General features: G+C 40.6%; 3 protein-coding genes across 10 annotated transcripts; 2 read left to right on the forward strand and 1 right to left on the reverse strand.

The window, feature by feature from the left end:
* The first annotated feature begins 27145 nt into the window (after positions 1-27145).
* Positions 27146-77628, forward strand: SIRT5 (sirtuin 5). 8 transcript variants are annotated; one of them, XM_064280818.1, is made up of 10 exons: positions 27162-27240; positions 29456-29516; positions 42674-42823; positions 45484-45617; positions 48121-48346; positions 52070-52157; positions 61066-61119; positions 62572-62695; positions 66168-66283; positions 77494-77628. In XM_064280818.1, the coding sequence occupies exons 3-10, from the start codon at positions 42709-42711 to the stop codon at positions 77567-77569; spliced, it is 933 nt and encodes a 310-aa protein (XP_064136888.1). In that variant the 5' UTR covers positions 27162-27240; positions 29456-29516; positions 42674-42708; the 3' UTR covers positions 77570-77628. The 8 variants fall into 8 exon arrangements, with proteins under 8 accessions (XP_064136909.1, XP_064136888.1, XP_064136912.1 ...); XM_064280832.1 differs by having other exon boundaries at positions 27215-27240; positions 29318-29516; XM_064280836.1 differs by lacking the exon at positions 27162-27240 and adding an exon at positions 27580-28565.
* Positions 77629-81386: 3758 nt separating this feature from the next.
* Positions 81387-85069, forward strand: NOL7 (nucleolar protein 7). The gene is made up of 8 exons (XM_003416461.4): positions 81387-81758; positions 81833-81893; positions 82542-82600; positions 83828-83859; positions 84100-84181; positions 84356-84477; positions 84555-84632; positions 84961-85069. Exons 1-8 carry the CDS (start codon positions 81496-81498, stop codon positions 85047-85049), a joined length of 786 nt encoding a protein of 261 aa, XP_003416509.1. The 5' UTR covers positions 81387-81495; the 3' UTR covers positions 85050-85069.
* Positions 85070-85076: 7 nt separating this feature from the next.
* Positions 85077-212882, reverse strand: RANBP9 (RAN binding protein 9). Its single transcript, XM_003416486.3, has 14 exons — positions 212260-212882; positions 194921-195032; positions 133791-133843; positions 132871-133038; positions 127825-127847; positions 111483-111667; positions 108456-108568; positions 107239-107347; positions 105227-105417; positions 102302-102446; positions 99930-100051; positions 98076-98227; positions 91140-91251; positions 85077-86864 (listed from the first exon to the last, which is right to left on the reverse strand). The coding sequence occupies exons 1-14, from the start codon at positions 212837-212839 to the stop codon at positions 86734-86736; spliced, it is 2196 nt and encodes a 731-aa protein (XP_003416534.3). The 5' UTR covers positions 212840-212882; the 3' UTR covers positions 85077-86733.
* Positions 212883-263992: the final 51110 nt, after the last annotated feature.

The following is a 263992-nucleotide window of genomic DNA, read 5'->3' on the forward strand; positions in this document are numbered from 1 at the left end:
GTATGTTTTTCCACTTATGTAGGTCTCTTTTGGTTTCTTGGAGTACTGTCTTGTAGTTTTCTTTGTATAGGTCTTTTACATCTTTGGTAAGATTTATTCCTAAGTATTTTATCTTCTTGGGGCTACTGTAAATGGTATTGATTTAGTGATTTCCTCTTCAATGTTCTCTTTGTTGGTGTAGAGGAATCCAACTGATTTTTGTATGTTTGTCTTGTATCCTGATGCTCTGCTGAACTCTTCTACTAGTTTCAGTAGTTTTCTTGAGGATTTTTAGGGTTTTCTGTGTATAAGATCACATCATCTGCAAATAGAGATACATTTACTTCTTCCTTACCATTCTGGATGCCCTTTATTTCTTTATCTAGCCTAGGTGCTCTGGCTAGGACCTCCAGCATAATGTTGAATAAGAGCGGTGATAACGGACATCCTTGTCTGTTTCCAGTTCTCAAGGGGAATGCTTTCAGACTCTCTCCACTTAAGATGATGTTGGCTGTTGGCTTTGTATAAATGCCCTTTATTGTGTTGATGAATTTTTCTTCTATTCCTATTTTGCTGAGGGTTTTTACCATGAATGGGTGTTGGACTTCGTCAAATGCCTTTTCTGCATCAGTTGATAAGACCTGGTCATTTTCATCTTTTGTTTTATTTATACGATGGATTACATTGATTGTTTTTCTAATGTTGAACCATCCTTGCATACCTGGTATGAATCCCACTTGGTCATGGTGAATTTTTTTTTTTTTTTTTTTGATATGTCACTGAAGTCTATTGGCTATAATTTTGTTGAGGACTTTTGCATCTAAGTTCATGAGGGATATAAATCTGTAATTTTCTTTTTTTGTGGTGTCTTCATGTGGTTTTGGTATCAGGGATATGCTGGCTTCATAGAATGAGTTTGGTAGTATTCCATCCTTTTCTATGCTCTGAAATACCTTTAGTAGTAGTGGTGTTAACTCTTCTCTGAAAGTTTGGTAGAACTCTGCAGTAAAGCCATCCGGGCCAGGGCTTATTTTTTTTTGTTGTTGGGAGCTTTTAAATTACTTTTTCAATCTCTTCTTTTGTTATGGGTTTATTTAGTTGTTTTACTTCTCTTTGTGTTAGTTCAGGTAGGTAGTGTGTTTCTAGAAATTCATCCACTTCTTCTACGTTTTCAAATTTGTTAGAGTACAATTTTTCATAGTAATCTGAAATGATTCTTTTAATTTCAGTTGGGCCTGTTGTGATATCACCCGTCTCATTTCTTATTCGGGTTATTTGCTTCCTCTTCTGTTCTTCTTTTGTCAGTTTGGCCAATGGTTTATCATTTTTATTCGTTTTTTCAAAGAACCAGCTTTCGGTCTTGTTAACTCTTTCAATTGTTTTTTTCTGTTCTCTATTTCATTTAATTCTGCTCTAATTTTTAATATTTACTTACTTCTGCTGCCTGAGGGTTTCTTTTGTTGCTCTCATTCTGTTTGTTCAAGTTGTAGGGATAATTCTTTTATCTTGGCCCTTTCTTCTTTTTGGGTGTGTGTATTTATTGATATAAATTGACCTCTCAGCACAGCTTTAGCTGTGTCCCAAAGGTTCTGAGAGGAAGTGTTTTCATTCTCATTGGATTCTATGAATTTCTTTATTCCATCCTTCCTGTCTTCTTTAACCCAGTTGTTTCTGAGCAGGGTATTGTTCAGTTTCCAAGTGTTTGATTTCTTTTCCCTGCTTTTTCTGTTTTTGATTTCTAGTTTTATGGTCTTATGGTCAGAGAAGACGCTTTATAATAGTTCAATGTATTGGATTTTGTTAAGGCTTGCTTTATGACCTAATATGTGGTCTGTTCTAGAGAATATTCCATGTGCTCTGGAAAAGAAAGCATACTTGGCTGCCTTTGGTGGAGTGTTCTATATATGTCTATGAGGTCAAGCTGGTTGATTGTGGCATTTAGATCTTCCGTGTCTTTATTGAGCTTCTTTCTAGGTGTTCTGTCCTTCACTGAAAGTGGTGTGTTGAAGTCTCCTACTGCTATTGTGGAGCTGTCTATCTCATTTTTCAACGCTCATAGAGTTTGTTTTATGTATCTTGCAGCCCAGTCATTGGGTGCATAAATATTTAATATGGTTATATCTTCCTGGCATATTGTTCATTTAATCATTATATAGTGTCCTTCCTTATACTTTGTGGTGGATTTAACTTTAAAGTCTATTTTGTAAGAAATTAATATTGCTAACACAGGGAACAGAGCGCCCCCCGAATCTGCAAAGTACAGGAAATGGGCCAGGGCACAGAAACAAAGCCATTCCCCAGATTAATGGGGCAGGGTATCAGAAAATAGCCCACGAACTTCTTTAAAGTTGTTTTACAGAAGCAGCTGGATATACCCAGCCCCAGGGACATGCGCGTAACATCTGCCTGTGACCGCTGTGTGACCTTCCACCAGGGGCAGTGAGGGGCTGCAGTCACAGACGGGGAATTGAACTTGGGGAGTGAGAGACTGCACAGGCATCATACCCCGTAATAAGTCCTGCTACAAATCCCAGAAGCCTCAGTGACAGAGCCATCTTAGAAAGCTGCTGCAAGCACTCCTTAGTTAACCTATCCCTGCTCAAAACGGGGTACTTGCCGGAAAACCCCGCCTATGCCTGTGAATAAACATAAATCTTTTCCTGCCCAAGGACTTTTAAAAACCCAGGCAAGTCCTTTGTTCTGTGAGACGGGGGTAAGCATTACTTTAGGCCCTCCTTGTCTCCGCTTGCAAGCCTCTTCAATAAAGCTTTTCTCATATGGAAAGTTCTGCATGTTTTACCTATTTATTCTTGACCAGTGAGAGGCAAGAACCTTATTCCGATAACATCGCTACTCCTATTTTTAGATTGTTGTTTGCTTGATATATATTTTTCCCATCCTTTGAGTTTTAGTTGGTTTGTATCTCTAAGTCTGAGGTGTGTCTCTTGTAGGCAGCATAGAGATGGATCATATTTTTTTTTTTATCCATTCTGCCACTCTGCTGTCTCTTTATCGGTGCATTTAGCCCATTTACATTCAGCATCATTATGGATAGGTATGAGTTTAGTGCTGTCATTTTGATGTCTTTTTTTCTGTGTTGTTGAAAGTTTCTTTTTCCCACTTAATTTTTTTGTGCTGAGTAGTTTATCTTTATATATTGTGTTTTCCTCTTATTTGTTGTTATTTTTTTTTGTCTGAGTCTTTTTTTTTTTTTCTTGTATTTCATTTTGATAAGTAGGATTGTTAGTCTCCTTTGTGGTTACCTTAATATTTACCCCTGTTTTTCTAAGTTTAAACCCAACTTTTATTTCTTTATATCCCCTTGACTTCCTCGCCATATGAAAGATCACTGACTACATTTTTTAGTCCCTCTTTATTGTTTTAATGCTGTCATCTTTTACATAACAACATTGCTGTTTCCCTGTTTTGAGTGTTTTTTTATCTTGATTTATTTTTGTGATTTCCCTATCTGGGCTGACATTTGGTTGCTCTGTCCCGTGTTCTAGCCTTAGGTTGATATCTGATGTTATTGATTTTTTAACCAGGAAACACCCTTGAGTATTTCTTGTGGTTTTGGTTTGGTTTTACAAATTTCCTAAGCTTCTGTTTATCTGGAAGTGCCCTAATTTCGCCTTCATATTTGAGAGTTTTGCTGGATGTATGATTCTTGGCTGGCAATTTTTTTCCTTCAATGCTTTATATAAGTCGTCCCATTGCCTTCTTGCCTGCATGGTTTCTGCCAAGTAGTCCACGCTTACTCTTATTGACTCTCCTTTGTCGGTGACTTTTTCTTTATCCCTAACCACTCTTAAAATTCTCTCTTTATCTTTGGTTTTGGCAAGTTTGATTATAATATGTCACCAAGACTTGGTGACTTTCTTTTGAGATCTACCTGTGTGGAGTTAGATGGGCATCTTGGGTAGATGTCCCCTCATCTTTCACAATATTGGGGAAGTTTTCTGCCAACAAAATTCAACAGTTCTCTCTGTATTTTCTGTTATCCCTCCCTGTTCTTGTACTCCAATCACTGGTAGGTTATTCTTTTGATAGAGTCCCACATATTTCTTAGGGTTTCTTCATTTTTTAAAATTCTTTTATATGATTTTTCTTCGAATATATGGTGCCAAGTGTTTTATCTTCACTGTCACTAATGCTGCCTTCCATTTCCTCAATTCTGCTCCTCTGACTTTCTATTGAGTTGTCTCTGAAATTTTATTGTTAATCTCCTGAATTTCTGATTGCTGTCTCTCTATGGATTCTTGTAGCCCATTAAATTTTTCATTATGTTCTTGAATAACCTTTTTAATTTCTTCAACTGCTTTATCTGTGTCTTTCTTGGCTTGTTCTGTGTTTTCCCTGATCTCATTCCTGTTGTCTTGAAGAGTTCTGTATATTAATCTTTTTTATTCTACATCTGATGATTCCAGGAATACGCCTTCATCCACATGATTCCTTGATTCTTTGTTTTGAGAGCTTGTTGAAGTGATCATGGTCTGCTTCTTTATGTGACTTGAATCTGACTGTTGTCTCTGAGCCATCTATAAGTTATCATAATTAATTTATTTTATGTTTGCTTACTGTATTCTAGCTTCTTGCTGTGTTTTGTTTTGATATGGCCAAATAGGCTGCTTGAGTGACCCAGCTTGATTATTTGCACTTTGAAGCTCTAAAATCCTGTCACCAGGTGGTTAGAGCTCTTACCAGGTATATGAGCCCAGAGTCCATTCACTTTTCTTGTATGGGTTGAGCTCAGGTGTCCAGGTAGTTGGTCATCAAGTGTGTGGTACAGGCTCTGTCCTACAATCTTAGAGGGCAGGGGCGATTGGTGTAGGCACAGGTATCTGGTTGCAGCAGGGGGTCACACTTTGAACAAGGCAGGGGGCTGACAACTGTCCCCTGAGAGCCTGTGAGGAAAGCACATCCCTGTTCCCTAGAATGCACAGGTGGGTGGGTTCTGCAGCCAGACCATGGGCACCCCAATGGTTTTGGTTGTAAAGACTGGGAGATAACAGTTATCCTTGGACTCCTGTTGCGGGTATCTTGGTGACATGGATGGAGCTACCAGTCCTTAGGCCCCTGATGTGGGTAGGTAAAGACTCTGTTTAATAGGCAAAGCAATGTCAAACATCAAAAACCCACCTCTCTACCACATAGCTGAAACATTTGCAGTCTGCCAACAAGGCCTCTTCTCCTAAAATGGGCCCACAGAGGTCCATGCAGGGGCAAAAGGTATTCAGTGTCCATGGACCATTTGTGCCTGGACAGGAGGCTTTTCTGTCCTGAGCTCTGCAGCTTAGTAGATCTGGCAGATTATCTTTTTCCCCAGTTGTTAACTTGTTCCTTCTCTAAGGCTGGGCGAATGGCTCAGGGCATGCAGCAGAACCTAATCAGGCCCAGGGAAATCGACAGCCTCTGAAGCTGGCTTGGGGGCTAGGGGCACAGTAAAATAAAAAAAAGTACTTAGCTTTTGCTGAGACCACCATTCCTCTCTGGTTCCGGAGGTGTGAGTAGGCTATGCAGGTCACTGTCTCTCCCTGAGGAAACCGTGTCCGTAACACTACCACCAGCTCCGCCGTGGTCACTCCAGGGGATCCTGCCTGAGGGTTCCCACTGATCCAGGTCTGGCAACTCCTAGCCACTTTTGAAGTCTCTGCCTCCCACTGCCACTCAGTCCATTTTCAAACTTTGATGTTCAGTGTTCCTAGTTTGTCATATACATAATCATTTCACTTGCTTTTGGGGGGTCTTTGTTTTAAGAGGGATCACCAAAAAGGTCTGACTACTCCGCCATCTTGGCCCCATCTTCTCCTCTGTCCAGTGTTTTACAACCTTATTTGTACACAAAATTAATGAGAGAATGAGTGGTTTGAGGGCCTGATGCTATGCAGGGCTACAGACAGTGAGTTCTGGGAATTTGTATTTCTAACAAGTTCCCAGGCGATGCTAATGCTGCTGGTTAGGGACCAATTCTGAGAACAATGGTTCTCAGAATTTATCATACATAAGATTCGCCTGGGAATCTTATTAAAATGTAGATTCTGATTCAGTACATTTTGAAAGGCAAATTCTCAGCAGGGCTTCAAACCAGAACAAACCATTTTGAAGCCCTGGTGCTATGCAGAACACCTCAATCACAGGTGAAAATCATCACCAACATAATAAGCTGAAAGGAAGCAGACCCTTCACCCTAGTGGGATTAGGGCTGTGTATTCACAGAATAGTAAGATGCCAATTTTTTAAAAGGTCTAAAAGTGGAATAGGGCAAAAGATATGTCATATTTCCACCAGAAAGATGGCCAGAAGAAAATAGTAGGAAGCACTTAATCAGAATTAAACTTTTAAACTTCATTTTTAAAACTTATAACCCTTAAACATCAATTTTTTATGTATGTCTAAATTTACTAATCATTCTTACCAAAATATACTCATATTTTTAGATAGTTATAATCAGCAACAGATCAAAATGGAAAGAATATGGGCTTTGAAGCCAGGCCTAAAAATAATCATACTAGCTACTGTTACCACCAGCTTACTAGGTGCCACACACCACATCACATGTTTACGTATGTTATTTTGTTTAATCGTCTGAAGCAGGTATTATTCCCATTTAACAGATAAAGACTCCAAGGCTCAGAGAAACTAAATAACTTAGCCAAGACAATATATCCAGTAAGAAATGGGACCAAGATTTAAATTCGAACCTGTCTGAATCGAAAGCTTAGGCCCTGAATCCTTACTCAGGGCTATTTGAAAACTAATTGTACCACTTTCTAGTTGTGTGGCCTTACTTAAATATTCTGAGCCTCAGTTTACTCATGTATAAAATGATCTCTGTAAAGAACATCTATTATTTTGCCTGCCCACAATCTTTTTCCCTCTTGGTTTCTAAGAGCACATTAATTTTCTCTTGGGTGATCACCCTTTTCTATTCTTACTACAGCTGACCCCACCTCTAGATTCTGTAGGAAGACATGTGACTCAAGTCTAATCCATCAGGATAGGCCAGCCTCCTGGGTCATATGACCCAGATAAGCCAAGGAAATTCAGCCCCAATTTGCTAGACTCACTGGGAAGAGGCATTTTCTTCCTACTATTTTTTTTTTATGGTTGTAAGCCTGGAACTGCTGGTAGCCATCTTTACCACCACCTAGGGAGAGCCTCCACCATGCATCTATCAGTTTGTCATATTGCGGTGGCTTGCACATTGCTATGATATTGGGAGCTATGCCACTAGTATTTCAAATCCATCAGGGTCACCCATCATATACAGGTTTCAGTGAACTTCCAGACTAAAACAGGCTAGGAAGAAAAACCTGGCAATCTACTTCCAAAAATCAGCCAATGGAAACCCTATGAATCACAACAGAATATTGTCCAATATAGTGCTGGAAGATGAGCCCCAGGGTCGGAAGGCACTCAAAATACACAGTGGCCACAACTAGGGGCTTGAGCATACCAATAATTGTAAAGATGGGCCAGGGAATGTTTTATTCTGTTGTACATGGACTTAGGAAACCCTGGTGATGTGGTGGTTAAGTGCTATGGCTGCAAACCAAAGGGTCAGCAGTTTGAATCTGCCAGCTGTTCCTTGGAAACTCTATGGGGCGGTTCTACTCTGTCCTACAGGGTCGCTATAAGTCGAATCAACTCGACAGCACTGGGTTTGGTTTTGGTTTTGGACATGGAGTTAACTTGAAGGCAACTAACAACAGGGAGAGCCTACTGGAGAATAAAACCAAAGAGAAGATAAAAGAGATTACATACCCACACTTCAGCATTTCTGAAGTTTCATAAACTTCTGGACTTTTCAATTACATATGACAAAAATAAATGCCCTCTTTTCCTCAAGTCAGTTTCAAGTGTCTTGCTGTCTCTTGCAATAGAAGAAATTCTGATCAAAACCATAAGTAAAATGCTTAGCATAGTATTTGGCACATAGTAAGCCTTCACAAGTACTTAGTTATCTTTGTTGGGATATTTCCCCAAAAGTGGGATAGAAGTTCCCAAAATAGGAACTGTTTTGTTTTGTTTCACTTATTTGGCCTCAAGGGGCCCCTGCCTCTTACCCCCAGTTTCATATTTTGTCAGAGGGAAAGCAGTTACATGGCCTAGTTAAATGTTCCATGTCCACCTCACTGAATGCTACCTGTACTCCCTGAATGAGAGAATCCTCATACTGCTAATGTTCTGTGATGTCTATTTTGTAATCATTTATGTTTATGCACATCTTTAAGTCTGCAATATCTCTGACTTTGTCCATTGTACAAATCAGGCTTGTGTCAAGGTTTCATTTGAATAAAAGATTTTGCATCTAAAAAAAAAATTAATACAATCTAATCCCCTGATCTAACCTATGTTGCCTGGCTTGGTTTGCTGAGCTCAGTCCAAACTTCTAGTTAAGGGCTCTTTTCAATACCCACACCTGCTTTCCTTTGTGACCTGAATGAACACTCAAATGTGGCAGCACCCGAACACTAATTCGTTTTCTTTTTGAGCTAGGGACAGGATTAAAAAAAAAAAAGTTGCCATGGTGTCAGCTCTAACTCGTGACGACCTCCCGTGTGTCAGAGTAGAACTGGGCTCTATAGGGTTTCTAATGACTGATTTTTCAGAAGTAGACCACCAGGCCTTTCTTCCAAATGCTTCTGAGTGGACACCAACCTTCAACTTTTTGGTTAGCAGCCAAGAGTGTTACCATTTGCTGACAATGAAGAGCTCAGCAAACCAATTTGTTTTGAGAGGGTAGAATGCAAGAATGAACAAAGAAGTAGATGCAGGCAGAGGCATTTTCTACCAGGACTGAAGAATAATTCATTTCCTTAGATTCTCTAATTGAATCACCAGTGCTTAGCTATTGGGTTCTCAGAAATGCAATTCCCTCCTAGAAGAATGGAAAGCAATTCCCTTCCACGGCTTTTCTTCTTCCTCTCTGAGGAGCCTAAGAAGGAAAACCGGAAGTACTACTACCATGCTAAAGCCCATAGGTAGCAATTATTGATTTTACGTGCCAATGCTTTAGGATTCATTTGACTGCTTTTAGCATTTCCTTGCTTGAGAGTCTCACAAAAAGGTATAGTATTTTTGCCAAACATATTTTAAATTGACTACAGTGGGTAGCATTATGCAACCTAAAGAAAGATGTTCAAGTCCTCACTCCTTGTACCTATGAATGTGACCTTATTTGGAAATAGGGTCTTTGCCAATGTAATCAAGTTAAGATGAGGTCATACTGGAGAAGGGTGTGCCCTAAACCCAATTACTGGCACCCTTACAAGAAGAGAAAAATTTGGACACAGACACAGAAGACACAGAGAAGACTGCCATGTGAAGATCAAAGTACAGATTGGAGTGATGCACCTACAGCAAAGGAACACCAAGGATTGCCACCAAGCACCAGAAACTAGGAGAAAGACATGGAACAGATTCTCCCTTCGAGCCTCTAGAAGAAACCAATCTGTCAACACCTTGACTGCGGACTTCTAGCTTCCAGAAAACAAGCAACGCCCTGGAAGCCGCAGTCAAGAATAAAACTATATGTTGCATTTGGCAAATCTTCTACAAAAGACATCTTTAAAATGTTAAAAAGCACAGATGTCACCTTGAGAATTAAGATGCACCTGACCAAGCCATGGTCTTTTCACTCACCTCATAGGCATGCAAAAGCTGGACAGTGAAAAAGGAAGAAAAATTGCTGCCTTAGAATTGTGGTGCTGGCAAAAAATATTGAACAGACTTCCAGAAGAAAGAACAAATAAGTCTTAGAAGAAATACAACCAGAATGTTTCTTAGAAGTGAAGATGATAAGATTGAGACTCTTTTACCCTGGACACATCATCAGGAAAGACCAATCATTAGAAAAGGACAACATGTTTGGTAAAGCAAAGGATCAGAGAAACTTAGAGAAATCTTTAATAAGATGGGTTGGCACAACAGTCACAACAGTGGACTCAAACATACCAATGATCATAAAATGGCACAGAACCAGGCAAATTCTTGTTCTGTTACACATAAGGTCACCAAGTGTTGGAACCAACTCAATGACAACAACAACAACAAGCCTCCAGAACAGCAAGAGAATAAATTCCTGTTGTTTTAAGCCACCCATTTGTGGTAATATTTTACAGCAACATAGGAAACTAATACACTGGTACTACTATTAAAATAAGAATAATAAAGTATTGGCGATCAACCATATTAAAGAAATGACTACTATATTAAGGTAAAATTCTTTTTTTTTTTCCTAAATATCAATTTTACCGAAAAGAATCAGTTGACGTTCAACCATTTAAGGAGGTAGCGTATGATCAGGAACTGATGGTACTGAAGGAAGAAGTCCAACGTGCCCTGGAGGCAATGGCGAAAAACAAGGCTCCAGGAATTGACGGAATACCAATTTAGATGTTTCAACAAACGAGAGCAGTGCTGAAAGTGCTCACTCATCTATGCCAAGAAATTTGGAAGACAGCTTCCTGGCCAACTGACTGGAAGAGATCCAAGTTTATGCGTATTCCAAAGAAAGGCGATCAACCAAATACAGAAATTATTGAACAATATCAATATCACATGCAAGTAGAATTTTGCTGAGGATCATTCAAAAGTGGCTGCAGCAGTATATCAACGGGAACTGCCAGAAATTTAAGCTGGATTCAGAAGAGGACGTGGAGCCGGGGATATCATTGCTGATGTCAGATGGATCCTGGCTGAAAGCAGAGAATACCAGGAAGATGTTTACCTGTGTTTTATTGACTGTGCAAAGGCATTCTACCGTGTAGATCATAACAAATTATGGATAACATTGTGAAAAACGGAAATTCCAGAACACTTAATTGTGCTCATGAGGAACCTGTACATGGATCAAGAGGCGGTCGTTCAAACAGAACAAGGGAATACTGTGTGGTTTAAAGTCAAGAAAGGTGTGCATCAGAGTTGTAACCTTTCACCATATGTATTCAATCTGTATGCTGAGAAAATAATCCAAGAAGCTGGACTGTATGAAAGAACAGGGCATCAGAATTGGAGGAAGACTCATTCATAACCTGCATTATGCAGATGACACAACCTTGCTTGCTGAAAGTGAACAGGACTTGACGCACTTATTGATGAAGATCAAGGATCACAGCCTTCAGTATCGATTACCTCAACATACAGAAAACGAAAATCCTCACAACTGGACCAATAGGCAACACCATGATAAACGGAGAAAAGATTGAATTTGTCAAGGATTTCATTTTACTTGGATCCACAATCAACACCCATGGAAGCAGCAGTCAAGAAATCAAAAGATGCGTTGCACTGGGCAAATCTGCTACAAAAGACCTCTTTAAAGTGTTGAAAAGCAAAGATGTCACCTTGAAGACTAAGGTATGCCTCAATCACCTCATAGGCATGTGAAAGCTGGACAATGAATAAGAAAGACTGAAGCAGAGTTGACGCCTCTAAATTCTGTTGGCAGAGGATATTGACTACATTATGAACTGCCAAAAGAACGAATAAATCTGTCTTGGAAGATTCACAACCAGGATGCTCCATAGAAGCATGGATGGTGAGACTATGTCTCACATACTTTGGACATGTTATCAGAAGGGATCAGTCCCTGGAGAAGGACATCGTGCTTGGTAAAGTAGAGGGTCAGCGAAAAAGAGCAAGACCCTCAAAAAGATGAATTGACACAGTGGCTATAACAATGAGCTCAAGCGTTAAGATTGTGGGGATGGCACAGGACCAGGCAGTGTTTTGTTTTGTTGTACATTTTTTTTTTTTTTACATAGGGTCGCTATAAGTCGAAGCCGACTCAATGGCCCTAACAACAAAGACAACAACAATATCCATTTTAGTGACATTGAGCCAAAATCACTCCTCCCATTAATTTCTATGGCAGCAAGATTATTGACCCTTCCCTGATCACCTTCAAAACAAATCAGCTCAGGACATTGAGAGAATGGGCACTTATACTCCTTCTCTTTCCCTTAAATTTTCAAGTGGCCTGGATTAAGTTCAGTCTTCTTTCAATGAGTGATATAGTGTTGGAATTCTCTTTTTCTATTGAATCATACAATCCCAGGTTTGAAAGTGTTGTACTTCCTGACCTTGGGCCAGACACTTAGCCTCTATGTCCAGTGGTTGCACATAAAACGGGTGTTAACACTGACCTGAATATTCAGGGAGGGATAACTTAAAAATGACTCGAAAGCACTTAGGACCTATGAAACACTAACTATAAAAATCCCTCCTGCAATAATATATGAATACCATAAAGGAAGCACAATAGCCAGTCCCCACAGTGAAGACGAACCACTTAGGTGTCATTTTGATATTCGGCAAAATTTAAGGCCAAAGAGGCTCTCCCTCCTCCACCAAAGGAGAGAGGTTTTGCCAAAGAGCAAATACATCAGTCTTAAGTGGACACTTGTGAACTTGCCTTCTACTTATTTCCCTGTGGGTGTATTGTAACAATCTGATATGATTCAAAGTTGTCTTTACATGTCAAAAAATCTGGGGTCTCTTTGCTGTCCTTTTTGACCAAGAAGGTAGAAAATATGTATTATCAAACACGTGGGAGAAGAAAATGAAAACATATTTGGAGTGTGTAAGGGTCTGACTAGAAACTGTAGTTGAGCACATGGAAGAAGAGATGGCCAGATATGTCATCCCCTTCTTAGTGCTTTGGAAAATGTATAGGTGCACTCCTGCAATATGAAAAGGCCAAAAGAGGCCAATTTAAGATAACACTTTGAGGGATGGTGTTTACTACCGCTGCAGTTGGATACCGTCCCTTCTGCCCGTTCAGCATCTGTACTCCATTCCTGTGTTGGGAGAATTCTCCCACTTTATAAGTTTTGGTGAGGGACAGCCTGCCTTCCACTCAAGAAGGTGAAAATGCAAGATACTTGCTTTCCCAGGGCACAGCCACAAGACCTAGATGCCAGACAGAGGCACCTGCGCCAGAGTTTAATAACAGAACCAGTGACTTCGGAGAAGGAACCAGAAGGAAGCCTCTCTGACGGTGGCAGAAGGTGTGGAAGTTCAGCTTCTTGCTTATGAACTATTCAGAGCTTTATTTTGTTTAAAAGTCAAGTTTATTAAGGAATAATTTACATACAGAAGATTTCACCGTTTTGAGGTGTACAGTTTTATGAGTATTGACAAAATAGTCACGTAACCCCAAGTGAAGATACAGAATATTTATTTCTATCTTTCCAAAATGTTTTCTCATGTCCCTTTGTAGTCAGACTACCCCAGCCCTACCCCAGGCCTGGCAACTGATCTGAGTGTTATGCCTATAGTTTTGCCTGTTCTGGAATTTGAGCTAAATAGCATCATCAGTATGTAGCTGTTACAGTCTGGCTTTTTTTCACTTGGCACAATGCATTTGAGAGTCAGCCATATCGTTGCATGTGTTAGTAGTTAATTCCTTTTTCCTGCTGATTAGTATCCAATTGAATGGGAGTATCACAAGTTGTTAATGCATTCATGCTTGGTGAACATTTGCATTATTTCCAAGCTTGGGCAATTATTAACACAGCTGCAATAAACATTAGTGCTCAGGTCTTTTTGTGGATTTATGCTTCCATTTCTCCTGTGTAAATACCCAGCAGTGGGATTTCTGGGTAAAATGGATCATAAACCTAAATATAAAAACCTAAAACTATAAAACTTCTGAAGCAACATTGTTCAATAGAACTTTCTGTGGTGATGAAATGTTTTATAATTCTGCCCAGTTCGATATACTAACCATTAGCCTCATGTGGCTATTGAAATGTGACTAATAAAACCAAGAAACTAATTTTTAATGAAATTTAATTTACATTTAATAAACTTAAATTTAAGTACCACGTGTGATTAATGGCTATATATTAGTATAGTGCTAGAAGAAAACATAGGAGAAAATCTTTGTGATTTTGAAGTTAAGCAAAAATCATAAACCATAAAAGAAAAAATATTGATGTTAGATTTCAAAATTAAAAAAAACTATTGCTCTTTGAAAGATAACCTGTAAGCAAATGAAAAGACAAACTACAGGCTGAGAGAAAATGTTTGCAAAACATATAGCTGGATCCTCACAGCTTAATAAGAAGAAAATAAATACCCAATTAAGAAAATAGACCATATTTGAACAGGCACTTCACCAAAAAGATCTGGATGGCAACTAAACACATGAAAAGATGCTCAATATCATTATTCACCAGGGAAATGAAAATACAAACCACAATAAGATATAGTACCAAGTGCAGGAAAGGATGTGGAGGAACTGGAATGTTCACATATTGCTGGCAGAATGCAGCAAAATGGTACAGACATTTTGAAAAATATTTCAGAGCTCTTTTTTAAATGGAGCTTTTATCAATTATTTTTGTAAGGAAATTTTTTGCCTGCCACTGTCTTACCATCTGTCATGGACTGAATTGTGTCCCCCCAAAATACATGTCAAGTTGGTTAGGCCATGATTCCCAGTTTTGTGTGGTTGTCCTCCATTTTGTGATTGAGGTAATTTTCCTATATGTTGTAAAACCTAACCTCTGCCTATGGTTAATGAGGCAAGATCAGGTTATGTTACAGAGGGTTAGGGTGGGATGTAACACCCTTACTCAGGTCACATCCCTGACCCAACGTAAAGGGAGTTTCCCTGGGGTGTGACCTGCATCACCTTTTATCTTATAAGAGGTAAGACAGAGAAGCAAGCAGAGAGTTGGGGACCTCATACCACCAAGAAAAAAAGCACCAGGAGCATAGTCATCCTTTGGACCTGGGGTCCCTGCACTGAGAATCTCCTTGACCAGGGAAAGTAGATGACAGGGTCCTTCCTCCAGAGCCAACAGAGCAACAGCTTTCCCCTGGAAGCTGGCACCCTGAATTCGGACTTCTAGCCTACTAAACTGTAAGAGAACAAATTTTTCTTTGTTAAAGCCATTCACTTGTGGTATTTCTGTTATAGCAGCACTGGATATCTAAGACACCGTCTAGAGAAAGATGTCTCAGCAAGCTCAGTACTTGGCTTTTTCCTTCAACTTGAATACTCTATGCTCTGCAGATCAGCATGTTGCACCCTTTGTTTCCACTGGAAGTAAAGGATACGTGTTTTATTGTTTTTTTGATGTTGTTGTTGTTAGATGCCATTGAGTCAGTTCCGACTCATAGTGACCCTATGCACAACAGAACAAAACACTGCCTGGTCCTGCACCATTCTCACAATTGTTGCCATGCTTGAGCCCATTGTTGCAGCTACTCTGTCAATCCATTTCATTGATGATCTTCCTCTTTTTCGCTGACCCTCTACTTTACCAAGCATGATGTCCTTCTTCAGGGATTGATCCCCCCGATAACATGTCCAAAGTATGTGAGATGTACCTACAGGTCTTTGCACATGTCATCATGATACTTTGTCTTCTCAAGCTGCCCTTTGAAATCTTCTGTTCAGCTCTTTTACTTCATCATTTTTTCCTTTAGCTTTAGCTACTTGACTTTCAAGAGCAAGTTTCAGAGTCTCTTCTGACATCCATTAGATCTTTTCTTTCTCTCCTGTCTTTTTAATGACCTCTTGCTTTCTTCATGTATGATGTCCTTGATGTCATTCCACAACTCGTCTGGTCTTTGGTCACTAGTGTTCAATGAGTCAAATCTGTTATCGAGATGGTCTCTAAATTCAGGTGGAATATACTCAAGGTCATATTTTGGCTCTCGTGGACTTGCTCTGATTTTCTTCAGTTTCAGCTTGAACTTGCATAAGAGCAATTGATGGTCTGTTCCACAGCTGGCCCCTGGCTTTATTCTGACTGATGATGTTGAGCTTTTCCATCATATCTTTCCACAGATGTAGTTAATTTGATTCCTGTGTGTTCCATCTGACAAGATCCATGTGTATAGTCGCTGTTTATGTTGGTGAAAAAGAGTATTTGCAATGAAGAAGTTGTTGGTCTTAAAGAATTCTATCAATCGATCTCTGGTATTTCCCAACTACCGATCCTTCTTCTTTGTTTCCAACTTTTGCATTCCAATCACCAGTAATTATCAATGCATCCTGATTGCATATTCGATCAATTTCAGACTGCAGCCACTGATAAAAATCTTCTATTTCTTCATCTTTGGCCTTAGTGGTTGGTGCTCAAATTTGAATAATAGTTGTATTAACTGGTCTTCCTTGTAGGTATATGGATATTATCCTATCACTGGCAGCGTTGTACTTCATGATAGATCTTGAAATGTTCTTTTTGATGATGAATACAACACCATTCCTCTTCACATTGTTGTTCCTGGCATAGTAAAGCATATGATTGTCCAATTCAAAATGAGCAATACCAGTCCATTTCAGCTGACTAATGCCTAGGATATCGGTTTATGCGTTCCACTTCATTTTTGATGATTTCCGATTATCTTAGATTCATACTTCATACATTCCATGTTCCAATTATTGCTCGATGTTTGCAGCTGTTTCTTCTCATTTTGAGTCACACCACATCAGCAAATGAAGGTCCCGAAAGCTTGACTCCATCCACATCATTATGGTCAACTCTACTTCGAGGAGTCAGCTCTTCCCTAGTTGTCTTTTGAGTGCTTTCTAACCTGAGGGGCACATCTTCCGGCACTATGTCAGACAGTGTTCTGCTGCTATTCATAAGGTTTTCACTGGCTGATTCTTTTCAGAAGTAGACCACCAGGTCCTTCTTCCTAGTCTGTCTTAGTCTGGAAGTTCAGCTGAAACCTGTTCACCATAGGTGACCCTGCTGGTATTTGAATACCAGTGGCATAGCTCCCAGCATCACAGCAACACACAAGCCCCCACAGTACAACAGACGGAGAGACGTGCGCTCTTTAAAAAATAGGGAGTATAATTTCAGGTTTCTGATCCCAGCTGAAAACAGATAAATTTTCCTTTGGGTAAGAACAAGGATGCTATGACTTCCTTATATGGTTGCAGCAGCAGTTTACCATAATTTTCCATCCACTGGTAGGTAGACAAGGATAGTGTTTTCAAACTCTAATGCACATAGGAATCACGTGGGGAATTCTTTAAAATGCAGATTCAGATGGAGAGGACTGGGGTGGGCCTGAGAGTCTGTGTTTCTAACAAGCTTCCAGGCGATGCTGATTCTTTTGGTCCCCAAATCACACCCTAAATTTGCCATAAACCAAAATTCAGAATCCAACTAATATTTGTTTTATACCTTTCCAAGAGTGTTGATGTATTTTATCTTTCTCAAAAATGTTGATGAGACAGTCCAAGGCAAATGGGCTGATAGAAAAAAATAATCTGGATATTCTTTCAAAGTGAAATCTATAGGGTGATACCATAAACTTGTCCTGGAAAGTGGTAAATTAATGGCAACAACTTATTGCATGTTGTGTATGCTAAGCACTATGTTAAATACTGTACACACCTTATTTCATCTCCTCCTCACACAATCCATGAGACTGGACATTGTTAGCCTCATCTTGAAGGTGGAAAATCCGAGCATCAAGATGCCAAGAAAGAATTGGTGGAAACTGGATTCCTAAGCCCTGTGTGCTTAAGTCCTACACACTTAGCATTGCCTGGAACATACTTCTGTATACACCCCAGTGACATTCACATACTGAATGGAACAGGTGATTAAGTATATTTATAAAATAAATACACATCAAACATATAATAAAATGGACAAATGCCTCTTGAATTGGACTGAAATCACAAGAACCTTTCTTGTCTGTTCCTGAGAATGTTTTTGGCTCCCATTAGTCTGATGAGGATTCCCTGGGTGGTGCAAATGGTTTATGCACTCGTCTGCTAACCAAAAGTTTGGCAATTCAAGTTCACCTGGAGGTGCCTCAGAAGAAAGGCCTGGTGATCTACTTATGAAAATCAGCCATTAAAAACGCTATTCTGCACAGTTCAACTCTGACACACATGGGGTCATCATGAGTGGGAATGGACACGACGGCAGCTGGCTGGTTAGTCTGATGAGTGTCGTGGGTAGGGGTGGTGCTCATGCACTAGTTTGGCTTCAGTCTCAGACCTCTTGACCTCTCAGCAGAGCACATTAAACTCGTTGAAGAATGACTGAAGGTTATTGAAAAAATACTTTGTGCTCCTAGGGAGAGTGTTAACTTTTATAATAAGTACCCAGTAGAGCTATCTATTGGAGCAAGAAAAGAAAACCAAAGGCTAAATTTTAGTTTTTAAAGTTTTGGAGAGATGCTAAAGGCAAAACATAACACACAGTATATATTTGATGGCAGAATGTTATTATGTCATCCATACAGGGCCATTCTCGCTAACATTGTTAGTTCTTATACTTAGCTCTAATTGAATCCTTAGTCAATACATGCCACATAATTGATAAATGATGGATGGATGAGTTACACTAGAGGTGACCAAATCTTTTCAATTTAAAGCAGCAGAATATTGGACATTATTTCTTATTCCTATATTTCTTAGCATTTGACTTCCTATTTTCTTGCCATTTGTTTTGTTGGATTCTTCATGTAAAGATGACTTTTTGAAATGAGCATTCCTTTAACTTCAGTAACTTAATTTTAATTATAAAATACTTAGGAATAAATTTAACAAAAAAGTGGAAAATCTAAATTTAAAACATTCCTGACAGATCCAAAAGATGAATGAATGGAAAGGTGTACATTGTTCTTGAACGGGATGATTCGATATCTTAAATCTGTCTAGTCTCCTGAAATTAATTTATAAATTTAACTTGATCTCCTCAAACACTATTAACAGGATATGCTGTTCAGAAATGGACAGCTGGGCAATGGGGACTTCCAGTTAAGTGTGGTGGAATGGACAGTTTTATTCTTCACTTTCTCTCTATTCCAGTAAAGAAAAAAAAAAAAAATGTAAGCACACAACGGATAACAGCAGCAGATAAGAAATAATACCAGAGAAATGACAACATATTCCCATACAAAACCTGTACGTGAATGTTTATAGAACCATTATTCATAATAGCCAAACAGTGGAAACAACCCAAATGTCCGTCAGTGGCAAATGGATAAACAAAATGTGATATATCCATAAAATGAAATGCTATTTGTCTGTAAAAATGATGAAGTATGGATACATGGTATAATGTCGATGAACCTTGAAAACATTGTGCTAATTCAAAGAAGCCAGTCACAAAAGTTCACACAGTGTATGATTCCGTTCATATTAAAGTCCAGGATAGGGAAATCCATAGAGACAGAAGATGATTAGTGGTTGCTTAAGGTTGGGATGGGGGGAAGGGGAGAACGGAGGGGTGATAAGTAATAAGTACAAAGGTTTCTTTTTGAAAAATTTTTATTGTGGTAAAATATGTAACAAAAAATTAGCCATTTTAACCATTTTTAAGTGTACAATTCAGTGATGTTAATTATATTCACCATGTTGTGCCACCATCACTACTATTTCTAGAAGTTTTTCATTCCCCCGAGCAGAAACCCTATGTACTCCTTAAGCAATAACTCCCCATTCCTCCCTCCCCCCATTTTCTCCCAGTTTGTTTTTCATTTTTTTTATAGTTACATGGAAAGCTTTTTCTTTTAAATTGTGGTAAAATATATATAAGAAAGCATTTGCCATTTCGGCCATGTTTATGTGTACAATTCAGTATCACTAATTATGTTCACCGTGAGCAACCATCACCACTAAACACTTCTAAATTTCCCATCACCCTTTTCGGAAACCCAGTGCCCCCTAAGCACGGACTCCTCCTTTCCCCCTCCTTCCTGCCCCTCGTAACCACAATGAACTTTGGTCTCTATACATTTGCCCGGTCTAGGTATTTATATAAGTGGGCTTATATAATATCTGTCCTTTTGTGTGTGGCTTATTTCACTCAGCGTAATGTTTTCAAGGTTCATCCATGTTGTGGCAGGTATTGGAACTTCATTTCTCTTTATGGGTGAATAATATTCTATTGTATGCATATACTTGGACACCCTGATGGTGTAGTGGTTAAGTGCTACGGCTGCTAACCAAGAGGCTGGCAGTTCAAATCCTCCAGGCGCTCCTTGGAAACTCTATGGGGCAGTTCTACTCTGTCCTATAGGGTCACTATGAATTGGAATCGGCTAGATGGCAGTGGGTTTTATGTATATACTACATTTTGTTTATCCATTCACCTGTTGACGGACACTTGGGTATTTTCCACCTTTTAGCTATTGCAAATAGTGCTGCTATGAACATTGGTGTACAAATATCTGTTTCAGTCTCCGCTTTTAAGACTTTTGGGTATATACTTAGGAATCCAATTGCTGGGTCATATGCTAATTTACATTTAACTTTTTAAGGAACTGCCAAGCTATTTTCCACAGCGTCTGCACCATTTTGCATTTCTACCAGCAATGCACGAGGGTTCCAATTTCTGCACAGTCTTATTAACACTTGTGGTTTTTAGTTTTTCTGATCATGGGTATTAAGTGGTATCTCATTGTGGTTTTGATTTGCATCTCCCTTTTTGAATGTCGCTATGAGTCGGAATCGACTCGACGGCACTGGGTTTGGTTTGGTTTTTGGAATGATTAATGCTGGAGCCCTGGTGGCACAGTGGTTAGGAGCTTGGCTGCTAACCAAAAGGTCAGCAGTTCGAATCCACCATCTGCTCCTTAGAACCCCTATCAGGCTGTTCTACTCTGTTCAACTCGACGGCAATAGGTTTTTTTTTTTTTAAGTGACTAACATCTTGGTGGCACAATGGTTAAGCACTCGGTCGCTAACCGAAAGGTCAGAGGTTCAAACCCTCCTGCTGCTCTGAGGGAGAAAGATGTGGCAGTCTGCATCTGTAAAGATTATAGCCTACGAAATCTCATGGTGTAGTTCTACTCTGTCATATAGGTTCTCTACGAGTCAGAATCAACTCAATGGCATGCAGCAACAACAATAACTAATAAGGTCTCTGGGTGGCACAAATGGCTTGCTCTTGGCTACTAACCTGCAGGTGGGTAGTTCAAACCCACCAAGCTGCATTCCAGAAGAAAGGCCTGTTTTTAACATGAAAGGGTATTATGAGAGTCAAGGATTACCAAAGACTTGAGGAAAGTCTTCAACATGAAGGACAGACGAAAACAAACAAAAGAACAAAATGTAGGAGAAAATAAAGACAATGCAGGACACAGAAGAAAGAAAAATTTAAAACATCATAATAGTGTATCAAGATAAAGATATTATATGCAATGTTTCTACTTGTCTCAAAATTTTGGCTGAGGCTCTAAAGGTTGAGAACAGAAGAATAGGTGACAATCACCCCCAGCTTTTAAAGTAAGGTGTTAGGCTCTTCACCTATAGAGGCACACAGTGGTTAACAGCCTGGACTCAAAAGCCACATTGCCTGGGACCAAATCTTGGCTCTGCACTTACCAGCTTTATGACCACAGGCAGGTTATTTAATCTTTCTGTGCTTCAGTTTCATGATCTTCAAAATGCAGATAATCAAAGCCCCCACCCCACAGAGAGATTATGAGGATTAAAGGTGATGATAATACATGGAAAATATTCAGAGCAGTGCCTGGCACTTAGAGCTCAGTAAAATATTAGCTGTTCCTGTTATGCCATCATTGGCCCCTCACCCAGCCTCAGGCATATAAAAGAAAAAACATTCTTTGGACATAGTTGTCAAAGTGCAGGGGTGTTTCCTACCCCCTCATGGGGGTGGAAAAGGGAGCTCTTCCCCTCCCCCTCAAGTCAGGTGAGGAGGACTTCAAGAAAACCACCCAGAGAGTGTGACTGGTGTCCTCTGGATCCAGAGAGACTCAGAGACTGGTATCCAGTGTGTGCTTGAAAAAGTCCAAATGTGAGAGGATGTGGCTAGATGCCTGAAGGGGCAGAGCACAGAGTCAGGGCTGTGTTGGGAATGCTTTTGTGGTGCAGTGAGTTACTTAATATGGCCCTTCTAGCCATAGTCTTTGTGATTCCCACAAAATGGTTGGGTGGGACTATGCAAATAAGGTTCTTGTGGCCCACCAAGGGGATTGGACAGCTTGCTAACAATGCAAATAAGGTGTGTGGAAAACTTGTGGAGGTGGAACCATGTAAATAAAGTATATGGAACCCTAACAAGGCGATTGGTCAGTTTTGCCACCCATGAGGCTTAAAAAGAGAGCCAATCCCAGAGCAGAGAGGAGACTTTACTACCATGAAGAAGAGCCAGGAGCAGAGTGTGTCCTTTGGACCCAAGGTACCTATGCTGGGAATCTCCTAGACCCAGGAGACAGAGAGCTGTAACACTGGAGATAGGGCAAGATGGTGAGAAGTGGCAGCAAGCATGGGAGAGAAACAGCACCAGCAGAACCAGGAGACTGGTACAAGATGGCACAGTGTGTTCCCCAGCCCCCAGAGGGAGGTGGTTACAGTGGGTGTGTTGATCCATGAAGCAAGAATGCTGAGAGCCTCCAGAAAGAAGGTTTGGAAGCAGAGCAGGGTGCCTCTGGGGACTTGTTGGTGGATCTAGCAGCGCTGACCCATAGAGAGAGAGAGCTGAGAGCACTTTTGGGCAGGAGGCTGTTTGCAGAGCTAAAGAGCTTCGTAACACTTTCCTGAGCAGGGCAGGGGCCAAGCCTGAGTGGGGGCTGAGGGCTGAGAGAGGAGTCTGTCCTCAGCCTAGGAAACCCTGTGGGTAGTTCTACTCTGTCATATAGAGCCCCTCAAGGGGCCAAAAGGAGATTGCCCTCAGGGGGCCAAAAAGAGCCCTGCACAGCTGGGAGGAGCTGAGAGAGCTGTCCTGCACCAGAGAATGGAGACTTTGCATGTTTTCTGATCCTGATCCTGGTCCTGAGTTGTACCTGTTACTTCCCTAATAAACCCCATAATTGTGAGTATTGTCTGTGAGTTCTGTGTGGCCATTGCAACAAATCACTGAATCCAGCAGAGAAGTAGAGAGTGCCGTGGGAGGGATGGCTAGTGTCTGAACTGGTAAAAAGTTTGGAGAAAGGAGGTATATCTGACCTCCACCTCATAGGAACCAGCCTTGGGCTGATGCTGATTCCCCTACCCCCTGAAGTTAAAGGCTCTCTGATGCCACCACACCACCATTTTTATAGCCATTTTACATTTCCAGAGTTTGGCAGAGAAAGGATTCATGCGTGTTTTCCATTGGCCTGATGTGGCTCTGTGGAAGTGGAGTTGGCTACTAGTTTTCTTGGATAGGATCCTGTCCCAGGGGTTTCCTGTCAGGATAGAAGTGCCCTCAGCTGGAAAAGGTGCAAACATATCAAGACTAAGAAGCTGAGGAGGCTCTGACTATGTTAAGGGAGGTACGGATTAAAAGAACCTGTCAAAACTACACAGGTCTCCAACATGAGAAAGAACCAGCATTTGGAACCTGTTGGGACTTTGATCCTTATCTCTGAGGGATCACGGAGGCCAAGGAACAGGGCAGAAGGGACTCAGAGGAGAGATGTCCTCAAGTATGGACCTGCCCATGTAACTCTATGTGCCCCCAACTGTGGACAGTCTTCCACTCAATGGTAAACACTAGTAAGTGTAGAGAACTTGGACACCTTGTCAGGGATGGATGGGGGCATGAAGGGAGAACTGTATCTGCTGATCAAAATGAAAATGAAAAAATTCACTTGGAAAATTCTCTCTGAGTGTGGCAGTGAGAGACACATTGCTGCTCTTCTGTTTCTTCCACATCTTCAAAAAATAAGAGATACTGCAGCCACCAAAACAAGCAACAACAAACAAGATGCTATAAACATGAAAAAGAACAGAGCTCTTGGACATTAAAATTATGGACACTGTCCCCTTCCCCCACATACCCACCTCTCACCACCCAACCGTTGAAAGACAGTGTGACGTTCCACTGAGCGATACAGGCTTTTCCTCACAGAAGAGCATGCAAACACCTGTGCCTCCCATTTTCCTGTCACTATTCACAGTTCAGTTATTCATGACAATTTTATTTCTTAAGTTTGTGCTATGTGCATTTGTTGCTGGGGGTAGTAGGGTTGGAAGAACCTCCTGGCTATATGTTATTTTCAGATGCACTGACCAGCTGACAAGTTACATTAGAGCCCCAACCTTTGGGTGACGTGTGTGGGGGTCCACCTTAGGGCAGGGTCATTCTTGGTGTTGATCATCCCTTGAGCCTCACTCTAGAACCCAGAGAAACTAAGGGGGTGTGCAGAGAGGTCCTGACTTCTTGCCTTTCTCTGTGAAGGGCTCCGGATGCACAGGGGTGGGAGTGGGGGTGTGATGATGAGCATTACCTTGGCATCTTCACGAGGAAACAGGCTGGAGCTGGGAAATACAGAATCTCGGGGGGCTACAATTTGGCACAATTTCTAGATTGTGTTTATATATCTCTTGTAGTTTTGTAATCTTGATGTTTATCTTCTTCCTGCTCTCCCTTAGTATTGAGTAAAACCCCTAGAAAATTCCAACCTTTTCCCGGTGTGTCCAAATAAAGCAATAGATAAAGGACACCAACCCTAAGTGTTTATGTTCCATGGGTGTATCTGCATCAGAGGCTTAAAAAGAACCCAGTCCACCTCCTGAGAATCAGTAACAGAGTAACCCCAAGAGGATGTAAAATTCAGGGTGGGGAAATCTGCTTTCCAGAAGGAAAGCTTGGCAGTCTGAATTTCATGAAGGAGGTAATACTACCTTCCAATGTATGTACCTCAAGTTCTTATGCCACCTACCTGGTTACCCCAGGAAAATGTCTGTAGATAGAATGAATCATCAATAAGTCATTTTTTCCATGTGCTGCTCTGGACTCACAAGCAAAAAAAGAAAAGGTAATTTCCTTTTCTTAAATTTCAGTAAAGACTGCCAAGCCATTAACCTTATTTCCTGTGAGGCTGTTCATTCATTCATTTAATACATGTTTACTAATTGAGTATCTACTATCAGGGACTGTGAGGTGTTGAGAATACCAGGGTGAGTTTAAAGGAGACAAGGGGGGTCACCTTCAGGGAGCACACAGCCTAGCAGGGGAAGGATACTGTAATCAAATACACAGAGAAAGTGAAATTTGGAAGGGGATAACTGCTATGGTGCTGTACCACCCTATGTCAAAGGTGAGGGATCTCACTCACTGGAGTGGGAGATCGTCTGACAAGGTTTCCTTGAGGAAGTGACAGTGGAGCTGAGACTAGAAGGATGAGAGGAGTTACTATGGAGGGAGTGGGAAAAGAACATTCCAGAAAAAGGGAAAAGCCTTTGTTTTGGAAGAGCAAAGCCATTGAGAAAGTAAGCTGGGGTTCCTTGAAAGATGGAAAGGATAGTGGCTGATGGTTCTAGAAGTGGCCTGACATGCTGGGGAAAGCCAGCTCTTCCAAGTCTGGGAGAAAGAATGGGGGTGAGGGGTGGTGTGGTAGGTAGCTGTGGTGATGGGCTCCTGGACCTTAATGTAATGCAATGTCCCAAAGGTGGCAGAACATTCCAGGAGAGGCGGAGGGCTACATATTGGGTCCGTGGACTGTGTTGTTGTGTGCCATCAATTTGATTCCAATTCATAGTTACCCTATAGGACAAAGCAGAACTGTCCCATAGGGTTTTCAAGGTTGTATCTTTTGACTGCCACATCTTTTTCTCCCAGAGTGGCTGGTGGGTTCAAATTACTGACCTTTCAGTTAGCAGCCGAGTGCTTAATCACTGTACCACCAAGGCTCCTTTTGTGGACTATAGGTTACAATAAAGGGCATTGGGCCTCCCCTCCTTCCTCCAGTGTCCAACTGAAGTAAAGGATCAACGCTTACTTGACGGCCAGTATCATAAGAACAAAAAGTAATGGAAAAACACTTTGAGTGGTGGTATACCTGGTGGTTCACATCCTAGACTCCGGAACCAAAGCACTTAGGTTCAAATCCCAGCTCTACTAAAAGGCTTTGTGTCTTGGGCAGTTACTTGACCTCCTGGTGTCTCAGTTTCCCCACTTGTAAAGCCAGAAATAATAGTACCTATTTCATCAGATAACAATTTACGGGAGCTAAAGGAGCCCCACAGTGGTCTTAATTCCCATTCAAGCTGTGTGGGTCATGGTTGAGGTCCGAATTAAGGGGATAAAAGTTAACGCAATTTTTTGTTAACCAAGTTTCCGGACCACTTCCTCTTCTAGTTCATTTGGTGTGCCCATAAGTAATTTCATTCTAGGAAAAGTCGTGCTGGTGGTAAGCCTGCTTCAAAGAAAAGGAAAGGGGACCATTTAAAAGGGAACTCAGCCACTTGGAGCCACATAAGCCACCAAGTCCCAGAGCCCCCAAACTGTGCCCTTCTGACACCTGGGTAAGGATTGCAAACACCAGCAGTCTGCAATACACCTGCACAGGCGAGCAGGTAGCATTCTTCACTGGGTTAGAGGGGTTTGGTGGGCTAGACAGGGAAACCAACTAACCACGACTGGGAATAACATTTCTGAGAACATAACCCAACATCTGAACTGCTCTGTCCTGAAGCTGTGTACAGTGCACCAGCTGTTTGCTCAAGGAGTGCAATGGTTAAGGTTTTGTGTCAACTTGGCTGGGCCATGATGCTCAGTGGTTTGGCAGTTATGATGCAGTTTGGCAGCTATGTAATGATGTAATCTCCATAATGAAATTTGATATAATGTAATCACCTCCGTGATGAGACTTGTTATGAGCAATTAGTTCAAAGAGAGTTTCCTTGGATTTGGCCTGCAACCAATATAGGTGGACTTTCTGGCTAAAGCTCTCTGGCTTTTGCTTGCTCTAGATCCTGCAGCTAGCTCCTGTCCATCTGACCTCTGGTTCTTGGGACTTGAGCTAGCAGCTTACCTGCCCATTTGGGGTTTGTCTGCCTCAGCAGCCTGTGAGCCAGAGGCCTGCTGCCCCACCCGCCAATCTTGGATTCTCCAGACCCTGCAACTACTTGAGTCAGGAGAAGCCTCCAACCAGACCCATAAATTTGGGACTTTCCATCCTCTACAACTGTGTGAGACATTTCCTTGACCTAAATCTCTCTGTATATGTATTTATAGGCCTCACTGGTTTTCCTTCTCTTTTAGAGAACCTGGCCTAAGATAAGGAAGAAGCAAAGCAGATAGTAGTTCACGACATATCTGGGCAACAGAGTGAAACCTGGAAGCTCACAAAGATGAAGCAAAAACTGTCTTTCCACTCCCGCGAGCCCAAATGAAAGAAAAAACAAAAACAAAAAACCGTCCAATAAAAAGAACCGTGGTAATGGGTCCCATTGCTCCGGAGTCCCTCAGCTCCGGGTCTCCGGTAGAGGTCGCTGTCGCCCAGCAGGCGGGTGGCACTGCTCCGCCCCGCGGCCTCTCAGTCCAGCCCCCGCACCCCGGCCCGCCGCCGGCGTCTCCGCCTCCCGTGGTGCAGGTGCGTCTCCGCCCGGGCTGGACTGGGGTCTCCGCGGCCTCGCCTGTTCCCCCCGGAGTCCCCGCCAAGCTCGGCCTCCGGCCGGGCTGTGTCTGTACCGCTCGGTCCCGGCCCAGCCGCGGGCCCTTGGGGTCGGAGGCGGTGCCGGCCGCAGCGCGCATGCCCGGCCCGGCCCATTCCCCGCGGCCTTTAGTGCAGGGCCGTGGGGGGCGCTGGTCTAGGGGGCAGGGGTGGGACAGGCTCTGGAGGGGGGGAGGTGGCGATCCCGGAGGGCGGGGGCGTGGGGGGAGGGGAAGTGGACGGTCCCCGAGGCGGGGTCAACCCCTGGTGACCGCGGGTCCCGAGGAGCCATCGGAAGCGCAGGCCCCTTGGGGAGGAAGCCTAGACGGCGCTGAGGGCGGGCGCTGGACGCCCCCGGAGGCAGTAGCGGCCGGAGAGGCGAGGGAAGGGGCAGGAAACGAGGTTGGAGACTAACGGGGCCCTAGTAGGTGGGCTTGGAGGCCTCTGTGAAGGGGGAGCCCCAGGAGGGCTCTGAGCAGAGGTTCACCTTTGAGAAGAGTCATTCCTGGCAGGGTCAGTCCTGGCAGGTGATGGTGGCTTGGGCTAGGCGGGGGCAGCGCACGTGGGAGAAGGGGTCGGATTCAGGACCTAGAGTGGAGGTGGAGCTGCCAGGGTTTGCTCAAGAGCCTGGCCCGGGGTGAGAGAAAGGGGAGGAGTCAGGGTCAAGGCCTTTGGCCAGAACAGCGTGGGGAGGGAGGGAGGTGCCCAAACCTAGAAGACCGAATGAGGGCGGCTTTGCGAAGAGGAGGCTTGAGGGAAGTTGGAGACCCCGGGCATGGTGGACATTGGAAGGGAGGCGTAGAGAAGGCACTGGGCCTAGCAGTCTAGAGCTTTGGGGGGGATGACCCATTGCCGGTTGCCCTGAAGTTGATTCGGACACACAGCGAGCCTATTGGACAGAGTGGAATTGCCCCGTAGGGTTTCCAGGGAGCAGCTGGTGGATTTGAACTGCGAACCTTTTGGTTAGCAGCCTGAGCTTTTAACAACTGAGTCACCAGGGCTCCCTGGGAGGATGGCAGTGGTATAAACGTGGCAGATCCACTGGCTGGTGATCTCGCAGGGGAGGCACCCTACTGGAAAACTTGGGGGGAGGGGCGGTTAGAGAGCTATCAGGTGAGCATCAGTGGAGTGTGGTGGGAGACCAAGGGAAAGGAGGGCTTTTCGGAGACTCGATGGAGTGGTTGAAAGGTTGGGCATGACCAAGGAGGAGAACAGAGACTCCACTGGATTTAGTAATACGGAGGTGGCTGGTGACCTTGACAAATGTAGGTGGTAGAGTAAGGAGAGGGAATAGAGTACACCTGTGTAGACAACTGGGGACTAGTGCCCCACACTGTATTTAGCTTATAGATATTCAAAGGGTATTTACTGGACACCTGTGAATTAAGCAGAGCCCTGGTGGCACAGTGGTTAAGAGCTCCGCTACTAGCCAAAAGGTTGGCAGTTCTAATCCACCAGCTGTTCTTTGGAAACCCTATAAGGCAGTTCTACTCTGTCCTATAGCACATGAGTCGTAATAGACTGGACAGCAAATGGGTTTGGTTTTTGGGTTTCGTGAATTTTGCAAGTTTTTGTAGTTCCTCTGTGTTATGTATAACCCACCAGCTGTTCCGTGGAAACCCTGCCCTATGAGGTTGCTATGAGTCGGAATTGACTCAGTGGCATTGGGTTTGATTTGGTTTTTTTGTTTTGCATTATAATACCATGTATTTAAAATTAATGTTTTCTGTAAAATTTTTTCTCCCAAATTCCTGATAGAACTTCTCATTTATATATTTTTTGGAATGGATAGCATACCCCTTTTTTTCTCACAGGCAACGTACAGGCATTTTTCTTTACTTTTTTTTTTAAATTCATGAGGTGAACTTCAGGTTTCACAAGAAAGTCTCCTTACAGAAGAGACTGCCCTTACAAGGACTAATGTCATTGTAGGGAATCTGCCCAGCCCCCGGAAAGCTCCCAGTGACTGGTGATTTAAGTTTATTTCCTCCCCTGAAGATTCTCTTCTCACCCCAAGATAAAACCAAGGCAGAGTAATTGGTGGTTTCATCACCCAGGGCAGCCTTCAGTGACTGTCCCCAGGTCCCTTGCACTCCAGGACTGAGTTCTCAGGCCTCAGACTCTCACAGTGGCACTGCCCTGCGCTTGTTTTCAGGCTCCAACAGAATTGTAAGCTTCTGGAAGTTAGAACCACTGCCCACTCCCTAGAAAAACAGGTAAGTGTTGGCACAGAGGATACTTCCAATAAAGATTTTTGTGGTGGTTGTGGCTGTTAGTTGCAGCTCAGACTCATGGTGACCTTACGTAGAACTGAATGTTCCTGATCCTGTGCCACCTTCAAGATTGTTGGTGGGTTTGAGTCCATTGTTGGGGCTATTGTGTTCCCCTAATTGAGGGCTCCCCTCATTTCCATTGGCCCTCTAGTCTTAATGTTCTGAGCATTTCCATAATTGGAAATAAATTTGAGGTGGTATTCAAAAATGTTAAAAACTTTGCTTTTATCTTTACTTTGTTTTCACATTTGGAGAGACTCCTGCAGAACATCTTGTAAATTACTTGAAAATTTTGCAAATTCCGATAATTCCATTTCCTTAAAAAGAAAATCATGTGAAATGTCCACTGATAAGCAATAGAGTGGTTTTTGTCACCAGTGAGACCAAAATTGCCTCACTGATCCATTACTTCAGATAGACATGAAAGACTTTATCTAATCTATTGTTCCACTAATCTGTGACTTAGTGTGGATAAAAGAAGGAACCCTGGTGGCACAGTGGTTAAGTGTTCCACTGATAACTGAAAGGTTGGCGTTTTGAACCCACCAGCCATAAGGATTACAGCCTTGGAAACCCTATGGGGAAGTTCTACCCTGTCCTTTGGAGCTGCTGTGAGTTGGAATTCACTCGATGGCAGTGGGTTTGGGTGGATAAAAAGTTTGAAATAAAAATTAGTATTTTAATTGCATACAATTGAATACAATACACAAATATGTATGTATGTATAATATATGATTAAACCAAAACCCATCGCTGTTGCGTCGATTCCAACTGCCCCATAGGGTTTCCAAGAAGCACCTGGTGGATTTGAACTGTTGACCTTTTGGTTAGCTGCGGTAGCTCTTAACCACTCTACCACCACAGTTTCCTGTGTGTGATTAGACGTTATAATTCACATGATAAGATGAGAACCAAAACTGTCTTCCCCCCAAGTTCTTGCTGATTGCATTTCCTAGGCAAAGAATTTAGAAGCTAGTGATTTTTGGAGATGTTGAAACATGAATAAGTAAAACTTCTTTTCTGCTTTATTATTTTGGGTTTAGTATTATTACTATTATTCAATAATTAAAACATTTGAATAGAAAAACTTAGACAATGAAAAATTAGTAACATTTTACCGAAATAATACAAGTTCTAATTTTAAAATTCTTTAGAATTATCATATTTGCCACGAATACCTTTATAATCAGCAACAGGTCCAGCACTCAAGTTTAGAGTAGAATGAAGATTTGCCTTCATTACACGGCCGTCCAGCAGAAGATACTTGACATTGGTACCTCTGTTGATTGCATTTTAAATTCTTACTGTCCTATGAAAGCCTACCTTCACGTCTGACAAAGAAATATGACCGTTCATTCAGAAGTTAACTATAATTCTTTTACAGTAGGTAGAAATGTTTCCCAACATTTAAAACCCACAGAAGAAGAAAAGGATTTTCTGGATCAAATTGGAAGTCTAGATCAAATTTTTGCCCCCAATTTGGGAGAAATAACTAAAGATATTAAGCTCAAAACAATAGTACAACTAACTTCACACAACACATAGAAAGTTTTTAGTAGGTTAGGCAGTATCGGGAGCTTTAATTTTCACAAAATTTCATTGAGATGTACAAGTTTTAAAAATACTGCCATGACGATATTTTTAAGCCTCAAATGGACGTGAGAAGACCCCCTTGATAAATGTAAAAGCTGGGTAATGGAAACGGTAATGTTCTGCTTTTTCTATACATTTAAATTTTTCTGTAATTAAAAAAAACTATAATAATGCCTCATTTGTCCCTCACTAAAGTATTCCATAAGTGAGCCCTGGTGGCTCACTGGTTAAAGCGCTCAGCTGTTAACCCACAGGTTGGCAGTTTGAACTCACCAGCAGCTCTGTGGGAGAAATATGTGGCAGCCTGCTTTCTTGAAGATTACAGCCTGGGAAACCTTATGGGGGCAGTTCTACTGTCTTACAGAGTTCCCATGAATTGGAATTGACTTGATGGCAGCGGGTTTGCTTCTTAAGGTATCCCATAAGGCCCCTGGGTGGTAAAAACAGTTTGCACTTGACTAACCTAAAGGTTAGTGGGTCAGACCCACACAGTGGCACCAAGGAAGAAAGGCCCAGCTATCTGCTTCCGTAAAGATTACAGCCAAGAAAACCTTGTGGAGCAGTTCTACTCTGTAACACCTGGGTTTGTCATGAGTCAGAATTGACTCAATGGCAATGAGTTTGGTTTTAACGTATTCCATATAATTAATTTTTTCCAAGAAAATTTGAAGTTTAATTGCCAAAAGCTTAAGAAGTACCATGCCCATGCTGGTTGAAAATTATGTCAGACCCTTTCCGCCTGCTTCCTTCAAATGGAGCACATGATTTTCAGGATGGCCTGGCGTCCCCATGATGTAGTCTGCAGGCTGCTCAGCGGCTTCCAGGGTCCTCCTGGGGCTTCCAAGTTGGCTCACTTCTTCTCTGGCGGTCAGTTGGCAAGCCTTTTCTGGCTCTCACTTGCCTGTCTCCAGGGCCCTATAACTAGAGGCTGGCTTCTGACTTGCATTTCTTCCTCCAGAAATGACCCCAGGCAGCTAGGGTGTGTGGCCCCTAACATGGCTCTGGAGACACACTATCTCATTTTTCTCTAACCTTCCTTTTCAGTATCCCAAGGTTCTTCTCCGGACCTTTTGATAACAGAAGGGACAGGCTATGCTGAAAGTTCATCTGCCTGATTATTGTTGTTTTCTAAGTCAGGTTTGTTGAAATAGAGTTTAAGAAAACCAAACCGGTTGCCCTCAAGTTGACTCCGACTCATGATGACCCCATGTGTGTCAGAGTAGAACTGTGCACCATAGGGTTTTCAGTGGCTGATTTTTTGGAAGTAGATTGCCAGGCCTTTCTTTCGAGGCACCTCTGGGTGTGAACCTCTGGGTAAACTTGAACTGCCATCCTTTTTGTTAGCAGCTGAGCATGCTAACCACCTGCACCACCCAGGGACATACTATAAAATTCACCCTTTCTATTATATAGTTCTGTGAGTTTTTAAAAACCACCACGAAAGTCAAGATAGAATTTTTCTACCCCTATAAAAGTTCCCTGCTGCTGCTTTGTTGCCAATCCCTTCCCCCTAGTCCCTGGAAACCCCGATGTGATTTCTGTACCTGTCAAAATATACAAACGGTCTCACACAGTATGTAGCCTTTTGTGCTTGGCTTCTTTCACCTGGCAAAATGTGTTTCTTAAACGTTTGTTTTGAACTAATTTTAGGCTTGCAAAAATAGTACATGGACTTCCCATATACAATTTACCCAGTTTTTCGTAGTGTTAACATCTTATCCAACTAGACTACAATGATCTAAATGTGAACATTTACATTGACACAGTACTAGTAACCTTTTACAGACCTTATTCACATTTTTCCTGTTGTCCCACTAACATCCTTTTTCAGGTCTTGGATCCAATCCAGTATCCCACATTGCATTTAGTTGTCATGTATCCTTGGCCTCCAACCTGGGACAGTTCCCCAGTCTTTACCTTTCACAACCTTGAAAGATTATGAAAGATCCTCTTTTTTTAAAGAGTTACTGGCCACTTTCATTGTAGAATGTCCCTCAGTTTGGGTTTGTCTGATGCTTTCTCATAATTAGATTGAGGTATGTATTGGGGGGCAGGGGGAGTAAGTACGACACAAGTGATGTACCCTTCTCAGTGCACCCTACCAGGAGGTACAGGATGTCCATACATCTTATCACTGGTGATATTGACTTTGACCTCCTGGTTAAGATGATGTCTGCTAGGTTTCTCCGCAGTACAGTTATTATTACCTAACACTTTTAGATTCATCCATGTTATTGCATGTATTAGTAGTTCTTTTTATTACTGTAGTATTTCATTGTATGGATGAACTTTTGTGTCTAACTTATTTCACTCAGCAAAATGTTTTCAAGGTTTGTCCATATTGTGGCATATATCGGAACTTCATTTCTCTTTATGGCTGAGTAATATTCCACTGTATGTGTATACCACATTTTATTTACCTGTTCATCTGTTGGTGCGCATTTGAGTTGTTTCCACCTTTTTGCTATTGTCAATAATGCTGCAGTGACTATTAGTGTACAAGTACCTGTTTTGAGTACCTGCTTTCAGTGTTTTTGGGTACGTACCTAGGAATGTGTCATGAATTGAATTATGGCCCCCCAAAATGTGTGTATCAGCTTGGTTAGGCCATGATTCCCAGTATTGTGTGGCTGTCCTCCATTTTGAAATTGTAACTTTATGTTGAGAGGATTAGGGTGGGATTATAAGACCACCCTCACTCAGGTCACCTCCCTGATCCAAGGTAAAGGGAGTTTCCCTGGGGTGTGGCCTGCACCACATTTTATCTCTCTAGATAAAAAGAAAGGGAAGCAAGCAGAGAGTTGGGGACCCCACACCACCAAGAAAGCAGCACCGGGGCAGAGTGCGTCCTTCGGACATGGGGTCCCTATGCCTGAGAAGCTTCTCGACCAGGGGAAGATCAAGGACAAGGACCTTCCTTCAGAGCTGACAGAGAACGAAAGCCTTCCCCTGGAGTTGACGCCCCGAATTTTTACTTATAACCTACTAGACTGTGACAAAGTAAACTTCTCTTTTTTAAAACCATCTACTTATGGTATTTCTGTTATGGCAGCACTAGATGACTAAGACAGAGTGTTCGATCAATTTCAGACTGCAGAAGCTGATAAAAATCTTCAGTTTCTTCATCTTTGACCTTAGTGGTCGGTGGGTAAATTTGAATAATAGTCATATTAACTGGTCTTCCTTGTAGGTGTCTGGATATTATCTTATCACTGACAGTGTTGTACTTTAGGATAGATCTTGAAATGTTCTCTTTGACGATGAATGCAACACCATTCCTCTTCAAGTTGTCAGTCCCGGCATGGTAGGCTGTATGATTGTCTGATTCAAAATGGCCAATACCAGTCCATCTGAGCTCACTAATGCCTAGGATATCGGCGTTTATGCGTTCCATTTCATTTTTGACCATTTCCAATTTTCCTAGATTCATACTTCATACATTCCATGTTCTGATTATTTATGGATGTTTGCAGCTGTTTTTTCTCGTTTTGAGTTGTGCCGAAACAAAGAAGAAGGATCGGTAGTTGGAAAATACGTCTTGGTGATCGAAACAATGCGGAAGATCACATGATAGGATTTTGCAAGACCAAAGACTTTTTCATTTCAAATACCTTTTTTTCACCAACTTACACAGTGACTATATGCCTGGACCTGGCCCGATGGACTACACAAGAATCAAATTGACTACATCTGTGGAAAGAGATGATGGAAAAGCTCAGTATCATCAGTCAGAACAAGGCCAGGGGCCGACTGTGGAACAGACCATCAAATGCTTATATGCAAGTTCAGGTTGAAACTGAAGAAGATCAGAGCAAGTCCACAAGAGCCAAAGTACGACCTTGAGTATATCCCAGCTGAATTTAGAGACCATCTTAAGAACAGATTTGACGCATTGAGCACCAGTGACCAAAGACCAGATGAGTTGTGGAATGACATCAAAGATATCATACATGAAGAAGGCAAGAGGTCATTGAAAAAACAGGAAAGAAAAGACAAAGATGGATGTCAGAGGAGACTCTGAAACTTGCTTTCAAATGTCGAGCAGCCAAAGCAAAAGGAAGAAATGATCAAGTAAAAGAACTGAACAGAAGATTTCAAAGGACAGCTCGAGAGGACAAAGTATTATGATATGTGCAAAGGGCTGGAGATAGAAAACCAAAAGGGAAGAACACGGTCGGCGTTTCTCAAGCTGAAGGAACTGAAGAAAAATTCAAGCTTCAAGTTGCAATAGTGAAGGATTCTGTGGGAAAAGTATTAAACGACTCAGGAAGCATCAAAAGAAGATGGAAGGAATATACAGAATCATTATACCAAAACGAATTAGTTGATGTTCAACCATTTCAAGAGGTGGCATATGATCAGGAACTGATGGTACTGAAGGAAGAAGTCCAAGGTGCTCTGAAGGCATTGGTGAAAAACAAGGCTCCAGGAATTGATGGAATATCAGTTGAGATGTTTTAGCAAACGGATGCAGTACTGGAAGTGCTCACTTATCTATGCCAGGAAATTTGGAAGACAGCTACCTGGCCAACCAATTGGAAGAGATCCATATTTGTGCCTATTCCCAAGAAAGGTGATCCAACCAAATGTGGAGATTATTGAACAATATCATTAATACCACACACAAGCAAAATTTTGCTGAAGATCATTCAAAAGCCGCTGCAGCAGTATATCAACAGGGAACTGCCAGAAATTCAAGCTGGATTCAGAAGAGAATGTGGAATGAGCTGTATCATTGCTGATGTCAGATGGATCCTGGCTGAAAGCAGAGAATACCAGAAGGATGTTTACCTGTGTTTTATTGACTCTGCAAAGGCATTCGACTGTGTGGATCATAACAAATTATGGATAACACTGCGAAGAATGGGAATTCCAGAACACTTAATTGTGCTCATGAGGAACCAGTACATAGATCAAGACGCACTTGTTCGGACAGAACAGGGAGACACTGAGTGGTTTAAAGTTAGGAAAGGTGTACGTCAGGGTCGTATCCTTTCACCATACCTATTCAATCTGTATGCTGAGCAAATAATACAAGAAGCTGGACAATATTAAGAAGAATGGAGCATCAGGATTGGAAGAAGAACTCATTAACAGCCTGCGTTATCCAGATGACACAACCTTGCTTGCTGAAAGTGAAGAGGACTTGAAGCACTTACTGATGAAGATCAAAGACCACAGCCTTCAGTATGGATTACACCTCAACATAAAGAAAACAAAATCCTTACAACTGGACCAATAAGCCACATCATGGTAAATGCAGAAAAGATTGAATTTGTCAAGGATTTCATTTTACTTGGATCCACAATCAACACCCATGGAAGCAGCAGTTAAGAAATCAAAAGATGCATTGCATTGGGCAAATCTGCTGCAAAGGACCTTTTTAAAGTGTTGAAAAACAAAGATGTCTCCTTGAAGACTAAGGTGTGCCTGACACAAGCCGTGATATTTTCAATCACATCATATGCATGTGAAAGCTGGACAATGAATAAGGAAGACCGATGAGGAATTGACACCTTTGAATCATGGTGTTCGGGAAGAATGTTGAGTGTACCATGGACTGCCAAAAGAATGAACAGATCTGTCTCGGAAGAAGTACAGCCAGAATGCTCCTTAGAAGCAAAGATGGTGCGACTGAGTCTTACGTACTTTGGAAATGTTTTCAGCAGGGGTCAGTCCCTGGAGAAGAACACCAGGCTTGGTAAAATACAGAGTCAGCGGAGAAGAAGAAGGTTCTCAAGGAGATGGATTGACACAGTGGCTGGAACAATGGGCTTAAGCAGAACAACGATTGTAAGGATGGTGCAGGACAGGGCAGTGTTTCATTTTCTGGTACATAGGGTCACTACGAGCTGGAACCAACTCGATGGCACCTAATCACAGCAACAATCTAGGAGTGCAGTTGCTGGGCCATATTGTAATTCTGTGTTTAACTTTATGAAGAACTGCCAAACTCTTTTCCACAGCAGCTATACCATTATACATTCCCACCAGCAACGGATGAGTGTCTTAATTTCATAGTGCTGCTATAACAGAAATACCACAGGTGGGTGTGGCTTTAAAGAAGAGAAACTTATTTTCTCACAGTTCAGGGAAGGAGCCCTGGTGGTGCACTGGTTAAGCACTTGGCTGCTAATTGAAAGGTCGGTGGGTTGAACCCACCAGCCACTCTTTGGAGAAAGATGTGGCAGTCTGCTTCTGTAAAGATTACAGGCTTGGCAGCTAGAAGTCTGAATTCAGGGCACAGACTCTAGGGGAAGGCTCTCTCTCCGTCTGACTCTCAGGGAAGATTCTTGTCTTTGGGATCACTTGGCATCTTTCCCTGTTTTTGCTTTCTTCTGTGTCCAATCTGCTCTTTTTATAACTCGGAAGTGATTAGGTCTAGGACTCACCCTACACTGATATGGCTTCATTAACATAACAAAGAAAACCCTATTTCTAAACAGGATTGGAAACCCTGGTGGCATAGTGCTTAAAAGCTGTGGCTGCTAACCAAAAGGTCGGCAGTTCGAGTCCACCAGGCACTCCTTGGAAACTCTATGGGGCAGTTCTACTCTGTCCTATAGGGTCGCTTTGAGTCGAAATCAACTCGATGGCAGCGGGTTTGGTTTTTTGGTTTAAACAGGATTACTTCAATAGGTATAGGGGTTAGGATTCCAACATGTATTTTGAGAGGACACATTCAATTTATACGAATGAGTATTTGAATTTTTCCGCATCCTCATCAACACTTGTTTTCAGTTTTTCTGATCATAGCCATCCTAGTGGGGGTGAAGTGGCATCTCATTGTGGTTTGGATTTGCAGTTCCCTGATGACTAATGATGTTGAGCATCTTTTCATGTGCTTGTTGGCCATTTGTATATCTTCTTTGCAGAAATGTCTATTCAAGTCGTTTGACCATTTTTTAAATAGATAACAAAATGTGGTTTATTCACACAATTATTATTTGACAATAAAAAGGAGTAAAGTACCAATACATGTTACAACATGGATAAACCTTGGAAACATTATGCTGAAGGGAAAAAAGCCAGACACTCAAGTTCACATATTGTATGATTCCATTTGTATGAAATGTCTAGAATAGGCAAATCGAGAGAAAGTAGGTTAGTGCTTGCCAGGAACTGTGTGGACAGGAGAATAGGAAGTGATTACTGTTGGGTATGGGCTTTCTTTCTGGGATAGTGAAAATGTTGAGAAATTAGATAGTTGTGATGGTTGCAAACAAAAAGCCTTTGACCAATTTTTTGATTAGGCTGTTTTGTCTTTTTGTTGTTAAGTTGTAGGAGTTCTTTATATATTCTGGATATACTTGATATTGCTTCCCAAAAATTTTCTCCCATTTTGTAGGGTGTCTCTTCACTTTCTGGATAAAGTCCTTTGATGCACAAAAGTTTCTAATTTTGATGAAGTCCAGTTTATCTATTTTTTCTTCTGTTGTGTGTGTTTTTGGTGTCACATCTGAGAATCCATTGTTCAAAACAAGGTTCAAAACAAAGTTTTAAAACCCTTCTTGTTACTGGCCTTCTCTAATCAAAATGTTTTTCTTTTGCGTCCCTTCTTTGTTCTCAGAGCTACAGTCCTCCCTCTGGTCCAACCCTCTCACTTTAATTCATGTAGCACATTTTGTTGTTGTTTGGTTTTATTTGTTTTAGCAAATAATCTTGATATACAAAGATGAAATCATGTGATCATGATGGTGCAGATGATTTAGGAAACCTGAGTTTGATGATATAAGCCCCAGGACAAAGGGGTACTTCCAAATAGATAATTGATTTGTGATATAATCTGTGGAAATGGAAGAAATTTCTGAAAAGAATTGATAATAACATCTTTCTTTGGTTTTTATAAGCTATCATAGTCATCTAGAGCTGCTATAACAGAAATACAAGTGGATGGCTTTAAGAAAGAGAAGTTTATTTCCTCATAGTAAAGTAGGCTGAAAGTCCAAATTCAGGGCATCAGCTCCAGGGGAAGCCTTTCTCTCTCTGTTGGCCTTCTCATCAGTCTTCCCCAGGACTAGGAACTTCTCCGCCCAAGGACTAGAAACTTCTCCGCCCAGGGAGCCCGGGTCCAAAGTACGCACTCTGCTTCCAGCACTGCTTTCTGGGTGGTATGAGGTCCCCCTGTCTTTCTGCTCAATTCTCTCATTTACATCTCAAGAGATTGCCTCAAGACACAATGCAGTCTTGTAGGTTGGGTCCTGTCTCACTAACACAACTGCTGGCAGTCCTCCCTCGTTAACATCATAGAGGCAGGATTTACACAAACAGGAAAATCACACACTACGTGGAATCATGGCTCAGCCAAATTGATGCACATATTTTGATACACATGGACATAACTCAATCCATGACATAAGCCATCTCTAGTCCGATGACCTTGGTTTGCTATGTGAATATATATACCGAGCTTTCCAAAGTGGTGTCTGTGGTGTTTTTCTTTGATGTAAAGGTTTCTAACAGCAGCCATTAGGTGCAGAGCAAGGGCCCCCTTTTACTTGTCCTTCATCTCCTGGGGAATAACAAAAATCGATTTTTTTAACATTTAATTTTTTATACGGATAATTCATCCTGAGAAAGAGAAAAGTAGCCCCGACAGCCCTGAGCTGACCTGGCACTGACAGCTAGGCCTTGTTGAACATAAACAACGTCACAGAACACTGACATCACATAAGGCCACTCTGTGCCCATAGTGCACCAAGACAAAAGCCACTCCATAATCATGTCTGAATACAGACAAAAACAAGTGTCGTCTAATCCCCCAAATGACCAGACATCTCCCTATCCTGGCTGTATGAGTGCCTGCTGCTTCTTGACCCAAGCACAGCTTGAGTCTTGCCTCGTTGCTTCCGTCTTTTAGATAAGGTTCATGAAGATAGCCAATCACAAAATTATCCTGTTTCCTGACAGTATCCAGTCCAGAACAAATATTTTGTTTTAAAAAAAGGAAGAATTCACAAGAAATTGGTAAGAATTTCCCTGGGTGGGAAATAGGATGCAAGGATTTTCAGTCTAGAGGTTTATGTGTGGTTTGGATCCTCAGCACCCTGCAGCCAAAGACCAGACACACACCTGGAGTTAAGCAGTTACAAGGGAGAGTGCACAGCTTGAAGAACTTCAGGGTGTCTAGTAGGAGAGTGTTGGAAAAGGTTTGGTATAGTTTTTGAGCTTGTTTCAGGTGAGTTGGAGGAGGGTTCATGGCAGTGGGCCTTTGTCTAGACTGGATGCTGTCAGGAAACAGGATAATTTTGCAATTGGCTATCTTAATGAACCTTATCTAAAAGAAGGAAAAGAACAAGGCAAGGCTCAAGCTGTGATTGGTCAAGAGGCAGCAGTCACTCATATAGCCAGGATAGGGGGATGTTTGTTCAAATAGGGTTAAGTTTTCTACTGAGAAGAAATAATTTGTGTCTGTACCAAAGTACTAAGGTATATTCTTAGATCTCTTCCCGTTTCTCTTACAAAGGAAGTCTTGTCTATACACTATCTGTACCTTACTTCAACAATATATTCTGGAAATCTGTACCAGGTTAGAGAAAGCTTCTTTATTGTTTTTTCATCTTTTATAATTTATGTATGGTAAAATTAACTCTTCTTAGTGTGAAGTTCTATGAATTTTGACAGACTCAATCATGTAACCCCCATAGTCAAGATAAAGAACAAGTCCGTCATCCACACAATCACCTCTGCCCCTCTGCGTTCTACTCCTCCCCACACCTCTGGCATTCTCTAGTGTGCTTTCTATCCCCATGGTTTTGTCTAATCCAGAATGTCACATAAATGGAATCACACATATATTCTTTTTTATGGCAGCCAGTTGCATATTGTGAATGTGCCATTGTTTAATCAACTCGTCCCTTACAGATGAACATTCAGGTTATTTCCAGTCTTTTTCTCTTAGGTACAGTGATCTAGTGAACAATCCTATAGACTTGGATGTGCGCAAGTCTGACTGTTGTTAAAATTCCCAGACTTGGGATTGCTGGGTCAAAGGGAAAATGCATTTGTAGTTTTGATAGGTATTGGCACATTGTCTTCCAGTGGGATTGTATCATTTTGGGACAAGTGTTATTTTTCTATTTTTCCTACATCTACAGCCCAAAGGAGCCCTGGTGGTACAGTGGTTAAAGCGATTGACTGCTAACCAAAAGGCCAGCGGTTCGAAACCACCAGTGGCTCCATGGTAGAAAGATGTGGCAGTCTGCTTCCATAAAGAATTATAGCCTTGGAAACCCTATGGGGAAAATATGAGTCAGAAATGACTCGACAGCAGTGGGTTTGGTTTTGGTTTTTGTGGACTCAAACACACCAAGGATCATGGAGATGGCACAGGACCAGTCAACATTTTGTTCTGTTACACATAAGAACCTGCATGTCTCTACCAGGCTAGATCGGAGTCTACTGGAGCCAGGACAACTAACAACAACAATAACCCTTTAATCCTCAATTCTTCCAACAGTTTGACCCACTAGGTGAAAATCAGCTCTGCCATTACCCTTTTGATGTCATTGATGCAAATGTTGTCTTTCTCTGTGTTTGTTTTCCTTTCACAGAATTCCCCAGGTATAGGTAAAGATTTACTAAATGTGCCTCAAAGCTCACAAGCTTCTTTGACACAATGTCATCATAATCCTACGTGTCATAGTACACATTTTCTCTGCCTAGTTCAGTTCTCAATTGGAAATTTCATTCTCATAGAAAGCACACTTTTATCAAAGGTTTAGAGAGCAGTGGTTTTCATGCTTTTGAAAAGCAGCAGACCTTTTTTTCTAATGAATTCTCACACTTAACCCTTCCCAAACATCTAGGGCAGTGGTTCTCCAACTAGCGCTCAGCAGGATCGCCTAGAGAGCTTGTTAACACACAGATTGCTAGGCTCCGCCCCCACAGTAGCTTTCAGTAGGTCTAGGGTAGGGCCCATAAATTTGCACTTCTTCTCACCTTCCATGCCGAAGACCCTGTTAGGTTCTGGCCAGTGCGCCTTAAGCCCAGGTACAGCCACCACCTGTCTGTCAGTGGAGGCTTGTGTGTTGCTGCGATGCTGAACAGGTTTCAGTGGAGCTTGTAGACTAAGAGGGACTAGGAAGAAAGACCTGGTGATCTACTTCCGAAAATCAGGTGATGAAAACCCTGTGGATCACAATGGTCCAGGTCGCAGCTGATGGTGGGTATGGCGCAGGGATCTGGAAGCAGTTTGTTCCACGGTGCATGGGGTCACCGTGAGTCGGGGGCCAATGGGGCAGCGGCTGACAACCACCAGAATAAGCTCTCAGTTGATGCTGATGCTTCTGGCCCGGGAACCCCGCTCAGGGAGTCACTGCTCTAGGCGCCTCCGTATATCCTAGGGGCGCTTGAGAACACAAATTAAGACAGCTGGTTTGGAGGACTAATACCCCGAGGATATGTTACTCCAGATCTTTTTAAGGACATTCTTACATTTTAAAGTATTTGGAGAAATATAAATATTTTCTGATGGTTTCTGTTTGTGTTTGTAATTTTTTAAAAAGTCCATTTCGAGAATTAGTACTGCAAAGAGAACCTGATGAGACCTCTCCAGATTATTCCCAGACCATTAATTTCCCAGCTGTATTGTGGACTGAAGTCTCCAGCCTCTGCACAAACCAAGATTTACCCAACCATGGCTCGTCCAAGTTCAAGTAAGTCGTTCTTAGTCTGCTGTCTCCTCTTCTCCAGCAGAATTTGAAGTATCTGAAAGTTCTAATACTTTGAGGAGAAGGTCTATATCGAAGTAGGTGCTGGGCAAGATCTTTTTTTTTTTTAAATAGTATATTTTATTTAGTCCAATATAGTTAGTCCCCAACTTAACAACAGAGTTCCTTTCAGACAATTCCTTTGTAAGTTGGTTCTGACATAACTCGAATACCTCATTTCACATTAACAACTGATGCTTCTTATGGTACAAAATGCTGAATAAGATCATGCTATAAGCCTGGTCTACAATGAAGTCAGCATCAGTGTCCTGACAATGGAGTTGGAGTCATACCCACTGTTGGGCACGTGCACAGTTCAATTGTCATTATGTTGTTACAGTCGAACATTGCCCAGCTTTCTATCTGTTATGACCCCAACACTGACACTGACTTCACCGTAGAATAGGCCATACATAGCCTGCTATACAGCAGTGTTTTGAGCAGTAAATCATAAAATTGAACATCTGCGAGTCAACATCTGAGAATAACACCAGCAACATTGTATGTAGTACATATTACTAACAATAAGATGTACAAAAAAAATGGACAGTCATAAGTGGGGCTTGTCATAACTTGAATATGTTGTAAGTCGGGGACTACTTGTATACCCAAAATATTATCATTTGAACATGTAATCAGTATAAAAAATTATTAATAAGGAGTTATACATTTTTTTTCTACAAAGTCTTCAAAATCCAGTGTATATTTTACATTTACAGCGCTCTGAATTCTGACAAGCCACATTCAAAAGTACTGTAGCCACGGGTGGCTAGGGCGCCAGGCAGGATTTTGGAGACAGCCACTTTGTCCTCTTCTCCCTTAGTCAAGCCCTTTAGTAGGATAGAGTCAGAGCTTATCTCTTCATAGTCAAGAGAAGTCCTTTGAAGACGGTTTGCTACTTCTCCCAGAATATTTGCATTTAAGCTTATCATACATGATTTGTATTTTAAACTCCTTACCTCTCTGCACGCAAGGAAAGCTGGTGATTGTCCTACAGGGCAATATAGAGTTAAATTTTCTACTGGACAGAAATAATTTGTATCCTTAGCAACAAAAATCTACAGATTACTACGTATGACCCCTTAGTCGATAGCACTGAGTCCAACAAACTGCTGTAATTAAATGATCCACAGGTGGGCTGGTTAAGCCATGCTTCACCAAGGCATTGAAAGCACGTGCAGAAGTCTTTTTGCTTTATTTTCAACATTTGGATAACTTTTCGTAATACTGTGAGTGTGCTCAGGCCAACCTCAGGAGCTGAATAACTGAGTGATGCAAATGGTTAAGTAGCTCTGCCACTAACAGAAAGTTAGAGGTTCAAGTCCACCTGGAGGTGCTCTGAAAGAAAGGCCTGGCCATCTACCTCCAAAAAAATCAGCCACTGAAAAGCCTATGGAGCACAGTTCTACTCTGGCACACATGGGTTCGCCATGAGTTGGAATCAACTTGTTGGCAAATGGTTTTTTTTTTGTTTGTTTTGGTTTTCAGGAGCTGAAAAGAACCCAAAGCCAAACCTGCTACCATTGAGTGAATTCCGATTCATAGTGACCCTACAGGACAGAGTAGAACTGCCTCACATGGTTTCCAAGGAGTGGCTGGTGGATTCGAACTGCTAACCTTAAGGTTAGCAGGTGAGCTCTTAACTACTGTGCCACCAGGGCTCCCAATCTCTGGCATTCACATCCGTGTAGGACAGGATGGAGAGATCGTGAAGTGTATGCCTGACCTCAGCCACAGTTAGAAGGCCGAGTGTGTTGGGGACCACAAAATATACTGGTGTATTTTCCTTTTAAAAAAAAACCCAGTGCCGTCGAGTCGATTCTGACTCATAGTTTAGAAGCTGAGAAATGTGTCTTTAAAAGATTTCTTACCACATCAGTGTCACTGTATTTTATATCCTGTTTTCCAAGAACCAAATCTAGGATGACTTTTTGGTTTCTAGAATTTTCTTAAACTGGTAAAAGTCACTCTGCCTAGGAATATGTTTGTCAGTAGGACAGCAGAGTTTATGCTTTGGGTAGAAAAGACTTCCAGGGCTGGAGAAAGTTTTATAGGAAGACTTGAAAGTCCTTTAAGAATATTCATAGGGTTTGAGCCCAGAATTTATACAAATAGCTCTTAGACAAGTACTGGTACATTTTCTTATTAAACACCTTGCTCTTTTATGAGATTAGATCTGTATAAGCTCTAATCCTTCCAGATCAGATTTTTCCCCCCTGAATTCCACCTTGTTGGATACCTTTAGTCTCCAGATGGGCCTCATCATAGTCCTGCATAGGGAAGGCACTATTGTGCACATCCAACAGCCTAGGAAACCTAAGATAGAAAAGGTAAGTAATTTGCTGCAGGCCACCCAGATGGGTGGGAGGGCTGAGGTTCAAACCCAGTTCCGGGTGCCTGAAGCCCCTGCTTCTTTCTCTAAGATGCTGTATGCTCACATGTCAGGCCACATAAGACGATGTCCTTGTGGTATAAGAATGGTGTTTATTTGGGTATTTTAGAGTATAATTTCATGCAAGGTCAAGTTTCAAAATGCAGAAAACTCATATGGAATATAAATGTCCAAATGGTGCACTGGATTGGTAAAGATTTTATTTCCTGTTTAGATATGGCTGATTTTCGGAAGGTTTTTGCAAAAGCAAAGCACATAGTCATCCTGACAGGGGCTGGTGTTAGCGCTGAAAGTGGGGTTCCGACTTTCAGAGGAGCTGGAGGCTATTGGAGAAAATGGCAAGCTCAGGTCAGTAACGTTTCCAGGTTAAAAGGCTCGTCTGAATGAAACCATAACAGAGTTTGACCCCAATCCTATATCTGTGCCTGAAACCTGGAGGAAAAAGTTTTGAAATTAACTCTGACTCTTTAGTCCTGTTCATTTTGGCGTCAACACAGATCAAGTCTGCTGCAAGCAACTAGGATAGAAAAGCTAAGCAAAGCAGGCACTTGCCTTTCTTTCTAGATTTGTACAGATCACATTTATTCAGACAACAGTTAGACTTATTTTAGTAATTACATTAAAGTGGAATCAGAAAGCCTTGGCTGGCATAATTCATTCTTTTTCAAAAGATATCGAAATTAAGTATTACACATTTTTAAACTCTCATCATCTTTTCATGTTAAAACTAAAGTTGAATTGTTGAAGGTTTAGGGCTTGATGTTCAAAAATTTATATGATGATATTAGAATGTAAATTCTATAAGGGTGTGGATCTTTTATTTTAATTCAATTTTTATTGAGGTATTATATATATAAGTGGAACCCTGGTGGTGAAGTGATTAAGAGCTCAGGCTGCTAACCAAAAGGTTGGCAGTTCAAATCCACCAGCTGCTTCTTATAAACCCTACAGGGTAGTTCTATTCTGTCCTATAGGGTGGCTGTGAGTTGGACTTGACTCAACGGCACACAACAACAACAACAACATATGTATATGTATGTGTATATCTAATGAGGTAACATATATATATATTTTTATATATAGTGTGTGTATATATATATAATATGTAATTCACCAATTTCAAGTGTACAATTCAATGACCTTTGACAAATGTATACAGTTGTGTAACCACCCCACAATCATAATATAGAATATTTCTATCTTTCCAGAATATTCCCTCATGGCCCCTTGCAGTCAGTCCCTTCCCAGCCCCCTGCCCAGGCAACCACTGTAGTTTTAGAGGGCAGAGATTCTTGTCTGTTTTATTGACTGCTCTATCCTCAACTCCCAGAATAGTCCCTGACACAAGCTAGGTGCTTACATAATAGGTTTTTGTTGGTTGAACGAAAGCAGTCATAAATGATTACTTCAGTACATGACTTCCAATTTAGTAGGTAATTTTTTATTGAGTGAAGAGTCTATGAAACTGTTGCCAGTCCTTCCTCTACTGAGTGTCTTGGCTAGTAAGTGTTTAGGATGCTTTGCCACCTCTCGGCTGCCCTCCAGGTGAGGCCTATGGACTTAGACATGGGGTCATCACATTCAGAGAGAAGAAGGGAGAAAGAGCAGAGGGCCACTAGGGTCCCACCAGAAGGAGGGGCCAGCACAGAGCAGTCCTGACTTAGAAGCAGTGTGTGGGCTTTAGAGAAAACCAGGAGAAGCTTTGAGGAGGGGCAGTCGTCAATGTCAGAAGCTGCTCAGAGTTTGTGAGGAGGCAAAGAAGTCAATGGAATATATTTGACTCCACCCATGTTCCAGGGACCCACGCGTGCACGCAGGTACACACATAGACAGGCTCACATGCCCCCTGTAACCGCCTCAGGCCAGGTGTGTTCCATGTAGAGAGGAGGAGGGAAGGGAGGCACAGAGATGATGTGGCTAACCCACAGTGTGGACAATCCATGCCCAAAACGAAGGCTCACGTTGTAATCCACTTGAAGGGGGCCCTTCAGTAAAAGAAAGTACATAAAAGTTCAATGTGGGAAACTAATACTTGACAGAGAAGACAAACTTCTTTTTAAAGTCACTGTTTATTAAGGTAGAATTCACATACAGTAAAATACACACATTTAATGTTCAGTTTGATGAGTTTTGACAGAAATACATACCACCCAATCAAGATAGAGAATATTTTAGTCACTGCCAGAGGCTCCCTTGTGCCTGTTCCCAGTGCACCCAGCCCTCAGCTCTGCATTAGCCTAGGTGAGACTTCTCCCTCCTGAAAGAAGAGCTTTACTGTAATATACAGAATGGTCCGTATGTTCTGTTAAAATGATGTATATACTGTTTTATCTATGTTTATTTGTGTGCATACATACACACATATATATATATATAGTTGTAGTTAATAAGACTGAATTCCTTAACTGTGACCATCACACTTCAGTTGAGCATTTCACTTTTTCCCCCAGGTAGACCTCAAAATGAGATTTCACTTCATATATTTTGGGGTTCCTTGAAAAAGTACATTCAGCCCAGAGTGCATCCCTCATCACTTCACTTCATGTTCATGACTTACTTGAGGATAAATGGAACAGGTTGTCTTAGCCCTGCCTTGTAATAAGGGAAATGAAAAGTGATTTTCCTGAGACCCCAGGTTAGCCCTAGGATTGGGACACAGGTTCCAGGTCCTACCCTGCCTGCCGACACCTGCTTGACCTAAAGCAGCCGTGTATCCCAGCTTGCCCCCTCCCAAAGTGGTTCTTCTAGAAAACAAACGACCCTCCAGTGTTTCTCAAAGTTCAGTGCCCCCCCCCGCCCCCCGCCCCGCTGCCTCTCTTTCCCTCCCTGAACCCGCTCCTCTGTCACCCAGGACCTGGCGACTCCTCAGGCCTTTGCCCGAGACCCATCACGGGTGTGGGAGTTTTACCACTACCGGCGAGAGATCATGCAGAGCAAGGACCCAAACCCCGGGCACCTTGCCATCGCCGAATGCGAGGCCCGGCTGCGTGGCCAGGGGCGGCGGGTGGTGGTCATCACCCAGAACATTGACGAGCTGCACCGCAAGGCTGGCACCAAGAACCTTCTGGAAATCCACGGTAAGGGACCCTCAGCCTCTCCTGGGGAGGGGAACCAGACTTTAAAAAGCATCCTGCTGTTTCAGCCTGATCCCCGACCCCTTTCCTCCCTTCCGCTGGATACCTGTCCCTTCCCCCAGGTGCTTGTGGCCTTCCTCAGTCCTGTATGGCCCTTGAACAGCCACCTCTGGGAATCGGAGGACTGCTCTGGCCCAGTCTCCTTGCTTTCTTTTCATTCACTTCTCATTTTCTACATCCTTGCGACTCTTAAGTGTGGTCTGAAAACCAGCAGCATGAGCATCCCCTGGGAACTTATTAGAAATGTAGAATCTTGGGCTCTACTCAGACCCACTGAGTCAGAATCTGCATTTTAACAGGAGGTGACTCGAGAAGCTCTGGCCAACACAGCCACATGACCCTCCCTCCTGTGGAGTTCTGTTCAGGGGTGCCATCTTGTGAGACAGCTGCCCAGCTGGGCTGACAGGAAGCAGGAGTTTTGGGCCATTGACCAGCTGTACTGTAGCAGGGTTGGGCACAGGAAGACTTCAGCCATTACTGAGGTGTCCATTTACTTTCCCTTGTCCCCGAATCGGCACTCCCCACTGACGCTGTGCTTCTGCTTGGCCTGGGGCCTTTAGGAGCTGTCAGCCCAGTGACCTCCACTGCAGCGAGCCCACCATGCCATGACACCCACAGAGTCTGTCCTCTTGGGTCCCCCTGGCTTCCCTTCTCTGTTCTGGATGGCATCCTTTCTTTCCCTCTTGTCCTCTTCATCCTCTCCTCTCTTTGCTCTCACCAAAAATCTAATAAAGCATATAAATGCGCGCACAAGGATTTCTTTCTAAGAGCATTTGCATTTAAAGAGTCTACAAATGCTCAAACCCAATGAATGCATTTAAAAAGTAATATATATATAAATAAATAAGGAAATTTGCCATTCTAACCATTTTTAAGCTTACAATTCAGTGATATCAGTTACTTTCACTATGTTGTACCACCATCACCACTATCTCTTTCCAAAAGTTTTACGTGCCCCCCCAAAACAGAATCTCAGGGCACAGTAAGGCAGTTACTCCCCATCCCTACCTCCCTCAGCCCCTGGTAACCACCAGTCTACTTTCTGTCTTTATGGATTTGCCTCTTCTATGTATTTCATGTAAGTGGGATCATACAGTATTTGTCCTTTTGAGCTGGACTTATTTTAGGTAGCATAATGTTTTCAAGAAGGAATGCATTTCTAATTGGGGAATTTCTAGCAGTGAACCAGTGGGGGACATTGTGTGTGTGCAGTGAAGCTGCCTATTTTTGCCCAGGTCACCCCTGATAAGGAATGTAGAACATGCGTCTGTTGGGTCCCATCCCTCTCTTGTGTCCCAGAAACAGTCTGCAGTCATCCACTATGGATCACGTGTCTTCTTGGCACCCACTTCAGCTGGGTCTGGGCTGCTTTCCACGAGGCTCTTCTCATTCCTCTGGAATGTCAGAATATAGGCTGTGCCATTTGTCATGTTCAAAATTAATAAAACGGAGATGTTGATACCTGCCTTACAGAGATGTTGTAAGGATTCAGTAAGGTAATATATGCATATTACTTGGTACATTTTTGGTTGCAAGTGATGAGATTTCTTTCTAGCTTAAGTAAAAATCAGAAAAACCTCCTTATTTCATCGAACTGAAGACAGCATTGGTTGTGTAAGATGCACCATTTTTTAAACGGACCACTTAGTAATCTTCTAATGAAACCACGATATATTTTCCTAACCATTAGAATTGTTATTTTTCACTTATAGAAAAGACTTTTGAAAACTTGTTTAGATAGAGATTTTTAGAAATTATATTACTTTTGGGGATACACAAAATAGGAAGTGTAAGGGAACTAAATTGGTTATTTCTCATTATTGGGGTCCTCCAAATTACTTCTGAGTGACTCAGGGGCATCGGTGTCTGTGTTTTTGATGGAGCATCATGCCCTGGGACACCGTGGGGATTGGTGATGCAGCATTTTCTAGAGAATGTTCCTCTCTTTTCTCTGGGATTTTCTTCCAAGCTGCTGACACACATTCTGCAAGTTTGGTATTGGGCCTTTCTTAACCTTACCAAAAAGTGTCAATGGGAATGGAAAGTTTTTAGACAACACCCAGGGCTCATTTTCCTTCCTCAGTGGTCCTTCAGTGGTTTGTCGACTGAAATATCCAGGGCTTGCTTTTGTCCAGTCAGGCCACTGAGGTTAGCCATCATGTCACCATATTTCAGCAATCGTTGTTCTCCTTCAGCAAGTTTGTGCAGGTGCAGACAGTGACAACCACGTCTCATCCGTCATCCGGCCAATAACAATTGTAGGACACGTTGCAATTTCAGGGATGTTAAAATGGCCAAAAATGCCCATACTAACGCTGATAAAGTAGGTGGAGCTGATGTCATTAGCTCCTTCCTCTTGTTCTTGCCTTCCTCTCTCCCTCTCTCAACTTTGCTTTCCCCTTTGGGTTAGTGTCACTTCTCCTGCAGTAGCTGATCTTCCTCCAGATAACTTCTGGCACCTCCAGACTCACTCTATTTAGCTTCACCCAGAAAATGAACCTCCAGGTGTCCATGCACCCACCCCTTAACCAAACACTACTGCCAGAGGGGTGCGGCACTGCAGTGGATGAAAACATGTGCCCGTCCTTGTATTATGGGCAGTGATTAACAGCTCTATTAGCTCAGCCTGGGGCGGAGGAGGGATGGTTCCCCAAAGAAGGAATTGCAGACAGAAAGAAACAATATATGTCCACTATGATGTGTGAGGAGCCCCAGTGGCACAGTGGTTAAGAGCTACGGCCGATAAACAAAAGGCCAGCAGTTCAAAGCCATCAGCAGCTCCTTGGAAACCCTAGAGGGCAGTTCTCCTCTGTCCTATAGGATCAGTTTAAGTCGGAGTTGACTCAGTTGCAACAGGTTTGGTTTTTTGTTTTTCTTAATGATGTGTAAGGAGTCCCTTGTGGTACAGATGGTTAGTGCACCCAGCTACTAACCAAAAGGCATGGCAGCCTACTTCTGAAGAATCAGCCGTTAAACATGTGAAGCATAGTTCCACTCTGACACATAGGTCAGAGTGGGCCATCATGGGTCAGAATAGACTGAACAGCAACTGGTGTATGGTGCAGAAAGTGCTCAGTACAGGGCTGGACACGTGGCATATAGTTCATAAATGGTAGCCACCACTGTAGCTCAATGAGTGGCTGCTACAAACGGTCGCTAAATTGTATTAACAGTTAACTGTTAATGCAGTGCAGGTGTATGAGCAATTATTTTCTTTGTTTACTAGGCAATTATTTATTTATTGAGCTGCTTTTATGTGAAGGACTCAGGTATTCTTAAATCAAAAAATTCTGTAAACACATCCTAAGCTACTGAACCTTTATCATTCCCTTACTTAGTAAATCATGCCCTTAGCTTTAGGTTGGGCTTCGTTTACCCTGCTGCCCACTTCAGTTCTACCTGAGCATCACTCCAAGGTTGTGTGGCAGCACATTAGTCTTGCAGTTAGTTATCTCATCTGCATCCCTCTTCTCTAGATTGTAAACTCCTTGGGGGCATATGCTCTTGGTGTTCAGTAGGACCTCATGCCTTTGTATTTCCCATGATTCCTAGGGTAGGTGTATTCGCTAAAATGAATGTATAAAAACTATTTTTTACCCTTTAGACATGGAGACAATCACTTTTGACTATACTAAATTGTGGACTTGTCTGACTTGTTTTTTTCAGGTAGCTTATTTAAAACTCAATGCACTGCTTGTGGAAATGTGGCCAAGAACTACAAGAGTCCAATTTGTCCAGCTTTATCAGGAAAAGGGTAATTACACTGCATTGTAGAAAAAGTATATGTTGTTTTCTCCTTGAAATTGAACATAAAAATGAGGAAATTAAAAGTTAATCTAGGACTCCCATGAATATTTAAGAGAAATAAGACTAGATACAGTATAGCCATATGATAAAAGAAGCATTCTGCTCACAGTTTACAATGTTAAACTAAACCACAGGATACCTAATTATATACAATATAATTTTTGTATTTAAATGCACACACCATGTTTATATATGTGTATATAGATAAAAGACCCAACAAAATGTTAACGGGCATTATCAGGAGTGGCAGGATTTTGAGTAATTTTTTTTTCACCTTTAAAAAATAATTTTATTGTGGTAAAAAAATATATGTAACAAAAAAATTGGCATTTAAACCATTTTAAAGTGTACAATTCAGTGACATTAGTTACATTGTCCATGGGTAATTTTAATTTCTTTGTACCTTTAGGAATTTTATAACATTTCTATGATGAACATGTATTACTGTTATAATTAAGGAAAAATTTAAGAGCAGACTCAGAATATTGAGAATAACTTTACTTAGCAATTTTGAAACAATATAAAATTATATGAATGATGTATTAATACTATCTCATTGCAAAAGATTCAAATTATAATGAAGTGTACAAGGAGCCCTGGTGGTGCAGTGGTTAAGCATTCAGCTGCTAGTCTAAAGATCGATGGTTCGAACCCATCAGCCACTCTGAGGGAGAAAGATGTGGCAGTCTGCTTCCATGAAGATTTATAGAGGCGCGGCCAAGGTGATGGAATAGTCAGACACTTCCTGTGGTCCTTCTTAGAACAAAGACTCAAAAAGCAAGTGAATCGATTGTATATGACAGCCTAGGAGCCCTGAACATCAAAGACAAAGTTGAGGAATTGGACTGCGTGGCAGGGGGAGAGAAAGACAGTTTAGAAGCAGCAAAAAAGTGCCAGACCTGATCTAGCCAGCACCCTGCAGGCTGGACCATTGGGCACACTCAAGCTGAGGCAAAGCAGTAGTGCTCGGGACACATTTTTACCATGTTTGGAGAAGCTGAGCAGCAGAGAGTCTTTACAAGTCTCTGGAGCCAGGCAGAAGTGAGGCTGGATCTGCAAAAGTTAACTGCAAGTGTCTAACCTACTGCATGGGATCAAAATAACCCTTCCTCCTCTGGGAAGTGCCTCTCTTTCCCTCCCTTGCTCCCTCCTCGCTTTGCTCCAGTGCTGGTCTGGCAGTACTCAGCAGTTGTCACGCCCCCTTGGGCCCCTTGTGCCCAAGCCAGTCTCTCAGCTTTGGGGAGGGAACAGATAAACAAATGAACAAACAAAAAAGGAAACCGCCAACTCGCCTAAGCTGGGACCTCAGGGCTAACCTTGCCCAAACCAGCCTCTCGGCTTTAAAAATCACTGTGCCCCCTAAGCTGGGAACTCAGGGCAGGCACTACCCCTTTGCCTAGGCACAGGCATAAGGGGTATACGAACTTCGAATGCCTTTCACCCCTGCCTAGAACTGTATGGGCCCATTCAACAGCATAGCAGGCTATATACCTGAAGCCTATTTTCAACTGCAGCAGCTAAGGGGGCGTGGCAGATTCATATTTAATACCACCCTGCCTAGTAAGCAGGGTCCTCGTCCTCGCACATCACAGATCTGAGGATTGGTGGCTTCGCCCACTACAACTAGCCACCCATAATGGGGATTTGAGAACAAGTGGTGCCTCCCAGTCTTTACAGCCAAGAGCTTTGGGTGCCCAAAATTCAGCTACAAAACCCACCCTCCTACCCACTCTAGCGGACAAGGACATGCCTTCCACCTAGGCACTCAGGGGCAGCCGTCAGCCCCCTACCTTGCTCAATATATAAGCCCCTACTGCAGCCAGATACCTGTGCCTGCTCCCATCACCCCTACATAGCTCTGCCTGTCTAGGACAGTACTTGGTGACCAGTGATCTGGACACTTGAGCTGAATCCAAACAAAAAAAAAGTAATCGGAATCCCAGGCTCACATACCTAGTAGCAGCTCTAACCATCTGGTGACAGGATGTAAGAGCTTCAAAGACACCAATAATCAAAGTAGCTCACATGACCAGCCTATTTGGGCATATCAAAACAAAACAAAACAAGAAGCTAGGACACAGTAAGCAGACAATAAATAAATATAATGAACTTATTGATGTCTCGGAGGCAAGTCAATATCAAATCACATAAAGAGGCAGACTGTGATGGCTCTAGCAAGTGACCAAAACAAAGAACCAGGAAGCCTCCTAGAGGAAGAGAAAGCCTTGGAATTACCAGAAGTAGAATTTAAAAAATTAATATACAGAGCTCCTCAAGAGAAAGGAGATCAGGCAAAACTTAGACCAAACTAAGGAACATGCAAACAAAGCAATAGGGGAATTTAGGAAAGCTATATAACAGCACAATGACAAATTCAACAGGCTGCTAGACTCCATAGAGGGATAGCAAATAGAAATCCAAAAGCTTAACAATGAAATGTCAGAATTAGACAACTGAGGAGAAGTCATAGGAGCAGAACTGAGGCAATGGAAGTCAGAATCAGTGAGATTGAATATAAACCACTTGACACCACCTTAATTGAGAAAAAAATCAGATAAAAGAATTTAAAATAATGAAGAAACCCTCAGAAGTATGTGGGACTCTATCAAGAAGAATAACCTCTGAGTGATTGGAGTACCAGAACAGGAAGGAATAAAAGAAAACAGAGAAAATTGTTGAAGAGTTGTTGGCAGAAAACTTCCCTGATACTGTGAAAGACAAGACGATATCTATCCAGAAGCTCATCAAACCCCACACAGGGTAGATCTCAAAAGAAAGTCACCAAGACATATTATAATCAGACATGCCAAAACCAAAGATAAAGAATTTTAAGAGCAGCTAGGGATAAACGAAAAGTCACCTAAAAAGGAGAGTCAATAAGACTAAGCTCAGGCTACTCAGCAGAAACCATGCAGGCAAGAAGGCAATGGGGTGACATATAGAAAGCCTTGAAGGAAAAAAATTGCCAGCCAAGAATTATGTATCCAGAAAAACTGTCTCTCAAATATGAAGGTGAAATTGGGCATTTCCAGATAAACAGAAGTTAATGGAATTTGTAAGAACCAAACCAAAATTATAAGAAATACTAAAGGGAGCCCTCTGATTAGAGAATCAATAGTATCAGATAACAACCCAAGACTAGAACACAGGACAGAGCAACCAGATATCAAGCCAGATAGGGAAGTCACAAAAATAGAGCTAAAACATTGAATACAGGGAAATAGAGATGTCATTATGTAAAAAAGAGGGACTAAATAATGTAGTCATAGAACTTTCATATGGAAAGGAAGCCAAGGTGATATCAAGAAATAAAAGAAGCTTAGAAAAAATAAAGGGAAATTTTAAGGTAGCCACAAAGGAAACTAGCAAGTCTACACATCAAAATAAAAAAGAAGAAAAGCTAAAGACTCAGCAAATACAAAATCAACAAATCAACAATAGTGAAAAAGATGAAAAGAGAATACATAAAGAAAAACTACTCAGTACAGAAAATTAAGTGGAACAAAGAAACTGTCAACAACATACAAAAAAAAAAATACATCAAAATGACAGCACTAAACTCATACCTATCAATAATTACACTGAATGTAAATGGACTAAATGCATCAAAAAAGAGACAGAGAGTGGCAGAATGGATAAAAAAATCACGATCTATCTATATGCTGTCTACAAGAGACACACCTTAGACTCAAAGACACAAACAAACTAAAACTGAAAGGATGGAAAAAATAAGTAAACAACAATCAAAAAAGAGCAAAGGTGGCAATGTTAATCTCTGACAAATTAGACTTTAAAGAAAAATACATCACAAAGGATAAGAAGGACACTATATAATGATTAAAGGGTAGTACACCAGGAGGATATAATCATAATATTTACGCACCCACCAGCAGGGCTCCAAAATACCTTAAAAAAAAAAAAAAAAACTCTAACAGCATTGAAAAGAGAAATAGACAGCTCCACTATAATAGGAGATTTCAACACACCACTTTTCAGTGAGGGACAGAACATCCAGAAAGAAGCTCAGTAAAGACATGGAAGATCTAAGTGCCACAGTCAACTAACTTGACCTCATAGACATATACAGAACACTCCATCTAACAGCAGCTAAGTATACTTTTTTTTCCAAAGCACACAGAACATTCTCCAGAATAGACCACATATTAGGCAACAAAGAAAGCATTAACAGAACCCAAAACGCTGAAATATTACAAAGCATCTTTTCTGACCATAAAGCCATAAAAGTAGAAATCAATAATAGAAAAAATAAGGAAAAAAAAAAAATCAAATACATGGAAACTGAACAACACCTTGCTCAAAAACTACTGGGTTATAGAAGAAATCAAGGATGGAATAAAGAAATTCACAGAATCAAATGAGAATAAAAACATCCTACCAGAACCTTTGGGACGCAGCAAAACCAGTGGCCGGAGGTCAATTTATAACAATAAATGCACACATCCAAAAAGAAGAAAGGGTCAAAATCAAAACATTAGCCCTACAACTTGAACAAATAGAGATTAGCAAAAGAAGCCCATGGGCACCAGAAGAAAGGAAATAATAAAAATTAGAGCAGAAATAAACGAAATAGACTAGAAAAACAATTTAAAGAGTTAACAAGACCAAAAGATGGTTCTGTGAAAAGATCAACAAAATTGATAAACCACTGACCAAACTGACAAAATAAAAACAGAAGAGGAAGAAATGACCCAAATAAGAAATGAGATAGGCAATATCACAACAGACCAAAGTGAAATTGAAAATAATCATAACAATACTGTGAAAAATTGTACTCCAACAAATTTGAAAACCCAAAGAAAATGGGCAAGTTTCTAGAAACACAGTACCTACCTAAACTAACACAAACTGAGGTAGAAAAACTAAATAAACCTATAACAAAAGAAGAGATTGAAGACGTAATTAAAAAAAAAACTCCCAAGGGTGGGGAAGCCCTGGCCCTGGCGGCTTCACTCGAGAATTCTACCAAACTTTCACAGAAGAGTTAACATCACTACTACTAAAGGTATTTCAGAGCATAGAAAAGGATGGAATACTACCAAACTCATTCTATGAAGCCAGCATAACCCTGATACCAAAACCAGGTAAAGACACTACAAAAAAGGAAAATTACAGACCAATATCCCTCAGAACGTAGATGCAGAGATCCTCAACAAAATTCTAGCCAATAGAATTCAACAAAATATCAAAAAAAAAAAAAATTCATCATGACCAAGTGGGATTCATATGAGGTATGCAGGGATGGTTCAACATTAGAAAAATGATCAATGTGATCCATCACATAAATAAAAGATCAGAACCACACGATTTTATCAATCAATGCAGAAAAGGCATTTAACAAAGTCCAACACACATTCATGGTAAAAACTGAGGGAAATAGGAATGGAAGGAAAATTCCTCCACATGATAAAGGGCATTTATGCAAAGCCAATGCCAACATCATCCTAAATGGAGAGAGTCTGAAAGCATTCCCCTTAAGAGTGGGAACCAGACAAGGATGCCTTTTTATTACCACTCTTATTCAACATTGTGCTTGAGGTCCTATCCAGAGCAATAAGGCAAGAAAAAGAAATAAAGGGCATCCAAATTGGTAAGGAAGGAGAAAAGTGTCCCTGTATACAGATGATAGGATCTTATATTCGGAAAACCCTAAAGAATACACAAGAAAACTACTGGAACTAATAGAAGATTTCAGCAAAGTATCAGGATACAAGATAAACATACACAAATCATTTGGATTCCTCTACACCAACAAATAGAACTTCAAAAAGGAAGTCACCAAATCAATACCATCTACAATAGCCCCCAAGAAGATAAAATACTTAGGAATAAATCTAACCAAAGACATAAAAGACCAATAGAAAGAAAACTAGAGGACATTACTGCAAGAAACCAAAAGAGACCTGCATAAGTGGAAAAACATACCATGCTCATGGATAGGAAGACTCAGCATTGTTAAAATGTCTGTTCTACCCAAAGCAATCTATAGATACAATGCAATCCCAATTCACATTCCAACGACATTTTTTAATGAGATGGAGAAACAAATCACCAACTTCATATGGAAAGGGAAGAGGCCCAGGATAAATAAAGCATTACTGAAGAAGAAGAACAAAGTGAGAGGCCTCACCCTACCTGATTTTAGAACCTACTATACTGTCACATTAGTCAAAGCAGCCTGGTACTGGTACAACAGATACATAGACCAATGGAAGAGAATTGAGAATCCAAAGGTAAATTTATCCACATGTGAGCAGCTGATATTTGACAAAGCCCCAAAGTCCATTAAATGGGGAAAAAACAGTCTCTTTAACAATTGGTGCTGGCGTAACTGGGTATTCATCTACAAAAAATGAAAGAAGACCCATACCTCACACCACGTACAAAAAGTAACTCAAAATGGATCAGACACCTAAATATAAAATCTAAAACAGTAAAGATCACGGAAGAAAGAATAGGGACAACCCTAGGAGCCCTCATACATGGCATGAAGAAAATACAAACCATAACTGACAATGCAGAAACACCAGAAGAAAAACTGCACAACTGAGAGCTCCTAAAAATCAAACACTTAGGCTCATCAAAAGGCTTCGCCAACAGAGTAAAAAGACAACCTACAGACTGGGAAAAATTTTTCGGCTACAACATATCCAACAAGGGTCTAATTTCTAAAATCTACAAGATACTGCAATACTTCAATGACAAAAAGACAACCCAATTAAAAAACGGGCAAAGGATATGAACAGGCACTTCACCAAAGAAGATATTCAGGTGGTAACAGATACATGAGGAAATGCTTATGATCATTAGCCGTTAGAGAAATACAAATCAAAACTACAATGAGATAGTATCTCACCCCAAGAAGATTGGCATTAATCCAAAAACACAAAATAAATGTTGGAAGGGTTGTGGAGAAACTGGAACATTTGTGCACTGCTGGTAGGAATGTAAAATGCTACAGCTACTTTGGAAATTGATTTGGTGTTTTCTTAAAATCTAGAAATAGAAGTAACAATATACTTAGAGAAATAAGAGCTGTCACACGAATAGATATATGCACACTCATGTTCATTTTAGCACTGTTCACAATAGCAAAAAGGTAGAAACAACCTAGGTGCCTACCAGCAGACAAATGGATAAACAAATTATGGAACCCACACAAAATGGAACACTGTGCAATAATGAAGAATCCGCAAAATATCTCACAACATGGATGAATCTGGAGGACATTATGTTGAGTGAAACTAGTCAGTTGCCAAAGGACAAATATTGTATGAGACCACTATTATAAGAACTCAAGAAAAGGTTTAAACACAGAAGAAAATGTTCTTTGATGGTTACTTGGGTGGGGAGGGAAGGAGGGAGGGAATTCATTAACTAGATAGTAGACAAGAATCATCGTGGGTGAAGGGAGGGACAACTTGACTAAACCACAAGCTAAGAAGTTTCCTGACCCTGAACACAGCTAAACACTTCGATGGACAGAGTAGCTGGGGTTGGGGTCTGGGGACCATGATTTCGGAGGACATCTAGGTCAATTGGCATAACAAAGTTTATTAAGAAAATGTTCTGTATCTACTTTGGCAAGTGGCCTTCTAAGATGCGTTAATTGCTCCCAACCCACTTGGAGCAAAGGAGAATGAAGAACACCAGAGACACAAGGAAAATATTAGCCCCAGAGACAAAAGGGCCACATAAACCAGATACTCCATCAGTCTGAAACCAGAAGAACTAGGTGGTGCCTGGCTACCACCAATGACTGGCCTGACAGGGAACACAACAGAGAGTCCCTGACGGAGCGGGAGACAAGTGTGGACCAAAACTCACATTCACATAAAAAGACCAGACTTAATGGCCTGACTGAGACTGGAGGAACTCCTGAAGTCATGGTCCCCATACTGTGTTAACCCAGAACTAAAACCATTCCCAAAGACCACTCTTCAGGCAAAAGATTATACTGGACTTTTTTTTTTTTTTTATATAAAACATAAAATAATACTCGTGAAGAGTGTGCTTCTTAGTTCAAGCAGATACATGAGACCAACGGGACGGCGTCTGCCCGGAGGCAGGATGAAAAGGCAGTAAGGGACAGGAGCTGGTTGGAGGTCACAGTAAACCCAGGGTGGAAGGGGGAGTGTGCTGTCACAATTGTAGGGATTGCAATTTGTGATTAGTGTCACATGACATTAAGTGTATAAAATTTTGTATAGAGATTAACTTGAACCGTAAACTTTCACCTGGAAATACAATTAAAAAAAAAAAAAAAAAAAGATTTACAGCCTCGGAAACCCTATGAACAGTTCTACTCTGTCCTGCAGGGTTGCTGTGAGTCGGAATTGACTCAATGGCGATGGGTTTTGTTTTACTATAAGGCAAAACATGGAAGTCCTGCTTAGCACATGCTACTACTCTCCACCCCCTCCATACATACAAAGTTCCTCTCTTGAGGTAAAACCACTGGTGAGTAAAAGTTTGGTGTCCATTCTTCTAGGAACCTTCTAAGTTACAAATAGCATACCCATTGCTGTCAATTCTGACTCATAGCGACCCTGTAGGACAGAGTAGAACTGTCCTATGGTGTATATAAGGCTATAATCTTTACGGGAGCAGACTGCCACATCTTTCTTCCACAGAGCAGCTGGTGGGTTCAAACCACCAACATTTTGGTTAGCAGCCAAAAGCTTAACCATTGTACCACCAGGGCTCCTCCTTGTAAGTTAGCACTTATTAATCAGGAGTCTTGAACCATATACTACCAGGCAAATATGAAGATTTATTGGGTTATTTGTTCTTTGCTTGTACCAATGGCATTCTTTTTTCTCTAATGTTTACTTTAGTGCTGCAGAACCTGGAACTGAAGATGCTAGAATCCCAGTTGACAAACTTCCCCGGTGGGTAAAAAGCTTTGAGCTCTATATGACCTCTATTTGGTGTTTCGGATTGCAGAAAAGGAGTATTAAGAGTCAAAACCTAAAAGTTTATTTAGTGAGATGCCTCTAAAATCAAATGCACAAATGCACCAACCTATGAGGCCCAGGCTTGGAGGATCAGCTAGGCCAGTGGGATACGGGAGCTGCTTCTCTCCAACCCCTGTTTGCTTTGTGGATGAAGGGATAATCTGAGGTCTGGAAAGTTCTGAAGCTGCTGTGCTACAGATGCTTAACTGGTGTATAAATACATCAAGGCTGGCATCCTGTAACTCCTGCATACAGGTTAGCTGTCGTCACTGTCATCGTCGCCGTCACCTGTGTTATTAATCCAGGGTTGTGGAGGCAGTGAAATTGCAGGACCAAACAGAATTTTGGGTGTGTGTGTGTGTATATATATGTAAGACAACCTCTAGAAATATTTTTATGGCAATTTTTCAAAACCCAACATTAAAATGGCACTTCTAAAAGTGTTTCATAGAGCACTAGTTTCATGTGATGTTGATAGGTATTACTTGGAAAAAAATCACACACTCAAATAAATTTGGAAACACTAGATTAAACAAAGTTAAATATGATTGCTTTAATGCAGGACTTCTCAGAGCCTTTAATATACTGAAGTCCATTGTGACTCTCCCAAAAGGGGCTATAATATGTTAACACTTCACTGGCTTATTTAAGCACAGGCCCACCCTCACCCCTCTTTTTTTTAAATTTTTTTCTTAATAAAGATTTTCATTACTAAATTCTAAAATTTCAACCTGAAACAAGAGGGAGTCCTGGGAGGTTCCTGAGTAGGAGATTAATATGATGAAAGTAGTGCTTGGGGAGATTATTTTAGAAGGTCTATCCCAGATAGCCTTTTTTTTTTTTTTTTTTTTATCCCAGATAGCCTAGAGCTAGAAGAGGGAAAGATGAGAAATTTGCGGTAATCGACACTTGTGAACTTGGCTGTGGACGGGGCAAGGAGAGGTGAATCAGAGAATGTGATGGAGGCCATTCATGCAACTAGGGGATGGTTGGGGTGCTGGGGGTGAGTCTAAGTCAATGTTACTCCCAGGTCGGACAACTCTGAGCACAACTGGGCCAATGAATGTAGGGAAGGAGCTAAGAAAAAGAGAGCAGTTTAGAACTAGAACATCAAGCTTAGCTGAAACTCATTTGTGAACAAGTTAACTCAGAGCACAGAGATGAAATAAAATCTTAATACATATAATTAAAATTAACACTTCATATTTTTTTAATCTGGGCAAGATCACGTGGGCTGGGAGGGAAGGGATAGGGGACAAGGAGGCTTGGAGGTGATCTGTCTGGACAGACGGGACTTGAGGCAGCTCGTGGCCGTCCTCTGGTCCACCTGGCAGACCTTCCGCTAGGGCAGGGTTTGGTGTCCTGTTAATGGTAACCTTCTTGCAGATGTGAGGAGGCAGGGTGTGGGGGCCTGTTGCGGCCACATGTCGTGTGGTTTGGAGAAAATCTGGATCCAGCCATTCTGGATGAGGTGGACCGAGAGCTCGCCCTCTGTGACTTATGTCTAGTGGTAGGTCACACTGTCCTGATCCTTGGGATTTTCTGAAACGGGGAGGATTGGGGTGGAGTTCACTGTTGTTCCCTTCCTCCCTCTCTTCCTTCCCTCCTTCCTTCCTCCCTCCCTCCTTCCCTCTCTTCTTCCCTTCTTCCTTCTTTCCTTCTTTCTTTTCAGGATGTGTGTTGAGAAATTTTGTATGTCTTACAGAAAAACTAAGAAATAATGAATAAGAATTGATCTTAAAATATGAACTACACAAGACCATGTACTTTTTTCTTATGCGTCTTAAAGCCTTTTGGCCCTCCAAAATGAAAAGAGCATGTTATTGGTTCTGATTTTTAAAATAATATATACTCACTATAAAAATTGAGAAGATAACAAAAAAATTATAAAAAGAAATGAGAACTCATCCATTATTCCACCTTCCAGAAGTAGTCACTATTGGCATTTTGGTATATTTTCTTCTAGACTAGAGGTGAGCAAACTAGGGCCTGAGGGCCAGATCTGGCCTCCCATCTATTTTTGTAAATAAAGTTTCATTGGACAGTCATACACATTTGTTTACGTAATTTGTTTAGATAATAGTGGTAGAATTGAGTTGTGTGGTAGTCTGAAACGCCTAAAATATTTACTTTGTGGCCCTTTATAGAAAAAGTTTGGCCACCCCTGCACTAGATCTTTTATTATACAGATCTACACATATTGATTAAAATTAAAAAACGGGCTCATACTCTTTGTTCTGCTTTGAAACTGCTTTATTTGCATAACAGTTCATTTAGCATCTTCCTTGTTACAAGACAGAGAGAGAAAGCCTTCCCCTGGAGCTGACACCCTGAATTTGGACTTCTAATCCACTAACTAGACTGCAAGAAAATAAATTTCTGTTTGTTAAAGTCATCCACTTGTGGTATTTCTGTTATGGCAGCACAAGATGACTAAGACAATTTGGTACCGAGAGAGCGGGGTGCTGCTCTAACAGATACCTATAATGTGGAAGCAGTTTGAAACTGTGAATGGATAGAGTTGTGACAGCAGCAGAGGACCAGAAAAGCGTCAACAGCAGAAAACCAGCAGCAGCAGAACCAGGAGACCAGCGCAAGATGGTGCTGGAGTCGACCCACAGAGCAAGAGAACTGAGTGCCTGTGCACAGGAGGCTTCCTGCCGGAGTGGGGTGTCTCTGGGCACTTATCGGTGGAACTACAGAGCTTTGGAACACTTGCCTCAGCAGGGCAGATGTGGGCATGAGGCCAGAGGAGCCAAGAGGCCAAGAAACCAGGAAGCAGAAGCTGAAGAGATAAGAAACAGAAGAAGGTGAGCTGCCTCAGTCTCAAAAGGTATGGCCAGGACCTCTGAGGTTTCAAAGGGTGGAGCCATGGCCTCTGGTGTTTCTAAGGGTGGAGTTGCCACTCAGATGGACTAGGAGAATGGTGTGTCTAAAGCCGAGGGAGCAGAGTTGCTGTCCCAGTGGGCCTGGAAGGCGGAGCTGAAGCCCAGGGCCGAGGGGCCTCCACTCAGAATCCGGAGAGTATGGCCAATACCTAGAGTCTGGAGGGCAAGGTTATTGCGTCAATTGTCTCAGAGAACAGAGGATTATTTTCAGAGCTTTGAGGACTAATGTAATGCATTCTGCTGACTTGATTGGTGCCTGTTATGCCTTCTCTCCCTTGAGTTTCTCCCATTTGTAATGGAAATGTCTAGCTTGTACCTATTCTGCCATTGTACCCTTGGAAGCAGATGACTTGTATTCTAGATTTCACAAATGAAGAAGTTTTGGATTTTGGACTTGGAGTTAAGACTTTCGATATATGATGGGGTGAATATGTTTTGCATGTTGCAAGATATGAATTTTGGGGGGCCAAAGGGTGGAGTGTAATGGATTAAATTGTGTCCCCCAAAAATATGTGTCATCTTGGTTAGGCCATGTGTAGTTGTCCTCCATTTTGTGATTTTCCTATGTGGTATAAATCATAATTTCTGCCTGTGGTTAAAAGGATTACTCAGGTCATCTCCCTGATCCAAAAGGGAGTTTCCCTGGGGTGTAGCCTGCACTCCCTTTTATATCTCAAGAGATGAAAGAGAAGCAAGCAGAGAGTTGGGGACCTCACGCCACCAAGAAAGAAGCACCAGGAGCAGAGCGTGTCCTTCGGACACAGGGTCCCTGCGTCTGAGAAGCTCCTCAACCAGGGGAATATTGAGGACAAGGACCTTCTCCCTCCAGAGCTGACAGAGAGAGAAAGCCTTCCCCTGGAGCTGACATCCTGAATTTGGACTTCTAACCTACTTAGACTGTGAGAAAATAAACTTCTCTGTGTTAAAAGTCATCCATTTGTGGTTATTTCTGTTATGGCAGCACTAGATGACTAAGACACTTGCCAGTACATCTAATTCTACATCATCTTTTAAATGACTACCTTGTTTTTATGTAAAATGACATATTTATCCAATTCCCTGTCTTTGGACATGTAAGCACTTTCAAATTTTGATATTTTAAATAGTGTCTGTGGTGAATATCTTTAGATATACATCTTAGCACACTTTTCAAATTGTTCTCTTAGGATAAATTTCCTAGAAGTAGAATTAATTGGACAAAGGTATGTACATTTCAGAATTTCCTGAACTTATCTTTAAAGACAGAGGTACTTGCTTGTGGGCGCATATTCATTAAGCCAATGTTTGTTGAGTGCATTCTAAAGTTGAGTTTAGTATCCGTGTTCAAGATAAGTTGTTAAGTGAGTAAAGCTGGTTTGCAAAGCATGTTTTGGTCTTCTTATTCTTGTAGAGAATGCTTATAAACATATATTCATAGGAAAAAACCCAGAAAAGATGTACATCAAAATGTTAATGGTGGTTATCTTGGGGTAGTAGGAAAATAGAAAGCAGCCCTGGTGGCACAATGGTTAAGCGCTTGGCTGCTAACCAAAAGGTTGGCTGTTCCAACCCACCCGGCAGCTCCGTAGGAGAAAGACCTGATCTGTTCCCATAAAGATTACAGCCTAGAAAACCCTAAAGGACAGTTCTACCCTGTCACATGGGGTCACATGAGTCAAAATTGCCTTGAAGGCACCTAACAACAACAGGATTATAGATGATACATATATGTTTTTCCTTTGTATTTTCTAACTTAAAAAAAAAATGAACATGGATTTTTTGCGTAACTTTAAAAAACAGAAACAAAAGTAAAACTAACCCTGAAACATGTTTATTGAGTCTTTTCTCAGCTGCTCTCTCCATTGGCATAGCTCTCCTTTTCATGTCACATGTTCTTCCCCACTTCTAGGAATTAGTCAAAAGGATGCCTCTTAACTTTCCTTTGTCCCTTGGACACTCTCCATTTGCCCCACCCAGCTTAGCTTCCCTCAGACCGGCAACCACAATCCTGTCTGAGTTTATGTAAGGCTTCCTTGTGTGTGGGTCGGGGCGGGGGGGGAGTTTCTTTTTCTGATACTGTGGTCATTTATCCATTGCCATTTGTTTGCTTTGTAGGTGGGAACATCCTCTGTGGTTTATCCTGCTGCCATGTTTGCCCCCCAGGTGTCTGCCAGGGGAGTACCAGTGGCTGAATTTAACATGGAAACCACCCCAGCCACAGACAGATTCAGGTACAGAGCTAACCAAGGTGGGAGGTAGAAGGTATTGAGCAATTTGGACATGGTCATCTTAACAGTTTTTACCTGCTGTTCTCATTTTTTTTTTTTTTAAGATACATAAATTTTGTGTTCTTATTTGACTCGAAGTTGTGTTTATAGAAGAATAAAATATAGTTAAGTAGACCAAGGTGGGTATGTGTTTTTACAAGAGGTTGGCCATAGGGCTTTTTCTTTTCTCACATTTCGAAAGCACTTTTTTGATTCCTTAGACTTTGCTTTCATTTGATTTTTTCTAAACCGGATTTAGTAAGGGCATTTAGATGCAGGTAAGCCAAAACTCACTAAGTAAGCCTGTGAAGTATCCATGCAGAACTTCATCACTGAGAGGTACCTGGAAAAACTCCTTGGTCCAATTGTCCAGACTGTATAAGTGGCCATATTATGATACTAATCTTGTTTTCCAAATTGGTATAGAAAGTGTAGGTCATCATACTATTCATTTTAGTCTCATTCCACTTTATAGCTTTACAGTTATTTTACTTCATTCTTTCACCTGCACTTTAAAAAATTTTTTAAAAAAATTTTATAAAAAAAAATACTACAGCCTCTACCAGACTACATCTAGCACAACTAGACGGTGCCCAGCTACCACCACCGACTGCTCTGACAGGGATCACAATAGAGGGTCCCAGAGAGAGCTGGAGAAAAACGTAGAACAAAATCCTGATGCACAGAAAAAGACCAGACTTACTGGTCTGACAGAGACTGGAGAAACTCTGAGAGTGTGGCCACAGGACACCCTTTTAGCTCAGTAATGAAGTCACTCCTGAGGTTCACCGTATAGCCAAAGATTAGACAGTTGCATAAAACAAAACGAGACTAAAGGGGCACACCAGCCCAGGGGCAAGGACTAGAAGGCAGAAGAGGACAGGAACGCTGGTATTTGGGAGCCCAAGGTCGAGGAAGGAAAGTGTTGATGTGTTGTGGGGTTGGTAACCAATGTCAAAACAGTATGTGTACTGTTTAATGAGAAGCTACTCTGTCTTGTAAACCTTCATCTAAAGTACAATTAAAAAAAATGGTTAACATGGCAAAAAAAAAAAGTTCTTTGCAACTTAAAAAAAAAAAAAGGATCAGGAGACAAGAACAAGTTAAATGCAGTATGGAAGCCTACTGAAGAGAAATACATTTCACAAACACATAGCAACAGAAACCTGTTCAAATTGTTTCTTGAAATTTGACTGTTTAAAAAAAATAGGTATAAAGGAAAGATGTTAAGAGCTTGGTTAACATGGGTTTATCAGTAGTGGAGGAGCCATTCACCCTTACTTTTTTGTCTCCACTTTTAATTTTGTTTGTCTGTCTTTGTAAGTCTCTTTAATTCCTCTCTGGAATAAGGTAGGATATAAATAACTAATAAATAGACATAATAAAAAAAAAAAACATAAAACTTCATTAGAATTTCTTGCCATTACTTTAATCAGTGGTTTTCAACCGTGGCTGCATATTTTAAAAATACTGAAGCCTGAATGCCCCCTCATGAGACTCTGATGTAATTTGTCTGAGGTGCAGCCTGGGCATCAGGATTTCCCTAAGCTTCCTAGGTGATTCTGATGTGTAGCCAGGATGAGCACCCTGGCTCCAGTCTTCACAAGGATCCAAAGTATGCCACAGGCTGTACTCAAACACATTGAAATATAATCCTCTTCAGGGTGGCTAGCTGGCTTTCATCCTGCTTGTTTTCACGTGTCCCTTTAATTAGCTACAGTCTGTGTCCTTGGTTAATACTGCCTCCTATACCAAACTTAAAGGAGCCCTGGTGATGAAGTGGTTAAGCACTCAGCTGCTAACCAGAAGATTGGTGGCTTGAATCCACCAGCTGTTCCATGGAAGAAAGATGTGGCAGTCTGCTTCTGTGAAAATTACAGCCTTGGAAACCCTACGGGACAATTCTGTTCTGACCTGTAGGGTCGCTATGAGTTGGAATTGACTCAAGAGCAATTAGTCTGGGTTTTGGTATGGGCAAAATATTGAACAACACAGGAAGCATCAAAAGAAGATGGAAGGAATACAGAGAGTCACTGTACCAAAAAGAATTGGTAGACGGTCAAGCATTTCAGAAGGTATCGTATGACCAAGAACCGATAGTATTGAAGGAAGAAGTCCAAGTTTCACTGAAGGCACTGGCATAAAACAAGCATTCAGGAATTGACAGAATACCAACTGAGATGTTTCAACAAATGGACGCAACTCTGGAAGCGCTTACTCGTCTGTGCCAAGAAATTTGGAAGAGTGTGTACTAACTGTTTGATAAGAAACTAGTTTGTTCTGTAAACCTTCATCTAAACCACAAATTAATAAAAAAAAAGTTTGGAAGACCTGGCCAGCTGACTGGAAGAGATCCATGTTTGTGCTCATTCCAAAGAAAGGTGATCCAACAGAATGTGGAAATTATCAAACAATATCATTAACATCACATGCAAGTAAAATTATGCTGAAGATTATTCAAAAGCAGTTGCAGCAGTACCTGGACAGGGAACTGCTAGAAATTCAAGCTGATTCAGAAGAGGATGTGCAACCAGGGATATCAGTGCTGATGTCAGATGGATCTTGGCTGAAAACAGAGAATATAAGAAAGATGTTTACCTGTATTTTATTGACTACGCAAAGGCATTTGACTATGTGGATCATAACAAATTATGGATAACATTTTAAAGAACGGGAATTCCAGAACACTTAATAGTGCTCGTGTGGAACCTGGATATAGACTAAGAGGTAGTTGTTTGAACACAGCAAGGTGATACTGTGTGGTTTAAAATCGGGAAAAGTCTGTGTCAGGACTGTATTCTTTCACCACACTTATTCAATCTTTATGTTGAGCAAATAATCCAAGAAGCTAGACTGTATGAAGAGTGGGGCATCAGGATTGGAGGAAGTCTCATTAACAACCTGCGTTATCCAGATGACACAACCTTGCTTGCTGAAAGTGAAGAGGACTTGAAGCACTTACTGATGAAGATCGAAGACTACAACCTTCTATATGGGTTACACCTTAACATAAATAAGACAAAAATCCTCACAACTGGGCCAGTAAGCAGCATCATGATAAATGGAGAAAATTCTGAAGTTGTCAAGGATTTCATTTTTCTTGGACCCATAATCAGCGCCCATGGAAGCAGCAGTTAAGGTATCAAATGACATATTGCATTGGGCAAATCTGCTGCAAAAGGCCTCTTTAAAGTGTTAAAAAGCAAAGATGTCACCTTGAGGACCAAAGTGCACCTGACCCAAGCTGTGGTATTTTCAGTCACCTCGTATGCACGAAAAGCTGGACAATGAATGAGGAAGACTGAAGAACTGATGCCTTTGAATTGTGGTGTTGGTGAAGAATATTGAGTATGCCATGAACTACCAGAAGAACGAACAAATCTGTCTTGGAAAAGTCTAGCCAGAAAGCTCCTTAGAAGCAAGGATGATGAGACTTCATCTCACATACTTTGGACATGTTATTGGGAGAGACCAGTCCCGGAGAGGGACATCATGCATCATGCTTGGTAAAGTAGAGGATCACTGAAAAAGAGGAAGACCCTAAAGGAGATGGAGTGACACAGTGGCTGCAACAATGAGCTCAAATATAGCATCGATTGTGAGGATGGCATGGGAATAGGCAGTGTTTTGTTCTGGTACATAAGGTCACTATGAGTCAGAGCCAACTCGACGGCACCCAACACCACCACCACCACAGACAGGGAAAACTGAAGAATTTCCACAACCAAAGACAAGGGCTGACCTCTCTCTCTTGGGCTATCGACTGAGTAGCAGATGCCAGGCAGCCCTTGCACATGGTGGTCATGTCTTCATGTGAAAGGAACTTGAACTTGGTAGTTTTCCTCTAAGTTAAGAAGAGATTCTTGCCATGTAATATATTTCATTACAGAAGTCAAGTCTCCTAAAACCACAGATCTGCTTCAGTGCTGCTATGTATATCTTCTTCAACCAAAAATTTTCATCTTCATGTTGTCCTGAACACCTGTGATGCCTCTGTTCAGACAAGCAGGCTACCTGCTAGGTAGGACCAGCATCTGCCGCGTGAACCATCAGTTTGAGGACTTCTTTAGGGAGCAGCTGAGGCTGCCTGCACCGCTGGTTAAGAGAACTTTCCCAGATGGGTATAACTGTCCAGTGAAGCCAGCGATACTCACATCAAAGAGTCATCAAAGCGGACATTTAGAAGGGATGCTATTGATCATGCTTTCATTTTTTCAAATGGGGAAACCCAGCCCAGACTGATTGAGGGGCTTGTTTAAACACACAGTTGAGCAGAGGCAGAGTTTTCTCTTATACCTCACTTTTAACAGATTTTGACTGAATTTTCCTCTGGGTCAGGGATTGACAAACTACTGTCTCTGGGCCAAATTTGCTTACCACTTGTATGTGCAAATAAAGTTTTATTGGAACACAGTCATGGCCATGCATTTATATATTGTCAGTGGCTGCTTTTGTATTACATTGGCAATTGAGCAGTTGCATCAGAGACCGTCTGGCCTGAAAACCCTAAAATACTTAATATCTTTACAGAAAAAGTTAGTCAGTTCTGCTGTAGGTTATTGGAAACAAAAGAAAATTGGAATATTTCTTGCTACTTTTAACCTGATTTTGTTGGTTACTTAAACAGGTGTCTGAGATGCTGCCTGCATTTTAATCTCTGATCTCATAGGACTCCTTAGACCTTGCTCAAGGTGTTTAGATTCTTTGTCCCAGTTCTAATTTAGAAACAGAATAATCGAATTTGCATCCCATTGAAATGTATAAATATTTTCAAGGTGTTAATTAGCTCCAGTTTTGTGTCATTTTTTCCATCCTTGATGATTGTCTTTGGTGATTCTAAAAAAGCACTACTATTACTGTAGATTCTAGGCATTTTCAGAATTAAGCGTCTAGGTTTTGACTGTTTCAAAACCTGACAGGTCTTTGGCCTGTAAGGCATTTGTGGTGCTGGGGGTAGGGGGCGCTGGCGAGCAGAGCTTGCCAAGCACCTAGAGCCCTGTGTGCCCTGTGACCACCATGCTGTGCTCTGTTCATCTATACTGTCTCTGCACTTTGGAATTCAATTGAGGTCCACAATATTAAGTACTTACTGTGTACTAAAAAAAAAAAAAATTTTTTTTTTTACTGTGTACTAGAAAGTGGTGGCTTAGTAGTAGAATTCTAGACCCAGATTCAATTCCCAGCTGTTAGACCTCACGTGTAGCCACCACCCATCTGTCAGTGGAGGCTTCTATGTTGCTATGATGCTGAACACCTTTTAGCAGAGCTTCCAGACTAAGACTAGGAAGAAAGGACTGGTGATCTACTTCCAGAAATCAGCCAGTGAAAACCCTATGGATCACAGTGGTCTGATCAACAACCAATTATTGGGATGGTGCAGGACTGATGCATTTCATTTTGTTGTGAATGGGGTCACCATGAGTTGGGGGCCAACTTGACAGCAGGTAACATAATGTACTAGACATTAGTCTAAAAAGGTGCTTCTAAACCAAAACAACCAAATCTACTGCCCTCAAGACCATTCTGACTCATAGCTACCCTATAAGACAAAGTAGAACTGCCCTATGGGGTTTCCATGGCTATAATCTTTATGGAAGCAGGCTACCACATCTTTTTCCCTTGGAGTGGCTGGTCAGTTCAAACTGCTGGCTTCTCAGTTAGCAGCTGAGCACTTTAACCACTGTACCACCAGGGATCCATCTTCTAGGTGCTTAGGATAGGATGTATCAGTAAACAAAATTAAATTCTAACCATGTGAAGATTGTGTTCTAGTGATGGTGGCAGATGGTAAGCAATAAGTATAATGTGCAAGTTCTATAGCATGTTAGAAGGTGACAAAAGCAAAAAACAAAACTCGTTGCCATTGAGTTGATTCCAACTCATGGCAACTCCTCGGTCACAGAGTAGAACTGCTCCGTAATGTTTTCTTGGCTGTAATCTTTATGGACTTTATGGAAGCAGATCACCAGGCCTTCCTTCCATAGTGCTGCCAGGTAGGTTCAAACCACCCATGTTTAGGTTAGTAGTCGAGTGGAAAGTGTACCACCCAGGGATCTTAAAAGGCAACATGACTATAATGGTTAAAACTGTGTATCAGCTTGGCTGGGCCATGAATCTCAGTGGTTTAGCAATTACATAATGAATTAATTTGACAGTTATGTAATGATGCAGTCGTCTTCCCTTTTGTGATATAATGTAATCACCTCCATGATGTGATCTGATGTGACTACCCAATCATTTGTAAGGGAAGTTTCCTGGGGGCGTGGCCTGCATCCGGTATATATGGACATTCTGGCAAAGCTCTCTGGCTTTTGCTTGCTCTGGATCCTACAACCAGCTCATCATCATCTGACCTCCAGTTCTTGGGACTTTGAGCCAGCAGCCTGCCATCTTACCTGCCAATCTTGGGTTTGTCAGCCCCTGGAGCTGCATGAGTCAGGAGAAGCCTCCAGCTTGACGCCTGACCTACAGACTTGGGACTTGCCAGCCTCTACAACTGCTTGAGCCATTTCCTTGAGATAAATCTCTTTTTCTTTCACTCGTTTTGCTTCTCCGAAGAACCCAGTCTAAGACAATTGCTATGGAACAAAGCAAAGGTAGAGTTGGGGTGGGAGCAGACAGGTTGCAGGATTAGATAGGTTAGTTAGGGCAAGCCTCATAGAGAAGAGATTTGAGTAAAGACTTGAAGGCCGTGAAGGAATTAACAATGGAGGCTATCTGGCATAAGAGCTTTCTGGGAGCAAAATCCTGTGAGGACAGCATGCCTGGGAGGTTTGAGGGACAGCTACAAGGTCAGTGTGGCTGGAGTGGGATGAGGGAGGAGGAGAGCCCCAGGAGAGGCCGGTAGTGAGATAATGGGGTAACATGTTTGGGTGGGGAAGAAAGGCCCCCAGAGAAAGCTGACTGCTGGTGGAGTTTAGAAATCTTAGGAAGTTATAAATCTTAGCTAGAAAATTGTCTTATAAATTGCTTTGGCTGTGTATTTACTCATCAGGGGTGCACAGCACTCACTTATTTGAAGTTACAGTTGACAATTTTATAGGGTAATCGAACACCCTATGGAGCTGGACCATCAAGGGTGGGTAGTGAAAAACCCTCTTAGTCCATGCCATCAGGGACCCTAGTTGGTCTGTTAGTTAAAAATGTCACTGAAAGCAGGAATCACAAAAAGGACACACGCATGCCTTAAACACTTCATTTTGATTTAAAGCATAGATGTACATCTATTTGCCGTTTTAGTAGAGCGAGAGACCTTTTCTTTGAGTAGAGATCTGTTTATTTGAGTTCACCTTTATTGCAATAAATCATACCCGTAATATATCCTCCTGGTGTTCATCAAAATTTCCTGAAGAATCACCCAAGTTCTCATTTTAAAAAACAAAACCAAGAAAAATCAGACTTCCTGAATCAGAATTTCCAGGGGGAAAAGCTTAGTTATCCACACCGAGTCAGAATTTCCAAGGGGAGAGGCCCAGTTTCTTGTACACCTAGCAAGTGACCTGGTTGCCTCTTATCATCAGACAGTCTTAGAGAACACTGGATTGCAACTTCTGGTTTTGATGTTTCCCTGTTGTTGTTTTTTTGTTTTGTTTGTTTTTGCCAAGTTGTTCTGTTTGTTTTATAAGCAAGAACTTATAAACAGAAAGCTGTGACACAATCTTCCCCCTCATCTTTTACAGTCCTCTACACCTAATTTGAGCCCTGGTAGCGTAGTGGCTAAGAGCTTGACTGCAAACCAAAAGGTCGGCAGTTTGAATCCACCAGCTGCTCTTTGGAAACCCTATGGGGCAGTTCTGCTCCGTCCTGTAGGGTCGCCATGAGTCAGAATTGACTCCACCGCAATGGATTTTTTTGGGGGGGAGGGGGAGTGGTTACATCCAATTTAACAGAATTTTTTTGTAGTGCCTCACTATGTCTTTCCAAAGCATTTAACTGGTTTTCCTAGAAATGAATCTCTTTTAACAGTTACATTTTTGCAGTTGACATAATTTGTAATTAACTTATATAACTGAATTAGCCAATAAAAGTGACATGAACGGGCTAGGAATAAACACAGTGGTCTGGGGTGGGGTACAGTGCACAGGTGTGCTGAACAGGGGCTTCAAACATTTTTGTTCCTGTACCCCTCTGCGAATTTTTAAAGGTGACACCTGATTTTGACTGGTGTAGAGTAAATGACCGAAGTCAGTTGCCGTGGAGTCGCTTCTAACTCACGGTGACCCGATGTGTGTCAGAGCAGACCTACCTGTATTCCACGGGGTTTCCAACGGCTGATGTTTGGGAAGTAGACCGCCAGGCGCTTCTTCTGAGGCATCGCTGCGTGTACTCAGAACTCCCACCTTTTGGTTAGTAGCTGAGTTCCTTAACCGTTTGCATCACCCAGGGACTCTGTATAGTAAAATACTGATATTTTAAAGTAAAGCTGCCGGATCATGGTTTCTTAAATGTGTCCGGCCAAATCTAAATATCCTAACTGTCTGATACCCATCCAAGCCCTTCTTTCACAATTGCAACTTTCACATATTTCCTTTTTCTCTACCAGCTTGTATTTCCATTCACTTCCACCTCAAAAAATGTATACTAACGTATTTTATGTTTGAATATCTTGTATTGATCACCCTGTCAGTCTTCTGCCAGCAAGATTTCATTGGAATTCATATAGAATGTTTTTCAATTTCCTTAAAAAATTTGTTAATTGAATTATTATTAGAGAAATTTGTAGTACATGGTTGTTCCAAACAACAAATAAGTGACACATTTTGACTGACAAGTTATAAAAGTAAAATTTCCGTGGAGATGCATCTCCTAATAGATGAGTGGCCCATTCGTTTTTTTAAATTAGGTCGCGTGTCCGTATCGTTAGCAGGAGACGGCCAGATCGGCCTATGGTCACCAGGAGCAAACCTGTAGTCCAGACTCACAGCAATGAGGGAGACCGCCGGTGGCTGGAGGGACCCAGGGGAGTGTCACCAAACAAAGGAAAAGACAGAGCTATTATAGGATTGAGGGAAGAGTGGTGCTTAGATGAAACTTAAAGCCATTTTGATAGGCTCAAAGCCTAGCAGGGCTGTATGTAAAGGAATCACCCTCAGGTCTGGATGGCAAAGTAGACCCAGGGCCTGGTTTCCTTGGCAACCACAGAGTTCAGCTAGATGAGGAATGTTGTTTCCAGAAAATTCTATGTGAAGCTCTACCTGGCTTGGAAATTGAGGCTGAGTCCCTGTGTCAAAGTGACTTAGCTCCTCCAAGCATAAGTGAGATAGTTCATTCTCTACTGATGGAATTTCAAACAGTAAAGTTGCTGATAATTTGTAATGTTAGAGAACAAAATTCCTCAGTGAGTCAAAAACGAGTAGTTAACTCAAGGCAGGGGTTGTTAGGAGGCTTTGCAGCTTGCCCCCAGGGGGAAAAAACATTGTTTCCTGTTAACTTTGCAGCTAGCTTTATCTGTGTCTTTTGTTCCAGCAGGATGAGTGGCAGGGCCGATTTTGACTGGCCAAACTAATTTTTACTTTCCAATGTCAATTTTAATTCTTATTTTTTTTGCTTTTTATACATGTAAGTACCGAGACACCTGGGCCACATAAACCCAGGGCATAAAATGAATTTTGTTATAGCATTGCCACTCAGATATTAACCTCCTTCCACATTATATGCCAGAATATACATGGTGATTTTGTACAGCCTTTAGTGACCTCTTCACTGAAAACTCTATTAGACCCTCTTTCAATCTCTTTGGAAGCCAGAACTGAAACCAGCTGACTTGCATGATGTGTTGGCCTGTCTTTAGAAATCATTTGTTTCCTCAGATCGACATCAATATTTTAAATGTCCCTTTATTTGGCACCCGTTGGCTTTCATACTCTGGGATAAGGCTGTAGTATATGGGTAGGGAGGGGAAGGGTGTGGCTTGCTTTTGTAAAGTGGGAGAAGGGCGGGTGAGGAAAGGGGCATGAAGGTCCTTTCCTTGGGAAAGGAAATCTGGCAGCTGAGAATCTGGGAACTCTATAAAAGCTGTCCATGCCTGGCTATAACTCTTGGAAAGTCCACAAGGGACCAGAACCTCTGTGCTGGTGAGTTTTCTAGGGCCAGCGTTCAGCCTGCCGCAAGTGGCAGGAGGATTGGAGGTGCCATTTGGTCAAGGATGGCTATTCCATGGCACTTGCTGGAGAGAACCTTTACTCCATTGGAGGGTTAAGGCGTTCACGCTTTGCATTGAATAATTCATGTGAATGACGAATTCCACTGAGGAAATGCATTCTCCACTTTTTATTGTGCTCACTTGCTTTTCTTAATAATGCACTAGAACGTCCTGTTTTTGTTTCTTATTCGTATATATATTTTTTTTCTTTCTCCTCTGTCCTAAGTGTTTTTCCCAAACAAAGCAGGAAGCATTGAGTTGTCTTCTTTCTTCTCCCTCTTTTCTCTTCTTTCTACTTTCTGACTGCTGGTCAGAGACTAGTCATTGACTCCAACGGACAATTTGAGAAGCTTGTTCTCAGTTAAAATCCTTATGTTCTCTAAATCATGAACTGACAGAAACTTTGCTGTTTGAAATCCTAACAGTAAAGAATGAAATATCCCACTCACGCTTGTAGGATCTGAGCCCCTTTGACAGAGAAGCAGACTTGATTTCCAACCCAGGTACAGAGCTTCAGATACGGGGTTCTGAATGCAGCATTCCATAGCTGTCTTAACCCTGGAGTTGCCAATCCTTATGGCCAGCCAAAATCCAGCTTATATATGAGCTGTTTTGTTCTCTTGTTCTCAGCACATGCGAATGGTGTCTTAATGTAGCATACATATATTTTTTAAACTTTAAATTTTGATGTTACAAACTTAATGATGAGTTTGGCTATACAGTCATAAAATACACCTTACAATCATGTCTTCCCCTAGCGCATAATATGAAAGTCCTGTTTATAGCACATAAACTCTAAGCAATTGCTTCCCTGAATTCTCTTGGCCACATAGTGAGCCCACAGCGAAGTGTCCGTATCTTACCTTGTCAGAAACTAGATGAAAGAAGTGGGCACAGAAATTCTTAATACCGTATTTGCGGGGATTTGTTTTAATCTAGGTGTAACTAAGAAATGTATGACTTGCTGAAGTAGTATGTTCATTTTGCTAACCCATAGCTCGTAACTCTTCTGGATTTGGTCCTTGTATTTCAGGTTTCATTTCCAGGGACCTTGTGGCACAACTCTTCCTGAAGCCCTGGCCCGTCATGAAACAGCAACTGTCTCTTAATTGTCCTGGGGAAGGAAGAAATAATAGTCCATCTGGGCCACGATGCGAGAGAAACAATCTTGTGGGTGATGAACAGAATATCGGAAGATCCCAAAATATCCTCTGATCCCTGAGCTGGAATGTAACTTGTTGATCAGTGGTTAGAGGCTGAGAAGTAACAAGAGTAAAAGTGTTTAGAAGGAGGAGTCAGAGAACTGTAAAGTTACTCCGTATTATTTGGTTTGAACTGAAACATAAGATACCTCTGAAGTGTTTGGTTGGTTATTGGGATGGGAAAAAGCATCTAATTAGATTTTTTTTAAAAGTTATTTAATCTTGATTATATTGTTGCTGTTTGGGATGTTTGTTATTTGGGCAAAGATGGGAGAGGAGGTAAATACTTGTATTCTTTCATCTGAATTTTGCACAAGTTTTGGTGGAAGATAAAAATCACTCTGTGCACTTGGTAATTTATTGTATAAAGACATTAGCCCAAGAGATGTCTTTGTCAGAGTCTTCTTTTCTGTTTCCCTTGTTTGGCTGCCTTACCTCAAAGAACATGGAATAGTTTACAAGAACTTAGGCAAGGAAGGAAGAGAAAATAAACAAGGTAGAAAATCAGGATGAGAAAAAGATTTTAAATATATGGACCCCAAGGGTAAACACAGCTGCCTAAAATTTAGTTGTGGGCTTCTTAACAGCCTGGGAGGGAAGGGGTGATGGGTTGACCATGTCTCAGTATCATCAAAGCAGAAACATACAGTCTCTGCAGCGTCTGCCAGGCTTTCCCAGGCACTGAATTCTGAAGGGAGTTTTCCCATTAGACTTTACAAAATATTGCTCTTACTACCTCAGAGTTCAATTTCTGAAGAATTCAGCTCTCTTCTCGAACCTCACCATGTCATACAGTACCTAGGGCCCTTGGAATGCCATCGGACAAGCATCAGAGGCCTGGTGGGAAGAACTGACCTTAGCCAATAATGTATGAAGGTCGTACATAAGGTCCCTGGTAGCCTTGGATGAAGTGGGCCCCTTGAGTGATTATGCACCTCGGCCACTGTAAAAATGTTGTGGGGGCAATGCCTGACTTCCTCTAACTTCACAAGGGGGAAGGAGAATCAAGATCAACAGCCCAAGGCTGATGCCTCTGAAGCAGAGGTCAGACATACCACCCCTCTCTACCATCTTTACCAATTCTGACACCAACCGTCCCTCCCACAGCACTCTTTACTTCTCTGCTGGGTTCAGTAATTTGTTGCAATGGCCACAGAGAACTCACAGACCAAACTGATGATTATGGGATTTATTAGGGAAGTAACAGGTTACAATTCAGGAATGCTCAGTTCAGTTCTTCAATCAGGACAGCTTCTTCCCAGCCATGCCCACAGGCACGGCCTTCTCTGGCCCTTGGCCTCTGCCCCTGCTTGGGCCAGTGTTACAAAGCTTGGTCAGTAAGCCTTGGGCCAAAGGCACTCAGCTCCAACTCCCTGGTTTGGCAAACCTAGCTCCACCAAGTGCCTGGAGGCACCCTACTCTGCCTCCTGCCTGAAGGCACCCAGCTTTTTCACAACATGAGCTGGGAAGCCCACTGTGCTGTTTCCTGCTAGTCTCTCCTGCAGTTTCTCAGCTGCTGCTTCTTGCCATCTTCAGAGTTACAGCTCCTTCTGTCTCTTGGTCTCCTGGTTTCAGGATATTCTCAGCGCAGGAACCCTGGGTCCAAAGGACACGCTCTGCTCTCAGTTCTTCTTCCTTGACAGTGGTGAGAGCCTCTTCTGCTCTGCAGCTGTCTCTCTTTTAAGCCTAGCGGGGGGATGGCAAAATGGACCAATCCGCTTGGTGGACCACAATCACCTTTTTTGCACAGCCCCACCCAGTCACTTGGGTGGGAGTTACAAGACCATGGCTAGACGGGCCATATTAAGTAATGCATTGCACCACAGCCACATCACCTCAGTTCCTTGCAAAATTGCTGTTAATGTTTTGCTTGGCATTTGCACAAATAGGTGACACGAAACTTTCGTTTAAAACTTTGTACTACGTTTGCAAGTCATAATTTTTAATAAACCTCAGAGGTCCTTTCTATGGAGAAGTGAGATGTTCTTAACCTAGGAGTTGGGAGGACCGGGCAGGCACCCTTAGGGCTCGATTCACGCTTTACACTGTAATCCTGGGTGAAACAGGGATACACACAGAGGAGACTTGTAATGCATGTAATAGTTTTTGTAATATGTATAAAACAGTTTTTGTACATAAAATACCATCTTGCACTTTTAATTAGTTTGTCCTTGACCTTGTTAAAATTAACTTACACACTTCCCCAGAGATAGCAAGAATGCGTCAACACAGTGTCTCAGGAAATCTGATTTTATTTTTCGTATCTAAAAAGGCCCAGAGGTTTCAGAACTGTTATTTGCAACTTCTCTCATACTGGGCCTTTTCTTGTGGTGGTGTATATAATTTTTCCATGTTTTGGTTTTGTTATGTTTTAAAATTAGGAGTTGCTTCTAAATTAGAGAAAACGATAGCAGAATTAAAAATAGCAAATGTGTGAAATGGAATTATTCAATTTAACATTTATTGGATATCTACCATTTGATTAGACATTAGAAATAAAATGATGAGTAAGACAAGGAACTTGCCCTCGAGGAGCTCACAGAATGGTTGGAATAACCGTCCTATGCACAGTTCTTACACAATGCAGAAACTACAGTAACGGAAATCTGTGCCCGGCTCAGAGGACAGCACAGTTAGAGACAGGCAGAGTGGGGGTGGGGTAGATGTTAAGGTGCCCGATAGGCTTTAGGAGGAGGAGGTCAGCCTGGATGGGAGTGTTTTGAAGTATAAATAGGAGTTCCACATGGGGGAGTGCCTATCAGTAGAGGGGGCGGGGTGTACAAATGCGTAAGAAGTGGGAGATCTTGTCATTTGGCATTGTATATAAGACAAGATGAACAGAAAGATTATAAAAGGCCGCGTAAAGGAGCAAAATATGCCAGGAAAATACACACACACACACACACACACACACACACACACACACACGAAGAGAACAGCACCTGGGTTCCAGCCAGCGAGGAACGTTGAAGTCCTGTCTTTTTTTCCACAGCATCTGCGATGGGTCAGACACTGATGGCGGTCTCAGCGGTACAGCCGACAAGGTCCAGACGAGGTCCCGACTCCCACGGAGCTTACACTCTCAGAGGAAGCCCGGCAATCAGCAGACTGACTAGGGCTGTGGCCGCGAGGAACACGCCAGCGGGAGGGACAGGGAGCGGCTGAAGGGCTCCTTCACGCTGGCGGTCGGGAAGCCTGAGAATCGGCCGGCCCAGGTGCCAAGCACAGGCCGTGTCCCACTTGTTTATCGCCGGTGACAGCAAGGCTTAACCAAACAGCGTCCTCTGAGACCCTGTTTCTTCGGGGAGGCAGAGTGAAGAGAGCCGAATCGACAAATACTGGATTGGATCGACCAAGCTGATCCTGCCGCTAAAAAAAGGCGGCGGCACGGCGACCCGAGGCGCGGTGACTGGGTTTCTGGGCACCACAGGCCGTGACTGCGACAGCCCGTCTCGAGGAGCGCGGGGACCAACCCTGCTCTCAGCATCCTAGCCGAGGGCGGCACGACGGATCTCGCCCGCCTTGAGGCAAAACCCACCCCCGCGGCTGTCGCAGTCGGAGACTTCCAGTTGGGCCGAGGGCGCCCCAGAGCGTTCCGCCGCCGGAAGTTCCCCCCGAAGAAGGAGCGGCGCGGGGGAGGGGCCACGCCCGCCCCCCCCCCGCTCTACGCATGCGCCGTCGCCCTTCCGTGGCAGCCCCACATCAGCGCAGCTCAGAGGGGCCTCCGATCCTGCAGGGGGCGATGAAATCCCGTGTCATTTGATCGTTCAAACCCTAGCGGCTTGAGAGCTGCTTCCAGGTCAGAGGTCAGACGGTCCGGCGCTGCGTGGGACATGGTGCAGCTCCGACCACGGGCGTCTTGCACTCCGGCTTCCGCGGAGGCGATGGTAGATGAGGGGCAGCCGGCTTCGGAGGAGGCGGCGGAGCACGGTCTGCTGCTGGGACAGCCCAGCAGCGGCGCGGCTGCCGAGCCGCTGGAGGAAGACGAGGAAGGGGACGACGAGTTTGACGACGAGGCCCCGGAGGAGCTGACTTTCGCCAGTGCCCAGGCGGAAGCGAAAGAAGAGGAGCGGCGAGTGCGAGAGACTGCGCGCAGGTTCGGAGCCCGCCGCCTGGCCCACCCGGTCCCGCTTGTCCCTCCCCGAGCTGACTTGTCCTTCTCTCTCCCAGGGATAAAATTCTCCTGAAGGAGAAGAGGAAACGACGCGAGGAGCTGTTCATCGAACAGAAGGTTAGTTAGCGGGTAGGGAGGCCACCACGGCCCGAGGTAGAATTCCCACGTTTGATGCCATTTGGATTAGTAGGATGTCGGGGTGGAGACAAGTCGCTAATGTGCGTTCTGACAACGGTGGAAAGAAAGATGCTTGTACCCATTGCTGTCCATCCATTGAACATGTAGTGGGAAGCGTTGTTTGTTAAGGGTGCGCTGCCCAGCACTGACACTCATGGGACCCTATCATTTACTCTCGCTAAGGTGTAATTATATATCTGAAACTAGGTTGCTGTGGGAACTAAATGAGGTTCCTTGTAAATTATGGGCTATACAAATATCAGTTGTCTTTTTTGCGGGGGGCATACTCCCCACAGAAAGGTTGTCAATGGCAGGACTCCTGATAGATATGACGTGAGGGTTGGAATGTGGTGGGCCCCTGCCCAGTTTTCACCACGTTTTCCAAAGGATTCAGGATAGGTTCTGATCTTTCAGATATCTTCAGGGGACCAATCTTCTAACACCTTAGTGATACTTGGGTTTGTATTCAGCTTAATTGATTTATTTGCCGAGATGTTGGGCCGTTCTTAAAATCGTAATTTCAAAAGCAACTCCTGACATACTGTCGTGTACATCACTTTTATTGATTTTTAAATGTTTTTATCCAAGAAAAGAAAACTTCTTCCAGATGCTATTCTAGAGAAGTTAACTACAGCTTCCCAAACTAAGTAAGTAATGGGTCTTACTGTAATACTTGTTTACGTACACGCAGCTTTGAAATAGTGGAATTACACACTGGTACATTTATTTGCGGCCAGGTAACTGAAGAAACTGTAGAGCCTGAATTAGTGAAGTGTTTGAATTTGGTGGGAAACGTAAAGGAAAATGCCTTTTTGTTCATTCCCATGTGGAAGTCCACCTTCTGAGTTCCTGATCCCCAGTGTATTCATTTAGTAAATTTTGTCACTGTGCTAGGGGCAGGGTACATGGTGGTGAATACAACTGTTTTGAAATGTATCATTTACTGGGGCAACAGATATTTATCCACAGGTTCCTTGAACTCAACCAACCAAAGCTGTTGCTGTCAAGTGGATTCAGACTCATGGTGACCTTATAGGACAGGTTAGAACTGTCCCATAGGATTTCTACTCTTAACCACTGTGCCAGCAGGGCTCCCCTTGAACTCAACTTGCCCTAAATTTGCTTTCCTGCCACCAGCCTGCCCATCCTCGCTCCCCGTTTCATTTAGCAGCTTTGCCATCACTGAACATTTAAAGTCAGAAACGTTAGTAATTCTCTTTTTTGCCCATCTCATGAAATGATCCAAACCCTACTAAATGAGACTTCTAAATGCTTGGGATTTTCTTCTATCTTAGTGCTCTCAGTTCAGAATTTTGACCCCTAAACACTTTAGTTCAGGGGTTTTCAGATTTTCAGTAGAGCTCTTTTGTGTAGCTTTTCTACCTTGCAAGGGTTTTTCTATAGGCATCTCTTTGTCTTAACCAGTTTACATTTGTGTCTCATGAAACTGTAGACTTCTTGAAGGTGGTCCTTGTCTTCTGTGTCTAAACCATTGAATGAATCCTTTCTGACTTCCCCGAATAAAATGAAGCAGACCTATTAACCTTTCACTTACCTTAAAAACCGTGTTAGGTAACCTGTTGACTTTCACTGCATTAACCACAGCAATCCATTAATCACCATTCTTCAGAAGCCTGCAAATGTGCTTCCAAATTGTAAATTCTGAGCAAATACTCCCAGGGTAGCATATGCTTGTTTGTTGATTGGGAGTTGGCAGGGAGGGGGGGCGATGCCTCAGGGAGTGACTTTTGCTAAGATCCTAAGTAAAACTGAGGACAGCAGTAATGAAGGGGGAGGCAACAACCAGGTGAAAGAGTTTAACATAGTAATCTTTGCTGTCTGCCATTCTAACCAGCATGTTTTTTTGTTCTTAGCATAAAGAAATCACCAGGAAAGTTGAAAGAAGGTATGAACTACTCTAATTTCATAAAAGCATCAAGTGCATTTCTAGATATTTTCAGTCATATCTAAAGGAGAGCATGGGCATCTGCCTGGCCAAAGTCAACTCGAAATGGTTCTGTTATTTCTGACAAATGAAAGTCACGGCCAAGTTGGTGTGTAGTAGATATTTAAAAGTGAATTCCAATAAATATTCATAATTTACTTTCTGATAATGCTAATTAGAAAATGTAACTTAAATTTTTAGTTAATTTGCAAAAGAAAAATGAAGACCATGAAAAAGGAAATGACTCCAAGAAAGCTAAAGTGCAAAAAGTACAGTCTGTCAGGTAATAAGAGTTGTCTTTTGTTCTTGTAGCCCTCTAATTTAGTTTCATTCATTATCTGTGCATATACAAAATTAATATTTAGATGTTTATTGCTATTTATGAAACAGCTAACACAAATACTTTGAGAATACCCATGTATCAACCTCAATTCATTTTGGTCTTTTGTACTACCAGCCAGAACAAAAGCTACGTGGCTCTAAGGCTCAAAGACCAAGATCTGAGAGATTCAAGGCAACAAGCAGCCAAAGCCTTCATTCAGAATTCTTTATATGGTCCAGGAACCAACAGAACTACTGGTAATTTCCTTGTGTACTACTTTCTCGCTTTTTACTGCAGCTAAGACAAAGAAGTGATAAATAATGATCTTTTGTAGTAAATAAGTTCCTGTCTCTCGCCAACAAGAGGTTGCCGGTGAAAAAGGCTGCAGCCCAGTTCTTGAGTAATACATGGGGTAAGATCCAGCTTTATTTTCATGGCTCTGGTAGTTTTAAATATTTGAATAATGTTCTTTTTAAAAAGGAGGTAGTTAAATGTTCAGGTAATTAGGAAGTATCAATTTTTTCCTTATAATGGTTTCTGTACTCATATTTAAAGTTGCTTCTGAAAAACGGATCATTGTAGCATGTATGTAAATCCAATGTACAATCTAACTTAATAGACCTAATTTTAGCACTTAACATTAAGTAAACTAGGCAATTTTTACAACACATTTTGAATTCTGTGTTTTCTGGGACTTCTGTATATCTAATATTCTTATTGTACACCACTTTCTATTTTAGGAGTCCAGAAAAAACAAAATGCCAAGAGGTTTAAAAGACGGTGGATGTTCAGAAAGATGAAAGCATCTGGGAGGATAAATCGAAGCTAAATAAAGAATTTCAGTACTTTTTTTTATGTATAGGCTTTAGTTAATTTAGAAGATTAACTTTTTCTGAAACTAATAAACTAATTCATTTTAAGGGGTTGTTATAGAGATCATAAATCTGTCTGGGGAAAGACTGTGCTACATTTCATTCTCTGGAGTACAATCACACTTTGTAGTCTTTGAGGGTCCTGAAAGAAAAAGCAGTTTAAAAGGAATTATCTTCCTTTCTTGTGTTTATCCATTCAGTGAAATACAAGCAATACCCACACCAGTAACAGCACCTCTGTCTGCCTCCACCAGGGTGTGTGTGGGTGGGAAAGAGGAGAAATGGACCTCCAGGAAGAGTCTTCCAGCTGCAGCTCTCAGGTGCCTGCCTTAGTCTCTCAGATGTCTCAGTGCTATTAATGAGAATTTGTGCACAGAATATTGCTTTGTAATGTTAATGAGTAGCCTCATGAAATAATTGTGCACGAGTGCCAAATCTAAACATAGATAAATATTCCTTTTAGAGAAGGTTCAAGCTTCAGTGTAGAAAATGGCCAACCAGCATCTCCGTTACCACACCAAAAGATACGCTATCATGTTGAACAGCTTGTTCACTTGACGGCAAGTTTCACATGCCATATTATGACTGTGAAAACAAACAAAGAAATTAATTTCCTATTTTATAGTATTTAGTTTGACTGTAATCCAGGGAGGCCAAGTAAACTGGAGGCAGTCTTAGATTGTGAGCTCAGACTGATAGTAAAAAACTATAGATTTTAATTGTTCTATATGAATTATAGGAAGCATATAAGTACCTAGTATATAAACTCAACACTCTAGTATCTGTAGAAGTAAATTTTTAATGGCTGGTTAATTATATCACTACATTTTTATTGCAATATAGTACTCATTTAAGCACTTAAAAATGGAAGGTGTACAAAGATTAAATTAAGACACGGTAAATTGACTAAATATTTGGTTTTTATATAAATAAAGGTCATAACCACACTGTTGACATGTAATACTGTTATAATACAACAGTTAAACTTGTGAGTCTACAACAGAAGTCGTCTGTAGTTAAACAGGAAACAAAGCTGAAAAAGACCATGTTAAAACAAAACTACTGGGACTAACAGGTCGGGATTGTAAGTAGCAACAAACATATTCACTCAGCTCCTGAGTATTTCAAGTTTTACAGTACACATTAAAAATGATTTTTTCCATCAACACTATAAATTCAAACTGTCAAATGTTTATGCGTTTTGCAAGTTACACTGATTGAATGCTTATATGGGAGTAGGGGGTCGGAACATCTCCCGATTTGAAGTTTACATCACCCACATGCTAATACAAACACAACTTGTTCCATTTCCTTACCCCTCCCCCCCCCCCCAAGAAGGCAGGACTTTTTGGTTTCTTTTAGGTAATTGTTTTAAAGGATCTGTGATGATCAATTTGAATGTCTGAAATCCGGTAATATTAAACTCTTAGACAACTAAGAGGTTAAAGATGGAAAATAATTTCTCCTAACGCTAAGTTAGAAAATCATTTGCATCATGCTGTAAACTAGGAAGCAATGTAAAGCGACAAAAACCTGTCCCCAGTACATAATTAAAAAATCTAAATTTCCAATCAGCAGAGCTGGTCTACTTCCGTGTTGACTATATGCCACAATATAAGTCTGAGCTCTTTAAATGCATAGCTAATGTAGGTAGTCTTCCACTGTGGCAAAAGCACAAGATCCAATTCCTGATCGAGCCATCAGTCCTAGACATTGTGTGGCCTGTCCCATGGCTAGGGCAAGTGGAGGTTGCTTTGGCAGATTGTGGGTTTCTGAGAAAAAAAGGTTAAAAAACGGAAATTAGCAAGATGTTTTTAAGTGTCAGGTACCCAAGTGTTTACTTTCATACTAACTATGATGGGAAAGATGTAACTGTAATAGTGACCTGATGTTTGGAATACGGTGGGTGCCCTTTCCAGTTTTCTGTTTCCTATGATAGAGCAAAACCACCCTATAATTTTGGAGGAGCTAATTTTCAACCTGTAGTTCAATCTTTTAAAAAACTGTCAATAAAAATTTTCAGGACCCTGCATACCGGAATGTTTGTCAGACAGTTGCAGTACAAAGGCAGTAGAGTTACCAAAGTCTGTGCTCTGACAGAGATTATAAAATGAACTTATGATAGAAGTGACCAAACTCATGGAAGCTGGTGATTTTGCCTTTGAAGACAGTATGCAAACTTTTAGGTTTATGTAAATTGATAAATCACTAATGGGTCCTTTATAGGCCCTGCTGACTTAAAGGGCAAAAACTTTGACACATGGCTGATTCAGAGGTTGCAGTGTGGTGGTGGGAGGAGGAAAAGGAAAATTTCAGAAGGAATGAAACAAAAATAAAAGTTCAGGATTTAAAGGTACAAGAGAAAAATATAAAAATGAAAATGTTCAAGAAAAGACACACAAGATTACGGACTACTCTGTGGCAAGGCACTACTTTTTAACTAAATTTTGATAGTGGTAAACATTTTTTACCTATTCTAAGGACTGACTGTATGGTTCAAACTAATTCAGCCTTAACTTGAATCAACAACAAAATTTTTACCACAAGATCAGTGTGATAACAGAAAATACACACTTAAAAGGAAACATCTCTTGAAGGTTCACAGGGACATAACCTTGTTGAAAGGGAGGCATCTAGAGCTACTTTACTGCAATTTTATTTTGGCAAGGCAGACATCTGGTTATAACCATCTGTGGTGAAATGAGTTCCTTTATGTGGTCTTTTGCCTCGTCTTTTTTTCTTTTTTTTGAAAAAGTTTAAGAAACCCCCCCCCCCACCAAGCCCTGAGGGGGTTACCTTTGCCCTAGTTTTCTATCTCAAAAAGGTTTATTATTTTTTCCCAGGTTGACATTTCCTGGGTAAGCTGCAAACAAGCTGGTTTATTAACTTTTTGTCTGGTCCTGAGTTGTAGCCTGCCCTGTTACTGGTATGTACCTTTTGCAGGGATGGTCAACAGAGTATGCAAGTGAGGTGAGTTGCAACCCAGTGGGGCCTACTATGCAAATGAAGTGTCTGGCCAGTGGGAGTGCCATGCTTTGAAACTAGCAAGGAGTTTGTGTATTTAATTGGCTACCCCCCCAGAGATGAGGAGACAGAGAGAGGAAGGAGGCAAGGAACCTCCTGGAAGAGCTGTAACATGGGTCAAAGGCTGTAATACTGAAGACAGCAAGAGGCCCGGAAGGGGGCCCAACAGCAGAGCCAGTAGAAACTGGCCAGGAAGGAGCCCAGGGGCAGAGCCAGTGGCAACAGACAACAGGGCCAGGAGAAGCCTATCCTGAGGGGCTAAGAGCTGACCTGCACTAAAGAAGGGAGAGTGCCTACATTCTTCCTGATCCTGATTCCTGACTTGTTGATCTGATCTTTGAGTTGTACCCTGTTCCCTAATAAACCACTTGACTGTACGTATGCTCCGTGAGTTCTGTGTGGCCATTGCACAATGGATTATCAAACCCAGAAGAGAAGCAGAGTGCTGTGGGAGGGATGGCTGGTGTCAGAACTGGTAGCAAATGTTGGAGAGTGGAGGTATGTTTGACCTCCACCTCACAGGGACCAGCCTTGAGCTGCTCTTGATCCAGGTCATTATTCTCCCTGAAGTTAGACAGGTTCTGATGATGCTACTGTCATTACTACCACTACCACTTGATTTTTATACAACCTTTAACATTTTTTTGGCATATTAGGCAGGAATTATATACAATTAATAACTTCAAACATTATTTTTAGATGAACCTATACCTACGTAATATAGCACAATATATGTGTGTACACACATGTACAAAGCAATTTAATAAGCCTGTCATTAATTTTGCAGGAATTACATAAATATAACAATCTACATAATATAGCACAATATGTAAGAATACATACAACTTGGATAAAAGTCCTAAGCAATTTAATATTTAAGAATTGAACTCCCTTGAAGCTAACCCAAGAAATCAAAAATTATCTTAAGAAAATTGGTCACTTCTCTCCAAAAATTCTTCCAATTAGGTCTTCATGATTACCGATAATGTATACTTTCAAAAAGACAATTAACAGTTAAGCCATAAGCATAATTTGCCCTACAATTCCAGCACTGTTACTCATTCGTTTTTACCAAAAGAGCTAAATGAATTTCATATAACCAAAGAAAAGTCAACACATTAACCAAAGAAAATTCACATTATTATATTCAAATTCTAAATTTGTGAAAACTACAACACAAAGTACATCTATTTTCAAACCTCTGTATTAGACCTTTACAAATGATGAATTTTATAAAGACAAACAGCAAAAGCTCAAACGTGAGCACTTTTCATTGCTTCCTTCACTTCCCTGCCATGCTAGTCCTGGCTGTTACTGCAAGTCTCTGTTGGAATTACTCTCTAATCTACTCTTTGTGGCACTGCCCTAATCTTCCTAAAAGTTTGAAACATGTTCCTAAAATCCTCTTGAACCTAAAAGGGCCTAAAAGGCACAATTCAGACTCCTAAACTGGAGTGAACTGGGGAACTGGATTCTAAGGTGGATGAAAAGTTACTCATGTAAGTTACCTTTGAACCCCCCCTGAATTGCCTAGAAATTATACAGTTTTAGGCAAACAACCCTAGTTATATATAAAAGCACAAAATAGGCGGTTAAAGATATACGAAGTTTGTTACAAGTGCATTTGTTAAAGGACACTAATACCTGGCAGTTAGTTGCTCATAGGTATAGAAACCAACCAAGGGAACAGTGAATTCAAGTTTCTTACTGCATGCTCACACCCGAACAAGCCTGAGTGAAGCAACAGTAGAAATCACTATTTAAATCCTTCACTTCCTCAGCCACCCTTTTTATATGAAAGGATACAGATGAATTTATTTAAATGGAGATGTAATTTAACCTCAAGGGTTGGTATTGACTGGTTACTCAAGTCACCTGGAAGCCTCTTGCGGTTGTATTTTAAACGTGGGAGCTGTGATTGCGTGCTCAAGTCACCCCTGCCCACTGGAAACATCTCAAGCAAAGAGGTACGGGGCATGAGGGGGGGGACACTGATCGCTAGCTAGGAATCCTGATCTAGCGGATCAAATTCAACCTTCTCAGATGTTCAAGCTCTTCAGCTCCGTCACTTCCGTTCTTGCTCAGCCTGCTCCTGTACATAGTCAGGACGTCCACGTCCCGACCTCTTCACGGCAAGCTGACTCCTTTCTAGCCTCTCTCTCGACCTACTTTGGGCCAATTATTAGAACCATGTTCTCATTAATGTTCCTAAATTCTTTCTATAGCAGCCGAACTACAACTCTAATTCTGATTAATCCACTAAAGAAAATGTGTTCAACTATATAGAAATGGGTCTGTGCTACCATAAATTCACGCTTTTGTCTCTCACCTGGGCTCTCAACGTCACAAGTAACCCTTTTACTCAGCCTCTGTTCAACTATATTTCAGTCCCTTCACTGGCTCTTCCAAATCCTCACCACTTTCTGCAACTTTCACAGCTCTCAGCTCCTGAAAACTTAGAAAAACAGAAGGCCTTCGGGCTTGAACCCTCAGCTACTGCTCTCATCTTCCTACCCGCACCCACGTCCTTCTCTCCTGGGCCTGAGGAAGATGGTCTATCCAGGGCGAGAAGTTAGGAGAAGGCCAACTCACGATCTTCATCTCAGAAACGAGCGGCGGAAAACGCCTTTCACCGCAGAGGATTACAAACAAGGCGAAATGGTGTCTTGGTAGGGTAATGTTTTGAACTTTAAACACAAGGACCATGAAAAGAGCTCATTCCAAATGAGAGGCAGCTGACATTCATGGCTATCAGAAATGCTTACACACATGTGCACACTAAACTTCTATTTTCCAAACACACCAAGATAAATCCCAATCTGTTGTTTTTATTCCATTTCAATCTACTTAATCTGGAACTGAGATAAAGGAGAAGGAGTTCTATATTTTAAGGTAATCCTGTATTTTAAAAATGTAGAAAACATCTTCCTTACGACGTTACCAAAATCTAAATGCTAGCACAAATACTCTTTCCAAAATAATTAGGAAATCTAGTTGCAATGGTGCTGTTTGGTTTTACTTACCTAATATTGCACTGTTAAGAGCTGAGCACACAGGTTCTCTCTGAATTGGGTCAAGCTGATTTCCAACTGGGCTGTTCCAAGGATCTGAGTAAGCTAGTAAACTGAACGCATCCTGTTGAAAATATATCAATTTGGTTTTCAATTCAAATAGTTCAACTACTATGCTCACGATGGTTCCAAATTGAGAGATAACTTAAAACATCACTTCAAGGCACTAAACTACCATAATCTTTAAAATCATTCTTTTGTTTTAACTTAAGATAACTGACACTGTATTCCTTTACAATGACTGTCTCTGTGTCTTCTTTCTATGGGAAGCAACATTCTATGATGTTTTCAGACACTAGTTTCAAGTCCAAGCACCATCACTAAGTGTGTGGCCTTTGGCCAAGTAAACACTTCTCTAAATTTCAGTTTCCTCGTTTGTATAATGGAGACTCTGAGAGGTGTATGAGGACTAAATGAACTAAATGAAACTCACATAATGCCAGTTCCTTCAATAAACGATATTATCATCCCAAAGGTCAATATCTTAATGCAGAGTATTATGCTACTGAGTTATTACATCACTCTCAAAATTCTCTCCCAATTTTTCCTGGTTCATTCTGTAAAAAGCATACAAAAAAGAATACAGCTACAGAGAGAGGATACAGATACAGAACACCTTCCCAGTTAGAAGGTATACGTGGAGAGATGCTATAGAAATCTGTAAATTCAGGAACAAAGTACTTTCCATGTGCTGAATACAGAAATGTGGAAGACTGAAAAACTCCTGAAGAATCCCATTTCCTAGGGAGAGTTGCTCAAGCAATCAGTTCCCACTGCCCTTCTCTTGTGTTCTGAGGGTCCTGAAAGCAAAGGCGGGAAAAGGCTCCCCAGACAACTGCCACCAGACCCTTTCTCACCCCAACTGGCTTCCATATTGGTGTTACAAAGAATTACCCATAAAGAAAAGCTGTAAAGTCAGTGAGGCTGTAAGACGAGTACATATGCCTGTAATACAAACATACACGGCTCCTCCCTTGTCTTACAGTGCTGAATATTTCATCAGCTTCTCAATGACAATGAGAGTTCTTTGAAGGTAAACATTACTTACTATACTATTTTGAATCTCCTGCAGCTAGTCATAGGTGCTAGATACAGGGAAGATGCTCCATAGGTCTGCTGATATCCTAAGACTTGCTTCTTGCAGTATTTAAGATGTTTTTATGCATCCCACGAAGCTACTTTGCTACTTCCTGGTTCACGCCAATCCTAACTTATTGATGCAAAGAATGTTAATATCTTGTAAAGCTAACACTAATCAATCACATTGTTTATAAGACTGAACTTTGCTCAAGACTTAATTTACCCCTCAACCATCTAATGAAATATCATCCCCATAGTAAAGATAAATTTAAAAAGATACACTAAAGCATTTGTTCGAGGGACAATTGGTAATTAAAGACTTCAAGTACAAAACTATCCTCATGGGTACACATCCTGACATGCCACCCAAAAGCTGAAATGTTGCAGGGCCAAATCAGGACCATTCCCCTGTTTACACTCTCCAGTATTTAAAGCAGAAGCCCAATCACAGAAAGAACACCTGGAAGAGAGAATCACACAAAGATGAGAGTGATCACGCGCGTTATCTACTGTGCACTCACACCGTCTGAGGCAATGCTCCAGGCACGAACGCGGATCGGCCCACTTAATCCCTATTAGAATAACCCTGCGACGTTGCTACTATTATGGCCATTTTATAGGGAGGCAAAATGAGGCAGTGAGAGTTTAAGATTATGCAGCTAGTCTATACTTCTTTTTGTAAAATTCTGTCTTTTTAAATTACCAATCTAAACGTTAAGAGGAAAAAGTCTAAAATTTCGCTCTTATTTTCAGCACACTTCAATAAATGTTTCTTGAGCACAGCTGCCAGATGCTGAGGCTACGGACACTGAAGCAGCTACCACTGCCTCGGGAACTCACACCGCCTGGCAGGGAAGGCAGACTTGGACGTAAGTAAGTGCAGTGTATTACTGGGGACAAAACAGAAACAGGTTCAAGGGACATGCAAACCGAGAAGCGAGAACAAGCATAGTTGGAACCATGGGTAAGGGGTTAGATCTTTAAATGCCTCAAATACCAAGCTGAAAACATTGACATTTTTCCAATAAGGAAATGGGGTTTTAAGTAGAAAAATGATACAGGTTAAATTTGAGTTTAGAAAGATCACACTAGCAATATTATGAAAGATGACTCAGAAGTAAAACGAAGCTGTAAGCAAGAAAACTAATAAAAAACCATTAATTTTTAATTTTTTAAACCCTGCTATAAAACTAAATTGGTAATGGCAACCAAAGAAATACAAATCAGCAGTTTAAGAATGGTTAAACCCACTAAGACAGGGTGGGTAAAGGTAGTAGTGACACTGGTACTCGCCTTCATTACTGCTGGTAAATGGGTAGAAGGCTTCTAGAAAGCAATGCAGCAATACGTAGCAAAAGCAACAATAATTAATGTTCATATCCTCTGACCCAACAATTCTATTTCTAGGAATTTAACCCTACGGAGTTAATTTTAAGAAAGACACATAAAGACAGTTGTATAAAGGTATACACTAAAGCATGTGATATAAAAGTAAATAAATAATCTAACAATAAAACCCAAACTCACTGCGGTTGAGTCAATTCCGACTCAGAATGACCCTATGGGACAGCACAGAACTACTCCATATAGTTTCCAAGGCTTTAATCTTTACAGAAGCAGGCTGCCGCTTCTTTCTCCCATAGGGCAGCTGGTGGGCTCAAATCACAGACCTTTCTGTTAACACCTGAGTGCTTTAACAACTGCACCACCAGGGCTCCTCTAACAATAATATAGTTAAATAAATCGATACAGCAACACAATAGAGTATCCTGTGGTCATTTAAAAATAACTGAGAATAATGCACAGACAACTGGGAGGAAATAAAATCTGTAACATTAAATAAAAACAAAATACAAAATAGTGTAGCTACAATTACTAACTAGGTAAAATATATGCACATGGAAGTTAAGGTGCAAAGTTGAAAACATCTGTGAAATACTGTGGTATTATGGGTTACTTCTGATTTTAAAGAAAAAACATTACCTCAATGGGAATAATTTCTGAGGGAAATGTGGCATCATTTAGGTAGGACTCTCAAACTGTATTCAGACTTCGCTTAAAATCTGGAGCGATTTCTACATACATAAGGTGATTCTAAATGGTTCTATTTCTGCTTCAGTTACTAGATTAACATCTCCTTGCAGGTCGGGGCTGCCCATTCATCTCTGACTCTCCCACAGAGCAAGCCTACGCAATGCCCTGCCACACAGCAGTTCAGTTAATAGCTGCTGAACAAACCAATTCAGGCAATTCTCATGGGAGCCACTGGCAAACCTAGGCAGGTGAGGAATAAAAAGACAACAGGAAAGGGGAAAGAAGACTGAGAAAAACCGAACAAAAATAAAGAGAAACTGTGCAGTTGATGAACTGCTACAGGAACCCATTTTTACTACAGGGAAGTTATTCGTATGGTCTGCAAGAATGCCTGTCTCCCCACAGCTGGGGTGAAGCAAAATACGTAAGTACCTTTTGATGAAGCACATTAGGTAAATCTAATCTCAACCGTAACCATCTCTCTCTCTCTATACACACACACATACATATGATTCTGAAGTTTACGCAAATTTAAAAATATTAAAAAAATTTTTTTAACTACCTACAACCACATGGGTACTGAAATGAAGAATAAAAAGAAAAGGAGTAATTTCTAAATCTTCTCAACTATGGAAAAATTTTTTTCTCCTCTAGTTGCCCTCAAATCCTGGCTTCTTTTTTCCTTCCAGCCTTGCTCACTGGTTACTTATCAGGTGGATCAGTGACCCATCTTATCCTCATCTGGAGATCAAGGTAAGTTTGGGGAATGAAAGGGAAGGGGCTCAAAATATTAAGAAAGTCTTAAGTAGTTGGCATTTGCTTCTAAGTCAGAGAAGCAAAAGCAAAGCCATGTAAAGAAGGGAAAGCACATTTTAACATAATTCAATATATAACCAAGGAACATCTCTGAGAAGAGACTGTGTAATGCTATTTTCTGAGCTTCATTACAATTAGAATCAAAAACACAATAAGCTCATGGAGCGTAATCTTAAATTTTCAAAGGCACTACATAATCACACACCTAGGTCCAAGATCCTTCCAGGGGTAGGTGAAGTCAAAACTATTTTCGTAACAGCACTAAGATGTCACCTGCGCCTTTTTTTCACCCTCATTCTCTCACAACTCTACAGTCTGATTTTCTAGAGGCTACACGATGTATGATACCCTAACAGACTGAATGAACAGGCACATAAGTGAATCCATTCTTCTGTTAAGGAGATGCTTGTCTTCTATTAAGCCAGGCATTAAAGACATTTGCAAGAAAGTAAAGGAATGCCATTCTTCTGACTTTTGTCAATGTGTGTGTGTGGGGGGGGAGATAGTTATTTTTCCTAAAAATATTATTTGATGGACTCATTACTTTAAAATGAATCGTTAAGAATTTTTACTTAGTTTAGTTTCCATTTCTAATATGGTAAATAGTGGTAGATATAACCCACATAACAAAGGCTCATTGGGACCCTTAAGAATTTTTAAAGGGGCCAAAAACCAAACCAAACCCATTGCTGTCGAGTCGATTCCGACTCAGCAACCCTCTAGGACAGAGTAGAACTGCCCCACAGAGTTTCCAAGGAGTGCCTGGTGGATCTGCACTGCTATCCTTTTTGGTTAATAGCCAAGTTCTTAACCACTGCGTCACCAGGGTTTCCTTAAAGGGGTCTGACACAGAAAGGTTGCACCCTCAGTTCATAGCAAAGGAGTAAATACTCAGCTTCCGTCACGGATAACTTCAGATACCTAAAATAATAATACAGCCTAAATATTAAGTTTCTTCTTAGCACCACTGACATCAGAAGAGGTTCTGCAAAGTTGTATGGTGATGAAAATGCCAATTCTGGAAAGATTAGTCACACTTTTCAAATGAATTCAATTGCAATTAAATAAACATTTATTGAATACCTAAGGAGCCCTGGTGGCGCAGAGGTTATGTCCTCAACTGCTGATGGAAGGGTCGGCGGTTTGAACCCACCAGCTATTCCTCAGGAGAAAGCTGTGGCAGTCTGCTCTATATAGATGACAGCCTTGGAAACCTCATGGGGCAGATCTACTCTGTTGTATATGATCGCTATGAGTCAGAATTGACTTAGCAGCAATCGTTGTGTTTCTTTTTTTTTTTTTGGTTTATACGCTAAATGTTCAGGAGCCCTGGTGGTGCAATGGTTAAGTGGTCAGGTGCTAACTAAAGGGTCAGCAGCTTGAACCCACCCAGCCAGTGGCTCCATGGGAGAAAAGACCTGGCAATCTTCTCCCATAAGATTACAGCCTAGGAAACCCTGTGGGGTAGTTCTACTCCATGAGTCAGAATCAACTTGGTCACAGGACAACAACATGCTAAATGTTAGGAAAAAAAAAAAAAAATGTTAGAGAAATATGAAAAAAAAAATTTTTTAAAAAGGAAGGGAGGGAGATAAGTAAAGACATTCCTGACCTCAAGGAAGGAACTCTTAATCTTACAGGGCAAATGGAAGAGCCATTTTCCTGGTATATGAATGTTTCACTTGACTTTTTAAACGAAAAATTGTTTTAAATTACATAATCTACCAATTCCTTTTTATTTAACATAAGGATCATAATTTAACCTTTTTTTGGTGATAGCTCATTTAGAAATAGCAGCTATTATGCTACACAGTAGATGAGGTACTAAATATGGTAAATAGGCCTCTCTTCCCACCTCAGTTACAGGAAATACCAGATGATCACATGCTTTCACTTGAGGTGCATGAGAAGTGGCTCCTTAACCCAGCCTAGACTGTGCAGATACCGTCTGTCTACGAGGGTGCAGTATGAGGTGAGAGTGCACGGAGCTGTGACATTTTTACTGATTTTGTGTTGTTTACCTTCCTGCGTTAGAGGCTCTGAGGTGTTGCTGAGGGGTACACCAGCTGAGGGCAGGTCAGGAAGAGATGGCAGGAGTCTGCTGCCCTTTCCTGCCACACCCCAACATCAGCCTCCAGGCCACTGCAGTCATTGCCCCCTCCCCCCACTTTTTTTTTTTTTACTTTTTTCAAAACTATTAGGAGAAAATTTTTTTTTTACGTATTAACTTTGAGCTCACCTAACACATTAAAAAAAAATACTATGGCTAGGTTAATGTTTCAGAAGATCACAGGGCTGGTGAGTTGGGAAGGGTTTCTTTTAAAAGAGCCATTAAGATCTCTGTAACTAATTGGAATGCTGACTTAAGTTAGTGGAAAATCCCTTTATCTTCACCTGATGCACAAAAACTCAGATAACTTACTGAGCTGTTTAAATCATTGCCATCTTACTATCCAGAACAGACTTAGAAATGTATTTTAACTACTCTGCCTGTGAAACATGACCCAATCCTTCACCAATCCCCATCAAAATGAAAACCATGTATTGCATGCTTTCAATTTGCTACAACAATGAACCATGTTTACTAAAAGAATGAAAATATCTCAAATTTATAGTTTTATCAGCAAGCTTACATTTTGCTTCTCCTAGTAACTTTGCCAATTTTACAGCAGAAAAAGAACTAAGAATATATAGTAACTTGACAAGGGCCACGCAATCCTGATAAATGGCAAAAGTGAGATTTAATCCATGTTTCTGACATGAAGTCCAATGCTCTTTCCAGTAGATCAGAGCTGCAGAACCCCATGAAAATCTTTCACTCTTACTTGGGTAGGGGACCAGGGGAATCCATGTCCAAGTTTCCCAACAAGAGTTTTTAGTAAACTGCTCAATGTTTTATAAAATAGTATCTTAGAGTTCCTCTGACATATTTTAATTTTTCAAGGGAAACAAATTTACCTTCAACATTTTTTTATTTGCTGTGTTCTTGCCACATTCTCGCCTTAGTTGCTCACTCATGGCTTGTAGCTCTCTTCCAAAATGGATCATTCTTTCTATGGCAGCTTGACTTCCTCCACACAACTGACGTCTTAACTGACTTGAATCAACTTCTGTAGGCAAAACAAACAAGTACTTTACGACCTTACTGAATGCAATGCAATAAAGAAATAAACAGAAATTGCTGATAACATATAAAATCTAACTATACAGATTTATTTTTAATTGAATATGGAGCTTTACAGTGAAAACATATACTTTAACTAGTCTCAAGAGTCCAGGGACCCAGACCTAGCATACAGTTCAGAGTCAAGTGACAACTTTTCAGGGTTAGGATGTACCCAGTACGTCAAGAGAAATATTATGAAATGTTAAGAGCAATTCTCTAAGGCTACGTTAAACAACATTAAAAAAAGGAAAAAAAAGTTAGTAATTGATTTTCTGGCTGCTTTAACCAACACAGAACAGAGATGGAATAAAATAATTCTGGGACACTAACAGAGGCTAGATGACTCCAATCCAAATACAGAAGACACCAACCACATCATGCTAACCAAAAGAACTAATTACACTACTTTTAGAAAATAATTTTAGAGCATATACCTTGACTGACAACTGATTAATAACATAACCAAAAAAATCATTAATAACATAAATCGCTAATAATGAAGGTGATGATAATGGCTCACATTTATTAAGCACTAATTTTGTGCTGTTAGCTTTTTACAGATTAACTAATTTTATCTTCACAATGGCCTATAAGGTAGCTGTTATTATATCCATTTTACAGATGAAGAAACTGAGGCACCGAGCAATTAAATAAACTACCGAGGTCACACACAGCAAGGTACTCTGGCTCTAGAACTTCTGCCCTTCATCACTACGCTGAAATTACTCTTTCAAAGTTGAGGTTGCTGATTTCTAACAGAGTGAAATGAAGCTGCCTTTTTAATCAAATTCCTGTCTGAAAAAATAAATTAAACATCAGAATACATAACCCTCAACCACGAGGTAGTGATACAACAAACAATAAAAGAATAATCTTGCATTTATGGTTTCTTATACTCTAAAAATCTTAGTATCTTTTAACCTCAATATACTAAGATATCTAATACTGCCATGGAATTCCAACAGATAAATAATTCATAACCTTCAATAATTTTCACTCCAATGGATGGGAAAGTCTGCTTGCAGTTTAACTTTATAGTATAATTTACTACATCATTTGTCAACAAAGTAAAATTATGCACAACTTTGAGTCACATAATTTTTCGGAGGGGAGGGAGGGTCTTAAGCACCTACTACGCGCTATGCACCATACCGTATTATCATAACCACACAAGTCCACATTAAATGATCTTAGGAAATTTTGTTTCATTAGAATCTATAAAATCAACTCTACCCATCTGGCGTTAGTGGCTATATTGAAATAAGTGTAAAAACTTCTCATACGTCCAAACTTCAAATACCCTGACGGCTCAACACTCGTAAGTTGGTACAGCTGCGTTAACACCAGCACTGAAGTTAAGCCCAAACAGTTCAGCAAAGAAAAGTGGCTGGCACTTAACCTCAGAAGGTACAGACAAGCGCCAGACATTCTCTGTTCTCACAACCACTCTCTCAAAAGAAAGTTTAAGAAACGTCGTATTTATTACTGTCAATCCTATGGCACAAACATCTTTCAATCTGGCTTATGCTCATCATCTGTGAATCAGTACAAGAAAAAACATAACCTTGTAAAAAAAAAAAAAAATTTTTTTTTTTTTTTTTTAGCCATCATTTTTTATTAAAAATGTAAGAAATATCACTGCAGACCCATTTCGGTGTCACAATCTTCCATTTCGTGGTCATGTTTAGAGCTACCGTTTAGGAAACCGTTGGATGAAGTTTCTCCAACCCCATTGGAGTAGTGATCTGTCTCCATGTCTACATCATTACTGAAAACGGAAAAACAAACCTCATTTTAGAAATATCACACTTGCAGCTTAATTTAAAATAATTACCCAACTGCATAACTGGCTTCAAAAGGCAACAGCAATCTGCAAAAAAGATACTTAGTTAAATCTCAAAAGTATTCAAAGTCAAGTATGTAGCTGATTTTTAGCAACTTTGTACCCTTAGAAATAAGGGGGAAAAAAGATTTCTTGTGTAAAAATGTAGTGTTTTTAGGGCTTTACCATCAATGTGGAGAAATCACACACCAGCACAAGGAGTTCTACTACTTTTCAAACCCAGATCTGCAGCTGGTTCTCTCAATCACCTCTCGCCCAGCCTCTCCCCACAGAATCCATTTCGAGCAGGTAAAGGAAAGCCGTACACTGAAACTAACGAACTCACTCCTGGAACCCACTTCACCTTTTTCTTGCCCTCATATTCATTCCACTTCTAGACTATTCCTTCCTTAATAGTCTTGACACTTCAGCATTTGTCCTCATTATTTAAAATCTGTAAAGTAAATAGACGCATAGAGAAACTCCAGGGAAAAGACAGATAAAAGCTAATTAAGTGATTATATTACAGAGTGATCACTAATATGATGAAAGTTAAGCACAAGAAGCAACACAACATATAATCTAGATTGTTTAGTGGGGGTGTAAATCCAGAAACACATCCTGGAAGAGGTGACATCTGAACTGAGTTTTACAGCTTGAAGAGAAGCTAAGTGGGGGTTAGGGAGGACAGGGAGAAGAGCATTTCAGAAGGTGGGAGGTGTAATGGAAAAACGCACATTTGGAAGTCCAAAATCTTGGGCACTAGTCTCAGCTCTGCGACTTACAAGCTACCAGTTACTGACCCTTAAAAAAAATCATTTACTTTTCTGATATTCAGCTCTACATCTGTAAAATGGTTTTTTAATAGTTAATACCATCTCTCTCTACTTCACAGTCTTGTTGGAAGGAAAGCCATTATCACATATAAAATATAAGGTTGCCTAAAAGCTTATTTTCTTCCCCTTCTATACTGTGCAGAAAGGAGGATGCTATGTCATCAGCCCCTTCCGTTTCCTTGAACTCAGGTAATAACAGGTCTCTGTAGCAACTTCCTCCCATGCGTATAATACTTAAGAGAAAAACCCACAAACTGACTGCAATCTTATCTGCAAACAATGGCAGAACTTCCTATCAGTGATGAAGTACTATAAAGTTCAATGAAGTACTAACCTTTAGCTTTTAAATCATATTTCCATCAAGACACCACAGTAAAATTTATCTACTTTCTCATCTTTCAGTAACGTTCTCTCTTTCAATATGAAAATTTTGTACTGACTAGAACATTCCCCCCAAATGTAGAGTTCAACCAACCGATTTATGTTACAGGGCCAAACTACCATGAAACTGGTAAGTCTATCCGTTATTTTTATGAACACAAAAGTTATCATTTCACTAGACCTGAACCAAGTTGAGATTACGATGCTGAGGGCTGTGTAGGCTCAATCACAAGAATTTGTTTGTGCACACTAGTATTCAATTCAAATGATAACAATGCACGAACTCTGATTTCATGAAAATTAAAACCCAAGCATGACAAAGGTTGTAGTATACAGAGTTAAATGTCACTTTCCTTAAAGCTCTTCAAAGTCAGAGACTAGGTCAGTCACCTTTGTATCCCCAATGCCTAACAGAACGTTTGGCACCCAACATGTTCTCAAAATATGTTTACTGAATGACTTAACCATCTGCTACATGCAAGCTATCTAAAGAAAGGTTTTCGAAACAGCTTCTTCATAGTCAGTCATTTGGAATTCAGAAAACATTCTACACCATTTATACTAAAAAAAAATCCCACACAGAGAGAAAAGAACAGTTATACATGTATCTTCTTAACATTATAGGCTGAATATACTCCAAAACTTAACTTGGTAACAAATGGCATTTACGTGATCACCTGTATATGATCTGTGGTTGGCAGGATGACAAGAATACACAGAGCCCTGAACTTGCTCCTATAACCCCATCGGTGGGAAGAGAGTATAGAGAAGCAGAGAAAGGAATTAGGAAAAGAGCCCACATGCATGCTGGGAGACAGAAAAGCCTCGGGAACTTATTTCTTACCCTTTTATTCTCTGGGGACTTGGGAACTCCCAGATCCCCACTATACGCCATATAATTTCTTTCAAAATTATTAACAATAATGACACCTATAATTAGGATGTTTACATGAATGCAAATGCTGGGGAAATCACCTACCTGGTGAAGTTATTAACTTGCTGTGATCTCGACATATTTATACTGTTGAGTTCTGGTACATTCAAACTGGACGACTGGTGTTTACTATGGCAATATGATTGATGTGCTTTATTTGATATTACACCATTACTACAGCTTTCGAAACCTTAAAAAAGGAAGAAAAAGACACCACATGGAAACACACTAACTTACTGATTTGACTAGAAATAATGTCCTCATATTTTGACTTTTTTAATTCAAGACTTTTATAATGTAGGTGCATTAGTGGCCTACTTAAACAGTAAACAGATAACTTTTTTGAAAGGGTATTTAAGAATACTTAATTGTGAGCTATAATTATCAATCACTTCTAACATCTATTGAAGGATTAACTACAGATCTCATAGTTAATCCCCCTATGAGGACAGTAATATTATCACCCCCATTTTACCCACGAATACACTGAGGCTCAAAGAACTTAAGAAATTTGTCAGACAGCTAAGTATCGACGATTTACTTAATTAAAGCTAGCAATTACGGTTCTTTTTTTAGGAGGAATGAAACTATCCCCAAGCAACAAGACACACGTATATAAAATATTAATAGCAAAACATGAGGTGGAGAAGGGAAAAGGAGTATTTCATGTAAAAGAAATGACATACGTGAAGGCACATAAGCATTACAACAGGAAGCCTTCACTAACTGAAAAGAGCTTGGCATTACTGAGGTACAAGATGGAGACGAGACTTTTTATGTTAAAGTAAAGGACTCTGAATTTTGCTCAGACTTGTGGAAAGTCATTAAAAAACAGTAAGCAAAAGCCTATGTTCAGATGTGAGGGTTTTTTTTTTTTTAATTGTGCTTTAGGTGAAAGTTTACAGATTAGTTTCTCATTAAACAGTTAATACACAAATTGTTTTGTGACATTGGTTGCCAACCCTGAGATGTGTCAACACTCTCCCCTTCTCCACCCCAGGGTCTCTGTTTCCATTCATCCAGTTTTCCTGTCCCTGCCTTCTTGACTTTGCTTTTGGGCTGGTGTGCCCATTAGTCTCATATACATGATTGAACTATGAAGCACGCTCCTCACACGTGTTATTGTTGGCCCTATAAAGACCTGTCTAATCTTTGGCTGAAGGGTGAATCTCAGGAGTGACTTCAGTACTGAGTTAGAAGGGTGTCCAGGGGCCATACTCTTAGAGTTCCTTTAGTCTCTGTTAGACCTATAAGGTTGGTCTTTTTTTTAATTTGAACTTTGTTCTACATTTTTCTCCACTCTGTCTAGGACCCTCTATTGTGACCCCTGCCAGGGCAGTCAGTGGTTATAACCAGGCATCATCTAGCTGTTCGGGGCTCAGTCTGGTGGAAGTTGTGATAGTTGTGGTCCATTAATCCTTTGAACTAATCTTTCCCTTGTGTCTTCTTCATTCCCCTTTGCTCCAGCTGGGAATGGGACCTGTTGTACCTTAGATGGCCACTCACAGGCTTTTAAGACCCCAGTCGCTGCTCACTACAGTTGGATGTGTAACATTTTCTTTACAGACTATGTTATACCAATTGAGCTATATATCCTCCAAGACTGTGTGGTCCCCATCCCTGAGCCCAGCAGCTTGGTTTCTCATGGCATTTGGCTCTGTCTGTGAAGCTTCTACAACTTCGCTCTGGTCAAGCTGTGCTGAATTCCCCAGTATTGTGTACTGTCTTACCCTTCAACAAAGTTACCACTTACCAATATCTATCATCTAGTTAGTGTTTTTCCCACCCCACCCTCAGATCTGAGTTTTAAAAAGATTGCTCTGGCATAAGCACGGAAGAATAATTGAAAGGGATTAGACTAGAGATATGGAGAATGGTTAGGTGGTTGGTACAGCTGCCCGGTCAGAAAGCAGTGATGGTCTTGGACTATGGCAGAGAAAAGAGATTTGAACCACACAGAGGAGGAAAACTGATGTGTGGCTGATAGGATGTGGACTAGTTAGAGTGAAGTTAAAAGGCTACAATTACTCCCTGATTTTTTGGCTTTGGGTGACTGAATGGACAGTAGTATCACTAACTAAGATGGGGAAAATTCAGGAAAGAAGCTTTGCAGAAATATGAGCAGTTGCTTTGGGCAAGCCAAGCCTGAAGTGGTTGTATGATATTCAAGAGGGGTGGTGGTAAAGGGTACAGACATGAGAATCATCCCCATGTGCAGGATGGCGGTGTATGCTAAGAGGTGGCAATCCAGAAAGAGACAGTTGTAGTCCTGACTGAGAACAGCAAAGATGTTACTCTATGAAAGGAAAAGAAATACCATTTTTTATTTCAGACAAATATACAGAGGAAAGCTAACATCTGGGGAAACACAAAATTAAAGACAGAAGCACAGAAAAGACTGAGAGGGAGCTAAAATAAACCTGTAGAACAGATGTCACAAAAGCCAAGAAAGGAGAGAATTTTAAGAAAGAGAAAGAGAAAACCAAAAGCCATGGAGAGTGAGACTGGTGAGCTGAGAAAGGGACAGGAGAAAATGAACAGGGTAGAGAGCAGACCCTATCAAGAAGCTCGGCTGAGAAAGAAGGCAGATAGAGAGACAGGCAGTCCAGCTAGATGTGGTGATCAGTGCCATAAAATATCACAGCCAAATCACCTTTACATTTATATTTTATGAAAACACACAATTATCTTTTTATTATCAAATATCTATATTTAACTTCTAATGACCACTCATTTTCAGTGTAGGCTAATAACCTGTTTTCAGAAACAGCTGTTCTTTAAGTTACTGCTTATAGTGGTAACATAGGAATCTGATCCACCTACAAGTTTTCATCCGAAATATCTTTAAGACCAGGTATACACATCTGCAAGACAGCTACCCAGAAAATATCTAGATTTTCTGTTTGTTTTGATTCAAAATTATAAAGAAGGGTAAAAATTTAGAGATAATGTCTTAAGATTGAATCTCACCAGAAAAATGTGCAGTACTTCCTTTGCCTGATGCTAAATTGTGAATATTCATTCCATGGCTGGGGCTCATACTTGGACTACTAAAAGGTCGAGGACTAACAGGATAACTGTCTTGAGATTTTGGACTTCGGCCTCCCAAACATCGTACTTCACTATCTGTACCATTCACCATTTCTATAAACTGACGCACTCTAAAAGAGAAGAGAAAAATGTACATAATATTCAAATCATCTCTTGTTTATTTAATAGCAACAAGTTTTGGAAATATTTTAGGAACTTATATTTTATCTGTAAGTTTGGTATTTAAATAGTAAGCTAAATATACTAAATACGGTTTTTATACAGTATTAATCAAAATGAATTAAAAAATTTCCAAAAAAATGAGAGTATGATGCAAAAGACACTACAATAACTTTAGCTCCGTAATCAAGATTTACTAGAGAAAATAAAACTCTTTATGTAGCTATAAGAGAAAATTAAAATGGGCTTAAGTTTTTGCAGCCAAAAATAATTTAAACAAAATATTTGTACTTAGTAGCAGATTAAATGGTACATAAAAACATGATTAACAAGGGTTAAGTCAGAAAGTATCGCTACAAAATCTTAGAAACCTTTATTAAACAAAAATATCAAAATGGGAAGCTACTGTTTGACATATCCTCCATTTAGGTCTATACACTTCTGAAGGTGGCGTTTCCACAACCCTTTCCTGAAGAATTCCGTGCTCTTCGACTTACACCATCTCAAAATGGCAGTTTTGGCATCCTTGAGGGACTCAAACTGTGTTCCTTTTAAATGCTCTTTGAGTTTTGGGAACAAAAAGACATCTGAAAGGGCAAGATCAGGGATATAGGGTGAATGGGATAAGGCTTCCCAATGAAATTCTCACAGGACAGCCCTTGCTACCCTCGAAGAAAGAGCAGGTACATTGCTATGATGGAAAAAAAAACTCCTCAGCACAACTTTCCTGGCCTTTTTCTCACCGCTGCAGTTTTCAATTTTCTTAAAACTTCTTCACAATAAGCCCCCATGAACATCCTGTGTACTTCAAGAAAATCAAGATTACCCCTTTAGAATCCTAAAAAAACAGTTGCCATAACCTTCTGAGCAATCTTCCCTCTCTTGGCTCATCTTCCTGACCTTTCTTAAAACATCTGATCCATCTATCAACTCTTGTTTTCTGTGCGGCAGCATTCACATAAACTTGCTGCAAAGCTTCGATGATTTGGGAAGATGTTCACCGGAGTTTTGTCAAAAATTTGATATTAGTCCTGACCTCAAAATCGTTTTTTTTCCATGGCATAAAAAGTATCCTTTTTTTTGAAGGCACCCTAACGAGACTAAGACATGTGTATTACCGGGAGAACTTGTCTGCAGCCACCCACTGATTGCAGAGACATGTTTGGACATGTTATGTTTGGAATAAACGCATGCATGTGTGACTGGAAACTCTAGTAGAAATCCCTTCTGACTTACCCTTGTACTTTTATGTAACAATAGCCTTTTCCCCACCATTCTTCAACCCAGCTCCATTCCCAACTTCTTAACCCAAATGGCCTCATTTTAACTCTTAATCTGAAGAACACAATTCTGACATTTGGCTTACAGAGGATTTTTGTTGCTTAGAATTGAAATCTTAAGCTTAATAACGTCTGATTTTTTAAATAACAAAGATTCATTAGAGACCATTTAAAAATGCCAAACAGACTTATTGTAAGACTTATGGGGGGGAAAGAGATACATTTACCAAGTAAGATTTTCAAATTTTAGACATATGCATAGGATGATAAAGAACAAGCACACAGCAAAAGGTGCCATCTGCTTATAGTGTTCAACGTGTTTTATAACCTGTTACTTAAATGTGCTATATTACAAAATTATATGTAATTATTGTAAAACAAGGTAAAGCCAAAATTAAAACCATTAAACATGAAACCAATCTTGGTATGCATACTTATCTATATAAATATATGTATAAAACAAATAAAGCATATTTTATTACACAAACTCACTTTAATGTGAAAAGGAGATTAGGATTTCTTTCAAGTAAACTTGGGTATAACTGTTGTGTTGTTTCAATGGCTTCTCCCATTCTTCCTGCTAACACCAATTTCTGAATTCCTATTCAGAAAAAAAAAGCAAAAAATTCACTTTTGAAAAGTAGAAACGTTAGACTCAGTAGAACTTCAAAGGGGGGGGGGAATTAGTAAGAAATTCTTAAATAAATTCTTGTAATTTCTTTTTCTAAAATCATAGTTTCCATTAGAAAATCCAGGAAAAATTTCAGACGTATTAGAAAAACAACTGTCTTCACAAACTACAAAAAAAAAAAATCACAAACTAACATACCAGTAATATAGGAAAAAAAACCTGTTAAGTAATATCGAAGTCTCAAACACAAAGATTAAAAAGACTATTTGAATAACTTAATAATATTCACACTATCTTCTCAACTAATGACGTTCTGAACTAGAAGAATGCTAGCCTTTGGGTAAGAACTGAATTCAACAGACATCCACTGTGTGTCAAACACTTGCCAAATTAGATGATAAGGATGCAAAATGAGTTAAGTGATCATCTCTGTTCCCAGAGCTCATAAAATAATGAGAAAGACAGACAAGTGAGCAATTAGCTACAACACAATGTAATAAGTGTTGTTTTAGTAGTTTGACACATAAAAAAATTGTTTTCATCCATCATGACTTCGCCCCTCATGTTTTGTTTTACCCCTACATTCTCATTAAGTCAGAGCCTCCCTGATGCACCAGCAGCTGCAATTCTAGGATGGCTGACTGTGGAAGAGTTAGTGTGCTGACTTGCCCCTGAAAGAACAGGCCTACAGCTCTGGCTATCTTAAACTTAGCAATTTAAATTAAAAGATATTTAAATTCCATTCACTTGTCATCTCTGCTATCAGAACTACTTTACTCTTAAAAAAAAAAATTATAAAACGTTTACTTCCTGAAAGCACAACATTAAGAAAAAAAAAAAGGTAAAAAAAGTTCTCCAAAACAATTGTCTTTCTGTATCCAGAACTATGACACAGTCCTTTGTGAACTTTTTAAACCTGATCTTCAAAGTGTAAATGCAAATAAATTTTAGGGGCATCAAATTTAAATTAATGTATTTGAAAATGTTTTTTAATTAAAAAAATAAAATTTCTAAAAATGGAAGTACCCAAACTTATAATCTGAAAACAAGTGTCAGCCATGCACCACACTGTCCTTACTTTGTCTATTCTTAATGGAAGCTAATTCTTCTAGTACGGTCTGGTCTGTAGATCTGGCAAAGGCCTCTGCTGTGGCACAGTACCCATGGTGGACTAAATAGGATGAAACCATTCTTAAAATAAAAAGAAGAAACACATCTTTTAGTCAAACGAATACACGCTGTATCCTACAATTTACATAAACAAGGTCTACTCTGGTGTTACAAAATCAACCTATTTCCTTGAAACAACTAAGGGTTTAAAAACCCCGTCTTTAAAGTAAGTCCACAATATCTCTTTCTTCTATTCAGGTAACCTTTCCAAAGATATTTCGAATTGACTCGATGGCAGTGGGTTATGTTGAGACTACTCTCCCTAAAATAAATATTACTAGAAAACCGAGAGCATTAAATGGCCCTTTCTTTGATTCTTGGCACCCTATTTACTTCCTTTTCTATTTACTTCCTATCCTTATGCTGAATCCCACTAACCATTATTTCTGCTTCACTCGTAACACATTAAACACATTATCCCAGTAAAATAATGGCATTTTATAAAATAAAACAATTAGAAAAATAAAACATTTACTCTTTGTGTTCCATCATTCAATCACTTTCTTTACCACCCAAATGAGATGGGGCCATAAGGTGTATAAACAGAAGAAACACTAAGGTGAACTCAGGGAATCTTCCAGGGCAAAGTCTATGAGGGCAACACTAACCAATGAAGAGTCAGTCTTCTAATCTAAATCAATTAGTATGGTTTTACACAGAAGGTTAATTACTCAAATATGATGATACATGTAGCACATGTAAGTGGCACTTAACTTCCAGAGCACAAGTTATTTTTTTAAAAGCCACCAAGTGGTCAAAACACACAATGTAATCAGCAAAACTACTGATCCAACAATATCTAACCCAAATTCCAATATATCCAAATATCCAACTCGTAACCCAGCTGGCGCAACTAAGGACCTAAGGTGCCTACAGTTAGAAAATGACAAGAGGCAATGGGGGTGGGGGAGTGCGGAGGAGGAGTAGAGGGGAGAACAGGAAAAATCTGTAAGAAACAGGTTTTTCATTTTATTTCATCCAATTGTTCAGATTAAATTAAAGGAGGGGGTGAATCAGTCTTTCAGAATGAACCACCCAAGAGATCATGACGAGTATCAATTTTGTGGCAAAAGGGTAAGGGTAGGAGGCGGTTCTCACTGAACTCTGGCAACAGGATTAAGATAAAAAATGTTTACTATTAACCTGTTGCAATGCTCAGTGGCAACCATTTTTAGAGTATGAAAGGGATATGAGCCCAGAAGAGCACGCCATCCCACCCCTAACTCATGGTAACTATGAGATTCTGAGTAGGTGTTCTCTCTTCTTTCTACAGTGCTGGACAAAGGTATTAGTGTCTAGGCTCTAGATAACAGCAGCTCTAGGGAAGAAGCATGTTTTCAGACTCATCATGTCTTCCAATCATCTTCTCCTCCAAAAAAATATACAAAATGTTATTTATATTAGATTTTTAAATTTAAAAACATTAGAAACAATTATACAGACATTTAAGATGAACTGTGTTGGGTTGATGTCACCTGAAAGGCTTTGCTATTTTCTTGGGTTAGACTGCAATAGTGAAGAAGACTTTTAAAACTTAATGATATTTACTTAGTTTTTAAGTCTATAGTGTTTCATGCTTTAAGAGTTACCATTTAGTACTAATGACACTGCCTTTCAGCAAAGGTATACTCTAAAAAGCTGACTCATAGAAATTATATTTTTCTGCTGGCTTCTATACTGAAATTCTACTTAAAAGAAAGAAAAAAAAAAGTTTCCTGACCTGATAAAACAGATTGAAAATTTTTGGTAAATTAGGAATTTAGATGATTTTATCTCAGTTTATAGTATTTTTATTTGACCAACATTTTCTGCTTTGCAGCCGGCTACCGTCCACCATTATTAATACTGAATCCTAAGTATGTACCCTGTACTTTTTTTTTTTTAAGTATGTATCCTGCACTTAGGAATCCTAATTCCACATTCACTGCTCCTTAATCTTCATTCCTTCTACCTTCTCTTAAAAGTCTAATAATAATAACACATACAAGTGGCATTAAAATTAATTAGTAATATTTTTTAAAATTCCTTAAACTGAGGCTGTGGGTCAGATTTTCTTATTTAGAACAAAGGCAATTATAATTTCCTTGAATCGACATACTAAATGTGTATTTAGCAAAAAGGGGACCCTACCAAACAGAAGTCCCAGTTAAGTGCTTGACTAGTAACCACAAGGTTGGTGGTTCAAACACACTCAAAGGTGCCTCAGAAGACAGGCCTGGTGATTTGCTTCCAAAACATCACAGCCTCGAAAACCCTATGGAGCAGTTCTACTCTGCACACTGGGGCTGCCGTGACTTGGACCTGCCTCGATGGCAGCTCACAACGGTAACTAACGAAATGCTGGTATTCTTAGAGAGTAACCCATTCACTGGAAAATTCTGAAACGCAAAATGTACACGTCAAGCCTGTATTCCAACACATAAGATGTACCATTATTTTGATGCTTACTCTTAGCAATCAACAATTTTCCCCGTAAATATCTGAACTACTACTAAACTACACAGCCAAGTTCCTGAGGAAAAAATCACAGATCTTGAGTTACGCAATCTAGATTACCTCTCTGAATTTACCTTTTTCATCAATATTAAAAGTCGAATTATGTAACCTATGGAAACCACTCAATCATATTACTAAGGATGGCAAATAAATTAATCTAACCTAAGCAATCCAGAGTCATTTTACTTCCTCCATCAAAGTAATAAGTCAGACTGAAATACAGTTCTCTATGTGTGCCTCCAAATCAAACATTATTTTTAATTTTTAAAAACAGTTGGAGTAAATGACTGTAGAAAGATTAAAATATAATCAGTAATACACTAAAATTACTAGGATTTAAATTAGCAGTTTAAAAAGCTTCCAAGAACACCGAAAGAACAAAATGTTTTATAAAAAATATACTTTTAAATAAAATCAACTTAAATTTCTTCAGTCTTACTTTTGTATCATGGTCTGCCATTCCCCTTCTCGATCTCCAATAGGAAATCGGTCTATCTGTGCCTGGATTTTGGTTCTCCACTCACGCATGTAGTCCTCGATATCGAACACAAATGGATGCTGCCCAAAGTTCGCATCAACTACTTCACCTGGTGTCTGCAGCCCCACAGTGGGATACAAATTTGGCTGCAAGACAACAGATTTCATTAAATGCCTATTCCTTTGATGTTAAAGAGTTACTCATTCCTTTAAATGCTATCTTTAAAAGATCCACAAGTTTATTTCATGCCTATTTTAAAATTTCAAAACATTAGCAGAGGAAGACTTAAAAATTATCTAAGATACATTATGGTGGATGAAAAATGTCACCCCTGCAATCTAACCATCAAGAAAAAAAAACATCAAACCACCTATGCCATCTTTTTTATTTATTCAGGGAACATGCTGCATTACCAAGTGACATTATACTTCTAATATATAAAGACATAATTCTTGCTCTTCAGAGTATGTCATATGGTAGTTAGAGATTCAAGTATGAACATAACTAAGGTTTATCCCTGCCTTCATATACGATACATTACTAAAAACTGCATTAAGAAATTTTCATTTTTGCAGTTGTTGAGAATATACACAGCAGAACATACAGCAATTCAACAATTTCTACACATACATCTCAGTGACACTGATCACATTCTTCAAGTTGTGCAGCCATTCTCATCCTGCTTTTCTGAATTGTTCCTTCCCATTAACATAAACTCAACGACCCCTAAGATTCCTCCTATCTAGTCTTCCAAGCTGCTGTTGTCAATTGATCCCATACAGATAGTTCTTAAGAGACCATAATGCTTAAGGTAGACATTTTTTTACTAGTTTAGCTAGTTTGCTTTTAAAAAGACTTCAGGGGATATTTTTGGTTTAAGGTTTAAAGATCATCTGAGGGCAACAGTTTCAGGGGTTTGTTCAGCCTCCATGGTTCCAGAAAATTTGGATCCCATGAGAATCTGAAATTCTGTTTTGCATTTTCCCCCTTTCCATCAGGATTCTTCTATGGAATCTATTATCAAAATGTTCAGTATTGGTAGCCATGCACCATCCAGTTCTTCTGGTTTCATGGCAATGAGGGAAGTTGTTCATGGAAGCAATTAGCCACACATTCCATTTCCTCCTCCTATTTCTGACTGTCCTTCTTCCTCTATTGTTCCAGGAGAATGAAGACCAATTGTTGTGCCTTAGATGGCTGCTTGCAAGCTTTTAAGACCCCAGGCACTACACAACGGAACAGGAGGTAGACCAGAAGCAATAAACGATATTAGGCCAATTAACTCAGATGTCCCATGAAACCATGATCCTAAATCTCTAAATCAAGGAACCAAGTTCCCTGAAGTGCTTGGTTTGTACGTAAGCAGCCTCAGCAGCTACTTTTTTTTTTGTTATTATAAACATATCTGTTCCACGACTTTTGCCAATTCAACTTTTTATAGATGTACAACTTATTGACAGCAATTATATTAATCAGCTGTGCAACCCTACATTTAATCAATGTAATTTTTCTATCACTGTAAACAGAAACTCAGTACTACAAAAGTAATTACCTCCCTCCTGTCCCTGGTAACCACTAAGAAACTGTGGTTTCTTACATTTGCCTTTTCTTGTCTTTTTATATAAGTCATACAATATTTGCCCTATTGTGACTGACTTTTTTCCCTCAGCATAATGTCTTCAAGCTCCATCCACACTGTATATATATTTAGACTTCATTTCTTCTACTGGCTGAATAGGATTCCATTGTATGTATATACCACAATTTGTTTATCCATTTATCCACTGATGAGCATTTAGGTTGTTTCCACCATTTAGCTATTGTGAATAGTGCTACAATGAACAAGCCTCTGTTTGAGTCTCTGCTTTCAAGTCTTTTGGGTCTATACCTAGGAGTGGAATTGCTGGGTCATATGGTATTTCTATTTTTAGTGTTTTGAGAAACTGCCACACTGTTTTCCACAACACCTGTACCATTTTGCAGTCCCACTAGCAATGGATGACAGTCCCATTTCCCCACATCTTTGCCACCCTACTGGGAGTGAAATGGTATTTCACCATGGTTCTGATTTGCATCTCTCTGATGGTTAATGCAGAAATTGCATGTTAAAGCTAGCTACCATAGAATAACCCTAACTGGGCACATATTACTCTAAATTTACTACTTTCATGTATCTATACATCGGAACACTTTTAAAAACAGAAGGTGGTGCACACATTCCAAAGGAAGAAAAGGGTGGATTTGAATTTTAACATTCATATAGAAATACATTCATATATATTCCAATATTTCGAGATTAAACAATCAAGTGTAAATTGCAGTAGCTTCAAGTATACAAAAAAATGCAAGAGTTTTTTTGGCTCGATCACTAATTAGTTGTCACATCTAAAGGAGAATGAGTTATTAAGTGTCTACTAAATGCCAAGGTTTAATGATACTAATCCTGTGAGGTAACTATTATTTCCACAACAAAGAGAGAGAAATTGAGAACTAAGGTTAAGTAACTTACTCATGGTCACCCTGCTAATAAATGGCAGAGATGACATGAGAACACCAACACTGGTTTGTCTGGTACCAAATCCTAAACTGAACTGTATTTCCTAAAACTCCAAATTTATCATATCTTCATTCTCTGTATTTATGCCTTATTTGCTTTAATAGTTACCATAAGTAATTACTGTACAAAATAAGTTCAAGAGCAAATAATTTGTGTGTGAATACAAAAAGTTTAGATTTCACAGCAAAAAGCCTAGAGGATGTGTTTAAAACAATTTATAAACCAAGCAACACAAATCAGAAACAAAAGGAATACTGTGTCAAAATATCAAGAAATATAAAGTCATTTAAAGCAAGGTATGCAACTGTATTGATTCTTAATAATCAACAGAATTAGCAAATTCAAAGCCTTTTAAGGCAAAGAGAGATGAGATGCTTAACAACCTCCTTATTCTACCAGTAAGAAAACCAGCAAGTCCAGTAATATGTAGGTGTGGTGTGATGGATCAGTTTTGTGTGGCCTTTCTAGCCATGGTCTTGTAACTCTCACCCAAGCAACTGGGTAGGGCTATGTGATAGGGTAATTGTGGCCCACCAAAGGGACTGGTCAGTTCTGCCAGCTGGCTGGGCTTGAAATGAGCCACTCAGAGGCGGGAGAGAATCCCACGACCACTAAGCCAGGAGCCAGCATGTCCTCTGGACCCGGAATCCCTGCACTGAGAAGTTCCTGGACCCAGGAGACAGCTCTAACACTGAAGGCAGCAGAGACAGCCAGCAGCAGAAGACTGCGCTGTGGGCTTCCAGACCCATGGCAGGTAGAAAGATGAGTGCCTCTGGGCAGAGGCCCAAGGCCAGAGAGAGGTGTGCCTGCAAGTACAGCTGAAAAGAGGCTGTCCTGATGGAAGAACTGTATCCTGAGTGTTCCTGAGCCTGAACTGTATCTCTTAACTTCCCTAATACACCCCATAATTTTAAGTATTGTCTGTGAGTTCTGTGTGGCCATTGCAATGAATTATTGAACCCAGCAGAAAAGTAGAGAGTGCCATGGGAGGGACAGTTGGTGTCAGAATTGGTAAAGATGGCGGAGAGGAGGAGGCATGTTTGACCTCCCCCTCATAGGAATCAGCCTGGGGCTGTTGATCTTGATTCTTTCTACCCCTTGTGAAGTTAGAGGAGGTCAGACGTCACCTACAAGCTGTTTTTACAGTAGGCAATTCGTACAAAAAATACAAAAGGGCAATAAAATATGAAAAGACACTTAATCTCACTCAGTTTTTAAAAAATGCAATTTAAACAAGTGTGTGCTTTTGCACATCAGATAAATATTTAAAAGAGTTGCCCAGAGTTGACAAGGGTTGAGAAAATAGGTCTTCGGATCCACTACATGGAGAAATGTAAACTGGTGTAAAATTTAACAACAAACTTTGGCAAAACCTATTAAGATGGACAAGTATTTTCACTTACAGAAATATAACCCTACAGAAAAACATGTATATCCTGCAGTGTTTATCTGTCATGGCAAAAATATGAAAAATAATGTCCATCAATAGGTGATATTATACCATATTCATCAAATCTAATTTGTCTAAGAAAAAACTTAGACTCTGACAGGCCACAGATTCTAAGATGCATCTCCATTTCAGAAATGATAAACTATGAAAAAATGTGCATGTCAGAATCGATGAACTGTGGCAGTACACTCATCTAAAACATAAAAGGGCAAAAAAGAATAAAAAGTTTGTATACTGATACAGAAGGATGTCCAAAGATACATGCTGAATGAAAAAAATAAGCTATAAAATAGTGTGTATCCCATGATCCCATCTTTTCTTTTTGTAAACATTCATAAAAGGGCCGTAAAGGCTTACACATGTTTAGAAACAGGTCTCCAAAGGTATACACTCAAGTTCAGTCATCATATCTAAAGAGGCTAAGATCATGGGAAATTTCTCTACTGTACATTTCTGTATTTATATTTATTTGAATATTTAACACTATATATTCCTTCTGTGGAGCCCTGGTGGTACAGTGGTTAAGAGTTTGGCTGCTAAGCAAAAGGTCGGCAGTTCAAATCCACCAGTCACTCCTTGGAAACCCTATGGGGCAGTTCTACTCTGTCCTACAGGGTCACAGTTCTACTCTGTCCTACAGGGTCACTATGAGTCAGAGTTCACTCAACCGCAATGGGTCTGATACTCCTTCCATAATCAGAAAGAAATAAAAAACCTGAAATAATATTAAATCAATTCTGGCTCACTGAAAAGCAGTTAACTATATTTTTTATACCATGTATTCAACCTTAAAAATGGAGAATTTGGGGGAAGAGAATCAAGGACACAGCCCTTAATTTCCTATAGATTTTTAAGAAAATAGAAAAACCTTTTAAAGTGTACAACTCAATGGCTTTTTCTATATTCACAGAGGTGTACAACCATTGCCTCTATCTAATTTTAAAACACAGTCATTACTCCAAAAAGAAACCCAGTACTCACTAGGAGCCACTTCCCACTCCTGCACCTCTGACAACTACTAATCTACTTTTTGCCTCTGGGTTTGCCTGTTCTGGATATTTTGCATAAATGGAATCATGCACCATGTGGTCTTTCATGTAGCATAAATGTTTTCAAAGATGTCACTCTGATTACCAAGGTACAACTGACCCAATCCATAATATTTTCAATTGCCTCATATGCATGTGAAAGCTGGACAATGAATAAGGAAGACTGAAGAAGTGACATACTCAAATTGTGGTGGTGGCGAAGAATATTCAATATACCATGGACACTGCCAGAAGAACAAACAAATCAGTCTTGGAGGAAGTATAGGCAGAATGCTCCCTGGAAGTGAGGATGGCGTGACTCTACCTCGTTTATAGCGGGGAAAGGCATCGTGCTCGGTAAAGTAGGTCAGCAAAAGAGAGGGAGGTCCTCAGTGAGATGGATTGACACAATGGCTGCAACAATGGGCTTAAACAGAGTAATGATTGTGAGGATGGAGCAAAAGCAGACAATATTTCATTGCTGTACATAAGGTCACTATGAATACGGGCCGACTCAACAGCACCTAACAACAACGTTTTCAAGGTTCATCCATGTTGTAGCTTCTATACAGATTAAAGATTTATATGAAATAATGTCTTCCAAGAAAATGTTTCTGAATTGGAAAAAAAAAAACTTTACTCCTGCCATGCAGAACTAGACAGAAATAGGATTAATTTGACTCTTTATGAAAAGAACAGAAAAACAGACCTCCTCGTTTCTCTTAACCTATGCAAGATAAAGACCTATGCTAAAACTACTTTCAATCTAGAAACTGTTCAAAAGCTAATGTACACAATAAAAATATATTTCAATAACAAAGCTTTGTTCTATATTTAAAAAATTTCTTCTAATGAAAACAGATGCAAATAATGCATTTATAAAATGTAGATTTCAAGTCAGCCTTGAAAACGGAATAGTAGTATCATTTTAAATGAAAAAAGCTACTATAACAAAAGGAATTTACCTAATCCCAAACAGAATTAATCTATAGATAAAGACATTTCTAAAACTGATGAGGTGAGTTGGGGAAGAAAGATTTTTTTTGGAAAAAGATCTAAGGCTTTTGGAGCTGTATAAACACCCTAAAACTGCTCCATGACAGCTGTGATACAGTCTAGGTAAACTGGCTTTTCTGCAAATATATATATACTCTTTCAGAATTCAATGCTGCACCCGGCTAATGAGAGATCACAGGTACAGAATCAATACATCATAAAGAAACTTATAACCACCACCATAGTAACACCGTATTCACTATTACAAAACTGAGTATCACCACTGGTTAATCACAGACAAGGGGAACAATGGTGATTTAAAAGTAGGGCAGGGAATAATTAGAAGGCAGCACAGAAGCAGTCCATGTCTACAACCAAATGAGCCTTTTCCAAATGATCACCACTCTCTGTACCGATGAGAAACCAAAACCAATGAAAAAACCACTCACTCTAACAAGCTGGTTTTACAAAAGAGTTTTTTTTTTTTTTTTAACCAAAAAACCAAACCCATTGCCGACAAGTCGGTTCCAACTCATAGCAATCCTACAGGACAGAGTATAACTGCCCCAACTGGGTTTCCAAGGAGCTGCTGGTTAGTTGCCAAATGCTTAACCCCTGTGCCACCAGGGATTAGTGACACATAAGAAGAGTAAAAAACAGCTACTAAGCCCTTTAATCAACTGTAAATTAGAGTCTTCATACCAAAGGCTCTGAAATAGTTAAGGAACACATCAACCCACCCACCAGCACTGTACCTACATACTGCCATGTAGTCTGTCACCACAGATGAGCTTATCAAAGGCCAGTCCCCCTCTACTTATACACTTGATTCCATCCCCCTACTTGCTTACTCAAACATATGAGCACTACAGTACTTTTCCTCTCTGCATAGGCTTTTTTGCTCGCTACTGAATCATCACCACTGGCAAACAAATCATATCCTGCTAAATTTACTAACTTTAAAAAATCTATTGCCCTCACTTTCACCACCAACTACCACCCCATTTCTTTATACTCTCTTGTGACCAACATCCTCCCAAGTAGTTCACATGCTATCATCTCCCTCATCTTATTCTCTCTTAAACTCTCGCCAATCAGGGTTTCTCCATCACTCTGCTGAAATGTTCTTCTCAAGGTCACCAATGGCCCCCACACTGTTAAACAAAATGGCCAATTCTTCGTTCAAGTCTAATTTGACGTTATTAGGGTGTTCGACACAGTTGTTCACTTTTTCCTGCTTGGTATATTTTCTTCATTTAGCTTTCAGGACGCCCAGTTCTTAGTCTTCCTCATACCTCACTGATTGCTCCTTCTCAACTTTGTCATTTCTTCCCAAATTTGGATGCCTCAGGACTCACACTCAGTCCCTGGTCCACTTCTCTTCTCTGTCTACATTTACTCCCTTGTTGAGCTCATCCAGTTCATGATTTTAAATAAGAGCTAAATGCCAACAGCTCCCCAAATGTTATCTCCAGCCCAGATAAAACCAAACCAAACCCATTGCCAAAGAGTCGATTCCGACGCACAATGACCTTATACAACAGAGTACAACTGTAGGGTTTCCAAGGAGTGGCTTGTGGATTCCAACTGCCGACCTTTTGGCTAACAGCCGACTTCTTAACCACTGCACCACCAAGACTCCAACTCTCTTGAATTCCAAGCTTGTATATCAAATTGTCTACTTGACAACTGAATTTAATATATCTAAAATCGAAGTCCCGATCTTCGCCTTCAAAACTTGCTCTACCTATGGCCTTCCCTGTATCAGTAAGTGACATCTCTATTCTTTCATTTTCTCAGAGCAAAAATCTTGAAGTGAGGTCTTCTTCCTCACATTTCCACATCCAATACATCAGAAAATTATCTTGGCTCTGATTTGGACTTTTTAAAAAATCCTATTTATTTTCATGTTTTGTTTTTCCCCACTCAGGTTTCTTTTTAAGACTTGAGAGCTAATAGAATTCGCCCTGCTGGGTTATGAACTTGCTTGATACCCACAACCCCTTCTTTCCTTCTAATTTCTCATATTTGCAATGGAAATATCTACGTTGTGCCTATTCGACTACTGCACTTTGGAAACAAATAACGAGTATTCTCGTTTTCACAGTCCACAGATAAAAAGGAATTTTGTCCCAGGATGGAACACAGCCAGAGTTGTCATGCTTCATTTAGATGATTCAGATCAGGTTTTCAACTTAAGAGTTGATTCTAGAATGGTGTGTGAGGCTTTTGGGAAAATGTGATAGGCTGAATGTGGTTTTGCACATGGGAAGGACATGAATTTTGGGGGATCAAAGAGTGGAATGTTATGACTGAATTGTGCCCTCTCAAAATATGTGTTGGAATCTTAACCCTTATACTTGTGGATATAATCCCATTTGGGTTTATTTGTTATGTTAATGAGACCATATCACTGCAAGGTGTATCTTAAACTTAACCATGTTTGAGATATAAAAAGAACACATCAGTCATACAGACAAATAAGCACAAGTCGGGGAAAGACAGATGTCACATGGAAATCACCAAGGAACTAAGGAAAAGTGGTGCTAGAGAACCTGGGTCAAGCATTTTTCTCCACAGTGAACAGAGGGAGAGCCTTCCCTTCGAGTGACACCCTGAATTTGGACTTCTGGCCTCCTGAACTGCAAGAAAATACATTTTAATTCTCTAAAGCCGCCCACTTGTGGTGTTTCTGTTACAGCAGTCCTAAGAATCAGCTCCCAAGGCTTGAAAAATCCCTTAACCCTTCTCAAATTTACTTCGGTATACAATATAAGATAAAATCCTATCACCACATATTTTTTCAAAAACATAAACACCTGTTCCAAAAATGCTTCTCTGTGAGTAATTATAATCTGCAGATTCCAGATTTCCCTTGGCTTATCGAGGTTATTTTCTATTACAACTTTGATTTCTTCATTTTTTCCTAGAATTTTGTTCTGGAATATCAGTTATCTATAGATAAGACTTCTAGTCTCTACCTCTGTATCTTCCATCATCTCTCTCAAAAGATGCACTTTCTAACATCTCTGTGACGAGAATGCATCTTACAATCATGATTGGCAAGGCAGCTGTCATGATATAGCTGTCACTGCCTACATATACATGAATTTGTTAAAAAAAATGACCTCACTGGGACTTGTTTGTCCTCATGGAATAGGGGCATACCTCATTTTATTGCACTTTGCTTTACTGCACTTCCCAGATACTGTCTGTTTTACAAATTGAAGGTTTGTGACAACACTGCACTGAGCAAGTCTATTGGCACCATTTTTCCAACAACATGTGCTCACTGTGTCTGTGTGTCACATTTTGACAATTCTCGCAACATTTCAAACTTTTTCATTATCATTGTATCTGTTATGGTGATCTGTGATCAGTGATCTTTGATGTTACTATTGTGATTGTTTCGGGGTGCATGAATAGTGCCCATATAAGACAGCGAACTTAACTGATAAATGTTGTGTGTGTTCTGACTGCTCTACCAACTGGCCGTTTCCCTACCACTTTCCCTTTCCTCAGACCTCCCTATTCCCTGAGACAAGACAATTTTGAAATTAGGCCAATTAATAACCCTGCAATGTCCTCTAAGTGTTCAAGTGAAAGGAAGAATTGCACGCCTCTCACTTTAAATCGAAAGCTTGGAATGATTAAGCTTACTGAGGAAAGTATGTCAAAAGTCAAGATAGGCTGAAAGCTAGCCCTCTTGTACCAAATAGTTAGCCAAGTGCAAGTGCAAAGGAAAGGTCCTGAAGGAAATTAAAAGTGTTATTTCAGGGAACACGCAAATGTTAGTGTCACTTTGTTGTACTGTGGGGGCTTGCGTGTTGCTGTGATGCTGGAAGCTATGCCACCAATATTCAGATACCAGCAGGGTCACCCATGGAGGACAGGTTTCAGCTGAGCTTCCAGACTAAGATAGACTAGGAAGAAGGACTCGGCAGTCTACTTCTGAAAAGCATTAGCCAGTGAAAACCTTATGAATAGCAATGGAACATTGTCTGATATAGTGCTGGAAGATGAGCCCCCCAGGTTGGAAGGAACTCAAAAGATGACTGGTGAAGAGCTGCCTCCTCAAAGTAGTTGACCTTAATGACATGGATGGAGTCAAGCTTTTGGGACCTTCATTTGCTGATGTGGTGTGACTCAAAATGAGAAGAAACAGCTGCAAACATCGAGCAATAATTGGAACATGGTATGTATGAAGTATGAATCTAGGAAAACTGGAAATTGTCAAAAATGAAATGGAACACATAAACATCAATATCCTAGGCATTAGTGAGCCATTTTGAATCAGACAATCATATAGTCTACCATGCTGGGAATGACAACTTGAACAGGAATGGTGTTGCATTCATCGTCAAAAAGAATGTTTCAAGATCTATCCTGAACTACAATGCTGTCAGTGATAGGATAATATTCATACGCCTACAAGATCAGTTAATATGACTATTATTCAAATTTACACACCAACCACTAGGGCCAAAGATGAAGAAATAAAAGATTTTTATCAGCTGCTGCAATCTGAAATTGATTGAACATGCAATCAAGGTGCATTGATAATTACTGGCGATTGGAATGCGAAAGATGGAAACAAAGAAGAAGGATCAGTAGTTGGAAAATATGGCCTTGGTGATAGAAACAATGCCGGAGATTGAACGATAGAATTTTGCAAGACTAATGACTTCTTCATTGCAAAAACCTTCTTTCACCAACATAAATGGCAACTATACACATGGACTTTGCCAGATGGAACACACAGAAATCAAATTTACTACATCTGTGGAAAGAGACAATGGAAAAGCTCAATATCATCAGTCAGGACAAGGCTAGGGGCTGACTGTGGAACAGACTATCAATTGCTCATATGCAAGTTCAAGCTGAAACTGAAGAAAATTAGAGCAAGTCCACGAGAGCCAAAATATGACCTTGAGTACATCCCATCTGAATTTAGAGACCATCTGAAGAACAGATTTGATGCACTGGACACTAGTGACCAACGACCAGACAAGTTGTGGAATGACATCAAGGACATCATACATGAAGAATGCAAGAGGTCACTGAAAAGACAGGAAAGAAAGAAAAGACCACGATGGATATCAGAGGAGACGCTGAAACTTGCTCTCTAACATCGAGCAGCTAAAGCAAAAGGAAGACTTCATGAAGTAAAAGAACTGAACAGAAGATTTCAAAGGGCGTCTCGAGAAGACAAAGTAAAGTATTGTAATGACATGTGCAAAGAGCTGGAGATGGAAAGCCAAAAGGGAAGAACATGCTCGGCTTTTCTCAAGCTGAAAGGACTGAAGAAAAAATTCAAGCCTCGAGTTGCAATAGTGAGGCATTCTATGGGGAAAATATTAAACGACGCAGGAAGCATCAAAAGAAGATGGAAGGAATACACAGAGTCATTATACCAAAAAGAATTAGTCGATATTCAACCATTTCAAGAGGTGGCATATGATCAGGAATCGATGGTACTGAAGGAAGAAGTCCAAGCTGCTCTGAAGTTACTGGCAAAAAACAAGGCTCCAGGAATGGATGGAATATCAATTGAGATGTTTCAACAAACAGATGTAGTGCTAGAGGTGCTCACTCGTCTATGCCAAGAAATATGGAAGACAGTTTCCTGGCCAACTGACTGGAAGAAATCCATATTTATGCCTATTCCCAAGAACGGTGATCCAACTGAATGTGGAAATTACACAATATCATTAACATCACACGCAAGCAAAATTTTGCTGAAGATAATGCAAAAACAGCTGCAGCAGTATATGGACAGGGAACTGCCAGACATTCACGCTGGTTTCAGAAGAGGACGTGGAACCAGGGATATCATTGCTGATGTCAGATGGATCCTGGCTGAAAGCAGAGAATATCAGAAGGATGTTTACCTGTGTTTTATTGACTATACAAAGGCATTCGACTGTGTGGATCATAACAAACTATGGATAACACTGCAAAGAATGGGAATTCCAGAACACTTAATTGTGCTCATGAGGAACCTTTACATAGATCAAGAGGCAGTTGTTCGGACAGAACAAGGAGGTGCTAATTGGTTTAAAGTCAGGAAAGGTGTGCGTCAGGGTGTATTCTTTCACCATACCTATTCAATCTGTATGCTGAGCAAATAATACGAGAAGCTGGACTATATAAAGAAGAACTGGGCATCAGGATTGGAGGAAGACTTATTAACAACTTGCGTTATGCAGATGACACAACCCTGCTTGCTGAAAGTGAAAAGGACTTGAAACACTTACCGATGAAGATCAAAGACCACAGCCTTCAGTATGGATTGCAACTCAACATAAAGAAAACAAAAATCTTCATTACTGGACCAATGAGCAACATCATGATAAACAGAGAAAAGATTGAAGTTGTCAAGGATTTCATTTTACTTCGATCCACAATCAACAGCCACAGAAGCAGCAGTCAAGAAATCAAAAGACACATTGCATTGGGCAAATCTGCTGCAAAGGACCTCTTCAAAGTGTTGAAGAGCAAAGATGTCACCTTGAAGACTAAGGTTGGCCTGGCCCAAGCCATGGTATTTTCAATGGCATCATATGCATGTGAAAGCTGGATAATGAATAAGGAAGACCGAAGAAGAACTGAAGACTTTGAATTGTGGCGTTGGTGAAGAATATTGAATATACCAGGGACTGCCAAAAGAACGAACAAATCTGTCTTAGAAGGATTATAACCAGAATTAGAAGCAAGGATGGTGAGACTGTGTCTTATATACTTTGGACATGTTGTCAGGAGGGATGAGTCCCTGGAGAAGGACATCGTGCTTGGTAAAGTAGAGAATTATCGAAAAAGAGGAAGACCCTGAACGAGGTGGATTGACACAGTGGCTGCAACAATGAGCTCAAGCATAACATGATTGTAAGGATGGCTCAGGACCGGGCAGTGTTTGGTTCTGTTGTGCACAGGGTCGCTGTGAGTTGGAAAGGAGTCCAGGACACCTGACAACAACAACGAATGATAAGAAAGGGAAACAATCTTATTGCTAGTATGGAGAAAGTTTTAGTGGTCTAGATAGGAGATCAAACCACCCACAACATTCCCTTAGGCCAAAGCCTAACCCAGAGCAAGGCACTAACTCTTGAATTCTATGAAGGCTGAGAGAGATGAAGCTGCAGAAGAAGAGTCTGAAGCTAGCAGAGGCTGAAAGAAAGAAGCCGTCTCCATAACATAAAGCGCAGGGTGAAGCAGCAAGTGCTAATGTCGAAGCTGCAGCAAGCTATCCAGAAGAAGACCTAGCTGAGACAACTGAAGAAGGGGCTGCACTCAACAACAGGTTTTCACTGTAGACCAAACAGCCTCACACTGGAAGCAGATGCCGTCTAGGGCTTTCACAGCCAGAGAGGAGAAGTCAACGTCTGGCTTCAAAGGTTCAAAGGACGGGCTGACTCTCTCGTTAGGGGCTAATGCAGCTGGTGGCATTAAGCTGAAGCCAATGCTCATTTACCATTCTGAAAATCCTGGGGCCCTTAAGAATTGTACTAAATCTACTCCGCCTATGCTCAATACATGGAACAACAAAGCCTGGATGACAGCACATCTGTTCACAACACGGTTTACTGAGTATTTTAAGCCCACTGTTGAGACCTATTGCTCAGAAAAAAAGATTCCTTTCAAAATATTACTGCTCACTGACAATGCACCTAGTCACCCAAGAGCTCTGATGGAGGTAGACAAGGAGATTAATGTTGTTTTCATGCCTGCTGACAGAGCATTCATTCTGCAGCCCATGGATCAAGGAATAATTTCAAGTCTTATTATTTAGGAAATACATTTCATAAGGCTATAGATAGTGATTCCTCTGATGGAACTGGGCAAAGTAAGTTCAAAACCTTCTGGAAAGGTTTCACCATTCTAGATGCCATTAAGAACATTTCTGATTCATGGGAGGAAGTCAAAATATCAAGAGGAGTTCAGGAGAAGTTGATTTCAACTTTCACAGTTCAAGACTTCAGTGGAGGCAGTAACTGCAGATGTGGTGGTAGAAGCAAGAGAACTAGAATGAGAAGTGTGTGAACTTCTGTAATGTCCTGACAAAACTTTAAAGGATGAGGAGTTGCTTCTTATGGATGGGCAAAGAAAGTGGCTTCTTGAGATGAAATCTACTCTTGGTGAAGATGCTGTCAGCACTGTTGAAATACCAAAGGATTTAGAATATTACATAAACTTAGTTGAGAAACCAGCAGCAGGGTTTGAGAGGATTTCAATTTTGAAAGAAGTTCTGTGGGTAAAATGCTATGAAACAGCACTGCATGCTACAGAGAAACCTTTCGTGAAGAGTAAACTGATATGGCAAACTTCATTGTCGACTAATTTTAAGAAATTGACACAGCCACTGAACCTTCAGCAACCAACACCCCGAATTAATCAGCAGCTATCATCACTGAGGCAAAACCCTGCCCCAGCAAAAAGATTAAGACTCAATGAAGGGTCAGATGATGGTTAGCATTTTTTAGGAATAAAGTTATTTTTAATTAAGGTAAAAAAAAAAAAAAAAGTACGTACTTTTTTTTTAGATATAATGCTATCGCACGCTTAACAGACCACATTATAGTAAACATAACTACGTGCACTGGGAGATCAGAGAATTCATGTGACTCACTTTATTGCAGTGGTTTGGAACTGAACCTGCAATATCTCTGAGGTATGTCTGTAGCTGAATAATTATAACCTCTAAGATATTTTAGTCAACAAGCCACTTAAGGACCAACTGAGAAAGAAATAACAGAATCCTGGTTGTTCTCAGAAAATTTTCAGTTAATACTTTCTGGTAATATTAAAAAGTGACAGCATCAAATGTGCATAATGGGATCAACAACTTAGGAGAAATCCTAGAGACATAATAGAGAACTCTTAAGAAATACTGCATCGCAGGTGCTCTTGATGGCACAGAAGACAATACCATGTAGAAAACCATGGACAAATGGACAGCGACCCTAAAAAGTGATTTAAAAGGTTGGGCTCTGAATACAAAAAAGTCTGGGGAATACCTTAAACAATTGCTTATCTCATCCTTTCTAGGTGTACAAGTGATAGTGATTTTGGAAAATCTGTTTAACCATAAGAGATCACCAAGTAAATATAAAATAAAAATTCAAAGTGATAAGCACTGTGTTACAGTTTTTTTCTTAGTGTTAAATATGATGCATATTACAATGACTTTATTTGATAAATAAGGTTTCTAGAATCAGACTTTTCACATGTCGACCGATGAAGTCATCGTTATATCTCACTTGAGTTTCTGCAAGGGTCCCTCACACGTCTCCTGGCTTCTACGTTACTCTCCTACAGTGTACTCTTCAACCCAGCATCGGTGAGCTTTGAAAAAGTGAAGTCCCATCATGACAATGAAAACTGCAATGTCTTTGCATTTCACTCAGAGTAAACACCCAAATCCCTGCAATGGCCCATCAGGTCTAGATGCTCTAGCACCCCCACCCCCACTCATATCTCTGACTCATCTCCTACTCATCTCTGCCTCACTCACTCCTCTTTAGCCACACTTCATGCTATTCTTCAAACAAGTCAGGTATATTCCTGCTGTAGGACCCTTGCTCTAATTGTTCCCTCTGCCTGGGCATTCTTCCTCTACATATGGCTAATTTCTTCACTCCTTCAAAAATCTTTGCTCAAGTCTCACCGTGAGCATTGGCAAACAATGTATATACAAATCTGTCTTGTCTCTGGCACTCTTGTACTCTATTTTTTCTCTTTCCATAGTACTTAAAATCTTTTGATATATGTTATAATTTGCTTGTTTTTAATGTATTACTTATTGTCCAGTCCCCCCACTAGTTTGAATACTACAAACTCCAAAAGCAGAGATCTCCATCTTTTTAGTTCAATCTTGTATCCCAAGCACAGAGCCAGCCACACAGTAGGCCCTCAATATATGCTGAATGAAGAAATAACTGTTGTGCACACCTTTGATGAAAAGGCCAATGACACCAAATAAACACTTACTGAATGAATGCACAGTGATATTAAAAAGTGTATTTTAGAAATGACTCCTTTTTAACAACAACAAAATTCTCTTGTACAACTGATTCCACTGTAATTCCGAGTTTAATTTCTGAAGGTCCATAACAATGGGTGGCCAGAGAGACCTCGATTCTACACAAGGCATTAAACTTCATAACTGCCAATAGCACCACATTCTTAACTTTCTATACATGTTTAATATTAATTTCCTTATACTATTTTTTAACTAGAAATGCAAAACTGCTTTTAAGATAAATTATATCTTACCGGTAGGTCGGTGAAAGCAATACCTGGGGGGAAAAAAAAACCTGTATTAGAAGCTGTTTTTCAAAGGCAGGCTATGGTGAGAAGATGAATTTCTAATCAAAAGGAAGGAAAAGATTGGCAAAGGAAGATAAAAATAAAAAACCTTAAATACAAAATAACAACACTGGCTTTTTTCTCAATAGCACTAATGTACGTCTGAGCAAATGCTGTCTCTTCGAGATCATCAGTCTTGGTGGTCATACAAAACTTTTTTTTTTAGTTGTGCTTTAAGTGAAAGCTTACAATTCAAGTCAGTTTCTCATACAAAAATGTATACACACATTGTTATGTGACCCTAGTTGCTCTCCCTACAATGTGACAGCACACTTCTTCTCTCCGCCCTCTATTTCCCACGTCCATTCAACCAGCTCCTGTCCCCTTCTGCCTTCTCATCTCGCCTCCAGACGGGCTGTCCACATAGTCTCATGTGTCTATTTGAGCTAAGAACCACACTCCTCACTAGTATCATTTTATGTCTTATAGTCCAGTCTAATCTTTGTCTGAAGAGCTGGCTTCGAGAATGGTTTTAGTTTCGGGCTACCAGAGAGTCCAGTGGCCATGACCTCTGGGGTTCCTCCAGTCTCAGTCAGACCATTAAGTCTGGTCTTTTTACTAGAATTTGAGGTCTGTATCCCACTTTTCTCCTGCTCCATCAGGATTCTCTGTTGAGTTATACACCACTTTCATTTCTGGGAAACCCTGGTGGCGTAGTGGTTAAGTGCTATGGCTGCTAAGCAAAGGGTCGGCAGTTCGAATCTGCCAGGCGCTCCTTGGAAACTCTATGGGGCAGTTCTACTCCGTCCTGTAGGGTCGCTATGAGTTGCAGTTGACTCGAGGGCACTGGGTTATCATTGCCTACATTCTTTTTGAAGTGGCTTTACATGTATTTACAAAACTACATTAGTGACTATATAAAAAAAGGTTTTGCAAATAGTCCCATTTGATTTTTGACCACCAACCTCCTTTATCCAGCCTCATTGCTTAATCTTATTTAGCTTTAAATAGTTTTGAGGGGAAAGAAACAGAGGGATATTGTGTATTAAAAGGTGAACAAAGGAAAACTACAGTATTTTCATTTCTTTTAAAAAATAAAAGTACGTTCTTGAAAAAACTGTTGGCTACTCTGGGGGAAAAAATCAATTCTTCCTTCAAAGAATAAAGATTACACAGCTGACAATTTCATTTGAAGCTCCTCCGACAGTAACTTCAACACAGTGATGTTCCAAATAGAAGCCCTGGTGGTGCAAAAGTTAAGCATACTCGGCTGTTAACGAAAAGGTTGGTATTTTGAACCCATCGAGCAGCTCCGCAGGAGAACGACCTGGTGATCTGCTCCCATAAAGATCACAGCCTAGAAAACTATGGGGCAGTTCCACTCTGTCACTTGGGATCATTATTGGTTGAAATCAACTTGACAGCACCTAACAACAACTATGTTCCACATACACTGCAGCAGTGTCAACATCACTGGAGTAAGTCTAACGGCATCCCAAAGTGATGACCTCATAAACTCCTTTCAAATATTCAAATGTATTACTTATCTCAAAATCAGATAATAAATAATCTCAATCTCCCAGTCTAAACAAACACTAAAACGAAACAAGCAAAAACCACACGAGCATCACTCTTTCTACAGTCTTGACTGACACCCGTAAAACGAGGACATTTCTGCTAAACCATCTTTGCGGTGTTTCATTCTCTCGTACATAGGGTCGCTATGAGTCGGAACTGACTGAACACCACCTAACAACAGCAATAATTTTCATGGCCTCTTCCCACTTGAGACTCTATGCCTCTATGTTTGTGCTGTATCAACAGAAAACAGACCTATCTGATTCTATTAAAATAATAAAGTTAAAAGGTTAGCTGAATATAAACTCTATATTTTTTAAATTAAATAGGTGCAAATAGCACTTTGTATTTAGTCAAGTCTTATTTTTATGACTTTAAAAAACTAGTAAATTTAGGCTGGCTTGTCCAAAGGAAAGGAAAGCTGGCAGGTTTTCTCCACATAAAACATTCTGGTAACTTTTACTTCATGAGAAGGCAAAGTGAGTGTGAGATAAACAAATATGAAAACTCTTAAAATTCCAGAAAATGAAAACACATACAGAAAACAATAAAGAAAATATTTTAACAAAATATTATAATGCAGACTTATACCATTTTTCTTAAAATGGCAGCCTAATCAATTACTTTTCTCAAAGATGTCTATCTCCTGCATTGCGCACACTGTTTAAATCTACATTCCGCTTTAGCAAAAATTTGTTTTTGCCAATAATTACTGAAATCCTCATTTTATCAAATACTCTTAACAACAAATACAAATTAATGCCACAGATTAAGATTTTTGAACACTGCCAAATATACCTCAACCTATACACATTCAGACCACAAAAAAATTCCACTTTAACAGGCTGGTATAATTATTTAAATTTTACATAGAAAATGATCTTCTAAATTTCTTAATTCTTGAGTTTAGTCAAGAGACTTTTTGAAAAGTACTCAATTGATAAATATATTCAAGAAAACAAAGTCAAAATATTTTAAATTAAGTTAGCCCATGTATGTATTAAAATGTTTTTCCCTTAATTATTTTGTCAAATACAACCTTTCCATTTCTTTATATGATGAATAAATGTATACTTTGAAAAATATGAGATAAAAGCTAAAGATGTATCAGCTTTGGATACAGCTTTTCTGCTTTGTGAGGTACAAGGAAATAGTAACTGAATGGCAGTTTATCTCTTAGACGGCAGAATTTTTTTTTTTTTGGACCAGAGGTCAGCTAGTATTTTCTGTGAAGAGCCATATTTTAGTCGGTGCAGGCCAGACGGTCTCTGCTGCAACTACATATCCAACTTGGCCACTGCAATGGGAAAGAAGCCAAAGACAATACATAAAGGAATGAGTACGGCAAGAGTCCAATAAAACTTTATTCAAAAATACAGGCAGCAGACTGGATTCGGTGCATGGGCCACAGTTTGTTGACCCTTGCTCTAGAGGAATAATTTCTGCTCACCGATGTTTTCCCACAGTATCTCTACGCACCCAGTGCAGTACCTGGCAAACGATGATAAATAATACTTAGTGAGCGCTCACTATGTGCCAGGCAATGATCTAAGAATTCGGCATGATCGTTTCAGTTACTCTAACAATGTTACGAGGCAGGTATGGTAGTGATCCTATTTCACAAATTGAAAACAAGTGAGGCACAGAAATGTTAAGTATCTTAAGGTCACATGGCCAAAACTAGGGTTAAACTCAGGTAAGCCTGACTAAAGAACCCTTCTTAACCACTGTTATAAGCCCTCTCTATGTGCTCAATAAATATTTATTAAATTTATAAATGTCAAGCATTTCAAATTTACTTAAAATTTGAACAATCCATCATTACATACCCTTTTCTTAGGAAGCATTCTCATATTTTAAAAAAAGCTTTCTTATTCAAGATAAAAATGCAATTTAAATGTTTATGAAAATCTAGTAGGAAAAAAATAAAATTGTATCACCTATTATCTCCCTATCTCCTAAAATAATTTTTTTTTTCCTGGAAAGTGTGAAAAGCTATAAAGAGAATAGGGTTAAAAATGTCTTCTACATTTTTAAATAAAAGGTCATAACTAAAAGCAGACTTCTCCTAGTTTTATTAAGATCTTAAATATCTTAAGCAGCCAAACCAACTAAGACTACCTCAGTTACCGGCTTGGACAAGGCAGAGCCAGACTACTAACAACAAACAACTAAAGGGCTATATCCTCCTAGACCAACTGGTTGCAACAGTCCCATCACAATACACACATTATTTTCTGGGAGTCCTTAATGAGAATTCTGCTATGGACAAGAAGAGAAGTATTTTTGTGGATCTGAGACAACCTTTAAGATAATAAAGCAGAACTTAGGGATCAAAATGAATAATCAGAAGTAAAAGTTTAAACTGAATATAAATCTTAGCCTATCAAACAGATTTACACAGTTTTATATACTGAGTGTGTTGAGAGGTGAAAAAAGAATAAGGATTACCAATACAGCCAGAAATTAGAATTTTCTATGAATGACCGAAATTCAATATAATTTGTGTTATATTAAGGAACATGTATTATGTCTAAGCATACTATTTACAGTCTAATTTTTAAATACTATTTATAAACAAACTGGAGTTTCTGCCTTCTGGAGATACTTAGTTTTAGCCTCCTTTCACTTCATCCCATTAGAAATAATTTCTTGTGAATCAAGGATTTTTCAAACAGTGAAAGATAATGTGAAACTTTTGTTTGTTTAAGGTTATCAGTTTTGCTGTCCTTTGTACTTTCTGAAATACAAAAAACAAAAAACAAAAAAAAAACCTCAAACCAAAAAAAAACTTGTAAGAAACTACGATGACCATACACAATTTTAAATTTGAAGTGCAACTGGTGCATTTTCAACTAAAAATCCTAATTTCCTGTCACTCTTACCTTCAAGTTTTCATTAATCTCTGTACCTCTTATTAACCCCCCTGCTTTTTTTTCCTTAGTTTTGTGGTTACTATTTGCTTGTTTCATTTCTGCTCCCTTTCACAGAACTTAGTCACTTCTTTACCAATGCCTTTTAGTATGTCATTGCCCTTCATCTGGTTGGCAGCATCAAGCTTTTCCCTCTCTTTGTTATTGCTCCGCACATTATCCTAAGAATTGACAGTCCTCTTTTCTTAGCACTTGTTACTTGGAAAACTGAATCATACTGTGAAGTGTTTTGTTCAAAGCAAAGCACAGAACTCTTAGCATTTCTATTACTAGAACAGCTGGGTCTGGGAATTACTTCTGTAGTTATTCCTATCCATGTGATACAAAGTAGCCTTCACAGAATACAAATTTTCACCTGTTCCTCGATTTATAGCTGGAAAGAACAAAGAAACCATTTCCAGAGACATCTCACTATAGAGAATCATAATAAATGTAATTACAATGCTCTAAGTATAATAACCACGTATCTTGTTATAGCACATGCAATATATGATCTCAGTACCTAAACTATGTCCATTCTTGGTGTAGAAGCAGGTATTGTTGATAAGGTTAACACAACAACCAATGACATCACCAGTCGTAAAAGTTGGTCCATAAGGTTGTCCCGTTCCAGAAGAACAAAATGAATGTCCATCATCCCCATGGTAACCATATGAATGTTTATCCCAACCTAAAAAGAAATTTCCAGTATACTTACAAAGAAAAATAAGGTTCCTCTGTACAGGATCTATTCATTAAGATTATGACAGATAAGACAGAATAGTATAACAGATAGTACAAAGATAAAAATTCCAAATGTATATTTAAATTCTCCAAAAATTATGCTAGATAATTTTTCTATATTAAAATACTGGTTACAACATTAAAGAAAATAAATTCCCTACAAAGAACACAAAACATATTAAACACAGATAACCGTTTAATAAAGAATAAATATAAATGCAACATCCACCGAGACCAAGTTTTCCATGCATATTCTTTTGCAAATATACCAAAGGAAAAAGGAATTTTGCTTTGAGTTTTGTAAGAACACACACACACGCAAAAGACGAAGAAGAAAAAAAAAACACATTTTAATGTAAAACAGATTACATCCTATTCAATCATTGCAAGTTTTCAAGGTTACGATCCAAATATAAAACTCGTATTTACTAGAAGTTAAAATACGAAGAAACAAAACAAAGAAACAAAAATACAACAACCACAAAAAATTCATGGTATATGTTTTAAGTTTTGCTGAATAGCATAAAATTTAAATTTATTAATATTTTTAAAAACCACTCAGCTTCCACTTAAAACTCACAGGTGATCAAAAATACAGACAATCAATACAGTAAACGATTTCAAATTATTATTTCAAATTATTAACCAGAATGAGCTAGCTATTAAGACTATAATACTATAATTCAATTACAAATATACCTGGTAGTCTATTCATGTTCACACCTTGAGCAGAAAGACCAATTCCCATGTAACTGTTAAAAAGAGAGCGAGAGAAAAAAAAAAAAAGAAAAGCAGGTTACTATATTCTTATACGTAAATTATCAAACATTATCAGAACCAAGCCCAAGCCAAAACCAACAGGGTAGCTACAAAAGTTATTATACTTCATTGTATAGCAACAAAGGGAACTATTAATCACCAATAAAACCCAGATTCACAGTACATTCCTATAGTATTCATAACGCTCAAAACATTAGTAATAATTATGGACTCCACCAACACCTATGAAAACCTTTCCAAATTAGTTACAGGTGAGTATTTAGGCATTAAAATGTCCTTCGCACAAAAAGGACAGAAGTTGTGGAAGATAAACGTTAAATAAGAAACAAGCTTCATTTACAAGAGGACACAGTGGAAAAAAAAAAGAGGCTATATAGGGTCGCTATGAGTTGGAATCAACTCAACGGCAGTGGGTTTTGGATCAAAAAACGGGCATGGATTCACATTTGGGATAAACTTCCAATTCATACAAAAACATCCAATATAATAAAACTATACTAAGAAATGTGTACCTTAAGGATTCTATTTACTGGTTTTCTAAAAGTGTTCTGGCAAATTGACAAAATCAACCTAAACATGGGACTCCTGATTATTAATTTATGGAATTGGGGAAATTTAAAATAAAAAAATTGAAATACAGAAAAATGAACATTAAAATTTATCTGACCATTATATCAAATCAGTAATTTTTTATAAAACTCATTACCAGAAATTCTCAAAATTTTGGTCTCAGAGTAGAACTGTTCCACAGGGTTTTCAAGGCTGATTAACCTTAGGCAAACCTTAAACACAGAATCAGCATATGATTCAGCAATTCCACTCTGAGGTACAGAGTCAAAAGTCCTGAAAGCAGGAAATCAAACAGATACTTATACACCAATGTTCATCCCAGCATTATTCATAACAGCCAAAAGCTGGAAACAACCCAAACGATCATCAATACGTACAAAGATAAACAAAATGTGGTATATCCATAAAATGGAATATTTACTCAGCCACAAAAAGAAATGAAGGTCTGATACACGCTATGACATGGATAAGCCTTGAAACCGTATGCTGACACAGAAGGACAAATACTGTACGATCCCATTTATATGAAACATCTACAAAAGGCAAATACATAGAGACAGAAAGTAGGTCAGAGGTTAGCAGGGGCTGCTGGGAGGGGAAATAGTGAGTTAATGTTTATGATTCTACTTGGGGTAATAAAAAAGTCTTAGAAATAGATAGTAGTGCTGATCACACAACATGGGGAAAGTAATTAGTTGTACACTTAAAAAATGTTAAAAGGGGGGTGAGGCCAAGATGGTGGAGCAGTCAGATGCTTCTGGTGATCCCTCTTACAACAAAGACCCGAAAAAACAAGTGAAACGATTATATTTATGACAAGCTAGGTGCCCTGAACATCAAAGGCAAAGTTAGAAAACGGACTGAGCAGCAGGGGGAGGGAGAGATGGTTTAGAAGCAGAGAGGAGTTACTGGACCTGAATCGCCAGAAACCTTCGGGCACCATGTCCTGGAGTGACCGTGGCAGGGCTGGCAGTAGCGTTCCGGGCACAGTTTCCTCAAGGATAGACAGCAAGCCGCACAGCCTATTCACAACTCCGGAACCAGAGAAGAATGGCGCTCTCGGTAAAAGCTATGTACTTGAGTTTGTTTTAGCATACCCACAGTCCCCAAGTCAGCTTCAGGGGCTATCGATACCCCTGGGCCAGAGATAGGTCTTGCTGAGCATCCGGAGCCATTCTCCCAGCCTTGGAAAAGGAATACATTCACAACTGGGGGAAAAGGTCATCTGCCAGCTCCACTAACCTCGGCAGCCAGGACAGATGGGGATACTGTCGAGGCGTAAGTGGTGTGTGGACTTTGAATAACTTTCCCGCCTTCATGGACCTGTGTGGACCTATTTCAGGAGAACAGACCCTTGTTGGCAGACTGCAACTGTTTTAGCTGTGCAGTGGAGAGGTGGCTATTTGATGTTTGACACGGATTTGCCTATTAAACAGGGTCCTCACCTACCCACATCAGGGGCCTAAGGACTGGTGGCTCCACCCACATCACCTAGACACCTGCAAAAAGGGTACAAGGATAACTGGTACCTCCCAGTCCTGACAACCAAAAGCACTGGGTGCAAACGGTCTGTCTGCAGAACCCACCCACCTGTGCATTCTAGGTAACAGGGATGCGCTTTCCTCACAGGCACTTGGGGGATGGTTGTCAGCCCCCTGCCTTGTTCAGAGCGTGACCCTCTGCTGCAACCAGATACCGGTACCTACACCAATCACCCCTGCCCCTCTAAGACTCTTGGGACAGAGCCTGTACCACACACTTGATGACCAACTACCTAGACACCTGAGCTGAATTGATATAAGAAAAGCGAACAGACTCCTAGGCTGGTATACCTGATAACAGCTCTAGCCATCTGGTGACAGGATGGTAGAGCTACAAAGGCGAAAATAATCAAGCTAGATCACTCAAGCAGCCTATCTGGGCATATCAAAACAAAACAAAGCAAGAAGCTACGACACAGTAAGCAAACATAAACTAATACGCTAACTTCCAGATGGCTCAGAGACAACAGTCAATATCAAATGACATAAAGAAACACACCATGATCACTGCAACAAGCTCTCAAAACAAAGATAAAAGGGATCTTCTGGATGAAGGTGCCTCCCTTTAATTACCAGCTGTAGAATAAAAAAGATTAATATACAGAACTCTTCAAAACATCAGGAAGGAGATCAGGCAAAAAGCACAAAAAGCCAAGGAACACACAGCTAAAGCAGTTGAAGAAATTAAAAAGGTTACTCAAGAACATAATGAAAAATTTAATAAGCTGCAAGAATCCAGAGAGACAGCAATCAGAAATTCAGATGATTAACAATAAAATTGCAGAATTAGACAACTCAGTAGAAAGTCAGAGGGGCAGAATTGGGTAAGTGGAAGCCAGAATTAGTGAGATTGAAGATATAACACTTGGTACTAATATATTTGAAGAAATATCAGATAAAAGAATTTTAAAAAATGAAGAAACCTTAAGAATCATGTGGGACTCTATCAAGAGAAATAACCTATGAGTGATTGGAGTGCCAGAACACGGAGGGATAACAAAAAATACAGAGAGAATTGCTGAAGACTTGTTGGCAGAAAACTTCCCTGAAGTCGTGAAAGACGAGAAGATATCAATCCAAGATGCTCATCAAACTCCACATATGGTAGATTTTAAAAGCAAGTCACCAAGACATATTATAATCAAACTTGCCAAAACCAAAGATAAAGAGAGAACTTTAAGAGTGACTAGGGATAAAGGAAAAGTCACCTAGAAAGGAGAGTCAAAAAGAATAAGCTCGGACTACTCAGCAGAAACCATGCGGGCAAGAAGGCACTGGAGTGGCTCTCATAAAAAATTGAAGGAAAAAAATTGCCAGCCAAGAATCATATGTCCAGCAAAACTGTCTCTCAAATACGAAGGTGAAATTAGGACATTTCCAGATAAACAAAAGTTTAGGGAATTCGTAAACACCAAACCAAAACTGTAAGAAATACTAAAGGGAGTTCTTTGGTTAGATAATCAATAATATCAGGTATCAACCCAAGACTAGAACACTGGGCAGAGCAATCGGATGTCAACCCAGACAGGGAAATCACAAAAATAAACAAAGACAAAAAAACACTCAAAACAGGGAAACAGCGATGTTATTAGGTAAAAGAAGACAACATTAAAACAATTAAGAGGGACTAAGAAATGTAGCCATACATAGATCTTTCATATGGAGAAGAAAACAAGGCCATATAAAGAAATAAAAGCTAGGTTTAAACTTAGAAAAATAGGGGTAAATATTAAGGTAACAACAAAGGAGATTAACAATCCTACTCATCAAAATAAAATACAAGAAAAAAATAAAGACTCAGCAGAAACAAAATCAACAACAACGAATAAGAGGAAAAGACAGTATGTAAAGATAAAATACTCAGCACAAAAAATTAAGTGTGATAAAGAAACTATCAACAACATGCAAAAACAGACATCAAAATGACAGCACTAAACTCATAAAACCCATCCATAATTATGATGAATATAAATGGGCTAAATGCACCAATAGAGAGAGAGTGGCATAATGGATTAAAAAACATGATCCATATATACACTGCCTGTAAAAGACACACCTTAAAAAATATATCAATCAAACAAAAAAATGTAGACGTGGCAATTTTAATTTCTGACAAAACAGACTTAAGAATTAAATCCACCAGAAACGACAAGGAAGGACACTATATAATGATTAAAGGGACAATACACAAGGAGGATATAACCATATTAAATATTTATGCGTCCCAGGACAGAGCTGCAACATACATAAAACAAACTCTAACAACATTGAAAAGTGAGAGAGACAGCTCCAAAATAACAGCAGAAGACTTCAACACACCACTTTCGGTGAAGGAAAGAACAAGCAGAAAGAAGCTCAATAAACACACGGAAGATCTAAATGCCACGACCAACCAACAAGACCTCATAGACATATACAGAACACTCCACCCAACTGCAGCAAAGTGTACTTTCTTTCCTAGTGCACACTGAATACTCTCTAGAATAGACCAGATATTAGGTCATAAAGCAAGCCTTAGCAGAATCCAAAACATCGAAACATTACAAAGCGTCTTCTCTGACCATAAAACCAAAAAAGCCAAACCCATTGCTGTCGAGTCAATTATGACTCACAGCGACCCTATGGGACAGAGTAGAACTGCCCCATCGGGTTTCCAAGGAGCGCCTGATGGATTTGAACTGCTGACCTTTTGCTTTGCAGCTCTAGCACTTAACCACTACGCCACCAGGGTTTCCTCTCTAGCCATAAGGCCATAAAAGTAGAAATCAAAAACAGAAAAAGCAGGAAAAAGAAATCAAAACTCTTGGAAACCCAGCAATACCCTGCTCAAAAATGAATGGGTTATAGAAGACATAAAGGATGGAATAAAGAAATTCACAAAACCCAATGAGAATGAAAACACTTCCTATCAGAACCTTTGGGACACAGCAAAAGCAGTACTCAGAGGTCAATTTATATCAATAAATACACACATACAAAAAGAAGGGCCAAATTCAAAGAATTATCCCTACAACAACTAGAAAGAGAGGAAAAAAGAAACCCTCAGGCACCAGAAGAAAGCGAATAATAAAAATTAGAGCAGAGTTAAATGAAACAGAGAACAGAAAAACAATTGAAAGAGTTAACGGAACCAAAAGCTGGTTCTTGGAAAAAAATGACGAAACTGATAAACCACTGGCCAAACTGACAAAAGAAAAACAGGAGAGGAAGCAAATAACCCGAACAAGAATGAGAAGGGCAATATCACAACAGACTCAACTGAAATTAAAAGAATCATATCAGATTACTAAGAAAAAATTTTACTCCAACAAATTTGAAAACCTAGAAGAAATGGATAAATTTCTTCTAGGTTTTCCACCAGGTGCTCCTTGGAAACTCTATGGGGCAGTTCTACTCTGTCCTATAGGGTTTGCTATGAGTCGGAATCAACTCGATGGCACTGGGTTTGGTTTTTGGGTTTTATACCGCCACAGCAGTCAAAACAGCCTGGTACTGGTACAACAACAGATACATAAACCAATGGAATAGAATTGAGAAACTAGACATAAATCCATCCACATATGAGCAGCTGATATTTAACAAAGGCCCTAAGTCAGTTAAATGGGGAAAAGATAGTCTATTTAACAAATGGTGCTGGCATAACTGGATAGCCATCTGCAAAAAAAATGAAACAAGACCCATACCTCACACCATGCACAAAAACTAACTCAAAACTGATCAAAGACCTAAATATAAAATCTAGAACAATAAAGATCATGGAAGAAAAAATATGGACAATGCTACCCTAATACATGGCATAAACAGTTACAAAACATTACTAACAACACACAAATACCAAAAGAGAAGCTAGATAACTGGGATCTCCTAAAAATCAAACACTTATGCTCGCCAAAAGAGTAAAAAGATTACCTATAGACTGGGCAAAAGTTTTTAGCTATGACATTTCCAATCGGCATCTGATCTCTAAAATCTATATGATACTGCAAAAACTCAACTACAAAAAGACAAATAACCCAATTAAAAAATGGGCAAAGGATATGAACAGACACTTCACTAAAGATGACATTCAGGTAGCTAAAAGATACATGAGGAAATGCTCATGATCATTAGCCATTAGAGAAATGCAAATCAAAACTACAATGAGATTCCATCTCACTCCAACAAGGCTGGCGTCAACCCAAAAACCACAAAATAATAAATGTTGAAGAGGCTGTGGAGAAACTGGAACACTTATACACTGCTGGTGGTAATGTAAAATGGTACAACCATTTTGGCAATCGATTTGGCATTTCCTTAAACAACTAGAAATAGAACTACCATACGATCCTGCAATTTCACTCCTTGAAACATATCCCAGAGAAATAAGAGCCTTTACACGAACAGATATATGCACACCCATGTTCAGTGCAGCACTGTTTACAATAGCAAAAAGATGGAGGCAACCAAGGTGTCCATCTACGGATGAATGGATAAATTATGGTATATTCACACAATGGAATACTACGCATCGATACAGAACAATGATGAATCCGTGAAACATTTCATAACATGGAGGAATCTGGAAAGCATTATGCTGAGTGAAATTAGTCAGTTGCAAAAGGACAAATATTGTATGGGTCCACTATTATAAGAACTCAAGAAATAGTTCAAACCGAGAAGTAAATATTCTTGATGGTCATGAGAGCAGGGAGAGAGGGAGGGAGGGAGGGAGAGGGGTAGTCACTAATTAGATAGTAGAGAAGAACTATTTTAGATGAATGGAAAGAGAAGACACAATACAGGACAGGTCAGCACAACTGGACTAAACCAAAAGCAAAGAAGTTTCCAGAATAAACTGAATGCTTTGAAGGCCAGTGTAGCAGGGGCAGGGGTTTGGGGACCATGGTCTCAGGGGATATCTAGGTCAATTGGCATAATAAAATCTATTAAGAAAACATTCTGCATACCACTTTGGAGAGTGGCATCTGGGGTCTTAAATGCTCGCACCAGGCCATCTAAAATGCGTCATTTGGTTTCAACCCACCTGGGGCAAAGGGAATGAAAAACACCAAAGACACAAGGTAATTATGAGCCCAAGAGACAGAAAGGGCCACATAAACCAGAGACTACATCAGCGTGAGACCAGAAGAACTAGATGGTGTCCAGCTACAACTCATGATTGCCCTGACAGGGAACACAACAGAGAACCTCCGAGGGAGCAAGAGAGCAAGAGCACTGGGATGTAGACCTCTAATTCTCTTAAAAAGACCTGACTTAATGGTCTGAGTGAGACTAGAAGGACCCCGGAGGTCATGGTCCCCAGGCCTTCTGTTAGTCCAAGACAGGAACCATTCCAAAGTCAACTCTTCAGACAGGGACTGGACTGGACTATAGAATAGAAAATGATACTGATGAGGTTTGAGCTTCTTGGATCAAGAAGAGACATGAGACTATGTTGGCAGCTCCTGCCTGGAGCGGAGATGGGAGTGCAGAGGGGGACAGAAGGTGGCTGAATGGACATGAAAATAGGGGGTGGAAGGAGGGGTGTGCTGTCTCATTGGGGAGAGAGCAACTAGTACCCCCAAAAAAACGAGTATACAGCAAGGTGTATACACATTTTTGTATGAGACTGACTTGATTTGTAAACTTTCACTTAAAACACAGTCAAAATTTTTAAAAAATTTGTTTTTGTTATATACTTTTTACCACAATTAAAAAAAAATCTGTAACCAAAGTCGAGGATTCAATAAAATTAAGAATTGTACTGCTTCATCTAGGGCATGTTTTTTTTAACTGTAAGTGTGTGTCTGTGAAGAATACAATAACTAGTGGGACAGTTTAGTGCCACCGTCTAGACTGACACTAAAGCTCCGGAAGTTTTACCCATCACTGCTTTTACACCATCAGCGTGTAGGCTCCCTGAAAAGGCTTCCGTTGTGAGAGACGGTAGATCAGATGCGCAAAATGAAAGTAATTTTTAAAAATTGTATTTAGCATGTTTGGATGCACTGAATAGGTTTACAAATTCCCCCTTTGCTATCTTCCCTCTAAAACAGGGAAGAGGGAAGAAGGTTATGTGAGCATCAGGGCCTATGTCCACTTTCACATTTGACTAGACTGTAAAGATCTGTCTCCACTCAGGTTTTTCTCTGCGTGAAAAAGTAGGATGCTAGACCCTTGTAAGGTGCCACTTGGATATAGGGAGCTAGGAAGTGAGGGGGGAAAAGAGAAAGTCATTGGCAACATTAATGAATGTGGTGTTACACTTAAGATTTTCCACACTATGGACCACAAGCTCAATTTAGACACCACTGTCCCACAGGGTCGCTATGAGTTGGAATCGACTCGAGGGCAACAGGTTTGGTTTTGGGTTGGTTGTAAGGACCAGAAGCTGCTGCAGCACAAAGTTACAATTTCAGTATTTCCTTAAAGAGTTAGTACTCTGTCCCCTGGTCATTTATAGTGGCATTTACACTAACCACAGAATGAGAAAACAGTTGATCAAGGGACTGTGACACTCTAATTCAAACTTGTTCACCTTAACTTCCAAGCAGTTGGCATGGCTTGCTGCATCTGTGATGTGACATTTTATCTGCCCTGGTGAAGACAAAATACAGGCAGTCCCCTGGTTATGAAAGTACCCAACCGGTACTTGCCCTTTAATGTTACGTAAATTTGCCCTCACTTTGAAAGGAGCAAACCAACCCCTACTGAGAAGAAATTCTTCATCACAATCACCTTCACTTGCTGCATGTGCTGCTTTTAAATCATTAAAAGGCTGTGGGCCTTTTCTTGTGCTAACCCAAAACCCACTGCGGTTGGTATTCCAACTCAGCAGCCCTGTAAAACAGAGTAGAGAACTGCCTCATATAGTTTCCAAGGAGCGGCTGGTGGATTCAATCTGCTGACCTTTTGGTTAGCAGCCAAGTGCCTACCCACAGCACCACCAGGGCTCCTTTCTTGCACTAAAGTGATGCTAAGTAAGTATCTTATGCATCTGTTCTGACTTAAAATTCGACTTAAAGACACAGTCAGGAACTTATCTCATTTGTAATCTGAGGATTGCCTATAATCCTATTTTGGTTGAAAACCACTCTTTTAAGAAAAGGAGAAGTAACTGTGTTCTCAAAATTAGAGATTTAAGCCATAGTAACTATCTCAAGGAGGAAAACAAAATCAAATGATGCAAAAGAACAAAGCATCCATCTTAATTTTTTTTCCCAAATGGTGACAGTCCACGTAGAGAAGCTTAATATTCGTAGGTAAACATCGTATACATCAATGTGGCAGAAGCTGTGCAAGATTCTGCATCATCTTTAAAAAAAAAAATGTTTCCCGATGTCCCAAATCTAACTTCAACATCCCCCAGACCCTCATTCCAGGACAAAAAATGGATTTCTACTCAGAAAAAGAAACATCTGCCTGAATTTAACTGGATATTAACACATAAACTTGTTGAAATGTGTTCCTTTTATTCTAAAGAATAGGATTAATAAACTGTTTTGGTCTAAGAGACTTTGCTTCAAATTTTGAGAGGAAAAATTAAGCTGCTCTTGTACCCTATCTTCTCTTAGGCTTAAGTCTACATATAGACTAGAAAGAAGAATTTTTAAAGTAAAGTTGTCACAGCCTTTTTTCTGAATGAATCCTGTTGGTGAAAATACAGGAAGTTGAAACATGAGCAAGAAACTGGCTATAAAATTTTAAAATCCAAGTGGGCCTTCATATTATACAATTTCACTTAGTGATTGACTCTAAAGCAGAGTAATAATCTTCTATAATTTTATAAACCAGTTACCCTTTTATAATATTAAATCTGAGAAAGACAATTCTACTTTTTCTCAGATCATTCAACTATTAGAAACCAAAGTTGCAGAGAAATGTTAAACCTAAATGACCTGGCCTTTTTGCGAAACAAAAAAATTGAAGTTCTTACACAGTTAACATACAACAATGGCTATTTCTCTAAAAATATCCATTCATCCTACCACTCTTGGTTTTAAGTATCTTAGTTATCTAGTGCTGCTATAACAGAAATGCCACAAGTGGGTGGCTTTAACAGAAATTTGTTTTCTCACAGTTTAGGAGACTAATTCAGGGCAGGTCCATGTCTAGGGGAAGGTCCCTGTCTTTTCAGCTTCTGTTCTTGGGTTCCCTGGTGATCATATGGCATGTATCGTCCCCTCTATTTGTGCTTGCTTGCTTAATCTGCTCTTTTATATCTCAAGAGAGACTGATTTAAGACATACCCTATTGCATTATGCAGATGACACAACCTTGCTTGCTGAAAGCAAAGAGGACTTGAAGCACTTAGGATCAAAGACTTAGAGCAGGGATTGCGCCTAAACATAAAAAAAAAAAAAAAAGTCCTCACAACTGGACCAATAAACATCATGATAAACAGAGAAAATGCCGAAGTTGTCGAGGACTTCATTTTATTTGGATCCACAATCAACACCCACAGAAGGAGCCGTAAAGAAATCAGATTTTAAATCTGCTGCAAAGGACCTCTTTAAGGTGTTCAAAAGCAAAGATGTCACTTTGAGGACTAAGGTGCACCTGACCCAAGCCATGGTGTTATCCAACTGCCTCAATGCATGCGAAAGCTAAAAGACAATGAAAAAGAAAGACCAAAGAAGAAGCAACGCATTCGAATTATGTTGGCGAAGAATATTAAATATACCATGGACTGTCAAAAGAACAAACAAATCTGTCTTGGAAGAAATACAGCCAGAATGCTCCCTAGAAACAAGAATTCCATCTCATGTACTTTGGACATGTTATCAGGAGGGACCAGTCCCTGGAGAAGGACATCATGCTTCGTAAAGTACAGGGTTAATCAAAAAGAGGAAGATTCTCAAGAAGGTGTACTGACACAGTGTCTGCAACAATGTCTCAAGCGTAGCAAGCATTGTGAGGATGGTGCAGGACTGGGCAGTGTTTCGTTCTTCTGTACACAGGGTTGGTATGAGTCAGAACCGATTTGATGGCACAACAACAACTATACTAATAGTGCTTCATTAACGTAACAAAATCCATTCCCAAATGGGACCACAGACGCAGGTATAAAAATGAAACCTAAACCTGCTACCTTTGATTCCAACTCATAGCAACCCTACAGGACAGAGCAGAACTGCCCCATAGGGTTTCCAAGGCTGTAATCTTTACAGAAGGAGGCTGAGACTTTTTCCCACAGAGCAGCTGGTGGGTTCACACTGCCAATCTTCCAGTTAACAGCTGAACGCTTAACCACTGTACCGCCAGGGCTCCTTTCAACAACAGGTACAGGGGCGAGAATTTACAACACAAATTTTTTTTTTGGAAAATGATTCAATCCATATCAGTAAGGTAACATGCTTCTTTACATAGACCACATTTCCGTATACAATTTTCAAATACAAAGATTAGAGACAAAAAAACAGAACCAAAAGGAAGATAAGAAAAATCACCCCAAATAGTTACCATTTGTTGAACACTTACTTATCAGGCAAAAAAGGTTAAATACTTTACACATCATCTTATTTAATCCTTTGAATATTTGTATGACCTGTTATTAATCCCACTATACAGATGAGAACACTGGGGTTAAACAACTTTACTCAATATAATACAGCTAGTAAATGGTAAGGCCCAGTTTAATTACTGCTAATTCTGATTTAAAAATATCCTTACAGAAGTCATTTAAAACCCTGAGATCTCACTACATTTTCAGTGTACTTAAAAATGAGTACAATCTGTTTCTTAGATGCTATCAAAATTATGGCTTTTTCTATTACCATAAATGTTTGAAGACTAAGTAAAAGCACCAAATTACATGGAAATTACAAACATGATTCTGGTAAGCAAAATGATCAAACTTTGATTTATAACCACTGACATATTTTTGAATTTAAGTATTTTACCATTTTTTAAGGACAGGTTATTTAAATGAGAAACCATAAAACTAAACCTTCAACTTAACACGTAAGATTCTACACATGTAGGTTTCAGACACAGAAAAATATCAGACTTGGAACAATCACATTTTGATTTTCTAGAAGCTTAATAGTAGTAACATAATACACCCAAATGCTAAAATAGTCTTTATGAGAACTATAACAAGAAAATTCCCACAAAACCCAAGGAAAGCAGAAGATAGGGCAATATTCATACTAGTAAACAGCCTGCTGCTACCATTTACCATCACACTTTCCTTACTCAGAGTACATATATCACTCTCTAAAATTTTCAAATCAACCTTTACTATGGAATTGACTGAAATAGTTCCAGACCCTCTTCTTCCTTCACCAATGAGTAAACACAAAATAAGGTGACTTACAATAAGACGCTTTTAAAGGGATAATGAGGTTGTTCACAGGCCCTCTGTTGTTCTATCCAAATATCTACTGGGGACCTAATACCTACCACAAACAATGCACGCCTTCTATGTTTACCTGCCAACCACTCCCCCTCCCCTACCCAAGTTGTCAAATGAATGAGTGACTGAATCTGCAATACTCCTAAATGTCATTCTAAAGCAAGAACCTAGAAATTCTAAGATCTGGTTTGGGGATGGGAGTCCAGGAGTTAGAAAGCAAATATAAAAATGTAACACTGAGAAAATCAGCATAGAAAAAGACAGGTGAACTATTATAAGAACTCGAGAAATGGTTCAAACAGAGAAGAAAATATTCTTTGACGGTTATGAGAGGGGAAAGGGAGGGAGGGTGGGAGAGGAGTATCCACAAATTAGATAGTAGATAAGAACTACTTCAGGTGACGGGGAAGACAACACACAATACAGACGAGGTCAGCACAATTGGACTAAACCAAAAGCAAAGAAGTTTCCTGAATAAGCTGAATGCTTCGAAGGCCAGTATAGCAGGGGCAGGGGTTTGGGGACCATGGTTTCAGAGAACATCTAAGTCAACTGGCATAACAAAATCTATTAAGAAAACATTCTGCATCCCACTTTGGAAAGTGGCGTCTGGGGCCTTAAACACTAGCAAGCGGCCATCTGAGATGCCTCAATGGGTCTCAACCCATCTGGAACAAAGGAGAACGAAGAACACCAAGGACACAAGGTAATTATGAGCCCAAGAGACAGAAAGGCCCATATAAACCAGAGACTACATCAGCCTGAGACCAAAACTAGATAGGGCCCGGCTACAACCAATGACTACCCTGACAGGGAACACAACAGAGAACCCCTGAGGGAGCAGGAGCAGTGGGATGCAGACCCCAAATTCTCATAAGACTAGACTTAATGGTCTGACTGAGACTAGAAGGACCCCGGTGGTCACAGCCTCCAGTCATTCTATTGGCCCAGGACAGGAGCCATTCTCAAAACCAACTCTTCAGACAGGGATTGGACTGGAAAATGCATTGGAGAGGGATGCTGGTGAGGAGTGAACTTCTTGGATCAGGTGGACACTTGAGACTACGCTGGAATCTCCTGCCTGGAGGGGAGATGAGAGGGTAGAGAGGATTAGAAGCTGACAAAAAAGACACGAAAAGAGAGAGTAGACAGAAGGAGTGGGCTGTTTCATTAGGGGGAGAGCAATTGGGAGTTTGTATCAGGATGTATATAAGGTTTTTGTGAGAGACTGACTTGATTTGTAAAGTTTCACTTAAAGCACAATAAATTTTTTTTTAAAAAGGTGAAGGAAGAAAATTTTAAAACTTCCCAATAGAAATGAGCCTGAAAAGACAAAATTCTAAAATACACCAAGAAATATAAGGCCAACAAAATAAACAATGTGGAACATAAGTTTAGTCTAACTAATATCATTCACTGGACAACAAAAGAAAAAATTAGGAATCGCAATCACTAAAACATAAAATAATCAAACAGAACAGAGAGAAAGGAAACCAATTAGAAATACTGCAAATGAAAAATATAGCTATTGAAATAAAAAATTCAAGAAAAGATAAGCTAAAGTCTAGGCAAAACGAAAAAGAGAATTAATTAAAAGATAGCAGTAAGGAATTCACCATAAACACCACACAAATAAGTCAGTAACATCAAAGAGTAACAGACACACAGAAAGGTAGAAAGGCTCCTATTTATGACCAATAGGACTCTCAGCAAAAAAGAAGGGACAGAACAGTGAAGGAGCAACATTTGCTGAGATAATTCAGTGAATACTTCTCCAGAATGAAAAACATGCTGTTGAATTAAAACTGTAATCCGCAAGGGAAAAATAAAGATAAATTCATAGCTGGATGCACTGTAGTAAAATTGTAGACTATTAAGGATAGACATCCCCCACGTGTCTGTCAGTTTGTCGTACTATGGGGGCTTGTGTGTTGCTGTGATGCTGTGTGCTGTCAGTTTGTCGTACTATGGGGGCTTGTGTGTTGCTGTGATGCTGGAACCTATGCTACCGGTATTCAGATACCAGCAGGGTCACCCATGGAAGACAGGTTTCAGCTGAGCTTCCAAACTAAGACAGACTAGGAAGAAGGACCCAGCAGTCTACTTCTGAAAAGCATTAGCCAGTGAAAACCTTATGAATAGCAGCGGAACACTGTCTGATATACTACTGGGAGATGAGCCCCCCAAGTTGGAAGGCACTCAAAAGATGACTGGGGAAGAGCTGCCTCCTCAAAGTAGAGTCGAGCTTAATGACGTGGATGGAGTAAAGCTTTTGGGACCTTCATTTGCTGATGTGGCAAGAAACAGCTGCAAACATCCATTAATCATCAGAACCTGGAATGTACGAAGTATGAATCTAGGAAAACTGGAAATCATCAAAAATGAAATGGAATGCATAAACATCAATATGCTAGGCATTAGTGAGCTAAAATGGACTGACATTGGCCATTTTGAATCAGACAATCATATAGTCTACTATGCTGGGAATGACAACTCGAAGAGGAATGGTGTTGCATTCATTGTCAAAAAGAACATTTCAAGATCTATCCTGAACTACAATGCTGTCGGTGATAGGATAATATCCATACGCCTACAAGGAAGACCGGTTAATACGACTGTTATTCAAATTTATGCACCAACCACTAGGGCCAAAGATGAAGAAATAGAAGATTTTTATCAGCTGCTGCAGTCTGAAATTAATCAAACATCCAATCAAGATGCATTGATAATTACTGGCGATTGGAATGCGAAAGATGGAAACAAAGAAGAAGGATCACTAGTTGGAAAATATATATGGCCATGGTGACAGAAATAATGCCAGAGATCGGATGATAGACTTTTGCAAGACCAACGACTTCTTCATCGCAAATACCTTCTTTCACCAACACAAACAGCGACTATACACATGGACCTCACCAGATGGAACACACAGAAATTAAACTGGCTACATCTGTGGAAAGAGACAATGGAAAAGCATATCAGTATCATCAATCAGAACAAGGCCGGGGGCCAGCTGTGGAACAGGCCATCAATTGCTCACATGCAAGTTCAAGCTGAAACTGAAGAAAATCAGAGCAAGTCCACGAGAGCCAAAACATGACCTTGAATATATCCCCACTTGAATTTAGAGACCATCTCAGGAATAGATTTGATGCATTGAACACTGGTGACCAAAGACCGGACGAACTGTGGAATGATACCAAGGACATCACCCGTGAAGAAAGGAAGAGGTCATTGAGAAGACAGGAAAGAAAGAAAAGACCAAGACGGATGTCAGAGGAGACTCTGAAGCTTGCTCTTGAGCATCGAGCAGCTAAAGCAAAAGCAAGAATTGATGAAGTAAAAGAACTGAACAGAAGATTTCAAAGGGCATCTTAAGAAGACAAAGTAAAGTATTATAATGACATGTGCAAAGAGCTGGAGATGGAAAACCAAAAGGGAAGAACACACTCGGCGTTTCTGAAGCTGAAAGAACTGAAGAAAAAATTCAAGTCTCGAGTTGCAGTAAGGAAGGATTCCATGGGGAAAACATTAAACGATGCAGGAAGCATCAAAAGAAGATGGAAGGAATACACAGAGTCATTATACCAAAAAGAATTAGTCGACGTTCAACCATTTCAAGAGGTGGCATATGACTAGGAACCGATGGTACTGAAGGAAGAAGCCCAAGCTGCTCTGAAGGCATTGGTGAAAAACAAGGTTCCAGGAATTGATCCAATATCAACTGAGATGTTTCAACAAACAGATGTAGTGCTAGAAGTGCTCACTCGTCTATGCCAAGAAATATGGAAGACAGCTACCTGGCCAACTGACTGGAAGAGATCCATATTTATGCCTATTCCCAAGAAAGGTGATCCAACCGAATGTGGAAATTATAGAACAATATCATTAATATCACATGCAAGCAAAATTTTGCTTAAGATCACTCAAAAACAGCTGCAGCAGTATATCAACAGGGAACTGCCAGAAATTCAGGCTGGTTTCAGAAGAGGAAGGGGAACCAGGGATATCATTGCTGATGTCAGATGGATCCTGGCTGAAAGCAGAGAATATAAGAAGGATGTTTACCTGTGTTTTTTTGACTATGCAAAGGCATTCGATTGTGTGGATCATAACAAACTATGGATAACACTGCAAAGAATGGGAATTCCAGAACACTTAATTGTGCTCATGAGGAACCTTTACATAGATCAAGAGGCAGTTGTTCGGACAGAACAAGGGGATACTGATTGGTTTAAAGTCAGGAAAGGTGAGCATTCAGGGTTGTACTCTTTCACCATACCTATTTAATCTGTATACTGAACAAATAATCCGAGAAGCTGGACTATATGAAGAAGAACGGGGCATCAGGATTGGAGGAAGACTCATTAACAACCTGCATTATGCAGATGACACAACCTTGCTTGCTGTAAATGAAAAGGACTTGAAGCACTTACTAATGAATATCAAAGACCACAGCCTTCAGTAGGGATTACACCTCAACATAAAGAAAACAAAAATCCTCACAACTGGACCAATGAGCAACATCATGATAAACAGAGAAAAGATTGAAGTTGTCAAGGATTTCTTTTTACTTCGATCCATAATCAACAGCCATGGAAGCAGCAGTCAAGAAATCAAAAGACGCATTGCATTGGGTAAATCTGCTGCAAAGGACCTCTTTAAAGTGTTGAAGAGCAAAGATGTCACCCTGAAGACTAAGGTGTGCCTGACCCAAGCCATGGTATTTTCAGTCACATCGTATGCATGTGAAAGCTGGACAGTGAACAAGGAAGACCGAAGAAGAACTGACGCCTTTGAATTGTGGTGTTGGCGAAGAATATTGACTATACCACGGACTACCAAAAGAACGAACAGATCTGTCTTGGAAGAAGTACAGCCAGAATGCTCCTTTGAGGCAAAGATGGCAAGACTGCGTCTCACATACTTTGGACATGTTGTCAGGAGGGATCAGTCCCTGGAGAAGGACATCATGCTTGGCAGAGTACAGGGTCAGCGGAAAAGAGGAAGACCCTCAAAAAGCTGGATTGACACGGTGGCTGTAACAACGAGCTCGAGCATAGCACAACGATTGTAAGGATGGCGCAGGACCAGGCAGTGTTTCATTCTGTTGTGCATAGGGTCACTATGAGTCAGAACTGACTCGACTGCACCTAACAACAACAACAACAACAAGGATAGACATAATCTCAAAATCTACCAGAGGAAAAAAGGCAGATTACCCACCAAGGAAGGGAATTAGACAGCAGACTTCTACCCAGATACAACTGATGACAGAAAACAATAAACAACATGTCAATCTCAAGCTTAATTCCCAGGTATAGCATCACTCAAGAATGAGGATACAATTATTCAAAATTACTGGGTAAATAAACAGAAAAAAATGACCCATATTCAAGAAAAAGGACAAACAACAATGAATGCCCCTGAGATGATCCAGATGTTGGCATTAACAAATAAGCTTTCCAAAGGAGCTGTTGTTGCAACGTTCAAGGATGTAAAAGGAAGTATTCTTGAACTGAATGAAAGGAAAACTCAGCAGAGAAATGGAAACTATAAAAAATAACCAAAAAGAAACTTAAAGATATCTGAAATAAAATATTCAATAAAATAGATATACTTAATGGAGACTGGAGATAGCAAAATGAGTAATGAACATGAAGACAGGTCCAATCTGAAGAACAATAAGAGAAATGATTGAGGGGAAAAGAAAAAACAAGGAGCTCCTTGGACAATATCAAAAAGTCTAACATACATATAATTAGAGTCCTAATAAGGCGAAAAAGAGAAAATGGAGCACAAGAAATTACTGACAAAAATTTCCCAAATTTGGTAAAAGATAAAAATTTACAGATTCAAAAAGGAAGCAGGTTATATTAAAAAAAAAAAAAAAAAGCCCACGTGGACAAAAATCCCAGTCGAACTAAGAATAAAGAGAAAATACTGAAAGCAACCAGAAAAAAACAACACATTCATGTTAACAATGATCTGAACTCCCACTGATTTATCGGAAAACTTGAAAGTCAAAAGACAATAGAACAGAATCTTTTAAGGACATGTTATATTTAGGGAAAATAACCTTCAAAAATATAAGTGCAGCAAAATCATTTTAAGATAAAAAAAAAATACAAGAATTTGTTACAACAGACCTACTCTTAAGAAAAAAATTCGAAAGCCAACCTGAGGGTAAATGACATCTAATGGAAACTGATTTTCAGGAAGGAATGAGAAGCCTTAGAAATGGTAAATACGTGGGTAAATATAAAAGACTGTCTTCCCTCTCTTAATCTTCTGAAGGTTTAGATATAACTCTTTAAAGCAAAAGTTATAACATGTATCATGGGGTTTATAACCCATGTAGATGTAATACATATGGCAATTACAGCAAAAAAGACAGAAGAAGTGAAAGGACCTATATGGTTGCGAGTTTCTACATTTTATGGGAAGTAGGTGGTGTATGTTATTAAAAAAAAAACTGGTAAATTATGAAAATTAAGGCTATAATCTATAAGGTAACCACTAAAAGAAGGGAATATAGTTAAAGAGCCAATATATAAATTCAAACAGAATTCTAGCAATACATGTAGCAATATATTCCTGGTGTTTAACCCAGGAATGCAAGGTTGGTTTAACATTCAAAATCTAATCAATGTATAATACCAAAATCAACAGAATAAAGGAGAAACCTCACATGATCATTTCAACAGATTGAAATAAAATACATTTGACAAAATTCGACACTCATTCACAATAAAAACAACTCTTAGAAAATTAAGACTACAGGGGGACTTCAACATGGAATCTACAAAAAAACTACAGCTTACATATTTAATGGTGAAATACTGAATATTATCCTGCTAACAACAGAAACATGGCAAGGGTATCAGCACTAGCCACTTCTATTCAACTTTGTATTGGAAATCCTAGCCATTTCAACAACACAACAAAAGAAAATAAAACGCATAAAGATCAAAAAGAAATGAATTAATTAAAACTGTGTCTATTTTAGGTACATGATTGTTCATATAAAAATATTCTAAGGAATCTACAAAACAATCACTAGAATTAAAAAGTGAATTTTTTATAGGATTTTTTTTTTTTTTTTACAGGATATAAGGTTAAAATACACAAAATTCTATTGTATTTTTATGTACTGGCAGCAAAAACATCAAACATTTAAGAATTAAACAAAAGACACAAGACCTTTATGTGGAAAATCACCAAGTATTGCTGAGGTAAATCAAAAAACACATAACTAAATGGAGAGATACATCATGTTTACAGATTGGAAAACTCAGTAATATTAAGACTGCAATTCTCTTCAAAGTGAATTTTAGAGTCAACACATTCAAATAATAATCACATTAGGTGTTTTTTGTGAAAACTGACAAGCTGATTAGAAAGTGACCTGACTTCAGGACTTAAAACTGTATAATCAAGAAAGTGTGGTACTGGCATAGGATCAACAAACAGATCGATGGAACAGATTAAAGGAAGAGCCCAGAAATAGGCCCACACTTGTACAATCATTTAATATTTTACAAAGGTGCCAAAATAATCTAAAAGGGGAACGAAAGCCCTTTTAACAAATAGTGATAACAGCAACTGATATCCACATGGAAAAAAAAAAAAAAAACCTTTACACTATATACATAAATCAATTTAAGCTGGATCACAGTCCTAAATAAAAAAGTTAAAACTATAAAGCTTCTAAAAGCATGAAGAAAGCATCTTCATGAAGTGGGGGCAAAAACAAATACTTATTAGAACACGGGAAGCAAGAACCATAAAATAAAAAATTGATAAATTAGATTACATCAAAATTTCAAATTTCTGCTCCACAAAAGACACCCAGTTTTTTAAAAAGGACAAAACATCCAAACACATATTTCACAAAAGAAGATATTACAAATGGTCAAGCAGCACAGGAAAAGTGCTCCACTTCATTAGTCATCAGGGAAATACAAATTAAAACCACACTGAGATACCACTATATGCCCACCAGAAGTTAAAATTTATAAGATTTGATAACACCAATGTTGCCAGGGTTATGGAATAACAGGAACTCTCATACACTGGTGGTGGGAACGTAAAATGATACAACCTCTTTGGGAAAAGGCTGGCAGTTTCTCTTAAGACTGAATATGTACCTACTTGTCATGGTTAATGTTGTCTGTCAACTTGGCAGGGCCATGATTCTCAGTGGTTTGGCACAGGTAACATAAGGTAACATAATGATGTAGTTTGGCAGTTACACAATGATGTAATTTGGCAGTTACGTAGTCATGGCTCCACGATGTAATCTGACGTGATCAGCCATCAGTTGTAAGGGGCGTTTCCTTCGGGGTGTGGCCTGCATCGAATATATATATGGATGTCCTGGCAATCGCTTGCTTGCTCTGCTTCACGCATCCTGCTCATCATCATCGGACATCCAGTTCTTGGAACTTGAGCCAGGGGCCTGCCTTATTGCCTGCCTATCTTTGTATGCGTCAGCCTCCACAGACTGTGAGCCAGCAGGCTGCTGTCTGACCTCCTGGTCTTGGGTTTGTCAGCCCCTGTAGCTACATGAGTCAGGAAAAGCCTCCAGCCTGCTGCCTGACTCATGGACTTGGGACTTGCCAGCCTCTACAACCGTGTGAGCAATTTCCTTGGGCTAAATCTCTCTCTTCACACACACACACACGAATATACGTACACTTCACTGGTTTTGCTTTTCTAAAGCACCCAGCCTTAGACACTAGCCTATAATGCAGCAATTCCACTCGTAAGAGAAATGAAGACAAAGGTACACAAAGACTTGTACAGATAAGTTCACAGAAGTTTTATTCACAATACTGAAAAACATGAAACAGCCTGGGTATCGTCAACAAGTGAATAGATAAATGAATCATGGTACATCCTACTCAGCAACAAAAAGAAAACCAAATTACCAATAAACACAACACAGATGAGTCTCAAAAACATGAATCAAGAAAGCTTTACCGCTAAAGTATATGCCATGTGATGCCTTTATATAATTCCTTTTCTAGAATGGGCAAAACTAATCTATGGTAGTAAAATATCAAAACCATGGTTAACTCTGCGGGCATGGGACCAGGGCCTGACTGAAAAGGAGCATGAAGTATTGATGGTATTGTTCTGTATTTTGATAGGGGTTTGCATTTCATGGGTGTATGCACCTGCAAAACTCACCAAATGGTACATTTAAAATTTGTGCATTTCATAGTACGAAAATTTTACCTCCTTTTAAAAAAAAAAAGGTACAGTAAGCAAATGTCGAACTCTATTTAATGACAGGCAAGCTGAAGTATTAGGAGTGAAGGGTACATACTTTGAAAAGCATCAAAAAATAAGATGAATTAATGAATGGACAGGAATGGCTAGATATGTGATAAAGCAATTAGTTCTGCTATAACATGCATACCTAAAAATCATCGCAATATAAAAAATTACAATAAAAAGCACAGAATTTATGAGAAAAATGGGTTTAAAAGCATAGGTACTCAAAAACTTTATCAGTAACAAAATATAGATAAAAATAAAAAACACCAAACCCACTGTCATCAAATCGATTCTAACTCATAGTGACCCTATAGAACAGAGTAGAACTGCCCCACAGAGTTTCCAAGGAGCACCTGGTGGATATGAACTGCGGACCTTTTGGTTAGCAGCCATAGCACTTAACCACTAAGCCAAAAGGGTTTCCAAAATATAGATAGGAACCTCATAAACAACAGCACAGTTTTAGAAAAGGAAACGGTACTTCTGAATTCATTCTACGAACCCTGATACCGAAACCAGGTAAAGACATGACAAAAAAAGAAAATTACAGACTGATATCTCTCATGAATATAGACGCAAAAATTTTCAACAAAATTCTAGCCAATAGAATTCAACATCGTATCAAAATAAATAATACACCATGACCAAGGAGGATTCATGCCAGGTATGCAATGATGGTTCAATATTAGAAAATCAATCAACGTAATCTACCACATAAATAAAAGAATCACACGATCATCTCAATTTTTACAGAAAAGGCATTCAACAAAGTCAAACACCCATTCCTGATAAAAACTCTCAACAAAGTAAGTACACAAGGGAAATTTCGCAACATAATTAGGAGCATCTATGCAAAACCAACAGCCAACATCATTCTTAAGGGAAAAGAGGCTGAACCACTCCCCTTGAGAACAAGAACAAGACAAGGATGCCCTTTATCACCACCCTTATTTAACATTGTGCGGAAGCCCTAGCTAGAACAATAAGGCAAGATAAAAAGATAAAGGGCATCTAAATTGGTAATGAAGAAGTTAAACTGTCTCTATTTGCAGATGATATGATACTGTACATGGAAAACCAAAAGACTTCACAAGAAAACTATTGGAACGAATAGAAAGATTCAGCAGAAGAGCAGGATACAAGATAAACATAACAAAAGTCAGCTGGAGTCCTACATGCCAATAAAGAGAACAATGAAAAGGAAATCAGGAAAACAATACCATTTACAATAGCCCCCCCAAAAATAAAATACTTAGGAATAAATCTAACCAGGGATGAAAACAACCTCTACAAAGAAAACTACAAAACACTACTGCAAGAAAACAAGAGAGATCTACATAAATGGAAAAACATACCATGCTCATGGATAGGTAGACTCAACATTGTGAAAATGACAATTCTACCCAAAGTGATTTACAAATACAATGCAATACCGATCCAAATACCAACAACATTCTTTAAAAAGATGGAAAAACTTATTAACTTTTTATGGAATGGGAAGAAGCCCCAGATAAGTAAGGCAATATTGAAGAAAAAGAATAAAGTAGGAGGACTCGCACTGCCTGACCTCAGAACCTACTACACACCTACAGTAGTCAGAACAACCTGGTACTGGTACAGCAGCAGATACACTGACTGAGAACCCAGGTCTAAATCCATCCCCTTATGGTCACCTGATCTTTGACAAGGGTCCAAAGGCCATCAATTGGGCAAAGACAGTCTTTCTAACAAATGGTGATGGCAAAACTGGATGTTCATCAGCAAAAAAAAAAAAAAATGGAACAGGATCCATACCTCACACCATATACAAAAACTAATTCAAAATGGATCAAAGACCTAAATATAAAGTCAGAAACTATGAAGTTCTTAGGAAATAGGATCAACACTAGAGGCCCTAATACACGGCATTAACAGGATACAAACCACAACCAACAACAAACTCCAGAAGATAAGCTAGATAACTGCGATCTTCTAAAAATTAAACACTTATGCTCATCAAAAGAACTCACCAAAAGACTAAAAAGAGAACCTACAGACCAGGAAAAAAATTTTGCCTATTACAAATCAGATAAAAGTCTAATCTCTAAGATCTACAGGAAAATCCAACACTTCTACAACAAAGACAAATAATCCAATTACAAAATGGGTACAAAATGGGTAAAAAAAAAAATGAACAGACACTTCACCAGAGAAGACATTCAAGTGGCCAACAGACACATGAGGATATGCTCAAGATCACTAGCCATTAGAGAAATGCAGATCAAAATCACAATGAGATAGCATCTCAACCCGGTATTACTGGCATGAATCAATAAAACAGGAAATAACAAATGTTGGAGAGGCTGTGGGGAGATCAGAACTCTTACACACTGCTGATGGGGATGCAAAATGACACAACCATTTTGGAAAAGAATATGGTGCTTCCTCAGAAGGCTAGGAACAGAAATACCATATGATTCAGCAAGAGGTGTCACACAAATAGACATATGCACACCCACGTCATTGCAGCACTGCTCATGATAGCAAAAAGACAGAAACAACCTAGACGCCCATCAACAGATGAATGCATAAACAAACTGTGGTACATGCGCACAATGGAGTATTACGCAACAATAAAGAACAATGACGAATCTGTGAAGAATCTCATAACATGTATGAATCTGGAGGACATTATGCTGAGTGAAATAAGTCAATCACAAAAAGACAAATGTTGTATGAGACCACTACTGTAAAAACTCATGAAAAGGTTTACATGAAAAGAAACAATCTTTGACGGTTATGAAGCAGGGGAGTGGTGGGGGTGGAAAAACACTAAATAGACAATAGGTAAGTGGTAACTTTGGTGAAGGCTAAGGCAGTACACAATATTGGGGAAGCCAGTACAACCTGTACAAGGCAAGATCATGGAAGCTCCATAGACACACCCAAACTTCCTGAGGGACCAAATTGCTGAGCTGAGGGCTACAGGGACCATGGTCTCAGAGAACATCCAGCTCAATTGGTATAACAGTTTATTAAGAAAACGTTCTGCACTCTACTTTGGTGACTGGCGTCTGGGGTCTTAAAAGCCTGTGAGTGGCCATCTAGAATACTCCACTGGTATCAACACTTTGGGAGCAAGGAAGAATGAAGAAAACTAAACACATAAGGGAAAGATTAGTACAAAGGACTAATGGACCACATCTACCACAGTCTCCACCAGAATGAGTCCAGTATAACTAGATGGTGCTCAGCTACCACCACTGATTGCTTTGACAAGGATCACAATAGAGGATCCCGGATAGAGCTGCAGAAAAATGTAGAACAAAACTGTAACTCAATGAGAAAGACCAGACTTGCTGGCCTGACAGAGTCTGGAGAAACTCTTGAGAGTATGTCCCCTAGACACCCTTTCAGCTGACTAATGAAGTCACTTCTGAGGTTCACCCTTTAGCCAAAGCCTGGACAGGCCCATAAAACAAAATGAGACTAAAGGGGCACACCAGCCCTGGAGCAAGAACTAGAAGGCAGGAAAGGACAGGAGAGCTGGTAATAGGGAACCGAAGGTTGATAAGGGAGAGTGTTGACATGTCATGGGGTTGTTAACCGATGTCATAAAACAATATGTGTACTGTTTAATGAGAAACAAGTTTGTTTCGTAAACCTTCACCTAAACTACAATGAAAAAAGAAAAAACAACAACAAAAAAAAACAATGGCACGTTTTACACATATTAATAAATGCTAAAATAAAAAAAAAAATTTTTTTTTTTTTTTTTTTACAGTAACTATAGCACTTTACCTTGAAAAAGACCTGAAGCTTGCTTGGGAAAGTAGATGTTGGCAAGGCTGTAGCTTGTAAGTTATTGTAAAGTGGTACAAGGAGGATTAACTAATAGAGGGAAATTTATACCAGATGTGGATGAGTGTGGCTCAGAACACTCAGGGAACTGAGACAGCTGGTAGATGTTTGAGGTGTGCGCACATGTACATTTTGTGTCTTACTATCCAGTTGGGTTCAGTTGGATGCAGTTTTCTGGGTTCACCTAATGTTTCTTCTGGACTAAATCATGCATAAGTTAACACAAAATTCATCTCACGTTCAAATCATTTTCTAATATATCAATTACACTGGAACACATTCACATTTTCAAAGCAAGCATATTATAATAGAAGTTACTGAAAAGTATATTGCTAATCACAGAATCTAAGCGATGGATACCTGGCAGACAACATCAGACAAAGCCAACTTCAGAACAAGAAAAATTATCAGGGATAAAGAGGATTATATAATGATAATGAAGTCAATTCTCCAAGAAGAGAGAACAATTCTTAAGGTATGTGCCTAAACAACAAAGTGTCAAAATAAATGAGGCAAAACCTGATAGAACTAAAAAGAGAAACAAGCAAATCCACTATTATAATTGGAGACATCAATACACTTGTATCAGTAATTGACAAATCCAGGAGGCAGTATGTCAGTGAGGTTATAGTTCATCTAACAGCACCATCAGTCAACTGGATTTCATTGACATATATAAAATAGTTTATCCAACAACAGAATACACATTTTCTCACACTCACATGAAACATTCACCAAGACAGACCATATTCTGGGTGATAAAATACGCCTTAACATATTTAAAAAAATAGAAATCATACAAAGTATGTTCTTAGACCACAATGGAATTAAACTAGAAATCAAGAACAGAAAGATAATTGGAAAATTCCCAAATATTTGGAAATTAAACAACACACTTCTAAATACCACGAGTCCAAAAGAAATAAAACATATTCTGGACTAAATGAAGAAGAAAATACCACTTTCTGAAATCTGTGGAATTCAGCAAAAGCAGTACTCAGAGGGAAGTTTACAGCATTGAATGCATATATCAGAAGACTGATCTAAAATCAATAATCTAAGCTTCCACCTTAGAAAACAAAAGAAGAGAAATATAAATCTAAAGCAAGCAGAAGAAACAATAAAAATTAGAGCAGAAATCAGTGAAACTGAAAACAGGAAAACAGTGAAAAATCAATAAGATCAAAGGCTGGTTCTTCAAAAAGACCAATAAAATAGATGAAACTCTAGCCTAGTTAACCAAAAAGAGACAAAACACAGATATTACTATTAGAAAGGAATGAACAGCCGTCACAATGATCACACCGACATTCAAAGAATAATAAAAAAAACACTATGAAAACTAGGCTCCCAAATTTGATAACTTAGATGAAATGGACAATTCCTTGAAAGATACGGTCTACCAAAACTCACACAAGGAAAAACAGATCATCTGAATAGGCCTATATCTACTTAAAAAAGTGAATGAACAAAAGTGAATCGATCAAAGTAAGCTTCCAAAACAGAAAGCATCAGGCCTAAATGTTTTCACTAGTGATGTCTACCAATCATTTAATGAAGAAATGATACCAATTTGCTACAAGATCTTCCACGAGATAGGAGAAGGAACGCCTCCTAACTCATTCTGTGAGGCCAAAAACAAAACAAAAAAAACCAAACCCACTGGCATCGAGTCGATTTTGACTCATAATGAACCTACAGCATTACCCTAATAGACAAAGATATTACTTTTTTTTTTTAGGAAAATTACAGACCAATATCTCATGAAAATAAACGTAAAAATTCTCAACAAAATATTAGCAAACTGAATCCAGTAATGAATAAAAAAATTATACACTACAACTGTTGCTGTTAGTTGTTGTCAAGTTGATTTTGACTCATGGTAACTCCATGTGTTCAGAACAGAACTGCTCCATGGGGTTTTCAAGGTTGGCTTCTGAGGTGCCTCTGGGTTGGTTCGAACTGCCAAACTTTCAGATGGTAGTTGAACATTTAACCATTTGCACCACCAGTCGCTTGTACCACAACCAAATAGAATTACTCCAGGTATGCAAGACTGGTTCAATATTTGCAAATCAATCAATGTTAATTTATCATATCAACAGGCTAAAGAAGAAAAATTCTATGATCATATCAATAGATACAGAAAATGTATGACAAAATCCAACACCCATTCATGATTTAAAAAAAAAAAAAACCCTTAGCAAGCTACAAATAGAGGGAAACTTTCTCAAATTGATAAAGAATATCTATAAAACATCTACATCAAGCATCACACTTAAAGGTGAAAAACTAGATGCTTTTCCCTAAGATGGGGGATAAGACAAGGATGTCCCCTCTCATCATAACTCTTCAACATTATACTGGAAGTCCTAGAAATAAGACAAGAAAAGGAAATTAAAGGTATACAGACTGGACAGGAAGAAATAAAACCGTCTTTGTTTTCAGATGATATGACTGTCTACGTAGAAAAACCAAAAAAATAGACAAAAAAGTTTGGAACTAATCACTGACAATAGCAAGGTTGCAGGATACAAATTTAATATACAAAAGTGTATTACCTTCCTATATACCAGTAATGAACAATTGGAATTTGAAATTAAAAACACAACACTGCTTGCCATTTACACTAGCACTCCCCTCCAAAAATAAAAACCCTACATACTTAGGTATGAATCTAACAAACTATGTACAACATCTATATGAAAAAAAAACTATAAAACTCTGATAAAAGACATTAAAGATCTAAATAAATGGAGAGATATTTCTTGTTCACAGATAGACTTATTATTATGATGATGTCAATTCTTCCCAACTTGATCTATAGACTCAACACAAAATGATCATATCAAAATCCCGGCAAGTTATTTTGTGGATATCAACAAACTGATTCTAAAGTTTACACGGAAAGGCAAAAGCCAACAAGATACCAAAAAAGAACAGAGATGGAGAACTGGCACTACCTGACTTCAAGATGTACTACAAAGCTATAGCGATCAAGATTGTGGTATTGATAAAGGAACAGACAAACAGATTAGTTGAGAGAGCCCAGAAATAGACCCACATAAATACAGTCAACTAATTTTTGACAAAGGAGCAAATGCAATTCAATGAGGAAAGAATAGTCTTTTCAACAAATGATGCTGGAATGACTGGACAACCACATGCAAAACATGAATCTGGACACAGATCTTGCACCTCTTAAAAAAATTAATTCAAAATGGATCACAGACTCAAATTTAAGATGCTAAACTATATACTTCCTACAAGAAAACACAGAAGAAAAACACAGAAGTGAATTGGGTTTGGCAATGACTTTTTAGATAAAACACTGTCATGGACTGAATTGTGTCCCCCCAAAATATGTGTTAACTTAGTTAGGCTATGATTCCCAATGTTGTGACTGTCCCCCATTTTGTGACTGTAATTTTATGTTAAAAAGAATTAAGGTGGGGTTGTAACACCCTTACTAAGGTCACATCCCTGATCCACTGTAAAGGAAGTTTCCCTGGACTGTGGCCTATACCACCTTTTATCTTACAGATAAAAAGTGGGGACCTTAGTGCTTATCTCAAGCAAAGAGTAGAGACCTCACACCACCAAGAAAGCAGTGCAGGGAGCAGATCACATCCTGTCAACCTGCACAGAGAAGCTCCAAGTCCAGGGGAAGACTGATGACAAGGACCTTCCTCCACAGCCAACAGAGAAAGCCTTCCCCTGGAGCTGATGCCATTAGTGGGACTTCTAGCCTACAGAACTGTGAGAAAATAAATTTCTCTTTGTTAGAGCCATCCATTTATGGTACTTCTGTTATAGCAGCACTAGATGACTAAGACAAACACTAAAAACACATTCCATAAAAGAAACAATAAGGTGAACTTCATAAAAATTAAAAACTTCTGCTCTGTGAAAGATACCGCAAAGACAATGAAAAGTCAAGCCACAGACTGGGGGAAAATATTTGTAAAGCACTTATCTGATAAAGGACTTGTAGCCATAATATACAAAGAACTCTTATAACTCAACAATAAAACAACCCAATTACAAAATGGCCAAATGATCTGAACAGACAACTCATCAAAGAAGATATACATGAAAAGATGTTCAACATCATATGTCATTGTGGAATGGCAAAATAAAACAACAATGAGATATCACTACACACCTACTGTTGTTGTTGTTAGGTGCCACTGAGTCAGTTCCGACTCATAGTGACCCTATGTACAACAGAAGGAAACGCTGCCTGGTCCTGCACCATCCTCACGATTGGTTGTTATGTTTGAACCCACCGTTGCAGCCACTGTGTCAATTCATCTCGTTGAGGGTCCTCCTCTTTTTCGCTGACCCTCTACTTTACCAAGCATGATGTCCTTTTAGAATGGCTAAAATCCAAAATACTGACAGCACCAAACGCTGGTGAGGATGTGGAGCAACAGGAACTCTCATTAATTGCTGGTGGCAACACAAAACGGTACAGCCATTTTGCAAGAGAGTCTGGCAGTTTCTTACAAAGCTAAACATAGGCTTACCATACAAACCAGCAATCATACTCCTAGGTATTTACCCAAATGAGTTAAAAATGTATGTCAACATAAAAACCTATAAATGGGTGTTTATGGCTACTTTACTCATAATTTCCAAAAATTGAAAGAAACTAAGATGTCCTTCAATAGGTGAATGAATAAACAAACTGTGGTATATCCATACAATGGACTATTATTCAGCAACAAAAATAAATGAGTGATCAAGCCACAAAAAGACATACTGGAACCTTAAATGCATATTGTTGAGTGCAAAGAAGCCCGTCTGAAAAGGCTATATACTGTATGATTCTACATGTATGACATTTTGAAACAGGAAAAACTCTAGTGACAGTAAAAAGATCAGTGGTTGCTACAGGATCAAATGGGAAGTACGGTTAAATAGGTGGAACACAAGACTTTTTTTTCTTATTGTGCTTTAAGTGAAAGTTTACAATCAAGTCAGTCTCTCATAAAAAATTTATATACACCTTGCTATACACTCCTAGTTGCTCCTTGCCCTAATGAGACAGTACACTCCTCCTCTTCACCCTGTATTCCCGGTGTCCATTCAGCCAGCTCCTGTCCCCCTCTGTCTTCTCATCTCCACTCCAGACAGGAGCTGCCCACATAGTCTCACATGTCTACTTGATCCAAGAAGCCCACTTCTCACCAGTATTATTTCCTATCTTATAGTCCAGTCCATTCCCTGTCTGAAGAGTTGGCTTTGGGAATGGTTCCTATCCTGGGCTTCCGGGGGTCCTTCTATTCTCAGTCAGACCATTAAGTCTGGTCTTTTTACGAGAATTTGAGGTCTGCATCCCGCTGCTCTCCTGCTCCTTCAGGGGTTCTCTGGGAACAGAGAACATTTTTAGGGCAGTGAAAACTATTCTGTACAATACTGTAATGGTGAACACATTACATTAAGCATTTGTCAAAACAGGTAAGACTGTACGACACAAAGAGTTAACCCCAATGTAAACTATGAACTTTTCTTAATAATAATTTATCAATATTGGATTGTCAGTTATAATTAAGGCTTCGAACCAGTTTGTGCCGGTTCGAACTCCTGCTGAGAACTTGCATTTCTAACAAGTTCTCTGCCTTATATAGGTTCTTGTTTTCACATAGAGAAGGAAAACTCAAATATTTTCCACTGACTGAAGTGTTAAGATTGCACCTTGTCAAAGGCAGAAAACTTGTGAGACCAGGATGAACAAGGCAGTCCTGCTGAGTTTCGGCTCTCACAGGTTTCACCGTGTATATATAGAGAACGCACACTCAAATATCTTTTTCTTCCCTCTCAATTCTTTACCATATAACATAAGATTTATTAACCTCATATCAGTATTTAAGTTACAGGATGTCAAGAAGAGTGAACATCACCCAAGCATACTGTATCCTCTTCGAGGGAAAGGGCTAGTGAGTTTTCAGTTGTATGCAGGATAGCTGCATCATGGTAAGTGGAAGTGAGACTTCATGATTGCCTTTATTTTGATATTCAATACAGGAAGATGTGCATGGGTGCCAAGTTGCCAAAAGGTAGACTGCGATGGTTAATTTTATGTGTCAACTTGGCCAGGCTATGGGCCCAGCTGCCTGGTTAAACACTAGTCTAGATGTTGCTGTAAAGGTATTTTGTAGATGTGATTAGCATTTATAAACAGTTACCTTTAAGTAAAGGAGATTATCCTTGATAATGTGGGTGGGCCTCAGTTGAAAACCTTAAGAGCAAAAACTGAGGTTTCCCAAGAAAGGAATTCGGCTTCCAACTGTCACACAGAAATCCTTCCTCAGTGTCCAGCCTGCCGTCTGGCCCATGCTGGGCACCAGATGGAATTTCTAGCACACTGCCAGCCTGATGGATTTTGCCCATGAATTCTTCTTGTGTCCTCTAATAAAGAATGCACTTCAAAAACCCAAAACTCATTACCGTCGAGTCAACTCGGACTCATACCGACCCTACAGCACAGAGTAGAACTGCCCCATAGGGTTTCCAAGGAGCATCTAGTGGATTTGGACAGCCGGGCTTTTGGTTAACAGCTGAGCTCTTAACCACTGCATGACCAAGGCTCCGCTGTAAGAGAGAACGCACTTCAGACAACCAAAAGAAACCTGAGAGAGGCTTTGGGATTAGGTCTGGTGGTTTAAGTACTGAATATATTTAACCGTACATATTTAACTAACACTAAATGATGGGGATAAAGTGGACAGATTAGTGTGATGGGGATAAAGTCAACAGATTAGTGTATGTAAACATTATGAAGCTCTTACAACACAGTCATAATACGATTAACAAAATGGAAAAGGGAGAGAGTTTGCAAAAACCAGAACAAGCTTACTGAATTCTACCATAAATAAAAATTCAGTTTAAAATGCTGCATTCTTCATAATTGCGAAAAACTGTAAACAACTGAAATGTCCTTCAATGGGTGAACAGATAAAACTGTGGGACATCCATAGTACTCAACAATCAATGAATAATTGATATATTCAACTACCTGGATGTATCTCAACTGCATCATGCTAAATGAAAAAAGCCATCCTTCAAAGATTACCTTTAAATGACATTTCATTTATGACATTCTGGTTTCAAAAGGCAAAACTATATGGGCAAAAAATAGATCAGTGGTTGCCAGGAGTTACAACGGGAGGTGGGAAAATGAGCAACTTTTGTGGGGTGAGGGAACTGTTCTTGACTATGGTGGTTACATAATTCAATGCATTTGTCAAAACTCACAGAACTATACACCCCTAAAAGCAGCAAATTTTTTGTATGTAAGTCATAAACTTTTTTAACCGCCAAAAAACAGATGCTGGAGAAGCAGTCCCTGGTGATGCAAAGTTAACATGCTCGGCTGCTAATCAAAAGGTTAAAGGTTCAAGTCAACCCAGAGGCACCTCAGAAGATAACCAGAGGCCTGATTATCTACTTCCAAAAAATTAGCCACTGAAAACTCTATGGAGCACAGTTCTACTCTGACACATACTGGGTCTCCATGAATTGGAATCAACTCAACAGCAACTGGCAACTAGTACTGGTGAGGAAGGAGGGAGGGTGATGAACAGGTTACTAGTTAATTTTAATTATTACTCACAATAGAGAATATATTCAAAGGAGGGGACTACAAGTATTTGTACGAAGGTAAGTACAAAGAAAGCACACCACATCATAACAAAACAAAATTCAAAAGGAACAAAAATGTTTAAAGTTTCCCTTTCACTCCTGTCCCCAACTATCTACTTCCTCTACCTAGAAAGCAACCAGTGTCACCAGTTACTTATGATGCCTGCTCAGAGTTACTCTATGCCATAGAAACAAGGGAAGAATAAACCAAAAAACTAACAAAAATCGTTACTTTACCTATAGGGAGGAGACAAGGATGAAAGTTAAGACTTCTATGAAGTAACCTGCTATACAATTTTAATTTTGGAACAATGTTATGTGTTTTACATAATTTAAAACAAAAGAAAAATCAAAAGATGAAAAAAGTAATCCTTAAAAACTGAAGAGTTTGACAGTATCTCAAAAAGTTAAACATGGAATTACCATAATTACCATATTACCATCCAGCAATTCCGCTCCTAGGTGTATTTACCTAAGAGGCTTGAAAGCATGGACTCAAATACTTGTACATCAATGTTCATCCCAGCATTATTAACAACAGCCAAAAGGTGGAAACAACCCAAGTAACCCTTAACAGATGAATAAACAAAATGTGATCTATACATAAAATAGAGTATTATTCACTTATAAAGACAAATGAAGGTCTGATAAATGTTATCCAGGCACAAAAGGACAAATAGTGTGCGATCCCACTTACATGAAATATTCAGAATAGGCACAAATGCCTACAGACAGAAAATAGATTAGTGGCTACCAGAGGCTGCGGCGGGGGAGGGAATGGGAAGTTACTGCTTGAGGAGTATTGAATTCTGCTTGGGGTGATGGAAAAATTTTGGAAATGGGATAGTGGTGATGGTAGTGTAACAGCGAATGTAATTAATGTCACGAAATTGTATGGTCAAAATGGAACTTTTAAAACTTGTATTTTACCACAATAAAAAAACCTTAAGAAATTTAAATAAATGAACCTACCAATATATCAAGCTGGAGGCAGAACCACACAGAAGGAAGTTATTACTTCAAGCAACTTTGAAGCACAGTAGTGTGAATATGCATCCCAAGTTGGATATATTCTAAACTAAAAATAAAACTGCAAAAAAATCATACAGCATTCAATATTCTTCCTAGTACTAATACGGGTATTTTAATTTAGAAATTTTTAGCTATGTTATAGGATTAAGTAAATGATTATGTTAATATTGTGAAAAAGATTTTCAGAGAAAGAAAAAAGATACAAACATCAAATTAAAGATTGGAAACTACAATTTAATTTGAAATGCTCTAAAAATAAAATGGATTGATAGATTGGTAAAAGATAAATATAGCAAAATCTTAACTGTGAAATCTATGTGGTGAGTATAGTACATGGGTGGTCACCGTACTAATTCTTCTTATATGTCTGAAAATATCAGGGAAGAAAACTGCTCAGATTCTGTGCTGTCTAAACCATAAAGACAGAAACATTAGAATGAAGCTGAATCACTAGCCAGCCAATTCTTCCATTCAGCAACAATTACTACTACTCTGCAACTCATTTTAAATATTTCAACCAACTCTCCAGAAAAACCTACCTAAACTGCCAAATCATACATGAAAAATCAGAAAGTCTGAAACCAACAGACTGTTTCTCTTTATTTTAGAATACTTATTTTCACTTAAGTGATATAATTAACAGGCAAACAACAAGCATTCAATATGTCTGAATTAAAATTAAATTGTTGTTAGGTGCCACAGAGTCAGTGCCAACTTATAGCAACCCTATGTACAAAAGAACAAAACACTCTTGGTCCAGTGCCATCCTCACAATCGTTGCTATATTTGAGCCCACCGCTGCAGTCACTGTGTCAATCCATCTCATTTGAGGGTCTTCGGGTTTTTCACTGACGATCTACTCTACCAAGCATGATGTCCTTCTCCAGGGCCTGGTCCCTCCTGGTGTCTTTGTTATTAAAAAGAAATTTTCTCTTTGGATTCTTAATTAAACTCATAGTAAACTCATGCCAGCCCCCATGTTGGTGAAAGTATAGTTAGTAGTAGTACACACGAGAATAATATGTTTTTTAAATCTCTTATGTGATTCAAATGCATCTTAAAACCATTTTTATTTCCCTTAGACTAATGTTAAAATCAGTTTGAATAGAGAAAAAAGGGCTGGGAGATTACACTCCAAAATGTCAACTGTAGGTAGTCTGGGTAGGAGGACTGCAGATGCTTTTAAAAATACTTATGCTTTTTTCTATTTCACAGAGTTTGTCTATTTGTTGAATTTCCCATCTTGCATAAGAGTACACTACTTTTTTTTTAACATTACCTTGTAACTACGGGAAAAAAAGTCTCTTAAAAAAAAACCCACATGCATGTGCTGGGTATAAAGTAACTGATGTGGAGTAAGGACTAAGGATGATAGAAGAAAGGCAATTTGGAATTTCAACTGTACTGACAATAACCAACTCAAGAATAATTTGAGAAACATGGTAGTTATGTACCTCTAGGTAACTTCTGCCACCTTCACTCTGTACTTTGTTAAATAACTTAACATCCTTCCCACAAACATGCAGCTCCCACTATCTGTGATGGTTTCAAAATCTAGGGAAACAAGCATCCAAAATCCAAGGCATTTTATTCATTCCACAAACACTGAGTACCTAGGTTCTCTACCAGGCATAGTCCTAGGTTTACAGACAGGAAAAGAAGTCATTCTTACCCACGTCCATTTCATTCAACACATTTATCGAGCACCTGCTCTATGCCCAGCACTGCTCCATGTACTGAGGATACAGGAGTGAAAAACAGACAAAAATCCCTTCTCTAATAACTCTTTCCTTCTTTTTATTTAAATAGTCTTTCAGGGGTGGGGCCAAGACGGTGGACTAGCCAGATGCTTCCTGCAATCCTTCTTACAACAAAGACCTGAAAAAGATTATGACAAGCTAGGGGCCCTGAACATCAAAGGCAAAGTTAGAAAATGGACTGAACGGCAGGGCAGGGGGAGGGAGGAACGGTTCAGAAGCGGAGAGGGGATAATGGACGTGAATCACCAGGATCTCTCAGATACCATTCCCAGGAGTGGCTACAGCAGGCTGCTAGTAGAGTTCGGCGCAGTTTCCTCACAGAGAAGCAGCCAATCGCACAGCCAACTCACACCTCCAGAACTAGAGAACGGCACTCTTGGCAATACTTACATATATTTTACCGCTCCCCCAAGCCCCAAGATGGCTGCAGTTGCTGTTGATTTCCCTGGGGCTGAGACAGGCCCTGTTGAGCACTCTGAGCCTTCCTCCCAGCCTTGGAGTAGGAATAAACTCACAACTGGGGGGAAAGATCATGTACCACCTCCACTAACTGGCGGAGCTCCGGACAGAAGTGACTCCAGTCCAGGCATAAACGGCCCATGGATTTGAATACCTTTCTCCCCTGCATGGACCTGTGTGGGCTATTTCAGGAGAAAAGGCCCTTGTTGGCAGACTATAACCGTTTCAGCTGTGTAGTGAAGAAGTGGGAGTTTGATATTTGACACTGCTTTGACTATTAAATAGGGTCCACAGCTACCCACATCAGGGGCACAAGGGCTGGTGGCTCCACACAGGTCACCCAGCCACCTGCGACAGGGGTCCAAGGATAACTGGTACTGCACAGTCCTTACAACCAAAAGCATTGGGTGCCCGTGGTCTATTGGCAGAAACCACCCACCTGTACACTCTAGGGAATGGTTCTCAGCCCCCTGCATTGTTCACAGCATTACCTCCTGTTGCAACCAGATATCGGTACCTACACCAATCACCCCTGCCCCCTTAGACTGTAGGACAGAGCCTGTCCACACACTTGATGATCAGCTACCTGGATCACCTGAGCTAAATTCACACAAGAAAAGTGAACGGACTCCTAGGCTGATATACCTGGTAACAGCTCTAGGCATCTGGTGACAGAATGTCAGAGTATCAAAGGTGAAAATAATCAAGCTAGCCCACTCAAGAAACCCATTAGGGCATATCAAAACAAAACAAAACAAAAAGCTAGGATACACTAATACAATAAACTAATACAATAACTTATAGATGGCTCAGAGACAGCAGTCAATATCAAGTCACATAAAGAAACAGACCATGACTGCCTCAACAAGCCCTCAAAACAATCAACAGATCTTCTGGATGAAGGTGCCTTCCTGGAATTGCCGGATACACAATTCAAAAGATTAACATACAGAACTCTTCAAGACATCAGGAACGAGATCAAGAAGGAGATCAGGCAATACACAGAAAAAGCCAAGGAACACACAGATAACGTAGTTGAAGAAATTAAAAAGGTTATTCAAGAACATAATGAAAAATTTAATAAACTGTAAGAATCCATAGAGACAGTAATCAGAAGATTAACAATAAAATTACAGGATTAGACAACTCAATACAAAGTCAGAGGAGCAGAATTCAGCAAGTAGAAGACAGAACTGGTGAGCCTAAAGGTAAAGCACTTGGCACCAATGTATCTGAAGAAAAATCAGATAGAAGAATTTTTAAAAAATGAAGAAACCTTAAGAATCATGTGGGACTCTAGCAAGAGAAATAACCTACGAGTCACTGGAGTACCAGAACAGGGGTGGATAACAGAAAATACAGACAGAATTTTTGAAGATTTTTCTGCAGAAAACTTCCCTGATATCATGAAAGATGAGAAGGTATCTATCAAAGATGCTCATTGAACTCCACATAAGGTAGATTTTAAAAGAAACTGACCAAGACATATTATAATCAAACTTGCCAAAACCAGAGATAAGAGAATTTTAAGAGCAGCTAGGGATAAATGAAAAGTCACCTACAAAAGAGAGTCAATAAGAATAAGCTCCAACTACTTGGCAGAAACCACGCAGGCAAGAAGGCAATGGGATGACTTATATAAAGAACTGAAGGAAAGCAACTCCCAGCCAAGAATCATATATCCAGCAGAACTGTCTCTAAAATATGAAGGTGAAATTAGGACATTTCCAGAAAAACAGAAGTTTAGAGAATTCACAAAAATCAAACCAAAAGTACAAGAAATACTAAAGGGAGTTCTTTGGTTAGAAGATCAATAATATCAGGCATCAATCCAAGACCAGAACACTGGACAAAGCAATCAGATGTCAACACAGACAGGGAAATCACACACACAAAAAAAATCCAGATAAAAAAATGCTTAAAACAGGGAAACAGCGATGTTATTATGTAGAAGACAGCATTAAAACAATAAAGAGGCACTAAGAAATTTAGTCATACATCTTTCATGGGGAAAGGAAGACTATGTGATACAAAGAAACAAAAGTTAGGTTTAAATTTAGAAAAATAGGGGTAAATATTAAGGTAACCACAAAGAAGACAAACTATCCTACACATCAAAATAAAATACAAGAAAAAAATACTCGGCAGAAACAAAATCATCAACGAATAAGAGGAAAAGACAATATATAAACTACTTACCACAAAAAATTAAGTAGGAAAAAGAAACTGTCAACAACACATAAAAAAAGATATCAAAATGACAGCACTAAACTCATATCAATCTATAATTATGCTGAGTGTAAATGGACTAAATGCACCAGTAAAGACACTGAGTGGCAGAATGGATAAAAAAAAATATGATCTGTTTATATGCTGCCTACAAGAGACACACCTTAGACTTAGAGAAACAAACAAAAACTCAAAGGATGGAAAAAAATATATCAAGCAAACAATAATCAAAAAAGAACAGGAGTGGTAGTATTAACTTCCGACAAAATAGACTTTAAAGTTAAATCCACCACAAAAGACAAGGAAGGACACTATAATTATGAAAAGCACAATATACCAGGACGATATAATCATATTAAATATTTATGCACCCAATGACAGGGCTGCAAAATACATAAAACAAACTCTAACAGCATTGAAAAGTGAGACAGACAGCTCCACAATTACAGTTGGAGACTTCAACACACCACTTTCGGTGAAGGACAGGACATTCAGAAAGAAGCTTGAGCTCAATAAAGACAAGGACGATCTAAATGCCACCATCAACCAACTTGACCTCATAAAAATGACCTCATAGACATATCAAAACACTTCACCCAACAGCGGCCCAGTATACTTTCTTGTCCAGTGCACATGGAACATTCTCTAGAATAGACCACGTATTAGGACATAAAGCAAGCTTTTAAAAGAATCCAAAACATCTAAATATTAAAAAAGCATCTTCTCTGACCACAAGGCCAAAAAAGTACAAATCAGTAACAGAAACACCACGGAAAAGAAATCAAACTCTTGGAAACTGAACAATACCCTGCTCAAAAATGACTGGATTATAGATGACATTAAAGATGGAATAAAGACATTCATACAATCCAATGAGAATGAATACACTTCCTATCAGAACCTTTGGGACACAGCAAAAACACTGCTCAGAGGTTAGTTTTTATCAATAAACGCACACGTACAGAAAGAAAGGGCCAAAATCAAAGAACTAACCCTACACTTGAATACAAAGAGAGCAACAAAAGAAAGCCTCAGGCACCAGAAGAAAGCAAATAATAAAAATTACAGCAGAATTAAATGAAATAGAAAACAGAAAAACAATTGAAAGAGTTAACAACACCAAAAGCTGGTTCTTTGAAAAAATTAACAAAATTTATAAACCATTGGCCAAACTGACAAAAGAAAAACAGGAGAGGAAGCAAATAACCCTAATAAGAAATGAGATGGTGATATTACAACAGACCCAGCTGAAATTAAAAGAGTCATATCCGATTACTATGAAAAACTGTACTCCAACAAATTTGAAAACCTATAAGAAATAGAAGAATTCCTGGAAACACACTATCTACCTAACACAAACAGAAGTAGAACAACTAAACAGGCCCACAGCAAAAGAAGAGATTGAAAAGGTAATCAAAAAACTCCCAACAAAAAAAAGCCCTGGTCCAGAGGCCTTCACTGCGGAGTTCTACCAAACTTTCAGAGAAGAGTTAACGCCACTACTATTAAAGGTATTTCAGAGCATAGAAAGGACAGAATACTCCCAAACTCATTGTATGAGGCCAGCATAACCCTGATAGCAAAACCAGGTAAAGAGACCACAAAAAAAGAAAATTACAGACCCATATCCCTCATGAATTTAGATGCAAAAATCCTCAACAAAATTCCAACCAAGAGAACTCAATAATATATCAAAAAAATAATTCACCATGACCAAGTGGGATTCATACCAGGTATGCAGGGATGGTGCAACATTAGAAAAACAATTAATGTAATGCATCAGATAAATAAAACAAAAGACAAGAACCACATGATTTTATCAACTGATGCAGAATAGGCATTTGACAAAGTTCAGCATCCATTCATGACAAAAACTCTCAGCAAAATAGGAATAGAAGGAAAATTCCTCAACATAATAAAGGGCATCTATACTTTTTTTTTTATATATACAAAGCCAAAGCCAACATCATCCTAAATGGAGAGAGTCTGAAAGCATTTCCCTTGAGACTGGGAACCAGACAAGGATGCCCTCTATCACTACTCTGATTCAACACTGTGCTGGAGGTCCTAGCCAGAGCAATTAGGCTAGATAAAGAAATAAAGGGCATCCAGATTGGTAAGGAAGAAGTAAAAGTATCTCTATTTGCAGATGACATGGTCTTACACACAGAAAACCTTAAAGGGTCCTCAAGAAAACGACTGAAACTAACAGAAGAGTTCAGCAGAGCATCAGGATACAAGATAAACATACAAACATCAGTTGGATTCCTCTACACCAGCAAAAAGAACATCGAAGAGGAAATCACCAAATCGATACCATTTACAGTAGCCCCAAGAAGATAAAATACTTAGGAATAAATCTTACCAGAGATGTAAAAGACCTACACAAAGAAAACTGCAAGACACTACTCCAAGAAACCAAAAGTGACCTACGTAAATGGAAAATCATGCCTTGCTCACTGTAAAAATGTCTATTCTACCAAGAGCAATATGTAGATATAATGCAATTCCGACTGAAATTCCAACGACATTTTTTAATGAGATGGAGAAAAAATCAACAACTTCCTATGGAAGGGAAAGAGCCCCCGGATAAGTAAAACATTACTGAAAAAGAAGAACAGAGTGGGAGGCCTCACTCTACCTGATTTTAGAACCTATTATACTGCCGCAGTAGTCAAAACAGCCTAGTACTAGCACAACAACAGACACACAGACCAATGGAACAGAATTGAGAATCCAGACATAAATCTATCCACTTGAAACAGATAGGGTTAACTGTGCCAGTGGCTGAACAAAAGAGCTTTTAAAAGATTACCATCTAGAAGCTGGATACACAGGAACCCACCCTGTCAACATGAGATAGGACTGGGGCAGCCGGTGAATTACTATCTTCTTCTTAGTGTCTTTCTAGTCCCCTCCTCCTTTGCAGGCTCCGTATGCCTAGGCGTAGAGGAGCAGAGTGTGACTGCTGTTTGACCTTCCTTAGCCCTCCAAAAATGCCAGTGTAGCACAGAAGATCAAGTGTGCTTGCACTATATTCCATAAAAAGCGATGCCAAGGGCTGCTGAGAGGACTCCATCTTGAATATCAGCGGGTTCCATCTTAGATTCCAGATGTGCACACAACCTAATTAACACACACCACAACCTAATTAACATACAGCGCCATTCTGAGAAGTACCCACCCCTTGAAAGAAGCCCACTAAATATTTATCACTCTATTGTCTCCACCGAACCCATATAAACCCTAGCCTTGCTTCCCATTTCGAGTCAGTTTTTTTGGAGAGGCTTAGATCTCCACTGACACCTTTTGCTTGACTCAAGGAAAATAAAGCTTGCTGAACATAAAGTTTGTCTTTTGCATGTATTCTTACTCAGGAAAAGACAAGGACCCTTTGTGTCAGATCGGCAATTGGTAACACACATATGAGCAGCTGATATTTGACAAAAGCCCAAAGTCAGTTAAATGGGAAAAAGACAGTATCTTTAACAAATGGTGCTGGCATAATGGATATCCATCTCAAAAAAATGAAACAATATCCATAACTCACACCAGGCACAAAAACTAATTCCAAATGGATCAAAGACCTAAATATAAAATCTAAAACGATAAAGATCATGGAAGAAAAATAAGGACAACACTAGGAGCCCTAATACATGGCATAAACAGTATACAAAACATCACTAACAATGCAGAGGAGAAACTAGATAACTGGGAGCTCCTAAAAATCAAACACCCAAAGACTTCACCAAAAGAGTAAAAAGATTACCTACACTGGGAAAAAGTTTTTAGCTACGACATTTCCAATCAGCGTCTGATCTCTAAAATCTATATGATACTGCAAAAACTCAACTACAAAAAGACAAATAACCCAATTAAAAAATGGGCAAAGGATATGAACAGGCACTTCACTAAAGAAGACATTCAGGTAGCTAATAGATACATAAAGAAATGCTCATGATCATTAGCCATTAGAGAAATGCAAATCAAAACTACAATGAGATTCCATCTCACTCCAACAAGGCTGGCATTAATCCAAAAAACACAAAATAATGAATGTTGGAGAGGTTGTGGAGAGATTGGAACACTTCTACACTGCTGGTGGGAACATAAAATGGTACAACCACTTTGGAAATCGATCTGATGCCTCTTTAAAAAATTAGAAATAGAATTACCATACGATCCAGCAATCCCACTCCTTGGAATATATCCTAGAGAAATAAGAGCCTTTAAACGAACAGATACACGCACACCCATCTTCACTGTAGCACTGTTTACAATAGCAAAAAGATGGAAGCAACCAAGGTGCCCATCAACGGGTGAATGGATAAATTATGGTATATTCACACAATGGAATACTATGCATCGATAAAGGACAATGATGAATCCGTGAAACATTTCATAACATGGAGGAATCTGGAAGGCATTATGCTAAGTGAAATTAGTCAGCTGCAAAAGGACAAATATTGTATAAGACCACTATTATAATAACTGGAGAAATAGTTTAAACAAAGAAGAGAATATTCTTTGATGGTTACGAGATCGGGGAGGGAGGGAGGGAGGAAGGGAGAAGGGTTTTTGCTAGTTCGATAGTAGGTAAGAATTATTTTAGGTGAAGGGAAAGACAACAGACAATACAGGCAAGGTCAGCACAACTGGACTAAACCAAAAGCAAAGAAGTTTCCTGAATAAACTGAATGCTTTGAAGGTCAGTGTAACAGGGGCGGGGGTTTGGGGACAATGGTTTCAGGGGACATCTAAGTCAATTGGCACAATAAAATCTGTTAAGAAAACATTTTGCATCCCACTTTGGAGAGTGGCTTCTGGAGTCTTAAACACTAGCAAGCAGCCATCTAAGATGCATCAATGGGTCTCAACCCACCTGGAGCAAAGGAGAATGAAGAACACCAAAGACTCAAGGTAATTAGGAGCCCAAGCAACAGAAAGGACTGCATGAACCAGAAACTACAGCAGCCTGAGACCAGAAGAACTAAATAGCACCCAGCTACAAGTGATGACTGCCTTGACAGGGAACACAACAGAGAACCCCTGAAGGAGCAGGAGAGCAGTGGGATGCAGATCCCAAATTCTCATAAAAAGGCCAGACTTCATGGTCTGACAGAGACTGCAAGTACCCCGGAGGTCATGGTCCCCAGACCTGTTAGCCCAAGACTGGAACCATTCCAAAGCCAACCCTTCAGACAGGGATTGGACTGGACAATGGAACTGAAAATGATACTCGTCAAGAATGAGCTTCTTGGATCAAGTAGACACATGAGACAATGTTGGCATCTCCCATCTGGAGGGGAGATGAGAGAGAGCAGGGCGTCAGATGCTAGCCCAATGGACACAGAAATAGAGAGTGGAGGGAAGGAGTGTGCTGTCTCATTAGGAGGAGAGTAATTAGGAGTATACAGCAAGGTGTATATAAATTTTTGTCTGAGAGTCTGACTTTATTTGTAAACTTTCACTTAAAACACAATAAAAATTAAAAATAGTCTTTCATCGCCAAGTCCTAAACTTGGCATCTTCAGCAACTCCACCTCGGAAATTCCACAACTCCTCTTAAACCCTGCTGAGGAAAGCAATATATAAGGTTCTCGTTTTGCCTACATTTATCAGTTCCTTACTGATTTCATTTCTTCTTTACCCAGCCTGAACTAAAATGGTCCATTTAAACATTCCCTAGCCAGTAACCTCAACTATGGTCATTTTTCAAACTTACCTAAACTACAATTTCCCAAACTGTATCAATCGTACAATTCAACTTTCCTGCTTAACCAAAAGACCACATTTTACATACAGAAAAATGACATTCTGTATGTAAACTGCTATCAAAACAAATTCACAGTTTGAAATCTCACAGTTTCTCAATACTTTCACTAAGTATCTATGCTTCGGCAAACAAAGCTGTGAGTCTCAAGTCTCTGCTCTCATGGAGTTTCCATTCTAAGAGAGAAGACAGCTCTTAAATAAATAGTTATGAATGTGAAGAACTGCTATGCAGAGGAAGTACAAGATGCTATTAAAGCACATTACAGAGGAAGATAACCTAGTTTGGAGGTGAGAGGGTTGCCAAGGCTGGCTTCCCAGGGAAATGATATTATGTTCCAATCAATCCTATTCCCATACCACAGTACTACAATTTCTGCTTTAATCTCCATAACCCACCATGCCTTCAGGAAAACTCACCCTCTCAATCTTCCCTTGGTATCACTAGTGATTCCCTCTCCTCAGTTTATATGCAAGACCAACTCTCTCCTATGCAAACATATATTGGAATAATAATTTGGCCATATGTATCACAGCCTTGTAAGTGTACATACCCTTCTTTTGATCAAATTATTGTACTTGGAGAACTATTTCCTAAGGAAATAGGGACAGATTTCATGCATAAAGATTCTAATAGTGAACAAATGGTGAATTCCATTTACAATAACACCTAAGGGAATAAAATACCTAGGAATTAATTTAACCAGGGACCTGAAGAACTTACACAATGAAACTTATAAAACACTGCTGAGAGAGATTACAAAGATGTAAATAAACATAAAGATGTTCCATGTTCATGGATTGGAACATTTACTATTGTTAAGATGTCCAAACTATCCAAAGCAACATTCAATGTAATCTTGATCAAAATTCCAAGAGCCTTCTTCACATAAGTAGAAAATCCAATCCTTTGCTTTATAAGAAATGGCAAGAGGCACCAAATAGCTAAGCAATGTTAAAAGAGACAAACGAAGTAGGAGGAGGCACCCTTCCTGATTTTAAAACATGTTACACAGCTACAGTAATCAAACAGCCTGGTACTGGTATATCAATAGATACAGAGGCCAATAGAACAGAACTGACAACCCAGAAATAAAGACACACATATATGGTCAACTGGTATTTGACAAGAGTGCCAAGTTCATTCGATGGGGAAAGAAGGGTCTCTTCAACAAATGGTTCTGGGAAAACTGGATTTCCACATGCAGAAAAATGAAACAGGATCCATACCTCATACCATACACAGAAACCAATTCAAAGGGATTATGGATAGAAATATGCTAACCAAACCCATTAAATCCTTAGAAAAATATTCAAGGCCAATGCCGTCGGGCCTAGCTTGTAACAATAGATTAAAAAAAAAATTACCTAACAACAAATACACAAACAGCAAAAGACAAAATAAATAAACAGGACCTCTAAAAATTAAAAACCTTTGTTTATCAAAAGACTTTACCAAAAAAGTGAAAAGACAAGCTACTGACTGGCAGAGTATCTTTGGAAACCATGTATCTGATAAGAACTAATAATCAAAATATACATAAAACTTCAACAACTTAGCAACAAAAGACAACCCAATCATAAAATGAACAAAGGAACTGAATAGATATTTCACCAAAGAGGACATTCAAATGCCCACCAAACACATGAAAAGATGTTTTAGGTCATGAGCCATCAGAGAGATGCAAATCAAAACCACAAAGAGATAACCATTTCACTCCTACTAGCATGGCTAAGATAAACAGAAAACAAATGTTGGTGAGGATGTGGGGACACTGGAACCCTTACCCATTGCTAGTGGGAATGCGAAACGGTACAGCCGTTGTGGAAAACAGTGTGACAGTTCCTCAAAAAACTAAAAATAGAACTACCAGGTGACCCGGCAATTCCACTCCTAAGTATAGACCCAAAAGACTTGAAAGCAGAGATTCAAATAGGGACTTGTACACCAATGTTTACTGCACCACTATACAATAGCCAAAAGCTGGAAACAAATTAAATGCCCATCAACAGATGAACAAAATGTGGTACATACATACATGGAATACCACTCAGTAAGAGAAATGAAGTCTTGGTACATGCTACAATATGGATGGAGCCTGAAGACATTATGCTGAATGAAATAAGTCAATCGCAAAAGGACAAATATTCTATGACCTCATTTATATTAAAAGACAAGAACAAGCAAATGTATAGAGACCAAAGTTTCTTGGTGGTTACCAGGGATGTGAAAGAAAGGAGAAAGGAGGGCATTACTGCTTATGCAGTACTGAGTTTTGGTTTACAGTGAAGGAAAAGTCTCACTAATTAAGGGTAGTGTTGCACAGCCAATTAATGTTAATTTCTGTAAGTTATACACCTGTAAAAAGTGGAATTGGCAAAAGTTGTACGAGAGACGTATTTACAACAACGACATACACACACAAAAAAGAAGAGTAGCTGCTGTACACCAAACACCTCATAGGATTTGGTTCCTTGGTTTGGAGGTTTAGGGTCATGGTTTCATCAGATATGCCAGTTAATTGGCCTAATAGCGTGTTTAATGTTTCCATCTCCTAGTTCGCTGTGTAGTGCCTGGGGTCTTAAAAGCTTACAAGCAGCCATCCAAGGCACAACAACTAGCCTCTATTCACCTGGAGCAACAAAGGAAAGAGAGTCGGGAATGGGAGGAAGAAATGGAATGTGGTGCTAATTGTCTCCTTGAACATCTGCTTCCTTCGCCATGAGACCAGAAGAACTGAATGGTGCCCAACTCAACAACAAAAGAAAAATTAAAAAAAAAAAGACTGTAATAATGAAATAGAAGCCTAAGTAGCCAACAACAGAGAAATAGCTAAGGATGTGTTATACTATATTTACAATGGACTATGCCACAGCCAAAAACAAAACAAAAATAGACCTTTAGAGCTTTTACTCTAACAGGAAAAAGCATATGCTATATAATATTTAATAATACATATGAATAAATAATAAAAATAGGATGCTAAAACCTTAAGAAGATTGTATTTAGAATATGTTGCTGTGGTTGTGTGCTGTGGAGTCAATTCCAACTCAGAGTGACCTTATATGACAGAGCAGAACTGCCCCCACCCAGTAATCTTTATAGGAGATCACCATGTCTCCTCTCCCGCAGAGCAGCTGGGTGGGTTCGAACCTCCAGGCTTTCGGTTAGCAGCTGAGCATTTAACCACTGTACCACCAGAGCTCCTTATTCAAAATATAAAACTGTAAAAATGAAAATTGTAAGGAAATAAACTGAAGTACAGTCACCGGGTTATAAAAGCCCTACTTATGGACAACCTACTTGTCCTTTAATGTTATGTAAACCTGCCCTCATTTTGAAATGACTGTACCAACCCCTACAATCACCTTGACTTGCTGCCCATGCAGCTTTTAAATCCTTGAAAAAAATTTGAGCCTTTTCTTGCACTAAACAAACAAACAAAATAACCAAACCCCACTGCCGCTGAGTCTATTTCGACTTACAGTGACCCTACAGGACACAGCAGAACTACCCCACTGGGTTTCCAAGCAGTGGCTGGTGGATTTGAACTGCCAACCTTTTGGTTAGCAGCTGAACTCTTAACCAGCTATGCCACCAGGGCTCCAACGTAAGGCTAAATAAAACCATAGGCACCTATTACTGACTTATAAATTTGACTTCAAGGCACTTAGGAACCGATCTCATTAGTAACCCGGGGACTGCCTGTATTAATAGCAATTTTACAAGTTTATGGATAATTTTCTTCCTTGCATTTTCCTGTACTCTTTAAATATTCCAAATTGACAGTATATTATTTTTTTAAGTTGACCATGAATTATTGTTTCCCACAACAGAAACATAGCTAGTTAGCCCATTGGCTACATTATTTCCACTCCTTCTAATTCTCTGACACACTGCAACTGCTTCCATCCCTACCTTTAAGGAAGCCACTATCATAAGGATTAATGACGTCCTAAATGACAAAACTAATGGGCACTTCAGTTCTCCTTTTAATTGACTTCCTTGATTTTCAACACACTATACTCTCCAGGGTCTTCATTTAACTCTCTGACAACTCCTTCTCAGTATCTTAGCTGGAGTCCCTCCTGCTATGTATTCTTCAAATACAGTGTTTCTCTTTCAGGTGTCCATCCCAGGCCTCCTTTTTTTACATTACATACTAGGATGATCCCATCAATTTCCATGGCTTCAACAACTTACATTCTGATGATTCCAAAATCCACCTTCAGCTTTGCTCTCTCTCTGAAATCCTATTTATTTTTTAACTAATCACTTAGATGCCCCACAGCAGTTCATTTTACCCATCATCTTAAACTTCCTTCCTGTATTTTCTATTGTGTTTAGTCTCATCACCACCTACTGCCTTGTCCAGGCCAGAAACCTTAACTTCATCTCATTCAGCAGCTACCCCTGCTAACTCGCACCACCTAAGCAGGTCTTACAGTGTTTAACAGCCTAAATAGCTATCAAATCTGTCTACTTTTCTCATTAACCTTACTACACAGAATAAGCCTTCAACTTAATATCACAACAGCCCAAATGGTCTTCTTGATGTTGGTCTCAAACCTCTCTATTTTCCATCTTACCACCAGAATACCCTCTCTAAAAGGCAAATCCAACTATATCATCCCCTTGCTTAGAACTAGCACCTAAAAGATAGAAGATAATGTCCATTAGCATAACACACTAGAAGTACTTCATGATCATCTCTAGACACATTCCTCCCACAAAACCTTACGCTGCTCTCTCTCTGTCATCAAGTGCAGCAGATATATATCATGAGTTTACTGTCACCAGACCTTCTAATAAGGGCTCTAAATGAATTACTAAGTATCTTCATAACACTGCTATGAGGTTGATACTATTATTTTCACTTTACAGATGAGGAAACTGAAAGTTTGTCAACAAGTACAAGGTCACAGAACAAGTGACAGAGCCAAGATTTAACTCGAAGTCTGTCAATCCCAAAATACTTCACTAAATTTTTCAACAAAAGTAACTAATCAGCTTCTAAAACAGCCACTCATCCTTAAAAACTCTGCTCAGAGATTATGTCTAAAAGGATACACAAATGACTAGTGAGAGTGATCTGATCAGCTCTGAAGAGAGGAATAAATGTCTTGGACCAAAAGTACAGCCAGAATGCTCCTCAGACATGAGGATGGCCAGACTTCATTTTATGTACTTTGGACATGTTATCAGGAGGGGCCAGTCCCTGGAGAAGGACATCACGCTGGGTAAAGGAGAGGGTCAATGAAAAAGAGGAAGGCTCTCAACAAGATGGACTGACACAGCATTGGCAACAATGGGCTCAAACATAGGAACAATGAGGACGGAACGACTGGACAGTGTTTCCTTCTGTTGTACACAGGGTTGCTAAGAGCTGGAACCAACTCAACGGCACCTAACAGCATCACTATCAAGCCCTAGGCAACAGCCTCATAATTTAACTCCTACCTCTATAGCCCCTACTCTCTCTAGCCATCTTTCTTCTTGCTATCCCTTATCTGGCCCAGTCCCAACCTAGTGTTGCCTTCCTAAAACAGGTATCATATCAATTCCCTACTCAAAAAGACTGAAGGCTCCCTACTACCTAAAAGGTACTCCACCTTAGAACTACCATCAAAGCTCTCCAATGTCTGATTCCATTCTTCATCTGGAAACTCTTCGTTATTTCCCAAATCTCCAACCATATTGAATCATATGCCTCTGTCAAAGGCACTATACAGCTCCACTCCCCTGAAACTATTCCAGTCTGGAATATTCTTCCCAACCAAGCCTCTCAAATTCTTATGTACAGTCTATCAAATACTACTTCCTTTACAAATTTGCTTAGCTGAGCCAGAAGTTATCTCTCTCCTCAGATCTCCCATAAACTTTCTCATTTTTTTTTCTAAATAATTTTTTTTTTGTTTTCAGTGAAAGTTTGCGCAACAAATTAGGTTCCCATTTAAGAATTTCTAAACAATTTGTTCGTCACACTGACTTTATTTTTCAGTGTGTCAACTTTCTCATTATTTCCATTCAGGTTGTCTGGTTTCCAGTGATCTAGTTTCCCTGCTCCCTTGCCTTCTTATCTTCGCCTGATAGTAATGTTGACTGCACTCATATAGATGATTTTTTAAAAGGAACAAAATACTCACAGGTGATCCTATTGATTTTGTCAGCCAGTCTGTTACTTAGCTAAAAGAAGACCTAAAGGAATAGTTTTGGTTCAAGGTTTAAAGAGTATCTCAAGAGCGACAGTCTCAGAGAGTCCTCCAACCTCAACCAGTTCAGTAAGTCTGGACTTTTTAAGAATCTGAGTTCTGTGCCACATTCTGCTCCCATTTTATCAGAATCCATCTACTGTGTTCCTAATCAAAACAGTCAGTAGCGGTAGATGGATACCATCTAGTTCTCGTCGTGTAGACTATTAGCCCTATGGACCAGTCTCTTCTCTGAGTCTTTGGTTTCCTTCTTTCCCTTTTACTCTGGACTAGAGAAAATTTTTTTTTTCTTTTTAGAGACCAATAGTTGTATCTTAGATGGCTGCTCACAAGCTTTTAAGACCCCATATGTTACTCACCAAACTAGGATGTACAACATAAACTTCATGTACTATATTATGCCAACTGACCAAGCTGTCCCATGAGACCATGGTCCTAAACATTCAGACCCTGTAAACCAAAAACTTCTCATTCTTGAAGTGCTCAGTATATGTCTTACTCTATCTGCAGTTATTTATATATGGCTGCCCCCTCATTCCCTTCCTCAGTGTACCCTCCAAATGCTAAATGTGATACTCCTTGATGGCAGGGACCACATTCAGTTTATTCAATGCACTTACAGAGTGTCTACTACGTGTCAGGTCCTCTGCTAGAAACTGGATAAGGCAAATTTGAGTAACAACTTCATACTTATAATCATTCAGCTGCTGGCAATGTTTGTTGTTTCATAGGTATTCAATAAATATTTGTGAAGGTAATATATTGCTTACTTACTTGACGTCTTTGTTCACGTTTTCAACCTGTTTCTATTTACTTCCGGTATCAATCAAAACTAGACGGAAAGACCTCTTAAAGCTAGGTGGGAAGAAATACCGTTTATACTCTCCCACTACCCAAAGAAATAATCCAGAAAGTCAGCAAACATAGAAGGAACACTCAGAAAGACTGCATTTGATAATCAGCCTAAAAATTCAGAAATAGAACAGAAAGACTGGATTACTTGCAGTTCTTCCTGAATCACTGTCAGAGTGGCATCGATATTTTGTCTGAAGAGCTAAAAATACCATACTCATAATAAATTCTCATTCTAAAAATTTTCAGATAAAAAATGAATTATCTCTCACATTTGGAATGACCTGTACTTCCACTGTCTCTCTTAGTATGCATAATTTAAAACCTGAATGAAATTCCTGAACTGAAAGCACATTCATAAGAGACAGTCTGCTTTTAGAAATGCACCTAGGCAGTCAGTGACTGTTAACAAGAACACAAAACTAATATACACTCTTTAAATATGTCTCACAAGGGCCATGAGATAAGGTGATCTAATTTTTTGTTCTGCAATACATTAGAAATTTATTTTAAATTAATCACAAAATTTAGACAGGCTATTTTATCCTCATAAATTAAGCTTATTTTGTGGGACATATGCAAAACTCTATTTAAATGTAAATCCAAGGCAGAAAATGAAATACAGTCTTTCACTCAATAAAAGGAACTTCCTTCAAGCCTTAATTTCTTATGCAATAAAGAAATACAATAAACAATCATCACACTCATAGTCTTAAATCTTCCAAGGCAGACCTACAGATAATGCATATCACAAATAAATAAGTTTTTTAAAGAAAACACATAACACATTAAACACCTGTTTCTTTTCCTTCACTCTTCTGAAAGAGGCAATACCAATACCCAACTCTTTCCAATTCATGAGAAAACTTGTTTCCAATGAAAATTTTTCTAAAAAAACTAAGATCTCAGATCCAAATATTTACCTACTACCTGCCTGAATCTTAGTTAAAAACACTGCTTAAAAGTAATTTTCATTGGAAACAAGTTTTCTCATGAATTGGAAAGAGTTGGGTATTGGTATTGCCTCTTAATTTTAATTACATATGATAAACTCTAAGGAGCCCTGCTGGCACAGTAGTTAAGCGCTCAGCTGCTAACCAAATGGTCTGCAGTTCAAACCCTCCAGCCACTCCCAAATGTGGCAGTCTGCTCCTGTAAAGATTACAGCCTTGGAAACCCTATGGGGCAGCTCTACTCTGCCCTATAGGGTCATTATGAGTCGGAATCGACTCAACAGCAATGGGTTCAATTTTGGGTTTTATAATAAACTCTCAGGTGAACACATCGCTGCAAGCAAAAGGTAACTAATAGCTGCTCTTCCTCGTCTATTCTCTACAAAGATGTTGGGATTTTAGTGAGAAAATTCTATATTGTTTGAAATAGCTCAATACATCTCCAGAAAAAACATTACTCTGCCAAAATTTAGCATATGACTTCCTTTTTCTTATGAAGAAATTATTCTTCTCTTCAAAAGCACTGGGTTGGGCCTAGAAACTTCTCAATGAGTTTTACCAGAGAAGTGAATAAAATCTGACCAAAGAAATACAACAGGTTTCCCTCAGAATATACAGAAGGTAAGGAATGTTTCGTATGCATTCATTTATTCATTCATCTGAATGCTAGCTACAATTTAAGTACTGGAGCTAGAAGAAAAAAAAATTTTTTTTTTTTTTGGAGCTATAGAAAGATAAAATTGTCCCTACCTTTCAGTCTCGAGGGTCACACACTAGTAAGCAGACAATTAAAGCAATGTAAGTATTATAATTACAATCTGCTCAGAATGTTAAAGAAGAAACAATCCTGTTTGGGGGAGGAGAAAGTGCTACAAAAAAAGGGATCACTAAACTAGGGCTTGAGAACACGCAGTCACCTAGGCAAATGGGAAAAGGGGCAGGAGAAGGTGAATACAAGGAGGAAAAAAAGGTCATGCATACAGAACTAGAAACATGAGCCAACCTGTGAGATTACAGAACCACGAAGAGTACCTTACGGGTGAAGCACCGGTGCAGTGCGGTGCAAGGAATCGCCTAAATTTCTGAGGGATAATAATCAGGCTCAGCACAAAGCTGATTCCTGTAAAGCAGAGGTCAGACATACCTCCTCTCTCCAACCTTTTTACCAATTATGACCCCAGCCGTTCCCCCCCTACCCCCTGACACTCTCTACTTCTCTGCTGGATTCTATAATTTGTTTTAATGGCCATATGCTTACAGACCATACTCACATCTCTGTGGTTTATTAGGGAAGTAACAGGCTACAACTTGGGATCAAGATCAACTCTGATGTAACAGGAACAATGTGGGATCAGGATCAGGATGCACACAGGTGAGTTTTGGAAGGCTCCCCGGAGACAGGGAGCACATCCCTCCCTTTTTCAGTACAGAGCAACTTCCAATCAGAACAGTCCTCTCAAGCCCTTCTTGGCTGTGCTAGCAGATTGTTCTCTCGGCCTTGCACGCCCCCTCTCGGCCATGCAGGCCTCTCTGCCTTCAGTCTCCCCACCGTCAGCCTTTCTACTGCTAGCTGGCCCAGCTCACTGCCAGTAGAGCATCTTGCTCAGCTGCTTTCCTAGCAGCAATTTTCTGCTGGCACTGCCAGCTCTGCCGCAGGGCCCCTTCTGGGCCTCTAGCCATCTTCAATGTTACAGCCCTTGACCCACATTACAGCTCTTTTAGAAGATTCCTGGTCTCCTCCTTCTCTACTTCTCTCTTCTCTGCTTGTCTCTAAAAACCTCTGTGGGTTGGCCGCTTACATAAGCAAACTCTTTGTCAATTTCAAGACATGGTCCCCCAAGTAGGACCACTACTGACCAATCCTCAGTGGATCACGAATCACTCAAGCCCACTGGGTGGATTTTTCAGGCCACTATTTATTTGCACAGCAAATTGACCAATCTGTGCAAGGTATGTAAAACAGACCAATCACAGTACAGACTGCAGCCCAGGGCCAGGCAAAAAGTATCAAACCATCAAGTTACTTACAGCTTATCCAGGAAATGTCAATCAACCCAAGGAATCCCCTGGAACAAACTTTCTAGGGTAGAAAACAACCTGGGAGCCCCCTTCCTCAATTTGTCTGTCAAAGAACTAGGGCAAAGGTAAACCCTCAGGGCTTAGGGGAAAAATCTGTTGTTGTTCCAAAGAATCAAGGCAAAAGGCCACATAAAGGAACTCATTTTACCACAAGAAGGAATTAGGAATTCTACAACGTCATTAGTCATGGGGAAAATTAACAAGATACAGCTAAAAAAAAAAAAAACTCAGTGCCGTTGGTGGAGTCTGACTCACAGTGACACTAAAGGACAGAGTAGAACTATCCCATAGGGTTTCCAAGGAGCAGCTGGTGGATTTGAACTGCCGATCTTTTGGTTAGCAGCCATAGCTCTTAAATCACTGTGCCACCAGGGCTCCAATATCATTAGTCATTAGGGAAATGCAAATTAACCAAGATACTACTAGACATCTATTACATAATAACAGCTAAAAAAAAAAAAAAAAAAACATTTACCCTTGAGTCAGTTCAGACTCATGGTGACCCATGTGCTTCAGGGTAGAACTGCACTCCACGGGTTTTCAAGGGTGTGATCTCTCAGAAGTAGGATCACTAGGCTTTTCTTCTGAGGAGCTACTGGGTGGATTCAAACCACCAACCTTTCAGTTAGCAGCCGAGCTCCTAACAATGTGCACCATCTAGGGACTCCTAGACACCTATTAGAATGGCTAAAATTAAGGGAAAAAAGCGACAATATCAAGTATTAGCAAAAGAGGTAGAGTAAAAGGAACCCTCATAATTTGCTGTTGGGAACTAAACTAGCAAAGCTATTCTGGAGAACAATTTGCCATTTTCTTATAGACTTAAAAGTACATTTAACATACAATCCAGCAAACCCATTCCTAGATATTTACCCAAATGAAATGGTCACACAAAAACATGTACATAAACATTTATAGTGACTCCATTCACAACCATCAAAAACTGAAAACAAACCAGATGTCCCTGGAGGAGATAAGCAAATTGTGGTTCATCCAATAATCATCAATAAAAAGGACTGAACTACCATTATATGCCAACAACTTGTATAAATTTCAAATGCATTATGCTAAGTGAAAGAAGCCAGACTTAAAAAGCTACATACTGTATAATTCCATTAATATGACATTCTGCAGATGGCAAAACTAGAGAGAGGGGCTGGAGGAAGTTACCAGGGGCTGGAGATAGGGTAAGGTTTTCTACAAAAGGGTACAGGGGAATTTTTTGGGGTGATGGAACTCTCAGATGAACTGTTCTATATACTGACTACGGTGGTGGTTACATGACTGTACTCATGTCAAAACTCACAGAACTATACATTAAAAAGTGTAAATTTTACTAATGTAAAATACAGGGTTTTGAATCAGTTCAAACCAGTTCAGCCACGGCCTATGAAGCAAAACAGGAACAATTTATTACAATTTGACAGATTCAGTATGGGTACCCAGAACAGGAAAAATTTCAAGTCCAAGCCCTGGAACGGGAGACTCAAAGATGTGTAGTAAGCCCTTTCAGGAGTTCAAGGAGTAAGACTGGAACATTCAAAACAACATGCCGGCCACCATCTTTGCGCTGGTCAGCACTGCTTCGGACTGTGCTCAAAATCCAAGGGCAAGACACTTGGCTGCTCTGCAATGCATATGCTGCCCTTACTCTCTGAGAGGGAGACTAAGTTTCTAGCAGGGCTTCAACTCGTAATTTTTCCCATTCCAGCTATCCTTACGGTTCACCATAACCTAAGAAATTCAGGTCTGTTCCAGTGATGATTCCTCAGCCATGACTGAATTGGGCAAAATCAGTTCAAAGCCCTGGTAAAATATACCTTAATTTTAAAAAAAGAAAGAATAAAAGAATGAGGGATTCTAACAACAAGAGGTGGGACTGAAGAATTAGGCAGGAGTCAGTCACATCGTTAAAGACCTTGCTGGGGAGTTTTAGATTTTATCCTCAAAGCAACAGATGTACCAAATGATCTCAAGAAGGGGACAAATAAAATTCAGGTCTGTATTAGAAAGAAAGCTCACAACACCGGAGTAAAGGCAAAACAGGGAGCAACTGGGAAACTGATTAACCCATCCCCCTTCAGTAAGTAAGGAGTTAAATTACCAGGACCTGATCAAGGCAGTCGCGATGGACAGGGAAAGTTAGAGGTAGGAAGTTCTCAAGTTTACAGCAACAGTGAAACCACTAACCAAGCTGGTTTTGAGAGAAGGATCAGTCTTAAACAAGCTAAATTGGAAATATACAAGACATTCAAATGCAAACATCTCATTAGACATTTGGTCTGCAGCTCAATGGAATAACCAGAGATAAAGCTTTATATGAGAGAGTCACCAGGGTTATTGCAGGCATGAAAATACAAGGTCAAGATCAAACAAATATAGAATATGTAGAGTGACAAGTAAAAGAACCTAGAGAATCACCCTGAGCAACACCAGCACTATGGGTTTGATGATACAATTTTAAGTATAAAAAGAATTGGTTTACTGAGTATGCAGCTGTAGAGTCAGAAATCATTAGAACTGTGCTGCCCATTTCAACTTGGGGCCTCTCTTAACCACTTTATCCTTGCCATCTCTATCTCTGGCTTGATCACCCTGGGAAAACTGAGACAGATCGTAAAAAGTTATAATTGAATTTCAAGCTTTCACTTTCTACTTGCCATAATGTTACCATTGAGAATATTCAGCAAATAAAGTAGGTGGAATAATCTACTGAATACGCTTGTTTTGTCAATTAAACATGAGAGAAGAACAAAGAGGAGTTGAAAGATTCACTTCAGATATAGGTCAACTTATCAACACAGCCCAATAGCTTTATCTTGGTAGTTGAACAAATGACCCTACAGTTGCTTTAAAGATCTCTGATACCACAATGCAGTCATCAGGAAATATCACAGGATAGGAGGTCCAATGATTCTAGGTAACTGGTTCTTACCCAGGGATATGCAGCAAAATTGCCAGTGGAGCTTCCTTAAAAAGCCTATTTTGGCTAAGCTTTATTTCTGAAAATTGTGACTCAGAAGCTATGGACTATGGTCCAAGCTACTGTATTTTTTAACAGTCCTGAGGTATGCTGAATTACCTAATATGGCCATTCTAGCCATAGTCTTTGTGACTACCACACAGTGCTTGGGACTATGCACACAAGGTGCTTATGGCCCATTAAGGAGATTAGACAGATGCTAATAAAGCAAATAAAGTACATGGAACCCTGGGGGGAGGAGGGTGAGAGCATGCAAACAAGGTGTATGAAACCCTAACAAGGCAATTGGTCTATTTTGCCATCCTGCTGGGCTTAAAAGAGAACCAGTCCCAAAGCAGAGGAGAACTTCACTATCACTGAGAAAGAAGAGCTAGTAACAAAGCACATCCTTTGGACACGGAGTCCCTGCACTGATAACCTCCTAGACCCAGGAGACAGAGCTTTAACATTGGAGATGGCACGAGACAGCAAAAAACAGCAGCGTGGCAGAGAACCAGCATTAGCAAAATCAGGAGACCAGCAAGAGACAGCACGGTGGGCTTCTCGGCCCACAGAGTGAGAAAGCTGAGCGCCTTTGAGCAGAAAGCTTGCTGGCAGAGTGGGGTGCCTCCAGGCACTTGTCAACAAAGCTAGGTTTGTCCACCCACAGAACTAGAGCTAAGTGCCCTTGGATCAAGGCTTATTGGCCAAGTGGGGTACCTCTTGGCACCTACTGGTGGAGCTAAAGAGCTTTGTAACACTTGCCCAAGCAGGGAAGAAGCCAGACTGGCCCAAGACGCCTGAGGAGCCAAGAGATGCCTGCCTGTGGCCACAGCCAAGTTGTCCTGACCGAAGAACTGTATCGTGAGCATTCCCGATCCTGAACTGTAACCTGTTACTTCCCTAATAAACCCTGTGAGTATGGTCTGTGACTTCTGTATGGCCAATCCAGTGAATTAATCGAACCCAACAAGGAAGCTGAAAGTGCCATGGGGGGGATGGCTGGTTTATGAATTAGTAGAAAGGTTGGAGAGAGGAAGTGTATGTGACTTCCGCTTCATAGGAATCAGCTTTGGGCTGATGCTGATGGTGGTCCTCTCTCCCCCTCATGAAGTTAAAAGGTCAGATAGCCCCACCGCACCATTTTTACAAGTCCCATAAATGATTCTGATGTCCTCATTCCCCTGACCACAAGTTAAAAACCAACGATCTAAAAGCTGGTTCCAGAAGGTAAGCTAGATAACTATAAATCCAGTGCCGTCCAGTCAATTAACTATGATCTTCTCAAAATTAAATAATTATGCTCATTAAAAGACTTCACCAAAAGAGTAAAAAGAGAGCCTACAGACTGGAAAAAAAAAAATCTGGCTATGACAAATCAGACAAATGTCTCATCTCTAAAATCTACAGGATAAATTCCAACAACTACAACAAAAAGACAAATAATCCAATTAAAAATGGCAAAGGATATGAACAGATACTGCACCAAAGAAGATATTCAAGCAGCGAAAAGATACATGAGGAAATGCCCACGGTCACCAGCCATTAGAGAAATGAAAATCAAAACTACAATGAGATACCATCTCACCCCAACATTACTGGCACAAATCAAAAAAAAAAAAAAAAACCAGAAAACAACAAATGTTGAAGAGGCTGTGGAGAGACTGGAACTCTTATGCACTTCTGGTAGGAATGTAAAACGGTACAACCATTTTGGAAAATGATATGGCACGTCCTCAGAAAGCCAGAAATAGAAATACCATATGATCCAGCAATTCCACACCTAGGAATATATCCTAGAGAAATAAGAGCTGTCACACAAATAGACATATGCACACCCATGTTCACTGCAGCATTGTTCACAATAGCAAAAGATGGACATGACCTAGATGCCCACCAAGGGATGAATGGATAAACAAACTATGGTACATATACACAATGGAATACTACACACCAATAAAAAACAATGATGAATCTGCGAGGTGTCTCACAACATGGGTGAATATGGAAGGCGCTGTGCTCAGTGAAATAAGAAAATCACAAAAGGACAAATATTACATGAGACCACTACTACAAAAACCCATGAAAAGGTTTACACACAAAAAGAAACAATCTTTGATGGTTAGGAGGGAGGAGAGGTGTGGGAGGAAAAAACACGAAACAGACAATAGATAAGTGGTAACTTTGGCGAAGGGTAAGAGTACAAAATACTGGAGAAGCCAGCACAACTTGTACAACACAAGGTCATGGAAGCTCCGTAGACACAACCAAACTCCCTGAGGGACCAAATTAGTGGGCTAGGGGCTGTGGGGTGGGGACCATGGTCTCGGGGAACATTAGCTCAGTTGAAATACACAGTTTGTAAAGAGAATTTTCTACATTCTACTTTGGTAAGTAGCATCTGGGGTCTTAAAAGCCTGTGAGCGGCCATCTAGATGCTCCACTGATGTCACCCCATCTGGAGCAAGGGAGAAGGAAGGAAACCAAAGACATAGGAAAAAATTAGGCCAAAGGACTAACGGACTACTACTACCACCGCCTCCAGGAGACTGAATCCAGCACAACTAGACGGTGCCTGTCTACCACCATCAACTGCTCTGACAGGGATCACAATAGAGAGTCCCAGACAGAGCTAGAGAAAAATGCAGAACAAAATTCTAACTCACAGAAAAAGACCAGACTTACTGATCTGACAGACACCGGAGAAACCTCTAGAGTATGGCCTCCAGACACTTCCATAGCTCAGTAAAAAGAAGTCACTCCTGAGGTTTACTCTTCAGCTAAAGATTAGACAGGCCCATAAAACAAAACAAGACTAAATGGGCGCACCAGCCCAGAGGCAAGGATGAGAAGGCAGGAGGGGAAGGGAAAGTTGGTAATGGGGAGCCCAAGGCTGAGAAGTGGAGAGTGCTGACATGTTGTGGGGTTGGCAACCAATGTCACAAAACAATATGTGTACTGTTTAATGAGGAACTAGTTTGTTCTGTAAACCATCATCCAAAGTACAATAAAATACATAAATAAATAGTTGGTTCCAGGGTGTAACATGAAGCTCTCATTTGGAGGATTCTAAATCATCTCCTAACCCCTGGGGAGCTCTTCCAGTTGGGAATATACAAACATACATTTCTCAATCTAAACCTAGAAATTATAAACCCTAATCCCTATAAAATACCTATGAATCACATACCGGCTTTGGTTAACTAGTTTTGAGAGGATTTAACTTGTCAACAAAATTCAGGAAAAGACAGTGTAAGACAAGACATGAAAAATGAGTCATCTTCCCGCAACTGCTTAATCCGAAGTCTCCATTCGAATGACTAACTCAAGCTTTAGCTTCAACTAGTATTTAAGCAAAACCAAATCCAATCTGCTATACTAGAATATTCAGATTCCACTTTTCCATTTACCAAAATTTCCAAAACTCCAAAATTCTAATTAGATCATAAACCTTATGAATCAAAATAAAAATAATTATCCAAGAATAACAAGTGATTTTTCCCACCAAAATTTACTTACCCATCTCTTCCCTTACTGACAATTTTTACTTCAAAATAATAAATCCCACAGGCTGCTGGTATTGGATGTGTGGCACGAACCGACGCTGCGTCTTTTGGAGTTTTGCCATGACCTGCATATGAAATGGGAAGGAAAAAAAGATCAAATGAGATTTTTAAATGAAAATCTGAATAAATAATTCAATTACAAATATGGGTTTTAGAACAACATATACATTTGTGCTCCCATCAGTTCAAATAATTAAAGAATAAAATATTTATCATCACAATTAATCCAATATGCAAACCAGCCCAAGGTAACCACAGAACTCTTCCCATTATCACTAGCTTTAAAGACTTCAGAATCTGAGAACACTGAACCTAGCTGCCCTTTATGCAAATTACTTTAGGGTAGACTATATTTTTAAGAGAAATAAGGATTTATTTGAATATGAGAAAATAACCTTAATTTTATCAGAACTAAACTTGCATATAATTAAAACTCTTAAACAGTTTTGTCAAATGCCCTGCTTCTTTAAGCTAGAAGTATCTGTACTATATAGGATATTTTTAATGAAATTGTATACAATTAAATGGAACTGACAAAGCAGTTTTCCTGTTAAGATTTCATTCTTCTTGAATTTTTGATATAGTTCTTCCATCACTAATTCTATACAAAGGCTGATTCCATAAAACTACAACTATAGCCCATTGAGAAATATATCTAATCCCTAGTTGTATTTCATGTCTTTCTTTTTTTAAGAAAGGAAATAACATCATGCCACTGCTGACATTTTGGGAAATCTGCTAGACAATGGTTTTTAAACTTTTAAAATTAGCTTTGCCTCAATTCTAATCCTAGAGGGTTTCCTTCATTTGCCATCACCTTCCCAGCCCCTCCCTGAAGACAAATTACCTCCAAACCTAGCATCTGAAAAAAATCAAGTGAGAAAGAGAAAATATGCCCAAAAAAACACAGAAGGAGAAAAACAGAAGTTGAAGTTGTATGCCAGGAAGTACTCAAAGAGCATGAGACAAGTCTCTACAATCCCAGAAAGGACTATAAGAAACAATACTCTAAATCATTATTCAGGTGTTCTAATTAGGTATGTTTAACCCAATACAAACTTAAAAATATGTACGCCATTAATCTTTCAGTCATACTATAAAATTACCTTCATGGGTAGTAGAATTCCCCTTCTCAAATGTACCATGATGGCCTTAAAACTAAATACCTTCTTTTAAGTCAAGAACTGTATCTTAAGAGACACAATAACCATCACACACCAATGAGAGTCACACACCAATGAGACCGTATCTTCCCTCACTGGCTCAAATTACTAATGCGTACTCTATCATTAAACAGTGAAGTTTATACTTGCAACACGAAATTAGCCTGTCACGGCTCAAAAGAAACTGAATAAACTCAGCCACCCCTTTCTACCACCATGAAAACTTGTGTCCACAGAAGTCTTAAGTATATGTGTTATGGGAAGGAACAGGTTCTCAACCTGAGACTACTGGGAAATGATAAACTTGGCTAAAACCAAAACCCACTGCCATCGAGTCGATTCCAAAACTTGACTAGGGAGACAAAAATGGAAGCACCAATATGTAGGTACCCCAAAATTGCTTTAACATATGTACACTCACACTGAACTATGCAAAAGGAAAAAAATACAAGTGCACTTTAAAAAGCACTAAGTCATTAAAAAGTAAATAAATAAATGTAACTGGAAGTTGGCCATTATCAAACAATTACTATTCTGGCATATCTAAATTCTCATCCACATTACACTGTGATAAGTCAGTCTGCAAAATGACACTGGCAGGCCTGGCAGTTGCCATTGAGTTAATTCCAACTCATAGTGACCCTACAGTACAGAGCAGAACTGCCCCATAGGGTTTCAAAGGACAGGCTGCTGGCTGGATTCGAACTGCCGACCTTTTGGTTAGCACTAAACACTTTTTAATAAATATCCAGTCATTTAATAAATTATAGTTTCAGTAAAACATCTTTTTCAGTATAAGTGTGTTGAGATATTTGAGTTGGCTGGGAAAAGGTCATATAAACTAAAAAACAAAAAACTAAAGGGAATTTTTTTTAATTAGTTACAAATTGAAAAAAAAAAAAAACCCTGATTAATCAGAATCTAACTATAATCCTAATTCAAACTGGATTCTATTGTTTGGTTTCAAATGGGAGTGGCCAAAACTTTTAGGTACAAGTTAAACCTCAAAGTGTACTTAATAATAAATGGTAATAACAGTTAATATGCATTTAGTACTATGTGAAAGGCACCGTTCTAAGAATATTACTTGTCATAAGTCACTTAATCTTCAAAACAACCCTATGAGGTGGTACTATTGATTACCGTTTTACATATTGGGAAACTAAAGGAAGGTAAAAACTTGCCCAAGGTTATGTTGCTGTGTAGGAATTCCAAGTCAGGATTTGTGCTGGGATTTAAATTCAAGGAGCCTGACTTCAGTCTGAGCTCTGAACTCTAAGAAGGATTTAGTTACACTGAGTATTCTGACATCATTTCACATTTATCTCCAGTTCTTGCTACTTCTACAGGAAAAGAGAAAGAAAACTAATGTTTGAGAGCTAACAATGTGCCAAAGCATTCGGTGCTGCTATATATAGGTTTTTTACATCCAGTATCTGTGAAATAGGTTATTACTAAACCTCATTTTTAAGAATGGAGAAATTCTTACAGAGGTTATATAAGTTGCCCGAAACAAGCAATAGTATCATGAATTAAACCTATATATGAGTTAAAATCCCATAATTTTTTCCATGATGCTGAAATAACTATATTATACTGCACAAACACAAATTTTCAAGAATCGATTATATTCATCAAACTTTACTAAGACATGGTAGAAAAATTCTATAAATGCTCAAATTAAAAAGATCTGTTTCATTTTAAAATTAAAATGAAAAGACACAGGAAAAAAGATTAAATTAAAAATATCCATCCATTTCTTAGATGAGACTAGTAACGTCAGAAAGGAAGGGCCTATATCTAACAGCGGAAACCCTGGTGGTAAGGGCTACGGCCGATAACCAAAGGGTCGGCAGTTCGAAGTCACCAGGCACTCCTTGGAAACCTTGCAATCAGTTCTACTTTGTCCTATAGGGTTGCTATTGAGTCAGAATCGACTCAACGGGTTTGGTTTTGGTTTATATCTAACAGCAAGGAGCCCTCATGGTGCAGTGGTAAAGAACTCAGCTGCTAACCAAAAGGTCAGTGGTTTGAACCCACCAGCCATTTCGCGGGAGAAAGATGTGGCAATCTGCTTCTGTGAAGATTACAGCCTTGGAAACCCTACGGTGTAGTTCTACTATGTCCTATAAGGTCACTATGAGTCAAAATTAACTTGACGGCAATGGGTTTGTGATATGTAACACCAGGAAGTTTATTATTACCTTATATTCTGTAATGGGAAACCCTAATGGTGTAGTGGTTAAGAGTTATGACTGCTAACAAAAATGTCGGCAGTTCGAATCCACCAGGCACTCCTCGGAAACTCTATGGAGCGGTTCTATTCTGCCTTATAGGGTCACTACGAGTTGGAACTGACTCGATGGCAAGAGTATTCTGTAGTCACCAAAATACAACCTCATACTACCAAAGATTAAAAATTTTTAAAACCACAGCCTCAATGTTACATGTTTTCTATGTGGCTCTAGAAGAAAATATATTTATTGCTTCAAAACTGGAAGGCTAGCTAGGTTAGCTCTTTTTAAACGATCTGTTTAAACAAGTCCATTAAGTGAAATGGAAAGGGTTTTGAATAAAGTAGATAGTAAATGCATGTTCGTTAAATGAATATTCAATCCAAATCCAAAGAGGTTCCTTTGAAAGTTACGAGAAACCCTTGGCATATAAAGATTTCCTGTACTACAGATTAACTGAAAAATGAAACAGCTACGTTATCTGCTTTTAGAAAAATCATAATTAAATATTTTAATTTTTTTCTACCCAGGAATTAAATGGCATCTAATCCTCTGAACGAAGTTTCTATGTCATTTAATGCACCCATCAGTTTATTTGGACAGGTTCTCAACTAGGTTTACCAGTTTGACAATTTGCTCTTACAAACTCCTCAACCCATTTCCAAGCTGGCTTTCAACCTCTTCACTCTACCGAAACAGCTCTCACCAAGATGACAAATGACCTCCATACTTCTATTTCAGAAACCCACAGAACATTTTTCAGTCCTATTACCACCTCACCTTCCAGAAGCATTGCACGCTGTTTAATAACCACTTCCTCTTCTGGGCACACTCTCACTTGAGTTTCTTGGACATACCAGTAATTCTCCTGATGGCTCCATCACAGGTTTATCCGTCCTTTATTCAACCCATAATTGTTGGAATTCCTTAAGGCTTGGTCCTAAATTCATTCTTCTCGTGTACATCTAGGTTTCAATTATTATATATACACAAATGATTGAAAAATTTGTATTTCCAACACAGATCTCCCCTCAGAACTTCAGATTAGGAAATTTGACATCTCTAATGTGGGACTTATCAAACATTAGTTTTCTTTCTCCTTCCCTATAGAACAGAGAGGGGGTAGGGATAAACGTAAAATGATACCAGAGTATTCCTTGTAATCAAATCAGTTTACACTGAAGTCAGGCTTCAACTCTACATGGCCAAAGCTTACCATCTTTCTCCAAACCAGGTGCTCTCATCCAGCGTGCGCTGTGACAGTGAATGTCACCAAACCACCTAGTTATCTAAGCCAGAGTCTTTGAAATCATCTTGACACATCTTTTTTCCCTACCCCCACTCACTCATTCACCAAATCCTACTGATTTAAATTCTAAATATCTCCCACTTCCATTTACTTTTCTCCATCTTGACTACAACACCCTAATTCAAGTAACCATGATCTCTTGTCTGAAGGTACTGACCCAGGCACATTCATTCTTCTCTCCTGCCCGCCCCCGCCCCCCATCCACTCTCCAACATGCAGCCAATAACCTTCTGGAAGTACAAATCTTCCTTCCTTGTACCACCATTCCTCAATACAACCTAATGTTCCTTCAAAACCCTCCCATCTTGCCCAGAAATAAAGGTAAAATTCCTCGAAATCTTACTTGGCCTGGCCCTCTACCTGTTTTTGCCACCTCATTCTTTCTGCTCCAACTCTATCAGCCTCATTTCAGACAGCTCCCTTCCTTCTTAACCTAGTTAGGTTCTACTCATCCTTTAAATCTCAGCTCAAGCTTTACTGTTGTTAGGTGCAATGCTCTGACTCACAGGACCACGTCTTAACATTTCATTTTGTTATACATAGTCACTTAAGCTTTACTTTTTCGAATATTCTCTCTCACCTCTGGGAGTTGGTCTAATCTCTTTTTTATGTGCCTTCATAGCCACGCGTATCTATAAAACACTAACACACTTAACACTTTAATTTGTGATTATCACATTGTTCTCACATTTTAATTTCTAGACATCTTTATTTCCACTGACCTCCACTCTAACTTCAATGGTACCTTCCTGGAGCCACACTCTCAATTCTGATACCACCTGGAAGAATTTCATCTCAGAAATATTAAGTTCTAATAAAGTCTGTCCAGGTACAACACATATTTCTTGAATTCAAATTAGTGAACATGCAATTGATACTTATGGGAATGAAGCCAAGACAGTAAGAAAATCATCTGGTTCTTAAACATCGTTTTTGCCAACATATTAATAAATTAAAGAAAAAACAGCAATATAAAAAGACCCTAAAAAAAAAAAAAACGAAACCCATGGCCACTGAGCTGGTTCCAACTCATAGCAGCCCTATAGGACAGAGCAGAACTGCCCCATTGGGTTCCCAAGGATTGGCTAGTAGATTGGAACTGCTGATCTTTTGGTTAGCAACTGAGCACTTAAACCACTACAGACCCTAACGGAAGGGAAAAAAGCTTAGATTCCCACTTCTAGAAGTGCATTCTTATAGCGTAAATGGTACCTAGTGTTTGTAGCCACCATATAAAGCCACCTGGGAAAACTACAAGTGTAGTACAGATCAAAAGATATTTCCTCTTTGTTTGTATCAGTATGGACTCTCATGTATTTTATAATTTGAGTTATAATCTCACACTACTTAATTTTGTTGTTCCAACTGTTCCAGCGTAGGCCATTGGGAACTTTTTCAGTTGGCTGTGACCTTTTGACACCCCTCCATCAATGTGGGCTTTTCTGGGGTTTTTTCCTTTTTGTATGGGACAGCTCTACTCTGTCTGATAGGGTTGCTATGAGTCTGAACCAACTCCACGGCAGCAGGTTTCCTTACTTTCTTGCACTACGAGATGCTCTAGGCTCGACATGTTTACCTAATGCCTGTCATGGATTGATCTGTGTCCCCAAAACTATGCGTATCAATTTGGGTAGGCCGTGATTCTCAGTAGTGTGTGACTGTCCACCGTTCTGCTATCTGAGGTTATTTTTCTATGTGTTGTAAATCCTATCTCTATGATGTTAATGAGTTGGGATCAGCGGCAGTTATGTTAATGAGGCAGGATTCAATCTACAAGATTAGATTTGTGTCTTAAGCCAATCGCTTTTGAGATAGAGAAGCGTGCACAGAGACATGGGAACCTCATACCACCAAGAAAGTACAGCCAGGAACATGTGTCCTTTGGACCACGGGTCCCTGAACTGAGAAGCTCCTAGAGCAGGGGAAGATTGATGACAAGGACCTTCTTCCAGAGTCGACAGAGAGAAACCCTTCCCGTGGAGGTGACATCCTGAATTTGGACTCTTAGTCTCCTAGACCGTGAGAGAATAAACTTCCGTTTGTTGAAGCCACCCACTTGTGGTATTTCTGTTACAGCAGCATTAGATAACCAAGACAATGCCCCCGTTCCTTTCACTGGGTTATCTAATTGTCTAAACGATAATTAGAATCCGAGATCTGGGTACTAGATGCACTCATTGCTTCTAGGTCCTCTCATTGACAGAGCAAGAAAATATACGTGTGTATAGTAACCCACATACATACACATATCTATATTTCTACAGGAGTTCTTGAATGATGCAAACGGTTAACGTGCTTAGCTGCTAATGAAAAGGTTGGAGATGAATGTCCACCCAAAGGTACCTTGGAAGAGAGGCCTGGAAATCTAATTGCAAAACATCAGCCATTGAAAACCCTGTGGAGTACAGTTCTACTGACACGCCTGGGGTTACCATGAGTTGGAACAGACGACTAGATGGCAACTGGTTAGCACAGCCATCTAATTGGTTCTGTTTATATTTCTATATTAAGTTAAAACATCAGTTCATACTAGATATCTCCAACTCTAACACATTATCATATGGATCATGCTAGCCTCCTTCCTTTGCTTATCTGTTAAATCCCACTCCTAGAATGAGAAACCTGGCTCCCACACCTACCATCCATTTACTTGTTAAATGTGTAGCAGTATCAGAATTGTTAACTCATATCCCCATGGGATACAACTTTTATCACTTAGATAAAAGTGCAGTTTCTTTCACCTTTAGTTTTAGACTCCACTATTTCCAAAGTTACTTAGGTTAGCACCATTTTCCCCCATCACTTTCCATGAGGTTATTTCATACATTTAAAATAGATTTCTTTTGTCACATTCTGCATTCTATCCTGGAATTTTCCCCATCTCTTAATTTTTAAAATGTGCATACATTCAGGTTCACTCTTTGTGCTATAAAGCTGAATAGCTTTGACAAAGGCACAGTGTCAAGTATTCACAATTACAGTATCATACAGAATACTTTCACTCCCATAAAGAATCCCTTGTGCTTCATCTATTCAATCCACTCCTCCTTCCCAAAGCCCCTGGCAACCACTCATCTTTTTATTCTCTCTCTCGTTTTGCCTTTTCCAGAAGGTGATGTAATTGAAATCATACAGTTTGTAGTTTACAGATTGGCTTCTCTCACTTAGCAATACGCATTTAAGATTCATACATGTCTTTACATAGCATGATAGGTTATTTCTCTGTATTGCTAAATAACATTCCACTTTATGGATGTACCAGTTTATCCATTCACCTAGTGAAGGACATCTTGGTTGCTGCCAGTTTTTTGCAATTACAAATAAAGCTGCTATAAACATTCACACGCAGGTTACTGTGTGGACATAAGTTTTCAAATCAGCTGGGTAAACACCTAGGAGCCCAATTGTTGAATCATGTGATAAGGCTATGTTTAGCTTTGTAAGAAACTGCTAAGCTGTCTTCCAAAGTGGCTGTATGATTTTGAATTCCTGCTAGCAATGAACAACAGCTCCTGCTGCTCGGCATCCTCTCCAGCAATTAGCAATGTCAGTTTTTTTTTTTTTTTAACCATTCTAATAGGTGTGTAGGGGTGGCGGTGGTTCAGTGATAGAATTCTTGCCTTCCATGCAGGAGACCTGGGTTCAATTCTCAGCCAGCAGACCCAAGGGAAGCCATCTCCCATCTGTCAGTGAAGGCTTGTGGGTTGCTATGATGCTGAACAGGTTTCAGCAGAGTTTCCAGAATAAGACTAGGAAGAAAGGCCTGGCGATCTACATCCAAAAATTAGCTAATGAAAATCCTACAGGAGTCCCTCGGTGGTGCAAACGGTTAAGCGCTTGGTTACTAACCTAAAGATGGCTGTTAAGATCCACCCAGAGGCACCTCAGAAGAAAGCCTGACAATACTACTTCGGAAAGATCATAGCCAGTGAAAATCTATAGATCACAGTTCCGCTCTGAAACACATGAGTTCACTACGAGTCGTAATCAACTCAATAGCAATTGGTTTCAACAGTATTGTTTCTTCTTCTTTTTTTTTTTTTTTAATAGGTGAAAAAGGCTAAACCCTAAATCAGGTTTTTATTTTTAATTAAACAGCCTCCAAGCACTTATATTTCAAAGGAGGAAGGCCAAACCCCAGGGTTTAAGATGGCAAATGATCAGCAGTTATGGTATTAGGCACAAATGCCAATAACAATTTAATTGTGCTTGTATCTCATTAGGACATTTGTTTTTGAAGTGCTCTGGTTACAAAGTTCGCTAGGTTTTAAGTGGTCTGTTCCAATACTATTTTTCCCAGAAATCCTGTTACTTTTAGCGCACAATTGTGTGGGGTTTTTCCAGCAGCACATTCACGGCATTATAGCAGGAACACCTCTATCTTCCTCTAGGACACACCCATATAACCTCTCACCTTTCTGAAGACTTCTCTTCTACACTTCCTCTTCATCACTGGGACCTCCAATTCCCTGAATCCTTTGTTTCTTTCCTTCTTCATCCAGGATGGGATACATGAGTAATCACTTAAAGGCTCTCAGATACCCCTGACTTCCCTCATATCCTTATCCTTCCACAACATCCAACTGGCAAAACCACAGCCTTAAATCCACCTTTCCTACTCCTGTACTGGATGGTTAAGCTCTACTGAATAAAGTCCAGCAATCTCGACATCACTATGAACTAATGATGTCATCTGGGCTCTCCTAATGCTATCAACAAATTTCTCAGAAATCTTTATAGTCAGCTGGTTCCCCGTTCCCCTCAATGGTTAGTCCACATTCTCATCATTCACTGCAAGTCCTCTACACAAATTCAGTGAGCAAATTACCTAGCCTACTTTTTGAAGAAAATGGAAGCCAACAGACATGGTCATATTCAACTCCCTCCACTCTATTACAAATTGGTCTATAGCCAAACCAGTCTTCACTTCCTCCATCATCAGAGAAATACAACCTACTCCTAACCATCCTGAGCTCCTAAACCATTTTCTTCTCACCCTAGTCTATCAGCCTCTCAAGCTTATGTTTTCATTTCTCCCCTTCCTCTCCTTCCCCCCTCAGCGCACAGTCCAAAAAAACATATACACTTCCACAAACTGTATGCCTCTGCGCTATATAAATTATCATCAAAGATGTACTAGGTTAGTGGTAAGTATAGTGAACTTTTATTTTTAACTTTAAGGTAATAAAAACATGCACTCTTAATATCTATTTTACTTGTTAAAAACATGTATTAAATTTTGCATACATTTACTGAGACATCATACCTCGGACTAACATCAAACTCTCATTTAACTTATGTCACTCCAGCGAATCCCCAGGTAAGATGTAACTCCACTATCAGCCATTAAAACAGCAACAAAAAATCCTGCCTTAACCTCCATCCTCCTCTAAACCACTGCCGTCAAGCCGATTCCGACTCATCCTCCTTGAGGTACTGCCTAATCTCCTTCTTCATCAATGTATCTCAAGAGTAATCTATATTCACAAATCTTCCCTGCCTGGTCTCTTTCATGTACTCTTCAACCCAGTGAAATCTGGCTTTTGCCCATTTGCTCAATTCAAACTGTTCCTCCTAAGGTCACAATGATCTAAATCCAGTGGAAAAATTCCCGTGCCTATTTCACTAGACCTATCTGTTACATTTGACACTAAAGAGTACTTCCTCATTTTCTGATACTCCCCTGTTCAGCTTCTGTGACACCAATCCTCTTCACTGTCTGCACACCTCTTAACTATTCCTTCTAGGACTCCATCCAGTCTTTCAATGTTGGCATTGCTCAGAGCTCTGTCTTTGGCCCTCTGTTCTTCTCATTCCATACACTCTCTCTCATACATTCTTAATTTCAACTATCACTTAGAGGTAACTCCCAAATCAGCCATGATCTAGGCCTCTCTCCGAGGCTTCAGGTCAATTAAGGTACTGTCAAACCTTTCTGCAAGGAACTACCTCACATGCTGTCCCTGATAAAAGAAATGGAGCCCAGACTATTCTTGCTCTAGAAGGCTATTTTATATTTCATAACTACCCCTGCCCCCTACAGCTGGTTCAACACAGGTTAGCACCTGATCCAAAGGCTACAATGGACACCTTTGCCTTTCTAAAAAAAAAAAAAAAATTTCTAAGGGTGATGGCAATTAGTAGGCCAGTCTGATATCTCTCAGGAATCTGAAATAGGAAAGAAAGGATAAGCCAGTCTATAGAGAAAGGCCAAGAAAACAACCACAGCCAAGCAGAATGTAGCTGAGTCACTTAACAGTGCTGTTGTTAGGTGCCATCGAGTCACTTCCAACTCACAGTGGTCCTCTGCACAAGAGAACAAAACACTGCCTGGTCCTGCACCATCCTCACAACCATTGTTATGCTTGAGCCCATTGTTGCAGCCACAGTGTCAATCTATCTTTTGAAGGTCTTCCTGACCCTTTATCTTACCAAGCATGATGTCCTTCTCCAGGAACTGGCCCTTCCTGATACCATGTTCAAATTTTGTGAGATGAAGACTCACCATCCTTACTTCTAAGGAGCATTCTGGCTATACTTCCTCCAAGACAGATTTGTTCATTTTTCTGACAGTCTGTGGCATATTCGCTATTCTTCACCAACACCATAATTCAAATACATCAATTCTTCTTCAGTCTTCTGCAGGCATATGAGGCGATTAAAAACATCATGGCTTAGGTCAGGTGCTCCTTAGTCCTCAAAGTGACATCTTGGCTTTTTAACACTTTAAAAGGGTATTTTGCAGCAGATTTGGCCAATGCAATATGTCATTTGATTTCTTGACTGCTACTTCCATGGGCATTGATTGCAGATCCAAGTAAAATGAAATCTTTGTCAACTCCAATATTTTCTCCATTTATCATGATGCTGCTTATTGGTCCAGTTGTGAAGATTTTTGTTGACGTTGAGGTGTAGTCCATGCTGAAGGCTGTAGTCTTTGATCTGCATCAGTAAATGCTTCATGTCCTCTTCACCTTCAGCAAGCAAGGTTGTGTCACCTGCATATGGCAAGTTGTTAACGAGTCTTTCTCTAATTATGATAATGTGTTCTTCCTCATATAGTCCAGCTTCTTGGATAATGTGCTCAGCATACAGATTGAATAAGTATGGTAAAAGGATACTTGAACAGCAGGATAGAGTAAAAAGTCATGAACTCTAGCTGTTGAGACCACTTAAGAGCCACCTTAACTCCAGAAAACCTGTTCCTTTTTTTTCCATAGGGCTTAATTCTTTGGCTTCTCCTGGTTTCCATGAAGTCAGGTCACATGGCTGCTGTTCTTGTCAGTTGCATCAAGTCATTTCTATCTCATGGTGACCCTATGTGTACAGAGTGGAATTGCTCCATATGGTTTTCAAGGCTGTGACCTTTCGGAAGCAGATAGCCAGACCTGTCTTCCAAGGTGCCTTTGGGTAGGTCAAGCCACCAACCTTCTGGCTGGTACTGTAGCAATTAACCATTTGCGCTACCCAGGGACATAATACTTTATCTCCAATTATATCCTAATACTGACTTCCTGGCAATCATTATTTGATTCATGGTTCACTGCAGGAACCTAAAGAGCTAGAAAGCCAAGTGTCATTCTTCATTTCTCTCTCCACTATACTTCCTATCTAATCAGTATTACCTTTAAAATATACATGTCTGCTCTTCTCTCCCCCACCACTGACCAAGTTCAGGCCCTTATTTCTTACATAACCTACTGTAACAGCTTTCTAAATGAGTTTGCTATTCCCAGTCTTGCACTTGCATCAAATTTATCTTCAAATTATCTGTGTAATCCGATAAAAACTTAAATATGAGCATATCACTCTCTATTTAAAATCCTTTGATTACCTATCTCCTACAGAATAAGATCTAAGCTCAATAAAATATAATGACTCTCGCTGATCTTTTCCCCAGCTGCTCCTTGTCACATACTCTAAATGCCAAAAACCGAAAATTGTTTGTAGATCCTAATTTATGCAGAATTTCTCTTCTCCTTTATGCTTTTGCTCCTGCTCTTCCCTTCACTTGCAATGCCCAGGCCCGTGTTTTCTCCTATATCCTGCTCATCTTTTAAAACTGACCACTAGTCTCAACTCCTCCACGAACCCCACCTACTTCACCCTTTCCAGTGTTAGTGTGGGTTAGATGTTCCTCCTAGCTTCCACAGTACTCTTTTTAACATTTCCCTTACTACACTGTTGCATGTCATATGAGCAATCTGAAGTCAAAGACAGTGCCAGACCCTGGCACAAAGTAAACATTCACCAAAAGCTCTGAATAAAAGAAGCAATGAATGAATACTGAGCAAGACATGCAAGCAAAGTATCTGTCCGATAGCAAATGCTCAATAAACTATCATTATTGTTGCCTACTCTTCTGTAGGTATGATTATTATTAGATTCACTGGATTCTTGCAGTTATCAATTAGCATTTTCTAAAGCTAAATTTCCCAAAAGTACAGCAAAGGGGTCACTGGGAGAAGTTCAGTTTGGTTTTTAGATTCCTTGACTTAAGGAAAAATTTTATATCACTTTCATAATTCATAATACAGAATGTGTACCTGCACTGAAAGACAAGCAAATATTTGTTGAAATAACAAGTGCAAGATGTTAGATAAATAATTATACTTAAGAAGTGTTAAAGAACTAATGACTGTTGATACTGGGGGGAAGGGAGCTCACCAAAAACCAAACCCACCACTATCAAGTTGGTTGCAACTCACAGTCATCCGACAGGTCAGAGCAGAACTGCCCCCACAGGGCTTCCAAGACTGTAAATCCTCATGCAAGCAAGCTGCCACATCTTTCTCTCGCAGAGTGGCTGGTGGGTTTGAACTGCCAACCTTCTGGTTAGCAGTCAAGTGCTTTAACCACTGCACCACCAGGGATCCTTTATTTACAAAGTGTGAAAGGACTGATGAAGGAAACTCTGGTGGCACAGTGGTTAAGTGCTACGGCTGCTAACCAAAAGCTCAGCAGTTCGAATCCGCCAGGCGCTCCTTGGAAACTCTAAGGGGGCAGTTCCACTCTGTCCTATAGGGTTGCTATGCGTCGGAATTGACTTGATGGCACTGGGTTTTTGGTTTAAAGGACTAATGACCATTGATACTGGGGGGAAGGGAGTTAGGCATACCAAAAATCCAATCTATTTGGTTGGATCCTGTTAATCGTGCTTCAATTAAAAAATATACTTCACGATTTCATCACTTCCTATCATTCACAACTCTCACTTATCTTGTCTTTTCTTCTAAGCTGTTCTAATTTAGAATAATCAAGGCACTGGACTTTTCCATGGCATTAGTGTGTTCCAGTTACCTTTTTTCCCCAGGGAAAGCAGTTTTAATATCAAGTACTCTTTAAAAAGTTCTAAATGTAACCACTGGATTTTATCTATTTGAGATAATTAAACCTCATACAAGCTGAAATAGGCAACACAACACAGTAGAAAGAGCACTAAATTTGGAGCCAGTGAAAATTAGTTTCCAATCCTGGCTTACTTGTGACTGGGAAAATCTTCCAGGTGCTTCCATTTTATCTTATCTAAATTGAGAATTCCTCGATCTTGTCCAGATCCACTAACACTTTGTAAAGTATCCAAATGGTAGTAATAATTTAAAAAACATAAAAAAAAATCTGTAATTGAAACGCTTAGGCTAGTCAGACCCATTGGCATATTTATAACAATGTTTTAAGGTTGAATAAAGTTATCGTTCAGGTCACATTTGTACTTATTCAAAGCTGACAAGAAGTTTAAAAATAAGAGGGGCCATCCTAGGTGTTTTAATAGTTGGTGTGTGACTGCTAAACAAAAGGCCTTTTTAAATATGTTAACATATGACACACACGCCCTGTTACTGCTCTGCAATCCAATCCACTTTGTCTGCATGTCTGGCTTTGTTTAACATTAATTCCTTCAAATCACTTAAGCAACAATAATGCTTCCAAAAACAATAACTCCAATTTAGAAGAATAAGATCTTAAAAATAATTCGCTCAGGGAAAGAGAAACTAAGGAAAGTCCTTATATCATTCTGGAAAACAGCTATGATCAATCTTTTGACATTCTATAATATGCAAAAATGTTCTTTGAATAGTAGAAGCTTTTAATGTTAAAGGTGTCTCAAAATGCTTAGGTAAAATCAGATGCCACACAATGATACCCACTGCCCTCCAGTCCAGTCGATTCTAGCTCATAGCGACCCTACAGGCAGAGTAGAACTGCCTCAGAGTTTCCAAGGAGCACCTGGTGGATTCCAACTGCCGACCTCTTGGTTAGCTTCGGTAGCACTTAACCACTATGCCACCAGGGTTTCCAAAATTTTTTTTAGGTTAAAAAAAAATTCACTCTTCTATTATTTGACTTTGAAGTTTTATTACCTATGACACTTCCCCTTTGCTCCCTTCCTTTGCAACAGGGACAGAGTTGCCCAATACATTTGGTGTGTCCCACTCAGAAGGAAGACGCTCAGGAAAAACAAAACATACACACACACATTAAAATAGCAAGACAAGAGGAAGAGACAGTAGAAAGAGGGGAGGGTAAAAACAATGCCCGCGGGAGGGGAGAAACAAAGCGGGGAAAGAAGAGAGGGAAAGAAAAAGGGTGACAAACAGCAAAATCTGTGCTTCCGGAAAAAAATGGTTTACGTTTATAAAAGAGTGATGTGTACAAAAAGTGAATCTTGGCATTACACAACAGAAAGTAATAAAAACACCAAGAGGAAAAATAATTGAGACAGCAATGTCATAAATATTCCAAACTCCAACCAATTTCACGTAAGCATGCATTCTTCTCTGCTCTGAATCATCCATCTTGTATAAAAGGAGTCAGTAAAACTAATCAAGGCACGTTACAGTGTTAAATAAACTGTAATCCCAAATCTTAGATACCATGAAAGTCAGAGGTGGAAATTTCCTAAGCCACCATCCAGCTCTACCCACTCACCACTCAGATACCTAACCCTGCGTTGTGACATGCCTAGACTGCAGGACGCAGGAGAGCTCAGGATTATCCTGTCAGTATGATACAGGGTTCTTCTATATCATAGTGCCTCTGGTTTTATCATTATATCTAAAATGATAAAGTTCTGACAAGTCCAACAAAAGCCTTCTGGTAGCTAGATCAGAAGTAAACACTTCCTAACAGCACTGTTGACGCAAATTAAAAAAAAAAAAAAAAGCAAGCCTTCACACAGGTATTAACGAAGTGTCCTAACTAAAGAAAAAAGTTGATATTTTCAAGTTTTCAGTCCTTTAGATTAAGAAACGTAACACTTAGAATTTTAAGTACTTCTCTGAATCTATGGCAAGAATAAAAAGGAGTATTCACCACAGCCTAGTTTTGTGTGTGATTCTTTGCAGTCAAATCATAAGACAGATTTCTATTGCCATTCTCCTTTCTGATTAAACAGCAACTTATTTAGCAAGGTTCTTCTCAAATTTCAGCCCAGTACACTTTAAGAATTTAACCACAACGCTGTTTTTACCCTCTATATTCGGGTCACTAGGATCTGATTAAGACCCTCCTTTTGCAGCCAATCAAAATGAGGCTGCTTCGAATGTAAAAGCTCCTGCTCCAGGTTTGGGGCCTGAAAAACTGGATTTATTTCCAGACAGGCTGATCCATCAGATCGATATTTTTCCCCCAGACAAGTAAACTCGACGCATGCTATTAATTTGGGCTACATTTCAAAAATTGCCACAGCAACTTATAAATGTATGTACAACTGCTCCGCTTAAGCTTTGTTTTAATGTAAAGGAGGTGGGGGTGGGGGGAAGTACAAATCTAAAGAGTTTTTTTTAATCACAGGTGTAAAATATGAGTCAATTCTCCTTAAAATACTAAAAGATGTTAAAAAAAAAAAAAAAAACCGTTCCGTTCGATAAGACCTACTGTAATAACGACACATAAACACAGAACATTTCCAGTCAGGAGCGGTACTAGGTTTCCCCTATCCTAAAAACACGCGCACTCCTGTCGTTTCACCCCTCAGATCCCCCCAGTTGCTTTTACTAAGGCATAAAAAAAAAAATAGTAACGGCAAACTTGGGCCCCTTGTCCTTTTGTCCCCTTAGACAATCTCCGGCCTAATTTTGGACAAAATCCTCGGCTGATTACTCCTCCCCCTACATATCCCTGCTCTCCCTTAATTAGAAATCATACCTCCGTCGAGCCTCTGTCTCCCTCAGCCTAAGAGAACGCCTGACCCATCACCCGGAGAACAATATAACCCAGCTCCGAGCCCATGGATTCCCCCATCCCAGCCCTAAAATTTATCTCGAAGGGAAATCAGAAAGAGAGTTATGTCCCTTCATTCTGGATTCCCCCAAGGTGTTCTACTCTAGGCCCTAGGATTAGCAGCTCCATTATACCAGGACCAGTACAGACTCACCCTCCTGTCCCAAGAGTCTCGCCCCTTACCCTTGAACCCTCCACCGTGACCCCGGCGCCCACCCTCGGGGCTGCAGACGAGCGGCGAGTCACCTTGGAGGGCACCCAGCCCAGCGAAGGAGGGAGTCGGGGGCGGGCCTAGAGTCGGAAGCGGTGGCAGGACACGTCGGGTCAGTGCCCCCACTCCCACCCCAGGACACACGCCCAGTACCTTTGTAGTGCACCCGCAGGTTGTTCTGAGAGAGGCCGATGTAGCTAAACTTGTCCTTCGGGCTCCAGGACCGAGGCAGCGGCGTCTCCTGCTCGTTCACAGCCGGGTAGAGGCGCTTCAGCCGCCGCTGCAGCTCTTTCTCCTGCTCGTTGAGGGCCGAGTCCCCGTGCGGGAAGGGGGCCGCGGCGCTGCTGCCGGCAACCAGGGCTGGGGCCGGGCCACCTCCGGCCGGGCCAGAGCTCACGGCGAGGCCTGGGGGAGCCGGGGGCGCGCTGGCAGGGGCTGCCGCCGAGGCGGGGGGCGGGGGCGGCGGCGGCGGCGGCGGCGGGGCCGCGGTGGCCGGGGGCGGCGGCAGCGGCGGCGGGTGGAGGAGCAGGGCGGCCGCCGCGGCCCCCAAGCCGCCGCCGCCGCCCGCGCTTCCGCCGGCCGAGCTGGCAGGAGAAGAGCCGGCGCTGACGGCCGCGGGCGCCGGCACGACGACTCCGGAGACGGGGGCCACGGCTGCCGGGGGTGGCGGCGGCAGCTGCTGCTGTTGTTGCTGATGCTGCGGCGGCGGCGGCGGCGGCGGCTGCCCGGACATCCCGGCCGCGACTCAACCTGCGGCCACCTCCACTTCTCTCCTTCCTCCTCTGCTTCCCGGGGGCGCTGTCGCTGCGGCCGCCGGCACCAGGCGCCCAGTCCGCCCGCCCCGGAAGCAGGCGGTCGGGCCGCGCGCCGAGGGAGAGCGCGACGGTTGGGGGCTCGGGGACGGGGGCCAGGAGGAGAGCCCGGAGAGGTCCCGAGAGAACGCTGGCCGCAGCTGGGGCGCGCGGCCCCGGGACGAGACGGCGAGGGCGGCGCGGGAGCGCGGGAGGAGAAAATGCGGTGACGGCAGCCGCGGCCCCTGCTCTCGCGGCTGTTTCCCGGCGGGCGGGCGGGCCAGGCCGGCGCCAGACGCTACGCGCGGGCGGTGCTAGGCGAGGGGGCGGGGACGGAGGCCGAGAGCCGCGCGAGGGGCGGAGGGGGCGGGCCCGCGGGGGTCCCTGGCGCGCGGGCTGCGCGGTCGGGCCGGTGTGCGTGTGAGGCGCGCCGAAGCCCCGGAGCGCCTGTTCCCGGGCGCCGCCGGCAGCTCGCGGAGGGGCTGCCGGGCTCCCCGACGCCGCGGGTCCCCTTCGAGGGCCCCTCCCCCGCGGGGCCGCCGACACCCCTGCCGGGTCCTCCCGGCGGCGAGTCTCCTCCTACTTTACTTCTTTTTGTTGTCGTCGTCCCACCTCTCCACCGGGGGTTACCGCCGGAGCGGCGGCTGCAGCTTCCCTCCTAGGCGAGAGTAATCGAGCCCCGCTAGGGTCGCCGTGAGCCCGGGCCCTGGGCGCCGCGGGGCTCTCGGAACCGTCCCCCAGGACCTGCGCCCCCGACCTCCAGATGGGTCCCGAGCAGAGCATCTAAGGGTGCCCAAAGAGGGCTCTGCTAGAGCCCTTGCCCCGGTAATACGCTCCTCTTTGCCTTCTCCCTCTTCGCAGAATCTAATACCCTAACTTAACGTGTGGGGACTGGAAACCATTTCTGAAGGCAAATTCTCCCACTAGAAAGTGTGAGTATGTCATTAATTAATTTTAGGATGACTTAAAGTGAACTTTATTGGTAGAAGATGCCCCGTTAGGCATCCTATTGAAGACTGGCATACCTTCAAAGAGCGGGAACATGAATACAAGATTACAGTGTGTTCTTAGGAAGGGCTTCTAGAGAAGTGAAAGCATTTTGTAGACTCATTAATTTTCAAGGTCTCTTTTTGTTAGGTAGCAAAAAAGTATGCCCGTTTTTAAGACAAGGAAATCTTCACTGAGGTCAGCAGAGTCAAAAATAGGACTTCTACTTTGCCACTTCCAAGAGGGTGCTGGGTCGACTAATTTGGCACAACTCGTTAAGTGTTGCTCTGTGACCCATCATACCAAAAACCCAAACCAAAACCACTGCTGTCGAGTCGGTTCCGACTCAGCGACCTTATAGGACAGAGTAGAACTGCATCATGGAGTTTCCAAGGAGCACCTGGTGGATTTGAACTAGCAACCCTTTGGTTAGCAGCCATAGCACTTAATCACTACACCACCAGGGTTTCCAATGACCCATCATAGCAATACTGTTTTTTTTTTTTTTTTCACCAATTTTCTTTTGTTTAGGGTTGTCCTTTCCCTATCCGGAAACCCAGGTGACCAAAAGCCGGCAGTTCAGACCAATGGGTTCCGTTTGGTTTTTCCCTAGCTGGTAGAATCTGGGTTTGCACATGTAAATTGTGTGATATAAATTCCAATATTTCATTTGCTTCCAAAGATACTGGAATGGTAAACATTTGGTCAAATAAGCAAGAAACATTTTGGTGAATAGAGAATTATTTATTTTGTCTTCCAGAGTGTAGGTCAATGGTGACTTAATTGAAGGCCCTCAATCTCTGGCCAGAACTAATAGCAAAGTCATCAGTCTTAATTTCTCCCTCAATTATCCAGACAACTAGATGCCTTGTTGTTCTTTAATTTAAAAAAAAAAAAAGATAATTCCAACCTCTTGTTGACTTTTGTCAAGCCACTACACTTTAAATTACTTGATTTCATTGTATTTGAATTGTTTTAAAACTTTCATTTATTTTATAGTAACAATGTAAGCCAAGCTCTATTTAAATGTAAAATGGCCATGGTAAAATAAGTGGGCTCTAATTTTAATCCTCATCAGGAAACGCTGGTGGCGTAGTGGTGAAGAGCCATAGCTGCTGACCAAAACGTCAGCAGTTTGAATCCACCAGGCGCTCCGTGGAAACCCTTTGGGGCAGTTCTGCTCTGTCCCATAGGGTCACTATGAGTCGGAATTGACTCAACAGCAACGAGTTTTTTAAGTTTAATCCTCATCAAAGGAGCCTTGGTGGCACAATGGTTAAAGGCCTCAGCTGCACACCTAAAGGTCAGCAGCTGGAACCCACCAGCTGCTCTGTGGAAGAAATGAAATCAACTTGATGGCAGTGGGTTTCTTGAAATTATCATCAAGGTTCTATTTATGAAGAGGTACTTTTTTTCTGCCAGCACACTTGGAAACCATTTACAACTTCACATATCCTTGGAAACTTTTATAGGAAGGACTGTTTGCTCTCCAAACAAGCAACCTCAAGAAACTAGTAATTTCACTTGTGGGGGAGGATCTTGTGAAACGGGCATTCTCTCAAACCAGAGGTGACAGAGAACACTGATAATACCATTTTGGAAAGCCACATATTTGGTGATATTAAAAGGTCAGAAGGATGTTCATGCCTTTTGATTTTTCTGTTCGAAGAATTAAAAGTCAAAATCTAGGCCCAAAATATGGCACAAGAAAAACAGCGTGGCAGAGGCGTCTGACCTCCTCTGACTTCACGAGGGGGAGAGAGTCTTCATCAGCATCGACAGCCCAAGGCTGGTTCCTCTGAGGCCGGAGGTCAGACATGCCTCCTCTCTCTAACCTTTTTAGCAGTTCTGACACCAGCTATGCCTCCCCAGCACTCTCTCCTGTGCTGAGTTTGATAATTCCTTGCAATGGTCACACAGAACTCACAGACAATACTCACAGTTGGGTTTATTAGGGAAGTAAAACCAAAACCAAACCCGTGGCCGTCAAGTTGATTCCGACTCATAGCAACCCTGTAGGTCAGAATATAACTGCCCCATAGAGTTTCCAAGGAGCGCCTGGCGGACTTGAACTGCCAACCTTTTGGTTAGCAGATGTAGCACTTAACCACTACGCCACCAGGGTTTACATTAGGGAAGTAGCAGGCTGTAATTCAGAATCAAAAACGATTCAGGATACAGTTTGTGGATTTTTTCAGCCGTGCCTGCAGGCAGGCCTCTTTGTCCAACCCTCGGCCCCATTGGGCCCTCAGCCCAGCCTCTGCCCTGCTCTGGCAAGTGTTACAGATCTCTTTAGCTCTGCCAATCAGTGCCCGGAGGCACCCCACTTAGCCAGGAAGCCTCTTGCCTGAGGGCACTCAGCTCTCTTGCTCTGTGTCAGCATACCCACTGACGCTGCCTCACTCCACGGGCCAGGAAGCCCACAGTGCCATCTTGCGCCAGTCTCCTGGTTCTGCTGCTGCTGGTCCTCTGCCACACTTGTTGCCGCTTCTCACCATCTTGCGCTATCTCTGATCTTATGGCTCTCTGTCTCCTGGGTCTAGGAGGTTCTCAGCACAGGGATCCTGGGTCCAAAGGGCACACTTCACTCCTGGCTCTTCTTGGTGGTAGCGGGTCCCCCCTCTCTGCTTGCTTCTTTCTCCTTTTTATCTCTTGTAAGATAAAGATGTGACTCAAGTAAGGGTGTGACTTGAATATGGGTGGTCACTAGGGTAAAGGTGGTGACTTGAGTCACACCCTGTAGTAAGGTGGTAACTCAAGATACATCCCACCCTAATCCTGCCTTATTAGCATAACAGACAGCTCACTCCCAAATGGGACCACAACCACAGGTATAACCAAAAAAACCAAAACCATTGATTCGATTCCTACGAGGCTAGGATTTATAACACATCACAAAATGGAGGATAATCCATCAAATCACAAAATGTGGGATGACTTCATCATTACATAACTGCCAAACCACTGAAAATCATGGCCTAGCCAAGTAGACACATAACCATCACAGATTCCATATACATTATTTGCATAGTCCCACCCAATCATTGTGTGGGAGTCAAAACGATTATGACTAGGAGAGCCATATTAAATAATTCACTGCTCTGCAAAGTATTAATGATAGATAAAATAGGGAAGCAAATGTTCAACATAAAAGGACTAGTTGAAGAAATTATTGTATACCTACTCAATGGAATTGGAAACCCTGGTGGCATAGTGGTTAAGTGCTACCGCTGCTAACCTAAAGGTCAGCAGTTCAAATCCACCAGGTGCTCCTTGGAAACTCTATGGGGCAGTTCTACCCTGTCCTGTAGGGTCACCATGAGTCGGAATCAATTTGACGGCAACGGGTTTGGTTTGGTTTGGTTTACTCAATGGAATTAAGAGTGGAAGAGCACATGTAACATACTTGGGTACCTTTTTTAAAATGGCATTCCCCCTGCGCAGTGAAATTTCCAAAAGAAAGAGTTCAACCAGGTAGAAAAAGACCCCCCTTCTTCTTGAATTGGAAACCCTGGTGGGATGGTGGTTAAGAGTTTGGCCGCCAACAAAAAGGTCGGCAGTTCAAATCCACCAGGTGCTCCTTGGAGACCCTATGGGGCAGTTCTACTCTGTCCTGTAGGGTTGCCATGAGTCGGAATTAACTCGACGGCAACAAGTTTGGTTTTTTTTTTTTTTTTTTGAGTTAGTCAAATCTCAGGCTGAATTTCAGCCCTATTTTCTCCAGGCCCCTTCCACAGGCATAGCCTGAAACAAATATTATGTGGCCTCTTAAAACTATGGTTTTGAAGACATGGAAAAGCGACTGTGTGCTTAAAAGGCTGTACACTAATTTTAACACTGCCAAAATCATTACCAAAAAGACCTGAAGAGAAATGATAAAATGTTTCTATAATGTGGCTTTATAACAAATATAATTAAAAGTAACTTTTTATTACGAAAGTATTAGAATTGTACATAAAGCTAAATGGTAAAAATTCATTAGCCATGAATTTACCTACACTCTTTTTGAACCTATATTTTCAGCCTTTACCACGTATTGGTACAGTATTGCTAAATACTTGCATGTTGGGTTTCCCCAGGAGCAAACAACAGAAGCCGATTCTGGCTCGCTTAAGCAGAGAAGGAACATATTGGAAAGATACTGGATGGCTCCCAGAATTGACCAGGAGGATGAATAATCAGGCCTCAAAACAGACAAACGCCAAAGGAGAACAAGCAGCATATACACACTGTCTTGCACCCCAGCACTGGTCACAGCGGCCTCTGCCACGTGCCACCTTCACCACCTCGACACTCATCTTTCTAGCCCTCAATCTTCGTATCACTCACACAGGTTTCAAAGTTGGCTAACCCCAGGTCGCATGCTGCACCAGTGGCTACTAGTGAGCAGAGATTCTCAGTTTATCCTAGGGGTGAGTTACAGAGGTGCTGAGATGGTGGTGCACTCAGCTCAGGGTGGGGCTGGGGTACCTAGAGCCGGTCTCTTCTGGCAGTGAGCAGCCTCATGCATTCAAAGAGTTATCTTAAATATATAATGTTCTGGATCTGGTATGATATGAAAAAGGTTAGCACATTGCCTAGTGGGAGAAGGGCCACTGATGACCACAGTGGAGGATTTTCTAGGGCCAGGAAAAAGGTTCAGATGCTGGTCAGCCAGTTACAGTAAATGTCTATTGCAGTATCCTCCTAGGCACTGGCAGATGTGATGGTAGTGTGTACCAGGATCTACAGTATGGTTTTAGGGTCTGTATTAGTTGCTTCCACCACCCACCTGTCAATTTGTCGTACTGTAGTGGCTTATATGTTGCTGTGATGCTGGAAGCTATGCCACGGGTATTTCAAATTTCAGCAGGATCACCCATGTACAAGTTTCAGAGGAGCTTCCGGACTGTAACAGACTGGAAAGAAAGGCCTGATGGTCTACTTTGAAATTTAGCCAATGGAAACCTATGGATCACAACAGAATATTGTCTGACTCACTTGCTTTAGACACATTATCAGGAGGAGTCAATCGCTGGAGGAGGACATCCCGTTTGGTAAAGTAGAGCGCCACTGAGGGCAAGGGGACCCTTCATGAGATGTATGGCTCAACAGCTGCAAAGATGGACTCAAACATGAAATTGTGAGGATGGTGCAGGATCAGGCAACGTTCCGTTGTACAGGGGGCTGCCATGGGTCAGAGTTGACTTGATGGCAGCTATCTACCTATCTCTATTGTTATCTATTGTTGCACAGGAAGGTATCCCAAAATTTAGTGGCTTAAAGCAACATTCATTATCACACACTTCCTGTGGGTCAGGAATCTGACACAACTTAGCTGGGTTCTCTGCCTCAGGGTCTCACACAGTCTTCAATCAAGGTGACACCTGGGCCATAGTCATTTCAAGGACTGACTGGGAAAGGATCTGCTTCCAAGCCCACGCACATGGTTGTTGGCAGGATTCAGTTCCTTAAGGGCTATTGGACTAAGGATCTCAGTTCTTTGCTGGCTTAATGGCCGGAAGCCGCCCTCAATTCCTTGCCACCTGGGCCTATCCAACATGGCAGCCTGCTTTATCAAAATGTGCAAGCCGCAAAGGCAATAGCAGCAAGACAGAAGTCATGGTCTTTTGTGACCTAATCTCAGAAGTGACAGCCCATCACTTTTGCCATAATCAGTTTGTTGGAACTAAGGCACTAGGTCCAGCCCACACTCAAGGGGAAGAGATTACACAAGGACATGAATGCCAGGAAGCAGGGTCATTCATTGAAGACCGTTTTTGAAAGCTGCCTAACAGGGTGGTCGCAACTTCCAGTGACTGACTGGGATTGCACTTGCCATACACACATCAAATATAGCTTCTGGATCAGGGATTAGCAAAGTTTTTCTATGATGGGCCAGATGATAAATATTTTAGGCTTTGAGGGCCATATGCTGTCTGTCACAACTACTCAACTTTGCTATAACTAGACATAAAACCCTTTGCTGTTGAGTGGATTCTGACTCATAGCAACCCTATAGGACAGAGTAGAACTTACCCATAGGGTTTCCAAGGCTGTAATCTTTATGGAAGCAGATTGCCGCATCTTTCTCTCAAGGAGTGACTGGTGGGTTTGAACCACCAAACTTGCGGTTAGCAGCCGAGCACTTAACCACTCTATCACTGGGGCTCCTTAAAGTAGCCATAGACAATACATAAACAAATAGATGTGACTGTGTTCCAATAAAACTGTATTTACAAAAAAAAAAAAAAACCACTTTATTTGTAAATATGGTCAATCCCTGTTCTAGACTGTTATATCCGCATCTCTTATAAAACAGTCTTAACAGTAAATGGCAAGACCAAGTCACTAGGAATGGAATCCTATGTGTCAACAAATACATTTTGTTACTGACTATGTGTCTGCACCCTAGTGTCACTGGACACGCCTAATGTCATGTGTGAATGGAGTCAGGGTATTTCTGCAGCTAATGCATGGCAGATTGAAACAGTTGGCAGATGCTGAACAATGCTAGAAAAACTACAGCAGGAAACGGTGTGAATTGATGCTAGCTTTTCAGAGACAGGGTAGGTCTCAGTCAGCACATATTAAGCACCGTTTATGTACGGAAACTTGTGTTAGGCTCTGGGCATGGAGTAAGGGAAAGAGGGAAGAGGGATTACACAAATGAACAAAGCAAGTAGAACCTATTCCTTCAGTGAACAGAGACTATTCCACGAGGCAAGATTAGTACGTATGAATTAGAGCAGTGCTTCTCCAGCCTAGTTGTGGGGCTTTGCTGAGTGGGACCTGAGATACTGCATTTCCAGCAACATCCCAGGTGATGCTATTACTGTTGGTCCATGGACCATCATCTGAAAAGCAAGGATGTAGAGAAACAATGGACGCTCTATAAAAACAAAGGCTTCAGGGAGTCAAGGGCCAGTAGGTAGGCAAAGGGCTAATGAATGAGGACTCTGCCATCAAAATTTGCATGCTGTCTTGGACGGACCAGGAGGATGGTGCTGGCTCTGTAATGAACCAAAATACAACATTCCTAGGATTCATGGTTCAGAGTGGAAAAGGGCTGCAGAATCACATGGGATAACACAAGTGCCCTCTTTCACATTCATGTTCAAATAAAAAGCTGCAACCTGGTGTTCATTAAATAATATGTGAAAAAGAAGTTAAATTTAGGGGAAGCTATATGTTTTATTAATCTAGAAGAATTTGAACAAAATATACAATTTTGGCCTAAAAAACTAAGCTAGCAATTGTTTAACAAGTTAATCAGAATTAACCGCCTTCCAATTTTCCTCTTAACTTTTTCCTTCTGCTTTTGCTAGTCCGCGGTAGCTCTTCTTTCACTCACCCAAACTCACATCCTTTCTTCCATATTGATTTCTGTATTCTTTCTTGTTTCCTGATAGCTGACGTGAAAGCCGCATTCAAAATGGAATAACCACAAGGAGCAGGGAGCAGAAATGCACTTCCTCCACACTGTTCCCTCTGCCTTCGCGTAGGTTTGACCAAGTTCCTGATGGAATCATGGAATGGGGATGCTTCCCCAGATGTCTCTGAGTCCCAGGGAATGCCACCTGCAAGCCTAAGAAATGCCTATACGTTCAATTGGTGCTGTCCTGCAGGCAGCCAAAGACATACTTAGGAGGGGAGGGGCAAGAAAAAGAAAGAGACAATAATAGCATAGAAAAAGCAAAAGAGGAGAAAAGGAAAAAGAAGTCTTGATCTTAAAGTACAATGATCTCGTTGCCATCGAGTTGATTCCGACTTATAGTGATCCTATAGGACAGAGTAGAACTGCCCAATAGGGTTTCCAAGGAGCGGCTGGTGGATTTTAACTGCCAACCCTTTGGTTAGCAGCCGAGCACTTAACAACTGCACCACCAGGGCTCCAAAGGACAATGATAACCAGCTACAAAAAGTCAAGTATCACTTGGCCACAACTTACCTACCCACTGTGGGTTAGCCCCCTAATTTCCGGAAATGTGGCCTTCATTTCATTCAAGATTTACTAGGTACCTATTATATGCATTGGAGTCCCTGGTGGTAAAAACCGTCGGCTGCTGCCCAAAATGCTGGAGCTTCAAGTCCAGCCAGAGGTGCCTCAGAAGAAAGGCCTGGTGATCTACTTCCAAAAAATCAGTTATTGAAAACCCCTGTGGAGCCCAGTTCTACTGTGACACACGTGGGTTGCCATGCGTCATTCAACTTGACAGCCACTGTTTTCATTGTAGGCAACACGCGGTGCTCAGCAACACATGGACATTTTTAAGTTAAGGTTATTGCCTTCGAGGAATTTATAATTTTGTGGGAAAGATGTACACTACCAGTTTTTTAGGGAAGAGTATGAAAAGTGCCATGATAGAGACACGAAAGGGCCGTGGGTATTTTTTTTAATATCTCAGGAAAAGTAATTCCCCAGCCTAATCCATTATTATAAGAAAAAGACATTAATTTGCCAATTTAACCTTTTTTTTTGTACCTAAGTTACAGCATGGATAAAATTAATACAAATATTTTTTTATCATGATGGCCCTCAAAGAAGGTACAAGGCCCAGTTTAAAATCTAAATAAATATTAAAAAGTAATTTAGTGAAGCCATTTATTTCACAACTCACTATTTCTTTCAATGTGGCTATATATCATTTTATGCTTGGTAATTAATTTTTAAACACTGTTGCTTTTTTCTTAAGTGCCTTTAAAGATATGCCAGGAAAAGGATGCTCAGCAATATATGAAATTTTCCAAAATTATAATATTTCAAAGATGTCAGAACATCTGTATCTTAAAAAGTAGCATCAATAGTAAAACTGTTTCAAAGACTTCTTTAGTATTTTTTACCTTTGGCTGTAATTAGTCTGTCCTACAAATATTTAGCTTAGAAACAGCAATTATTTAAAAAGGGAAATACTTGCTATGGAATTACTGGTTTGGCTCTTAATATTACCAACAGTCCCAGTCCCTCATACAAGCCTTTTGTCAATGTCTCTATGAAAATTGCCCATAGTAGATACAGATACACATATTTTTATATGTGTGTATGTGTGTGTGTGTGTGTAATAAAACAAATAAGGGTCACAGAATCTGATACTCCTTAGACATAACTGGTCACCTCATAAGATCAGTTTTCTTGGCTTGAAGACTTAGGGTCATAATCTCATGGGACAACTCAGTCAATTGGCATTATATAGTTCATAAAGTTTATGTTCTATATCCTAGTCTGGTGAGTAGCACCTGGGATCTTAAAAGCTTGTGAGCAGCCATGTAAGATACAACTATTGGTGTCTACTCATCAGGAGCAAAAGACAAAGAAGGAAACCCAAGACTCAGAGAAGGAACCAGACTGTAGGACTAAAAGTCTACATGAACCATGGCCTCCTCTACCCTGAGACCAGAAGAAATAGATGATGCCCAGCTAATAATACTGAACCTTCTGGTAGAGACCACTGTAGGTGGATCCTGATAGAAAGGGAGAAAAATGTGGAAGAGAACTTCAAATTTTCAAAAATTCCAGACTTAATGCACCCACTGAGACAGGAGGAATCCCTGAGACTATTGCCCTGAGATATTCTTTAAGACTTGAACCAAAACTATCCCCTGAAGCGAACTTTTACCTAAATAGCAGGCTAGCCCATAAAGCAATGAATATCACCTTTGAGCGCTGCACTCTTTTAAAAACCATCTATATGAGACCCAAAGGATGACAAGTACTCTAAAGTATTGATAAGAAGGTTGGGGGGCTCTGAGACTAGGTTGATGGAAACAAAACAACTAGCGCAGAATAATGACAATGTTGATACAATGTGAAGATTGTAACCAATATCATTGAACAATATGTGTAGAAATTGTTGAATGGGAACCTGTTTTGCTGTGTACACTTCCACCAAAAACACAATAAATTATTATTTAAAAAAAATTTTTTTCCCATAGGTAATAGATCTTTGACATTCTTAAGAAGCCCAAGACCTTCCTGAGTCTTTAAACTCCAAACCCCACCGTACCATGTTATGTCACCCTATACGTATAATTCAATAAATATAATGAGAGTAATTCACATGATTAGAGAACAGCCAAGCCACATTGACATGTAGTGCATGCTTCCAGCAGTCCACGAACTTCATGACACGTGTGATGCAACTTGTGAACACACAGAGACATACCTAACAAAAGGCAACATAAAGAAGGAGCAGAGAGATGTGGCCAGAAGCCGGGGAATGTCGACATCCACGAGAAGCTGGAAGATGGAAAGAATGGATCCTCCCCAGGAGCCTCAGAGGAAGTGCAATTCCTGCATCTAGCTGCATTACTTATCTTCATGATTTTATAGCTTAACATCTTTCTTCCTCCCCTTTTCTTCATTTCAACAAACTCCTTTTGAGCAGCCCAGTGATAACTGGGAGTGGAGGGTAAAGGTGATATGGCTAATCCCATTTTTAGGGAGACCGTCAACTAAGTTCTGTGGTACAGTGAATTGCTTTTATATGGCCCTTCTAGCCATGGTCTTGTAACTCCCACAAAATAATTGGCTGGGACTATGCAAATAAGGTGTGTAAAACTCTTGCAAGGATTGGACAGCAACTATGCAAATAAAGTGTCTGTGTCCTACAAGGGGATTGGTCAGTTTTGCCATACTGCTTGGCTTAAAAGAGCCAATCCCACACAGGTTGATGGAGGGGGACCTCACCACCATCAAGAAAAAGAACCTGGGGCTGAGCACATCCTTTGGACCTGGGGTCTCTAGTAAGAATCTCTTAGACTCAGGAGACAGAGTTGTAACACCAGACACAGATGGCACAAGAGGCAAGAATCAGAAGACAGGCACCAGACAGCTGCAGTAGGCTTCCTGCCCCATGGAGCAAGGCAGCTGCAGTTGGCTCACTGACCCATGGAGCGAAAGAGCCTAGCACCTTCAGTCAGGGGGCTTCCTAGCCAAGTGGGGGTGTCTCCAGGCACTTGTTGGCGGAGCTAAAGAGCCTAAACACTTGCCTGAGCAGGGCAGTAGGCCTGAGTGGAAGGGCCCTGAGGCAGTAGGAGCCAAGGGCTGTCTTGGTTGGAACTACATCCTGTCTCCTGAGTTGTTCCTGTTACTTCCAAGGTGATCCTGATCCTTAATTGTAACCTGCTACTTCCCTACTGGAGCCCTGGTGTGCAGTGGCTAAGAGTTTGGCTGCTAACCAAAAGGTCAGCAGTTCGAATCCACCAGCTGCTCCTTGGAAGCCCTATGGGACAGTTATACTGTGTCCTATAGGGTCTCTATAAATTGGAATCAACTCAACAGCAACAGGTGTTTTTTGGTTTACTTCTCTACCAGACCCCATAATGGTTAAGTATGGTCTGTGAGTTCTGTGTGGCCATTGCAATGAATTATTGAACCCAGCAGAGAAGCAGAGTGTGCCGTGGGAAAGAGAGCTGGTGTTAGAATTGGTAAAAATGTTGGAAAGAGGAGGTATGTCTAAACTCCACCTCATAGAAATCAGCTTTCGGGTGATGGTTCTCCCCTTATCCTTCCTGAAGTTAGATGAGATCTGATGCCACCACATTACAACTTCTGTTAGGCCAACTCATCTGGCCTCCACATGGCACAGACAAGGAAATTGAGGGCTGATGAAGTAGACTGAGTTGCCCAAGATTATATGGCCATTCAATGGCAGAGTTAGGACAAAAGCCCAGGCATGCTTATCTTTTTTCAAAAGAGTGGGAGACAAGATGCACAGAGGATGGAGGAGGAGAAGAGAGGAGACAGCAGTGATCTCACAGGTCCCTCTTGTTTCCTAAGCCCAAAAACCAAACCCATTGTCATCAAGTCATTTCCAACTCATAGTGACCCCGTGGGACAGAGTAGAACTACCCCGTAGGGTTTCTAAGGAGCAGCTGGTAGATTCGAACTGCCAACCTTGCAGTTAACCGCTGAACTCTTAACCACTGCATCACCAGGGCTCCTCCTAAGGCCATGCTTTATATGGTCAAGATCTCTAAGATCAAAACAATACTCAAATTCAGGAAGTCTTCAGGGATCCTGTTAAGCAGTTCTTTGAGCCGCTATTACCCATTTTGCATTTGGATGGCGTGCTGTTGAGTTGTGGCCTTTATTAGATTTTTATTCCATTATCTCAGTCATTACACGCAGTTGTTCACAAGTTATTTTAAATAGTAGGTATTTATAGACAGCATTCCTAGGGGGCTTGTGACCTCCGGTATGACCTACAGGATACTTGCCTCTGGGTCGTCATTACTTCTACTTGCAAGAAACTCCAACCCAGCTTTTCCCTGGTTTGGTTTGGTTTTGCTCTTGTCTGTCTCTTTAAGTTCTAGGCTCTGACCATACTTCAGTAAAAGAAGGGGTTATAAGCACCCTGGTTTGACGGAAAAAGTAATTTTATGTTTTGGATATGAACTGAAATGGCTCTTCCACTGGACAGAAGCAAGAATGCCATAAAGCCGCCTCAGTGACACTATCACAGGGTCACCGTGACTGCCACAGCTCAGAGCTTTTACTGTGTAACCATTCTGTGCCTGCGTATTATGCTTTAGCAACTGTCTTAGTTATCTAGTGCTGCTATAACAGAAATAGTACAAGTGGATGGCTTTAACAAACACGTTTATTCTCTCACAGTTTAGGAGGCTAGAAGTCCAAATTCAGGGCACCAGCTCCAGGGGAAGGCCTTTTCTCTCTGTGGGTTCTGGGGGAAGGCCCTTGTCATCAATCTTCCCCTTGTCTAGGAGCTTCTCAGTTCAGGGACCCTGAGTGCAAAGGATGCATTCTACTCCTGGCTCTTCTTGGTGTGGTGGTTACAAGGTCCCTCGCCTCTCTGCTCACTTCTTTTATATCTCAAAAGAGATTGACTCAAGATACAACCTAATCCTGTAGATTGAGTCCTGCCTCATTAACTGCCTCTAATCCTGCCTCATTAACACCATAGAAGTGGGATTTATAACACATAGGATAATCACATCAGATCACTAAATGGAGGACAGTCACACAATACTGGGAATCATGGCTTCACCAAGATGACACATATTTTGGGGGGACACAATTTAGTCCATGACAGCAACCATTCAAAACTCTGACCCCATAGTGGTAACTTTGTAGAATAGGTAAGGCCTCTTACGTCAGATTTCCTAGAAGCAGGGCCTGCGATAGTGTCTCTGGTACTAGTGATTGTCGAGAGGGTGCTTTCAAATGAAGGGGAAGCAAGGTAGAGCAGGGGAAGAAGCCAGCCAAAGGTGTGGAGTCAGTGAAGTCTGCTCTCATCCTGATCCCACAGGGAGCTCTAGAGTGTATAGGGCACACAGAATTGTCCCACCTGAAGGCAAGGGTGCCATACTTTTATACCCTGTATTAACCACTGACTAGAGAGGTAGAATTCTCACTTCCCATGTGGGAGACCCGGGTTCAATTCCCAGCCAATGCGCCTCATGCACAGCCACCACCAGTTCGTCAGTGGCGCCTTGCTTGTTGCTGTGATGTTGATAGAACAGGTTTCAGTGGAGCTTCCAGACTAAGATGGATTAGGAAGAAAGGCCTGGCGATCTACTTCCAAAAATCAGTTAATGAAAACCCTGTGGGTTACAATGGTTTGATCCATAGCTGATCACGAGGATGGCGCAGGACCTGGTGGCGTTTTGTTCCATTGTGCCTGGGACCGTCATGAGTCAGGGAGCAACTAGACGGCACCTAGCAACAGCAACAAGCTGCAGACCACCTTCTCCCTGGGGGCAACTAGATGAGACCCAGCAACAGCAACAAGCTGCAGACCACCTTCTCCCTGGGGGAGCATAATATCCCAGGCATCTCTGGGCAAGGAAGCCCCTTCAGCCAAGGGCAGTTCTGGAGAAGGGTGTAGCCCTGAGCCATTGGCAAACAACACTCCCAGCCAGGAGACTGGGTGTACCCCTGGGAGACGGGAACTGGTCAGGGAGCTGGATGTACCTACCGCCAGATGACGGGAACTGGTCAGGGAACTGGATGTACCTACCCCCGGGTGATGGGAACTGGTCAGGGAGCCAGACATACCTACCACCAGGTGATGGGAACTGGTCAGGGAGCTGGACGTACCTACCACCAGGTGATGGGAACTGGTCAGGGAACCAGTAACATCTAGGAATAGGTGAGCTCTACTTCAAATTGCATTGTTAATCACACAGCTGATCACTTCAGAGAGTACATCTGCTTTAATATAACTCTCTGAGAGAGAAGACAGGTTTGCATTACCAAACAGGGTTGGAATTTCACAAGTCTTGCAAATTAGATTACAGAAATACGTTCATATCTTCATAGGTTTAATCCGGGAAGAAGGTCCTTTGTAAACAAAGCAGTTTTTAGAATACATGTGTAAGTAGAAGCCGCCATGTTCAGTACTGACCTCCATCATGCTTATTTTCATAGTCTATACATGAGTTAGGAAACCCTGGTGGTGTAGTGGTTAAGTGCTACGGTTGTTAACCAAAGGGTCAGCAGTTCGAGTCCGCCAGGTGCTCCTTGGAAACTCTATGGGGCAGTTCTACTCTGTCCTATAGGGTCGCTATGAGTCGGAATTGACTCGACAGCACTGGGTTTGGTTTTGGTTTATACATGAGTTGGAATCAAGTTGATGACAACGGGTGTATATGTCCTTACTGACCACATAAGGAGCCCTGGTGGTGCAGTGGTTAAAAACTTGGCTGCTTTTCTGAAGTAGGTCACACATAGAGTTGCCATGAGTCAGAATGGACTCCACCACAACTGGTATGTAATATATTCCACCACTCATCTGTCAGTCTGGCATACTGTGGTGGCTTATGTGTTGCCGTGATGCTGGAAGGTACGCCACTTACCAGCAGGGCCACCCATCGTGGACAGGTTTCAGCAAAGCTTCCAGACTAAGATGAACTAGGAGGAAAGGCCTGGTAACCTACTTCAGAAAATTAGCCAATGAAAATCCTATGGATCACAACAGAATGTTGTCCAATAGAGACACATCATCAGGAAAGACCAGTTGCTAGAAAAGGAGATTATGTTTGGTAAAGTATAAAGCAAAACCACTGCCACTGAGTCAATTCCGATTCATCGTGACCCTATAGGACAGAGTAGAACTGCCCCATAGGGTTTCTGAGGCTGCAAGGCTTTACGAAAGCAGACTACTACATCTTTCTTCTGCGGAGAGGCTGGTGGGTTCAAACTGCCGACCTTTTGGTTTGTAGCTGAGCGTTTTAACCACTGCACCTCCAGAGCTCCTGGTAAAGTTTAGGGCCAATGAAAACAAGGGAAACCCTCAATGAGATGGATGGACACAACAGTCACAACAATGGACTGAAACATACCAAAGATCATGAAGATAATCCAGGCCTGGACAACACTTTGCTCTGTTGTACGTAAGGTCACCATGAATCGGAGCTGACTCTATAACAACTAACAACAACAATATGTAACGTGTTGCACAATTGTTGCTTCTTGTGGATGATGCTGTGTAGATACAGAACGATTTGCTTTTTTGATGACGGCCCTGTTGTTCTATTTAATAATTGCCCAGGCCTTAACCATATGACTAAGGCATTATCTTAATCAGGAATTGCAAATTCAGCCACCTCCAGGAAACAGACAGATAATGTAAAAGAGTGAGCCAGGTCAGGTATGTAACAGTAGGGAGTAGTGGGTGCTGAAACAGATTGGAGAGCATAAAGAACTTCAAATAAAAATGTTTGAAACGCTATATGAGCCAAACAAAACACTTCTGTGGGTTAGATCTGGCCAGTGGGTCACCACTTAGTGACCTAAGGGCTGGGTCTGAACGCAGAGCCGGAAATTCAGGCCAATTACAGATGCCCTGGCTTGGCAATGCTGTCGTAACATTTGCAGGGTTCACTGGAGCCAAAGCCTGTCGTTCTTTGTCTCTGCCCCCATGGGTGATGTGAAGCAGCAGAGTTTTCAGTCATGCTGCCCGGCCTGCAGAACCAGACCTAGAGATCTTGAGATACCTCCTGGTTTGCCAGGGAAATCTGAGTCATGGTGCCCCCATTTACTTAACACAACCGCAAGAAATACCCTAAAAGGGCCATTTCCTATTATAGTACCTTACATCCAAAATACTTCTGGCTGATGTGAACAAGCTAGTTTCCTAATTTCTGATTCCGGGTCATTATAATTCAGCCCATGATATTCATTCTAAGAATGAAGTTTTTCTCAGTTTAATTATGATGCAAAGATGACACATTCTAATAACAAATGTTGGCAAGGATGTGGAGAAACTGGAACCCTCATATGCTGCTGGTGAGAATTTAAAATGGAAAACAGTCTGGTAGCTCCTCAAAAGGTTAAACAGAGCTGCCATATGACTGAGCAGTTCCACTCCTATGTATATCCCCTAGAGAAAAGAAAACATACTTCTGTACAAATGTTCATAGCAGCATTATTCGTAATAGCCAAAAAGTACAAACAACTCAAACGTCCATCAGCCGATAAATGGATAAAGAGAATATGGTATGTCCTTATGCCGGAACATTATTTGGCAATAAAAAGGAATGAAGTATTTATACATGCTACAAGATGGATGAACTCTGAAAATACTATGCTAAGCGAAAGAAGCCAGTCACAAAAGACCACACATTGTATAATTCCACATACACCAAATGTCCAGAATAGGAAAATCCATAGAGACAGAAAGTAGACGAGCGATTGCCTAGGGCTGGGGGGAGGAAAAGGGGAGTGCCTGCTAATAGGTACAGGGTCTCTTTTTGGGATGATGAAAATGTTCTAAAATTGATCATGGTGATGTTTGCACATGTCTTTGAATATACTAAAAACTATTGACTTGCGTGCTTTAAGTGAATGAATGGTATGGTATGTGAATTACATCTCAATAAAGCTATTAGTTTTTAAAATTACATATATTAGGAAGGTTTTTAATCATATCCACCAAATGTTGTGTGCACGAATCTACTACAGAATAACTTTCAGTACTTGGCTCGCTGTGTAACACACGGTAGGTGATCAGTAGATGTTTGTTGAGTGAATGATAAATGGATTTCCAGAAAAACTAGAAGAGTCAGTGAATTGGAATGGGAGATCTAGTCAATTGAATTTTTTAGATTTCAGGGGACTGTCCTGGAGAAGTACGGATTTTCTTTCCAATGAGAAAAAAGCTATCATACAGCCTGATATATGGCATACTCTCAATAAATAGCAATTCCATCCTTCTATTTTGAAAACCGTCGCAAAATTTATGATTCCACTTTCTTTACTTGGTATTGACTTTGTCATTTCACAATGGATTATCTATGAAAATAAAGGGTAGGATTCAAATAGGTCAATGTACTTATTTGTGTCAATAGTGAGGTTCATACTCAACTAAGAAATGTTTTGTTCAAATGTTAAATTTTGAATAGATGGACTAGTACAGTGGTTCTCAAATGTTAGAGTCCATCAGTCTTCTGTGAAGAATAGATCTGGGCCAAGAATTTACATTTCCAGCAAGTTCCCTGGTAATGCTGCTGTCACTTGTCTGGGGACCACACTTTGAGAACCATGGGACTAGCATATTTCTAATTAAAAAAAAAATTTTTTTTTAATTTTGAAACAAAAGGTTACAGAAATGTTGAAAGTATAGTACAAAGGAATTTTTTTCATGAACAATTTGAGAGTAAATTGCCACCATGATACCTTATCAACTTCTACGTTTTGATGTGAAATTCCTACAAACAAAGATAGTCTCCTACATAACCAGCATAAAACGATCAGGAGCAATAAATGAACACTGACACATGACTACCACCTAATCTTCACACTCCATTCAAGGTTTGCCAATTGCCCCAATAATGTTCTGTAACATTACAGCCAGAAAAGCCAGTTCAAAATCATGTGTGTGGTTAGCTGCCATGTTTCTTTAGCTATGGAACAGTTCCTAAGTCTCTCTGATTTTCATGACACCGACACTTCTGAAGATTCCAGGTCAGTCTGGGTGTGTCTGATGTTTCCCTCAGTTTGGGTGTGTCTGATGTTTCCTCCTGACTAGATCGAGGTTATGAATCTTGGGCAGGAACGTCACATAAATGTCTCTGTGTTCCTCTCATTGCATCCCATCAGGTGGTGCATGATCTCAACATCCCATTACTATGGTATTCACTCCCATCACTTAATAAAGATGGTGCCTGCTAGGTCCCTCCATTGTAATGTTACTCTTTCCCTCATTGTAAGTAAATAAACATTTTGTGGCAAGGTACTTTGTTGTTTTTTTTTTCTGTTCCCAAATATTTTTCTCTTTAGGTCTTTTTGTTTTTTTTTTTTTTTGACTGTGCTTCAAGTGAAAGTTTACAAATCAAGTCAGTCATTCATACAAAAACTTATATACACCTTGCTATGTACTCCTAGTTGCTCTCCCCCCTAATGAGACAGCACACTCCTCTCCACCCTGTATTCCCTGTGTCCATTCAGCCAGCTTCTGTCGCCCTCTACTTCTCATCTCACCTCCAGACAGCAGCTGCCCACATATTCTCATGTGTCTACTTGAGTGGCAAGGTACTTTGAAATGATATAAATATCTCATTCCTCACTGTGATCATTAAGGTTGTGTCATCATAGCTGGGCCATGATTCTCAGTGGTTTGGCAGTTATGATGTAATTTGGCAGTCATATACTGATGTAAGTACTTCCATGATGAGATCTGATATGATGTAATCACCTCCATGATGAGATATGCTGTGAGTAGCCAATCAGTTGAAAGGGAATTCCCTCGGAGGTGTGGCCTGCATCCAATATAGGTGGACTTTCTGGTAAAGCTTGTGGGCTTTTGCTTGCTCTGGATCCTGCAGCAGGCACCTGTTCATCTGACCTCTGGTTCTTGGGACTCGAGCTAGAAGCTGACCTGCTGATCTTGGGTTCGCCAGTCCCTGTAGCTACGTGAGTCAGAAGAACCCTCTAGCCTGACCCACAGACTTGGGACTTTCCAGACAACTGCATGACTGATTTGGCTTCTCTAGAGAATCCAGCATAAGACACTCATCAAGCATTTAATTTATTCTGTGAGCTCATGGTTTCCTATTTTATTCAATAGGTTTATAATCCAATACTATTATTTATTTTGATACTCAAATTGTGTCTGATTTGGCCAGTGGCAGTCCCTTCAAGCTGGCTTCTGTGTCCTCTTGATACGTTCCCATCATTCTTTGAGCACTTCCTTACTTTCTGGCACTGAAAAATGTTCCAAGTTCATCTTGTTCTTCCCATGCTGTATCCCTGAAGTCAGCCATTTTTCTAAGGAGCCATGGTTCCTCATAGTTGAAAAGGACATTTGAAGTCAAGATCTGGGCAGTAGGTGTGCTTATTGCTATCAGAGTGTTACTGCTCCTAGGTCCTCTCAGTGAGACTAAGGAATGTATATATATTATCTATGTATATGTATATAAGGTCATTGGGGGTGAAAACAGTTAAGCACTTGACTACCAATCTAAAGGTTAGCGATTTCAACCCACCTGGCAGCACAGTGGAAGAAAGGCCTAGTGTTCTGCTTCTTAAAGATTAGAGCCAAGAAAACTCCATGGCGCAGTTCTACTCTGTAACACATGGGGTTGCCATGAGTCAGAATTGTCTCCACGACAATGGATTTTTAATAACTAATATATACAATGTAAAAAAATTTTTTTTTCATTGTTTACATATTGCTATGTAACAGATTACCACAGATTTAGCAGCTTAAAGCAAGACATGTTTATTATCTTATCATTTCTGTGGGGTGGGACTTAGCTGGAGCCTCTGCTTCAGGTCTCACCTAGTGTTGGCTGGGACTGTGGTCTTATCTCAAGGTTCAATTGGGGAGGGATCCACTTCCAAGCTCACTGTGTTGTTGGCAGAATTTGATTCCTTACAGGTTGTTGGACCGACAGCCTGGGTTTCTTACTGGCTGTTGGCTGGAGGTTGTGCTCAGTTCCTTGCATCATGGCTCTACACAGGGCAGCTCACAACACAGCAGTCTGGCTTCCTCAAGGCCAGCAAGGGAGAGAGTCTCCAGAGAAGACAGACATCACAATGTTATATAAGCCAATCGTAGAAGTGACATGCTATCACCTTTGCTGTATTCTATTGCTTAGAGGCAAGTCATAGGTCCTGCACACACTCAAGGGGAAAGGATTATACAAGGGCATTGTCTTAGTCGTTTAGTGCTGCCATAACAGAAATACCATAAGTGGATGGCTTTAACAAAGAGAAATTTATTTTCTTACAGTCTAGGAGGTTACAAGTCCAAATTCTGGGCGTCAGTTCCAGGGGAAGCCTTTCTCTCTCTGTGGGCTCTGGAAGATGGTCCTTGTCCTCAATTTTCCCCCAGTCAAGGAGCTTCTCAGGCACAGGGACCCCATGTCCAAAGGACGCACCCTGCTCCTGGTGCTGCTTTCTTGGTGTATGAGGTCTCCACTCTCTGCTTGCTTCCCTTTCCTTTTATCTCTTGAGAGACAAAAGGTGGTGCAGGCCACACCCCAGGGAAAATCCTGTTACATTGGATCAGGGATGTGGCCTGAGCAAGGGTGTTACATTCCACCCTAATCCTCTTTAATGACAGGCAGAGATTATGATTTATGATACACAGGAAAATCACAAAATGGAGGACAACCACACATGGCCTAGCCAAGTTGACACATATTTTGGGGGGACACAATTCAATCCATTACAGGCAGTGAATACCAGGAAGTGTGGATCACTGGGGGCCATGTTAGAAGCCCTTATTACCATCACCTTACCAAATGGCAGATGAAAGGGAGACCCAGTACTCCCAAAGCGGGTCTGAGAATCCGTCAGCCACAATAGGGATTCTGACTCACAGTGACCCTATAGGACAGAGTAGAACTGCCCCATAGAGTTTCCAAAAAGTGGTTGGTGGATTCAAACTGCTGACCTTTTGGTTAGCAGCCTACCTCTTTAACCATTGCGGCACCAGGGCTCCCAATTTATATAGATATTTTATATATATGTCTGTCTATGTATCTAGAAAACCAAGGGTTATAGATTGAATTGTGTCTTCCCAAAAAGATACGTTGAAGTCCTAACCCCTGTACCTATGCATGTGATCCTGTCTGGAAATAGGGTATGTGAAGATGTTACCAGTTAACATGAGATCATACTGGAGTAGAGTGAATCCTAATCCTGTATGACTGGTGCCCTTATAAAAGAGGAGAAAAGACACAGAGAGAGGAAGACAGAGGACAGATATCATATGATGTTGCAGGCATAAGCCAAAGAATGCCTGGAACTAGCAAAAGCTAGGAGAGAAGCATGGAATAGCTTCTCCCTTGGAGCCTCAGAAGGAGTCAACATGACTAGCATCCTGATTTGTTCTTCTGGCCTCCAAAACTATGAGACAGTAAATGTCTGTTCTACAGGCCACCCAGTGTGTGGTATTTTTGTTATGGCAGTGCTAGGAAACAAATACGTCACGGTTCATCCTGATGCATCCGATTCCAATCCGACACCACAGTGTTCATTTTTGTTTTCTCCCTTTCGACATCTGTAACTCCCTTCTCCAACAGTGAGATGCTTTATTTGCTTGTTTATTTAATGTGCTCAGTCTCTCAACTCCATGCCACCCCCTACCCCTTATGGGTGCTTTTCTCTTCTGCCGGGGCTCTGATACCCCATTGCTGACTCCCCCACATGAGGAAGCCTTCCTTATCATGCTCAGGCCCTTCCACATGCATCGAGCCACCCCACGTGTGGGTGCCCCTCACCCTTCGTGGGCTCTACCTTTCCATGCCAGGTCCCCCTCTATGAGCAGAGGTCCACTTTACCTTGCTTGGACTCTCACGCTTTCTCTGACACACCATGGCTAACCCCTTCTCCCCATACTATGGGTGCCACCTCACTCTGCCCTATGGAACAACTTCAGTACGAAGTCATTTGGGGAGAAAGGGAAAGAGGAGGAAGGGAAATAGCACATTTCTTTTTAAAGTTTCCAATTTTTCCTCATTAAATATAACTCCCCTCCCCCACCAAAGATGGCAGAGTAGGTACAGAGCATTTCCTGAACAGATGGTGTAAAATGTGAGTGGCTAGTCTATAAATTTTCAGCTTATTAGCTCAAGTTGAAGGAACTGGGATGTGTAAAGCAGCCAAAAAAATATGAAAAAAGGACAAAGAGAAGCAAGCGTGTAGAGATCTTCTCATTCTCCTTCCATGCTTCCCTCAGGCTTATCTGTTTCCCAGCCTGAAGTACCCACTGGTCTCCTCTGCACCCGTTCTATTCCTCACTCCATTCAAGGGCCATCTCATGGGATCCCTTCTTCTACAAACATTCCTCGCTTACCTGAGCCCAGTTATTTGCTCGCCTTTTAAAATTCCAATCCATTCTCATGCCTTTGTCATTGTTCGGACTGAACTGTGTCCCCCCAAAAGATATACTGAAGCCCTAACTCTGATACCCCTGAACGTGGCCTTGTGTGGACATAGGATATATGAAGATGTTATCAGTTAACATGAGGTTATATTGGAGTAGGAAATCCTTGTGGCTTAGTGGTTAAGTGGTGTGGCTGCTAACCAAAAGGTCAGTAGTTCATATTCACCAGGCACTCCTTGGAAACTCTATGGAGCAGTTCTACTTTATCCTACAGGGTCACTATGAGTTTAGAAAGGCAGTAGACTTTGTTGCAATAAAAAAAATAAGACCAACTTCCTAGTGTGCCATGTACCCTCAGTCTCCCATTGTATCACAGCCATGACGTTTAAGAAGGTTCCTCTTCTGGATCCTTCAAAGCCATTTAGCATATGGAACTGCCTGTGATTAGAATTTCAGACTTACTTATAATAACAAACCAGCAGTTTGTCTTACAACAAAATTCCTAATAACTGTTTAGGGGTTGAATATTAAATCATGTGCACAGAAATGTTAAGTAGTTTGATCTAAGCCATTGAAGAGCATCAGACATAGAAAATCTTGACTTTCTGACCAATACCAGTCCTTGTAGATGTTATCTTTTTTTTTTTTTTTTTCTGTGTTAGTGTTCACAAAGAATAATAAGAGAATGGCTTTGGGTTGCACATTGTATTCAAGTGATTTTATCAAGCCTTCCCTAATCACCCAATCTAATACCCAGCTCACCAAAACAGACCCAAAGCATAACATTGCACAGTCTGAACATGCAGTGCACCCCGATCCGTCGGCTGCTACCAGAACGACAGCAGCTATTTCCACCCGGCTGCGTGGGGCTCCTTTAAGGGGTGGAAGCAGGAAAGAATGCGAGCGGGCTGCCAAAACAACTTGTGAGTCTGAGGAAGATGCTCCTGAACTTGACCATGTGAAGAGCGTGATGCAAAACATAAACAGCGCCCTTTCTTCTTGGCAAAAACAAGAGACAAAGGACACCCCTTAAGAGGGATTTTTAGATGCGATAGCTCTAGCTATTTTTAGATTATTTTTCCATCAAATTTAAAGATACTTTTTTATTTAAGTAGAACATTGAGTCGATAAGTAACTGGATGCCATGTACACAGACACAGACACAGACACACCACTTGCCCACTTCATTGACTAGGGAATACCTTGAAATCAAACTAGCATTTTGACTTTTGTTCTGTATGTCAAAAGGGATCCCTGGTGGCACAGTGATTAAGCGCTTGGCTGCTAACAGAAAGGCCAGTGGTTTGAACCTACCAGCCACTCCACAGGAGAAAGACGTGGCAGTCTGCTTCCAAAAAGATTACAGCCTTGGAAGCCCTGTGGGGCAGTTCTGCTCTGTCCTATAGGGTCGCTATGAGTTGGAATGGACTCCACGATGGCAGTGGGTCTGGTTTTTTGGTATGTATTTTTTTTTTTTTTATATCAGGGGTCACAGTGGTTTCTTCTCTGTTGTTCTCATTCCTTCTGCAGTGATTCAGGATAGGGTAGCTCTATAAAGAAGTGCCTATTGAAGTTCTCCTAGACCTTTGTATGCTTCAGTGCAATTCTCATCAGGAGGATGAGCTCCTATTAAAGAGGAAGTGGACAATGGCAGGCAGTATAAACCTATTCTCAAACACATAACCAGTTAGAATGTTCTCTATCTGCAACACTAAGTACAAGCTGCACTCCAGCACCAGATGAGAAGCTTTTGCTCAGAAGAAACTCTGTGATGAATTCTTTTGTTTAGCAAATACCCCAATTATTTTGATTATATATCTGGATCCTGGATCTTCAGTTACCATGTTTGCTTAATTTGAATTCTACCTGCATTCATCAGAACGCCGTGGACAAATACTGGAAATGATTGCTTTTTTTTTTGTTTTTAATAATTTTTATTGAGCTTTAAGTGAACGTTTACAAATCAAGTCAGTCTGTCACATATAAGCTTATATACACCTTACTCCATACTCCCACTTACTCTTCCCCTAATGAGTCAGCCCTTCCGGTCTCTCCTTTCGTGACAATTTTGCCAGTTTCTAACCCTCTCTACCCTCCTATCTCCCCTCCAGACAGGAGATGCCAACACAGTCTCAAGTGTCCACCTGATACAAGTAGCTCACTCTTCACCAGCATCTCTCTCCTACCCACTGTCCAGTCCCTTTCATGTCTGATGAGTTGTCTTCGGGAATGGTTCCTGTCCTGGGCCAACAGAAGGTTTGGGGACCCTGACCGCCGGGATTCCTCTAGTCTCAGTCAGACCATTAAGTCTGGTCTTTTTGTGAGAATTTGGGGTCTGCATCCCACTGATCTCCTGCTCCTTCAGGGGTTCTCTGTTGTGCTCCCTGTCAGGGCAGTCATTGGTTGTGGCCGGGCACCAACTAGTTCTTCTGGTCTCAGGATGATGTAAGTCTCTGGTTCATGTGGCCCTTTCTGTCTCTTGGGCTCATAGTTATCATGTGACCTTGGTGTTCTTCATTTTCCTTTGCTCCAGGTAGGTTGAGACCAAATGATGCATCTTAGATGGCTGCTTGTTAGCATTTAAGACCCCAGACGCCACATTTCAAAGTGGGATGCAGAATGTTTTCATAATAGAATTATTTTGCCAATTGACTTAGAAGTCCCCTTAAGCCATAGTCCCCAAACCCCCGCCCTTGCTCCACTGACCTTTGAAGCATTCAGTTTATCCCAGAAACTTCTTTGCTTTTGGTCCAGTCCAGTTGAGCTGACCTTCCGTGTATTGAGTATTGTCCTTCCCTTCACCTAAAGCAGTTCTTATCTACTAACCAATCAGTAAATAACCCTATCCCACCCTCCCTCCCTCCCCGCCTCGTAACCACTAAAGTATGTGTTCTTCTCAGTTTATACTATTTCTCAAGATCTTATAATAGTGGTCTTATACAGTATTTGTCCTTTTGCCTCTGACTAATTTCGCTCAGCATAATGCCTTCCAGGTTCCTCCATGTTATGAAATGTTTCACAGATTCGTCACTGTTCTTTATCGATGTGTAGTATTCCATTGTGTGAATATACCACAATTTATTTAACCATTCATCCGTTGACGGACACCTTGGTTGCTTCCAGCTTTTTGCTATTGTAAACAGAGCTGCAATAAACATGGGTGTGCATATATCTGTTCGTGTGAAGGCTCTTATGGAAATGATTGCTTTTTATTTGACCAACTCTTAGGTGGTAGAAAGCACATGGGTTTTGGTGCAAGACCTCACTATAACCCACTTCTGCCCCCATCTAGTCTGCTAATAGGGAGCAGGTCATTCAGCCTCTCTGACCTTTAGTTCCACATCTACAAAAGGGGATCATCTTTCTGACGTCACAGAAGGCTGCACGGTACCCAGTCTAGTGCCGGCCCAGGGTAGGTGCTGAGGGAATGAAAGCCACGGGGTTTTTGTTAATGACAGCGTCAGAGGAGTGCCCAGGCTGCATGTCCTAGAAGGTCAGCAGCTCAGACCTAACTCAGGCCTAGGTGGTTGTGAAGAAGGCAGGTAGGTACAGAGGGGATGGGAGGAAGTCAGGCCAGAATACTGGGTTGCACACACAAAGGCCTCATAGAAAATAGAGAACACGGGGCCATTCTGGGAACAGAATCGCGTGGTGAGAGATGAAGCTGGCATGGGAGCAAGGGGCAGATTGCAAAGTACTTTCTAACCCAATATGGTTTTCAGCTAAGGGCCAGTGTTTTTCAATGTGATATTTAAAAATCAAAACAAAAATAACATCAAATCCTCACTGATTTCTTCCGCCCCCTTCTCCTCCTATGATCCCTTCCCCTTATTCCAAGATCCTAAAAGCCAACTAGGCAAGGGCCAAGCCTAGAGGTTTAGTGATTACTTGGGGTCATAGCACTTGTTCCTGGCACAACTCAGGTTAGAATTCAAGGAACTGACATCTGTCCAAGTCTCTTCCATCTACACACCATGCTATTTTTGTCTCACTTAGAAGGCAATTTTTTGGTTGTTGTGAAATCTTAGATCATAATTCCTAGGATCCATTTTTTAAAACTGAAGTTCTATAGTAACTAAGCCAAGTAATCTGGTTAACAATATTAACGGTCTTTAAATGTTTTATGAGGGTAAATTGTTAAACAGTTGTTGGAGAAAAACTGAAGTTATCTGTTTATGTGGCTGTCTCCTTCACTACCCTGTAAGCACCTCCAGGGCAAGGACCATGCCCTTCTCATTCCTGTAGCCCAGTACTAAGTTCAGTAAATGCTAAACTAATCAAAGGCCAGAGAGCCTCCCTCCCTGGCTCAGGAGGCCTGTTCTACGTTGGGTGTTTAACGGTGTCCAGGAGGGGGCACCATAGATACTGTTTCAAGGTCTGAGAACTGAGCCACACAAGTCTTTTTGAAACCACAGAGTTTATGTCATTGTTGTTAACTGCCGTCTAGTATGCCCCTGACTCATGGTGACCCCATGCCTAACAGAACGTAATGCTGCCTGATCCTGTGCCATCCCCATGATCGGTTACAGATCAGACCATTGTGATCCATAGGGTTTTCATTGGCTGATTTTTGGAAGTAGAGTGCCAGATCTTTCTTCCAAGTCCTTCTTAGCCTGGAAATTCCACTGAAACCTGTTCAGCAAGCCTCCACTGACAGGCGAGTGGTGGCTGCCAATGAGGTGCATTGGCCGGAAATCAAACCTGGGTTTCCCACATGAAAGGGGAGAATTCTACCACTGAACCACCACTAATATCCTACAATAATGTCTAGGAGCCTCAGGCTACTCCAGAAAAAAAATCACATGGTGTGCCCCAAACCCAAGAGTGACCCTTCTCTAAAAAGAAAAGCCAAATTCCAAGCAAAAACTTTCCGAAAATAGGCACAGTCCAGAAGCCATAAGAAAAAAGTGCAGATTCGACTACATAAAAAATATAAACCTCTATATATTGAGACATAAAAGAAGTTAGAAGATATATGACAGACTGGAACAAAATGTTTACATGATATAATTAGACAATGGTTCAATATCCTAAATGCACATAAAGAGCCAGGAAGAAAGAGACAAACTCGAACGAAATACAGGCAAAGGAAATGAATGAGCAGTTTGTGTACTGGCAATACAAATGACTGATGAACAAGAAAAACTCTCACAAGAGGTCAGAGAAATGCAAATGAAGACTGCAATGAGCAACTTCTTCACCTACTGGATTGGCAATAATTAAAAAGATTCAGTGATGGTAAGGATGGGGGTAAAAGGGCACCTAGGGAGAGAGTGTAACTTGGTTCATTTCTGGAGGGCAATTGGCAGAATCTACCAAAATTTAAAAGGTAAACATCCTTGTACCCAAACAGTCCAATTCTAGGAATCAATTCCAACAATAACAATATTAGCTAACCTTAACTGAGCATTTACTAGTATCTGATCCCATGCCAGGTGCTTTACATGGAGCATCACAAGATGGCCTGTTGGGTATAAATCGAAACCAAACCCATTGCCGTTGAGTCGATTCCGACTCATAGCGACTCTATAGGACAGAGTAGAACTGCTCCATAGGGTTTCCAAGGAGTACCTGGTAGACTCGAACTGCTGACCTTTTGGTTAGCAGCTGTAGCTCTTAACCATTTCATCACCAGGGTTTCCGGTTGGGTATAAGTACTGTAATTACCTCCATTTTCCAGATAATGAGGCTTATGGAAGTTGAATAACTTGCTCAAATTTTCACAGCTAGTAATTAGTGAAGCCAGAATTTAAGTCGAAGCAGTCTGATTGCACAGCCCATATATTTAATCACTCCCTATAAAATATGTCTTGTTGGAGCCCTGGAGGTGTAGTGCTTAAGAGCTCAGGCTGCTAATCATAAGGTCAGCAGTTTGAATTCATCAGGTGCTCCTTGGAAACTCTATGGGGCAATTCTACTCTGTCCTGTAGGGTTGCTGTGAGTCGGAATCAATTTGATGGTAACGGGTTTTGGAATAATGTGTCTCACACATGGCCATGAGGAGATATCTGTCTGTCTGTCTGCCTGCCTGCCTGCCTATCTATCTGTCTTAGGCTGGGTTCTCTAGAGAAGCAAAACCAGTAAAGTGTATAAATATACATATAGAGATTTATATCAAGGAAATGGCTCACGTGGTTGTAGAGGCTGGAGTGGCAGGGCTGGTAAATCCAAGATCAGATCAGACAGCAGGGCTCTTGCTCACAGGCTGTGAAGATCACCAAATTCCACATTTGGCAGGCAAGATGGCAAGGTGAGCTGCTAAGCTCAAGTCCCAAGAACTGGAAGTCAGACCAGCAGGAGCCAGCTGCAGGATCCAGAGTGAGCAAAAGCCCATGAACCTTGCCAGAAAATCCACTTATACTGGATGTAGGCCACACCTCCAAGGAAACTCCCTTTCAACTGAGTGGCTACTCACAGCAGATTCCATCATGGAGGTGATCACATTATATCAAATCTCATCATGGAAGTGATCACATCATCATACGATTGCCAAATTACATCATAACTGCCAAACCACTAAGTATCACGGCTGAGCCACGTTAACACACAGTCTCAACGATCATAGTCCACCCCTTGTCAACTTGGCACCTGTACACATCTCCTTAAACCATATATAATCTCTGAATAAAGAGAATTATAAAGTCATACTTGCACCTAACATAATACAACAGACACACAAACAACCAAATATACAGTAGTCCTGTTTACATCTTGTATTTTATAAATGAAGAAAACAAAAATATTTGATGCACACACATAAGGCAGAAATACTCATAACAATTACAGTCCTCGTTTCTGGTCACATGGTCATAACTGGTATTTAGAACTACCTTCTTTCACTACACATTCTGTATTCCCTTTGCCCTCAGCAAGCACCTCAGCTGGTCATGGTTCTTTGCCTGGTGGGGTAACCCAAATCTTCATTCCTGAAGTGTCTGGGCCATTAGTAGTCATGTCAAAATTGGGCTGCTATAGTTTTCCATTGACTTTAATCACAGGGCATGGTAGCAGTAAGAGACACCCTAAGGGAGCGCCTGTATTCCAGATATACTCTTCTTTACCTCCATTATGTAATATCAATCCGAATTCCTCTTGGTAGTCTGGATCAATCACACCAGCCAGTATGGTGACTCCCTTCTTTGCCTATTGATCCAGAGGCATAAGGAGCCCAAAGTGGCCAGGTGGCTTTCTTAGCTTCCAGTTCCAGTGATGTGTCTCAAGGTGGAATCCCTCCCTTTGGAACTAAGACCGCTAGACCAGCAGAGCATAAGGTCATAGGAACCAGAAGCAGAAATTTTGTGAGTGGGTCACTGCGGGTAATAGTGAGTGGTGCCACTCCCATTTCCACCCCTTGATTCCTGGACCCATGAATCCCGGTTACGGGAGAAACAGCACCATGTATTAGACACTGGTTTAGACCATATACAGCCTGCTGGAGAACATTGCCCCAACCCTGCAAGTATTTCAAAGGTGAATATTGTTCACGTCCTTAAAGTCTGTTTGACATAAACTATAGATTTTCCATTTCCAATCTCTGCTCTATAAGGCGGCAAATCCTTAATAGACATGAAAGCAGAATGTTAGAGCTGGGCGGAACCTTGAGTGAGAGCCCACCCATCCCATCCCTATCACTTGATTGGTGAGGCATCTGACGTTTGAAGAGGAAAGGCAACGTGACCAGGTCACACAGTGAACTGTGCATTTAATCCCAACTGTGCATTTAATCCCAACTCTTATACTCTACAGCTGCCGTTTTTATCTTTAATTTTATTATATTTATTTATTTATTTATTTTTTTGTGTGCATTTAATTCCAACTCTTATACTCTACAGGTGCCATTTTTATCTTTAACACCCAATAGCATCTAACACCTTGTTAGCATCAAGTAGATCCTCCATAAATACTTTAAATAATTATACACTTCATTTCCAAGCATTGTATTTGATTCTTTTTCAACCTCCTGTTTTCCAATACTGGCTTTTTTTTTTTTTTTAAAGCAACATTGTTGAGATATAATTTACTTACAATCAGATATCCCATTTTAAGTGTACAGGTTGATGGATTTTGACAAAAGTATAAAAAACCCGACCAAACCCACTGCCGTTGAGTTGATTCTGACTCATAGCGACCCTAGAGGACAGGGTAGAACTGCCTCCTAGGGTTTCCAAGGGGTGCCTGGTAGAGTCGAACTGCTGACCTTTTGGTTAGGAGCTGTGGCTCTAAACCACTACGCCACCAGGGTTTTCCTTTCACATAATCACTATTATAATCAAGATATAGAACATTTCTGCTCCCAAAATATTTCCTCAGGCTCCTTTGCAGCCATTCCCCCCATCTCCACCTCTGACACCAGACAACCACTGATATGTTTCCCATCATTATAGAATATTTTCACCTTTTCAAGAATTTCATATAAATGGGATTATACAGTATACACTTTTTGGTGTTTGGCTTCTTTAATTGTGCATGTTTATGAAGTTCTTCCATATTGTGTGTATCAGGAGTTCATTCCTTTTTATTGCTAGATAGTATTCCATTGCCATATTTTTATGTAAATAATGTACCCCTTCTATGTTTGTTTGACAACCACGCTCCCCATGAGTTATTTTCATAAGCGCCTCCGTGCCAATTTTTTTCACGTTGCTCCAAAAAAAATTAGTATAGGGTGCTTACGAAATACCTCAAGGCGGGAAAGTGCAGTTGGCAAACAAGTATAGAAGGTGTGCATTATTTGTGTAAAATACAGTATATGGATATACCAAAATTTGTTTATCTATTCACCTGTTGATAGACATTTTGATTATTTCCAGTTTGTGTGTGTGCATTTTGTTTTGTTGCTGTTATAAAGCTTCAAAAATTCATGACAAGTCTTTATATGAATGTGTGTTTTATTTCTCTTGGATAAATACCTAGGAGTGGAATTGCTAGGTCATATGGTTAGTGGCGTTTTTTATGGTTAGTGGTGTAGTGGTTAAGTGCTACGGCTGTTAACCAAAGGGTCGGCAGTTCAAATCCGCCAGGCGCTCCTTGGAAACCATATAGGGCAGTTCTACTCTGTCCTATAGGGTTGCTATGAGTTGAGATCGACTCGATGGCACTGGGTTTCTGGGTTTTAGGTTACTGTAAAGGAGCCCTGGTAGTGCAATGGTTAATGTGCTCGGCTGCTAACCAGAAGGGTGGCAATTCGAGCCCACCAGCTGCTCTGTGGGAGAAAGATGTGGAAGTCTGCTCCTGTATAGATTTACAGCCTTGGAAACTCCGTGGGGCACTTCTACTCTGTCCTATTGGGTAGGGGTGGAGTTGACTCAATGGCAATGAGTTTAGTTCTGTTTATGGTTAGTGTAACTTTATAGTAAACTGCCAAACTGTTTTTCCAAAGCGGTTGTACCATTTTGTATTTCCACCAGCATCCTGTGAAGTTTCCAGTTGCTGTACATTCTTGTCAATACTTGATCTGGTCAGTTTTTTTTTTTTTTTAATAACAGCTATTCTAGTGGGTGTGTGGTGGTATCTTATGTGGTTTTACTTTGAATTTTTCTGATGACTATTGCTTATTGGCCAGTCTTGTATCTTTTACAAAGATACAAAATCTTTTGCCCGCTTTTTTACTGGATTGTTTGTCTTCTTATTGTTGAGTTATAAAAGTTCTTTACATATTCTAGATACATGTCCTTTGTCATGTATATGTGAATATCAGAAGTTTAAATTTTTATAGAGTTCATTTTATTGATTTTTTCTTTTATTGTTCATGCTTATTATATCCCATCTAAGGAATCTTTGTCTAACCCAAGATTGTGAAGATTTTTTTCCCTATATTTTCCTTCAGAAGTTTTACATATAGTTTTAGTTTTAATGTTTGGATCTCTGGTTTATTTCTAGTTAAACTTTGACTATGGTGTAAGATAAAATTAAGGGGCATTTTTTTCCATATTGATATCCAGTTGTTTGAATGCCTTTTATTGAAAAAAAATTCTTATTTCACTGAAGTATCTTGGCGCTTTTGCCAAGAATCAATTGACTGTATATGTGACTATATGTATTTCTGGAGCCCTGGTGGTGCAGTGGTTAAGAGCTCATCTGCTAACCAAAAGACCAGCAGTTCTAATCCACCAGCCGCTCCTAGGGTATCTGTGAGTTGGAATTGACTTGACGGCAACTGGTTTGGTTTTTTGGTTTATATATATTTCTAAAGAGTCCTGGTTGCACAGTGGTTAAAGCACTCAGCTGCTAACCAAAAGGGAGAAAGATGTAGCAGTCTGCTGCTGTAAAGATTACAGCCTTGGAAACCCTGTGGGGCAGCTCTACTCTAAGGGTTGCTATGAGCTGGAATTGACTCAATGGCAGTGAATATATATATATATATATATATATATATATATATATATATATATATATATATATCTCCTGGACTCTCTCTTCTATTAATTTGTATGTCTGCTTTTACACCACTGCCACACCATCTTAATTACTGCAGCTTTGTAGTTAGTCTTGAAATCAGTTAGTGTCATTCCTCCAACTTTGTTCTTCTTTTTCAAAAAATCTTAGCTTTTCTAACATTTCAAATGTATTTTCTATAGATGATTTATGTTTATTTTTCCTAGGCAAAATTTACTATCCTAGCTTACATTAAACTTTAGATTTCAGCTAGGGTTTTTGGGGACTACACAGCTAGCGTGAATTCTAACGCCATTGATTCAGCTGAACTCATGGTGACCCATGTACAACAACTCATGGTGACCCATGTACAACTCATGCTGACCCATGTACAACAGCTCATGGTGACCCATGTACAACAACTCATGGTGACCCATGTACAACAACTCATGGTGACCCATGTACAACTCATGGTGACCCATGTACAACAACTCATGGTGACCCATGTACAACAGAACAAAATGCTGCTCAGTCCTGTGCCACCTTCATGACCATTGGTATGCTTAAATGGTATGGGGTTCACCTTTCAACAGTATATCAGACAATATTCTGTTGTGATTCATAGGGTTTCCATTGGCTGATTTTCAGAAGTAGATTGCCAGGCCTTTCTTCCTAGTTTGTCTTAGTCTGGAAGCTCCACTGAAACCTGTTCACTATGGGTGACCCTGCTGGTATTTGAAATACCAGTGGCATAGATTCTAACATTATAGCAACAGGTAAGCCACTATAGTACAACAGAATGACAGACAGGTGGTGGATTCTAACTCTAAACCCACATAAAAGTAATGATTAAGTCTAATTTAATCTCTTATTTTAGGCTGGGTCCCCCCAGAAGCATACTCTGAGAACTGATTTGAGTTCAAGAAGTTTATTTTTAAGGTAATCTTAGATACCATTTAGACAATTAGCAATTTTTCAGCAAGGAAGTACTTTATTACTGAAAAACCGCTTTAGCTAAATCTCATTTTACGTGATGGAAACATACAACAGGAACTGAAAAGGAATAATTACGTAGTATTGAACTATAGTGCCCTAGAAATACAAAAGATAGTAGTTCCTTCTGGATGGTTCCGGAATATGTGGCTGGGAAATTTTAGGCCTTGTGAAGAAAATAGGGTTGAAAGTGAAACAGTGAAATAATAATAATATGAATTGAATTTTTACCAAGTGACAGACACTGGACAGTGTGTTAGATGTCATGTTTTACAATCTCACCGAACCTCTACGAACAACATTGAGGCAGGTACTATCATCACCCTCATTTTACATACAGGGATACCAAGACTTGGAGAGGTTCTGCACATTTCTGGAAGTCACTCAGCTGGTAAGTTGTAGCTCTATATTTCACTAAAAACCATTCTTAAATCTTACAACATATTACCTTAAAGGCAAGCAAACCTTCACAGAGTACTTCATTCATTCATTCAACAAGTATTTCTCTAGTCTTTCAGTGCCAGGCACCGTGCTATGTGCTGGATGTCCAACAATGAAGGGAGTTTGTATCCTCAGACTAGTCTCACCCAGAAAAATTTCCAGTGCTGACTAAGTGACTCTGTATTAAAGGACTTTTGGAAGGAGGCTTCTGACATCTACCAGTGTAAGGTATAGGAGCAGAGGCAAGGGGAAGGGAGAAGGACTTCTTAATTCCTCAGTAACTGCGAGGGTGTCTTCACCAGTTTTTATACTTGTGGTTGGCATTGCTGTCAAGGAGCAAACAAAGGATGACTTGGAGGCATCTGGCATTATGTGGCTGAGCCCAACACATGGATGGCTCTTGGTCTCTGTGGGTGAGGAAGAGTCTGTGGTTCCCTGATATTCCAGACAGCAGCCTCAGGACAGCAAATCCAAAACATCAGGAAATCTTTGACTAGTAGGTTGGAATGGTGTCAGCCATGGTTGTTTTTTGGAAGAAGGAAAACATGGTAGAGATTTAACAGGCCTAGGAAAGCTGCAGAAGCAGATTACCAGGTCTTCCTCCCACAGAGCCTCTGGGTGGGTTCAAACTGCAAACCTTATGGTTACAAGCAAGGATGGCAAGGCTTCAGCTCTTGTACTTTGGACATGTTATCAGGACCTCGCGCTTGGTAAAGTGCACCAAAAACCAAACCCGCTGCCATCGGGTCGATTCTAACTCATAGCAACCCTATAGTGACCCTATAGGACAGAGTAGAACTGCCCCATAAGGTTTCCAAGGAGCTGTGGGTAGATTCAAACTGCCAACTTTTTTTGGTTAGCAGCCATGGCTCACCATAGCTCTTAAACACTGTACCGCCAGGGCCCCGGTAAAGTCGAGGGTCAGGGAAAAGGAGGAAGATCCTCAAGGAGATGGATTGACACAGTGGTTGCAACAATGGGCTCAAACATAGCAACAATTGTGAGGATAGCACAGGACTAGGCAGTGTTTCATTCTGTTGTACATGGGGTTGGTGTGAGTCAAAACCAATTTGATGGCACCTAACAACAAAAACAACAATAGGAAAGCTGGGTGTTCTGGTTTTATTTCCGGAGCATTTTAATATGTATATTAAAACCAAAAGAAACACAAATCCGTTGTCATCGAGTCAATTCTGACTCATAGCGACCCTATAGGACAGAGCAGAACTGCCCCATAGTGTTTGCAGGAAGTGGGTGGTGGATTTGAACTGCTGACCTCTTGGTTAGCAGCTAAGCTCTTAAGCACTGCACCACCTGGGCTTCACAAAGTGTATATTAGATATTATGAATATTATGTATAATAGACTTTATTTTTAGAACAGTTACATATATATAAAAGTATTTAATAATATATATAAAGTATTTAAATACAGTACAAATAGTTTGCACTTGACTGCTAACCTGGCAGCTTGAACCCACACAGCAGTACCACAGAAGAAAGGGCCTGGCAATCTGCTTCTGTTAAGATTACAGTCAAAAAAACCTGCTGGAGCAGTTCTACTCTGTAACACATGGGGCCAACGTGAGTTAGAATTGACTCGACGGCAGCTAACAACAATAACAACAGAAGTATTTAGTCATGCCCAGTTTTGATTAAATTTTACTTTTTTCAGTTTCGCATGGATATAAGGGTGAGGAAAATTGACCACTGCACATGTTTGTAAAATGCAGATTTTATAATTATGTATTCTTCGCATAAAACTAGCCAATCAGTACAAAGTTGGATTAGGCCAACTCAGAGAGGACGGTCATAATGAACTAAAATAGGGATTCGTTTGGAATGACAGAGTAACTGAGTTTACTTCCTTTATTATGAAAAGTGAAGCCAATGGGCAACAGATAATGAACCCATATTTATCCTAAATGAATCATAAAAATAGATACATAGGTTCACAATACTCACCACTGGTGGTACGTGGAGGGCATGGGTATGTATATTGGTTGTTTTTGACATATAGGACCCCATGTGACAGAGAACAAGTACTTAGGGTTTTCTGGGCTGTAATCTTGGCAGAAGCAGATCATCATGTCTTTCTCCTGTGGAGCCTCTGGGTGGGTTCAAATCATCAACCTTTTGGTTAGTAACTGACAGCTTAACTGTTTGCATCACCGGGGAACCGGGGACACATATGTATGTATATATATATATATATATATATATATATATATATATATATATATATATATATATATATAGCAACCCTACTGGAAACCCTGGTGGCGTAGCGGTTAAGTGCTATGGCTGCTAACCAAAAGGTCGGCAGTTTGAATCCACCAGGCGCTCCTTGAAAACTCTACAGGGCAGTTCTACTCTGTCCTATAGGGTCACTATGAGTTGGAATCGACTCGATGGCAGTGGGGCTGGTTTTGGTAGAACTGTCCCATAGGGTTTCCAAGGAGTGGCTGCTGGATTCGAACTGCTGACCTTTTGGCTAGGAGCCAAGCTCTTCTGCACCACCAGGGCTCCATATATATAATATATATATATATATTAAAATTAGACTTTATTTTTTAGAGCAGTTTTAGGCTTACAGAAAAACTGTACAAAAACTTCAGAGAATTCCCACAGTCCCTCTCCCTACAACATTGTTTCTCCTATTATTAGTATTTTGCATTTCTGCGATCCATTTGTTTCAATCGATAAATCAATATTGATGCATTATTATAACTAAAGTCCATAGTTTACATTGGAGTTCAAGTGTTTTGACACGCACTTAATGTATCACATACATACATGCAAATGCATTAAAGTGTCATGCAGAGTAGTCTCACTGCCCTAAAAATGCCCCGTGTGTTTCTGGAGCATTTTAAGAAGGCCACCTGGCATGTGCCTTGTCTTGAGTGTGGTGAGTGAAAGCAAACAGCACTGATGAAGTCGCCTCAGAAGGTGAAATCCTAAGTTCCAATTTTTTCTCTTTGCTCTTTCCAGGTGAATATCTGAAAGAGTGAATATAGGGCCTTCCGAAGTCTTCCCATGCTTTAATTATCTGCCAGTGCTTTTGTCAGAAGCAAATATGGTCATCAAAACATGACACCTAAAATCCTAGACAGGAAGGCTGCATGAAGCAATGGGGGATTTTAGAGGCTACCTACCCACAAATAATTCTCAAGAGAAGCCTTGGTGTTTAAATTTTAGTTTTCTTTTCTTTCCTCTTTTTTTTTTTTTTTTTTGAACCCTGGTGGTGCAGTTAAGAGCTTGGCTGCTAACCAACAGGTCAGCAGTTCAAAGCTACCAGCCAGTCCTTGAAAACCTTATGGGGCAGTTCTACCTACAGGGTTGCTGTAAGTTGGAATCGACTGGACGGCAAAGGGTTTGGTTTGGGTTTTGGGTACCCACAAATCAAAGTGCTTCTCCATGAGAAATGATTATTTCGATGTCTATCTGCAGGAAAACTTTTGGTGATCAGCTGTCATCTTAGTTTGGTGAGGAGTCTCCTTAAGAGAATTTGCCCAGCTTGAATAGCAAACAGGTGAGCATCCTTTCAGGAACTGGATATGGTACTGCTTACATGCTATTTTTCATAAAGCACGTGGGACCTGATGCCCACATGGGCAGCTAGAGCAAGAAGAGAGCAGCTGGAGACCGCAGGTGTGAACAGGCTACTTATTAAGGACTTGGCTTAACCCAAGAGGGACTAGGAAATTAGAGCCAGAACAGGTGAGCAGAAAACTAGGAGGGCAGGTGCACCAAAACCATGAAACAAATGAGAAGCCAGGAGAGCCTGTCTGGGCTACAGAAAGAGAAAAAAAAAAAAAAAAAAAGGAGGCATGGTGAAGCCAGGAGGCTCTTTTTTGTCTGCAGGCCTGTGGGTCCTTGGGGTGGGGTGACACTGGTCCTTTAATTTCTTTAAAGCCTTGCCTAAGCTTTGAAACCATTCGTTAAGGCTCCGGGCTAGTCTTCTCCTGGTATGTGTATTTCCCTTGGGTTCTGGGGTGACTGCCCTCAGGGCCTGAATTCCTGTTCTCTTGCCTCATTGCCAGGCTTGGCCAGGCACTTACTCAGTGACATCTGGAAAATAACTTTCTTGCTCCATGTTTTAGTTTTTCTAAACTACATGCCATTCTCTAATCTCACAGTCGTACTGTGATGGACTGAGTTTCTAAGAGTCTAAGGTCATTCAAAGAAAATATTATACACTTATATTTAGTTTCATACAAGATGTATGTAGCAAAAAACCAAAAGTATAGGTATACCCAGTTTTTTAAAAAATTGATACATGGAAATTCTCACAAAGCAGTTATACTTAGAAAGGATTTTTCACATTAAATTGCCACTAGTTTCCTTTAAATAATTTCCTCAGTGTAGTTAAAATTAGATCAGATTTTTAAAAATCTCATTCCATATCCAATGTTTGGGCATTTGTAAGAAGATATTCATTGTATATATGGAGTCCCTGGGTGACACAAACGGTTAAATACTCAACAACTAACCCAAAGGTTGCTGGTTCAAACCCACCTACAGGTACCTCGGAACACAGGCCTGGTGATCTGCTTCTGAAAGGTTACAGACTTGAAAGCCCTCTGGAACACAGTTGTACTCTGCACATGTCAGGTGGCCATGAGTCAGAATCAACTAACGGCAATGCTTCGTGGGCTTTTTTGTTTGTTTATTCATTGTGTGAAGAGAGATACGTCTGTCCTGTTCTTTTCCTCCTCCCCACAACCTGCCACACCCATGGTTTGCTTCCTCTTCTAACCCTCTACTCTCTCGGTCCCCTTCAGTCTCCTTCAGGTCTACCCATAGATTCCACCCAGCCTAGACTCGAACTGGAGTTGTCCTTGGAAGACCCTAGACTAACTGGAACTCTCTCTCAAAAATGTAACGGTAAAATATATATAACCAAAAATTGCCATTTTAACCATTTTTAAGTGTACAATTCAGTGATGTTAATTATATTCACTATGTTGTATATCACCCCTACCCATTTCCAAAATTTTTCATCACTTCAAACAGAAACTCAGTACCCCTTCAGCAGTAACTCCCCATTCCGGCTTCCCTCCAGCCCCTGGTAGCCACTAATAAACTCTGGTCTCTATATATTTGTCTGTCCTAGATATTTCATATAAGTGGGATCATACAGTATTTGTCCTTCTGTGTCTAACTTATTTTACTCAGCATAACGTTTTCAAGGATCATCCATGTTGTAGCATGTATCAGGCCTTCATTTCTCTTTATGGTGGGATAATATTCCATTGGACGTATATGCCACATTTTGTTTATCCATTCATCTGCTGATGGACATTTAAGTTCTTTCCACATTTTTGGCTATTGTGAATAATGCTGCAATGAACATTGGTATAACTGGTCTCTTGATCCCAAAACTCACACTAGCTACAGCTGCATTTATTTTCCTATTTCCAACAAAACTCTTCAAAACATAGTTGTCTATACCACTGTCTGTAATTCCTCTTCTCCTGTTATCTCTGGAACCCATTCCCACAAGGCTTTCCCCCCACCACTCCTCTGAAGCTGCTCTGGTCAAGGTCACCAGGTAAATCTAAAGGTCAGTTTCCCTGTCCTCATCTCACCTGCCCTCTCAGGAGCTGATGAATCTCTGCCTGGAGACCCTCTCTTTACTCGGTCTTTGGGCCACCACCCTCTCATGCTTCTTCTCCCACCTCACCCGTCACTCATCTCTGTTGTCTTTGCTGGTTCCTTCTCATCTCCCTGGGCTAGCCATCAGACTTCTCTCCTTGCCCTACAGTCACCCCCCAGGTGATATCGTTTGGACCAAGTCACATCCCTGATCCAATGTAAAGGGAGTTTCCCTGGGGTATGGCCTGTACCACCTTTTATCCCTCAAGGGATAAAAGGAAAGGGAAGTTACCAGAGAGTTGGGAACCTCATACCACCAAGAAATCAGTGCCTGGAGCAGGGGTGCATCCTTTGGACTTGAGGTTCCTGTGCTGAGATGCCCCCAGATCAAGGGAAGACTGATGACAAGGACCTTCCTCCAGAGCCAACAGAGAAAGCCTTCCCCTGGAGCTGGCGCCTGAATTCAGACTTCTAGCCTACTGGACTGTGAGAGAATAAACATCTCTTTGTTAAAACTATCCACTCGTGGTATTTCTGTTATAGCAGCACTAGATGACTAAGACAGTGGCTTAGACTCAACACGCACTGGTGAAAACTACCAAATTTATATTTTAAGTTGGGACCTCTCCTCTGAATTCCAGGCTCCTATATCCAGCTAACAACTTGATGTCTCCACTTGGACATCTAACTGGACATCTCAGATTTAACATGTCCAACACTGAGTTCTGATCCCACTTTGTGAAACTGGCTCTTTGCACAGTGTGACTAAGCCTCCCTCCACCCAAAGATGTCCACATCCCAATTCCCAGGACTGGTGGGTGTTACTTTATATGGTAAAAGGGACTTTGCAGGTGTGATTAAGTTAAGGATTTTGAGATGGAGAGATTATCCTGGATTATCTGGTGGGCTCAATGTAATGACAAGGAATTATACAAGGTTCAGAGTCAGAGAAAAAGGAGATGGAACAATGGAAGCAGAGGTTGGTGGGAGGCACTTTGAAGATGGAGAAAGGGCCATGAGCCAAGAAATGAAGGCAGCCTTTAGAAGCTGGAAAAGGCAAGGGAATGGATTCAGCCCTGCCAACATCTTGATTTTAGACTTCTGACCTCTATAACTGTAAGACAATACATTTGTGGTTTAAAGTGGTCACACGTGCATGTTTGTAGAAATCTGTTACAGCAGCAATAAGAAACTAATACACATAGGCTTCCTTGTATCAGTAAATGGCAGTTCTATTCTTTCATTGTTCCAGAGGGAAATTGGAGTTGTTCCTTTTTTTCCTTTTGGCTCTGCCTTCAAAAATCCAACAACTTGTCATGATCACCACCAGTACCTTTTGAGTCTAAGCCACTGCCTTAGTCATCTAAAATCTAGCACTGCTATAATAGAAATACCACAAGTGGATGGTTTTAGCAAAGACAAGTTTATTCTCTCACAGTCCGGTAGGCTAGAAGACCAAATTCAGGGCTCTGGCTCCAGGGAAAGGCTTTCTGTGTCTGTTGGCTCTGAAGGAAGGTCCTTTTCATCAGTCTTCCCTTGATCTGGGGGCATTTTAGCACAGAAACCTCAGGTTCAAAGGATGCTCTGCTCCAGGCACTGATTTCTTGGTGATGAGGTTGCCAACTGTCTGGTAGCTTCCCTTTCATCTCTTGAGAGATAAAAGGTGGTACAGGCCATACCCCAGGGAAACTCCCTTTACATTGGATCAGGTATGTGACTTGGTAAAGGTATTACAATCCTACTGTAATGCTCTTTAACATAAAATTACAATCACAAAATGGAGGACAGCCACAGAATACTGGGAATCATGGCCTAACCAAGTTAATACACACATTTTTGGGAGGACATAATTCAATCCATGACAGTCACCATCACTTTTTTTTTCCCTGGATTACTGCAGGTACTTCCTAACAGGTCTTTCTCCTTCCCCCCTTGTCCATTGACCGTCTATTCTACATCTCCCAGAAAGACCAGGTTAAAACATAAGTTAGATCTTGTCATTCCTCCTCAAAACCTTCAGTGGCTCCCCATCTCATGCAGAATAAAAGCTCAAGGGTCCACTGTGGTCATGGTCCCTGAGTGGTGCAGTTTGCACTTGATTACTAACCTTAAGATCGATGGTTCCAATCCACCCAGCAGCACTGTGGAAGAAAGGCCTGGTGATCTGCTTCTGTAAAGATAAGCCAAAAAAAAAAAACCCAAACCCACTGCCGTCGAGTTGACTACAACTCATAGCAACTGTCTGTGACAAAGTAGAACTGCCCCGTAGGGTTTCCAAGGCTGTAAATCTTTACAGAAGCAGACTGCCACATCTTTCTCCTGTGGAGTGGCTGAGGGGTTTGAATTGCTGAACTTTCTGTTAGCAGCTGAGCACTTTAACCACGGTGCCACCAGGGCTCCCCATAAAGATTAGAGCCAAGAAAGCCCTATGGGCAGTTCTACTCTGTAACAATGGGGTTGCCAAGAGTGAGAATTGACTCACTGGCAAGAGATGTAGTCTTTTGTTTTGTTTTGTTTTTTTACTGTGGTCTGCAAGGGCCCACATGATCTGGCCCCTGAACCTGATCCCTCTCTGATCTCATCTTCTGTTGCCACTCCCCTTGCTCACTCTGCTCCCACCATACTAGCTGGGCTGGCTGACGGGCTATGCCACCCAGGTCACCCTTCAGGAATTGAGGATGTACCCCCCAGCTCCCGGAGTGCTGCTGCCGACAGCCCTGAGGATTCCTCAGCTGAGGAGAGCTGCCCACTTAGCTTCCCAGCTCGCACCCTTACTGTGACAACCACATCCAGCAGCTCCAACGTGGGACAGCTGTGATGGGTCATCCTATCATCAGAGCTCCCCATGGCGTAGTCTGAGGCTTCGCTGGACTATATCACAGTCCATGGTTGTCCTCGGCCCAGTGCTCCTTCCTTCTTCTCCGTCCCCTTCCATGGGGTGATTCTGAGAGCACTCCCTAATAAACACCCTGCACACTAATCGCTACCTCAGATGCTGCTTCCTGGGAAACCCAGCTTGTGAAACCCACCTCTTTGCTATTATTCCAACAACCTAAAGACATCTTTGCCCCAGAGCCTTTGCAACTGCTGTTCCCTCAGCCTGGAAATCTCTTCTTCCAGATATTTACATAGCTCACTCCCTCATTTCCTTCCAATCTCGGCTCGAATACCCCATGGAGTATGCCCTTTCCTGACCGCCTTTCATAAAACAGATGCACCTCCACCACCTGAGCACTCCTATCCCCTACTTGGCTGAGTTTTTCTCTACGGTATTTATCATTGTCTGATATACTACATATTTCCTTGTTTATGGCCCCTCACTACACTCTAGCTCCACAAGGGCAGGGACTTTATCCGTTTTGTTCTCTGCTATTTCCATAGCAACTAGAATAGCAGCTGGCACATAGCACAGGCTCAGTTCCCATCAGGCTGGTGCTGGTCATTGGCCCACTGCTATATTATCCCCTGTGACAAAAGTCTTGCCTTGTAACCCTAAAGTCCTTTCCATCTTGACTTCTCTGGTCCCTTTGATTCTGAGCAACACCCTCATGGCTTCCATTGTATCGTCCATGACCAAGGGTTTACCTTGTTATCTCCAACTCTGTCCTTCTAGAGATTGCAACCTTGCCCCTAAATCCCAGTCCCTACATACCTGCAGTTAAAACAAACAAACCCATTGCTGTTGAGTTGATTCTAACTCATGGTGATCCCATGTGTTACAGAACAGAACTGCTCCATAGGGTTTTCTTGGCTGTAATCTTAACAGAAACAAATCTCTAGGCCTTTCTTCTACAGAACCATTAGGTGGGTTAGAACCGCCAACCTTTAGATTAGCAGGGGGTCACAAACTGCTTGAGCCACCCAGGGACCACATTACCTGTGGTTAGACTAGCGGGAATCCCACCTTTCTCTCTCCAGAGACTCTTGTCTTGTCAATGACTGGAGCTCCCAACCCAAGCCCCCATTCTTACCAATGTCCCACAATGGTCTGGTCAGCCTCCCTGAAACCATGTCCAAATTAAGAGCCATGCCTTGATTTTCAGCATCAAAGAGGGTATTGAAAGGCCATGTCACTGCTCCAGAGGAGAAAGTTCACATTTGGCCCAAATGGCCTAGATGTGAATCCCAGGTCTGTCACTTACCATAGTAGGTAGAGGTATTCCCAGATGCAGGAAAGCCTGACTTCGCCCTCTACAAAAGGTAGCACTAAAGCATAACGAGTAAATGGATTTTCCTCTCTCATCCTCCCTTTGCCAGATTTAATGGAAATATTTATATGAATCCTTTCCAAATTCACAGAAACTTTTCTAGTACCCATTCTTCCGCTACTCAAAAGGAAGGGAGTCATCGCTTCAGAGATTAGGGTGTGGTATATTTAACAGAACGAGGAAAGCAACTTCAACACAAATGACCAATGTTGGGAGCCTGCACGATTCTCGGGTTATTTTTGGGAGGGGCTGTTTTTCCTTTTTATTCCGTCTTCCTCTCTCTTGAGTTGGCCAGTGATTTCCAATGAATAGAACTCTGTCCAGTACAATCTAGTTGGCCCACATTGAGTAAATAGTGTCAGTCAGAGGTGCTGTCTTGCCACTTTTCATTTTAATTCCCAGTGGAATGAAACTGGGAAAACAGATGTGTTGGGGATATTACCTGTAACCTGTGTTTTTGGTTTGAAAGTGGGTCATCAGCTCAGCAAGGTGATTATAAAAATACACAATAAGGTCACCCCAGTTTCTGAAATCTGCGCCATCATCTCTTGGAGAATTAAAACGTGCTCGGCCACATTATAAAAGCATTTAACGTGTCCAGGTGCAAAGCTTCCTTGCCCAGTCTGGGGGAGCTGCTTCGAGTTGACTTGGCAGGCAACGTCAGGAGTCTGAAGCCGCATCAGCAGGATGCCACACTACCGGCTGCGTCTTCCTCTGCGATCCTGCCAGGGAGACTGTGTTGAAAGCCATTATTGATTACCATCTAATCTACACTGTGTTAGGAGCTGAAGTGAATCTGACAGACCTGGTACATTCCAGTCGATGCAGGCGGAGAGAGTGTCCTTGAGGATATGAAGTTGCAACCAAGAAGCCAGTCAGATTCCCTCTTCATATTCAGCCCATGATTGTTCAGAGATGCCCAATTTCATCCTGGGGAGTCGGGGAAGACTTGAGTCAGGGAAGAATTCCCAAGAGAAGACTTGGCATTTAAACTTTAGTTTTCTTTTTCTTTTTTTGGAGCCCTGTCGGCACAGTGGTTAAGAGCTATGGCTGCTAACCAAAAAGTCGGCAGTTCAAATCCACAAGCCACTCCTTGGAAACCCTACGGGGCAGTTCTACTCTGTCCTATAAGATCACTATGAGTCGGAATCAACTCGAGGGCGATGGGTTTTTGGTTTTCATTTTTTAAAAAATAGTATTACATGCTCATGGTTAAAAACAAAACAAAACAAAAAACCTTAAAGAGTCTGAAATCAAATAAACGAAGCCAGTTATCATCAAGTCGGCTCTCACTCATGGCGACCCCATGTGTGACACCATAGAACTGTACCCCACAGGATTTTCGAGGCTGTGAACTTTGAGAAGTAGATTGCCGGAAGTTTCTTCTGAGGTACCTCTGGGTAGATTCAAACCTCCAACCTTTCAGTTACCAAGGGCTTAACTGTTTGGGCCACCCAGGGCCCCATAAACAGCATACACTGAGTGGTAAATTTCCCTCCCACTACTGCCCCCCAGTTCCCTCCCTGAGGCAACTACTGTTACCAAATTTTTGTGTGTCCTACCAGAGACAGCCCATGTTAATAAGAAGAGCTTTGAGTTTTGAAATGCATTTTTATGTGCTCAGCTCAAGTGTTTTATAAGGAACCTTTTCCAAATAACTCTCCATGGTAACATAACTCTGGAACATACACAACACACACACTCACACAGAAATATACACGCAAACACACAATCTTTTCAGCATAAAACGGAGGGGAAATGATGCAAGAGAGAGTGAATAGAAGCCATATTACAGTAAACCACAGTGGTTAGTGGATTCTCAGATGGTTCCAGACAGCTTTTCATACAGAAATAGCCCAGTAAGAACGCTCAGCCTACTCAGACTGCAGAACAAATCCCAGGAACTTGCTTTTGTGCAGCCTTCCCCTTAAAGCTCAAGTCTAAACACATCAGAGCTTGGCAGGGCTGGGTGGGGACATTAGCTGACAAACAAAATATTCCAGCTCCTCAGACTCTGCTTGTTTTTTTTCTCTGAACCAATAGAGCTGTCCTAGTCATCTAGTGCTGCTATAACAGAAATACCACAAGTGGATGGCTTTAACAAAGAGAAATGTATTTCCTCACAATAAAGTAGGCTAAAAGTACAAATTCAGGGCATCAGCTCTAGGAGAAGGCTTTCTCTCTCTGTCGGCCTTCTCATCAATCTTCCCCCCAACAAGGAGCTTCTCCACGCCAGGACCCTGGGTGCAAGACCTGCTCTGCTCCTGGTTGTTCTTTCTTGGTGGTATGAGGTTCCCCCTCTCTGCTCACTTCCCTTTCCTTTTATCTCTTGAGAGATAAAAGGTAGTACAGGACATGTCCCAGGGAAACTCCCTTTACATTGGATCAGGGATGTGACCTTAGAATCCCACCCTAATCCTCTTTAACATAAAATTACAATCACAAAGTGGAGGACAACCACACTATGCTGGGAATCATGGCCCAGCCAAATGGACACACACACTTCTGGGGGGACAGAATTCCATCCATGACAAGAGCCCTCTTCTAATAGATTGCCCCTGCTCCCCCACCCCAACCAGAGGCAGAAACCAGGGCTTTGAACCAGTTTGTTCCAGTTCAAGCCCCTGCTAAGAATTTGCATTTCTACCCCCAGATATACTGAATCAGAATTTACAGTTTAACAAGATCCTCAGATGACTCTTAATGTATAATAAATTTTGAGAACCGGTGCTCTACTAGTGGTTCTCAGAATTGGTCTCTAACCAGCAGAATTAGCATCGCCTGGAAACTTGTTAGAAATGCAGATTCTCAGCAAGGGGCTTGAACTAGACCAAACCGAAGCCCTGGCAGAAAACAGAAAGCCTCTCTAGTTTTTCTCATTCATGCATTTGAATAAAAAGCCAACTCACTTTCATACTGTAAAGGAAAAAAAAAAAAAAAAAGAGGTAAATATAAAGCTAAGGTATGTATGTGCCAACTTGGCAGAAAAAGATTAAGAAAATGATTTTATCTATCAGGCCATTCTGAAATTAAGTGATACGAAGGGTTGTTTGAAGCTGGAAGAGGTACTTGTCTTCAGAGTAGAGGTGGATGAATGGGGGTGATATAGAATAACTTGATAAGTTGTTCTAAAGATTTTCCATAACTGAAGTGTGAATGGCACAGTGGTTAAGCACTCAACTGCTAACTGAGAAGTCAGTGGTTCGAATACACCAGCCTGCTGCTCAGGAGAAAGATGTGGCAGTCTGCTTCCATAAAGATATACAGCCTTGGAAACCCCATGGGGCAGTTCTACCCTGTCCTATAGGGTCACTATGAGTTGGAATCGACTTGATGGCAACGGGTCTGGTTTTGGTTTGGAAGTGTGAACAAAGACATTTGGGGACTATCTTTTACCTAAGTACCAATACAGAATAAAAGAGTTGCCATAATTATCAGTGAAATCAGTCAATTTCCAGAGGCCTGGGCAAAAGTCTTTCATCAAAAGGCAATATTCTAATATAGGAGGCACATGAAAACTAATAGAAAAAGATAGTTTTCACTGTTTAGCAGATACACTGAGAGAGTACAGGTCTTATTCTTGGCCAAGGAAATAGTTACTTGTATGTGTGCTTTTGGGGACACTGGAAAGATCACTCTCCAAGAAAATACTGCCTCACCTGCTGGCTGTTGTTTTTGTAAAGCGCGATGAGTTGGCTTCGACTAATAGCAACCTTATGTATCACAGAAGGAAACATTGTCTGGTGTTGCACCATCCTCACGTCACTGCTGTATACATGCTGACTAGTGCCTAAAAATTGGTTAATAGTTGAGAAATCCTTAAATTCCTCAGTACCAGATAAATCATAATAAGCAAATGCCCTGGAAAAAAAAAGCCCAGCAATATAATAATGAGAAAACATGCTCTTTTCATGAGCACTTACAGTAACTGCTTTACTGCCATTTCGTACTCTGGTTTTATACGAATTATCTCCTTTAATCCTTGTGGTAGCTAGTCTCTAAGATAGCACCCACTGACCTTTGACTCTGGATGTTCACACCTTTGTGTGGTCCCAGTCCCTTGCATCTGGGCTGGCCCCGTGACTCACAATAGAACGGGGTGAAGTGACACTATGTGACTTCTTAGGCTAGACCAGAAGAAGCCTTACAGTTTCCGCCTTTGTCTCTTGGAATCTTACTCTGGGGAAAAGTCAAGGGCCATGCAAAAAAATCCAACTAGTCTGAAACTGCCGTGTTGTGACGAAGCCCAAGCTATCTAGGTGGGGTGGATGATTGAAGGGTGAGAGGGCAGAGATGCAGAAAGAACCTGGGTCCCTCACACGTGTTCAATCAACCTGCACCCCACCTTTGAACTTCCAATCATGTGAGTCAATAAATTTCCTTATTGATTAAACCTAGCTGAGTTGGAAGTGGAAACCCTGGTGGTGTAGTAGTTCAGTGCTACGGCTGCTAACCAAAGGGTCGGGAGTTTGAATACGCCAGGTGCTCCTTGGAAACTCTATGGGGCAGTTCTACTCTGTCCTATAGGGTCGCTACGAGTCACAATCGACTTGACGGCACTGGGTTTGGTTTTTTGGAGTTGGAATTTGTTTACCTGCAGCTGAAAACACTCTACCAGGTACAAGAAGCATTATGAACTCTATTTCACATAGGAGACGGGGGTTAGGTGATTTGCACTAGTTCAGACAATGAGGCAGCAAAGGAGTAAGAATTTCAACCCAGGTCTCTTTGTTGTCAAAGCTCACCTTCACAGTGAAGCCATAAATGGGTGAGAGTAGGGGTTTTGTGTTTTCGGTTGGTTGTTACTGTTGTTAACGGCTGTCAGCCCTGACACGTGGTGACCCCATGCATAATGAAATGAAACGCAGTTGCCTTGTCCTGCAGTCGCAGTTCAGACTGTTGTGATCCATAGGGTTTTCACCGGCTAATTTTCAGAAGTAGATCTCCAGAGCTTTCTTTCGAGTCTGTCTTAGTCTGAAAGCGCCACTGAAACCTTCTCAGCATCATGGCAACACGCGAGCCTCCACTGACAGACAAGTGGTGGCTGCGCATGAGATGCACTGGCCAGGAATTGAACCCGGGTCTCCCACATGCAGGACAAGAATTCTACCACTGAACCACAATATGAAGCCAATCGGCATCTGACAAGACAGGGGGTACTATGGAGGACAGAATAGGTCCAGAAAGTGGAGGTAGGATGGACATACAATTCCTGCTGAATTCTAGTTAGGGCTGACCCTATGCTCTGGTATCTCTTCTCGTCCTTAAATTAAATGACATCCTCTCTCCTCCCCTTCCCCCCAGAACACATTGACATATGTTGTTTTGCAAGAACGACACTGGAAGAGTGTAAAGCAAGTGTTCCCTTTAGGAGTAGGCTGATTGGTCCAAGTAGCTCTATAAACTGCAGCCACCCACTCCACGCTACTCCAAAGGCAGTTTATAATCACAAAAGGAACAATCCGGCAGATTCCAGTTGTCAACGCAGCTAGAATGTAGCAGCAGCAGGCCTGTCACAAGAGACTTGCTACAGCATACATTCAGGGTTTTCAGAAACTCGGGGATTGGCCTCGAATGGATACCAGCATTTGAGGGGGGCCCCAGCCTCTTTTCCATCACATTGTCATCTCCACTCAGATCTGCACATTGTCACCTCCACTCAGATCTGTGGTGACCCACTCCCACCACATCCCTGCCTCCTCTGGTACCCCTCAGAGAGTGATGTGGCTAATTTTAACCTGTAATCTGAAGCCCAGCACAGGGAAGTCTCAAAGTACCAGGACAGTTACAGCTAAAGGGCACTTTAGGGGAAAACATGAAACAAGAATTGAGAGAAAGAAAAACACAGAGAAGGTGGCAACTCTTCTCTCCAACAAGCATCCAGAGCCTAAAATAAAGGCAGATCCTCCTTGATAAAAATTCTGATGAAGGACTTTGTCCTAATTTGAAACAGATTGCTACGGGCAACAGAAACAAGCATCTATTGGAGACTGCTGTGCGCAGAGCATTGTTCAGCCCGGGGTTAGGAACGCCAGTGAGTTAAAGGACAGTCCTCCCTGTGATGCTTAGAAACGGCCCTAAAACAATACATCAGGAAGAACAAGAGAGTGCACCAGAGGTGACAAAGTGCACTAAAATTCTTTCTACCCACCAGCTGCCATTCTAAATGTTTCCTGAGTATAAACCATACTAAACCCGTTACCATCGAGTCATTTCTACTTC

Source organism: Loxodonta africana, chromosome 1 (assembly GCF_030014295.1).
Source record: "Loxodonta africana isolate mLoxAfr1 chromosome 1, mLoxAfr1.hap2, whole genome shotgun sequence".
NCBI classification, from domain to species: Eukaryota; Metazoa; Chordata; class Mammalia; order Proboscidea; family Elephantidae; genus Loxodonta; species Loxodonta africana.

Coding starts and splice junctions, on each gene's coding strand:
- SIRT5 (XM_064280839.1), top strand. CDS start 42,709: ATGAGACCTCTCCAGATTATTCCCAGACCATTAATTTCCCAGCTGTAT. Junction 52,158..61,065: donor CCAGCTTTATCAGGAAAAGG/GTAATTACACTG, acceptor TGTTTACTTTAG/TGCTGCAGAACCTGGAACTG. Junction 66,284..77,493: donor CCAGCCACAGACAGATTCAG/GTACAGAGCTAA, acceptor CTTGTATTTCAG/GTTTCATTTCCAGGGACCTT.
- NOL7 (XM_003416461.4), top strand. CDS start 81,496: ATGGTGCAGCTCCGACCACGGGCGTCTTGCACTCCGGCTTCCGCGGAG. Junction 82,601..83,827: donor ACTACAGCTTCCCAAACTAA/GTAAGTAATGGG, acceptor TTTTGTTCTTAG/CATAAAGAAATCACCAGGAA. Junction 84,478..84,554: donor AGGAACCAACAGAACTACTG/GTAATTTCCTTG, acceptor GATCTTTTGTAG/TAAATAAGTTCCTGTCTCTC.
- RANBP9 (XM_003416486.3), bottom strand. CDS start 212,839: ATGTCCGGGCAGCCGCCGCCGCCGCCGCCGCCGCAGCATCAGCAACAA. Junction 91,252..98,075: donor CAAATAAAAAAATGTTGAAG/GTAAATTTGTTT, acceptor TATTTTCAACAG/GATGCGTTCAGTTTACTAGC. Junction 86,865..91,139: donor TCTTAACAGTGCAATATTAG/GTAAGTAAAACC, acceptor TTTTTTTCTCAG/AAACCCACAATCTGCCAAAG.